This window comes from Ornithodoros turicata, chromosome 3, assembly GCF_037126465.1.
Source record: "Ornithodoros turicata isolate Travis chromosome 3, ASM3712646v1, whole genome shotgun sequence".
NCBI lineage: Eukaryota > Metazoa > Arthropoda > Arachnida > Ixodida > Argasidae > Ornithodoros > Ornithodoros turicata.
Genome location: NC_088203.1, coordinates 68,819,241 through 69,093,744, shown reverse-complemented (window position 1 = coordinate 69,093,744; position 274,504 = coordinate 68,819,241). Strand labels below are relative to the sequence as shown.

At 45.6% G+C, this 274,504-nt stretch overlaps 4 protein-coding genes and 1 long non-coding RNA gene across 10 annotated transcripts; 2 read left to right on the top strand and 3 right to left on the bottom strand.

Annotated features, from left to right (window-relative positions):
* Positions 1-18,935: 18,935 nt before the first annotated feature.
* Positions 18,936-19,628, bottom strand: LOC135389605 (uncharacterized). The gene has a single exon (XM_064619640.1). The coding sequence runs from the start codon at positions 19,626-19,628 to the stop codon at positions 18,936-18,938; it is 693 nt and encodes a 230-aa protein (XP_064475710.1).
* Positions 19,629-25,072: 5,444 nt separating this feature from the next.
* Positions 25,073-30,001, top strand: LOC135387256 (uncharacterized). Its single transcript, XM_064616544.1, has one exon. It carries the CDS (start codon positions 25,492-25,494, stop codon positions 27,883-27,885), a length of 2,394 nt encoding a protein of 797 aa, XP_064472614.1. The 5' UTR covers positions 25,073-25,491; the 3' UTR covers positions 27,886-30,001.
* Positions 30,002-39,776: 9,775 nt separating this feature from the next.
* LOC135389604 (uncharacterized) lies at positions 39,777-42,013 on the bottom strand. The gene is made up of 3 exons (XM_064619639.1): positions 41,953-42,013; positions 40,194-40,529; positions 39,777-40,108 (listed from the first exon to the last, which is right to left on the bottom strand). Exons 1-3 carry the CDS (start codon positions 42,011-42,013, stop codon positions 39,777-39,779), a joined length of 729 nt encoding a protein of 242 aa, XP_064475709.1.
* A 24,166-nt stretch (positions 42,014-66,179) lies between these two features.
* On the top strand, positions 66,180-265,648 carry LOC135387255 (sperm-specific sodium:proton exchanger-like). Of its 4 annotated transcripts, XM_064616540.1 has the most exons (25): positions 66,180-66,333; positions 77,381-77,442; positions 83,867-84,121; positions 105,039-105,185; positions 121,817-121,924; positions 153,247-153,344; positions 155,388-155,551; positions 156,964-157,107; positions 157,932-158,097; positions 159,163-159,244; positions 165,030-165,220; positions 176,684-176,782; positions 177,502-177,596; positions 177,663-177,723; positions 187,495-187,791; positions 192,002-192,205; positions 207,583-207,768; positions 233,844-234,008; positions 235,847-235,972; positions 236,034-236,126; positions 236,273-236,461; positions 252,991-253,128; positions 253,971-254,168; positions 265,255-265,406; positions 265,541-265,648. In XM_064616540.1, exons 2-25 carry the CDS (start codon positions 77,382-77,384, stop codon positions 265,542-265,544), a joined length of 3,423 nt encoding a protein of 1,140 aa, XP_064472610.1. In that variant the 5' UTR covers positions 66,180-66,333; position 77,381; the 3' UTR covers positions 265,545-265,648. The 4 variants fall into 4 exon arrangements, with proteins under 4 accessions (XP_064472610.1, XP_064472612.1, XP_064472611.1 ...); XM_064616542.1 differs by lacking the exon at positions 83,867-84,121; XM_064616541.1 differs by lacking the exon at positions 121,817-121,924.
* LOC135387254 (uncharacterized) lies at positions 106,584-109,486 on the bottom strand. Of its 3 annotated transcripts, none has more exons than XR_010420987.1 (4): positions 109,166-109,486; positions 108,575-108,669; positions 107,629-108,370; positions 106,584-106,795 (listed from the first exon to the last, which is right to left on the bottom strand). It is a non-coding gene; the product is annotated as an uncharacterized LOC135387254 (long non-coding RNA). The 3 variants fall into 3 exon arrangements; XR_010420986.1 differs by lacking the exon at positions 109,166-109,486 and having other exon boundaries at positions 107,629-107,737; positions 108,263-108,370; positions 108,575-108,994; XR_010420985.1 differs by lacking the exon at positions 109,166-109,486 and having other exon boundaries at positions 108,575-108,994.
* Positions 265,649-274,504: the final 8,856 nt, after the last annotated feature.

The following is a 274,504-nucleotide window of genomic DNA, read 5'->3' as shown; positions in this document are numbered from 1 at the left end:
TGACAACGTTCTCGCCCCTGACTTGTTGAAAACGGGAGGAGGAGCCTATTTTGTGCCGTGCATAATGGAACAAAATAGGCTCCTCCTCCCGTTTTCAACAAATCTGGGGCGAGAACGTTGTCATTCGGGGTGATGGTTGGCTAGGAGCGTGCTATGTGGTGAAGTTCATTTCTAAAAGTGTAGTTTATGTTGTCACGAAAGAGGGACCAGTTATCCTCAATGGAGTGAGGCGAGGTGCCATGAAAGGAATTTTCATACAGAGCTTCAAGACCGTCGTTGATGGCTTGGAAGTTAGCGCGAGCGTAGTCGTATATGGTTTTATCGTCGAATTTACGAACATTTGTACGACTTAAAGAGATATCGAAGAAAATGGCCTTGTGGTCACTGAGACCATCAGTGACATGCAAAGAAGTGATGTGCTCAGGATGGTTAAAACAAAGGGTTGACTGCGTGGCATGAGTTATTCGGGTAGGATGTGGAACGACCTGCGATAGATTAAATGTAAGGCATAAATCAGGCACAAACAGTGTCTCTTGTGAACTCCCGGAAAGATCGCAGTCGAGCAAGTCCCAATTTATTGACCGTATATGTATCAGCGTATATTGAAGGTATATATTACTGTATATGTATCAGGAAGGGAGTTGCCTCAGGACAGAAGCCGCCGATATTTCGAACAGAGACTGTTCTTCTTCTAGGCACCGTCCTCATCATTGGCATGGTATTTAAAGGGTTAGGTGTGACGTGTTTAAAGGTTCATGCGAATTGTGGGTCAACAGCCCGGAGGGAAGAAAGGGTCCGTACGGGCTTCTACGGCGGGAGTGAATGGCTGCTTTGTTAGAGTGTGGAGGGGATTATGTGAACGTAGTGATCTAGGCTACAGACCGGTTACAGAAAAATGGAAGGTTCACGAACACGTGGACGAAACGGGACAACAGGCAAGAATTCGCAAGCATAGCGAAAGATAAGGAGGTTAGTGGTTACGTGGGGAAAATTCCAGAACGAGCAAGGGTTTTTTTTTTAAATATATATTTGTAATACAAAGTTGTGGCATGCAATAAAGAGAGCAGAAAGCAGTGGCCATGCAGAACATAACAGATGATAATGGATGTAGAAGGGAAAAGCATATTTTATTTGTGAAGTGTTTCTAGGGTGCCTTGTGATTTGTTGATACCGGACGGGTGAAGAGCGTTGAACTTGTATATGAGATAAGACTCCCTATCACGTCTGTCACGTGTGGATCTAAACCCGGTTTCTAGAATATATAGTTTAATGTTGTCAAAATTGTGACCAGGAACGTTAAAGTGTTCGGCGACTGCTTTGGGTAGCTTGTTGGACGTGTCGGTTCTGTGTCCGGTAAGGCGGTTGTTCATTTGTTGGCCGGTTTCACCAATGTATTGCATAGAGCAGTCGCCGCATTCAATGCAGTATATGACATTGGAGCTTGTGCATGTGAATGCGTGGTTAACGGGGTGGGTGTAATTGCTCGCAGTGCTTTTGATGGAGTTAGCGTGTTGAACGTGCTTGCATGTTTTGCAGCGCGGGAGGTTGCAGGGTCGTGTTCCCGTGTACGGGGTGCTTGTTTTGCTGATTTTGGCATTGACCAAGGAGTCTGCCAGGTTTCTTGCGCGTCGGTATGTCACCTGTTTGGGATTTGTGAATATGTTGCTAAGTCGGTCACTGCTTTGGAGGAGGGGCTCGTGCTTCTTTAAATGGCTTTGATGTTTGGAAGTGCGTTGGAATATCTTGTGATGAAGCTTTTTTGGCACACGTCGGAATTTTTTCGGTTTTCCAGAACCTCGTTTCGATCGAGTGTGAGTGCCTTATGACGGAATTCGGTTAGGAGGGAGTCTGGATAGTCCCTTTGGGTAAGTGTACTGCAGAGTTCGTCAAGCTTCTCAGCGTAATCTGTGTCGTTTGAACAAATTCTGCGTAGTCTTACACTCTGCCCATTAGGAATTCCAACCTTACAGTGACGCGGGTGGTGACTCTTGAAGTGAAGGTATTGTTGTTTGTCAGTTGGCTTTTTGTACAGGGTTGTGATGAGGTTGCCGTTGTCTAGTGATATCGTGGTGTCGAGGAAGTTAATTAAGTGAGTTGACTGTTGTGATGTGAACTTTATGTTGCTATGCGCGGTGTTCAGTAGATCTACGAACTTTTGAAATTCATGTTCCCCGTGTTCCCATATTATCAGTATATCATCGATATATCGAAGGTACACCGTGGGTTTTAATGAGAGGGCGCTGAGAACTTTGTTTTCTAAGAACCCCATGAAGACATTTTCGTATGTGGGTGCAACAGTGCCCATACTTGTACCGTGTACTTGTAGGTAGTATTCGCCATTGAACTCGAAGTAGTTCAGTTTAAGGACCAAGTCCATTAGAGGGAGTATGGTTTCCGTGTCTTTTCTGGTGTTTGTTGTAGAAAGGGTATTGCAGAGGGCTGTGATTCCGTCGTTGTGTGGGATGTTAGTATACAGTGATGTCACATCCAGCGTGGCTAGTATTGTGTCCCTACCAAATGTACGAGTGTTGTTTTATATATCTGATTATTCTGAGGAGGTGGGGTGTGTCTTGTACATGCGATGGCAGTGTTGTCGGAATATGGTTTAAATAGTGGTCCAGGAATTTCGAGAGTCTTTCTGTTGGTGTGTTGTTATTAGATACAATTGGCCTGCCGGGGATGTCAGCCGTATAGAGCTCGTTGGCGTGTACCTTGTGGATTTTGGGCAATAAATAGAAACGACCTGCGCCTGTGTTTGATGGGGTGAGATATCTGAGGCCATCACGTGTGATGAGCTTTCGTTCGTGGAGGTCCTGTATGGTATGGGTTATTAGCGCTGTGTACTCCTTTGTTGGGTCATGGTCCAGTTTGAGGTAGTGTTGCGTATTGTTGAGTTGCCTATGAGCTTCACAGATATATTTATCTGTGGGCCAGATGACGATACTCCCACCCTTATCAGCGGGCTTGATAATGATATCATCTCTGTCAGCTAGCGCTTTGATGATGTCACGCTGTGTTTTAGTGAGGTTGTGACCACGCGAGCTTTGGGAAATACACATTAAACAAGTAAGCAACGACATCCTTCGCGGTATTTCCCAAAGCTCGCACCAGAAAAGACACGGAAACCATACTCCCTCTAATGGACTTGGTCCTTCAAGAGCAGCATTCAGGGACACCCCCTCTGAAACCCGGCTTGACCTGATAGCAGAGGACTACGCCAGGAAGCTAAGTTTACAGGGTGGTGCGTGAGCACGTGAGGAGGAACAGATCTGGGAAGGGAGAGGAGGACATATTTGAGGCGAACAATTCGCTTTTCGCGCCCCGACCTGATAACAACACCGATAACACGCCCGGGAGCATTCGCGTAAGATAAAGAATAAGACGTGATGTATAACTGTGGGAATGAGCATGAGACTTTCCAGATATCGGGAGATTACCGCATGAAATCGGCAGGTTGGCGCCTGTGATAACCTTTTGGACGACAAATTGACTAAATGCGAGTTCTAAGAGTGCAGCAAGCACAGCAGCTCCGCTCCGCAGACGATACACAGACTACGTAATTTTATGATGATACCGTCAGTATCAAATTGGTATCAAGAGTTATTACGAGCTAAAATAGAGGAAACTGACAAATTGGAGCCAGTGAGTGCCACTTCGGCGACGATTTGCCAAAATGTCTGAAGTATATAGATTGGGCTGGTTGGTGTAAATCCACAAGCGACCAAGAACAAACACGAAACAACAACAGAGCGACTTGTGTGTGATCTTGCCTCCTGTTTGTTCTTTGGCCGCTTGAAAACGAATGATTTGACCAAACGCTACTTCGCACGCTCTAGCAAGGGAAACAGGTATGGGCCGCGGACTCGTAGCTATTTAGCATGGATATACAGACTACGTAATTAAGCGATGACATCTTCGATATCACGTTTATATCCAGAGTTATTACTAAATGAAATGGAAGATATGGACAATTTGGCGTCTGACCACTAAATAGAATAAAGCCCCCCCCCCCCCACACACACACATGCACACACCAATAGCGAAGAACTCGGAATGAAACCAGGTTTTCAGGTATTATTTTTACCCTTGCTTGATGTAGTGCTGCTCCTGTCGACGTCAGGAAGTACATTCACATTCGAGCAGTTCTTGTGACTCATGAACCTCAACAAGTAGTTATAGCGATTTGGTCTGAACGTGCATTTTGATAAACTACACTGTAAGTAATATGATAATTGAGAAGTAATAGTGGAAGACAAGTGCATAGAATGACATCATCTTAATTATTACACTAAGTTTATGGGCTTACAGCATAGCAGCAGCCTCTCCGGATATCATGCGCGAAAAGCTATATACGGAGGACAGAGAGGCACAGAGAGAAAAAAAAAAAAAAAATAGATGGAGTAGTTATGTACGAGGGTCATTGTATGAAAATTTTTAATTATTTCTCTCTCCCTGTTTTTTTTCTTTTTCACGTTGAAAATGCAAGCAAAATCAACAATACAGTGTGTAAACCGACAATTTCAGTGATCCTGAACGTTGGGATAATCGTTCGTGAAGAACTATGTACGAAGAACTTGCAACGCCTTTCAAATTTTCAATTTCTCATTTGAAAAAAAAGCTAATTTGTTTCTGTTGGTCTGTCAAGTGAAGTTTTTTATTGACGAATTGTATATGCGAATGCCTAATAACTATACCGCTCAGCTGTTTACGCCAAGGTACTTTGCTATAATTTCGGTCCTTTCCAAGGTCATTACCCGCACCCCGCACAGGGAGGTGTACACTCCCCCTGAATTTTCCCAACCACTCCCCTGTAATTCATGAGATTTCCCGATACAGCTTGGCCACCAATGCATCTACCCATAGATATGTATCCATATAGATATACCAACATATGGTTCGCTCCACTCAAAATCACGCAGACATCTTATCACGCCGGGTACCCCATCTTGGCTTCTATGTGCATTGATGATAGTGCCAGCCGCAACAACAATGACAAAGAAGAAATTGTCGTTCCTCTTCGCTGCTGATACGAGTTGCGCAACGGACTAAAAGCTGATACCTTCCGTTTGAATTCAGCATGAGAGAGCCGCGACGATATGGCAAGGAAAAAACTTGCCAAGCTACGGCGCACAAAAGTTAACTTGCACGACAAATCGCCGGCAGTCCGAACATTTACGCGGCAACAGACACCTACGAGCACTGGTGCTAAAGTCTGAGGAAAAGACATCATAGATGAAAATACATATTCGTTACGAAGCTGTTTGAATTTCACTGTTCATGGTAATCAACCAATTTTTCTCGAAGTGCAGCACGCATAAAGAAGTCAATGAATCGCTTACACGTCGACCTGCAAGAAATGACCCACAATATCCCTCTGAAGCATTGCATCACTTTCCAACTTCTTTGAGAAAAGTAAAAAGTAACCTTTCTGCAACCCCGATGATGGCAGGAGCAACCAAGGAATACACCACAAAGAGTCACTGGTGTATTCTGCATAGCGAAACCATTATCAACGACTTATACTAGGCCCTTGTACTGAGATTTTAACAGTGGCGACCGTAAAATTTGGAAAAGGCGCCGACAGAGTCCTCTAAAACGGGCAAAACACTTTGTAGTCAAAGGCATATTCGAGACGGCTTATGCTATTGCCCTTCCCACTGGGATTGTAACGGAGGCGACCGCAAAATCCGTAAAAGACCGCAGCAGAGCCCTTTAGAACGGGCGATATTTCTTTAATCATGGTTCCAAACAGATACTATCAACGGCTTATGATGCTGTTCTACAGGGATCGCAACAGAAGCGACCACAAAATTCGGAAAAGGCAGCAGCAGAGTCCTCTACAACGTACGAAACCCCTTGTATCATGGTACCAAAGGCATATTCATGACGGCTTATGCTATGCCTGTCTACCGGAATTGCGCAAGACGGGACCGCAAAATTTGGATACGGCGGCAGCAAGGCCTTTTAAAACGGGCGATACTCCCTGTATCACGGAGCGAAAGAAAGAAAGTTATCAGCGGCTTGTGCAATGCTATTCTGCTGGAGTTATGACACAGACGATCGCCAAATTCGGAAAACGTGGCAGAGCACTCTGAAACGAGCAAAACCCCTTGTGTCATGCTGCCAAAGACATATTATCAACAACTTATACTACCGAGATCATAACACAGGCAACCGCAAATATCCGAAAAGGATGCAGCATAGCCCTTCAGAACGGGCGAGACCCCTTGTATCATGCTGCCGATGACATGTCATCAATGGCTTGTGCTATGCCCTTCTACTGGGATTGTAATAGAGACTACCGCAAAATACGGAAAATGCTGATCGAGCCCTTTAAAACATGCGAAGCCCCTTTAATCCTGGTGCCATTGCGTACATGGAGAAGTCGCGTTTGAAGAAACTGCTTCCAAAACGACACTCGCAAAGCAAAAAGCGTCCTAAGCTGATTTTGTAGTATGCATATATGAAAGTAAGATCACGGGGTTTGAACCCCGTACCTTGCTCCCCTGTTGCACCCTGAGAGGTCGCGTTTGACAAAATCGCTTCCAAAACTGCACTCGAAATGGCCAAGTGGCGAATTTCGTCAACTTCCGGGCTTAATATCATTCCATATAAAAATAATATTAAAGATGTCCAAAGCTAATTTTGTAATATGTGTATGTGAAAGTAAGATCACAGGGTTTGAACCCCGTATCTTGTTCTCCTGTTGCACCCTGAGAAGTCGCGTTTGACAAAATCACTACCAAAACGGCACTCGAAATGGCCAAATTGCCAATTTCGTCAACTTTGGGGCTTTATATCATTTGATATAAAAATAATATTAAGGATGTCCTTAGCCAATTTTGTAGTATGTATATGTGAAAGTTAGATCACGGGGTTTGAACCTCGTACCTTGTTCCCCTGTTGCACCCTGAGAGGTCGCGTTTGACAAAATCGCTTCCAAAACTGCACTCCAAATGGCCAAGTGGCGAATTTCGTCAACTTCCGGGCTTAATATCATTCCATATAAAAATAATGTTAAAGATCTCCTAAGCTAATTTTGTAATATGTGTATGTGAAAGTAAGATCACGGGGTTTGAACGCCGTACCTTGTTCCCCTGTTGCACCCTGAGAGGTCGCGTTTGACAAAATCGCTTCCAAAACGGCACTCGAAATGGCCAAATTGCCAATTTCGTAAACTTAGGGGCTTTATATCATTTGATATAAAAATAATATTAAGGATGTCCTAAGCCAATTTTGTAGTATGTACATGTGAAAGTAGGATCACGGGGTTTGAACCCCGTACCTTGTTCCCCTGTTGCACCCTGTGAGGTCGCGTTTGACAAAATCGCTTCCAAAACGGCACTCGAAATGGCCAAATTGCCAATTTCGTTAACTTTGGGGCTTTATATCATTTAATATAAAAATAATATTAAGGATGTCCTAAGCTGATTTTGTAGTATTATATGCGAAAGTAAGATCACGGGGTTTGAACCCCGTACCTTGTTCCCGTGTTGCACCCTGAGAGGTCGCGTTTGACAAAATCGCTTCCAAAACGGCACTCGAAATGGGCAAATTGCCAATTTCGTCAACTTGGGGGCTTTATATCATTTGATATAAAAATAATATTAAGGATGTCCTAAGCTGATTTTGTAGTATGTATATGCGAAAGTAAGATCACGGGGTTTGAACCCCGTATCTTGTTCTCCTGTTGCACCCTGAGAAGTCGCGTTTGACAAAATCACTTCCAAAACGGCACTCGAAATGGCCAAATTGCCAATTTCGTCAACTTTGGGGCTTTATATCATTTGATATAAAAATAATATTAAGGATGTCCTTAGCCAATTTTGTAGTATGTATATGTGAAAGTTAGATCACGGGGTTTGAACCCCGTACCTTGTTCCCATGTTGCACCCTGAGAGGTCGCGTTTGACAAAATCGCTTCCAAAACTGCACTCCAAATGGCCAAGTGGCGAATTTCGTCAACTTCCGGGCTTAATATCATTCCATATAAAAATAATATTAAAGATGTCCTAAGCTAATTTTGTAATATGTGTATGTGAAAGTAAGATCACGGGGTTTGAACCCCGTACCTTGTTCCCCTGTTGCACCCTGAGAGGTCGCGTTTGACAAAATCGCTTCCAAAACGGCACTCGAAATGGCCAAATTGCCAATTTCGTTAACTTTGGGGCTTTATATCATTTGATATAAAAATAATATTAAGGATGTCCTAAGCCAGTTTTGTAGTATGTATATGTGAAAGTAAGATCACGGGGTTTGAACCCCGTACCTTGTTCCCCTGTTGCACCCTGAGAGGTCGCGTTTGACAAAATCGCTTCCAAAACGGCACTCGAAATGGCCAAATTGCCAATTTCGTTAACTTTGGGGCTTTATATCATTTAATATAAAAATAATATTAAGGATGTCCTAAGCTGATTTTGTAGTATTATATGCGAAAGTAAGATCACGGGGTTTGAACCCCGTACCTTGTTCCCGTGTTGCACCCTGAGAGGTCGCGTTTGACAAAATCGCTTCCAAAACGGCACTCGAAATGGGCAAATTGCCAATTTCGTCAACTTGGGGGCTTTATATCATTTGATATAAAAATAATATTAAGGATGTCCTAAGCTGATTTTGTAGTATGTATATGCGAAAGTAAGATCACGGGGTTTGAACCCCGTATCTTGTTCTCCTGTTGCACCCTGAGAAGTCGCGTTTGACAAAATCACTTCCAAAACGGCACTCGAAATGGCCAAATTGCCAATTTCGTCAACTTTGGGGCTTTATATCATTTGATATAAAAATAATATTAAGGATGTCCTTAGCCAATTTTGTAGTATGTATATGTGAAAGTTAGATCACGGGGTTTGAACCCCGTACCTTGTTCCCATGTTGCACCCTGAGAGGTCGCGTTTGACAAAATCGCTTCCAAAACTGCACTCCAAATGGCCAAGTGGCGAATTTCGTCAACTTCCGGGATTAATATCATTCCATATAAAAATAATATTAAAGATGTCCTAAGCTAATTTTGTAATATGTGTATGTGAAAGTAAGATCACGGGGTTTGAACCCCGTACCTTGTTCCCCTGTTGCACCCTGAGAGGTCGCGTTTGACAAAATCGCTTCCAAAACGGCACTCGAAATGGCCAAATTGCCAATTTCGTTAACTTTGGGGCTTTATATCATTTGATATAAAAATAATATTAAGGATGTCCTAAGCCAATTTTGTAGTATGTATATGTGAAAGTAAGATCACGGGGTTTGAACCCCGTACCTTGTTCCCCTGTTGCACCCTGAGAGGTCGCGTTTGACAAAATCGCTTCCAAAACGGCACTCGAAATGGCCAAATTGCCAATTTCGTTAACTTTGGGGCTTTATATCATTTAATATAAAAATAATATTAAGGATGTCCTAAGCTGATTTTGTAGTATGTATATGCGAAAGTAAGATCACGGGGTTTGAACCCCGTACCTTGTTCCCGTGTTGCACCCTGAGAGGTCGCGTTTGACAAAATCGCTTCCAAAACGGCACTCGAAATGGCCAAATTGCCAATTTCGTCAACTGTGGGGCTTTATATCATTTAATATAAAAATAATATTAAGGATGTCCTAAGCCAATTTTGTAGTATGTACATGTGAAAGTAGGATCACGGGGTTTGAACCCCGTACCTTGTTCCCCTGTTGCACCCTGTGAGGTCGCGTTTGACAAAATCGTTTCCAAAACTGCACTCGAAATGGCCAAGTGGCGAATTTCGTCAACTTCCGGGCTTAATATCATTCCATATAAAAATAATATTAAAGATGTCCTAAGCTAATTTTGTAATATGTGTATGTGAAAGTAAGATCACGGGGTTTGAACCCCGTACCTTGTTCCCCTGTTGCACCCTGAGAGGTCGCGTTTGACAAAATCGCTTCCAAAACTGCACTCCAAATGGCCAAGTGGCGAATTTCGTCAACTTCCGGGATTAATATCATTCCATATAAAAATAATATTAAAGATGTCCTAAGCTAATTTTGTAATATGTGTATGTGAAAGTAAGATCACGGGGTTTGAACCCCGTACCTTGTTCCCCTGTTGCACCCTGAGAGGTCGCGTTTGACAAAATCGCTTCCAAAACGGCACTCGAAATGGGCAAATTGCCAATTTCGTCAACTTGGGGGCTTTATATCATTTGATATAAAAATAATATTAAGGATGTCCTAAGCTGATTTTGTAGTATGTACATGCGAAAGTAAGATCACGGGGTTTGAACCCCGTACCTTGTTCCCCTGTTGCACCCTGAGAGGTCGCGTTTGACAAAATCGCTTCCAAAACGGCACTCGAAATGGCCAAATTGCCAATTTCGTCAACTTTGGGGCTTTATATCATTTGATATAAAATTAATATTAAGGATGTCCTAAGCCAATTTTGTAGTATGTATATGTGAAAGTAAGATCACGGGGTTTGAACCCCGTATCTTGTTCTCTTGTTGCACCCTGAAAGGTCACGTTTGACAAAATCACTTCCAAAACGGCACTCGAAATGGACAGTTTTATCAAGTTGTATAGTTTAATATAAAAGCGATATAAAATACAAAACGGTGTCATTTGTATATTACTCACTAAATAAAGTTATCTTTTCTGTCAGCCCCTTCGAGTTCTGGAAAAAATGACCGTTCTCGTTTCGAACTGCTTCAGACCGGCCGTACAGTCTCAGCGCATGCGTATTGCGATAAGACTGGGTCGAGCGCCTAGGACGGGAACCCTGTCTGAGTCGCAACTTTGAAGGCCCTTGGGTGCATCAGGATTAACACTCACACATCGTGCCGTGGTTGGTATGTGGCCTGGAGGACGTACTGAACGAAAATAGGCGATGACATTTCCAGAATTTGACTGCCTTTGTCGAAAAATCGTAGTCTAAACATGAGCGATGTGCAAAAATCGACGGAATCCCCATAGGCGCAATGCATTAAAATTCATTTGGCCAGGGTGCAGTAGGCCTATATTCTGGTGGCGCCTTTCATGTCTCCAGGGGTTCTTTACATGGTGCTCTTCTCTATTAGACGATGACATCTTAACAATTTTATTCGGTTTTGCTGTTAATTGGCATAAACGCTGTCTCCCATTGAATTCACATCCTGTAAGGCCGCTTCCCGCATAGCGGCTGAGTATAGTGACGGAGTGCGCCGGCGGGGGGGTGACCGCGAATTTTGGGATTGAAACTGAACTACTTCGAGTTCAATGGCGAATACTACCTACAAGTACACGGTACAAGTATGGGCACTGTTGCACCCACATACGCAAATATCTTCATGGGGTTCTTAGAAAACAAAGTTCTCAGCGCCCTCTCATTAAAACCCACGGTGTACCTTCGATACATCGATGATATACTGATAATATGGGAACACGGGGAACATGAATTTCAAAAGTTCGTAGATCTACTGAACACCGCGCATAGCAACATAAAGTTCACATCACAACAGTCAACTCACTTAATTAACTTCCTCGACACCACGATATCACTAGACAACGGCAACCTCATCACAACCCTGTACAAAAAGCCAACTGACAAACAACAATACCTTCACTTCAAGAGTCACCACCCGCGTCACTGTAAGGTTGGAATTCCTAATGGGCAGAGTGTAAGACTACGCAGAATTTGTTCAAACGACACAGATTACGCTGAGAAGCTTGACGAACTCTGCAGTACACTTACCCAAAGGGACTATCCAGACTCCCTCCTAACCGAATTCCGTCATAAGGCACTCACACTCGATCGAAACGAGGTTCTGGAAAACCGAAAAAATTCCGACGTGTGCCAAAAAAGCTTCATCACAAGATATTCCAACGCACTTCCAAACATCAAAGCCATTCTAAAGAAGCACGAGCCCCTCCTCCAAAGCAGTGACCGACTTAGCAACATATTCACAAATCCCATACAGGTGACATACCGACGCGCAAGACACCTGGCAGACTCCTTGGTCAATGCCAAAATCAGCAAAACAAGCACCCCGTACACGGGAACACGACCCTGCAACCTCCCGCGCTGCAACACATGCAAGCACGTTCAACACGCTAACTCCATCAAAAGCACTGCGAGCAATTACACCCACCCCGTTAACCACGCATTCACATGCACAAGCTCCAATGTCATATACTGCATTGAATGCGGCGACTGCTCTATGCAATACATTGGTGAAACCGGCCAACAAATGAACAACCGCCTTACCGGACACAGAACCGACACGTCCAACAAGCTCCCCAATGCAGTCGCCGAACACTTTAACGTTCCTGGTCACAATTTTGACAACATTAAACCATATATACTAGAAACCGGGTTTAGATCCACACGTGACAGACGTGATAGGGAGTCTTATCTCATATACAAGTTCAACGCTCTTCACCCGTCCGGTATCAACAAATCACAAGGCACCCTAGAACCACTTCACAAATAAAATATGCTTTTCCCTTCTACATCCATTATCATCTGTTATGTTCTGCATGGCCACTGCTTTCTGCTCTCTTTATTGCATGCCACAACTTTGTATTACAAATATATATTTAAAAAAAAAACCCTTGCTCGTTCTGGAATTTTCCCCACGTAACCACTAACCTCCTTATCTTTCGCTATGCTTGCGAATTCTTGCCTGTTGTCCCGTTTCGTGCACGTGTTCGTGAACCTTCCATTTTTCTGTAACCCGTCTGTAGCCTAGATCACTACGTTCACATAATCCCCTCCACACTCTAACAAAGCAGCCATTCACTCCCGCCGTAGAAGCCCGTACGGACCCTTTCTTCCCTCCGGGCTGTTGACCCACAATTCGCATGAACCTTTAAACACGTCACACCTAACCCTTTAAATACCATGCCAATGATGAGGACGGTGCCCAGAAGAAGAACAGTCTCTGTTCGAAATATCGGCGGCTTCAGTCCTGAGGCAACTCCCTTCCTACATCTCTACCGGTTCGCTGGATTTCTACCCATCTACTGTATATGTATCAGGGTAGATTTCAAGCTTCCTGAGCGCGCACAGACGGTGAGCTCAGTTGTCTCGCGACGTAACAGACGGAGAAAGACACCGGCTGTCACACACACAGCCATCCCGAAAGCTATGCCCATCTTTGTTGATGCACCCACGAATCCACAGGAAGACTGCCGAAGCTCTCCCACTCGTACTAAGTACCTGTAGCTTGAACTACAAACAGTTTGGTGCACACTCCACAAAACGAGAACAGCTGATTTCATGGGCGCGGCCATGCGAGCCGAGAAGGACAGTTCAGCAGAGGAGCAATGGGTGGTTTTCAAGTTGAGAAGTGGCGCTACGCATGCTGGGTCTTCGAACTTCCGGTCCGAAATTGCGCTCAATTGGAGCAAAGCAAAACTTATACCATCTGGCTTAAAAGACAACCAAGATGAGCTTTCCTGGGAATGCCTGCACCTCAAAGAAGTAAGGTACTGTAACAAATACTTCGCACGTACTTTTCTTGCGAGAAAGATAATATTTCGTGACACATCGTGCATGTTTCGGTTTCGTTCGGCGTGCGCTTCAAAATCGCAATCTTTTGCTGCGGGAAATGTTCTGTTACAATGCGGTCAATTTGACGCTTCAAATAACAAAGATAACAGACAGCATTTCAGATATGGCACAACTAAATGTGCAGGCAGTATTTTACGCTGCAACCTTCGGCACTCTGACGATAGTACGCATGTAATCGTTTTCTTTTAGTCTGGGAAGAAGCTGTGGCTTTAGTAATATTCTATTCACATTATGAGTTGATAATCTTACCACAGCCACGCACAATTCAACGTGATAAGTATACAGCACGGCATTTGGTGACAAGTGCCTACACCCCCTAGTTCAATTTTCGTTTACGTTGACAACATTTTTCCAAAGGCGCAGGATCCAAGGGTATGCGATACATTATATGTCCCATTTCCGTAGAATTAGTGCATTTACGCCCGGAACATTAGCTTATTTTTAGGTTGAAAATCGCACTTACTCTATAAGACTCCAGCAGAACTTCGGACCGGAAGCGTAAATCCACGTGACATTGCAACTTCCCTTATGTCATTTTGACAGGAAGTTGCAAACCACCTATTTGGGTAAGTTCGAACGTGCGCCAGTCGTCGGTGCAACAATTTCCAGAGTAAACCGAGCTCGATCAGCTCAGATAACGCTTTCTTCATTCTTTTTCTTTTTAGTATTATTTATTATTACTTTTGATTCATTTCCAATTCTAACTCCAATTCCAGCTCAACCGCTCAGCGCGCTGAGAATAGTGCAACGTATAGAGTCAATAAATCTCTCGCTTCCTCGCTTCGCTAAGGAGAAGAGTACTTGAAGTATATTCGTGTTTTGTGATTCCTTTTTCCCTCTCTACGTTCCAGAAACATACGGTTTCTGAGCCAAGACAATATAGTTGCGAGCGCAGTTGACATACAGAAGTATCTCGTACCGTGAAGACCACCGAAGTGGACCGGACCGGACCGGACCTGACCTGACCTGACCTGACCTGACCTGACCTGACCTGACCTGACCTGACCTGACCTGACCTGACCTCACCTCACCTCACCTCACCTCACCTCACCTCACCTCACCTCACCTCACCTCACCTCACCTCACCTCACCTCACCTCACCTCACCTCACCTCACCTCACCTCACCTCACCTCACCTCACCTCACCTCACCTAACCTAACCTAACCTAACCTAACGGAGAGCACTGCTGGACATGGAGTTAGAGATTGAGAACTACGGCATATACAAAGACGTCCTCGGAGGGAAAATTCAGGGGGGGGGGGGGCAGAGCCAGCACCGTGAAAACTCGAGGAGCGGTGGACTGTTCCCCCTGCCCCCACATTCCGATTTATACCGAAACTAAACAGGAGCAGCTTTCCAAGCTAGGGCTCCGGAACGAACCGACAACAGTAAAAAACAATAAAGAAAAAACGAAAAAACAAGAAAGAAAAGAGAGGAAGGAAGCACAAAAAAGGTATATTCGCTTGAACCGCAACGGGACAAAAAACAGTGCAAACACGTTTTTCTTGTGCCGGCCATCAGCATTTAGCAGCCTTTCTGAACCCTGATGTGGATTACAGGCCCAAATAATGACAAATGAGCAAGCAAGCATCCTCGCTGCTCACTTTTTGGCGTTTTACGTCGTTTGAAGTGCAAATTGTTGCGCCTACCACTAGCGCCACATTCGCGTTCAAATTGCTCCACTGTCCTTGTCGGCTCGCATGGCCGCGCCCATGAAATCGGCAATCAGCTGTCCTCGTTTTCTGGAGTGTACACCAAACTGTTCACAGTTCAAGGTACAGATACTTAATCCGAGTGGGAAAGCCTCGGCGATTTTCCTGTGGATTCGTAGGTGCATCAACGAAAATGGGCATAGTTTTCGGGATGGCTGTGTGTGCGACAGCTAATATCTGTTCGCTGAACTGAACTTCTATTTTTTAAAAACAACTTCAATATATTGCAGTTTTAGTGAGATAGTTTCCTTGGTTTTGTCGCATATTGCGTTCACTTCATCTGCTTTTTCTTTTCGCCAAGTGGTGTAACCCCCGCTTTGACTATTGCGGCCTCCCTAAGGTTTATGTGTCAGTTTTGGAAACACTGATATTGTTACATGTGGCACATTGTAGTGTACTGCAGCCAGCTTCACTGTTTGACTGATAATTTGCACGGTTACCTCTTTAATATTATTTGAATTACTTTCATCTGATACTGTACCATTAAATAGGACAGGAATCAGTTCAGTTCAGTTCAGTTCAAATGTTTTATTTTACAGCTTGTACAGAGGTAATGCCATACAAAATGGGGTAAAGAAATTGAATGCATTATACGGCACGAATTAGAAGGATCAAACGCCATAGGTGTGGAATTGATCCAATATTGTATGCATACAACTCAAGCTGACATACGACAGTGATCGCTAGGAAACACAAAATAAAAAAATAAAAAAATAATTAGTATTACAAACGACTCATACAGGACCAGGACCTTTCAATCAAAGAAGAAAACACCAATATCAACAACATGAAGAGTCAACACCAGATATGTAAAGCACCAACGACAATTACACAGCGCTTTCACCCATGAAATAATCGTGAATTACAAGTATGAATATAAGGTGGAAGCGAGTTCCAAACTTTGGCCGCGAAATACTGGAAAGAAAAGTAGCCATAGTTGGTTCGAATACTAGGCAAAGTCAAGACAAATGATCCCTGATTCCTTAATGGGATTACGCAGGTCTTGGCCTGTAAACTTACAAACGGTACGGAAATTAGACTGTGCCGCAGTTTGAAAACAATTACACACAATCTACGCATAAGCAAAACCTGAACCGACGGTATATTGAAAACATGATATACAAAAGAGACACTTTCTTGAGGCGATAGCGATAACATGGCACGAAGCGCCTTATTCTGGGCTATGCGCACTGGATGTGTCGTGGACCGGTATGTCAATGCATAACATTCAATGCCATAAGATATATAACTTTGAATATGTGACATGTATACTGTTCTGAGAACTGATAAGGGAAAGAGATATCGAAGTTTGACAATAGCATATATACCTGAGTATATTTTTTGACAGATGTGCGAAATATGTTCATGCCATGAGGGATGTTCATCAAACACTAAGCCTAACAGTTTAACTGACGAACGTCTCTCAATGATATGTGCACCTAGAGCCAGAGATATGCCGTGTGATCGAATGTGCACTTGTGGTGGCTTGAATAAGACATAGGATGATTTGGCTGGACTGACTACGAGTTGATTGTAAGTTAACCAGGTGTTTAACCTTAAAAGAACGTTATTAGCTTTTGCATACAAGTCCACAACGTCATGACTCTCAACAAGGATTGATGTGTCATCTGCATATAAGATTGTTTGAGAGTTAAGGTATGAAGCCAAGTCGTTTATGTAAACAAGAAATAAAAACGGTCCCAACATGGATCCTTGTGGAACACCAGTAGAATTGGACCCAAGAAATGAAGACGTTTCCCCGAGTTGTACAAATTGTCTTCGATTCCGGAGATAATTACGTATTAAACTGTGAGCGACGCCACGGACTCCATAGCGTTCCAATTTGATGCACAATAGAGAATGATCTATAGTGTCGAACGCTTTTTTAAGATCCACAAAAACGCCCATGGTTAACAATTTTGATTCTATATTACGTTTAATCAGTTCACTAATGGAGAGGGCAGCCAATTCCGTTGATTTATTTCTACGGAATCCAAACTGAAAGTCTGATAATAAATTGTGTTTCTGAAAAAAGTCCTCAAGTCTAGTAAGCAGTAGACGTTCAAATATTTTAGCAAGTGTGGGCAAGATAGATATTGGCCTGTAATTCTCCGGTTGTACTCTACTACCTTTTTTAAAAATAGGGCAGACCTTGGCAATTTTTAATTCATCAGGAAAACATCCTTCGCTTATCAGCTCATTAAAAATACACGACAAGGGTTCAGATATCAAGCATACTGTGTTCTTGAGAAAGGAAACCGATATCTTATCGTACCCCACAGCTGCGGTTTGTTTCAGTCTCCGAATGACTGATTCTACTTCGCCGGGACAAGAAGGTGAAAAGAAACACGTGTATTCGTTGTGGGATGGCAAAATATTGTCTTGCCTTTCATTATCGCCAGCAACTACCGGTGAAACAACACTTAAGAAATGTTTGTTCAATATATTACATATAGCTTTCTGATTACTAGTTTGGGTTCCGGTGTCATCCATTGGCTTCACCTTCCCTAATGCACTATTGATAAGATTCCACGATTGTCGTGGATTTCCAAACGCGGCAGAAAATTTTTGTTGAAAATAATTTCTCTTTGACACGCGTAGTAATTTCGTCGTCAGATTCCGATATCTTATGTACCGTTCTTTTATTCTCAAATTATCAGGATTATTGCGCACCTTTTGATACATATTAGCGCGATGGTTTATGGATCGCAACAAGGCAGCCGTAACCCATGGCTTACGTCTTATCTGTCTCCGAGATCGCAAAATGGTTCTAGATGATGCGTCAACACATTCGAGGAGCACTTTGTGGAATTTACTAAACTTAGCAGCAGCGGAAATGTCAGTGTTTACAAAGGACCAATCCACTCCACCCAGGAGTGTTCTTGCCACATCAAAGTCGCAGATTTGGGAACGAGTCACTTGTTCTGTGATAACATGAGACGATAACAATCCAACAGCAAAGATGATATCATGATCCGTCATATCGCACGGTACCACCCCAGCTTTGAAAACAGTCGCGTTCAAATTCGATATGACATGATCTATTAAGGTGCCGTCACAGTCAGCCGGAGTACGAGTGGGCTCTCGGATCCACTGATCCATACCATTCGCAAGCAAAGTATGCAAGTACTGACTGGACTGACTATGTTGAAGCATGTTGATGTTAATGTCACCCATTATTATAATGTTGTATTGGGAGAGAAGGAGACCACTAAGAACTTCGTCTGGTTTTACAAGAAAGTCAGTCACGCTACACTGGGGCGACCTATATATGACACCAATTATAACGTCTTTACCCTTAAATGCTAATGAGTCAGGACTAAAAAGGTCAGAAGAGACCTCCACAAAAATAGATTCGCAGAAATCGCACTCGATTATAATGCCTCCTCTCAGCCTGTACGGCAACACCTCATTCACAAGTAGCGCTACTCCACCGTGGCAACCGACTGTGCGACTGGAAAATTCTGTGTTATAACCTTGAAATGAGTAGTATGCTTCATTATCCTTTCTCAACCAAGTTTCAGAAAGCCCAAATACAGTTATGGGATTTTCTGTTGATGTAATTAATGAACATAGTTCATCGTAATGTTTATTTAAACTACGCACATTTAAATGAAACAAAGAAAATGTGTTACACAAATATTTCTCGTCTAGGTCCTGAAGAGGGAAATATGGAGCAGAAATACTGATCGGTCACAAGAACCAAAGGTGCAGTCGCCGTCTCAGCCCTACGACATAAAATTGATATCTTCCTTGGTTTTGATCTGTAGAACTGGAGAGTCATCAGATTTCCTGGCATAAATCTTTCCTTTGTTTGTCCACAGATGCTTCCAGTTTGTTATCTTTTTTCGTGCTACCGCAGCGCCCATCAGTTGTTTATTTGACGGTGACAAATGTTCATTGATAAATATTTTGGCAGCACCGGATAGTCCCAAGGACGCACCAGTTAACTTCTGCTTCCTGCCCTTATGGAGCAATTCGTTCCACTTCGTTCGAGAAATCATGCGAACGATAATATTTTCCTGATCAGATTGCCGTGTTGGAACGCGGTGACAGATGTCAATGTCCGCATTCTCTAACTTCACTCCCGATATCTCAGCTATCTTTTTCACAACATCAGCGGGACCGGGTGCATCCTTCGGTACTCCTTTGATTTCAAGGTTGTTTATTCGCTGGTACTGTTCTAAAGCAGATAGTTCTTGTTGCGTCCTCTGAACACATTTCTTCAGCTCGGCGATTTGAGTTTTTAAATCATTCACCTCACAACGCAAGGCATTAAGTTCCTTAATGTCATTTTTGCATTCATTGAGGGTGTCATGACAATTTTGTATGCTGTCTTTCAAGGACCGGTTGTCGGCCCGCATTTCTCGTTTCAAGTCTTCAATAGCCTTGACAAGCTCCTTAATTTCTTTCGCGGACATTGTACAAGCAGTCAATGTACGAGAGCACAGAACAGGCAACAGTTCAGGCAACGGTTCAGCGGCAGTGCTGATAAACTAAACAAAATTACACAATAGAAAATGACGTTCTCACCTGCAACACGAATAGCGATTAGATCATGCGTACAACAAATGCACTGCCGCTGAAGTAACGACGGGTCGATAACGGCAGCCTGCTTTTAAGAACCAGCGATGAAGTAGAGGGCGGGAGCAGCGAACAGGCAGCACCGGTTTAGATCATGTTGACAGGTGGATTCCAGGTGCCGATGTTGACTGCAACACGAATAGCGATTAGATCATGCGTACAACAAATGCACTGCCGCTGAAGTAAAGACGGGTCGATAACGGCAGCCTGCTTTTAAGAACCAGCGATGAAGTAGAGGGCGGGAGCAGCGAACAGGCAGCACCGGTTTAGATTATGTTGACAGGTGGATTCCAGGTGCCGATGTTGACTGCAACACGAATAGCAATTAGATCATGCGTACAACAAATGCACTGCCGCTGAAGTAAAAAAGATCCATTATGGTTTAGGATTATTTTTCCTTTGCAATGTTCCCACACTGATCTTGGTGACAAGTTGTCTCTCATTAAATTCCTTTTGAGTTGTATTTCACACTGCTTACAGCATAATGTGAGAATGAGAAAATGTATGATTCACATGTTCTCAGCATCCTCTACAGCAACTGCTCTTGGGCCACGGAGTAAGAAGACTAGGAGATGACACTGCCCATAGAAGCAAGCGCCGGCGCGCGACCTGGGGGCCTATTCCGATCTATGTCGGTAGCGGGAATGTGTCGTTCGGGAGCGAGAACACGTGGTATGTGACGCAACGTAACGCTATCGAAGAGAAATTGGTATTCCCTGCGCTCCAAACGCGTCGCGCGTAAGCGACGGTGTCGCTCACGGGAACGACAGCCTCCACCCTGTCGATAATGTGATGATACTGTCGTTAAGCTGAGCGAGAGCTCTCAAGACGGCTGCAAGTCGCGTGGCTAAACACAATCACGGTTGGCGCCGGTGTTTAGATCGGGCGACAACGGGTTTGTATCAGATGAAACGTGTTTATTGAAAACACTTTGCCACAGAGACAATTCTCCACTATCATACATATCAAACAATACACAAAGGTCTGCCTAATCTGCAATCTATCATTCAGTTTGGCACTGATGATGTCCGTCGCATGACGGATGAAACGTCTGAGTAAACCCTGTTATTTTGTTATGTTAAGTCGGAGTTCTCTACTTTTTTGTCTAGTTATGTGGTCTCCCCGCTTTTGGAGTGTTTTTGCATAAAGATGCAGGTTGTGAGAGGCACATAAACACTGCTTACATTGCTAACCTGTCTATCGCAAGACATGTGAAAGGATTGCCAAATTAAAATTCAGTAATACAAAAATGATTCTGAAATACATAATTCCAATGGAAGGGAGAGTAAACATTGGATCCCTGGCCATTCCTGCATACCTGGGAATGACGCGGCGGATGCAGCGGCTTCCCGGGCACATCAGTCCGGTCCAGTTCGTAAGGTATATTTTACTCCCTCTGACACCCGCTTAATGCTGTCTGCTTTGACGCAGAGACCTGTGGCACAGTGATTTTGGAAGGCCGCCACTGACCAACGTAGACCCAGACTTTCCGTTCGTGGTCCCACCCTCGCTTCCTCGGTCCATGGGAGACCCTAATCCACCGGTTTCGTCTGAAGGTCCCATACAGCCGTAGCTTTCTACACATGATCGGGAAAGCAGCCTCCCCAAACTGCTCCATGTGCGGTGTTGTGGAAGATGTAGAGCACATTTTGATGTCCTGCGTACGATACACTGAAGCTCGTCGGCTTCTACAGTCGGAGCTGGCAGCAGTGGACGGCTGTCCGCTCAGCGTTTCAAAAGTATTTCACAGTGTCAGACACCGGGCGTTCTCCGCTATAGTGACATTTTTGCGGGACATTGATGCAGACAACAAGTTTTGAGCCTATGTGTGTTTTGTGGGTTTTGCTGTTTGCGTGTTTGCGCGTTCTGTGACATCTCAGTGTGTGTGTACTTTCTGTCGCAATCACCCCCACCACTAATCATCATCATCAGCATCATCATCGCCATCTTCCTGCTCACCTTCATTGGCATCATCATTCAAGGAGTTTTCCACCAAAGTAACTGCTGCAAGTGATGTGGAGTTGCGGGCCTCACATTAGTGAGGCCAAAATCTCCATTTTATTTTTTTCCTTAAAACCAACCAACCAACCAACCATTGGAATAACAGGTAAAGGTAAAGCACTGAAGTGTTGGCATTCTTCTGATGTGTATGATATACTGCTCTATTTAACCCATGACGTATATGTTGTCAAACATTAACTTCTTGCATTCAACATCAAGATGCTGTACCTATTCCATCTAAGCGACTCGTCTTTAGACGGACACGTGGCGCACCATTTTGGCACAAAGATTTGATATCTCTGCTCGTTGGACATATCAAGCAAATACTGTGCCAAAATTATGTTACCTACATGACATGCTGCATCTGCTGAGATATGTTACGGAAGAAATATTCCTGAAGCGATTAAAGGCAGTGCATGCGAGTACATATGCTTTGCAAAGTTGTTCCAAAGTTCCAAGTAGTTGTTACAAAGTATGTTCCTGTTGAATTGGCAAAGCATTAGTCATCCCATAACAAAGTGATGAAAGAAACTTGTGAGAAATGCGAAGCCGCAAGCACTGTTGCATGGCCATGTTCACAATGGGCAATGACGCTTTTCACTTTGCGTACCGCGGACTGACTATGCTCAATGAGTGGTTTGCAGTGTTTATGATTGATGTAGGCCATGGCAACTATCGATGAACTTTGCAGAGTGTGCAATGATATCTTTTGTGAACAAAACAAACCTCAATATATTCCCATGTAATTTTGATCCTACAATTAATTGAGTTGAGGGTTCAGGTATTTAGGTGTGCACCTCTCTTCTGATATTTAGTGGAAATCACACAGTAGCTACGCATCCTCTAAGCCTCTTTAAAAAATTGTCTTCTTGAAGTGGACACGAAAACTACCTTTCGTAGACAGTATGCTGCTGGCATACAAAAACCTTGTACAAAGTGCCTTACAAACGGTACAAATCACATCATGTTTGAGCTTTTGCGTGGAGGTCCACGCGAAAGCTTCTACAAATTAAACTTAAACAAAAATCTTCAGTGTCGGTTTCTGTATTTTGTTTATGTAAGATGTAGTTATAAGAGTGGGTTAAACCACCTCGCAGAAGTTGCAGATGTTGTTCATCAACTTTATTTTGAGATGGACAGGGAGTTTCATTGCCTGGGGTGATACTCTACCCCATAGCTGCTTGTGGTGTGAGGAAGGAAATAATGTCCCATGGAGTCCAAAATTGCCAAAAGAGCTTTGAGAGCAGGTATTCGTGGGCTCGATTTAGCCATAGGCCAAGCAATTTTACCTGAAAATGGCAGGTTGGAACGCTTGGTAGTGTGGGCAACGACACAGAATATACTCTGGGTCTTCTACAGCACTGCAGTGACAGTATCTGAGAGAGTCAACTTGCCTCAGGTGGTAATGGCACTGAGCTGTAAATGCCCCATTGAGTCACAGTCCATAAGTCACAGTGCACCATCTTGGCGACACACACACACACATACATTGGATGGTGATGGGGTGGGCGATTCACAGCCGCTGAGGCGGTACACTGCCCTATTTCGCGTTGGGGGAGGATGAAGGGATGATGATGGGACTTTCAAAGAGCCGTCGCCAGACCGGTGGAGCACAAGTACTCCGCCAGAAGACGAAGGCCCTGCGTCTGGTGGGCAGCGTTCGACCACGGACCGAGGATCTTCGTTAGGTTGAACGGCCGCTTGTCAATGCGTTGCATAGAGAGTTCCATTAGGGCACGCTCGTGGTGGTATTGCCCGCAAGCCAGGATGACGTGGCTGAGGTCGCCGTGCACTCCACAAGTGGGGCAGAGGGAAGACGAGGTGGAGCCGAGACGGTGTTGAAAGGCAGGTGTAAAGGCAACGCCTCATGCGGTGGAAGAGAGCAGTTAATGGGGGCGGTAGTCGCGGAGGAAGGACGAGAGAAAGCGTGGGGTCTACATCAGAGAGAAGGGAGTGAGCTATGTCGTGTTCCCACTGAGCCTGCATCTTGGAACCGGTGAGAGTCAAGAGGAGGTGTTTTCGGTCGCCCGACGACATCATTGTCGGGGAAAAAGCTGCTTGCTGATGGGCGTTCAATGCGGCTCTGTCTGCTTCTTCGTTGCCGCTGATACCGACATGTCCGGGGATCCACTGCAATATTACAGTGTGCCCTACAATGGTCGCCTTCTTATAAGCTTGTGTGACGGAACGCAAGAGACGTTTACATGATGTTTACGTGATTGCCGTTGTGACAAATGGTCGACACAGCAGTTTTGCGGTACGTTTTATATGTTGCTCATCCTGGACATTTTTCGCTACCCGATTTCCTGTCTAAAACAGCTACGACTGCAACAATGTCACTTCACCCATGAATTCCTTTATGAGTTGCACGCGCGTGTTAGCACACCAAGTCGTTACACGTGTGAAAAATAAATACCCGACGAAATCGGCAGCACAAACATATGCTTTATTAGAGCTTGCAGTGATTATTCTTATTATGGAGCACATCCCGCAACACCATACGGCTCCGTCGTTACTCCATTTTCTCAAATAGCCTCGTCCGCAATGGTAGCCGAACGGCCGAACCGCTGAAGCGTTGTTTTCCTAGTATTCATACGCGTAGTTATTTATGCCTGTAACTTAATTGAATTGAATGAATGAATAATTGAGAGATACATGGCTGAATACGACACAGAATTGCATAAAGACTCGTTATTCTGGAGTATGACCCTCTTAAACACTGATTTTCTCACGTAAGACCATGCTTAACACTGGACTGCATAGACCCATTGTGATTTATTTTGACAGCTTGGATTTCAAAGGATTGGAATTTGAAGGGTGGATTTCTTAGCGTGGATTTCAAAAGTTTTATTATTAAGAGTGGGTAACAGGGTACACCAAAAATGGTTGCTGAGGCGGTCTCCGCTTCGGAGAGTCGGAGTATGTTTTTTGCAGCAGTCAGGTAACCCCGCAGAAGGACCTGAAGACCGAACCAGTAAGCAGGACTCGTCCTTCTCGACAATTCGCCCACACCGTTATTGCTTTGAAACAGGAACAGCGCAGGAACATTTCAAAGTGCCGACGGACGCCGTGGCAACCGTCATTCGCCTTTCTCTTCGCCTGCCCTGCGGTCCTGTTGAAGCGTTGGTATGTACACTGCAATTTTTGTTCTCGTAGTGCCGGAAGTCTGTTGTAGCTAATAGCTCCGGTAATGGATTGACATTTTGGGCTTCTTCGCATACTGTCATGTTGTCAGCTCCGGGAAACAGCAACGACGACGAGGCATTGGCATCGACGGACTGCTCGTGGCGAGGTGACGAGGAAGAGAACTGAGGAACGGACTGGCAGTTCGAGCCTGGACTCGGAACGAGGAGAATAAACCCTGAACACTCTCACGTTGTTGTCTTGTTGTAGGTCCGGGAGAGATTTAACTGGCGCAGTCGACAGGATCCCGACAGGATCCCCGACAGGATCACCCAGCGTCACGCTCCTGGCAGGACAGGTGGGCAGAGTGTTCCGGACATCCTACGTCACTACTCGGACCACTCCGAAGGAGCGGCAGCTTGGCGGGTCGGACTTCTGGCCTACCGAGCTAAGGCAACGGCAACCACCGTGGGCTGCGTGGCATCGGCTGCAGCAGAATTCTTGCAGTGGAGGACAGGTGGCGTGTCCAGGGACGGGTGAGAACCTCAATTGATTTTCTCCCGAAGGACCAGGTCAATGGTGACGACGAGGGGGATGGAAAGGGCAGAACAGGGTAGGGACCTCGCGCCGGATGGGGCACAGCAGACTCCATTGTCTCCTGGACATATGGAAGGGGTGACCGACTCTGAGCAGGACAGCATGCGCGGAGACCCTGTGAGGCAGAGTAGTGGTGAGATGGTGAAGGCGACCGCTGATCTGGGGGCGGATCGAAGGGACTTGGAGGCGCTTAGGTTACAGATTGAGTTGCAAAGGTTAAGGTTGGCGACAGTGCAGACAGAGGTGCAGGCTCGTGGGGAAAGCGCGGCTGGAGGTACGCGAAGGCGCATGGGCGAGTACGCAGCAGAACTACGGGCTACCTTGCCCCCGATGCCCGATCTGGATGCCTTGGTGCCAGCATGGTTTCGGAGTGCTGACGCGTTATGTAATTCCCTGGAAATCCCTGAGTCTGTGCAGGGCGCTGTGATCCTCCCTTTCTTGAATGAGCGGATGCGAGCTTTCGTGGCTTCCCAGACGGCCACAGAAATCCTAACCTATGGGCAGTTGAAGACGTTAATTCTTAAAGAGTTAAGGCTAACGGCGAACACGTACAAGCGGTTATTTAACAGCGCTACGAAGACTACGGACGAGTCTTGGAATCAGTTTGCCACTAGAGTAGAGACGTTGTTGAGGTATTACTTGGACAGTCGAGGCGTTCAGACGCTGGATGACCTCAGGAAACTGATGATATCAGACAGACTGAGGGAGGAAATGTCTGAGGAAATGCAAAGGTTTGTTTTGCAGGGTGAAGTAAATCAGTGGTTACGTCCTAGGGAACTGGTTTCAGCCGCAGAAAATTTCGAGGAGTCGTGGCAGGATGTAGTTGATGCGAGAAGACGCGGTGGGGTCACGCGAGATTATCAGAACGGCCATGTTAGTGGGGACAGGGATACTGCACGACCACGTAGGACAGGGGACAGTGACGATGGGAACCCGAGACGCTGTTTCCATTGCGGGAGGTCCGGCCACATGCGTAGGGCTTGCCCAGAGCTTCAGCGGGGATCGGAGGGGCAACGGTCTGTATCCCGAGCGGATGGTCCACGGAGGTTAGTCGCAAAGGTCGGGTTCCAGGGTACAGACGGAACAGTGCGGGATCGTGCGGACTGGGTGGACATTGCCATAGAAGGTAGAGCGGTCACAGCCAGAGTAGACTCCGGCGCGGATGTAACGGTGGTGCACCCGAGAGATGTACCAGCGAAGTGTTGGGCACAAGCGGGGGGTGTTGTACAGTTAAAGGGTGCTTTCGGAGCTCCGGTTGAGGCAGAACTGCGATATTTGGATATCGCGCTGAAAGGGGAGAATAGGGGAGTGGGAGTTTCTCCTCAGTGTAGGATCTTATGTGCGATTACCAGTGAGTTGTCGGATGACGTCGGTGCCCTGATCACGCCTCAAGATTACGAAGAGCTCACCAGGGCGGTCCGAAGAGCCAAATCTGAAGCGGAAGAGATGTTCACTATAGAACGCCAGGTGGATGCAGGTGCAGGGATGACCACGATGGGTGAGCACGTAGAATTGGAAGACAGCGTAGCGGAGGAGTCAAGGGAAGCCGGCGCAGTTGTAGGAGCAAACAGTGTAGGGGTAGCGGGCGAATGTGCAGAACCCTCAGATTTACAGTTTGCCAGGGAGCAACGGGAAGACACGTCCCTTTCGGACGCGTGGGATCAGGCCCGAAGCAAGACCCATGGCATGCTCATTGGGAATGGAGTGCTCTTTCATATGGAAGATGTCAATGGTAAAAGACAAATGCAACTTGTTCTACCACAGTCTCGGAGGGAGACAGTCTTAGAGTTAGCGCATGACCGGCCGATTGGAGGCCATTTATCAGGAAAGAAAACGCGAGCCCGAATAAGGAGTTCCTTCTATTGGCCAACGCTAGTAGCAGATGCGAACAAATATTGCGCGAGCTGTCATATGTGTCAGACGTTTGCCCACCCCCGCGTATCGGATCGTGTTCCAATCACCCCGCTCACCAGACCGGAACTACCGTTTCAAATCGTGTACATAGACTGCATAGGCCCGCTGGAACCGGCATCCGCGAGAGGTCATCGTTACGCCTTGTGCTTAGTAGACCTCTGCACACGTTGGGCAGAAGTGATTCCTCTTAGAGCATTAACAGCAAAAGCGTACGACCCATGGCGGTACGTCAAAGCAGCTGAAGGGTACGAAGTACTGGACACAGAACGAGCTAGGCTCAAGCTTGAAAATACGGTACGGTGGCGTTGTGACAACTGCAAGATGGAAAATCGAAGGCCGCGGGGTAATGCCAGGATCGTGAGGTGGTTGGACGGAAGCATGTCAGTACATTTGAGTTCCGAGATATTTCATGTCCACAAGCAGTCAGATTTTAGAGAGGGAATAGGTCTGGAAGGATAGAAATACTCCATTACCAGGCTCAGGCAGTTTCAGGTGGGCGCCGATCGAGCGCGAGGCATGCGCAGTCGTGCGGGCACCCGGGCGGCTGGACACTTGGGTATTCGGGGAAAGGACAATGTAGCTGCAGATTTCTTGTCGAGGTCGTGCACTTGATCGGGCCGAAGGTTGGAGAAACGTATGCAGTGGTCGAGGGTTCAATTGTGGGAAATAACGTGTGCTCCCTGCTCGGGACGGTTGCGGGATTTTAGTATAACGTTAATGTCAACTGTGTTTTGCTTTTGCTTCTTGGGGTTTAACTTTATGTACATTATATACTGGTCGTTCGTGGAACGTATCAGTTGAGGTGCTAACCGGTTCAGGGTCAAGTCCGCCGTGTCTCGTGCGCCTCATGTGTATTCGCCAGCCTTCACCAGCACGCATGAAACGTGGACACGGTTTCATACTCGAAAGGAGGGAGGTGTCATGTTGTCAGCTCCGGGAAACAGCAACGACGACGAGGCATTGGCATCGACGGACTGCTCGTGGCGAGGTGACGAGGAAGAGAACTGAGGAACGGACTGGCAGTTCGAGCCTGCACTCTTAAAAATGAACTTCACCGCATAGCACGCTCCTGTCCAACCATTATCTCGAATGATATCGTTATCTGCCCTGATTTGTTGAAAACGGTAGGCGTACGCCTTTTCTGTGACACTTATGCTGTTCATAATTGTCACAGAAAAGGCGTACGCCTCCCGTTTTCGACAAATCAGGGCACATAACGATATCACTCGAGATTATGGTTGGCTAAGAACGTGCTATGCGGTGAAATTCATTTTTAAGAGTGTGGACTCGGAACGAGGAGAATAAACCCTGAACACTCTCACGTTGTTGTCTTGTTGTAGGTCCGGGAGAGATTTAACTCATACATTGCTTAGAATAGGGAAATCGTGTTTCGTACCTGTCACCTCGCAGGCGAAAAGTAGACGCAGTCTCGGGGTTTTTACATTATGCATCATCTTCACCAGCTCGCTTGCTTCCTAGCCATTTTTTCTCTGTCACTGGTGTTCATAATGTCGGTTCATGCAATTGGTATTGTGTTGGGAGACTGGGAGGTACCCGGGTTCGAATCCCGGTGCCGGCTGTGCTGTCTGGCGTTTTTCCTGGGTTTTCCTCAGACGCTTTCAGACATATGTCGGCACAGTTCCCCTAGAAGACGGCCCAGGACGCACATTTCCCCAGGGCGTCAGTCGTGACGTTGCCCACATACGTGAGGCCGACAACGGCAAGCCCTTTCACCATCACCACCACCTGGTATTGTTTTGTGCTCGTGATTTTTGTTATTTTTGTTGTTGTTGTGCGCGGAATATGATAGTCACGTCTTTTATTGTGTGCATCATAATTGTTCATGCCGGTAGGTGTAAGCTACCCGTTCTTGTTCTTTTCGTTTTTTTTTTCGCGGATGACGTACAAATGTAAGCTGCAACATCGATGACTTCACGTACGAGTTACGTTAGGCACCAAAGGAAACATCTTAAAGTCAGCATGTATAAGTTTCCATGTTGTGCGTCTGGATGCAATGCGAGGCGTTTTCTTCACATTCCGTTTTCTCTTCTCAGTGCCTAAGAAATCGTGCTCTTAACGAGCATCATCTGCAGGCTCCAACGATTTCCAGTATGGAGGAGACTGAATCATTCCTTCTTGAAGAACTGCAGGTACCGAGAGAATAACACAGCATATAAGATATAATTTTCACCTGTAGGTAAGCTTTGTGCTGAGATTACGTGAATGAAGCCATGCGTGCTTGCTTGTGGCTACAGATATAGCTACAGAACTAGCATGTAATATATAATTGGGGCCTTGTAAAATTTACATCAACCTGTTCTAATGCAACAACAGGGAAGCCTGTTGCTACAACAGACAATACCGGTTATATCAACAGTCCCTGTAAATTTCGTGAAACGGTCATATGTAAATATTAACAGGACTCCTGGACTATATTTTTTCAGCACTTTCCTGTTAAAACAACAGAGAAATTTTTCTCAGTGTAGTGCGACTCAATGGGATCCCTGTTTTTTGTGTACACTCCTAGATGATCTGGAGCATGAGTTCTGCGTAATCCGTTTTGTGTAAGTTTTGCAATTTCTCCTACCTGCCGTTGTACCTTCAATAAATCCGAGTTGCACTAACTTGTTGTGTTCTTTCAATATATAATTCTGGAGAGATTGTTACATTGAAGCACTTGCATCAAATGTGTGGGATTTAGGGTTCGTACTTCAAGCAGAAGCTATCTAGGAGGGGATATCCAAGCGGACGGCGTTAAGTCTCAAAACTAAAGGTAACCTCGCGCTTGGAAACTCATTTATTCAGGCTCTAACAATTCAATAGTGCGTAGAACCGCATGACAGTGTAAGTCATATATTAGAAATTCATAACGACGCTGCATTTCACAGTACAGTTCGTTAAATATGAAGACAGCGAACTAGTTGCATTTGGGGGCCTTCTTTATCAGTGTTCACTTTTAATTTCGAACCATTGGGTGTATGACACCAGCTCGCTTACTTTGTGGCTACAATGTCGTTCGTTAATGGGAGGTAAGGTTAACGTGCGGATGAGCACGCCGCCGCCGGTGATGATGCCGCCGGCTCCCCGATTCACGCTGCCGTCGACGGCTCAAAATACACCCAATGCCGCCGAAAAAAAAAAAGAAAAAAAAACGGCATCGGCGCACATCTCTAGCCAAACCTCTCAAGACCAAAAGAGGCGAAGGCGTGAAGAAATATATATGAAATTGTACATGAATTGGTCGACACCCAATCTGCTACACGTTGTGCGAATCCTACTGCCATCACCAGGCAGGCGAAACCCAGCCAGGGGAAACCCAGCCAGGGGAAGACACTGCATTCTGCCTCCGAGGAACGACACTCCAAGCAAATATAGGAAATCCAGAGGAGTTATTACATACCAGTCAGATACATAGCCATAAACAGGGCGTTTCAAAAAACGTGTCATTCAGACTTTATAAAAAAACGGGGCGACGAAAAAATACAGGGTAAACGGCACTTCTGTGGCAACTGAATTTGCCATCTTGCAAAAATATTTTCATTTGATTTTAATTAAAATAAATTGAATTTCTTTAATTGAACTCCAAAATTTCCCAAGTCAACCTAACGTTTTTTTTTACAGAATTAGAGAGCCCGTAGCGAACTTAATCAGATCCACCAAGAAATCCGCTCGATATTGCAAATGGAGCTGCCCAAAAAAAGTCCCAAAATTTAGGCTTCAAAGTTTCGGGTATTGAACAGCGCACCAAATCAGACGCAAAAATTCGTGGAGAGGAGGACATGCTCCTGCCCCCATGAAAAATAGAAGGCCGAAAAAAAAAAAAACGGGGCGGGAAAAAAGAGGCGGAATCATTTTTGTTTGTCGCTTATCAACGTATGGTGGAATGTCACCCGCCTTCTTATCGGCGCGTCTTGTGCTGCACGCCGCACTCTTAAAAATGAACTTCACGGCATAGCACGCTCCTAGCCAACCATCATCTCAAATGATATCGTTATCTGCCCTGATTTGTTGAAAACGGGAGCCGTACGCCTTTTTTGTGACACTTATGCTGTTCATAACTGTCACAGAAAAGGCGTACGCCTCCCGTTTCCAGCAAATCAGGGCAGATAACGATATCATTTGAGATGATGGTTGGCTAGGAGCGCGCTATGTGGTGAAGTTCATTTTTAAGAGCCACTTTCCTTTTTTTTTTTTGCTATAGTCGTGACGATGGCCACTTGAGTGCGGCCAACAACGGCAAGCTATTCGACCCCTCCCCCTCATTTTTAAGAGTGCGGCCCTGCGATAAACTGTTCTTGCTCCATGGGAGCAGGAGCATGTCCTGCCCTCCGCGCATCTTTGCGCCTGATTTGGTGCGCTGTTGAATACCCGAAACTCTGAAGCCTCAACTTCGGGACTTTTATTTGGGCAGTTCCATTTGCAATATCGAGCGGATTTCTTGGTGGATCTGACTAAGTTCGCTACAGGCTCTCTAATTCTGTAAAAAAAACGTGAGGTTGACTTGGGAAATTTTGAAGTTCACTTAAAGAAATTCAATTTCTTTTAATTAAAATCAAATGAAATTTTTTTTGCAAGATGGCAAATTCAGTTGCCACACAAGTGCAAGATGACACGTTTTTTGAAACATCCTGTATACAGGGTGTTTCAAAAAACGTGTCATTCGGACTTTATAAAAAAACGGGGCGACGGAAAAATACGGAGTAAACGGCGTTTGTGTGGCAACTGAATTTGCCACCTTGTAAAGTTATTTTCATTTAATTTTAATTAAAAGGAATTGAATTTCTTTAATTGAACTCCAAAATTTCCAGAGTCAACCTACCGTTTTTTTTTACAGAATTAGAGAGCCCGTAGCGAACTTAGTCAGATCCACCAAGAAGTCCGCTCGATATTGCAAATCGAACTGCCCAAAAAAAGTCCCGAAATTGAGGCTTCAGAGTTTCGGGTATTCAACAGCGCACCAAATCAGTCGCAAAGATGCGCGGAGGGCAGGACATGTTCCTGCCCCCATGAAAGTAGGTCGAAAAAAAGAGGGCGGGAAAAAAGAGGCGGAATCATTTTTGTTTCCCGCTTATCAACGTATGGTGGAATGTCACCCGCCTTGTTATCGGCGCGTCTTGTGCTGCACGCCGGTACGACGATAAACTGTTCTAACTTCATGGGGGCAGGAACATGTCCTGCCCTCCGCGCATCTTTGCGACTGATTTGGTGCGCTGTTGAATACCCGAAACTCTGAAGCCTCAACTTCTGGACTTTTTTTGGGCAGTTCCATTTGCAATATCGAGTGGATTTCTTGGTGGATCTGACTAAGTTCGCTACGGGCTCTCTAATTCTGTGAAAAAAACGTTAGGTTGACTTGGGAAATTTTAGAGTTCAATTAAAGAAATTCAATTTATTTTAATCAAACTCAAATTAAAATATTTTTGCAAGGTGGTAAATTCAGTTGCCACACAAATGCCGTTGACACCGTATTTTTCCGTCGCCCCGTTTTTTTATGAAGTCCGAATGACACGTTTTTTGAAACACCCTGTATAACGTTGGCAACATAATACCAATCAGGGTGTCCGGTGAGGAAGTGTCATTAAATTTCTAAAAATGGGCTTAACTTCAGAAAATTATGAAACTACTTGGAACACACACACAGAGAGACTTTTGCCACAGATTCTGGCCGTTTGCATTCGCGTCACACATTAATTAAGCTAATTTTGCTAATTGAACTCGAAAATTAGCCAAGCAGAGGTAACGTTTTTCTTTGTGAATTCGGAAGCCAATGGCCATAGCACACTATTCCAACCGGAATCACAGGTTTTTTCAGAAGATTTGCACAAAAATTTGATAGCCGCAAAACAGTCACTTGGCAAGGCGTGTACCATGAAATTTGTGTTTGCGTAAATGCTGGTTCTGCCGTTATCGAGACGAAGTGGAAACAGCCACACCTGACCGACGTTATCAGTGGCTGGGACTGACGGTATGTACGTTGATAAGGGCGGAAGGCGTGATTATGTTCCTGTTCGCATAGGAGGGAGGGTATTTGGATGGAACCGAAAAGTTCCGCCAACGTAAATATCAGCAAGCGCACCTCGCACGGGGACGGTTTTGCGGCTGTCAAATTTTTGTACAAATCTTCTGAAAAAACCTGTGATTTCGGTTGGAATAGTGTGCTATGGTCATTGGCTTCCAAATTCATCAGGAAAAACATTAACTTTCGTTGGCTAATTTTCGAGTTCAATTAGCAAAATTAGCTTAATTAATGTGTGACGCGAATGCAAACGGCCTGAATCTGTGGCAAAAGTATGTGTGTGTGGATTCCAAGTAGTTTTATAATTTTCTGAAGTTAAACCTATTTTTAGAAATTTAATTATACTTTCTGACCGGACACCCTGACACACTGTCACCGACGACCTTGTTATCGGCCGTACCATTCAAAGACACGGCCCACCCAGGGGCGGACCGCGTTATCAATTGGAGAGAGAGAGAGTGCATTGGCATCAAATGGAAGGCCGGCCGCAGGGGCCGGCCTCCTGTAGCATCTCAAACAGACTCGAACAACATTCTGAACATCAACTCTCGCCCAGCGACTAAGGCTGTTTAGAGATTGCTATACGTGTCCGTTTCGCCATGCAACAGTCCATGACACTGGAAAGCCGCAAGTGGGAGAACAACACGAGGATGTGGACACCTCATAGGTTAACATAGAACTTGCCATTGTCCACTCGGAAGAGAATGTCAGAGGTCATCCAGCGGCAGTGAAACTCGGCTGCTCCAAGCACCGCTCGCTCCCTGCAAAGAACTCTGCGAATACCGGCGTTAACTAGCTGGATCACCTCCTGCACACTGCGGCTCTGCTGTGCGTGCACTCGTCGACAGTGTGAAATCCGTGTTTGGTAATTGATTTCGACTACCACGAGCACAAAATGCCGCCTATCCCGCTGCGAGATAGGGTGGGGGTACAGACCACGAACGGTGCTCCACTCAACATCCGTCACGCTATAAAGGCCTGCTACACGATGCCACAGGGCACCCGGCAACGAACATAAACTAAAAGCATGTTCTGCTGACTCCCTGTACTCGCAAAAGGGACAGCCGGGTGACGTTATACCAAAACGGAAAAAACGCTCACGCAGTGGCAAGACGTCATGCGCTAAGCGCCACTGAAGACTGGCCCGGCGGGCGTCCAGCCAGCCAGGAGTGGTCGTACGCCATGCTATGCGGCGCTGAATACGCGTCGAGTTCGGGAGTGGCCGATCAAGCGCAAGAAGTGCCATATAAAGGCGCCGCAGAGGCCATGATGTTATATCATCATCCGGGAAAGAAGCTCGCAGGCTGCGCATTGCCACAACGTAAGCCTCCAGGTGGGTAGCTACGCACTCTGAACGCCAGCGTGTGTGTGTCAGCTCAGGAAAGAAAAAAACGAATGTCGGGTCCTAACAGAAAAGTTATTAGACCCCGAGCAGGATGCTGCTGCTCTTGGAGACCCTGAAAGGTCGCGCGCAGACCTACACTCTTAGAAATGAACTTCACCGGATAGCACGCTCCTAGCCTACCATCATCTCGAATGATATCGTTATCTGCCCCGATTTGTTGAAAACAGGAGGCGTACGCCTTTTCTGTGACAATTATGAACAGCATAAGTGTCACAGAAAAGGCGTACGCCTTCCGTTTTCGACAAATCAGGGCAGATAACGATATCATTCGAGATGATGGTTGGCTAGGAGCGTGCTATGCGTTGAAGTTCATTTTTAAGAGTGTAAGGCAAGGCACTTCATTTTGAAATCGGGCGAGGCTGATACATACGACCGCGTTATCTTTAGGAAAAATCCTCCCGGAAAGAACACCCGCAAGCGATGCTGCCAAGACGGCCGTTTTGTATTGCCAACTGCGGGATGGGACAAGCGACAGTTTTGTATTGCCAACTGTAGGATGGGACAAGCCTCTCAGCCACATCTTCTGGCCGAGTTATCGTGAGCTAGAATGACTGGTGCGCTTACCGGCCTATCCAATGCATGGGAGCGCTTGGTCCCGACCGTGGCACCCGGCCACGTGCCATTGTTTACATGCACAGTAAATTTATTTACACCCATATGAGTGTAAAATGAGTGTTAGATAACTCACACCCTTATGGGTGTAAATGCTACACCCCAATGATGGGTGTAACAGGGGCGTCACATATTACACCCAAAAGAACGGTGTTTATTGTGCAATATTGACCCCAAAAAAGGCAGGTCCTGAAAAAAGAAACATACTTTTTGTATATAAAAGACTTATATATATATATATATATGCGAAGGAAAAGGTAGAATGGATCCGAGATTACAAACAGAAAATGCAAGGGGGTTTATTAAAGATTAAGGAGGCAAGTCGCCACTGCAACAGCAGCCTGCCTTCGCCATTTGCAAGCCCTGTTGAAAGCTGCTGCTGTCGAAACGTCGACTTCCCCCATCATCTGTAATAAACTTCCCTTGTTTTTTCCTAGCTGTTCGTGATCTCTGGTTCTTTCTACTTTTTCTTTTCGTATATTAAATATTTCACAAACACCCACAATAGTTAGCCCTTTACTTACATACATATATGTATTTTAACTTCGTGGTCACCCGCACCAGTTAAGCTATTTTCAAGTTTAGTTCTGTTGAAGGCAGCGCTGACCGCCGAAACGTCGAATCCTAACTGTAACTACAGTTGTCCTACAGTTGGCAACACGACTGTAAATCTATTTCTAGTAATTCCCACTTAATTTTTTTATGTAATAAAAGTAGCAATTGTTTTATCCTTATACGGCTTCCCAGGTCTCTTCATTACTTGTAGTCTATATCTTTTTCGCGTCCATCTGTACTAAGATATCTACATATATACCGGGTGTCTCAGTTAAATCCCCGGGCTAAATAATTCGAGAACCGGTGCACCAATCGAATAACTTTCTTTTTTACAAGTATCTGTCCAGTACCGCCGACAAGATGCGCACCGCGTGAATGAGCGGGAGGCGCTCATTATTTAAATAAAAATTCAAATGAGTTTGGTGAAAAAAGCTAACTTCTAAAGCAAAGCGCCGTCGGCATTAAAATGAGTACTACCCCTTTTGGGAACTTCAGTGGACACCTTTTAGAGAAAAATCTGCAACCGAAGCGGGTCACTTGTTGCAGTAATAAATTGGTTTCGTTTACATATTTTTGTCGCGGCTGGTCGCGGTGAAGCGCAAAAGGACGCTCTTCCACTCCCTTATCCACCAATGAATTACGTCCTTTTGCGCTTCGCCGCGACCAGCCGCGACAAATATACGTAAACCGAAACCAATTAATTACTGCAACAAATGACCCACTTCGGTGGCAGATTTTTCTCTAAAAGGTGTCCACTGAAGTTCCCAAAAGGGGTAGTACCCATTTTAATGCCGACGGCGCCCTGCTTTAGAAGTTAGCGTTTTTCACGAAACTCATTTGAATTTTTATTTAAATAATGAGCGCCTCTCGCTCATACACGCGGTGCGCATCTTGTAGGCGGTATTGGACAGATACTTGTAAAAAGGAAAGTTATTCGATTGATGCACCGGTTCGCGAATTATTTAGCCCGGGGATTTAACTGAAACACCCGTTATACTACGAACACCAATTAAAAAGAAAACTACACGAACTTTGAACATTGTGCGGCATACACCCCTTTTGCACTGATATGAATATTTCAAAATTTAGCATGGTGTGTAACATAAGTGAGATCGGCGTGTATTGGTACGTTACAGCCCTTTTACACCAACATGGGTGCTTAGTGGAGTGTAGTATAAGTGTAATTCGGGTTTGTCCCCATAGTACACCCTTTTCACACGGGGAAGGGCGTAAAAAAATTTACTGTGTGGATGCGCTGAAGCTCGCTGCGCGCCTTGCGGAAGAATTTTTGTGGGGATCCAAGTGCTCTTCTGTTTCGTATCACATGTCCATTCCGTGAAATGCAGAGGTTCGCACCGCGACGGCCAAGAAACGGAATAGTGCTGATGGTGCGGATGGGTGGCTTATCAGGGCATCAAGAGCTCTTGCTCAGTGCAAGGTCGTTGCTTGCTGCATGAGGTTCTCTCTCTTGCAATTGATAATTTGTTGCTTTATGTCGTGATACAACAATGATCATAAGCGATGCAACAGTGGTCGGTCTGTGCATATCGCCGTATACATGCTCAGCCCTGACGGATCCTTGCGATTCCAGGAATACTTCCAGTAGCATTGGCAATGCGTTCGTCGTTCGCTCGCTGTGCGTGCACAATCTATAAGCAACTTGTACAACTTGTACCCCGCCGAAAAGCTGATAGCCTCCTCATCCGGAGTCCGGAAGTAAAGTACGGGTAGATTTGGTCAGCCGAAGTACAATGGCTATTCCCTGCAATCCAACCTATACTTGTTTCCCCGAATTCGAAATCGACTATCGCATAAGGACCGCGTCCAGGCACAAGTATGCTAGGATTGTGCATCGAAGGTAAGGGAGGGGCCACTACAGGACCTCACAGTATGGCCGAAACAGCACGGTTTCGGTTGGATATTATTGTTTGGACAAATCGTTGGATATTATATTTTCTACTTTTACACAATTTTCAGAAACCGTTTCTCTCAGTGACTCTCAGGTTAGAGCGCAGGTCGGAGTGCGCAGTGCAAAAATTATCGAACCTGCTCAGGGTTTATGATGCGTTTGTGATCTTTCGCGTTTTATTAAGCCGGTAAGTTGCCGGGATAAGTAGGGATGCGCACCAAGTGTGCGGATAAAGAGTTTTCGACGGTTTAATCAAGGGTCAGATAAACCCTCATCGCTTCGGACAATGACCGGCTGACAAACGTATAGGACCGCGCAGTGCTTTACCCACGATTGCCTCATCAAATACGGTTATCATATGTACAGCTTGCGCCAAAAGTCCACGGAACACGCGAGCGGCGTTTTTCTCCGCGCTGCGCCACCCTAGCGGCGGCCGGAAGTTGGCGGGAGCGGACAGGTTCATTCATTTTGAGGGGGCGCAGGGCATAACACAGGCAGCGACCCACCGTGGCATTTGCAGCAATTACCCCACAAGGCCATGCCCGTGGAGCGTTTCACCAGGCCTCCACAGCTCCCCGCATTTGCGGCAGTAGAAAAATAAAATCACGTCACAGTCACGTGGTATTACATCGTCAGGCATCATGACGGATGCCCATTGGCCAAAGGAGGATGCGCGCTCCGGGATTGGTTGATAAAGTTTCGAAATATCTGACAGCTCACTTTTCGCGGGCAGTCTGGGCAGTCGGCCAAGCGGGCAGCTCCAAGTAAGGTCGCTGCGTCTTCGCGGCTCGCCGTTGTCGGTTGACCACAACGACCAAAGAGGAAGTGTATGCGCGGGTTTGTTCGTGAGTTATAGTGACTCTGGCCATGTACTGATCTCCGATAAAGTGTCAACCTACGGACATTCTTGCCGGGTCGGAACTGGAATGCTTGGTGAGCTGACGCCTGAGGAACACTTTCGAGCGCTGTCGCATTTTCAAATACAGTGACTAAGAAGAGAGTGTTCGTAACGACAAAAGTATTTCCCGTGACTGTTTGACCTACGGTGCATCGCCAGAATGAAAAGAAGATGCTCATCTGTGAAACGCACGCACTCGTGGACTTCGCTCGCCCCCAGAAGTAGACCGTGTGTGTGCTTTGCAAGTTCGAACTTGGTTTGGTTGCTGTCTATTCAAGGAACGAAACGTCCTGTACGCACGGTGAATATATGAGTCAAACATTTGAGTTTATACGTTGCATCAATAAATATGTATTTAACCTATCAAAAATGTCTTAGTGATTTTGAAATAACGGGCGCCAGGTATGAAAACCAGTAGAAGTCAATGGCAGCCAGGGCCGGCCGAAAGCCGAGCCAAACGGAGAGGTTGCTGATTGGTTGGCTGCTAGGCATCACGACGCATTTTCATTGGTCGTATGTCCAGTGTTGCCTGAATTATCTCAAACTATGGGCTCTATGGGGAGCTGTGGGCGCCTGTTTCACCAGGCAAATTCCTATCGCAGTTCGCAGCTGGAAGATTACAGGAATGACACAGAGCGACAGCAGTTGGCTTCTGCAGTTTCTTTTCTCTTTTTCGTTCTTGTCTTCCTTTTATTTTGTCTGGGGATGACGGGCGCTGGCAAATAAAAGCGTACGACATTGACGTAGAAATAAGATGGGGAAGAAAGAGCCCAATGGCGCTTTATTAATATTTTGTTTAGTATCGCGTGAAGCCCCCGTTCGCGGAGATCACAGCGGACATGCGGTCTGGCAGCGATTGATAGAGCCGGCCCACGAGGTGTACTACGTCTTCCTTGAGGGACGTCCATTCCATGTTTATCGGCTCCCATAAGGCGTCCTTGGACCATTCGGAATTTCATAATGCCCCATAAATTTTCAGACACGTCAGATCCGGGCTGCACGCGGGCCACTCAAGCTGCATGGTACCAAGATCGTCTAGTCTGCGCTGGACAGTGGACGACATGTGAACCGAGCTTCTGTCTTGCTCCAGAATAAAGCAACCGCCAGGGAAACGACCGTCAAGGACGTATGAGAGCATATGATCTTCAATGACTCTAACGTATGCTGCTCCGTTGAAGCGGCTGTCTAGGCGGACGAGGGGCCCCAAGCCCAGGCGCGAAAGGGCGTCCCACACGCTCACGGAGTGTCGTCCACTGGAGACCACGCTCTTAACGTATTGGGGTATATCTGAAAAGGAAAAAAAAATAATAGGGCCGTCTCGAAGCAGGCGCGGACTCTCAAGGTATTACTTGCAGTTAAGAGGACACCAAACCCACATCCTCTGGGACCACTTTGCACTTGCGTCTGGGACTCGCTGCCTCATCAGTAAACAGCACGTGGCTCTGCGCGGGGTCACACTCCGTGTAGCGTAAGGCAAAGTCCAGTCTTGCCTCTCGGTGTTCCGGCTTCAGCGCGGGCTTCTGAACCGCGACTCCGGAACGGAGATCCCCGAGGCACGCTAATCTTCGTCGGATGGTGTACTCGACGCTTGCAGGCTCAGCTCCTTCTTTAGACCGACAGCCGTCAGAAACGGGTCGACCACATTTGCAGCAATTATTGCCCTGTCCTCGTCCGACCTCGTTGCCTTGTGGGCCTTGTGGGGTAATGGCTGCAAACACGGTTTGTCGCTGCCTGTGTTATGCCCTGCGCCCCCCTCAAAATGAATGAACCTGTCCGCTACCGGCAACTTCCGGCCGCTGCTAGGGTGGCGCGGCGCGGAGAAAAACGCCGCTCGCGTGTTCCGTGGACTTTTGGCGCAAGCTGTACAAGTGGAAATAAGCTCGGCTAAAATGTGCCTGCTGTTCACAGTCACATCAGAACTATTATTGCTCGCTATTTTCAAGAAATGAGGCTCTATGTAAGAACCGAAGGAAGTGTGTTTCGGATGCCCACTGCTTGTTTTAGCCCGTACAGCGTGTCTGTGTACATCTCGCACTGTTTTTAGTGTGCACACCATCAGATCAGGGTAATGAAATTTCTTTATATATAACTAGCTTGTTGAATGCCAGTATTCAATAGCAAGCAATGGAAGACACAAGAAGACGCAAGAATGGACACACAACACTTTTCCTTAAGAACGAATATGTCGAAAATAGCAGCGGCGCCAGGGCCCCTCAGCTTCGACGTTCAAGCGAATGTCCCCAGGGGGCAAATAGGTCGTTTTTTGACGGCAGCGACACCTAGTTCGAAACTAGTCGAGTTTGGTACATGAAATAGTTCGGTGACTTCGCCGCAACAATAATGCATTGAATCGATTGCGCTGCAGTCGCTGCTCGAGAAAAAACACGCAGATCCAAGGAATTTAACACCGTTCGGAACCGGCTTTTCCAGAAACAGGTCCGGGCTTCCGGTCTCCGGCTCGTCTGTGCGGTGCATTTGTGTCTCGTTGGTGGACTTTTTGTGATATTTCGTGCCTTTTGATGTTTGCTGCTTATTGAAATATTTGCGGAGCGTGGCGTGGAAGGCCATGGGCCGTTACCGCGCCGCGAAGTGGTGCAGCAACAGCAACAAGACTCCCGGAATCACTTTTCCACTTCCCAACCCACGATGACGAGAGGTTCGTGTGTTTCTCCCACTGTCAAACGCATTTGTCTGGCGCTGTTTGTGAGGTTTTGAAATTGGCTCTGATATGAATTGAAGATGTTTTCTGGGGAAACGTACGCCAACTTGTCTGAAGCTGGCGAGCACCGCGGCCAAAGGACCGTTGGCTATGCTGCGTACACTTCACCGAAGACCAGTTCACCGGAGCAACAGAAAAGCGCTTACGCGGAAACGCTCGCCCATCTGTGCGAGTGACGGACCATCGGCTCCGTTCTTTGGTAGATGTGCTGGTTCATAAAGGCAGGTACGCTGGTGCCTAAACTCAAATATAGCCAATCGCTGATTTTCGGAACATGTACGTAATGATTTGTATTGCTTTCCGCAGAATTCTTCGATTGGTTACAGGAGCTCCGTCGCGCCAAGCCTTCTCTGGGTCAGTGATTTCTCCCACATAATGAAGTGAAACTATATGGACTTAAACTACAACGTACCATAACCGAAAGCCGAAGACAGCCAGAAGCCCAAACACAGGCTGGATGCCTCCTCGACCATAGCATGACGAAAACATAACAACAGCAACAAACAGAGCTATGAGAGAGAGAAAATGGGGATTCGTACATGTTTCTACAAACCAAATGCCTGACATCTTATATAGGGCTAAAGTTTGGGTCATTTTTGTTCTAGGTTGTCCACTCCCCAGTTATTTATTCATTGTGTGTAGTGAGTACAGTGCTGTAGGTTATGTGACATCACATTTAATATTGCGACCAAATCGTTTCATAGACATATCTAGTGACAAACACGTGACAACCGTGTCTGCCCCATCTACCTCAGGAATTGTTGCCAAACTCTTGCTTCTAGGTAGTATGTTTTGCATCATATTTCATGTTATGTGCTATAGCCCCCTGTTTTACTCATCATTCAGACACTCAATTGGCCATTGTGGGAAACCCACTTTGGATCAAGCCACGAACAGTTTGGTGAGCTTCTGATAAGATACATGTAGTGGGAAAAAAACGTGGAAATGTAGATCTCACTGGTGCGACAAGCTGTTGTTTTTGTTGGTGTGCTTCGATTTACTGTATTTTGCAGTTCTTGAGTACAAGGAGCTGGATGGTACTTTGTGGCAATCAAAAACACATCTAACAAATATGGTTTCCTGGTGATTTGAGGAGACATTAAACTCAGAACAAACATGACACGTGCCTTCCGATTACCTAGCAGTGTATTGTACAACAATCCTATACACCTGAACCGTGCCACTGAACTGCCATCTGCTTCTGTGGCGGCTGTCCAGGGTTGCTTTTTGTTGACCTTTATCCCACATAATTTCTGACATACCGCAATGTGCATATAGCTGTCTTTACGACGCAAATGTTGTGCATGACGTTGCTTACGTGAGTCAGTGCAAGGAGAAGCAATTGTTATGGCTGCCGTTTTAGGTTCCTCGTGTGCCGTGTACTGCATTGAAGTGCATTTTTTCTTGTAGGTGGCGCACAACCTCCGGAGCATCAAAAGGTGCTGCATCATCCTATGTCGTCGGTTGTGAGCACCGAACATGAAGAACAGAGTAGCGACATGCTGAGTGATGTGGATTCAGCCACTAGAGAGTATTTCACCGGTGAACAGACTCATACAGGACAATGCTCACTACTACATAGCTGGCCGTCTTGTTCACTTTTTCCTGAAGGAATCCAAGCACCGGTTCCCGAAGATCACAGCCTTGTTTCGCAGAACCTGTTTCTTGCCTTGTTTGTTGCTGATGATGTACCTAGGAAACTATTTACAGGCCTCACGTTACCTTCAGCAAACTGTCTCAAGTGTGTTTCAAGACTGGAGGTGGTCTTCCTGCAATCTGTGAAGGAAATGCTACACGAAATGGGTGTTCTCAGGCTGCTTCCTGCACGTTTGTGTGATCAGAGCTTCGGCACTCCATTTTGCAGTGACACATGTAAAGATCAGTTTGTGCTGATGTTCTGCCGTCTTCGTTTACTGTGGCATCCACAGCTTCAAAACCGAGAACTTGTAAAGGTGTCCGCTTGCAAGCGAACAGTCGCTCCAAGAAAGACTCAGAAACTTTAGATATACAACATACAGCAGTGCACTCTTAAACCCGTACCTTTTATTGTAACTTTTAGAAACATGTAACTTCTGTATAGACGTAGATTTCGAGATTTCTTATAGGTTACACCACTGTAACGTATATTTAGAGGTTAAAAGCGACCAAAGTCATGTCTTTACAACACGAATAGAAGTTACATCTCGGAAAAAACAAAAACATCTTGTTGTAACTTATAAATGTACCCTCTACTCCGACACTGTAACTTCTAAGCGAAATCTCCAACGATAATCTCTTTGTTAGTTTCTTATCGTTTGTTTTCCTTTTGTTTTTCAGCATAATGCCGCGTTTCAGCCTCCCATTCGAGACGACAGTTGCGAATCTACGCTGTTATTTTTTATCTGTTTCAGCGTCACCTATACGTCAACTACATGTTATCAATGCTGTATGAACACAGATTATAAGTTCGCAGTCTGAAATACAGATAGTATGTTTCTTTTTAAAGGGTGGAAAACAATTGTCAATGCCGCAACCACCAAGATTTCCGATTTCGCTGCGTAGCCGAGCCTGGTCTAGGTCTATCCACACTAAGAGCGGTTTCCTTGAAACGCTTAACGCTCGTCGTCCGTCCGTTAACAAGTGTAATCTGTTTTAATCAGTGGTTTTCCTCGCGTTTATCATAGTATCGTCAGGAACACCGGAAAAGCTAGATGTCGCTAGCAAACAAGTATATTTTCGGTGTTCTGAGGGGAAAGTGTAGTGAGTGCGAAGATTGCAAAGAATATACAACCGAAAACGAACGTCACCACCGCAGCCCTAATTCACACACTTCATACACTGGGTAAGTGTACATTTTGTGCTAGGTACGTGCGTTATTTTGATAGCAAGAGCTCTTAGCGCATGTTTGTTGTGATTATGGCAAGCGTTTTGCGGCCCTGCATATGAACGCCACTTACGCTTGCTGCTTTTCTGCTCTTACTTGGTCGCCAAGTCAATACACCGGCGTGCATTTTGCGAGCTGCGTATATATGCATCGAGATATATAATTCGCAGCTTCCTACTTGTTGTATTCTTACGATATTCTAAGACTCAATCGCGGAGTGAACGCCTTCCCGCATTTATGCTGATTTGTACCTTGTGCTTTGTACGGATTTGAATGGTTCCGTAAATGTTACTCTCATTGCCCAAACTTTTGTTCCCAGGATCCCACATGCAGGTTCACATACCGTCACCAGCGCAATGCAGTACCTCACAAACTCGTCCCAGAGCGCCTCCAACGCTGATAACGCAGTAATGTAGTGTCTCCTGCGTTACTGTACACTCATATTCCTCAAGGTTGTGTGCGTTTTATGTAATACTGTATTGCCATTTGCGCTCGCCTCTGCAACACGAATGTGGAATAAATTTTTTTCTGCTGCAATTCTCCATTTCGTTGGGTGTGTTCAGCTTAGCAAACATAGGTCAGTTGTTTTGACTCGCTAGCTTCCTCGCACTTTTATGCATTGCTTCTCACTTAGAAGATAGTTCTTTTTTCCACATACATGGTAAAGCGACAATGGTTTCTCCTCACATCAGAATCGCACTTGTGCACAATGTGTCACCTCTCGACAGACTTCTGTTTTTGTAATATACATATGTTCAAGATCTCCTTTTCTGCTGGTTCATTTTGGTACCTTGGTGTGTTCTGTAAATGTCTGTCGATATCCCACGCACAGGGTGTTTGTTTTTATTCGCATCACACCAGCGCTCATTTGACAGATGGGTTATGTTAATTTTCGCAAATTAACCCATCCGTAGTTACAAACATTTCCGACATTTCCTGACGCATGTGTTTGTAACTACGGATCGACTAATTAGCAAAAATTCACATACCCCCACCTGCCAAATGAGCGCTACTCTGTTGCGAATAAAAATGAACATCCTGTATAAAAAGCCGCACGTTGGCGTAACCTTTACGGGCAGGTGCTGGATTGAAGGCCGTAACCTCTAATTAGTGGGTTTCCTTGTAACTTTTATAAAAGGGGTCGCTCAGAGGGTACCTGGTAGCTTCTGAAATAGAGGGTAAAATATTGCGATTTTTTACCCTTTACTAAAGGGTACGGAGTTAAGAGTGTGACACCAAATGTGTGCTCCTTGAATACTTGTAGTGCTTCTCTGTTTTCTACCAGAGTCAACATTATGACGTACTGCTGCCATCTTACGATAGGGAGGATGATGACCAAATGTAAGGGAATAATGCAAAGGGCCAATCTTCATACCAGATCCTCAAACTTTGATATGTGACATCATGATACCACAAAATAAATTGGGAAGTGTTACGCATTATTTATAGCGCAACCAGTATTTACACATACGCATTGTTTTTTGCCTATGAATGTGTAAAGTTGTTGCTCGGCGCACTTTATACTATCTATACAATCTACAAATGCATCTCGCACTTCTTACATTTCAGCGCGCAGGGAAGGCAAAATCATGAAACCGCAGCGCGCGCCATGACCGAAAGTGGGAAAGGGGAAGGGAAAGGAGGAAACGGATTGGATTGGATATTGTGTTAGATACTCGACCTTGGGGCGAGCGGTATCTTGCGCTACCTAGCCCGTGATATCGCATGGTTTTAAGCGCCATCTGTTTTAGAGGAGCGGGCGAATCAAAAGGTACATTTTCTTTCCACTTTTACAGTCCTCCTTGCCACGGAGCGCGTTACCGTTACCGCGCGCGTAGTATGGGATGGACTCTCGTAGCCCACAATTCACAACTAGCCTTAAACACGATTTAATTAGCAATTAGAGTTAATTGAGACCCCCCACAGTAATCAGCATCATCCAGTGAGTCATCACACTAATTGGGGAGCGTCTAACTCGTGTTCAGGACAGTTGTGAGTTGTGAGCAACAAGAGTCCATACAAAAGAAAAAAGAATAGATAGAAATAGAGTGGAGAGAAGGAGTTTAGTTGAAGATCAACGACGCCATCTTGAAGAAAGCGGTCCTGAACGGCCGCTGACCATCGCTGGGCGACGGAGCACAGAGGCAGGTTGCAAAGCATCGCAGCTATGACCACCAATTCCGGACATCCTGTGACATCAGCTGTGACGTCATCATGACATGTCTGGGCAGGTTAGAAGAGCTCTAGACATGCGAGGAGAAAAACACCCATAACACAGAGGCTGGGAAAGCAAGAGTAAATATGCACACCATCGATAGCTAACAACAAAAAGAATTAGTTACACAACAAATGAGCCCACCACAACAGCAGTCACGGGGAGCGCAGAACGATGCGACTGCTCCACCTGACAGCCAGGCACAGAATTGAACCGTAATGTTTTTTTCTCCTGTATAAAGTCACGCATCTGTCCCTCTTGCGGTTACTTTCTGAACTAACTTAATCGCAAAATTATTAAGAATCGTTCTAGCACTATTCCCATTCAGATCAAGGGTGCAGCAGCACTAGCGTCATCGTCAAGACAGGAATGTTCAACATGAATCTTTCTCGTCCAAAAAGAAAAAATACAAAGCATGCAGGTCAGGGCATGTCAGAACATTGCTCAATGAGTGCTGTTAAACGAGGAAAAATCGCACGACTGCCGGGCAACAGAGGAAAGCAAACACGGAAAAACATTTGAACAGAGTGAAAAAGACACTCATCGGACACGTACACGGCATCCCCTCATTGTAAATCCCCTCAACACACAATCCACCATTCACCAGTGACGAACAACACATTCATACCCCGTCAGAGGCAAACAGAATCCCACCAAAGCTACGCTTTCCCACTAATGGCCAACACAATTGCTAGGAACAGAATTAATGCTTCCACACCCGCCAGTGTCCAAGAGAGAAGTGAATCCTCACGCCCTCTGCAGGCTTTGATCATTGGTCGTGACGTCATCCTATTGTCTCAGGGCTACGCTGTTTTTTCCACTAATGCTCAACTGGACAAGGTCCACCTGAAACAATAGAATCGCGGTATGACGTCATCACCCAGGCATGAAGTTGTGTGGCTCAAGGACGCGTATGCTCTAGACAGGGGACATGTTATTTATTGAATCACTATCCCACAATTATTTACTTTATTCTACTATAATGATTGCATAGGAAACAGAAAAGGTATTGCAAAAAAAGACCACACATGAGAGGTGATTGTAGGAATTAAGCATTTCATTCCCAAAGTCTTACTAAATGAGACTTAAGAATACAGGAAAAAACAAAATATCCTAACACCATCAATGGCTAAATACAACGAGCTTAGAAGAGATGTCCGTCTCATCCGAGAGCCAGGCAGATAACTGAATAATGACGCATTGTTCCTCCTGAATAAAGCCATGCACCTGTCCCCCTTGCGGTTACTCTCTGAACTAATTGAATCACAAAAATAATAAGAATCGTTCTAGCACTACTCCCATTCAGGGCAGCACTATCGTCAAGACAAGAATGTTTCTTTGCTAAAAGAAAAAAAAACAGAACTACATGTAGAAGGAAAGCATGACTGAACAGGTCTGTGCATGTCAGGACATCACTGTGACACAGGGGAAAATCTCAGGTTTACCAGACAACAAAAGAAAGAAAGCACAGAGAAACACTTGAACAAAGTGGAAAACCAGCATCCAACTATTCTAAGCACACACACTCCTCTTATTCGAGGAACAGTGCTCATCATAAATCCACCCAGGACAATGCACACCATCGTCCAACCTCCCATTTTTCTATTGCTACACTTTTTCCCAGTAACGATCAATGCATTACTACAGACACCTGAAAGACTGCATGACGTCATCACATCCTGTCTGAAGAAGGCAGCGGCAAAGAGAAACACTCCTATTATTTATTGAATCGCAGGATTATTTCTTTTTTCCTACTCTTAATGATATTCATTCTTACATTAAAATTAAAAAAGTATTGCGCTAAGTATGAACGCTAATCTTAGTGATTTTCACTGTAAAGGCTTACCATGGTCATTAGAATTATAACAGCAGTAAACTACCAGTGCTCTTTGAAATAATAATTGTGACCCTGGAACACTCAACATCATCGCCAGGCTCATGTAATACATGGCGCTCAACTTTTTCTACATTCATTGTCTGAGGCTACACCTGCGAGCAAACAGGCGCGAAAGCCTGGGCGCAAAGTTCCATTCGCGCTCGACGGAGGGCTAGACAGAACGCCGTTACGGGAACATGATTGCATTCCTACTATATTAATGATTATTGCTTTGCAGTTTAGAAAGACTATCACAAAAAGTCCATACTACGCTCAACTATAATTTAGGAGTCTTAAAATTCTACTTTCTATGGAAACTATAATTGCGCTATTACTTCCCAGACAGAACGCGCTATTACTTGGGTTACTATCAATCAAGCGCTCCAATTTTTTCTATCTTCCCATTTCAGCTTTGTCATGCAGTGAAGCAGTCTCACATCCAAAATAATTAATTTACACTGAGGGTGGCGTGCTAGGAATTTCTGTCCTGCGTTCAGATACAAGCATTTCTACACAAATACCTATAACTTCAAACAGCTGACTTCCTCAACACACCGTGCTCCTAATGACATCTAACAAACAAAAAACATACAAAACCTTTTCTCAGAAATTCAGCTTTATCATGCGGCTTTCTTCTGCGTAAAATCGGTGAAAAAGGGAAACGGCAACAAAAAATTGTGCGCACTTGTACTTGAATTGCAAGGACTTCAAAAACCGAAGCATACGCTAATAAACTAAGAAAAAGACACCCATTTCTACTATCAGATAATTCTTGCATAATGCTACATACACAGCCGCATTGCCCTTGCATAAAGAAAGCACAGGACAAGGGCACACAAATTTCTTTAAGCGAGCAGGGAAAAGGCTTAAAACGGAGCGCTCAGGAATAATAGCAGAGTCACCACACATCGCTACGAAACTCAACGGCTAACACAAGATAACAACAAGATACTAGCAGCGGGTAAAATTGTAACAAGAAAGACACTGCTAAACAAGCCCCAACATATCATGATGACGTCACAAACCCATCAACACGCCTTGGGCTGACCTTACACACCTGAAGCCTTTTTGAATACATTCTGCTGTCGCTGGAATAAAAGATTTATTGCGAGGGTACTACAATGTCAGCTCTGCTGCTGTTTAAGTGATAAAACAGTGCGCCCGAAGCCCGAGCCGCTCGCGGGCCCGTTCTCGCGGTTTGGACACGCGACGCGCGCGATCCGTTACAGATTCCCCAAGTGAGCACACTGTTTTATCACTTAAACAGCAGCAGAGCTGACATTGTAGTACCCTCGCGATAAATCTTTTATTCCAGCGACAGCAGAATGTATTCAAAAAGGCTTCGGGTGTGTAAGGTCAGCCCAAGGCGCGTTGATGGGAGCGCACTGCTCTATTGAGTACCCAAACTTTTAGCCAGCGATGTTGGAATCATTATTTTATTTCATTTTATTTTGAGTTATTAGCGGCTCACCTATTTAGTGAAGGCCTACGAACACATGTTAAGTGGTTTGGTTTAAAAATGATGAGAGCTACAGTGTGTAGCGAATGATGTTCACATTTACCCATTCCACTCTATAGTATTCTTGCAAAATATAACGGTGCAAGGAAATAAAAGCAAAAACAAGTGAATTCCCTTCTGTACCATAATTGCTGCGCAAAAGCACGGCACCATTTTCTCTTGGGTGTATAGCGAACACGCATTCTTTTCTGTTTTGGTTCCCGACGGTCGACTGACCATATCCTATTACATACGGAACGAAGACCTATTGTTTCGCATTCGTATATGTATATGTCTGTACAACGTTTTGACGATGGTAGGATAATTATTGACCTGAGGAATAATATGGATTTATGTGGTTGTGAATTGACTTTGAGTTTACACTCGATGTGGCTACAAAAAATGTGACAGTGCGCGTGCTCGTTTGTGAAGCTGGGACCCCACTTGACAAGTAAGTTCTTTGTGTGTGCCTTTTTGGGTGGCACGAGCGATAAATTTATGCACTATTGCGTGGAATATGGGGTTAAAAAAAATAAGGGTAATCGCGTTTGCATTGCTATCTGTAGGATAGGCCGAGCGTTTTTAATGGAATTGCCTCGCGAACCTGGTGAAGTCTTTGTTTTGGGCAGGCTATTTTATGAGTGCCCGACGCCGGTCCTGTTGCGGTGCATTTGATATGCTTTCCTGAAGCAGTGTGCTTTGTTCTTATAGTGTGGTTCACGCCTTTAGCTCCAATTATATCAGTAGAAATGAATGGGAGAGTTTGTTTTTGTTTGTTAGTATGTGTCTGTCACGTTCATAGCGCTGTTCACGCTTTGTTTTCTTTGCAAAAATTCAGACTTTATGGTATTAAGCTGTCCGAGAAGAAGTGACTTTCCCTGCTCGCTTAAGATAAATTGTGTGTCATTTTCCTGTGCTTTCTTCACGCAGGGACAATGCAATTGTGTATTTAGCATTATGCAATAATTATCTGATAGCAGAAATGGGTCTCTTTGTCACAGTTTATTAGCGTGTGCCTTGTTATTTTATATTATTTTTGTTGTTGCCTTGTTATTATTTTATTTTTTTCTCTTATAGCTATGCGAGCAAAAGTGCGTGTAATTTTCACTGCACTTTTTCTTATTTTGTCTACTTTTACGTAGAAGAAAGTCTCCTGGTAAAAGCTGAATAGTGTTCCATCAGTGGAAGTGGGGTTGTTTGTTTGATTTTGTTGGGTGCTCGATATGTTGATGAAGTAAGCAGTGCCTAATTTTGCAGTTATGGCTTCTTGAGCAGAAATGATGGTATCTGAGCACGGAGTAGAAATTCCGATATTTCTCTGCTCCCTAAGAAAATTCATACGTCGGTTTCCGAGCAAACCGCGTTTTTTACGCGAAATAGAAAAAATGAAGTTGTGTATGCTCTATGATGTTCTGTTGCAGGCTTAGGCATTTTCCCCGATGAGCAGTATTTTGTATGCGATGTCGCATGTCTAGACTTGTTCAGTAGTGTCTTGCTGCAATTTTTACCCTTCGCTAGTATCTTGTTGTCGTCTTGTGTTAGCCATTGAGCTTCGTAACGATGTGCGGTAACGCTGCGATTATTCCTGAGCGCTCCGTGTTAAGCCTCCCAGTAAACCACCGATGTCCCACGGACGTCCTGAAAAGATCCCGAAGTCCTGATCCGCAAGAAATGTCCGGATGATGTAAATACGACGTCATTCGAAACGTCCTAGCGTTGTCTAACCAGGATGTATTTTAATGATATCACTGGGACTTCGAAATTGCGTCCCTATCGGATGTTGATTTACAAGTAGAATACAAACATATTTTCGATGCTCATTATATTTTTGCATCCTTATGATAACGTTCAACAGCGTGCAGCAAGAAACTGAAACAGTGACACTAATTTTTATCCGTGGTACCGAAGTGGCACATCGGGATGCTGTTTCTTGTAACGAATTCGCCTTTCATCCCCCTTCGCGTGCAGCTTGCGGCTTGTGAGAAATCCTGGCGGTTGTCCAGATATTTGAAAATTCTAGGCAACCGTCGATGCTTCCGACACCTTCAAAATCTTGTAGATCCCGCCTCGATTGTCGGATCGAGACCAAAATTCAGGTCCGAACGGGCCTGGAATAGCTCTGTGATCGCGCAAATCACACAGGAACTGATCTGTAGTGGTTTCGAACTTGTAGGCGGAGACGCGTTAGTAAAATTCGTTTTTCCGAACTTCAAGGCCCTTTTTGGAAAGAAGTTCGCCTCGGACAGGGTTCATACTTGGAGAACCCACTGTTCTCGACGCGGAGCACGTGATAAAATTCACCGCATTTCTCTAAATTTAGCAGTTCTCGAGTAGAGGATTCCGCGTTCACACTCCTCCCAATACATGGGACCAGCGGCTTTTGCCCCCCAAAAAAGCCTTCCCGTTGCTGCCACATGGTCATGTTTGCCTTCGTTATGAAGGTCTCGATGTGCTCTCTCAACAGCCTATGTCCTGCTGACGCGCGACGTTCCGTTCTCGCGATATCGCCTGGCTTAAGAGCATGACAAGCTGTGAGGCTGGCTAGAGCCACCCTGAAACGCTTCCCACTTTTCGGTGTCGTAAGTCGCTTACCCGATGTCCCATTTAGTCGAAATTTTGTGTCCGCGTGCTCTGTTCGCTGCTCTACAACTTTCCGATTGAGACCAACCGTCGATTCCCAGTGGTTAAGACGTCATTCTCGAAATTCCTGACACCGACCCCCGTTCACCGACTTCTGTCCCTGTCTTCAGGTTCGAAGCCCACCGCGGATTCGACTTCCTTTTAATGGGCACACGCACTTGACATGGGCAACGCGTAGAGACTTGCCGCATCTTTCTATCCCTCTCGGTTCTCGAGTTAGAACACCGTGGCAACGGCGGCTCTGTGATACATGGGCCCGGGGCATTTTTTTCGATATCGGGTTCTTGCTGGCGTAGGAAGGTGATTGAAATGTGTTTTTGAAGAGGAAAACGCCCTCTTTCCGAGAGCGTTGGTCCGGTCTTCGTGCGACTTTCCGTTCCCTTGCCATATTCCGAGGAGCGCCTGGGCCATGGCCTGGGCAGGTGGCCTTCCTGCATTTTCTGCGCTGCGGGCGGCGTCCATATTTCGCTTGCAAACTTCGTTGCGTTCGGACGCCTTTTTCTGGCTCCCGTTGTATCGTGTTTCGTCGTTGCTCTGGTGCCCTGGACTGCTGTGAATGTGTTTTTATGCCCTACTAGTAAGCTGTTTGCAGTTATAAGTATTTCTGCAGAAATGCTGGTACCTGAGCGTGGAGGAGAAATTCATATAAAGCACCTCTGCTTGTGCATTCCTGAGCTGCTGTCTGTCTGTGTGTGCGCGCGTGTGTATGCTTTTTTCCTGGTTTGTGATGTCATCATGACATGTTGGGGCTAGTTTAGCAGTGTCTTTCTTGTTAAAATTTTACCCGCCGCTAGTATCTTGTTGTTATCTTGTGTTAGCCGTTGAGTTTCGTAGTGATGTGTGGTGACTCTGCTATTATTCCTGAGCGCTCCGTTTTAAGCCTTTTCCCTGCTCGCTTAAAGGAATTTGTGTGCCCTTGTCCTGTGCTTTCTTTACGCAAGGGCAATGCGGCTGTGTATGTATCATTATGCAAGGATTATCTGATAGCAGAAATGGGTGTCTTTTTCTCAGTTTATTAGTGTATGCTTCGTTTTTTGAAGTCATTGCAATTCAAGCACGAGTGCGCACAATTTTTTGTTGCCGTTTCCCTTTTTCACCGATTTTATGCAGAAGAAAGCCGCATGGTTAAGCTGAATTCGTGAGAAGAGGGCTTGTATGTTTTAATTTGTTAGATGTCATTAGGAGCACGGTGTGTTGAGGAAGTCAGCTGTTTGCAGTTATAGGTATTTGTGCACAAATGCTTGCATCTGAGCGCAGGACAGAAATTCCTAGCACGCCACCCTCACTGTAAATTAATTATCTTGGATGTGAGACTGCTTCACTGCATGACAAAGCTGAAATGGGAAGAGAGAAAAAAATTGGAGCGCTTGATTGATAGTAATCCAACCCAAACGGAACAAAACTTCCTGTGGTGTTCCTGGGGATATCCTTTCCCAGAAATTCGGATCTCCTGGGAGACAGCCATTTTTCCGACAGATATTCCCCACATCTCCAAGTGGCCACGGCTTGGACTTCCCACAAACATCCGTCGTTTGTCTGCACAGGAAGTTACGCGGAGATGCCGCGACGTTGCACGGACTTACTTGCGTACGTGCTCAGGGTCCTGTATTTTCACATTATTATTGATACTGTTTATTGAGCTGCTGCGTCAGTGGACAGATTCCTACTAGACGTTTTCTTCTATCATTTTGTTTCAGCTTCGGCCACTGCATCTTTCTTTCTCTTTCTTTCTTTCTTTGTTTCTTTCTAGTATTTCTGTTACGGACACTGGGCATGAATTTTTAAAAAGCAAAAAAGCTCTTAGAACCATGAACTTAGAAAGGCAGTGGCATACCTTTCCAAAGTGAAAGCAGATACTATATATTGCTTGTCTCGCGAACTTCCACAAATTCGAGAGTTCTGTTTGCCTGCGAGTCAAACTAAAGGGTGAGGTGTTTAATTTCAATGCGATTACGTATACCGATAACACCGGACTCAAGAACTGCTTGGTTTATTAACCCACTATAACAATAACGTCTGTGTTTCTTACTACTTTTGATTTGAGGCATTTAGCTGGTTCAGCGAAAGTCGAACTCACGACGCGACCACCTTGCCATGTTTCTCTCTCTCCTCTGATAATGCTCCCTGCAACATCCCATCAGGGACCCTATTCGGACAATTCTTCAAACGGCCGTTACGGTACATCCTGCAGATGTACAGTTACGGACGTCCATTCATATAGCTCCCAGGGATGTCCATCTGATATCCATTTCATGACATGGACGTTGGGATCTATTTCGAACGTCCACATGAGATAGTGTTCTGTCTGGGAAGTAATAGCGCAATTATAGTTTCCATAGAAAGTAGAATTTTTTGAGGCTCCTAAATTATAGTTGAGCGTAGTTTGGACTTTTTGTGATAGTCTTTCTAAACTGCAAAGCAATAATCATTAATATAGTAGGAATGCAATCATGTTCCCGTAACGGCGTTCTGTCTAGTCCTTCGTCGAGGGCAAATGGAACTTTGCGCCCAGGCTTTCGCGCCTGTTTGCTCGCAGGTGTAGCCTCAGACAATGAATGTAGGAAAGGTTGAGCACCATGTATTACATGAGCCTGCTGATGATGTTGAGTGTTCCAGGGTCACAATTATTATTTCAAAGAGCAATGGTAGTTTACTGCTGTTGTAATTCTAATGACCATGATAAGCCTTTACAGTGAAAATCGCTAAGATCAGCGTTCATGCACGATAATTTTAATGTAAAAATCAATATCATTAAGAGTAGGAAAAAAAGAAATAATCCTGTGATTCAATAAATAATAGGAATGTTTCTCTTTGCCGCTGCTTTCTTCAGACAGGATGTGATGATGTCATGCAGTCTTTCAGGTGTCTGTAGCAATGCATTGATCGTTACTGGGAAAAAGTGTAGCAATAGAAAAATGGGATGTTGGACGATGGTGTGCATTGTCCTGGATGGATTTATAATGAGCATTGTTCTTTGAATAAGAGGAGTGTGTGTGCTTAGAATAGTTCGATGCTGTTTTCCAATTTGTTCAAGTGTTTCTCTGTGCTTGCTTTCTTTTGTTTTCTGATAAACCTATGATTCCTCCCCGTGTGACAGTGATGTACTGACATGCCCAGACCTGTTCAGTCATGCTTTCCTTCTACATGTAGTTCTGTTTTTTTTTCTTTTTGAAAAGAAACATTCTTGTCTTGACGATAGTGCTGCCCTGAATGGGAGCAGTGCTAGAACGATTCTTAATATGTTTGCGATTCAATTAGTTCAGAGAGTGACCGCAAAGGGGACAGGTGCATGGCTTTATTCAGGAGGAACAAAGCGTCATTATTCAGTTATCTACCTGGCTCTCGGATGGGACGGACATCTCTTCTGAGCTTGTTGTATTTAGCCATTGATGGTGTTAGGATATTTTGTTTTTTCCTGTATTCGTAAGTCTCATTTAGTAAGACCTTGGGAATGAAATGCTTAATTCCTACAATCACCTCTCATGTGTGGTGTTTTTCTGCAATACTTTTTCTGTTTCCTATGCAATCATTATAGTAAAATAAAGTAAATAATTGTGGGATAGTGATTCAATAAATAACAGGTCCGTTGTCTAGAGCGTACACGTCCTTGAGCCACACAGCTTCATGCCTGGGTGATGACGTCATACCGCGACTCTGTTGTTTCAGGTGGACCTTTTCCAGTTGAGCATTAGTGGAAAAAAACAGTGTAGCCCTGAGAGAATAGGATGACGTCACGACCAATGAGGGACTTCATATAAATGATCCTATCGTGCCTATAAATGCCTATTTTGACGTTAGCGCCTATTTCGGCGTTTATGCCTAAAACGTCATTTTTCTCTCGTAAAAAGCCTAAATTGACCTTTTGTGTCGTTTCATTTTTCTGTTTTCCCTTTTTTTTTCCAATAAAGGAAGACAGAACGCGCTGATCCGTCTTTGCCTTACATTGCACCATTTTTCCCGTGCCGAAAATAACATATTTACGTATTCATAAGCCTCCCGCACGACACGTGGCAGCAATACATGCACGATAAGCGAGAGAAGAGCCACAGGCCAAAGCGAAACTATAGCGGACGCCGCGCGTGCCATCGACGCCGGTCGTCCTGGCGAGTAGACGCATCCACAAAACGTGAGATCGCGGGCTGCATGGACCGTCGCAAGTGTTACACCATGCCGATAATAAAGGCGTCCAGCCGAAGTCTCGTTAATTCGTGGACTCAGAGCTTTGAGTGCTATACCACTAACGGAGATGTGATGTTCTGTCAGCCGTGTGGTAAACAAGTAAGTACACGGTTTGCTTTGTCCTCGGCGCCCCACGCGGCCTGCTAGGCCCGTTAGTTCCGTTGTGTAGGGCTTACCGCTGCCTAGCGTAATTAGCCCATAATTTCCAGGTCCCATGCGAGAAAAAGTCTCATCTAGAGCAACACGTTGCTACAGCCGCACACAAGTTCAATTGCGCAAAGGACCTCACGTCGACGTCCCGCCAAAGCTTTCTTCAGGACTGCGTCGCGGACGGAAAAAGAAGTGAACTGCACGCTGACTTGTGCACGGCACTTGTAGCGGCAAACATACCCTGGGCGAAGCTCCAGAACCCCGTCTTCAAGAATTTCCTGGAGAAGTACTGTAAGACGAAAATTCAGTGTGAATCTACGCTGCGTAAAAATTACTTGGTCCCGACGTACGAAAGGGTGCTTAACAGCATTCGCTCTGAGGTAGGAGAGTCCTGCATCTGGATTGGAGTGGACGAGACGACGGACGCAAATGGGCGATATATTGCCAACTTGGTGGTCGGAAAATTAGATCCAGATCAACCCAGTCGTCCATTCCTGATAGCCTGCAAGCCACTGGAAAAGACGAACGGCGACACAGTGGCTTACTTTGTCAACGATGCCATGAAAGTGCTGTATCCATCAGGAATTAAGGATGAAAAAGTGTTGCTCCTATACACTGACGCTGCAGCATACATGCATCACGCTGCGACCTTGCTAAAAGTGTTCTACCCCAGGATGATACACGTTACCTGTCTCGCGCACGCTTTGCATCAAGTTGCAGAAGAAATCAGGAACAATTTCGCAGAAGTAAACAAGCTCATCTCATCAGTGAAGAAGGTGTTTCTCAAAGCCCCTTCAAGAGTGAAGGTGTTCAAGGACAGGCTACCTGACGTCCTGCTTCCCCCCGAACCAATTTTGACGCGTTGGGGCATGTGGCTGAAAGCTGTCCAGTACTTCCACGCCAACTTTGAGGGGCTTCAAGCCGTCATTCAGCAGTTCCCGAGGGAAGAAGCTGAGAGCGTGAAGCGTGCTCAAGATATCTTGCAGTTGACAGCGATCCCTGCTGAACTAGCGCACATTTCTGCGAATTACACTTTCATCGCCGACAGCATCATGCGTCTGGAAAAATCCGGCCAAGCTTTGTGCGACGCGGTCTATAGTGTCAGCCCTACAGGAGCGAGTCCACAACGTACCAGGAGGTCCCGTGAAGGACAGGGTTGTGCGAAAGCTTGAGTATGTCCTGCAGAGAAACCCGGGGTTCAAAACGATGGAGTCAGTGGCTGCGGTATTAGCTGGGGCTGGCTCAGCTGTGCCAGAGGATATCCGGCCTTCAGACATTCCCACATTGAAATTCGCACCGCTGACCTCAGTGGATGTGGAGCGCACCTTTTCAGCCTACAAGCTCGTGCTTGGTGACAAGCGCCGGAGCTTTACGCCGGCAAATCTGGAAATGGTGATTGTTTCATATTGCTTCTACAACTACGGCTGATGAGTGCTTGTTTATGCTTTAGCTGTTCCGTGACTTTCCTACTTCAGCTAATCCGCTGCTGTTTTCAAGTTCACTGCAGTTTATTGAGATTCATGTTAAATAAAGTTGAATACAGACGAAAGAGCCCGTAGCGGAAAAGGACCTAACGCTAACGTTCACTCAGCCGTTGCTACCATGGGCGCCGCGAAGGGGGGTGAGGCAAAGGGGGCCGTTACCCTCCTGGCGGCGGAAATTATTTCATTTTGACGACATTTGAGGGCAAAATCGGTGCCTTGCCACACCCTGTACACGGCGCGGATGCGGATTCGCCCCACTCAGAAAAGTCCTGGCAGCGCCCCTGGTTGCTACCATGGGCGAAATGCTCAATTTTATTGAGCCTAAAACTGCGCTTTTAGTGCCTAAATCGGCATGTTTTGTGCCTATTATAGGTGCCTAAAACCAGCTTTTTTAGTGCCCAAACATCCGAGGTCTAGTGATGACTCACTGGATGATGCTGATTACTGTGGGAGGTTCCAATTAAGTTTAATTGCTAACTAAATCGTGTTTATGGCTAGTTGTGAGTTGTGGGCTACGAGAGTCCATCCCATACTACTGCTACCATTGTGCCTATGGGAGCTGTGGAGGCCTGGCGGCGTTCGGCTCGTATCATAATACCTGAAACAGCGAGACGATGTCTTTCTGGAAGAGATAAAGATTAGTGATCCGGAGATTACGGGGGTAACCCTGAAACAAAACAGGACGGTATACACTGTCTGCGTAGCATAAAAGATGATGGCTACTTCCGAGCGATCTGCCTGCCTGACTGGCGGCACACATTGCTCGGGCGGGGTGGGGGAGCATTCTGAACCGACTTCATAGGCAACTGTGCTGACATTTGTCTTACAGTGTATGAGGAAAGCCCAGCCTCAGACAGGACAGCTTTGCCCAGATTTGAACCAGAGTCAGCACGGTATGTCAGCATAAAAGGGCACCTCACATTCTAACACGTAGTGACCCCCAGCACCAGGAGGGTCACTGCAGGTTCAACAGCGCTTGTGGAGTGGCCCGGACTTGACCCCGTTTGGGGCTCCTGGTTCTGCTGAAGCTATATTCCAAAATTCCCTATCTCTCTCTCTCTCTTTTATTCGTCATGACGTACTTTGAAAACTTGGCTGCTCTGTGGTGGCGCCCATGAAAACGAAGTACAGGTCACTGCTCAGCATGAAGCGAACACTAACGGCTGCTCCGTTGAGAGTGCGCCCTCGTTTTGAGAAACGCTCACTTCAGCCTGTAGGAAGAGTCTCTTCTCTTGAAACTGTTTTTGTTTTCCCCTTTGGTACCATGCTTTCTAGTCCAGCTGATTCGTTCTGATTATATATCAACTGTGAAATAAAATTTCAGCATCATTTTTGTGTATTGGTGTTCATATTCTTCAATAGAAAGCTTGTTGCATCGCGAAAAGCCACGAAAGGGGGAGAGCAGTGACATAGTGTATAAACCCTGTTCTGAAATCGTAAGCAAAAACCATTGCTTGTACGACGAAGGTATAAAAGATACAGAGTGCTCCTACTGGATGTGACTTTCTGTCTAACCAGGATGTCACCTTCCACTACCTCTAGTACGATGTTCGCGACAAATACATAGTACACCGCGACTTTTGCTTGTCAAACGACGTGATTACATGGTATGAGGTAAATAAAGAGATGTTCTTCAGCTTGCATAATTTGATGTCAAGAATTGGCTTACGTATCTGATTCATTTCCCAAATACTCTGCATCTATTAGTACATGTCACTGTTTTCGGAAATGGCGTCTAAAACAAAATTTCAGCATGAGTTTGGAAGGATTTGTGTGACTTTCAGAGCGTGTATCACAATGGTCAGTCTGTCGCGCCCAAAACTTTATACATTGTGCAGCAGTGTATCACTGCATTATGCGACAAGTGCAGTTATGTTGGGTTGTATAACAATCGGGTGTAAAAAATCCTGCAGCCAAACTTTTAGCAGCCTTCCACCATGTCCCAAAACGGAAGATAAGCCGAGTGACATTTCCCTGGAACACATTGAGACGCTGCCTTTACCACAACATTCCAAATGCGAACTTGTCCATCCGTCGTAATCATATCTGCGAAGCATGACGTGTCAGCACGCCCACATTTTTTTTATCTCGCTCCATATCTGCCATGGACTGCTTCAATTTTGCCCATCGCGGAAACTCCCTGGCGCTCCCAGGTGCCCTTTGCACATGGGGTCACGTGGCGGTGAGCCACATATCAGCAGACCCGTCGTCGTGACCCGGTTTCAGTCGCCGTTCAGCACATCATTCATTCTAGCTCACCATAACCGAGTCCCATCAAACTGAGTTCCCCAGACGAGTCTTCCCATTGTGAGCGTTGCCGCTCCTTTTAAGCCCGAGAGCAACGCCCCTAGTTGATCCTCCTCACCCCGGAGAGCAACCCCTTTATCGACAATGACAACAACAGCAGCATCGTAGCAGCAGCAGCACGAACACGTTTCTGGCTATCACTCCCACAACGTTGATCGCAGAAAGAAATTATACAACAAACATGTGCAGGCTTGGTGTAGACGTCATGACATACATGTTTATAGCAAGTTTTCTTTTATGAAAGCAAGCTTGGCTGAACGGGTAATTCAGAAAATTAAAGGCCGCCAGTTCCATTATTTCCATAGTGAAGGCAATCACAAATACCTTACCATTCTTCCAAAGATTGTAGAGGATTATAACAACTCTTACCACTCAACTTTTAAAATGGCACCGAATAAATTGAATGAAAGTAGCAAGGTTGAGCACTTCAATAGCCTCAATAGTAAAAAGATGATGATATCACGAGAAAGTTCAAAGTAGGTGATCAAGTTCGGGTTCTCTTGAATTGCCGAATCCTTGGCAAGGGGTACACAAGATACTGGTCTCACGTTATCTACACAATCGCACGGTATAAGAAAACAGATCCTCCAGTCTTTTACATAGCAGGTCCCGATGCTATAAAAGAAGAAGGAACATATTATACAAATGAATGGCAACGTATAATCAGGGGGATGACGACCCATATCCAATTGAAATAATTATATCCAGTAAGAAAATTGATGGAGTCACTCATTATAAAGTGAGGTGTGCTGGTTATGACGATTCATTTAATTCATGAGTTCCAGCGCAAGATGTTGCTAGGCTTTGAGTCTTATACGTACCTCCTATCCAATGATTGTACCGAATTATATCCAACAAATAATCTAGACAAGTTTACAGTTGCTTTGAATGCACCCCTACAACTGAGTGGAAAGTATGAAGTTGAATTACAAGAGCTCTCCATCTATAATCTATTGTATAATATTCCATAGAGTGATGATGGTGTCATGCAAGTTGATTACAAAAGCTTTGCAGGGGTTCGTAAGACTATCGTCGGTAAAAGAACGTTGGAAATGACTCTTTTAGAGCTTTCTGGAGACCTTTCTTTCAGAAACATTTCTTTCACTTACAATGATGGAAGATATGTGTTCTGTTTGCCGCGTTCTATTCGTTCAATTAAATTCTAAGATGAAAACCTGCAAGACGCTATCGGAGCACCCTCCATTGAAGGCACTACTATAGTAGGGTCCAAGGTGCCGCGTCGTGACACATATATTCGAGGGGCATCCGCTTCGCAGGTATGCATACTAGATGAAATCTATATTTTGCACAAAAGGGCTACATTGCATTTGTTTCAGGTTGTTCTGTCAAGACCACATTAAATCAATTTTTTAGAACACACAAAATTGAAGGAAGTGTAACATTCGAACAGCATAGTTGTACATTATCACAGTCATTATACAGTCTCTTGTTATTCGAGAACAACTCAAGAATCTTCTCAAATTAAATAATATTAGAATGTGATACAGCCCATTATCACGTAGATTCATTTGAACGTGCTTATGAGTTGATTATAGGGAAAGAAGAGCTTGTAAAAAAAGAATAACTATCCCACCAGATCACTATGAAACTCCAGAATTACTACTCTATACAATCACCAATCAACTATAGGGCAAAGCTCTACTCGCATATAGCAATGACACGAAGTTCTGCACTATCAACCCTATCAACCCACTTGACGGTGTAACCATTCATCATCTATCAGAATACCTCTCTAATATGTTAGGTTTTGCGCCAGTTACAAGTTTTGCAAACAGTACAATTGGAAACATGCACCTCAGGCTTACACAATTATTCCATCATTTTATAGTTTATTGTTACATGATCGAGTCATCACACTTCGGTGCAAAGTTTCCAAGTTGTGTGTGTTCTAAAGTGCAAAGTTTCCCATATTAAAATTAGTCCCACAGTGTACTCTGCAAAGAAAGACAATATCATTCACTATGCTTTCCAGAACATAGAATATGTTCAATATTTTAAGCCTATTACATAATAAAATAAATTTCATTTCAATTAAGTTGTGTGACGACTCTGGTCGATCTCTCCACTTCAAAGGTCCAAGCAAAGCGTATCTAGCTCTGCACTTTAGACATGTTTTTTAAAGAAATCCCCGAAATCCACTATGGTCATGGACTTGGCAACCTTGCACCATACACAGGACTAATGTTTCAGAGGGGTAGTGGATTCTTTAAATCATTGCGCAAGTTTGCATTACCGCTCCTGCGGCGAACACACTCATACGTTACTAAGACCGCGATGAATGCCACAAAAAAACTCGCACGGAAACTATCAGATGGACAACGTCTGAAAGAAGCTATTAGAACCAGTGCATTTGAGCGTAAGACGCAAGTCTTAAAAGATTGGCGAAGGAAAAGAAGACGAAAAGGCGTCTTTGACAAGAAAATGGGAAATAAGTGACCCGATCGCTAGACGACATGAGTGATGGGTTGCTTTTACATCTGGGTTCATTGTCGTGAGAAAGGGGGAAATAAGTGACCTGGCTCCAGATAATTGGTCTTGCAAGAAAAAAATGTTTTGTTTCTTACCCTACCCCACGATACAGCAACGAAAATGCGTCAAAGACACTTTCCTGCTTAGCAGGCCATGCGACAGGTACGTTTCGCCCCACCCAGTCATCCTTGAATGCTCTATCAAGCCAGGCCATATTGCACCTGTGCCGGGGTGCACAGTCATGCTGAAACCACACGTGTGGAATACGTGTCAATCGTGGATCACATGGAAAGAACTGGTCCATGTAAAATCTCCTTCACATAACGCTGTCCCGTTAGCTCTTGTCAAAAAAAGACTGGACCAATTTCTGTTGTCGAATATCCAACACCAAACACCGACCACTGCAACTAGTGCCTTGATTGCGCCAGCCAGTACGGTTTCGTTGTGCTCCAAAACGGGCGTTATAAAGGTTCACTTGCGCGTTGTGGGCTAAGTCTGCCTCGTCTGTCCAGAGCACGTTCTTGACAAAATCAGGTGGCTCCTCCTTTCGTATAAAAGTCCAATTTTCAAAATCGACGCGCGTCTGATGGCCTCTGGCTTTCAATTTAAGTGAAGTTTTACGCACGCCGTCTTCCACAAGGGACATTAACTGCGGGGTGCCGTGCGGTGAGCTTTCATCGCACATTAAAGAACCCTCAGGTGGGCAAAGGCAGTCCACAGACCGACCGCAGTGACGTCGCTCATGATCTCAGTTGTCTCGCGACCTAAGCCCCATTAATTAAACATTAAAATTAAAATTAAAAATGGAAGGTACTAGAGTTCTTGGGGTAGGTTGAGGCCTACGAGGTGGCTCAGGTACGCAGGAGCTGAGGTGTTAGCGACGTCGTGTAAAGCGGGATAAAGCGTCGGCATCACGATGTGTTCAGACGAGGCTTTGGCGTCTGATACGCAGCACAGGCCGTGGTGGTCTGTGACGGCCTCGAAATGCTTGCCGTAGAAGTATACGGGCCTATTTTCGTTACCGCCCGCACGGCCGCTAAGCACTTTTTTTTTCGGTGAGTTTCGGTGAGTTTCACTATAGTTCTGCTCGACCGCATTTAAACAGCGACTGGCAAATGCAACGGGGTGTTTACTATCATCTGGACGCTGCCTCAATATTGCTTCCTATCCTGTACAACTGGAGTCCGTGTGCTCATGAACTGGTGCATGAGGATCAAAATGGCGTTGCGCAGGGGACGAAGTTATCTCTTACAAAAAGAATTGAATTGAAGAATCTATTGACATCTTTTGGACGTCCCATTTCCCCAATAGACTTCCTTTGGACTATTGATTACATAGCCTGTTTCAAGTCTATAGACATCTTTTGGATGACGGTGTGTCCTTTCTTTGGCCTGTCAATGTGAGATTGGCACTAACAGACAATAGATAACCTCCTATAGAAAGGAAATAGATCGACATCTGTCATTGTCCGTCTATGGCATCTCCTGGAGACTGACAATAGACTGGCCACTGGCCCACATTGACCCTTCTATCATCATCATATGCACCTCATTCGGATTCATGAACTGTGATATGTTGAATCTGAAATTATGTTGAGTTCCCGTTGTGTGAAAGTGTATTGATGTTTTTTAATCGGTGCTGAGAAGCAATACGAGACCATCAGTAGCACACGTCCAGGATCCTCGAGATAATCCTCAGTGCCATTTGCGATAGCTTAACCGGGGTTTTGAGGAGGTTCACCTCTCAGGAGCAAAGGCGAAGAAAACTTCGAACAGCGTCTGCTAACGTCAGTCGCTGAAAATTGGTGCGACTTCAGTTTTCTTAGGATGAGATCAGGTTGAATTGGTTCCGAGCAAACTAGTTGGCTTGGGACGACTAGTTGGCGGCAACCAAAGTTATGGATGAGGGTGAGACTGGTATGGCAGTACAAGACTTGTCGTGGGAGGCTGTTGTGATCTTCCAGGGTTGAGGAAAACACGAGACACCACGGACATGATGGTGCCGAGAACATTGTCGATCATGCGTCCGAATGTTGCCGCCCGTGCGTTTCAGAAGCTACGGCATTACCCTGAATTGATACAGTCCGTCGAAGTCACAAACGCGTTTTTTCAGCATGTTTAGGGTCTACTTCAACTTTCCAGTGTCCAGAACTCGTATTAATGGAAGGAAAGTATTTGGCTCCCTGTAGGTAATCAAGGGCATCATCAATATATACGTGCGATAGAGTAAGCGGCTCTTTTGATTATCTTTTATATTTACCTGGAGGACGGGACAAGTCGCAATGCTTGACCACATCGCGTTGCAGAATTGTTACAGAGTTACTGATCTTATTCAGTGTCTATAAGTCAATACTGCAGAAAGGTCAAGAGTGGTGGTGCTGGTGGTAGTGCTGAAAGAGCTCGCCGTTATGAGCCTCACAGAGGTGGGCAACGTTACGACTAGCGCTCTGGGGGAATGTGCGTCCTGGTAGCGACTTCTAAGGGAACTGTGCCGACATATGTCTGACAGAGTTTGAGGAAAACCATAGAAAAGCACAGACAGCAGCCCACAAGTGCAGCACCAGTGACTGTAGTGAGCCAGAAAGCGTTCATCACAACGTCTCCTCTTTTTTTTTCGTTACAAACAACAAACAAATAAGCAAACAAACAAACAACGTCTTCTTTTTAACGCCTTTGTTTCATTTGTCAACTGGTGAGCGAACGTTTCCTTGTAGAAACGTTGTACCTGAACACCCTTTCCTTCCTGTTTGTCGTAATAGGTAAAGACTGAGGGTTAAAACACGGGCACTGGCGTATATAAGGCCAATTCGTAACTCAGTTGTTAGCAGTTCGCACGGGGTTCTTCGTATTGAAGGGTATTTTGGACCGCTTCATGGTTGCTATGGTTGTATTCCAAGTGTTTCCATTTGTGTTTCGAGAAGAAGAAGTAGAGGAAAAGCCTGCCGACGTGGTTGTTCTAAGTAGCAAACGAAGAAGTGACAGTGGCGTTCTGTGCGGCCCACGCCTATCCGGAGTGCAATTATCCCCGTTCAATGTGTCGCTCGCTTGGTACTTGTTGCACAGACTGAACTTCTATTCCTGCTCGCAGACAGGTACGTTTCCCATTTCTTTCTGGATACTTTTTGTTCGCTCTGGGTAGTTAGCAGCTGGGACGCGGCACCCATGTCACGCTAAATGTCTTATGCACGTTACATTACGACGTGGCAGGACGCCTATCAACCACGCGTCAATATTACGTCTGTATCAATGTTTCACACAATGTACGTACAAATTTATGTTATGTGAAAACAAGTGATTCCCCACTTCCACTATTTGCCTCGCCTGTTTCGGAAGGACCATATGGTACCATATTGGTACCACATTGGTTTCAAATACAGCGTACTCCGCGTTGTGTAACGGGTGTATTCTAACAAATTGTGCTCCTAGAATAGCGCGTATTTGCGTTTACGTAGCCCACAGCTGCCAGCTGATCTGTATCATAGTCACACAGCAGATACCGAGATAGCGTGAGACGCTACGTTTAGACCATTCCTCGGTAGACCCTCTTCATAAACATACAAACGATCATCCTATTACTGGTCAGTTAGCACCATCACGCCGTAGTAGCGGAAGTGAATGTCGCACGGCTTCATTGTATTCGTCTGTTTTGTTTTACATACAGGGTGTCCCAGAAAATGTGTCATTTAATTATTAAAAGAACTACACCACCTAGAATCATGCGGTCAATAGCATTTGTTCTGATTAGGTGTTTGCCACCTCCTAATGTGAATGTCATGTACTCCAAGTTTAATTATGTAAATATTTGCGAACTGAACTCGGAAATTTGCCAAGTAAAGGTCACTTTTTTACCCCACCAATATGAAGAGCGTGCCGAATTCACTCAAATTCATGATAATTCCCAGTGATATTCACGAGCTATCCCATCGGGAAAAATAGCGCGCAATCGCTCTCAGCGCGACGAAAGCAGTTTCCGAAGCCAGCCCCCACAGGGTGATAGTAGAAAAAGTAACAGTTCCTAAAATTCGGAGAGGGAAAGCATTATCCCAGCGAAAGTCAGACGTGATAAGCCGTGCCTGTTTTATCTCTTTCTGCGATGTCGGGGAGGGCTGGGTTTCCAACCTCTTTTCGTCGGACTGACAAAGATTGCGCTAAAAAATTCAACGTGCGCTATTCTATGCGACCTCCGTAGAGCATGATGTTCGGCTATTTTTTCCGATGGGATAGCTCCTGAATATCCCTGTCAATTATCATTAATTTGACTAAATTAGACACGCTCTTCACATTGGTGGGGTAAAAAAGTGACCTTTACTAGGCAAATTTCCGACTTAAGCTCGCAAAAAAATTTCATAATTAAACTTACGTTGCACAACATTCGCATGAGGAGGTGGCAAAAACCCAGTAAGAACAAATGCCATTAACCGCATGACTCTAGGTGGTGTAGTTTTTTTTATTATAATTCAATGGCACGTTTTCTGGGACACCCTGTATACAGGGTGTTTCAAAAAACGTGTCATTCGGACTTTATACAAAAACGGGGCGACGGAAAAATACGGGGTAAACGGCACTTGTTTGACAACTGAATTTGCCATCTTGCAAAGATATTTTCATTTGATTTTAATTAAAATAAATTGAATTTCTTTAATTGAACTCTAAAATTTCCCAAGTCAACCTAACGTTTTTTTTTACAGAATTAGAGAGTCCGTAACGAACTTAGTCAGATCCACCAAGAAATCCGCTCGATATTGCAAATGGAACTGCCAAAAAAAAAGTCCCGAAATTGAGGCTTCAAAGTTTCGGGAATTAAACGGCGCACGAAATCAGACGCAAAGATTCGTGGAGAGGAGGACTTGCTCCTGCCCTCATGAAAGATAGAAGGTCGAAAAAAAAACAGGGCGGGAAAAAAGAGGCGGAATCATTTTTGTTTACCGCTTATCAACGTATGGTGGAATGTCACCCGCCTTGTTATCGGCGCGTCTTGTGCTGCACGCCGGTCCGGCGATAAACTGTTCTAGCTTCATGGGGGCAGGAACATGTCCTGCCCTCCGCGCATCTTTGCGACTGATTTGGTGCGTTGTTGAATAGCCGAAACTCTGAAGCCTCAACTTCGGGACTTTTTTTGGGCAATTCCCTTTGCAATATCGAACGGATTTCTTGGTGGTTCTGACTAAGTTCGCTACGGGCTCTCTAATTCTGTAAAAAAAACGTTAGGTTGACTTGAGAAATTGTGGAGTTCAATTAAAGAAATTCAATTTATTTTAATTAAAATCAAATTAAAATATTTTTGCAAGATGGCAAATTCAGTTGCCACACAAATGCCGTTTACCCCGTATTTTTCCATCGCCCCGTTTTTTAATAAAGTCCGAATGATTTGTCTTTTGAAACACCCTGTATGTACAAAGTGTCTCAGTTAAATCACCGGGTTAAATAATACACTAACGGGTGCACCAATTGAAGAACTTTTTATAGGTATCTATCCGATACCACCTACAAGCTGCGCTTCGTGTGAATGAGTGGGGGCGCTCATTATTTAAATAAAAATTCAAATGAGTCTCCTGTAAAACATAACCTCTAAAGCAGGGCGCCGTCGGCATTAAATTGGGTACTACCCCTTTTGGGACCTTCAGTGGACACCTTTTCGATAAAAGTCTGCCGCCGAAGCGGGTCGTTTGTTGCGGTCATTAATTGGTTTCGGTTTACATATTTTTGTCGCGGCTCGTCGCGGTGAAGCGCAAAAGGACGCTCTTCCACTCCCTTATCCACCAATGAATTACGTGTTCTTGAGCTTACTTCGCAACGGGGAGTGCTGAAGAAAAAGTAACAGCGTCAGACAGGCTTCGCCAGCCCCCCACCCCGCTTATCTGACTGACATGCGCCCGTTCTCTGTTATGGCGGCACGAACGAAACACAGTTTATCACATAGTACCTTGATATCACATGCTTTCCACTAGCACAGCACTGGCCCAAACTTTTTCTTCAGCGCTCCCCGTTGCGAAGTAAGCTCGAGAACACGTAATGCATTGGCGGACAAGGGAGTGGAAGAGCGTCCTTTTGCGCTTCACCGCGACCAGCTGCGACAAAAATATTTTATTTTTTTTATTTATTTATTTATTTCCGTTTCCATCAAGAGATGGCGGTGGTCCCAGACAAAAAGCTGCCATGATGCAGCTTGAAAACGCCTGGGGACCGCGACGTCAATAGCAGTGCTAACACATACCAAACACAGGAAAATAACTGGCATTCACATACGCGACACTTCAGCAACAACCAAATAAGCACATCTGGCATGATTACGTGCATCAATAAATTAATTGGTAAACACTCTTACAAAAAGCACCACAATAGCACAGACAGTAACAGCTTTGCTGTAATTACACACACTCATGTCTCTCCCATCATCAATAACGGTTTGAACTCGCAACAAAAAACACAGCTACTTGATGATCGATCAGAAAAAACGGAAGAACGCAAGAAATGCCCTCGTAATAATCCAAAAGCGAAAAGGAGTAATAAAAAAATTCTAATGTGATTGAAGGATATTTAGGTAGTGTGCACGGAGAGCTTTTTTCGAGAGCTTTTTGTAGTCAGGATGTTCGAACAGGTAACAGTATTTGTTTAATAACGTTGGTAACTGATAGCGTATCATTTGTGTTCCGTATGTCGTTCGGCATCGCGGAGTCAGCCAAACTTCCCTAGCCCGTGTACGAGCAACAGTGTCATTCTTTGTTAAGTGTGACAAAGTGTGCATTTCGTGAATAACGGCACGACCAAATTTTAACATTACTAAGACTCTGTATTCATATAAATATGTGACTGAAATTATGCCCAACTTAAGGAAAATTGGCTTGGTATGTGCAATGAAGTGTTCATTACAAATGGCGCGAGCTGCTCGTTTTTGGATTAATGTCAGTTTATTGAAGTTCGCCTTTGTGGTCGTTCCCCAAATCAAGTGTCCGTAACAAAGGAGAGAAGAGAAGAGCGCGTTATAAAGGCGTAGCTTAACTTGCGTAGGTAGTATTGCCCTGCACTTCCACAAAGTACCAGACACCTGCGACAGTTTACTAGATAATTTATCGACGTGTAAGTCCCAGCTCAAGTCATAGGGAAAAAAGACACCGAGTATCTTGACATTATTCACTAGCTCTATTTCATCACCAGATATAGTCAAAGGAATATTTGTTATGACACGTTTGTTCTTTGGTCTGAACAAAACTCCCTTTGTCTTTGTTGTATTAATCTGTAGGCAGTTATTGCGTGACCACTCATCTAGTGTCTTGAGTGTCATATTTGCAGTGCGGGATATTTCATCTGCATCAATGCCAGAAAAGAAAAGACTGGCGTCATCTGCGTAAATTACAAAATGTGCACGAGGGCAAATGTTTACAATATCATTAATGTAAATATTAAATAACAATGGCCCCAATATACTGCCCTGAGGCACGCCGGAAGTGATCTCAAGAACGGAAGATAAGTGGCCATTAATTTCAACCGACTGTCTTCGGCTGCCAAGATACGACTCTATTAGAGTGAGTGGGATACCACGTACACCATAAGAGTGCAATTTTTTTAACAATACACTGTGATTTAAAGAATCGAAAGCTTTTTTAAAATCTACATATACGCCTAATGTTAACCGCTTATTTTCAAAGTCAGTTAAAATAATTTCTTTTTGCCTTAGTAAGGCGAGCTCTGTGGATCGACCTTTGCGAAAGCCATACTGTGAATCAACTATAACCGAATGTTTTATGAAGAAGGAATCCAACTGAATAAATATCAGCTTTTCCACTAGTTTGGAGAAAACTGGTAAAAGCGATATAGGCCGATAATTTCCTAATAGCTGCCTTTCTCCACCCTTGTGAATGGCTATCACCTTCGCTATTTGCATCCTTTGTGGAAAGACAGCACTCGAGAAGCATTTATTAACGATATCCGCCACCACAGGCGCGACTATATCGCCAACGTATTTAACTGGTCTTATCTGAATGCCAAAAATGTCACAACTCTTACTATTGCGTAATTGAGACAGTGCAGATAAGACATCGGTTGCATTTACTGGGCAGAGAAAAAAAGAATCTTTCACTCGTTCAACTGTCCGTGAGCAGAGAGGCTGTCCCGCCGTTCTACTAGATACAGCGTTCACGAAATAATCATTGAAATGATCTGCTAGGGCTGAACCAGACACATTCTTCCCGTTAATACAAAGGTCTGTTATCTGTGGTGTGTTCTTTTTACGGTGCAGCACCATGTCTATCCTCTTCCACAGGGTATGACTGTTGCTAAGGCAAGAAGTGTCAAACATGTTGCTATAGTAAGTTTGCCTGGCCCGCCGCAGCTCGAGATTTAACATGTTACGGTATCTCTTGAAGTCACGCAGCTTCTCGGGATCACGCGTTTTCAAGAATTTTTTGTACATGCGACCTTTCTTTCGTATCATCTGAAGGTGTGAACTAGTGACCCATGGTTTCCGTATGTGTCTAGATGCTTTGAGCACCTTGTAAACGAAATGCCGCTTATAAATAGAAATAAACGTGTCTAGAAACATATTATATGCAGGATCATCTTCAGCATAAACAAAGTTCCAAATGACTTTAGAAATTTCTTCGCGGAAACTGTTCAGCGCGTGATCACTAACACATTGGTACGTCAATATCTCATTAGTGAAAACAATGGGGTGGTCATTTTCCGCAAGTAGAAATACAGGCAAGTGATCGCTGTAGTCAGCTACTAGAGTATCAGCACGATAAATGGACTGAGGTTCATTCGTAATAAACAAATCTATTAGCGCTATAGAATCAGTGGTAATACGAGTCGGATTCTGAATAACATTTTGAAACCCTAAAGAATTAATCAAATTCTGAAACATTAAACTAACTCCACTACTTTCTAGCAAATTGATATTAAAATCTATATCTAATCTATATCTATATATCTAATCTATATCTAATATGTAAACCGAACCCAATTAGTGCAACAAATGACCCGCTTCGGTGGCAGATTTTTATCGAAAAGGTGTCCACTGAAGGTCCCAAAAGGGGTAGTACCCAGTTTAATGTCGACGGCACCCTGCTTTAGAAGTTGTTTTTCACGAAACTCATTTGAATTTTTATTTAAATAATGAGCGCCTCCAACTCATTCACACGGTGCGCAGCTTGTAGGTGGTATCCGACAAATACTTGTAAAAAAGAAAGTTCTTCGATTGGTGCACCCGTTCGCGAATTATATAGCCCGGGGATTTAACTGAGACACCCTGTATACACTCTTAACTCCGTACCCTTTAGTAAAGGGTAAAAAATCGCAATATTTTACCCTCTATTTCAGAAGCTACCAGGTACCCTCTGAGTGACACCTTTTATAAAAGTTACAAGGAAACCCACTAATTAGAGGTTACGGCCTTCAATCCAGCACCTGCCCGTAAAGGTTACGCCAACGTGCGGCTTTTTATACAGGATGTTCATTTTTATTCGCAACAGAGTAGCGCTCATTTGGCAGGTGGGTTATGTGAATCTTTGCTAATTAGTCGATCCGTAGTTACAAACACATGCGTCAGGAAATGTCGGAAATGTTTGTAACTACGGATGGGTTAATTTGCGAAAATTAACATAACCCACCTGTCAAATGAGCGCTGGTGTGATGCGAATAAAAACAAACACCCTGTGCGTGGGATATGGACAGACATTTACAGAACACACCAAGGTACCAAAATGAACCAGCAGAAAAGGAGATCTTGAACATATGTATATTACAAAAACAGAAGTCTGTCGAGAGGTGACACATTGTGCACAAGTGCGATTCTTTTGTGAGGAGAAACCATGGTCGCTTTACCATGTATGTTGAAAAAACAACTATCTTCTAAGTGAGAAGCAATGCATAAAAGTGCGAGGAAGCTAGCGAGTCAAAACAACTGACCTATGTTTGCTAAGCTGAACACACCCAACGAAATGGAGAACTGCAGCAGAAAAAAATTTATTCCACATTCATGTTGCAGAGGCGAGCGCAAATGGCAATACAGTATTACATAAAACGCACACAACCTTGAGGAATATGAGTGTACAGTAACGCAGGAGACACTACATTACTGCGTTATCAGCGTTGGAGGCGCTCTGGGACGAGTTTGTGAGGTACTGCATTGCGCTGGTGACGGTATGTGAACCTGCATGTGGGATCCTGGGAACAAAAGTTTGGGCAATGAGAGTAACATTTACGGAACCATTCAAATCCGTACAAAGCACAAGGTACAAAGCAGCATAAATGCGGGAAGGCGTTCACTCCGCGATTGAGTCTTAGAATATCGTAAGAATACAACAAGTAGGAAGCTGCGAATTATATATCTCGATGCATATATCCGCAGCTCGCAAAATGCACGCCGGTGTATTGACTTGGCGACCAAGTAAGAGCAGAAAAGTAGCAAGCGTAAGTGGCGTTCATATGCAGGACCGCAAAACGCTTGCCATAATCACAACAAACCTGCGCTAAGAGCTCTTGCTATCAAAATGACGCACGTACCTAGCACAAAATGTACACTTACCCAGTGTATGAAGTGTGTGAATTAGGGCTGCAGTGGTGACGTTCGTTTTCGGTTATATATTCTTTGCAATCTTCGCACTCACTACACTTTCCCCTGAGAACACCGTAAATATACTTGTTTGCTAGCGACATCTAGCTTTTCCATTGTTCCTGACGATACTATGATAAACGCGAGGAAAACCACTGATTAAAACAGATTACACTTGTTAACGGACGGACGACGAGCGTTAAGCGTTTCAAGGAAACCGCTCTCAGTGTGGATAGACCTAGACCAGGCTCGACTACGCAGCGAAATCGAAAATCTTGGTGGTTGCGGCATTGACAATTGTTTTCCACCCTTTAGAAAGGAACATACTATCAGTATTTCAGACTGCGAACTTATAATCTGTGTTCATACAGCATTGATAACACGTAGTTGACGTATAGGTGACGCTGAAACAGATAAAAAATAACAGCGTAGATTCGCAACTGTCGTCTCGAATGGGAGGCTGAAACGCGGCATTTGCTGAAAAACAAAAGGAAAACAAACGATAAGAAACTAACAAAGAGATTATCGTTGGAGATTTCGCTTAGAAGTTACAGTGTCGGAGTAGAGGGTACATTTATAAGTTACAACAAGCTGTTTTTGTTTTTTCCGAGATGTAACTTCTATTCGCATGACCTTGGTCGCTTTAAACCTCTAAATATACGTTACAGTGGTGTAACCTATAAGAAATCTCGAAATCTACGTCTATACAGAAGTTACATGTTACATGTATATATACATGTTTATATACACAATAAAAGGTACGGGTTTAAGAGTGTATAGCTCCGCGAAGCAATGAGGCTATGAGCGGCGTAGGGACATGGATATATGACAGCAGGAAGTAGTGTGTATATTCGTCTATGTGAATGTGCGTATGATTAAAACAAGCTAGAGGGCGAGTATATTTAGAGGGTAGTAGGGAGGGCATGTATATTTAGAGGGCGTTATATTTCCCCATTGTCCTGTGCGGATCATAAACAACTCTTTTGGTTGTTGAAACATGATGCGGCAATGCGACGGAGACACGGATATAGGACACAGACAGACAGCGTTAACTGTGTCCGTGTCTCCATCATGTTTCAATGTACCTCCCAACATGCTTTACACCTTTTCGCACTTTAGTTTGTGATCATACATGATGTCTCAGAAAACATGTCATTGAATTATAATAATGATAATAATAATAAAAACTACACAGCCTAGAATCACGCAATCAACGGCATTTGTTTTTACAAGGTTTTTGCCACCCCCTGATGTGAATGTCGTGTAACGTAAGTTTATGTAAATTTTTGCGAACCGAAGTCGGAAATTTGCCAAGTAAAGGGCACTTTTTTACCCCACCAATGTGAAGAGAGTGTCTAATTTACTCAAATTAGTGATAGTTGACAGGGATATTCAGTAGCTATCCCATCGGAAAAAATAGCCGAACATCATGCTCTACGGAGCTCCCAGAGGATAGCGCGCGACGAATTTCTCAGCGCAATCGTTGTCAGTCCGACGAAAGGAGGTTGGAAACCCAGCCCACACCGGCACCACAGAAAGAGATAACACAGGCATGGCTTATCGCGTCCGGCTTTCGCTGGGATCATTCTTTCCCTCTCCCAATTTGAGGAACTAACTTTTTCTACTATCACTCTGTGGGGTGGGTTTGGAACCTCCTTTCGTCGCACTGACAGCGATTGCGCTCAAAAAGTCGTAGCGCGTTTTGGTCCGGTACTCCGAAAAGCATGACGTTCGGCTATTTTTTCCCATGGGATAGCTCGTGAATATCACTGTCAATTACCATGAATTTGAGTGAATTCGGCACGCTCCTCATATTGGTGGGGTAAAAAAGTGAGCTTTACGTGGCAAATTTCCGAGTTCAGCAAATATTTTTATAATTGAAGTTACGATACCTGACATTCACATGATGAGGTGGCAAAAACCTAGTAAGAACAAATGCCGTTAACCGCATGATTCTTGGTGCATTAGGTTTTTATTATAATACAATGACACGTTTTCTGGGACACCCTGTATGAGTGGAGAGTTTCATCGTCAGGGGCGGCACTCCACCACAATCCTGGTGGTGATATGGCGAAATGGAATAATGAGTCGCCTCACGGCGAGCACCATAATCCTACGTGAGCAGGGTGCGAAGACAGTATTACCAACATGAGATGTGGGTTCGAGTCCTACAGCTGGCTAAGCTTTTCAGTGACTTTCATCTTTCATCGTTAGTATTACCAAGTTCGTGTTCGATGATAGTATAGTGTAAGGATGATGATATACTTGCAAAATTGGAGTCCCACTGGTGCTGCCCTGACACCAACCGCCTTTTATATTCCTTACAAATACAACTGAGCCTTTTGACGCTCAAGTGCTGTGTTTGTCCTCCTCTGTTTCGTTGGCCTCTGCTACCATGTCAGTACGCATACGAGTGGTGTATCAGGTCTACCTTTTGAGGATAGTCGTATGAAGGGATTAAGTGAATTGTATGGCGGGTCTTGCTAGTTCTAGTTCTGCATTCCGTGGATAATACAGACATTTCTTGAACTCTAAAGGCATTTCCAGGAAACAAAAAGAAAAAGAAAGAAATAGAAACTAAGGAAGGTTCAGAAGGTGTTTCACGCCCGAAGGAGAACATGAACTTTTTAAGTAAAGTATACTTTCGCTTTCAAGGAGTAGCTCGCAAAAACAAACTTATTCACAAATCAATAAAAAATTCCGTAGTAGATCTTCTCTTTCACTTCGTCGGAGGGACGGTGGATTGGTCGTGGGGTAACTTCGCCAATAGTCCTGGCGGTTACCGTGGTACAGGGAGCATCCCAATGAAGACTACTGTGGGATGCTCGCATGTTTTTTTTTTTTTGTTTGTGGTGGGTAGTCTTCTTGGACTACCCAAATCCCAGGCCAAGAGGGTTAGCACACCCCTCCCCCTTCTGTGCCACAATCAACTCTCCCCTCCCTCTTTCACCCTCCCCACTCCTCCCTCCCCTGGATGCACGAGCCGCCACTGTTCAGAGTCAGCCTGGCTGACCGCACCTTCCCTCTACATCACCCCACTACCACCACCACCGACAGGGACGGTGGCAAACTTTGCTGGTGAAGCCGATATGTATTACAAGTAAAAGCAACAAGCTGCAGATCGGTACTTCAACATTTTCGTGACTGGTTTAACCCTTCACATCTAAAAGTGTTAGAAGTGTTCATGAAGGTCGAAATTGCGTTATTCGTTGTTCAAGCGGGGTTGGTTGTAATGCGTTACTTCAACAATTATAGAAAAACAATTGAAGTAACAAAATTACGTAATTATTGCTACACCGAAGTAAAGCTGTGTGGAAACCGACAGTTTCTATTAAGTTCTAGTGCAGAGAGATCGTTGACAGCCAGAAGCTCATGAGAAGCAAAGTAATCCAAAATTAGGTTTAGTTCGGCGAAGAATAGGCGAAGTACAGATGTTGGTAGTATTAAATGTTGCTTAGTCAGTTAGTGAATTATTTATTATGCATATACGTATACGTGATTTATGCGTGTGTAGCTTACGTAAGGGTCATTCCGAAAATTGCACGTTTAGACTGCCTTATTCAAAACACGCCTGTATTCAATTCGCACAGAATGGCAGACCTTGGCGGTGAAGCCGGAATCCTTCTGGTGCTCGTCGTCATCATGGTTTCGGGTAAGACGACTCCCCTCACTGCTTGTGCTTCTCTGGGAGATGAACTAAGCTCGGCCATATGCGGTATGCCAGATTGTGGTGGAGTCCTACATGTGTCATGTTGATATTTGATCTAAGTACACGGCTAACATGTCCCGGAGAACGACTATAGGTACCCGTGCATAAAGTGAGGGGCACTTGAAAGGACATCAAGATAGCAAACACCTTTCATGATGGAATTGTTTGCTGGCAAATATTCCCTCGCAAATAGCTAGTGTAATAGAAGCTTTTGCGGCAGCATGCCGAGACCAGTGGCGGAGACACACAGTTCGACGTTCTTGCTTCTATGGCAAGCACCTCCCTGAACACGGCAGACTTCCAGCAGTGGTTCCATCCTAGAACATAAACCGGAGCGCAATGCATCGCAGGCACGCCTCGTTAGCTTGGTAACACTGAGACCAACGTCAGTACCGAGGCTTGAAGAGACCTCGGGTATCCTCAGTAGCCTATATTGGCGTGTCGGATGGACTATATAGTGAAATACAATTCGAAATTTGTTGGGGGCACGTTCGTTACACGTGGTGACGGGAATGTGTTTTTCCAATGAACACCCACGCTTGCAACGAGTCAAAGATATCAACTAAATACCTAATGTCTTTCCCTGCCAAATACTTTTTTACTCAGGTTATCAGGTGTTTTTAACTCAGGTTATCGTCTATAATGTCATTACTTGTTCAGCGGAGCTGTGAAACCGGCATAACTTTTCTCTCACGAAATAAAACACCATTTTTAACACCATATTCCCAATTCAAATAGGTGTAAAAAGGTGTATTAGACGGTAAACACCTGCTTCAACACCCCACTTTACACCCTTAATGATCGACATTGGATAAAACGTGGTGTATGTCGATATTACACCTTTAGTAATGCTCTTCTTGCACCCTTTGCGGAACAGGAAATAGTGTTTTTATTTGAAGAAATAAAAGTGTAAAGTGATTTACTGTGTACAGTGCATCTCATCGACAGAGTGCGGCATCCTATAGACAGGAACAGGTATCCATATTGTGGTACAAAACAAACATTTCCATTGCCTGGGGCTGTGCAATAAAAAACATTACAACGAATATAAAATGAAAAATCACGTGATGGGTAACATGTAGTGGCGGTAGTTGCACTAGCGATTGATAAAGGGGTCCCACGGTTTTCTATTTAGTCGGAATATCCTTAACTTTCCCTATTCCATAAGTATTTCGACGCATGTCCCAAGTATCAGAGGTCCCACGTGTCAGTGTCAGAGGTCTTGTGGTCGTTAAGGTGCCGATAAGGATGCCTCCTATAGTGCTGGCTGTCATGATTGTCTGCAGATTCCCGGTGCTGAAGAGGTATGATGTTCCGACCGACACTGATTTGAAACGGCGATCTGAGGCTGACGCGTAGGCTTTCGGCTGTCATGGAAGAGCTTTCTTAGGAAGCGCCTAGTGGACGTACAATACTTCCAAGAAGGAGCGTAGGGACGTGTAAGGGGTGTATCCTGTTTGAAACTTTTAAAACTATTTCAAAAATAAACGCGTAAGTACCCACTATTAAAAATATATCTCCCAGAATATACGCTTAAAAATCAACGCACAAAAATAATCGCCGAAATATCCCCGCTTAAATAAAAACGCTAAGCAATCCACGGTTAAGAATATATCGTTAAAAATAAATCGTTTCAAAATCCCCCCAAATCCACCCTACAGTTGCCAGAGCCATGTGGTACGGCCCAAATCAAGGTGAACTGCAAGCACAGGACTAACAGGACCAAACTATCCTAAACTATTCCAAACTAACCGAAACCAAACTAACCTAACCTAACACAACCTGATCTAACCCGGCGCAAATTGCGATCAGTCCGCCACCGTGCTAGATGGTGAGGGGATTTTGAAACAGTTTATTTTTAATGGTGGATTATTAAACGGTGATCTCTAAGCGGGGATAGTAAGCGGTTTGTTTTAGGAGATCTATTTTTAACCGTGTATTTTTTAAGCGGATTATTCTTGAATGTTTTATTCTTAAGCGTTTATTCTAAATGGTGGATTTCGGGGACCCCCCCCCCCCCCCCGTGTGGGTGGCAGGCGGCGCGCCAGGCAAGCAGCGTGGTACGTAGCCATAATTAGAGGTTCAGATTCGGCGACTATATCTTCCAGTGATAAGCTCGCGCAACTGCAGCTCAGGACGGGGACGAACTCCATCATGGACAGGCTTCGTCCATGATGAGTTTTCTTCTAAAATTTGGAGTGAAACAGCCAAAGTTTTAGAAAGCTCGAAAGGGTGGTCTCCTGCGAATATATCTTGGAAAATACCTTTAATAATTATTCGTAGCTTTACGTCGTGAGACAGCTATGATGTCGATTATCTTTGACAACAAGGCGGAAATAGTCGAAAAGCAAATGCATAATGATGGAAGTTTCAATTGGATTACGTGTTCATAGTACATAGGTGCATCTACAGGGTGTCCCAGGAAACCTGTCATTGAATTCTAATAATAATAATAATATTAAAAAAAACTACGCCACCTTGAGTCATACGGTCAATGGCATTTGTTCTTACTAGGTTATTGCCACCTCCTGATGTGCACGTCCCAAATAAATGCCCATTTCCCAAGTAAATGCCACTTTTTAACCCCACCAACATGAAGAGGGTGCCGAATTTACTCAAATTCATGATAATCTACAGTGATATTCAGGATCTATTCTATCGGAAGAAAGAGCCAAACATCATGCTTCTCGGAGCACTTGAGTATAACGCTCGACGACATTTTGAGCGCAATCGCTCTCAGTCCGACGAAAGGAGGTTGGAAACCCAGCCCCCAGAGTGATAGTAGAAAATTATCATTTCCTGAAATTGGGAGAGGGAAGGCATGGTCCCAGCCGAAGCCGGACGCGATAAGCCATGTCTGTGGTAATTATTTCTACCATGCCGATGGTGGGCTGGGATTTCTACCTCCTTTCGCCGCACTGACAATGATTGCGCTGAAAAATTCGTCGCGCACTATCCTATGAGAGCTCCGGAGAGCATGATTTTCGGCTATTTTTCCGATACGATACCTCCTCAATATCCGTGTCAATTATCATTAATTTGAGTAAATTGGGCACGCTCTTCACATTGTTGGGATGAAAAAGTGACCTTAACTTGGCAAATTTCCGAGTTAAGCTCGCAAAATGTACATAATTAAACTTACGTTACATGACATGCATATCAGGAGGCGGCGAAAACCTAGTAAGAACAAATGCCGTTGACCGCATGATTCTATGTGGCATAGTTTTTCTATTAAAATTCAAGGACACGTTTTCCGGGACACCCCGTAGAACTATACAATAGACACCTGACCTTCTGACAGGTTGCAATACTGTCATGTTGTAGTCATTAGAAATGTCTATTGTTACTGGGAAGTTTCTCTCCCTCACAGAGCTCCATTTTTGCGTGTATAGAACCTTAAAAAATCCGTACAGCAATTTTGACAACAAAATACACCGTGCAACCAGAAAAAAATATTTTTTTAATATTATAATTTGACAAAGCAAATATACAGGGTGTTCCATTTAAGATTGACCCCACCTTTAAAAAATAATGAATCATCGCAGAAGAATGAAACCAAGTGCATAGTGTTACCAGTGACCTGGAGCATTTAATAGTATTTTTGTCGCGCAATTAACTGATTAATTAATTAATAAACTTTTTAATTAGGCGGATCACACCGGAGATGTCAACTGTGAAGTTGTGGGCGTTGACATGAGAAAGCGAATGCAGTGTGTTGCAACTCTCTAGCTCATACGAGTCTTTTTTTTCCCGGGCCAGCAGAAAGGGCCCGGAGTTCTGAAACTACGACGGAATCAGTTTCCGTCGCGCGAAAAGAGCGCTTGATTGCAACGCTTTCTCACGGCCGCTTGACGAACAAGCAATGATGTCGTCCCAGTCCGCCAATGCTGTTATCTGTCACGGGTGCGGGGTACACCAGCGAGGTCACTGCGGCGCTTTATCTCTTGATTCTTTGTGTTTTAGGCGTGAAGCGACACAAAACACGGGAAGCGGAAGATATCTGCTCACGGCTTACCTTGAACCACGAGCGCGAGATTATTAAATCGATAAGAAAGAAAGAAAAGCTGTGGGCTATGAAATTTATGAAGCCGCTCTTTTACACCATTTCATTTGCACCCACTCTCTGCGTTGTAGCACTTCTTTTGTCTTGTCTTTTGTCTAGCACGTCTTTTGTCTTTTACACCTTTTCATTTGCACCCACTCTCTGCGTTGTAGCACTTCGTTGTGTCTCTTCGTTGGAAAAGACATAACTTGTGCTACAACGCAGAGAGTGGGTGCGAATGAAAAGGTGTAAAAGAGCGGCTTCATAAATTTCATAGCCCACAGCTTTTCTTTCTTTCTTATTGATTTAATAATCTCGCGCTCGTGGTTCAAGGTAAGCCGTGAGCAGATATCTTCCGCTTCCCGTGTTTTGTGTCGCTTCACGACTAAAAAACAAAGAATCAAGAGATAAAGCGCCGCAGTGACCTCGCTGGTGTCCCCGCACTCGTGACAGATAACAGCATTGGCGGGACGGACGACATCAATGCTTGTTCGTCAAGCGGCCGTGAGAAAGCGCTGCAATCAAGCGCTCTTTTCGCGCGACGGAAACTGATTCCGTCGTAGTTTCGGAACTCCGGGCCCTTTCTGCTGGCCCGGAAAAAAAAGACTCGTATGAGCTAGAGAGTTGCAACACACTGCATTCGCTTTCTCATGTCAACGCCCACAGCTTCACAGTTGACATCTCCGGTGTGATCCTCCTAATTAAAAAGTTAGAAAATTAAATTAATTACTTAATCAGTTAATCGCGCGACAAAAAATACTATTAAATGCTCCAGGTCACTGGTAACGCTATGTACTTGGTTTCATTCTTCTGCGATGATTCATTATTTTTTAAAGGTGGGGTCAACCTTAAATGGAACACCCTGTATAAATATCAATAAAAGCCAACATAGGAAGCTGACGAGTGATTGATTGTATACCGTAATTTGTTCTACTAAACGACAGGCGAAATTTTCAGGCAGTTCTTAGAGGGTACGTATATCTATACTGAACCATCGAAATAATGCTTAAGTGTTGATTGTTTGTCCTTGCCATCGTTTTGTAAAACTGTGATACGCGATATTTGTACAAAGAATTTAGTTTTAATATCTCATGCTTATGAAAAAGGAACTCTGCATGATCTGTGTAGGACAGACCAGCAACTATACGCAAGTGTCTTTTTTGAATCATATTAATTTGATTTTAATTCGACGTTGTAGTCGTTCCCTAGATCAGTATGGCGATTAGTCGACTTCATTTCGGTTGCTTTCATATCGGTCCCTGTAAAGGCAGTTATAGAAGTGTAGGTACACGCTTAAGGGGCAACCTCCATGGAGCGAATGTACAGCGAAAAAGCTGCGAACTTCGCTCAGCGTCGGACGCCCTGCGCGAGGCGTCAAAAATGTGAGCGTCCGCCGCCGATCTGCCCATGCCAGATATTTTCGCCCAGCGTCCGCGATTCCGGAAGCGTCAACTGCAGATGAACCAATGAAAGTGCTCTTCCGCTACGAATCTATACGCCAGATCGTCTGCACGTGGTCGTCTGCTCTCGTGAATCGTGAAAATGGGAGGCGTACACCTCTTTGTGGCAATTTGAATTGCCATGAAAATGCTTATACGGCCCTCTCTCTCCTCAAATCAGAACGGGTAACTGTATCAATCTGCATAGTGGTTGGCGCAGAGCGTGTTTGCTGCGAAACCGGATGTCGTTTTGGCAACAAACCGGAAGAGGTGCAGGAAGGCATGTATAGAGCGTGGCATGGCCGAGTACTGGCACTGCCCCTTTTAGCGGTTCGTGTCACTTTTGCGCGCTTGACATTACAAGGAGTCCTCGCGTGCGGGTCACTGTCCCCTCTCGCCGGCCCCTCTCGTCTTTTCACCGGTCATATGAAAAACTTGTTAATACCAAATTCCAAATATTATTGGTAAATACCAAATAGTGAAAACCAAAACACTAGCCATAACCGTCGCCGTTGACTTTCCGCCCTCGATCCTTTGGAACAGTACCAAACCGGTGGACTGCAACAAAAAACCAAGGAAACTATTCATTTATCAGCATTCGATGAAAACGGTGCTGAATGGAGGTACTGTTCTATAGCAGCCGGATCCTTTTCGTTAAGTGCACTAAGTTTGTCGTTGACACAGTGTTTGCTTCATGGTATTTTAATGCCGCTAAGTAGTTGTGCTGCATGCAACATCACATCTGCACCATCGTACGAACTTGAAGGGCGTGACGCGATGTTTCCTCAGCTAACAATACCTGCCATCCCTGCGAAACTAGTGTACAGATTGTGTCCTTCACGTATTGTCTGTGGACAGTCACGGCTTACACATTCCTTCTTTGCAGCCATGCTGCGGATATCGAAAGGCGTGGTGAACGTCCCAGTGCTTGCAGTAATCGCTTCCTGGGGATTTTTCGTTGGTATGGCCGTCAACAAGTATAAAGTGAAGGAAAAATTTTTGGCGATAACAGACTCTCATATCAACGAGATGCTCTTCCTGTACATGCCTGTGCTTACGTTCGCCGTTTCCTTCAACATTCGCTACCACCTCTTCCAGCAGTGCTTCTGGCAGTGCTGCATCCTTGGTGTCGTTGGAGTTGGTGAGGAATACCTTTTACTTCATAGTACTGTCCGTTAAGTGGACGCCACAGACATGAGTGCGTACAATAAACCCCGTTGCCAGGCATGACGTTCCAAAACGTACTAGAATGATGTACAGGGACGAGGACGTCAACTATTATGAGACATACTAGTACAGGGAAATGAAAAAAGAAAAAGCAATGAAACAGCAAATCGAGTGCACTCCCCGTTGGAGACGTATGCGAGGTATTGGGCGTATAAACTTTTAATCAATAACGTTATCAATTAGGTTAATAATAAAATAACATTGTACAATATATCAGAGATCCAAGTCACCAGACCGTAAGAGGACAAAGGTTTATGAACCGAACTGGATAAACTAACGAATACAAAAGAACAGTCCGCACTAGCCCGTGCCCCACTGACTCATGCCACCGCCGCTACCGCTTCGCCTTTTCCCAATATACTCCGGGGTCGGCCTGGTCCAGGACGCAGGGTGTTGAAGATGATGGCCAGTTCTAGAGCTCCAGCTTGTGGAGATGCTGGACAGGACGTCGGATAACCGCTCCGTCCGGTAGCCTGACGCTGCATGCTCGCTCGACAACCGTCCCGACCAGGAAAAAGTGCCACAACCCGTGCAAGTGGCCAGGTGACACTCGAAGCACAGGGCCTAGGAGGTGAAGACAGGAGTACTAAGTCGTTAACAGAAGGTGTATTCGATACCGTACACTGCAGGCGATTAGCCGAGGGAAGCTCAACGATGCACTCCGTTTGCCACCTGCTCCATAGCTCCTGCAAAATGGCTTGCCTTTCAGATAAAGCGTCAAGCATATGCGCTCGAGAGTGGCCGGCCTCGTCCTCTTGCACGGTGCACATTCTCTTGCACACCAGGCAAAACCGTCTGCCACCTTCCGACAAGGAAATGTGCGGGAGTTAGAACTGAAAGGTCGGTCGGATCATCAGACAAATAGGTCAGAGGACGAGAGTTTAGTATGATTGTAGTCTAGCCCGCGTAGGAGAGGCACCATCGTCCAAGTACTTTACGCAGGGACGACTTGGCAGATCGAACGAGCCTTTCCCAAAAGCCTCCCCACCAAGCCGCTCTGTCTGCGATGAATCTCCAAGATATGTGATGGGTGTCACAGTATCGTTGAAGGTCCTCTGAATCAATAACAGATGAAAGTCGTCGAATGTCCTGTGAGGCACGCTTGAAAGTGCGGAAATTGTCCGAGTATATAACCCTTGGAATGGACCGTCGAGCGATAAATCGGGGAAAAAGCCTGGAGGAAGCTTTCAGTAGACATTGAGGTGGCCAGCTCAAGGTGAACTGCTCTGGTTACAGCGCATGTAAAGAGAACAAAGAACATTTGCAAGCGGTGTCGGTTGCGTGATAGTAATACAGTGGTCCTGCAAAGTCAACACACAAGACTTCGAATGGGTTCGAGCGCGTTACACGGTCTAGGAAGGGGCGCAGTCTTCTGGGTGCAGGGCCTAATGCTATACCTTCGGCATGTGACGCAGGAGTAGATGACTCGTTTAACCGCTTGCCGACCTCTAACAACCCAGTTGCGTTCGCGCAACTCAGCTAGTGTATCGCGGACTCCAGCATTAAGTTGTAAAACATGAATGCTAGTGATTAGCAACCACGTAAATCGATGTTAACTGGGTAGAACAGCTGGGTACATGGCTTCACGATGCAATGCGCTGAACTGAAGACGAGTCTGAAGTCGGAGTGGCCGTCCTCTCCGCGCAGCGTTGTTAGGTTCCTTAGCTCTGCGTGCTTCGTGTTAGAGCCAAACGTCTCTTGCTGCACGACTTTAATCCAATACAATTCTGCTTCGAGAAGTTCTTGGGCCGAAAGGTGTTGACGTACTCGAGAAGCTGGTCGTTGAGCATTGTGGTGCAAACCAGATGATCCAGGCGGTAATTGTTAGCACACGGTGAAAGGAGCTGTAGTCTTCCAAGTCTAAGATGGCACGGGGAAGGACGGTCAACGCCGCAGCGGTGGCTGTGTGGAACTGTACCGTATGCGGTTCGGGACATCTAGCTTCTGGGCATTTCTGCGGCTTGGACGGCAAGCATTCTGAGGACCACTGTGCCTCTTCATGCGGAAGCCAGGGAGGTCCTGACCACCAAAGTATGCGGTTCAGCAGATGAGGTGCTGCGAGATCACGCATGAGGAGGTCCGCAGGGTTTTGGTCTCCAGGACAGTGACACCATTGGTCAGGATCCCTGCTCTTATGAATCTCACTGACTCGATTGGCAAACGAAAGGATTCAAGCGACTGGTCTGTGATCTTATCCAACAAACAAAGCACGATCATGGAATCTGGCCAAGCATGACACTTTACATCCTGCAGAGAGAGCGCCGTCTTGACCGAACTGAGGAGCCGTGATGCCACCAGCGCAGCTATTATGTGAAAACCAACACAGGAGTCTGGGGAGTGTGTCTCTCCAACGGAGCTACTCGAGCCTTCGCGATTACGAACTTCACTTGTGGCATGCTCTCTGAGTAAGCACCGTAAGCTTGTAGACTTGCGTCGCAAAAGACGTGGAATGACAGGTGATCGGGATTGATGCACGGGCATGCATACAAGAGTTGAGGTAAGCGAACTTCAGCCATAGCCGGTATGCCATCGCACCAAGCTTGCCACTTAAAGGCGTGCTCTGAGGAGAGCGGCTCGTCCCACCCTAGGCCGCGTAACCATAGTTGTTGGAACAAAATCTTGCCAGATACTACGAAGGGTGATAGCATGCCAAATGGATCGTACAGCCGAGATACAAGCTGGAGGACGCCACGCTTGGTGCTTGCTGGACGCTTGAGGAAGTCCAGGAGTGATGTGGGAGAGCAAGCAATTGTGTCATTATGTCTCCACCAGCTCAGTCCGAGTACACCCTTCGTGGGAAGCGGCGTACTTTCAGGGCTAGCAACGCCGTCCCGAAGGAACCTTTCTCGCATCTCGTGCGCATTAGACGTCCATTTGTGTACTCGCATGCTAGCGGCGTTGAAAATCAGCAGTGTTTCCTGGTAAAGGGAAACCACATCTTCCATGTTGTTGTTCCATGTGGTATGAGGTCATCGACACAGAACTGATCAGGTAGAAGATGCCCCGTTTCAGGATAGTGCGGTATCTGATTGTAAAGATGATGTCGAATTGTAGCCGGCAACAAGAATGGGCTGGATGTGGCACCGAAGGGCACTCGTGTCATGCGCCACATTTGGAGTGGAGGAAGATCGTCCATGCTTGTGGGAAGATACTCATACCAAAAGAAACGAAGGCAATCCCTGTAGAAAGGGTCCGTGAGTATTTGTAAGAATGCTTTCTCAATAGCGGCTGTCAAAGCGATCTTCCACGTGCAGAAAGCAAAAAAAAGTGTCAGGATTGATGGGTTGAGGTTACGACCTGGTTCCAGGAGCCCGTTCAATGACTGTTGGACCAGGCTTCATGGAGGAAATATCAAACACGGTGCGGACTTTCGTCGTTTCTCTTTCCCGGCGTATTGCGGCGCGATGAGGCATATCGTACTGGCCAGTGTTTGCAACTTCGTCGCGAAGCACGGCCTCGGCGTGATCATTCTCCAGATATTGCCTCATGGTCTGGTCATACTCCGCGAGGAGATCAGGGTTCTTGAAAAGACTCCGTGTGAGCCTGTTGAAGCGCTGTCTTGCCAGAGTGCGATTGTCTCCGAGCTGAACGCCGTCAGACCTCCATGGCAGCCGAACAACGTACCTCTGATCCTTCATGTACACCGAACTGCGGAATTGCTCAAGCACTGGGTGACGCTGAACTTCGTCCGACCGTGAGATGGGAGGGTTCGTGACTCCCAGATGCTCGAAGTTCCAGAACCTTTCTAGGTTTGTCGCAAGACTATGGTCATCCTGAGCCGTATATACATGCATAGTCGCAACGTTCGTACAACGTAGATCACGTTGGAAAGACCCGTGCAGCGTCCACCCAAACATCGTTTCCACAGCTGCAAGACTGCCGTGAAGCTTGTTCACTCTTCCGGATACTATCTGTCAGTCCGCTCCGAGGAGGAATGAGATGCCTGGCACGTCGAGTATCTTAGTTGGATCGTCTGTAATGGGCAGCTGATTAACGAGAAGCAGGTAGGCCGAACAGTCGGCGGGCACAGGAAGGGAGCCTGAGCATAGATCGTCAAATTCGAGGGCCTCCACTTCAATTGCATTGGACTTGGACCCGTCTTCGGGGAGCCTGTGCCGTAGTCTTGTGGCCGAAGGCAAACACAGTGAGATTCTCGAAGCCTGCAGAAGCGCATCGAAGCCTCCGAGGAACGTCGCGTCGAATGAACGATCTTTGACTTCCGCCATCCGAGAGGATTCGTACCAACTGCTGCGAAGCTGGGTCACAACCTTGAGCATAAACCCTTGCTGTCTGCAATATCAGGACGGCGCTAGTGCTGATGGCGGAAACGTTTACGGGAAGATCCGGAGTTACGAATGGGGCCAGCAGGGATGCAGCGCTGGAGGCGATATCACATAAGGAGGCTGCAGGTTGGAGTCCTTGTGAGGAAGAGTTTTTGCTAATCAAGACGCTTGTGGTCGCAGGAGTGGCTTCTCTGCAGGAAAGCGTAGTAAGGTGTTTTCCTCCGCAGACTCCACAGATCAGCTTAGACGAATATCTGCACATTTTCGCCATATGGTACCGCCTTCCATAGCGAAAACAACACCCTGCCTTCCTGAGTTTTAAGAATTTTTCCGTCGGTGAGAGCGCTGTGGAGCAGGGGTCCACAGAATGCTGCTTGAAACAACAGAAGATACAGATGGCTTCCCTTGTAACAGTGTTGGCGGTGAGGGTGACCGCAGAAGGCGTGCGCACTGAAGTTTCTTGAGTAGGGAGCAGTGTTGCGGATTTGGCCGCCCAAATCGGATTTAAATGAAATCCGCATTTTTTCTGAAGGTAGTAAATCAAATCCAAATCAAGTCCGGATTTAATTTTGACACGTTAAATCAAATCCTTTTAAATCCGGATTTGTTTTTCTGGACCTATATCAAATCCGCTTTTAAATCCGGATTTATCAAATCTTTTGACAAATCCGGGGGCCAAAATTCGTGCAGTAGCATTACTAGACGTATAACCGTGTCTACAAATTACTAATACTGCATGTATTCACTAAACAACGCTTAAATAACAGCGTGACGTGGCACAAAGAACAATAAATTTTGTCTGATTGACGAGGATATAAAGAGCCAACATATCAATCCTTCTTCCTTGAAGCTGATGAGGAGGCAGCTTCAAACGGACTTGACGGCACCACGCTTTGGTCTTTTGACGCCTTCTCAAATGCCGTATGAAATTGGATGTAACATGTAAACATGCAGCTTCGACGACCCCTTCTTCTGGCAATGCTTACATGTCCCGTGAAAAGTCCTTGCGGAGCTTTCTATGTTTGTGTAATGGATTCTCCAGTTCCATGGCTTCATACTGGCACGCTGCGCAGTCCACTTGAGCACGGAGCTTACGCATAATTCGAACGCACACCCTACTGCAGGACGCTATAGGAGGTGAAATGCTTAGTCACGTACGTCGATGATATGACAAGCGTGGACAGGAGGCGACCTCACTGTGTCACCTGTCACCTCTAGCGTTCGCTCGTGGATGTTGTATTTCATGCGCGACCAGCCGCGTACGATTAGCTGGAAGCTAACACAGGCCGCATTTTGGAGGGCATGAGTACGTCCCCCAGAGCTAGGCAGTCCCGAGCATTGCCCGAGCCCAGAGCTGCGTCGGCCTGCAGTGTGATAGCATTAGACTTCTCCTCACGAAAAAAACTCATCCTCCGTCATTTAATTCCCCGTTGGCTCAGACGGCTCTCCTCGCCGGTGCGTAGCCGACAGCTGGCCACTCCGCCGCGCGGAATTGCGCAATGCCAGTGGAAGAGGGGCGCAAAGGGAAGAACAACGAAAATACATGTAATGAATGAATGATGGGAGTTGAGTTGAAGGTATCCAGAAAGAAAATAGTAAAACTTTATCGAAAATCAGCCGCACTTGCTGTTGCATTGCCTACACGTAATTCGTTAAGAGCCCTAAAATTTTTGTGTTACACCAAAATAGAAAAAATGATACTGATAAAAGTGCGTTGAATCGTCGGTGACTGGCTCGCTCTGGTAGGGGCGGTGCACAACCCCCATCTCCATCATCACGTATCGTGTTAGTGTTGACTCGGGCTTCACGGGGCATAAACAGTTGGTAGGTATGGTACACCTTCCCAAGAGCGGATTTTGGGTCAGGGACCTCCTCGTCATTTAGCACCGGGCGAGCACGCGTGCGTGAAGGAATTCCTATCGCGGGCCTAGGCTCAGCTACGCCCAGACACACACGCCTGCGTCGATCAGTACTCAAAAGACCAAGGGTCGCTGGTTACTATACCCCGGGGGTCACAGTTAAATTGATCGTTAATAAATCGTGGGAAATGTTACGAATTCTGTTACTAAACATGTAGCCTATGGGTCTGTTTTAATGGTGACGTTTCGGTGCTTTGTAAAAATTTTCCTCGCGCAGTACAGACTGTTGTAATCAAGGGAAAAAAAGGGGTATGGGAGGAAGAATGGCACATCTTGCCATGATTGTCCGTGGGAGTAGGGAAGGCTTGCCTTTACGAAATCACGAAATGATAGATTTGATATATTTATTGTTCGCTTTTACTTTGTTTTGACATGAATGCGTGTACCTATATGCGTTCAATATGATTGGGAAGACCAATAATTTCACGACATGATTTGGCAAGCTTGAAACGGCTCGTGCTTGAAGACTCAGCTAGAGGTCCACGGGAAAGGTTCCGTCCAATCGACAGAATAACGCTAACTACGTTCGAAGAACTGCGCATCCGATGTTCCCTCGGTGCGGTGAGGGGAAGTGATTGGAACGAAACGGCTACTCCTGTCGCTCTGGGGAGAGGACGCCGCTAGAGCGTGTGCAGATTTTAGACAAGGTCACATCAATTCGCGTAGAATGCGAAACGGCGCTTTGCTCAATTTCAAATCCATGCATCTTGTGAGGGAGCTTGGCGAAATCCACGCGCAAATCCGCTGCAAAGGGGGCGATTCAATCCAAATCCAAATCATTAGTGGAAAATGCGATTGAATCCAAATCCAAATCATAACTGGAATATGCGATTGAATCCAATTCCAAATCATTAGTGGAAAATGCGATTCAATCCAAATCCAAATCCTGCCCATATTTTTTCGCGCAAATCAAATCGCAAATCAAATCCTCCAGCCCTCCGGTGGATTTAAATCCGGATTTAAATCAAATCCGTGGATTCAAATCCGCAACACTGGTAGGGAGACTGTGACTGCCAGACCCTCCCAGTAAGCGCTCTCTAAACTCAATTTCACTCTGAAGGAAGTTCAGCAGGAGACGAAATTCATCCGTGTCAGACTCCGGCGCTGGAGTTTCTTGCGCTGGGGTCAGTGCCGGCGCTGGCGCTGGAGTGGGGTTGCCTTAGCTATTGTATCGGTAGAACTGTAGCTCGAGGCTGCGAGGAAACTTCCTCAGCAATGCAGTTTTCACTACGACGGAATAAGAACTTTCTGGTACGCCCAAACTCTTTAGATTCCGCATTCGAACCGTCAACGTTTCGTACAACTTTCTTAATTTCCCGACTTCATCAGCGGAACGGATCGTAGGAAGGTCCAACAAGTGATTGAAGACCAATCTTCAACCAATCAGAGACCAATCTTTCTCGATTTCCAAAGTGATTCTGTAATGTCTCCACCGCAGCTGGATAGTTCTGTTGGTGAGGTCCAGACCCTTTATCGCCAGTTCGGCCTTACCCTTCGTTAGGGTGCGAAGATACTGGAATTTCACGACGTTCGACAGCGTTCCACTGTTGTGGATAGCCGCCGAAAACTGATCCCAAAAGTATTGCCAGCATGCTAATTCTCCCGCAAACGGCTCTATGCGAAGCTTGGGGAGACTCACGGGACGAAGAACATTTTTCATTTCTTGGTGGGCTCAGGTAGCGCTGTACAGCGAGGCGGGCCGTGGTGATTATCTCAAGGTAGCGGTCACAGTCCTCTGCTTCAGCATCCATGTCGGCTTCATCGATAATAGCGGTTATCTCCTGGTTCATTGCTTCCGGAACCGAAGCCTTCGTGCTTATAGGACGTCGAGTTTTACTTCTACTTCTTCCCTCGGTGGAGGAGATCGTTGAAGAAGCAGTCGAATATTGTCCGCAAACTTCGTAATCTTGGCCCGTACAGGTGCGCGCTGTCTCCGAAGCCGGTCCATCGTGAAGCTACTTCTCTCAGGTCTGGGGCTAGTTCCCGGGTTTCGGCACCAAAAATTCTCTGTACAATACATCAGAGATCAAAGTCACCAGACCGTAAGAGGACAAAAGTTTATTAACCGAACTGGGTAAACTAACGAATACAAAAGAGCGCGCTAGCCCATGCCCCACTGACTCGTGCCGCCCCCACTATCGCTTCGCCTTTTTCCAACAAACATAATTATATACAATGAAAGTTATATTAAATACTAATGCTAGTTATTAAACACCTTAATTTAGTTAATTTACCGCTACACCAACCCGTAACATCAAAATGTTACATGTACTCAGTGGCGTCGCTATGGTCGGAGGCACCCGGTGCGGCTACACCATCCGTCACCCCCCTTCTCCTCTTCCCATCCCCCGATAACACAGACATCACACAGTCCACGTATATCCGACATCACACGACCGCAAGTGCGTGTGTCGCTTACACTGTTTCATTCAGACTGGAATCTTTCGAGGTGCGTTGCCTGGGGGGAGGAGGAAAGGAGAACGCAGACGTCGCACAGTTTCGACGACCGACGTGCCGCCTGGAACCTTCGAGTTGCTGACTAGCGGGGAAGTTGTGCACCAGGCAAAAATGATGCTACACTGAAGGCGTTCTTGGTTGTGTGCGTAAACGCTTGTTTCTGCGTGCCCGTCTTGTTCGCGTCTCGGTGCCCGATGTCGTTTTCTTCTGACATGGACTTTTGCTACTTGACGCTCTACTCCTTGACACGGACGTGGCGCCTTCCCAGTCTTCACCCTGTTACCTAGTCCTTGCCAGTTCCGATTACCTCGTACTTCCTACACTGCTTTCACTTGAGTGTCCGCCTGAGGGGCCTTCCGCTTGCGGACAGCACCCGCGAGCGCCACTGGTAACTGCCATCCGCGAGCGCCAGTTGTCGGCGGCAACCTGAAGGCTGGAGCGTGAATACTCGTCGTCGGTTCGCTTTCAGCGCTGCGACTGCACCCCTCTCCGCGCTGCACCCGGTGCGGCCCGCATCCCCCGCACCCCCGTAGTGACGCCACTGCATGTACTATCTTTATTTGTTAGCCAAATAAACGATCAGAAAGATTACAGTTGTACGTTAAAAATTGCCACTACGGCGGCGTTCGATATATTATATAGAAGTTCTCTCTGAGTGCTTGCGACAGTTGGTATCATGGAGGTGCGGTCTGTCTTTCGTGGGTGAAATATTTTATAGTCCAGATATACCTTCTTTCCTCATGTATAAGCTTGTTACAGAAGAAGAGAGGAACTTTTTTGTCTCTTATGGGGTCTACGCACTTCCTAGTTCTTCAAATTCAAACAGAGGCAGAGAACTCCGCGAAAGATAAATGAGCAGGCTATCGATTCCCCCCTCAAACACACACACACACACACACACACAAGTTCAAAAAAAGACGCGGAAACAGATTTTAGGGAAGTTACAAACACTAGTTTATTACATAGGGAGACGTTAAAAAGGGCAAGGGGTCGACGTTTCGACAGTGGCACTGTCTTCGTCAGGACAAAAGATGCGTAGCTGGTTACACATTACTTAAATAGGTTTGGTACATGACGTCATAATCAGTACGGGCACGCCACAGGCGTTTCTCAATGAGTCAGATTCGGGAATATTCCAGAAGGTGAAGTCCGGGTGGTGTTGTCCTTCGCCGTAGGTCACTGTCCGCTTTGGGGAAAATTCCGGGCAGGATGAGCGCTGCTTCAAACTTTGCTGAAAAAAAAAAAAGAAGAAAAGAAAAACAGAAAGGAAACGAAAAGGAAGAAAGTGTAGCTCATCTAGGCGGGCAAATTTCCTACCGTTGAAAGTGCTCCCAGATCTTCGTTAATGGTTGACTGGAAGTTGTAAATGAGATAAGATTCGCGTTGTTCCCTGCACCGATCTGAGCTAAAATTTGACTGGAGAATAAAAAGTGACACATTATTTAGTGAATGACCTGGTTGCTTGAAATGGCGAGAGACCGAGAGGTTTGGCTTTTTTGTAACGTCAGATCGGTGGTTGTTGAACCTGATCCGAAATGATGTTATATAGTCTGAACAACGTATTGTGCTTGGCACATGCCGCACTGAATGGCATAAATGACGTTAGATGAATTACAGTCGAAGTCACCATTAATTTTGACGGAGAAATTGGAATTAGTACTTTTAAGTACTTGGGTGATTTGCATTAATTTGCATATTTGACACCTGCGACCATCGCATGGGTGACAGCCGTTCCCTGGATGCGCTGCTTTGCTAACCTTAGAGCTAACTAGATTATCGTGCAGGTTGCGCGCGCGCCTGTAGGTTACCCGCGGTGGCTGAGGAAAAATTTGTCCCATGCGCTCCGATTGGAGAAGGATACTATGGTGACGGATTAGTATATTTTAAACGCTTGGAATATTGCTGCTAAATGTTAAGATGAGGTTTACGGAACCATTATCTAACACGCGTTTGTGGTCTTGGAACAGGGCTTTGCGATCTGCTTTGCGGGCTTTGTTTAGAGCGTCGTCAACTAGGCTAGGTGGAAATTGACGACCGATGAATGTTTCCCTAATTTGAGCTAGATTTCTGTCCAAGTCATCGTCACTGGAACAGAGGAGCCTGTATCGAAGTGCTTGGCTGTAAAGGATGGCAAGTTTAGTATGACGCGGGTGACAACTGTTAAATGCTAGATACTGTTGAGAGTCCGTAGGTTTACGCAATAGGTTTGTGGACAAGACCCCGTTGGTTAACTTTACTTGGACATCGAGAAAGTTAACAAGGGGAATAAGAATGCGTGAACTTGATGGCCGGATGTGCTTTGTTAAAGTCGCTGATAAATGTGATTAGGTCATCTTCTGAGAGTGGCCACACCATGAAGATGTCGTCGAGGAACCGCTTGTAAAGCATGGGCTTCTTTAGGCGCTTAGACAGAAATTCCTCCTCTAGAGCTCCCATAAAAATATTTGCATAGTTAGGTGCCATTTTTGTACCCATAGCCGTGGCATGAATTTGCAAGTAGTGCTTACCGTCAAATTCGAAGTTGTTATTTTTCAGAATATGATTGAGGAATGTGCATAGGACACAAGGATCGTATGCGGTATCAGAATATTTTGAAAATGCCCTTTCAGCTGCAGAAATGCCATCTTCGTGGGGGATGTTAGTATATAGCGAGGAAACGTCTAGCGTGACTAGCAAACTGGAAGAAGGAGGCTGACATTCACTTAAAACTTGAAGAAAGGGATTGGTGTCCTTAATGTAGGATGGTAGTTTAGGAGGTATATCTTTAAGAAGGTGGTCAACAAAGCTTGAAATGTTCTCGGTAGCTGTACCGTTGCATGAAACTATTGGGCGCCCTGGATTTCCAGGAATTTTAGGGAGCATATAGAACCTGCCCGCTGCTGGGTCTTTGGGGAGTAGATAATCGTATAGGGTGGAATCTACCTTTTTACTTGCTTTTAGATGTTTTAGACTGAGGATAATATGAGCCGTAATTTCCTCTGTAGGGTCAGCCTCGAGGAGTTTGTAGAATGATGCGCACGATAATTGCCGGACGCCTTCGTTAATGTAATTTTCTTTGTCCATTACTACTATTTCACTACCTTTATCAGCTTTTTTAATTACTATGTCACTGCGGTCCCGAAGGTCAGAAAGGCTGCGCTGCTCAGCCGGCGTTAGATTTGGCTTCGATTTGCTGTTGCATGATTTATTGTAAGCGTTAATGATATCTTTTTGAACTGCACGGATGTACATCTCCAGAGCCTTTTCACGGTTAGCCTCTGGCGTAAAGTTGGATAGCGGTTTAAATGGGTTGGAATCTGACTTAGGTTTGTCATGAAAGTATTCATGAATGAATACTTGCAGTTCAAAAAGATATCATTAACGCTTACAATAAATCTTGCAACAGCAAATCGAAGCCAAATCTAACGCCGGCTGAGCAGCGCAGCCTTTCTGACCTTCGGGACTTTGGCCGTTTGATAATCCTTTTACCTCACCCTCTCTCTCTCTCTATATATATATATATAGAGAGAGAGAGAGAGGAAAAAAGCCATTAAAAAATAAGAAAAATGACGCTAGATGTGTTTGTAATTCAAACTTACAGATTCAGATGGCTTCTATGGCTGCACGTAGAAAAACAGATACTCATGGAACGATGCGACAGCACCAGAGGGCACGTGTTTCGCCGTGTTTGCGGCTCGTCGGCCCTGGGTAGCTGCGCATCGTTCGGAATTGGCAAACCAGGGGTCGCTCAGCGAGCGATATACACCTTGGTGGGTGACTGAGCACTCCTCAATGCCACAGTGCAAGCCAGTGTATTATAATGAAGAAAAAAAAGTCATTAAAGAAACAAGTAAAAGAAGCTAGACGCGTTCGAAATTCAAAATTACATATCAAGATGGCTTCTATGACTGCACGGAGAGAAACAGATACTCATGGAACGATGTGACAGCACGAGAGGACACATGTTGCGCCGTGTTTGCGGCTCGTCAGCTCTGGGTAGCTGCGCATCGTTCGGAATTGGCAAACCAGGGGTCGCTCAGCGAGCGATATACACCTGGGAGGGTGACAGAGCACTCCTCAATGCCACAGTGCAAGCCAGTTAATTATAATGAGGGGGGAAAAAGCCATTAAAGAAACAAGTAAAAGACGCTAGACGCGTTCGAAATTCAAAATTACATATCAAGATGGCTTCTATGACTGCACGGAGAGAAACAGGTACTCATGGAACGATGTGACAGCACGAGAGGACACGTGTTGCGCCGTGTTTGCGGCTCGTCAGCTCTGGGTAGCTGCGCATCGGTCGGAATTGGCAAACCAGGGGTCACTCAGCGAGCGATATACACCTGGGAGGGTGACTGAGCACTCCTCAATGCCACAGTGCAAGCCAGTGAATTATAAAGAGAGGAAAAAAGCCATAAAAAATAAGAAAAATGACGCTAGATGTGTTTGTAATTCAAACTTACAGATTAAGATGGCTTTAATGGCTGCACGTAGAAAAACAGATACTCATGGAACGATGCGACAGCACCAGAGGACACGTGATTCGCCGTGTTTGCGGCTCGTCGGCCCTGGGTAGCTGCGCATCGTTCGGGATTGGCAAACCAGGGGTCACTCAGCGAGCGATATACACCTGGGAGGGTGACTGAGCACTCCTCAATGCCACAGTGCAAGCCAGTGAATTATAATGAGGGGGAAAAGCCATTAAAGAAACAAGTAAAAGACGCTAGACGCGTTCGAAATTCAAAATTACATATCAAGATGGCTTCTATGACTGCACGGAGAGAAACAGATACTCATGGAACGATGTGACAGCACCAGAGGACACGTATTTCGCCGTGTTTGCGGCTCGTCGGCCCTGGGTAGCTGCGCATCGTTCGGAATTGGCAAACCAGGGGTCGCTCAGCGAGCGATATACCCCTGGGAGGGTGACAGAGCACTCCTCAATGCCACAGTGCAAGCCAGTTAATTATAATGAGGGGGAAAAAGCCATTAAAGAAACAAGTAAAAGACGCTAGACGCGTTCGAAATTCAAAATTACATATCAAGATGGCTTCTATGACTGCACGGAGAGAAACAGATACTCATGGAACGATGTGACAGCACCAGAGGACACGTGTTTCGCCGTGTTTGCGGCTCGTCGGCCCTGGGTAGCTGCGCATCGTTCGGAATTGGCAAACCAGGGGTCGCTCAGCGAGCGATATACACCTGGGAGGGTGACAGAGCACTCCTCAATGCCACAGTGCAAGCCAGTTAATTATAATGAGGGGGAAAAAGCCATTAAAGAAACAAGTAAAAGACGCTAGACGCGTTCGAAATTCAAAATTACATATCAAGATGGCTTCTATGACTGCACGGAGAGAAACAGATACTCATGGAACGATGTGACAGCACGAGAGGACACGTGTTGCGCCGTGTTTGCGGCTCGTCAGCTCTGGGTAGCTGCGCATCGTTCGGAATTGGCAAACCAGGGGTCACTCAGCGAGCGATATACACCTGGGAGGATGACTGAGCACTCCTCAATGCCACAGTGCAAGCCAGTTAATTATAATGAGGGGGGGGAAAGCCATTAAAGAAACAAGTAAAAGACGCTAGACGCGTTCGAAATTCAAAATTACATATCAAGATGGCTTCTATGACTGCACGGAGAGAAACAGATACTCATGGAACGATGTGACAGCACCAGAGGACACGTATTTCGCCGTGTATGCGGCTCGTCGGCCCTGGGTAGCTGCGCATCGTTCGGAATTGGCAAACCAGGGGTCGCTCAGCGAGTGATATACACCTGGGAGGGTGACAGAGCACTCCTCAATGCCACAGTGCAAGCCAGTTAATTATAATGAGGGGGAAAAAGCCATTAAAGAAACAAGTAAAAGACGCTAGACGCGTTCGAAATTCAAAATTACATATCAAGATGGCTTCTATGACTGCACGGAGAGAAACAGATACTCATGGAACGATGTGACAGCACGAGAGGACACGTGTTGCGCCGTGTTTGCGGCTCGTCAGCTCTGGGTAGCTGCGCATCGTTCGGAATTGGCAAACCAGGGGTCACTCAGCGAGCGATATACACCTGGGAGGGTGACTGAGCACTCCTCAATGCCACAGTGCAAGCCAGTTAATTATAATGAGGGGGGAAAATCCATTAAAGAAACAAGTAAAAGACGCTAGACGCGTTCGAAATTCAAAATTACATATCAAGATGGCTTCTATGACTGCACGGAGAGAAACAGATACTCATGGAACGATGTGACAGCACGAGAGGACACGTGTTGCGCTGTGTTTGTGGCTCGTCAGCTCTGGGTAGCTGCGCATCGTTCGGAATTGGCAAACCAGGGGTCGCTCAGCGAGCGATATACACCTGGGAGGGTGACAGAGCACTCCTCAATGCCACAGTGCAAGTCAGTGTATTAATAATTTGAGGGAAAAGCCATTAAAGAAGCAAATGAATGACACTAGACGTGTTTGAAATTCAAAATTACAGATTAAAATGGCTTCTATGGCTGCACGCAGAGAAACAGATACTCATGGAACGATGTGACAGCACGAGAGGACACGTGTTTTGCCGTGTTTGCGGCTCGTCAGCTCTGGTTAGCTGCGCATCGTTCGGAATTGTCAAACCAGGGGTCGTTCAGCGAGCGATATACACCTGGGAGGGTGACAGAGCACTCCTCAATGCCACAGTGCAAGCCAGTGCATTATAATAAGGGGAAAAAAGCCATTAAAGAAACAAGTGAATGACACTAGACGTGTTTGAAATTCAAAATTACAGATTAAGATGGCTTCTATGGCTACAAGCAGAGAAACGTATACTCATGGAACGATGCGACAGCACCAGAGGACACGTGTTTCGCCGTGTTTGCGGCTCGTCAGCTCTGAGTAGCTGCGCATCGTTCGGAATTGGCAAACCAGGGGTCGCTCAGCGAGCGATATACACCTTGGTGGGTGACTGAGCACTCCTCAATGCCACAGTGCAAGCCAGTATATTATAATGAAGAAAAAAAAGTGATTAAAGAAACAAGCAAAAGACGCTAGACGCGTTCGAAATTCAAAATTACATATCAAGATGGCTTCTATGACTGCACGGAGAGAAACAGATACTCATGGAACGATGTGACAGCACGAGAGGACACGTGTTGCGCCGTGTTTGCGGCTCGTCAGCTCTGGGTAGCTGCGCAATCGGCAAACCAGGGGGCGCTGTCGGTTCTGTCGTTCCGTAGTTGAGATAGCATGCTGTCAAGGCTAAACCACATGGAGTGATTTTTTAGAGCGATCGTCGCGCACGGCGACGTCGCAACAGGCGCGACAAGATGGCTTGTCGCGTCCCGAACCACAAGGCGCGACAACAACGCGATGTCGCGCACACATTACCCAGACGCGCGAGCCGTATGCCTGCTCACACGACGTTGATAAACGTGTACAAAACAACTAAATATGATATGTTGACTCATATATCCCTTATTACAAAAGCAAGCCTTGTGCCGACAGGAAGTGGAGGTGTATTCAATACTGACAGAAGAAAAAAACGGCATGTCTGTAGGCGTCTGGGCATCATGAATGGGCATCAGTGAGTGGGCCGTAATGGGCCGTAATCATGAATGGGCCGTAATGGGCATCATGACTGCGCACCCCACTTCGGTTTCTTCTTCGTTTGGCGCGTTCTGTGTATTCTGTCGTAGCCTTCGTCGCCGCTTTGTTTTTAGAATCGTTTTCTTTTTTTATTTTAGGCCGACATTGATTTACACAACGCCATGATTGCACAGATTGACCTTTTTGCCAACTCCACCTTTTCGAAAGAAGCACGTTCGTGACGCCACTGACGGTATGTCCTGATTGGTTCCCTGTGCTCTGCATTCCGTATCGCGCCGAGCGACCGCGACACAAATCTGACAGAGACGGTCGCTCGGGACGTCGCACAGAGTGCGGCATGGCTGGCCCGTCGCGCGACGCGAAAATCGCGCTAGTTGTCGCTCCATGTGGTTTAGCCTTTATGGATGATGACGAATGCGCCGCGAGCGCTGAGAACTAGTCGGTACACTCTTAACAATTAGGGGGGGGGGAGTGTCGAGGTAGCTTGCCGTTTTTGGCCGCACTGAAGTGGGCATCGTCACGACCACACCACACCACACCATCACCACCACCACACCACAATTATCCACACCACATAGCACGCTCCTAGCCAACCATCATCCCGAATGGCAACGTCCTTTCCCTTGATTTGAAAATGGGAGGAAAAGTGGGAGGCGTACGCCTTTTTTTTTTTACCAATTATGCCGAACATAAGGGCAAAAGGCCTTGCCCTCCGTTTTCAACAAATTGAGCGAGAACGTTGTCATTCGGGATGATGGTTGGCTAAGAGCGTGCGATGTGGTGTAGCTAATTTTTAAGAGTGAACCCCACTAGTTAACAGCGCTCGAGGTGCGTTCCTGATTATGCATGATAAGAGCACGCTATCTCACCTACGGAACGACAGAACCGCCAGCGTTGTTTACCAGTCGCTTTGAGAACGAATACCAAAGCGTCTCTTTCGGCTGTTCCTTACCTTCCGTCACCCCCGTGTGTCAACCAGGCGGATGAACACAAAATTGACGGCCGGATAGCTGATCAAAAGAGCGCCTTGGTGCCCTGCTCCGCGCAAGAAATATGTAAACCTAAATCAATTATTTACTCGGAAAAATCACCAAGTGTCGATGTGTTTTTTTTTTCTTGGAACATTTTTCGCTGAAGGTCCCGGTGCGTAAAACAGCTTCCGTAAGCGTGCGAAGTAAAAGGTAAAGGTTAAGATTTTTATCTAATTAGTGAGGGTATGTAGATGAGCCGCTCACTACTCAGTTCAGGGCCGATGTCCCAAGGATCTTTACCAAAAAGAAATTTCTTCGATAGCGCCACCTGGCGAATTATTCAGCCGGATGATTTTCGTGAAACACCACGTATATATGTGTTTGTAAGTCAAACGTCGCCATGCCAGTACTGGACAGCCGTTTCGGCCTTATTTGGCGATCGTCAGCAGTACGCAGGCAGGCAACGTTTGAACGGATGGCGTCAGAAGGTCACGTAGTACGTGATTCCTCCCGTCAAGGTGAGCTAACTCACCACTGAAAGCCCAGAGCAAAGTCAGACAAGTGAATAAGGGAAAAAATAGCCATAGCTCTTTGGCTGCACGCATAGCTATTTTAGCGCATAGCTATGGCTATTTTTTTCCCTAATATACTTCACTGGCTTTGCACTGGGCTTTCAGTGGTGAGTTAGCTCATCCTGACGGGAGGAATCACGTGTTACATGACCTCTGACGCCATACGCTCAAGCGTTGCCTGCCTGCGTACTGCTGATGAGGCCCAAGAAGGTCGAAACAGCTGTCCAGTACTGGCGTGGCGACGTTTGAGCACTTACAAACATATGCTATGCGTGCAGCCAAATAGCTATGGCTATTTTGTTTCAGAATCAGAAGACGACAGAAGAAGAAGAATTAGAAGACGACAAAGCGCTTACAGGAATACACAAAGTGGAGTTTATTAACACTTAGGGACAGGGGTCGACGTTTCGGCAGTCGGCGCTGCCTTCGACGAGACTGAGGTTTGGTAAAAGGACAGGCTTTATATGTGGGAGAGGGTAATGTACAAGGGAAAGAGAGCAGCGCATGCGGTTTTGTCATGACTAACATAGGTTGATGACTAAGTGAAAGGGGAATGACCGGGACTGTGCAGCAGGAACTTGAGGGAATACCTGTGAGCCTGAAAAGAGACAAAAGAGCGCGTGTACTGTGGGAGGATTATGAATGCAAGTTACCAATAGTGGAAGGGATTCCTGGGTCTTCGTTTATCTGACACTGGAATTTATGAATGAGATAAGATTTGCTCTGTTCCCTCACCCGCTGAGAAGGAAAGCCTGACGTAGGATGAAAATAGATGTATTGGTGATGGAGTGTCCTAGTTTACTGAAATGACGTGACACTGGCAGATTGGTTTTTTTCGCGACGTCAGATTTGTGGTTATTGAACCACGTTCTAAATGACGTAGCTGTCTGCAAAAATTTGGAACCCGAGAAAGGGACAGAGGAGGGACGACACGACATGTTCTCGTTCTCCCTCCTCTGTCCCTTTCTCGGGTTCCAAATTTTTTCACCATGTACCAGCTGGCCTGCACCCTTGCCCTTTTGCCATGACGTAGCTGTCTGTTCAGAAGATAGACCACATTGGAAGAATTAGTTAAAATCGCCATTAATTTTGACCCGATAATTAGAATTGGTACTTTCTGCAGATTTAGCGTCTTGCATTGAATAGAGAGTTTTAGTACATCGGACGCTATCGCCTTTGCGTACGTACGAGATTGCGTTGATGGTTCTGCGCAGGCCCACAGCTTCGTGCAGTGCGCAGAACCACCAACGCTATCTGTTACTAATCTCTCTGATGTACTAAAACTCTCTATTTACAAATTTGGCATCTACGAGGGGTGTTCAAGTCAAACCGGGACCGAGTGTACAAATCGCTCGCGCTACTACTTTTTCGTCATTTTCACACGCGACAGGCCTCCGCGTTCACCACGTGGTGGTCCAAAGTTTCTGCAAAACAGAAGACACGTGCTGGACAAGATGGCCGACAACGAGGTGAGCGCGCACATCGAACAGCGAATTGTCATGAAGTTTCTCGTGAATGAAGGCGTAAATTCATGTGAAATTCACAGCATACTTCAGGCTCGGTATGGCCACGATAGACTTGTTCTAGTCGTTGGAGATGACTGTCTAGTTCGGCATCGTCAGAGCACATTCTGCGGTAGCGCAATGCCTGACTATAAGGTATGGCTAACTTAGTATGTCGTGGATGGCAACTGCCGAACGATCAGTACTGCTCAGAATCTGTAGGCTTCCGGTATAAGTTGGTTGAGATACCGCCGTTTTGGAATTTGACTTCCACATCCAAGAAGGTAACAGTGGAGGCGGAGTCCTGGGAAGTAAATTGAATGTTAGGGTGAATTTGGTTGAACCGGTTGATGAACGTGAGAAGGTCGCTTTCAGAATGAGGCCATATTATAAAAATATCATTTAAAAATCACTTGTACACAAGTGGTTTCAATGTTTCCTCCAGGGATGCCATGAAGATATTTGCATAGTTGAGGGCCATTTTCGTACCCATAGCTGTCCCGTTAACTTGCAGATAACCCTTGTTATCAAATTCAAGAGGTATGTATATATATATATATATATATATATATATATATATATATATATATATATATATATATAAATCTTGTCTTATCGCCCGTGTCGATGAAACTCTCCGTTCATTTTCTCAAAATAAAGTTGCTGTTTCTAATCTTGTCTCTCGTGGGTGCTACTGATCCTATAGGAGCAGATCGTTTCCTCCCCCGAGTGGATGGACATTCTTGGCATAGGGCGAATTTCTATAGTATTTCAGAACTTCGGATGATAACTCAAGGATATGTGAAGTTTCTAACAGCGTACAAACACACACACAGACAGACAAATGCTCTAGGTGTGCGTTTTGATATAGCCCGCACCCATTAGGTGTAACTCAGTAATCACATGCTTTGGGGAAAATATGAAAGTTCAGGATTGTCATTGGTTCACAGCCTGACTGTTTTGAAACCTGTTCTAGAATATTCACCGCCCCATTTTGTCGGGAAGTTAACCCAGTATCGAAACCACGGGCTCATTATTAAGCGGGAAATAAATCATTATTGGCATCTGCGAATTACACCTGGTCATAGGTACCGAGACCGATGAGTTTCATCGCTCCATACATGACATGTGACCCTCGAACATTGAAAGGGAGTTGTCCTACTGGCTGATAAATGCCATATGGGTATCGCCCCCCCCCCCCCCAAAATAAAATAAAATAAAAGGCATACCCGTTCCAGGATTTAAAAAAATTACTTGGCTTGAGCAATAGCTGCCACATCCGGTTCTGCACCTTCCCATTAGCCCGAGAGGATGAGCTCCAAAAGTTGATTAATAAACTTTTCTATAATTATTCATCTGGAAATTGGTTCATAAACCACGTATTTTTTGCCATTTTAATGCGTGAAGGGAATGAGCTCCAGCGATTCAATGGGTTTCGGCTATGACGGAAAATCTGCAGGCCTTTCTAGATGGCCCTTTAACTTTAGAGAAGCAATAACTGACCACATGGATGATGCGTGGATGTTTGAGAGATTAAAGGACGACATTTATTTTATTTCAGTTGTGAGCTGCTCTCTCTTCGTGCTGTATATGCACTTCATGGGGATCGGCTCGGACCATATATCAATGAAGACCCGCGTGCTCGTCAGCCTCCTGATCTGTTGTCCAGAGCCATTGTTCCTCAAAGACATGTCTTTCTCCAGCTCAGGTACGCATTTCTTTCAGCACTTCTTGCTCGTGCAGTTATATTGAGAATGAGCCAGGTATCTCTGAGGCTTGCTCATGCACAAGTGAAATATGTTAAGGAACCTACCCCAACACCGAATATCCACTGGATGTACGAATAATAGGGAGATTTACTAAGTCGTTTGTGCCCTATTCTAGCGAGCGGTTCTGCCGATTCGAAACGTGAATGAGAAGCGAGCTATAGAGACTTCTAGCAAATCTGACGAATCGTTCATCTCCAAATGTATTCCAGGTGGATTGAAGTAACTTGATCATGAGGGATCATTCGCATGTTTTCTTGTACAATATGACATAACACAGTGTACATCAGACTTTTTTCCCTTTGCGGAAGGCTGTACTTGAGGCGAACTATACGTCGGTTACCGTGTTGTCAAGAAGACGCCGGCACAGTTAGGAGACCCGATCTCATGTTGATGAATCAGGATGATGTAGGAGGCAGTTTTTCTTTGAAAAGGGTTAATCTCCCGTTTGCGGACCTCTCTCGACAGTTAACCAAACAGGGAACGACACAGGGATGAAGTGATGACACTCTCTCGTCTCGCCATGCGAAGGGCGCGTCCAGATAGTGTTCGTCTTCTGAGACCCCTAATCTGATCGCCATCTCTCGGCGCGCAGTAGGACTGACAGGGCAGCCAAAGGTGACCTTCGCCTCACCCGGCGTTGCAAGCGAGGGTCTTCGGCTCTTGGCTAGAGGTGTGCGCCGATGCTGTTTTTGTCGGCGGCGGCGCTGGTATCGGCGGCGGCGTGATCACTACTCCCGTGCTTTTCGAAAATTGCATTTTCTGCGAAACACCCGAAATATCGGTGGGTCTCATAATGGTGTCTGTTTCAGTTTCTTTTCTCTGTAGTGCTTAGAAAGGACGTGTTAGTATCACACCTACAGAAAGAAAAATCCGAGAGCGAGAATGCACGAACAACAAGACATCTTCCCAGGGAGCACATGGTGGGCTAGTAAACGTCTAAATGACGTCTAAAAAAAGAGATAAGGAATGTCTATAGAATGTCTAGGCAATTAGACCAAATGTCTAGTATCCCTCCACTAGACGTCAAATAACACGTCTAACGTTACGCCACCTAGCCATCTAGCCCTAGACATCCGATGTCTATGTACCTAGCCGTGATTTAGACACTCTTTTGACCTGGATGTCTGGAACAGGGTCAGACACTTAACCATGTATTAGACATGAAGTCTACAGCTAGACCAATTTTATCCCTCCATTCAGGCGACAGGTCTAGGGTTATACATTTCCTGTACCTTACTTTAGCCACCTTTAGACCTACTTTAGACCATGACTAGTCCTGCTACCGTCCTGGCATGCATTCATGCAGAAATATGATATAATTGATAGCAACACGGATCTCAGCATAAACATTTATTCGCAGTAAACCACACACGAAGTCTACGGTACAAAACTCTTGTCTAAAACTGGATTGACTTCGCCGCCAAGCAGGCGTCTTGTGTTTTGACTGAGGAGTGTTGAACTGGCAGCAGGGTGTTGATGGCCACCTCATTCCTTTCTTCCAACGAGTGATTGTTGGTGCTGCAGCACTGCCTCCAATGACTCACTGTGGCTAGAAAATAGAACAAAACATGTCAGAAAGCATTATGTAGCCTGCTAGTTCTAACTAGTTTGTTTAGTGGCTATGCACACTCTTTCACGGGATGCTTGTCTGGCCACATAAGAGCAAAAGCTGTATCAACACTGATCTGAGAGACACAAAGAAAAGAAGCTGCACGTACAAAAATCACAGAACTGTTACAGCTACACAACACAAATTGCGGCAACAGCTGAAAATCTGTTTGCGCGTCACTACCTGATGTGGACGCTAGAGCCCTGCACCATCCGCGGATGGAAGCGGATATCCGTAAGATACTTGCGGATTCGGATGAGAATTTATCACTTTCTCCGGTGTGCGGATCGGATGGCTCGAGGTCGGATGCAGATATATGTAATTTTTCTACTAGCAATTTATTTGTATTGCGCACTGACAGCGAGCGCATGTCCGGGTTCACCTTTGACCATGCACGGCCAAGACGGGAGAGAAGGCATTTTGGCGTCCACACGAGCACCGGTGAGGAAGCGTTCCAGAAGTCTCTCCATATCGCGTTTGTTGAAAGGTTTACCTTTGCTTGTCGCCATGAGTCCTTCCATGAGAGCATGGAAGCATCCGAAATTATACCAACATTCTTCCGGCTGTGTTTACGCGTCCTTCGAAACTTGCGGATCTAAAAGGTTGTGTATGCAACGGTGCGGATCGGATAACGTGTACGCGGATGCTAAAAATCTTGTCTGCACAGGGCTCTAGCGGACGCTGCCAGGATCTCCGGGAAATGAAGATGTAACAGCTTTCGCTGTGAAAGTACATCAATGTGACAGGCGTTTTCTCGTGACACATGATCTTACCTGGTCGAGCAGGCAACTGCTAAGCACTCCATGATTGGCGCAGCACTTCCATCACTCCATTACGCTAAAACAACATCTGCGCTGCTCTCATAACTTTGGTGCAAAACTTCTGTACAGGATAAAAATAAACACTGTGTATATTATAAAAGACAATACAAAGCAAGAGCTGTATCACCACGTCAAATATTATAAGTACGTACAAGTAGTATACAAGTTTATTCACATGACGTCATCCGCAGGAGACCGCCACTGTCGCTAGCAGGCAGATTTGCTGCCATCGGCCCTATTGTAGATTTCAGTCAAGCTGTTACCCATATTATACTCACCGTATATCTGGTGTTTAAAACTTGTTGCTCTGTGATTTGTAGAATGTCTGAGCAATTTCCATATTTTTGGTGTTAATAGTCACCTAAAAAGCATAATGCAGCAAACAAATGCAAGGACTAAACATTGCGGGACCTATAGTATGGCGCTGAGGTGACTTCAGTGAATAAACCTTTTAGGAACTCAAATCTTGCACTACTACCAGATAGCTGTTTGGGTGAAGTAAGACGGAATGACATAGTCACGCTGTTCTCCATACAATACCAAGGATGTCTCAAAACGACCAAGCACAAAAATACTAGTTTTGTACCGTTTGACGAATATTTTGTCTGCTGCCCACACAGGTTGTGCGGTTCCTTAGCAAGCTTCTGGCAGTCGTTTCTTCTACATCGCACTTCCCTGCTGACTTTCACAGCATCTGAAAAAAAGTTCGATTTCGTTAGCCACAAGACAACCATGTAAATGGAAAGCAGTTAGAGTCTTCCACCAACTATATTTGCAATACTTTGTTGACAAAAAATTTAAAGAGGCACCCTCCAGAGTAAGATTAGGCGGCACATTGAACACCAGGAACATTGGAGGACAACACAGTCACACGTCAGAGACAACTGCTTTCCCTCACCTCACAGGGAACTGTTAAGCTTATGTGCAAACAGCTGTTTCGTAGGGTAGGTTACCACTATTTTCATATCCACCGATGCAAGATAGTCCAAGCACCTATAAAAAGAAAAACCCAGTTGCTATGAAACCATGATATGCAAACAAAAGTACTTGCGCAAAATTTTCAGTGTGTAGTTTCACTACCAGCGAAAAATGCAACAACCGAAGTCGGGCTGACATGACAATGAACTAACCAGCATTTATGTTCCGGCATGTCCGCCCTGCAAACCGTAACTGTTGACTTTCGTTTACTCAAGACTTCAACAGTCATCGAAAACTCGTTAATCTCGATGGTTAATTAGTGATACCGTATTTGTTTTAGCACAAAGACGAACCAAGGCACTTAATGAAACGTTGTACTGCCGAACATACAACGTTAATCACTACTTCGAATGCAAGTGCAGTCAGGTCAACCCACACTTCCAATATGCTTCAATCGGTGATACGAAGCCGAAATAAAGGAAACGATATTCCAATATTATGCCACGCATCTCTACTACATGCGATTTGGTGCACAGAAACAGGCACATACTTTAATGAAGAGTGAACTCACCCCTTAAACTTGACAGCCAGAGAACAAAGAAACGTTGTCCACCACAGTACTCTGGGAGCTCTGCTGTGCTCAACAGCTTTTTTCACTGGACAGCACGGCGTACGTTCTCGCTATGCTTAAAAATTGCAAGACAAAACGCGCGGGAGATTAGAACTTCGAAAGATTTTCGTATAACAACCAGTGGAATGCAGCCGCGAAGACCCCAACTGCTACCCGTTGCGCGTCCGGAAAGTTTGAAGTTTCAACCGTTGAAACTGAACTGGTTCGAACTGGTTGGATGGATGGATGATGGATGGTGATTGGGTAGACGGGCAGGCGTCATTGCCATTGCTTGAGCTCGTGCTTATTGAGTACTTATTTTTTGTAATATCTTTAATTTCCGTGGCCGTTCATTATAATTGGGTGGTGGAGGTTAAATGTTAAATAACACATATGCCAATCCAGCGGAAGTTACACCAACATCATCATCATTATGCCATCGCCATCGTTGTTGCAGCGACAAGTGTCGTATTTTGTGATGTATGTGTTGCAAATCGCTGTTTTTTTTTTGCAAACATTTTATCAGTGCCTTTGCTACTGAGCTACAGGTGTGCCTAATATGTAGCGCATTGCCTGTTCAGTGGTTTCAAAGAGATACCATGGGCAGTTTCAAGATTTTTTGAAGGGTTCTGAAATCCCTGAGTCACGTCAGATTCCATTTTACTGCTGCAACTGTGTAGCTTGTGGGAAAATGTTATGTGCAGTAAACAAACATCTGCTATCTGCTGCCCACAGTACGTGCAAAGTGCTTCTGTGTTTGTGGAGCTATGGTTTATAGTGCTGCGCTGCACGATTCGTCGGCGTCGTCGACTTTTTTATTGACGTTTCAGTGATTCAATAATTTAGTTGCTGATTTCTTTAAGTTGGTGTAGCAGTTGGTGCTAAGGTGTTGGTGCAGGGGAGTTACTTCGTACAAAATTTACATTTACCAGCAACGGTAACGCCATCAGGAACGCTAGTTCAAAAAACATTGCCCCGAACAAATGCGGGCTTCCGTTAAGAAAAAAAGATATATATTCAGTAAAATAAAATATTACTTCACAGCACTTAGATTCTGGTAATGTCTTCTAGTTGTGGATGCTGTCAGTGTATATGCATGTCAGTGAGCCAAAAACACTCGGATCATCATATGTATGGACATTATTTAAATTATCTACATACCTCAGTCAGACTGCCTTCATTTGACTGATCTTTTGTTACAATATATGGGCATACAACTCACATAACATGAAAGACTACATACTATCCATTTGGTCATAATATAATTGGACAAAGTTAATGTGGTCCATTCCTTGCATAGTTTCTGAAGGTTGTTGCAGAGTCCAGTTTTATTACCTCAGTATAATCATTTGCAAACAGATTGTACTTGCTGCTCCACACACGTGTGATGGAAAGTAAGAGAATAAGGAATTTCCTTCATGTATGAGGATCATCCAACAAAAGTTCCTCTGACACCACAACATTGAAAAAATTTATGTACAGATTAGAGCTCAACGTTACTCCCTAACACAGTCACCTTATTTAGCTGAACATTTTTGATACTGTGATACCAAGTATTCAATACGTTGTCTGTGCCATGCTATGCCCTGTTTACAAAGTGAGGCATTCACTTTGCATTTCACCTGATCAATTTGTGTTTCATGATCACTTGCGAATTGGTGACTGCTGAGGGGTGCTTTGAGAGGAAGATGGAACAGCAGATTGGGCAAATTTTCATTGAAGTAGGAATCATCACCTTGAGCACGAGGAGAACGAAGTATACAGGAAGCTCACGAAAAGGAAACTCACGTTTGTGTGTCTCCTGTGTACTTCATTCTCCTCATGCTCAAGGTGATGCTTCCTATTTCAACGTTGTACCAGCTCGCTTGTGTACTTTTTCTCTCTTTGGCAAATTTCCAGATGAATTTCTGGAACAAATCCCGAGTCTTTCAAGACGAGTGCAGACAGCGTTGACGTGGTTCTACTACACCCTTCCAAGTCCTGTGCGTTTTTGTTTCATTGTAGTTTGACGCTTTCCCAGGATCTCGCAGTACATCTGCATTTACTGTCATTGTGCATGTGAGAAAATCTACAAGTTGCACACAATGATAGTCCTAAAACATTGTCGGCATAGCCTTTCCAGACAAAAACGCGAGTTTGACCTCCTTCAGAATGCTTTCACCGGGCACCCACCACGACTTCCTATGGTATTTTGTCTCAGCACTTGCATAATGCATCCAGGTTTCATTAATAAAAATTGTTCCAAGAAATTCATCTTGACCGTCTTGATACCATTGAAGGAACATGCAAGCTGCATTCATTCGTTGCTCTTTACAAACGTTACCGAGCAAATGTGGCCCCCATCTCGCATAACTTTCGTTGACCCTGCTGAAGGAAATTTGTTCTCATTAGTATCAGAGTGCAGTACCAGTGACCCGCCAGTCTCCGTTAACAATTCTCGGAATTTCAGAAAAGAAACGTCGTTTCGTGGTGTTATAGCTGATCTCCCACTGTACTGTTCATTGTGCAGATTTTCACGACCCTGTATAGAGGACACACCATTTCAATGCCTGTAAAGTGTTTTGTATAAACAGGTGTTAACTGTCAGTGGATATTCTCTAAAGTACTCTTTCACTCTTTTATTCTTTAACGAAAAATAGGATAACTCTTCCGTACTAGGATAGTCAGACGTACTCGGAAATATTACATCCATGCTTGAATGCCTGACACATTAGGTGAACGGCACTCCATTAACCAACATCTGCAGTGCCGGGATGTCACACCCAACTACTACACCATTCAGTTTGTCCTAGTGGTGTTTCCTTTGAATAACAAATATCGGGAAACTTATTTTTGGATGGCCCTCCTAATTCCAGTTCTCTTTCTGCATTTGACTACATTTTTTAGATTTCTTGTGACGACTCTTGTGGACAAATACCAGCATGGAAGACTTAATAACAATTGGGGTTTACATTGCGAGACAACTGAGATCATGAGCGACGCCACAGCAGTCGGTCTGTGGATTGCCCACCTGAGTGTCCTTAAATGTGCAATGAAAGCTCACCACACAACACACCGTATTTAATGTCCCTTGTGGAAGATGGCATGTCTAAGCAACATGTATCCTGGCACTAAGTTGCTGCTGTTTTTGGCCGGGTTCGAACCAGCGATCTCGGGATCAGAAGGCGAACAGACTCACTCACCAGGGCCGGTTCACGGACAACTTGAACACCACAATTATGTTAACTCTGCCATCAAGTAATTCAGTTTCCTGCATATGTTTTGTAACAATTGAACTTCAGTTTTGTAAGCCTGAAAGCTAAGCTTAGAACCACCTCTTATAATATAGTGACTGTATTTGATGTGTGAATGTGTTCACACCTCTTAAAAAGCTAATAAAACAAAAATCTTGATGATTTCTAATATGTGGTACATACAAGGCCAGCTACAAGACGTCTACAATTAGACGTCAATTACTAAATGTCTACAAGATGTCTAGTAAATCACTAATTTTAGACGTCTAAATAGTGGTAAGACTTTTAGACGTCTAGTCAACGTCTAGTTCGGGCACTATCCCTAAAGTCTAGGGCTAGAACAGGTCTGGACGTCTAGTTGACTACCATGTGTTCCCTGGGTTGTTTGTACGCGTCGTTGACGTGCGTTCTCACAATGGGAGGTACGCAACTTCAACGTGAATACCGTCGACACTGAACCTCACGTTTGAAAAACTTTTGCGTCTGCTATCCAAATTACGGCTTTGCTATGCAAGCATGACAGTTGGCTGCAGCTAATTTCACAACAAGGGGATGTCTTAGTAATCATGTCAAAAATAGAGGGAACGCTGGGAAAAATATGCAAGAAAATATTCATCTGTAGAGAACTTTCGCCATAGAGTTCGTTTTATTCATTTTAACCAATCTCTTCAATCGCGTCAACTGAACTGAGTGAGTGTAACTGAGAGTGAACTGTAAAGTGAGTGTAACGTTTTTCTCATAGACAGAAAGCGCATCTAACATTTATCTCATTCTACTGGAAGATACATCACCTGATACAATGATAATCGCTGAACAAAATCGCCGGGGAGAGAGAGGGAGACTCGCAGATTCTGTAAAGATAGACAGAGTACCATTGTAGTTATCATTGTATTACCAACTTCAATACCATTGTAGTAGGGAATGTACTTCGTAATGAAATGGGGTAAATCTGACATGAAATGTTTCCCCTTTCTGGCAAACAACCTTACGTCACCGCTCTCATCAAGCTCTCTACGAATAAATGTCGTTGATCGCATAGCGAAAATAAAACGAAAAGGACGTGCTCGTTGTAACATACTGGCTGTATTGAAACATACCTGCTAATCACAGAAACGTTTTCCGTAGCGTACTTTCATTTCTTTTCACACAGTTGCTGAAACACCCTGCATGCAGTACACTCCCCGTATGAATTTCAGATGTAAACTGACTGCTCACGCGTTCACGTAGAAACAACCAAAACCATAGCGTTTTCTAAAAAAGTGGTAGAAATAAACGGTGTAATGCTCTAGCTTATAATGGATTGATTCGAAGAGGTTTTAGAACAGTTTCACATAACGCAAAATGACATCTTGACGCGTGACATTACACATTGATTCAAACACACAATATCCCAAAGCAAGGAACAGCCGTCTATTTGCCATACACCCCCAATGAAACCAGAATACTCCTGAGGCAATAAGTTCATGTGTGTTCTCGAGTAATTGTCATTTTATCCGTACTAAAACGTACAATTTTGTGACAGAAGAACTGTAGTGAACAAAAATTACTGTCTTAACCGTGAGTGGATGTATCTGTTACCTTTGTTCGTGGTTCACGACACCTTTTCATCGTGAGTACTGGCCGCAGAAACACAAATGAATCTCGTAGCAAGCAGGGACAACGACATGTACCACCAACACTAGCCCTACACTCTTAAAAATGAACTTCACCGTACGCCTTTTCTGTGACACTTATGCTGTTCATAATTGTCACAGAAAAGGCGTACGCCTCCCGTTTCCAACAAATCAGGGCAGACAACGATATCATTCGAGATGATGGTTGGCTAGGAGCGTGCAATGCGGTGAAGTTCATTTTTAAGAGTGTAGCCAGTGGCGTAGCCAGACTTCCAAGGCAGGGGGGGGGGGGGGGGGGCTCGATACGAAAACTCTACCCCCCCCCCCCCCCGCTGATCCTGTGTCGACAACACACACATACTTGTGCACACTGCAAACTGAGGATTAAAAAAGGGAACGAAAATAGTTGATTTAGACGTTCACAATACGATTACATGTATAGGCTGTCATGACCACTGAGGTGGTGTCACGAGATTGGAAGTATTTTGAAAAGCTTGTAGCGGGCCGTGGACAACGACGAAGATGGCCACGCGCCTGGGGCACCTGCCTCAGTTCCATCGGCGTGGCCATGGAGATAGGCCACCGTCATCGCCTCTCCGTGGCATACCATCATCGCCGGTCGGGGCTCATGTAGAGGAAGACCATCGTCCTCTACAAGCTCATACTTTGAAAACCATTCAAGAGTGCTTCTTAGATAGACGCCATGAACTGCAAGAACTTTCGCGATCGTCACACTGGTCCCCCCCCCCCTCATATATTATGCTCTCAGATTTGCACGATTTGTGTGGGTCGGTCCGTGGCAGGTAGGGGGGGCTGGAGCCCCCCCTAGCCCCGCCGTGGCTACGCCACTGGCCCTAGCCCTACCAAGATTCCTCGTGGGACTGAACTCGAAGAAAGTTTCAGAAAGTAACGTCAACACCATTCTCTGAAACAATCAGGCAGACACATCGCACTCCACACGGCTACGAAACCTGCGAAAAACTCAGATCTTTTCCCCTCCACCTCTGGCACGCGTCGGTAGACTCACCCTCGCTAGAGACTCGCGCGCTTTTGCATCGATGGTTATCCGCAGGTTGTTTCTTTGTTTGATCTCGTTACGTACATATCACTTTCTTTGGAACAGAGAACCACAGAACAAGCATCGGAATAAAAGATGATTTTCGCGTTGCGATTGTGCCTAGAGTGCTACCAAAACAGTGGGCTTTGTGTACATAGGCCTCTTCAATCAATATTGCGTCTGAACAGTTTTTCTTTTTAAGACAAACGTTGCTTTAGTTCTCTCACAATACAAATATCTGGGCATCATGCGGAACACGAGTAGAAGTCGATGGCACCCAGCCCGGTCACGCTTAAAGGCGAGACAAGCAGGAAGGTCCCTGATTGGACAGCTGGGATGCATAACGTTGCAGTTTTATTCGTCCTGTCTATTTTGTTTGCGTTGTGCCCAATGCTGTGGGAACAGTCTCAAACTATGTGTTCTATGGGGAGCTGTTACTGCCGAGCCGCCCTGCATTTTTTGCCCTGCCATGAATTGTGAGTTGTGAAGTGAATTGTGAAGGACTGTATCAAATTATTGGGTCTGGAAAGATGAGCACTGGGCACAAAGGGTTCTAATAATAGGTTCTCTACGGTATCTTCATGTGGATCAACGTAACTTTGATTGCTCATTTAGCTATCGCTCAATCTTTGGTGACGGTGACGAAAACGAAAAACTAAGGTAAGGTAAGAAGGGAGTTGCCTCAGGACAGAAGCCGCCGATATTTCGAACAGAGACTGTTCTTCTTCTGGGCCCAGAAGAAGAACAGTCTCTGTTCGAAATATCGGCGGCTTCTGTCCTGAGGCAACTCCCTTCCTACATTCTACCGGTTCGCTGGATTTCTACCCATCTAAGGTAAGGTAAGGTTTTCATACGACTTGGCCAAATTGCCGAACATTTTGTCTGAATAACACCTTCACCCTGACACCGAACGCAAGCCTTGAATTTCCGAACTGTACGGGTGAAATCCGGACAGGTGGCAACCCTAAATTGATACAAAATATGAATATCTAAGCCCATTCATACCTATCCGAGCCTGTCTTTTTTTCACCCACAGATGTCTACAAGGTACATTCCCGTAATAAATATCTGCTAATAGACACATCTATCTCTCTTCCAAGACAGGTTCCTCAGCCACGAACAACAATGTCTATTTTATGCAATTATTATGCCTGTGATGGAAAGTAGATCCCTCTAGTTAAACAACTGGCAGAACGGACCTGAATGGAGTGCATTCACAAAAAAAAAAAAAAAAACATTTTCAGACAGCAGAATCTTTCGCATTTTTAATGACTGGCACACTGGATCTTACCTGGATCTTTGAACCTGGTACACTTGACAAACACTTGGCATGCAACTTGGCAATACCCGGGTTAAGCCACCATCACCATATGAGTGAAATAAGTACTAGAATTAACAACTATTTTTCTTTTACGGGACACATAATCACCTGCGTACGACGATTCCTCATGTTGTTGTTTGTATTTATTTATTTATTTATTTTAATGGTTCACCGTTACCCGAGAATCCTGGCGGAACTGGTGTCGGATAGTAAACTTGTTCATGCATCAATTGGATATTGACACAACCCGACCTGTGGGGCAGACTTTTGTTTTATTATTGAACTGTTTTCTTTCTTTCTTTTTTTACGTATCACCAGGTAGCCTGTTGTAACTTTTCCACACTTATTGTCATAGGAAGCAGCAGCATTTCTTCGGTGGAGATATTTTCCTGTCCAAGGCACCTGAGTGGAGAACCTAACTGCCCGATTCTCACCCGCGTTCTTGTTTTTTTACAGGGAGTTTGTCAAAACCACTGGAGCATGGGGCAGAAAGAAGGGATATGCTATACCATGAGGGGTATTTTCAGCGCGAACAGTACCATTTTGGAGGGTAAATGAATGGGCACAGCGAAACTGTCTGCTCCTGACAGACATATGGCACTTCTGGTGTCATTTTGATAAACAACATCACTTTTGAGTGACTTGAGATTCACGGAGTGCTCATTTAGACATTAAAGATTACGGATCTGGAAGGGTTACGTCTCGCAGCAAAATCATCCAGTTCAATCAAAATATATTATTATTCGAAAACGCCGTCTTTGTGTTCGTAACACCAAAGAAAATTGCCTTATTTGTCAAGTTGCCTTATTTAATAAATATAATTTGTCAAAGGTAAATACCTTATTTATTTCTAAAACATTCCAGAACACGTTTTCCAGCCAACGATAGAGTATGGGCAGGAGGTGACACACAAACACACATTTTACCACCCCAGATTTTCCTCGGTGTTTGTGAAGGCACGTGGTCGCTGATCTTCCATTTTTGAGCGTCATGTCTGTGGCCGAAGCTACAGTTTGCTACAAACAACGAACGATCGGGAAAATGCAGGAAAAAATGCGAACGCAAAAATTAAAATTTCGCAACCCGACAGCGGCGCGCCGATCGACTGAATCGGCGGCGGCGGCACCGATTGAAACGACCCGGCGGCGGCGTGGCGCTCACCTCTACTCTTGGCCTCGGCAGCTATGTTGGACACCGTCAGATGGAGATCAGGCGAAGGGCGTTGAAAACGAACATTATCTGGACGCTCCGCTGGCCTTGGTGTGAACACCTCTCTTCGCTTATAAAAGAACGTTTCCAATTTCTATAGGAATTTTATAGGAAAATCTAGACAGGGCAGGTACAAAACCTGCCTACACAGCCCTTTATCTAATCTTAATTCATTTCCAATGAATATTTGGTGACAGGTTTTTATAGAAACTGTATAGAGGAAGTCGTATACAATATGGATAGAATCTCCTTTCATTTTCGATACAGCGAACAGCTTTGATAACTCGTTCGCTGCGCATGGTTTTCGCCTGGCAGATGCAGTAGCTCGATAATCTTATTATGTACTTCAAAAATCAGGAATATTCCATTTATTCCACCGAGACATCCGAGAGATGCTTTGTCACTCCAAACCGGGGGAAAAAAGAGGGAGAGAGAAAAAGTTAATAGCATAAACACAGACGCACAGGGGTGGCATTCAATGTATTGCTCCGTAGACGAAAGCGTGCCGGGCGAACGCAATGCATCCTGGACATGTCCTGGTCGTACGTCACAGCAAACGTCAAGACACACGTGACCTTAAAGATGGCGGCGCCCGCGATCGGCGGCTAAACCGTTTGTAAACAATGCGGTTGTTGTTTCTGCGCGGCGTTTTGGATGTCTTTCGATCACTGCAATTATTTTCATCCGATAATCTTGCAGTAAAACGCGCAGTTTTGCACATAAGGCCTCGCAGTGTTGACGACTTCCAAAGATGTGACGACGACCGCGCGTTAAGACTCACTGAGCCGATGCGATGTACTTAAACTAAGGAGAAATGGGCTACTATGTTGCGGAAGAAGTACCACATAGTTTACGCTGGCAAAATACGTCCATCTCTTGGCGTTATGACGGCGGAAATATGTCGGTAAGCGGCAAAACGACATGTAAACAAAGTCACATGACCTCAAAATGACGTTTTCTATGACGTGCGACCAGGACAAGATGGCAGTTTTGCCGAAAGCACCCGCTTGAGGGTAGTTACAACAATGGCGGGTTTGTGTCACCCCTGTGCACAGACGGAAGGGAAACACTTGCATACGCACAAACCTGTGTATTGTCATCACTTGTGACGTGTTTGCAGAGAAACAGATACTGGTACAGCATCAACGAAACGGTTTGGCCCCATGTGGAGCCGTCTTTGCATGAGTTGCAACCTCACGGGTGAGGAGAGCACGCATATTGTTATTTCGGTGGCGAATAACAGCCATTAAAAATATTTCCTCCAACAGGTTAATATATTACCGCATTAAAGACTGTGTTTATTATTTATATTACTGGAGAACTAAACCAGCACAATCTCCAAACCAAATTAATGTGGTGCAGCACGTTGCGCATGCATGGATCTCCGTATTATACGATTAGCTGTCGCGATCAGTGCCTTACACTTTGTTTAAATGGGGTATAGACACTTGAAATAGGTACAAAAATGGTACTTCAGCCCTGGTACAATTTTTCTACATGTACCTGGTATACATTTTCCTCTGACAGTGTAGAAGCAGCATTGTGTCAAGTGCACGTGGCATTAATAATGGCTAGAGGCTGGGTAGGTTCTGTATCTAAAAGATCAAACGAAAATGTATATACAGTTTCTTTAGGAACTCTATCTATTGCTCCGTATATATTTTCTTTTGAAAATAGTCACCAAATATTGATTAAAAATGAATTGGGAACATACGAGGATGGTTCCATAAGAGTCCGGCCCGAGGTAGAAAATGCGCGCGAATTTGAAAATGCGATTAAGGACGCGTGGCACCATCTGTTGGAGAGCCGGAGCACCACCGTCAACCCTCTCGATGCTTTTGTCGGTTGGAGAGCGGCGTTTCAAACAGCCAGGGTGCACTTTTCAGTTAAAATGGAAAAATCGAGTACCGCGCTCTGATAAAATTCTTGACAATAGAGGGACTTTCGCCTAAGGAAATTAAAGCGCGACTGGACAACGTGTACAGGGCAGCCTCTCCGTCGTACACAACTGTAAAAGACTGGGATAAGCAGTTTCGACTGGGGCGAGAGTCCATTGAAGATGAACCACGCGATGGTCGTCCAGTGGAAGTATTGACACAAGAAAATTTGTCTCTTGTCGAGGAGGAAGTGCTGAGCGACAGGCGTCTGAAGGTGAAGGAAATCTCAGAAAGTCTGTGGCTTTCCAAAACAACCGTTTTTCGCATCATCGGCGAGGGCCTTCACATGAAGGAGGTCAGTGCAAGATGGGTGCCACGACTTCTCTCGTCAGTTCAAAAGCAACAGCGCGTCGTCTGTGCCAAAGAGTTTTTGGAGCTCTGTCAAGAGAACGAAGAAGAAATATTGAAGTCAATTGTCACAGGGGATGAGACCATGGTGCTCTACTATAATCCCCTTTTGAAAAAGGAGTCGATGGAATGGCGCAAACCAGGAGAAGCACCCCCAAGAAAAGCCAAGTTCAGACAATCCACAAAGAAGATCATGGCAACAATATTTTGGGATTGTCACGGGATTTTGGGATTGCCACAAAGAGAGAAAGACCACAGTGAATGCGACTTATTATGCATCACTCCTGCACCGACTACGAGACGCCATCAAGGAAAAGAGGCGCGGCGGGTTGAGTCGAGATGTACGGTTGCTCCAGGACAATACCCCTGTCCACACGGCTTCTGTTGCCAAGGCTGCGCTGAAGGAGTGCGGCTTCGAAGAAATCCACCACCCACCCTACAGTCCAGATTTGGCACCGAGTGACTACTTCCTGTTCTGAAACTTGAAGAGGGATCTCAGAGGATAGAGATTTCAAAACAATAGTGAGGTGCAAGAGGCAGTTTTCCAGCATTTTGCCGACAAAACTGCCGATTATTTTTTCAAACGTATAAGAATGCTGGTTGAAAGGTGTCAAAAGTGCATTGAAGTTAAGGGTGACTATGTCGAAAAGTCACTTGTCACTTGTTTTGTCTCTATGACTATTAAAAGTTGGTCGGGCCGGAAACTTATGGAACCACCCTCGTATAAAGGCTGTATAGAATTCCTATACCATTCCAATCTGCCCTGTCTAGATTTTTGAACACAATTTGTATGATATATTAAAAGAATTTTATAGGGGCAACATTAAAGAGTAAACAGTAAATGTTCGCGTGGCCTGAAGTCATAAGTCACAATATAATATTGCTATTAGCATGTATATCCATGTTCACATATGCACGCATCATATGTGAAATGTACAGCGAAAAGCAAGTACTACATGTCCGTAAATAGGAACTTCCGTGCCTAGTATAAGCTCTATACAGACTGTGTAGAAAGTATATACATTCTAGCTTCTGACTCTTGCATCGAAACTCTGTATACAGTATACCAGTTAAAAACCCGATACAGCTTCTATCTATTTCCTATGCAGAAGATCGACACTAGATACGATAAGTAGATTATCTATAGATCCTCTATAGAAACTAAAAAATCATTTTCATAACGGATGCGCATTGAGGCTGTTCATGTTAAGGATCCCTATGACCATAACCGTTCTTCCTGGTCCGCTGACCATATTTTCGGAAATCTCCAAGTAGTAGGTAATCTCTAATCTCCGGTAATCTCCCTCTCTAATCTCTCTTTTTGGGTTCCTCTCAAGCCGCACTTTCTTCTGATTGGCGTTTCCGTCGATTCCGATCATAATTTAGTTTCATATATGCCGACATTCTGGCAAAATTTTGACATTTCAAGTTTTCAAACTGATGAAATTTTGGTTATTGTTGTTGCAGCCTGTATCGCTTAAGAGACAGGTAGAACATCTCCTGCGCTTTCTAACGACACCTCGGACGGCATCCTAGCTTAACGCGTTCGCGAGATAGACTGCCGGCAAGGTACGCGTACCGCTATATTTCCGTCTCTCTCGCACTCGCCCGTCACGCGTAGAGATTGCGTCAGCCACCGCAATGACCTTTTTAGCTAGAATGTTACACGTGTAAGCCACCTGGATTCAGCCGGTTGGTTGCTATCGATTAATTACTCAGTTATCGTGTCATAAAATTTGTCATAATTTCGTAGGATCGTAAATTTTCACCTGACTACTAAACGGATCATAGGCATTTTCACGTCAAAAAGAAAAGAAAAGGCTGTTAAAAGTTGCTGCAAAAGCGCAGACTGAGCTATCATGTGTTTTCTATATGAATACGTGAATTTTTGCAGCCAAGTCTCACATCATGGAGACCCTCGTACTTGGAGAGTCTATTATCGGTATCTCTCTCTTGTGGTTCGTCCACCACCTGTACACCGGCGACGAATTCAGCCTTACTGGTGAGAACGCTTTCCTAATATTCCCATATTACGCATTCACTGATTCATGATTCATGCATTCATTGAAACAGATGCACTGGAGCATCACGCGGAAATGCAACCGTCAGGGAAATTCGATCAGAAATTACTAGTGTCCAAGAGGTTTCATACGGGATTTAGGGGAGGATTTCTGCGCCATTGTTCGGCTCGCGAAATCTCCTGATCATGGTGGATTAGTATTCGAAAAGAGAAACCACAGGCTTACATGTGCAAAAAATAGATCCATACTCTAGGAAAAGTAATAAAAATATCCCTAGCTGGATACGTTTGTCAACGTGTTAGATTTCAGCGCTCAAGCAGTCTCTTCCTTTTCCTAAACCCTATCTGGTCTAGGAAAAGAATTAAAGGAGGTAAGAACTCTATCTGCACTATGAACTATCTGCACTGAACTATCTGCACGTATTTAGTTACGGGTGCAATAGGTGTAATATTGCTCTTCTACGCTTCGTAATTCTATTAACAATTTATTGTTCAATACACCTCCTTCATAACGTGTGCAGCGTTAATACAAAAACGCACCTGTATCAACACAAGATACCTGTATCCATTGTTACGTCATCTGAAGAATTGTAGCGCCCAAACAGGAGCCAACTCAGAGGTACACATAATATTCTGCTTTACACTCTTAAAAATGAACTTCACCACGTTGCACTCTCCTAGCCAACCATCATCCCGAATGACACCTCCTCGTCCCTGACTTGTTGAAAACGGGAGGCGGAGGCTAATTTGTAGCCATAATGCAGTACATAATGCCTCCACATAATAGGCCCCGCCTCCCGTTATCAACAAATCAGTAGCGAGAACATTGTCATTGGGGATGATGGTTGGCTAGCAGCGTCCTATATGTAGTGAAGATACGGACCTATCAGATTCATCTATATACAAACTGTGTTACAGCCAGGAAGTTAAAATCGCGGTTTGGAGCCAACTCAGTTTGCGGGTTAGCTTGGTAGAGTTCATAGCCCCTTTAACTGCTGAAAATTAACGTGCACAAAATGCGTATTTTCGTAGCGTCAATCTTAAATTCAACATAAAAGCAACTTCTGTATGTTCGTGGAACTGAAGCTTCCCAAATTCTGTCGTCGCTTACCATGAGAATAAAATAAAAGCGCTCTATACACACAAAAAGAAAGAATGAATGAAAGGAAGAATGCGATTTGCAGCAGACGAAGGGCGGCGTCCGCCGAAACGTTTTAACAGAGCGTGTTTGTACGCTTGTTTTCGTCACGCTTGACCATCACGCAAGAACATCGATAATATCTTAGAATAAAAAGCATAAACATAATCTGAGCACCGGATAGGATTTGATCCTATAGGCTCTTAAAAATGAACTTCACCACATAGCACGTACTAGCCAGCCATCATCCCAAGCGACATCGTTCGCTCCCCTGATTTGTTGAAAACGGGAGGTGTACGCCTTTTTATGACACTTATGCAGAAATGTTAATTGTCACAAAAAGGTGTACGCCCCGCTCTTTCCACAAATCAAGAGTGATAGAGGTATCAGCCTTCAACGTGCTATGTGGTGAAGCTTTGTTTTAAGGGTGTACGCCCTTCAGTATCAGTTCAGATGCTTGCCACTCCGCCACTGCCGCAACGGTACTGAGACAACAAATGCTAAAGCACGATGCATCAACCTTAGCCTCTATGTACTACATGGCTGCTCAATGAGGCAAAATCGATCGTTCACGCTGCCGTATGGGAGCGCCAGTTTCCTACACTCTCTTAGAAATGAACTTCCCCACATAGCACGCTCCTAGCCAACCATCACCCCGTATGACAACGTTCTTGCCCCTGATTTGTTGAAAACGGCAGGAGGAGCCTATTTTGTACCATTATGCATGGCACAAAATAGGCTCCTCTTCCCGTTTTCAACAAATCTAGGGCGAGAACGTTGTCATACGGGGTGATGGTTGGCTAGGAGCGTGCTATGTGGGGAAGTTCATTCTTAAGAGTGTAGAGTCGGAAACGCAGACGGACAACAGAGCAGTGACAACATTTGCCCACCCCGTAAGCGTACGCTGCCGTATGCACGGTGCATACGGTGCTCTACCGCTCCTAGCGGAGATAAGCGTCCTGGGCGGGTGCACGTAGAGTCACTAAATAAGCTTCGCTTCAAAGTATCGACACTGAGTTCCAAGAGCAAGCATGCGCCATCTTCTTTCTGTACGCGTGATGATGTGACTGCGACGTGCGTGCGTGATGGCGACTGGTCTTCGATACACGCGCAAGACGATACCGCGCTTCATTGTTTTTCAAAGTATAAACCCATGACACCCCCCGTTTTGTCCGCAAACAAACCACACGAGCTTCGCAAAGCTAAACATAAACACAAAGTCCAATCAGTCTAGATAGAGCCCCCCCCCCCCCCCCCCCCCCCGAGGATGTTTCTTAACCCTTCTACTTCTGCGAGGCGGTGCCTGAGCCGGTTCTCTGGAGATTGGCCCAAGCGCTCAGGCCCGCGGAGGGTGGTTCGTAGTCGCAAGTGCTCACGTGTTCTGGTGTATAGTCCCTCAGGAGTAGACACCACGTAGGGTCCACACTCTTAGAAAAAAGGGTGTAGCAGTTACACCTTTTAGAAAGTAATACTTGTCGCATATGCTGTGCCTCAAAGGTTGCGAAGTTGTACCTGCTACGTACGAATAATAGGGTTACCGCTTCTGATTCGGCATTGTCGATCGTGACTGGTGGCCAGAGGTGGGGAGTAATGCATTACAGAGTAATGCATTACCGGTAATGCATTACTTTTGAGTAATGAGTAATGGTAATGAATTACGTTTTGCCAGCAAGTAATGAGTAATGGTAATGCATTTCATTTCGACTGAGTAATGCAGGGTGGCATTACTCATTACTTTTGTCGAATGTTCATTGCGCCACGTGAAGATTGGGAACATCGAGGTTTTCTTCAATCCGCCTTTAACAATGAGCACAGGGCAACAAGGAAAGAGAAAGGCGCAGCCTGGGGAATTCTGCAAGAGTTCAACAGTCGGCGGTGTGTGCCACAAGTGTCTACATGATGATATCACCGATTTTCTCTTGTGCGCATTTGGAGTAAAGGAAAATCAATGAAATAGAAACACAGCCTCTATGAGGGTAATACGTAACAATTGCTTTAGGGATTCACTGTTTTGGTATGGTACCCTGTTAGCTTCTCTTGTGCTGTCGGAGGTAGTTTTTCTGCCAGGACAAAACTGTAGGCTGGGCTTCATCCGCCGGCTCCATAATGCTAGAAAAGGCATCATCTGCAATAAATCTTATCTATAGCTTTTGCCTATCAGACTCGCTTCTGCGGGGATTTAGTGGCACCGATTTGGGGATACTCGGGTGGCTATTGCCTATAGCAAAAAAAGCAAGGAAAAAACTTCTGCATAGCACATTTGAGGCTTATGCCCTAAAACGTAAATGTAATGCCAGAGTAATGCCATTACTTCGTTAAAGTAATGGCATTACTAATGCATTACTAATATCCAAAGAGTAATGAGTAATGTAATGCATTAGTTTGTTATACAGGTAATGAGTAATGGTAATGCATGACAAAATAAAAGCAATTTCCCCACCTCTGCTGGTGGCCCTGTGAACTTCCCTAGTCCTCCTTCGAACACCGGGTTGCGTAACCAAACCTGGTCTTTATCAAGCATGGCATGAACTCCTTGAACCTCAATTCCCAAGTCTCTGAACCAGGAGCGCCCGAGTAAACACGGGCCGTCGCCAGGTGCAGGAGCAGGCTTATCTGCAGCTGCCAGTAGATGAAGAGTCATCGTCGCTTCTGACGTTGAATACGCCACTGGGTCTTTTCAAAGTAAAACGCTTGCCATTTGGAGTGTCCGCTGCTCCGGGGATATTTCAAGGCTTCATTGAGACGGTACTACATGGTGTTCCTGGCGTTGCAGCTTTTCTTGATGACATCATCATTACCGGGAAGATGGTTCAGGAGCATGACCAGAGAGTCCAGCTAGTGCTAGAACGACTGCAACGTGCAGGACTTCGGCTAAACGGCAAGAAATGCAAGTTTTCAATATCCTCGCTGAGCTTCTTGGGGTTCAACATCAGCGCCGAGGGTATTCGCCCATGTGCTGAGAAAGTGAAAGCGGTCCACGATGCCAGGGAGCCGAAGGACAAGAAAGAGCTCCAGGCTTTCCTGGGACTTGTTAACTTTTACGACCGTTTTATCCGGAACAAGGCTACTTTACTAGAACCTTTACATCGCCTTCTGGACAAGGATTCAAAGTGGGGCTGGACAAGGGAACACAGACAAGCTTTTGGAAACTTAAAAAGGGGGTTAAGCTCTGAAATGTTACTCTGCCACTACGAGCTGGAGAAGGAGTTAGTTCTGGTGTGCGACGCATCTCCATATGGGATAGGTGCGGTGGTTGCCCACGTTGATGACAACGGGTGCGAGACGCCCATTGCCTTCGCTTCCAGGACATTACACCAAAGTGAGCGCAACTACGCGCAGATCGACAGGGAGGCTTTGGCTATCATATTTGGAGTGACCAAGTTTAGGCAATACCTCTACGGACGCAAATTTGTGATATACACAGATCACAAGCCGTTGCTGGTCTCCTGCACCCACATCGGCAAATGCAACAAGCAATTTCGCCAAGGATGCTTCGTTGGACGCTGACGCTCGGAGCGTACAGTTACGAACTCCATTACCGGAAGGGAGAAGACATGGGCAACGCCGATGCCCTCAGCCGATTGCCACTAGAGGTGGAGCCCGGAGCCACAGCTGAACCCAACCCTCCGGAGGTTTTCCTTATTGAAGAAGTGCCACAAGCAGCGATACATGCCAGAAACGTTGCTGCTGCAACAGACAGAGATCAGGTGTTGCTTCGGGTTCAACAGTGGACTAGAGACGGTTGCCCGAAGACATCACCTGAATCGAGAGATCTCAAGCCTTACTGGACACGCCGTTTCGAGATATCTATTCAGGATGGTTGCCTGCTTTGGGGAACCAGAGTTATTGTCCCTCAAGCACTACGGCAGGGGATCCTCACCGCACTGCATTCAGGCCACGCAGGGATCGTACGCACGAAAGCAATGGCCAGAAGCTTTGTATGGTGGCCGGGGATCGATGCTGACATTGAGAGCATGATCGGTCGGTGCACCCCGTGCCAATTAACGCGAAATATGCCACCGAGGGACACTTCACACCCGTGGCTGCCGCCGCAGAAGCCTTTGTCAAGGCTGCATCTGGATTATGCAGGGCCTATTCAAGGGCGCCCGTTCTTGGTGATCGTCGATACTTTATCGGGATGGCCGGAGGTGATTCCTGTGTCGTCGATGTCGGCGGCCGAACTGATCCGTCATCTTCGCCGTGTGTTTGCGACGCACGGAAACCCCGATGTCGTGGTTACCGACAATGGCACGTCTTTCACTTCATCCGAGACGGCCGACTTCCTAAGAAGGAACTCGATCAGACACGTGTTCTCTCCGCCATACCATCCGCAGTCGAATGGCGTCGCAGAACGTATGGTGCAGAACGTAAAAAACAAGCTTAGCCAACTACGACGCGACGATCCGGACTGTCGTCTATCACGTCTGTTGTTCGCATTACGTACAACACCATGCGCGGACAGCACAAGATCTCCGGCGCAACTGCTCATGAACAGTAGCATGAGGACCTTGCTAAGCGATGTCCGGCCAAGACGGCAGTTGACGGAGGAAGCTGACCAGTCACTAGAGCGAAGATTCAAAGCTGGTGACAAGGTGTTCGTACGTAGCTACAGGAGTAACCACAAATGGCTACCTGCCACGGTGGTTGGCGTCGAGGGCAACTGCACTTTCAAGTTACAACGCGAGGGCGGCGAACTGCAAAGAGCGCATGCAAACCAGATGCGCAGATGGCAGGCAAGTTGCAATAGCCACGACGACGCCAGCAGTGAATGGCGGTTATTTCCAACCCCAACTCCTATACGCCGAGCACAGACAATACAGCATCGCCGGAGACAACAGGAAACACATTAGTAGATCCTGGTGCGTCGGGCCTGCGACGCTCTGAGCGAGCTGGAAAGAGGCCGGACTTCTACGGTGTGGTGGTCTCGAAATAGGTGGGGAGGACTGTTGTGTATGTTCAAAGATACCGCGCTTGACTGTACAATGCGAGCTCAGCAGCGCGAGCTCTCGTTCTTGTGTGCTGGTTCTGGAACTGATCGGACGCGTGTTCTGCTTGGGAATAAAGTAGTGTTGGTTGCAACTCTGACTTGACTCAAGGCCATTACAGGGGCGTACGCCTTTTTGTAGCAATTTGGATATATGATAATTGATTTTACCAGCCTTTTACACCCTTTATTAGACGCTATGTTGACTTAGGTGGCAACTATACAAGTTACCACCTTTTCACACCCTTTTTTCTTTGAGTGTAGGACGCGGGGCACGTTCCACAAATATGGCTGGAATGCATGGCCTCCTGTTGGTGTTGTAGACTGTCATGCTGGACCCTTCGTCAGCATCGGGAAGCTGCTGAGTTCCTCGGTCGTAGAACCTTTTCTGCTTATGCTGCGTATTTATTGCAGCCGTTGTGTCACGACTGTCGGTGAAATAACTGCAGGAGTGTAGTCTTTCGTGGTGCACGGTAGTAATGTTCTCGTCTGGCGGCTCATCAATCTTGGGACTGATGATCCTAGCTATGGGTACACAGTAAATCATTTTACATCTTTATTCGCTCAAAACAGGTGTATTCTTATAAAAGCACCCCTTTATATCCCGCAAACTGCAGCAAATGGTGTAAGAAGAGCATTACTAAAGGTGCAATATCGACATACACCACATTGTATCCCATGTCGATGTAAAATGAGGAGTTGAAAGAGGTGTCTTGGTCCGATAGACCTTTTTACGCCTCATTTGAACTGGAAATGTTGTGTTGAAAATGGTGTTTTAATTCGCGAAAGAAAACACTACCACTCACTCACTCCACTCACTCACTCAGCAATTACACTACCACTCAGCAATTATTCATATTATAAACGATAACTTAAACACAGTATTTGACTGGAAACGATGTCGGGAATTTAGATGATATCTTTGACTCGTTGCAGGCATATGTGTAAATTGCAAAGACGAATTCATGTCACCATTACAGACGTGTTTCGCGCTCTACTACACTTAACGAACATGCCCCAACAAACTGTATTTCAGTATATGATCTATACTGTACGCCAATAAAGGCTGTTGATGACAATACACGAGGGTGCCCGGGCGCATTGCTGGCATCGCCTGGAGATCGCGGCATCGGAACGGCGCTCATTGCACGGGCACGGCGGACGGCGTTACGATGCTGCGAGCTGCGATCCGAAACTTCAGCACCTGATCAACCTTGCCAATCAGTGCACAGGTACTCACTGTTCATAGTTGCACTGTATTATACATGATACACGGGCAGGCAACACAGTGCATGAATTACCACATCTCTGTTTTGTGTGGTGCTTGCCACAACAGTGAAAATGCGAGCCTGCAGCTGCTGCAGAAGCTAGTACTATACGCGATAAATTAGGGGGTATTCTCTACAAAACACCCTTTTCCCAAATGGTGTTTTCAATGGATTACGCCCCTAATAAAAGTGTTTTTAAAGCACCTATTGTATAGGAGTGCTTCCTCTAAAATATCCTTTATTAAAGGGTGTGTTGAAATACACCAGCCACTGTGGTGTGAAAAAAGGAGTCAGTTATAGGACAAGCAATTTACTCTGAAAATGTGTAAAACGATTTACTGTGTAGTAATGTCATTACTGTAATAAGTTACTTTTCCTGGTAATTTGTAATGTAAAAAGTGTATTACATTACAAATTTGGGCAGTAACCCTATTGAGAAATACTTCAGAAAATCTTACAAAAGAAACCTCTCAGACTGCTGAAGGAATTTCTATGAGGTTATGAGACTAAATCTTACAAAATTTCTCTCAGAGTTTCTTACAGGGATCCTGTAGGATTCCAGAGAGGATTTCTTACAGGCAGTAGCAATGCAGCTTTCTTACACGGCTTCTTACAGGGTGGCCTGTGAGGCGTTCTCACAGGATTTCTTAATGGCCCCGAGACCCGCAAGAAAGCCTGAGAAAGTGTAATAGGCCATCCTGCAAGAAACATCCTTTGAAAGCTGCACTGCCACGTATGATAATTGAAGGATCCCATACTTACTAGCTGAGAAGTATTGAGAGTAAGTCGCATGTCGTCACTGTAAGGAATGTTGCAGAACATTTATGGCCCTGCCAATAAGTTCAGAAAGGCATGACCCAACGCATTGTACACGTACTTGAAATGTCCAATGCGACGACCAAGAACTTTCTTCATGTGATTATGACAAGTTTATGTTTCGCACATTGGGAACGCGTAGGCTTTCTTGCGTAAAAGCATCATCCAGTTTTCTCGAGACGAGAATGGGTTACGACCACGAACTCGGATCCAATGCGTTATGTTGAATTCCAATGGCAAGTGGCAGACTCTGCAATGGAGCGGCTTGATCTGGCCTAGAGCAAGTCATCCGAATATGCGACTGGAACACTTTCGCCCAACTTGGAGTTTAGCCCTGGCCAATCCCCCCTGGTGGATGACGGTCTCTGCAGAGACGGAGGAAGAAGAAGGTACTCATGTTCCATTATAACGCCATGTTTTGCAACATCAAGGTCCTTCTAATCTCCGAACGCTGCCATTGTAATGTCTGACTTATCGCTCCGTTCATGAAACAAAATCTCCAACGTACAACGCGAAAGACTATTCACGGCGAAGACGCGTTGCGAAGCGGCCATGTTGGCGAAGCAGAGACAGGAAATAGGAAGCACAAGCGACAAGTGACACGTCACATAGAGTTCCGGTTGAATCTGCCTTCTGAATCTGAACTGAATCTGCGGTTGAAAACTTCCTCCGGAGGCGCTCCGAATCTGCCATTGGAATTCAACATTAATTCCCGCTGGCTGCCGCTTCTTCCGAGTTTAACCTAGAAGAAACAGCATTTTAAAAAGCACGGTTAAACATGTGTGTGCGTGAGAGATAGGCATAGAAATATGTAACATACCCTTTGCCCAAAGCACAGTTGCTATAACCATCTCACTGCATTATACCTTCCGAACCACAGAATACGTGCGAACAGGGGTAAAGACGTATAAAGAATGAGAATGCATAGTACGGACGATTATATACCACACACACACGTGCTATATACCTCAAAAGCGACGAAAATCCTGAATTCCAGGCGATATTTGCTTGAGATGCGTAGCTGCGTCCATGCGCTTCATCGTTTCAAAGCAGACTAACTAACTTGCTGGCAGTTGGAATAAACGCTGTTTCTGAATCACGCTGTTTTCTCATAGAAATCACAAGACCAGACCCTGAATTATCCCACAGGATATTTTCACATTGGTGTGCCTGTGAGGATATGTATACGAATCTGCATCCTTTGTAGGAAATTCTGAGAGACGAAGACGCTTGTGTAAGAAATTCTGAAGGAATGCTATGTTTCTATGGGATTTTCTGAAGTATTTTTCAATAGGGAAGTTTAATGACATTACTCTCTTTTAAACAAAGAATCGAGTGTGTGTTCTGTGTTTGCACTTGGCAGAGAGTTGGAGACCGGTGAGTTAAAAGAATTCCAACGCCCACTATGAACGGTGACGCACTCAATCGGCACGGGGAACGTCAGTTCTCTTCGGCGAGCCAGTTGCCTTAGTTAGGGCGCCCACAAACAAACGTTTTTCAGGTCAACGGTTTGTAGCCTTGGAGAATCATTGTTTGCGGGCTCGATCCTAACAGACAATCTTCCTGTTCTCGTGATACTTTGTGTCACCTTCGTCTCTACATTGTGGAACGATACGTCATACGTGGCACACTAGCCTGACATGTAGAAGAGACAAATAGAAGAGTACAAGTTAACGGTTCTTACATCGTCAGCCTACATTTCCCCGAACTTCGGTGAAGGCAAGTTGCGTCAACTTGCTCAAGTTGCGTCAAGTTTTTGTCCCTTGTGCCTTCCACAAAACCCGGGAACATGTATGCCAATAATGCAAAGTAATAACATCGTAATGTCAATACTTTTTCGTAGTAATTGTAAATTAATTTCATTACATTTCAGTTGCAGTAATGAGTTATGTAATTTAATTAAACCCTAACGGGAGTAATGAGTAATGTAATTTAATTACATTTTATAAGTAATTTACCCGGGTATGAATTCCTAGCACGACATCCTGCACTGTGTTACGCCATTCTAAAAGTGCGTAGCGCTGGTAGTGTAGCGCTTCTGGATAGGAGCTTCTTAGCTTCTTGTACGGCGCGTTCAGCCATACCGTTGCCCTTCGGATGGTATGGGCTGGATGTGACGTGCTTGATCTGGAGGTCTTGCTGGAAAACCTTGTTGAGGAGGTGGTGTTCTCCTACACGAGTTCTCCTGACCGGCGGTGATGGAATGCCTCAACGGGCAGATGTGCTTGGCTTCACGGTAGGATGGTGCCGGTAAAACTGGCTGCCAGGCGCAGTAGCGCGCGGCAGTACAGGCGCGTCGTCGTCGTCCACGGGCCGCCGCATAACTCCAACCCCCCTCCCCCTCAGACGTGGAGCGGTGCATGTGCTTGAAGTCCTCGTCGATATCATGAAGACGAGAAGGAGGACGACTCGTGGATGATTGACGACTGGACACACAGCTTGTGATTGTGGCAGTTGATGCAGCAGCAGCGGGTTGGCGGGAACAAGAGCGCTGCGATCCAGGCGGGTTCCAGATATGAGGTGTGAGTGCTGAGTGGTTGCTAATTGCATTCAATGGCTGCTGATTCCGTTGAGTTGCGTTGAGTGATTGTTGCTGTGCATTTGTGGTTGCTGAGTGTTGCTGAGTGAGTGCGTTGAGCTGCGTTGAGTGATTGTTGCTGAGTGGGCGACAGTACCGCGGGCCGGTAGGGCAGGCCGGTAGGGCCTCACAGGGAGGACAGGCCTAGAATATAATAAATAATATTTCTTTCGGTCCAGTTTTAAGTTGACGTCCCTGCACCTCTGGAGCAGACATGTCAAATTGTTATCGTGGTCTTACTTGTTGGTGCCCCTGGGGCCCGATGCTGAACTGATCGTTATCGTTATATTTAAAGTTGGCGCACTCCAAATGCCGCTGTGGTAGGCGCGCGGAAGAGCTCGTGGCGAATCACGGGCGGAAGCGATGCATTTAAAGCTCGTTATGGGATAACGACAAGTTGAACATCGTGCCGCAGACCAATATATCACTCATGACCACTTGGACACGAGGAAGTCCTTCCAGGACTTGGTGCATAACCCTCTGAAAAACCTCTGGTGCGCTGCATATTCCGATGGGGGTTCTTTTGATCGGTAGCGCCCGAAAGTGGTGCTCATGGTGCATAACTTTGAGCTCTCTTCGTGAAGAGGAATTTGTGAAAAGCCTGAAGGAGCGCCTATTGCAAAAATAAAAAATAAAATACTTTGCTCCAGCAAGCCTTGATGCGATGTCTTCGACAGTCTTCATGTGGTACTGTTCCCTCTAGAGCGCTCTGTGCAAATCCACTGGATCCATGCAGATCCTAACCTTATCTCGTTTTGATACGTCTTCAAACGCTTGAACAAGCCCAACCTTTCACAAATGCCTCCACTAAGGGTAGTCGGGACATGTCTTCTACTACATACACCTCTGAAACATTCGTGCTTGAGGCGGATACGTCCAAAAGCACTTTCCCTACTGCCTACTTCATGTTGCCAAAGAAGGTTTTCTGGACTGCCCTGGATTCCATGACGCGTTTCGCTGTGATTACGGAGTAGTTTGCCGCCGTGTCCATTCTGCAACGCACCTCGTCTTGTTCAGTGTTCACGGCTACGGATTGTCCGCTTCTACGCTGTCTGGAGACAGGTGACACAGGAGATAGTCATCTTCGGTTGCGCCATCTGACTCTTGCACCTTAATTTCAAGGACCTTCCTTTGGTGTTTTGTCTTGTGTTTTGACAGTTTATGCTGCTTCTGAAGTGAAGCCTGCGAAGTGGTTCGGCAGACCGCATTTGGTTCATCGCTTTCCCAAAGTAGGACATTTCGCGGCTCGGTGCTTCAAGTATGCGCAGCTGCGACAGCGTCCGTAATACGTTTACTGCAGCAGAAGGGTCCGAGGCTTTGTCTTTACGGATTTCCATGAACTATTCATGGGATTTCTCTTTGGACATTGGTCAAATACCTTAGTAAAGGTACACTCTTAAAAATGAACTTCACCGCATAGCACGCTCCTAGCCAACCATAATCTCGAATGATATCGTTATCTGCCCTGATTTGTTGAAAACGGGAGGCGTACGCCTTTTTGTGACACTTATGCTGTTCATAATTGTCACAAAAAAGGCGTACGCCTCCTACGCGTGCTATGAGGTGAAGTTCATTTTTAAGAGTGTGTGGCTGCGTGTACCCTACACTCTTAGAAATGAGCTTCACCACATTGCACGCTCCTAGCCAACCACCATCCCGGATCGCGATGTTCTCGCCCCTGATTTGTTGAAAACGGGAGTCGGAGCCTATTCTGTGCCGTGAATAATGAGCACAAAATAGGCTCCGCCTCCCATTTTCAACAAATCTAGGGCGAGAACGTTATCATTCGGGATGATGGTTGGCTAAAAGCGTGCTATGTGGTGAAGTTCATTTTTAAGAGTGCACTTGCTTGCTCTGTGCGGTGCGTTGCTACAGCGAAGAGTTCGAACTCTCCATTCCACTTTTTCCATGCCTGCCAAACATCACCAGTTATGTCCATTTGCTTCGGTGGTGGTAGCAAGCTCATCATCATCGGATCAAAATTGGCGACGGGTCTGGTAGACGTCGGTGTCTGGTCAGCGGTCGTTACCGGGGCGTTGTCCATCTCACTGCTGGCATCATGTACGCGTGACTTCGATGACTTCGACCAGCGTGCGTGATGGCCCAGAAAGTAGAATAAATTTTATTGTGTTCGATAGACCATAGGGCGCTTCATTGTCTTTCAAAGTATAAACCCATGACAGCTTCCGCGTCACGTAGCCACACGCAGGCGCACTTTAGAGTACGATGGCATCTATCGTGTGCGGGGGAAATGTTCCTTTCTCTTGCATTCAGCTTATCGAAGTTGACGGCCTTAAGCTCACCTTGACATGCTCGGGACGCTCTGGTGGACAGTACTTGGATTATCGCACAACAAACGTACACGCTTCTCCATTCCACAGCGAGCATTATGTTAGCCGTGTTTGATACCCAACTGGGGATGGTACCGGTGCGGTGCGGAAACAAGGTGGTGCTCCTGCTCCCCTTGGACCTCACTGTCGATACTCCGACTCTAGCAGGCCTCCGTCATCGTACAATTTGGCAATGGTTATCGAAAGACGTCGCGCCAGTGAACGTGGGCACGTTTTTTCTTTTTTTAAAGTGTCATGTCACGTATCGGACTGTCAGACGCCACCGGCTATAATCTACACTGTGTGTGTAGGAGGATGGCGTCATGGCCGATGTTGCGGATATCGCATCGAGATAACTATCATCACTTAGCAAGCTAGCGCCACCATTGTGGACGACCGGCACCTATGCCTGTGTGTTTCTAGATAATCGGGCACGCATGTAGTATACAGGGTATTTCACGAAAATCCCCCGGCTGAATAATTCGTGAACAGGTGGCGCCATCGAAGAAATTTCTTTTTGGTAGAGATCCTTGGGACATCGGCCATCGCTCCCATTTTTGCAACTTATAGTAAAGGCAACAAACGGGTTGACCGAATTCCAGTTGAAGTGCAAACTTCTCGAGCACATAATCACAATTTCCCGTCGTGAATGTTGTTGACAAGGGTTCGCAGTTGTTTCCATCGTACAATAGCTCTGTGTAAGGGGGCCATGAACTGTGTTCTGTGCGGCTCATTTGCATACGCTCACTAATTAAGTAAACATGTTAACTTTTACTTCGCACGCTTACGGAACCTCTGTTTTACGCATCGGTTCCTTCAGCGAAAAATATTCCAAGAAAAAAACGCATCGACAGTTAGTGATTTTTCCGAGTAATTAATTGGTTTCGGTTTACATATTTCTTGCGCGGAGCAGTGCACTAATGCGCTCTTTGGATTAGCTATCCGTCCGTCAATTTCGTTTTCATCCGCCTGGTTGACACACGGGGGTGACCGAAGATAAGGAAGAGACGCAAGAGATGGTTTGGTATTCGTTCTCAAAGCGACTGGTAAACAGCGCTGGCGGTTCTGTCGTTCCGTAGGTGAGATAGCGTGCTCTTATCATGCATAATCAGGAATGCACCTCGAGCGCTGTTAACTAGGGTTCACTCTTAAAAATTAGCTACACCACATCGCACGCTCCTAGCCAACCATCATTCCGAATGAGGACGTTCTCGCTCAATTTGTTGAAAACGGGAGGCAAGGCCTTTTGCCCTTATGTTCGGCATAATTGGTACAAAAAAAAAAAAGCGTAGGCCTCCCATTTTCCTCAAGTCAAGGGAGAGAACGTTGTCATTCGGGATGATGGTGGGCTAGGAGCGTGCTATGTGGTGTAGCTAATTTTGCCGGCCAACAACGGCATGCTACTTCGACCCCTCCCCCCCTCATTTTTAAGAGTGGGATCTAGTGTGTAGGCCACATATACTTCTATATGTGGTTTCGGTTTCTATATTTCGGTTTCGGTTGCTGGTGCCTGCTACGCAGCAGGCCCATTGTGGTGTCGTGGGGAATGAGCAGGCCGACAGCGCCGCAGAAGCAGCACTCTCGTATCGGAAACGGTCCAGTATTTTTCTGCTGAGAGGAGACCGCCGTTCCATTCTGCGTCGCCTCGTGACACCCCTGACCGCCAATGGACAACCGACATTCTCCCCCCATCTGTGTTGAGCACAGTTGATCCAACGCTCGCTTTCCGCATGCCACGAAACACCTCTCGTCAAGATGCTGCATTAATCCACCGAATGCGCCTCGATGTGGCCTTTACAGCTCAGTGGCGTTACCGCTTGAGACAAGTTGACTCGCTGCACTCGCCAGGAATGATGGCTGGCGTAGACAGTGAGCGACCATTCCTGCGTGTTTTGCTGCGTACGTACGGTGCTTTTCGATGCTTGTACATTTAAGCGCAGCTTCAAGCGTCACAGTTTTCTTTTTTCTCCGGGGGCAGACACAGTAGCCCTCTGGGACGTCAATAACACTCAAAGAAAAAGACTACTTGGATATGTCAAGGTGAGACTGCGCATAATTGCATGCTGACTGCACGCACAAGGAGGCTTGCACGTCGTACTCACTGATGCGTCTGCAGAGCCGCCTTCTTCCCAAATCAAAAAGATAATTGATCAGTATTAAATTCTAGATAAGCCTATAGTGTTTCACGATATAAGACAATAACGGATAGTTTGGTTTGAGTGGAATCCACTTTCTTTGGGACAGCAGCCTCCCTCGCGTTTCTCGCAATGCAACGTTGACTAGCCATTGAAAGCGGCTACTTAGTTCTCCCCATAAGATAATGCGGGAGTACCTACGAGTGAAATAACACGCCGCAGGATTTACTGTGCCGGATTTCACATTTCGCACAGCTCAGGTTTCGGAGTTTGCATAATCAAAAAAGCGGGGGCAAACGAGAGAACGCGGCGAAATAATCATGCAGGAAATGTTTATTGAATAAACAGGTGACAGATATCCACACAATCCACCGTACAATCAACCCCGTCCATGCCATACCGATGTCGGCTTCCGTGCTTTCAAGCTTGAGGGACAGAGTCCGACACCCTGGTTTTTCTCTGCTTCGACTTAAATGTCCCTAAATGTGGCTCAAAAGGTCGCTAACTCTCGCCAAATTTGGGGAAAATCTCACTGGAAGTCGCCAAGTTTAAAGTAGGCGCGTAATTATACCAAAAATTTCTGTCATTGACAGCTTTAACGAATTATCTATCTTTCCAATGGTCCGATTGCCATCTTTGGGGCAAGGGGAGCCTTTCTTGCTGCATACAGTGCTTTACAGCATGGTGCTACCGGAACCAGTTGAACAGTTTTGCGTTATGATACGATTACTAGAGAGTTTTAGCAAACCGTTACGCAGCGAACGGAAGGAACGCTATTCTCCACGTAAGCAAGAGCGCGTGCGCCGGAACGAAAACGCGGCTTCACCGTGTTACGTTGGAAAAATGGGCCCATCTTTTTGCGTTCGGTCCTCTACGTTGTTTTCGTCGCACAAAGCAAGATGGCTGCCTGCAACACCTCGCCGACTGTGTTCCAAGTGAAGACTGCGCTTCAGTACGAGGGACTACACCTTCTTGTTAAGAGAAGACGGATACTTTATACCATTCGAAATCACGAACTTCTGGTCTGTGGATGCTGCCAACCAAATCCAAGTGAGCAGTAGCATCCACCATCACGAGGGGTGATAGCGATGAACTGACCGTCAGGGATGGTTTCTTGTCTTTCCGTTTATTGGTGGAACAACAAAAAACGCATAGAAAGAAGAAGAAGAAAAAAAAACAGCACGAAAACGTAGTGATATTAGGTAGTTCGTTCAGAAGAGATGGCTTTGGAACGGTAGTTCATCTGACCGCCGTTGGATAGCAACAGCAGTTCTCGCCGTACCGTTCGTAGCGTTGCCTGACGATCTGCTAAAGCTCTTTTGCTGTCCTTTTGACGGTAGCGAACTACTTACTCTGCGTTAACGTGCGCACGTTACGGAATGGTCTACTAAAACTCTCTATTGGCGCGCACCACGAAATTCGAAATCTCGTGCTCGAACTGCACTGTACTTTGCATTGAGTTTCGAACCTCGTAGTAAGACGAGTAACGTGAATATATGCAGACTTGTGCCCGTTACCCCAAAAAGAATTTATTAGTGCATTAATATGAGAAGGCTCATGTCAAAGGAAAAATGGCGCTGTCGATCTGCGGATAGACGTGCAGACGCTAGCGCCCGCCGAGCGGAGGAGGAGGGTAGCAGCGGACAACAGGACTGGCGGTGTGCCAGACGTGCGGGCACGTCTGAGCGTGCGGGCAGGGGTGCGAAGCTGGAATAGGAACCTATTGTAGCGGAAAACTCGCGTGACCTTCGGAGCTGAACCAATGACTGAGAACTAGCCACCCTATTTTTATTTTTTAATTTTGTCACCAATGACGTAGAATGACGTGCCGCGCGTTTCTCTCACTACTGCCTGCTTCTTCCTGCCTGCTCTGCTCCCCAGCTTCTTTTCTTGTTTGTTTCTCCATTTCGCTGTTTTTTGGTTCGCGTTTGTCGGAATGCAGTGGGATTTACGGATAAACGACAGAGCCTTGGCTGTTTTTGTCACATTAAGTATTTTATTGTGCCGTGTACGTTTATGCAAGTAAAACGTACACAGCATGTCTGCAGTAACGGAAACAACATGACATTGATATTGCTCCGAAATTTGCTTTTGCCTGACGATGTCGGACTGCCTCGGGCAATGACTGCTACGGGGGACTTGGGGCTCCGTGGCTGCAAGATGAAAATTAGTATCAGATATCTATGCATTTGAAAGTTGCGATGTAGACAGAAAGAATAAAGGTGCTACTGAATGCGAAAAATAAGAGCGATTATGGCAGTGTTATGAGAAGCTCGCAGCTATGAAGTGTGATGAGCGACCTACGTACAGAAATATTTTATTGCGCTACTTCACAATGACATATTCAGGCCAGACAAACTTGGCTATGGAGCTACGTACAGAACAGCGACTAGGTCAACGTCGGATGAAACTTGTTGAGTGAAATCACCGATAATCATAGACTTACATAATGTCATGCCTCAAGACACTACGATGTGAGCGTATTTAATGATAACATGAAAATGATATTGTTTCACGAAATGAAATATAATCTACCATCGTAACTGCAAAGCAAAGGTCGGTCACAGCGTATTCCGGCGCGGATTTACAGTGACTCTTGAGCTACTTATCCACAAATGCGGTGTTGTAAGGCAACAAGCAATAACAAATGACTTACCTGTTGGCAGTCGTTGACCGGGTATCGGAAGAACGAGGCGTTCTGATTCTTGAATCGTTTCTACACCAAGAAGCAGAACAGAATGTTGCGCAGGCATTTTCCCGGGCAGCTGTGACTGTTCCAGGACACTGACAGCCAGCGTTTTTAAACAGGAAAAATCGGAACTCATAGAACAACCCAACCGCTATACACAGCATGGCCCATCCAGGATCGACGCCGGTTCATGCCGGCATAGCCGCCGCGTTGTCGCCTGTTTGAGCGCTCGCGAACAAATTTGAAAACGGCCAATTATCGCTCAGAAAACGAATTCATCCTCATGAGAACCAAATAAGCACTAGCCACCGGATGTCGCCGTGACGTCACATTTATGACGTTTTCTGACGTCCGATGACGTGAAACGCATGTAGCGGCTCATTTTATCCCGCAAAGGAACTCGCGAGATTCCAGCCTTTGGTAGGGGTGTGTGGGAGGGGGGAAGTTTGAAGTATACAATGCAGTGTGGACCAAGTACGAGTGCCGAGCCAAGACTAGTTGCAGAAAACCCGGAAAATTGAGAACGTGCAAGAAACCGGACTTATTACTTTTTTTTCTCAGAAATACTGAAAAAATACCGCAAATTGCGCAGGACATGCAGGGTTGCTCACGGTTGAATGTTAACATGTAGTACGTGCACTAGGCACATGGATTAAACGTGTTTATTTATACATCCGTAGTATACAATACAGAGCTAGGTGCTACATCACGCCGACTCGTCGCTTTCAGAGGACGAATCATTCGCACGTCTCGAATACTCGTGTTCCCGTTTTTTTTTTTTTTTGCAAAGTTTTGCAAAGTTGCAAAGTTTTGCAAAGTTTGCAAAGTTGCACTGAAGCATGAACGAACGCGAACTTTTCGATGGTTTTGTTTGTCATGCGGTTCCTCAGTTACGTTCGTATGATGGTGAAGATGGTGGGAATTGGAGGATTCGCGATGCGATGCTTGCGAGCGACTGCGAGGCGCAAAGTATCCCACCAAGTTGATGGAGGAATGTGCTCCGCAGTTCCACACACAGATGATCTGCTCCAGACTCCGCTGGATGTGCGATATTCTTCAACGTTTTAAAGAACCTTTCCTGTTTGAAGGCCGTAGCGCTGAGCTTCTGCCGTGATCCAATCAAGTGCGTCAAGCACCACAGAGTCATCAAGATGTTTCGCTTTGTGACGGGGATCGAGAAGCTTTGCAGCTGCGTGAATAGGTCGGACGCAAAAGAGCCGACGGTTGGTGATTGCGTCTCTAACTTTCTCTTCATCGCTTTCTGTCAGCTTTAAAGGAGGTAAGAACTCCTATCTGCAGGTATTTAGTTACGGGTGTAATATTGTTATTCTACGCTTCCGTAGTTATGTTTATAATTTATTCTTCAGTACTTCTCCTTCATAAAATGTGCAGCGTTATTACGAAAACATACTTTTTTTTCGGATACGGGCGAGTAGACGTACCGTCATCCAGATACCTCAATCCATTGTTACGTCATCTAAGAATTGTAGCACCCAATGAGACGCCAACGCGGAGGCACACATAACGTTCTGCTCTACATAGCACGGTGCTAACCAACCATCTTCTCGAATGACAACGTTCTCGTCCAACGGGAGGCGGAGCCCATTTTGTAGCCGTACATAATGGCTACATAATAGGCTCCGCCTCTCGTTATCAACAAATCATGGGCGAGAACGTTGTCATTCAGGAAGATGGTTGGCTAGGAGTGCGCTATATGTTGTGAAGATATGGACCTGTCTGATTAGTCTATACAAAACGTGTCACAGTCAACAAATTAAAATTGCCGTTTGGAGCCTACACAGTCGGCGGGCTAGCTTAGGAGAGTTCATAGCTCCTTCAGTGCTGAAAGTTGGGCCGCACTTTCCCTTGAATGTCCCAAAGTGCTTCCGGAACATCGGCGAGCACTGCTGTATTGGCTTTAGCTAGAGTCACTGATTAGCTTCAGAATACTGCAACTGATGTTCAACTGCAAGTTCTACGCTACCATGTGGAGACACCATATTGACACCGTTAGGTTCGTCTGCTATTAATGATGAATCCCTTCTGTAGACGTTCGTTCTTTCTTCTTTATTCGACCACGCTTTTGTGTCTTCCTTGACGACAATGGATCAAGGCCCTCAAAAAAAACAAAAAAAAAAACGAAGTGCTGTTACGGTCAACGCGCTGCAGTTCGTGATGTAAATAAGTTTGCTGCAGCATGCGGTTGTTTTACCTGGGCGAAAATAAACTGCACTCTTAAACATTATCTTCACCGCACAGCACGCTCCTATTGCCAACCATCATCCCGAATGACATCGGTCTCACCTCTGATTTGTTGAAAACGGGAGCCGTACGCATTTTTCGTACCGCTTATGCAGCAGATAATTGGTACAAAAAAGGCGTATGCCTCCTGTTTTCAACAAATCAGGGGCGATAAATGATATCACTATAGGGATGATAGTTGGCTAGGAGCGTGCTATGCAGTGACGTTCATTTTAAAGAGTGTGCGGTTCCACTGGCGTGTCAACAAAATGCCGCCGAGTGGCAGATTTTGTCCCCTGAGGGAAACGGATTGCAATACTCTGAGCGAAGCTATTGAGTGATCCTACACTCTTAAAAATGAACTTCGCCGCATAGCACCCTCCTAGCCAACCATCAACGTCAATGATATCGTTACCTGTTTGGTTTGTGTTACCTGTTTGATCTGAATACAGGCGCTCGATCAAGGAAGTGAAACGTAAGTTCTTTACCATCGACCTCCCGTCTCTCTTGACGAATAAAGCAAAACAATTTTGGAAAATTTTATCTCCGCCAAAATCAGTCAATCATCAATGAAACTGACACGGACGGCGATACTACCGCCGACAACGACTGCGCCAACGCTTTCGCTTCCTTTTCATCCGTTTTCAACACCGATAACAGGTACACCCAAACTCAGTAATCGCTTCCTCACCTATGGTCCCCATTCATTTCAGCACTCATGGCATTTGTAAAATCATTGAGTCACTTAAGCTGTCGTCAAGTTGTGGTCCGGACTCTATTAACCCGAAGGTTCTATACAACACGAGATCTATATATTTCCAGCAAGATTCTATGTTGCATATTTACACTCCAAGCTTCTGCTTTACCGCAGGACTGGAAGATGGCGAAGATTGTCCCTATTCACAAATCAGGCAGCTGCCACATCGTTAATAACGACCGCCCCATTTCACTCACTTCTATAGTCTGTAAAATTCTCGAACACATAATCTTCTCCAACGTAGTTAAGTACCTTGAAGAAAAATCCTTCTTCTATTCCCTGCAGCACGGGTATCGAAAGCACTTTTCGTATGAAACTCAAGTAGCCAGTTTTGTTCACATCTTTCTCCACGCGGAGAATAATCATCAGACTGACGCCGCTTTCTTAGACTTTCGCAAGGCCTTCGATATGGTGGCGCACTCTAAGCTTCTATACAAACTCTCTCTGCTTAACCTCGACCCGTATGTCGTTCGTTGGATAGCTCAATTTCTGACTAATCGTACGTTATTTGTTACTTGCAACAACCAGCTATCCCCAAATGTACCTGTGCTTTCTGGTGTCCCTCAAGGTTCAGTCCTCGGCCCTCTCCTTTTTCTTTTCTATATAAATGACCTTCCTTCAGGATATCTTCCACGATTCGTCTCTTTGCTGACGACTGTGTAGTGTACAGGCAAATCCTCTCTCCTTCTGACCAACTGACCTTACAAAGCGACCTTTCACTAATCCGGCGTTGGTGCAATGAGTGGCAAATGCCTCCGCATTTTGTCATTTTCTCGAAGACGGGTCTCCTGTCGTCCTCCCTTTCCCTACACTCTAAGTGATATCACATTAACCCGAGCAGATTCTTACAAATATCTTGAAATCCACCTTTCCTCCAACCTAACTTGGAACGAGCACATCAACCTTCGCTCTCTAGGCTTTGTTAGACGCACCCTCAGGTTGGCGCCCTCCATCTTGAGCTCCTAACCTTCACGGTTCTTGTACACTGTGTTCTTCAGCTTGCTTCAAGCTGGAATATGCATCACCTATTTGGGACACTCCCCAAAAGTATCTCTGCGACGCCACAGAAGCCATCCAGAATCGGGCTGCCCGTTTAATTTCCAACGACTGTGATGTTCCACACACATGTACATATTAATTAAAAATTATGATCGTCGTCCGCTGCCAGCTTACGGCTTATGTGTATGCTCTGGCTTACTTGTGGGGCACGGATCCGGTATTGTTTCGCCCCACGAGGAGGATCAACGACGGTCGACGAGCAAGGTTGTCTGTCTTCAGGAATGAATGGAGACCCGGAGCCGCGACCTTCGGGCTTACAACAAACGTGCGCTAGCCAGAGCCTCTGGCGCCAGACAGTAATACAAGATTTAAACGACAGTCGCCCAGCTGGCGTCGCGACGGATCGCTCGACGAGGACACGAAGCACCGTGGACCATAAACCTCTACCTGAGAAAAGTCATCGTGACGTTGGTAGACACACCGAAACCAAAACAGATCGGAAGGGGAGAGCTGGGTTTCACGAATGGCCAATTGTTCGCTGCCTCCTATTGAAATAAAAGTAGGACCGAAGGTCGCGTCCTTTTCAGAGACCAACGGAATCCCCTCAAGATCGTGGCTTTAGTTCAACTCTACCAAACTCGTGGCGCGGTCGAACATTATGACGTCATTTGTTTACAAACAGGTAGAGGTCTATTAGGAAAAAAGGGAAGAACCCGTTGAACCAAGGTCGACCGCTGTTGCAGAGCCTACAAAAAGGTCCGGGGCCGACAGCGAGGGGAGAGAAAGGAAGCGGCGGCAGAGTCAGCGTGACAGTCTCACGACGTGGTGGAGGAAGAGGCCTTGGTTTGTTCGGCTCGCATCGGAAGAAGCTGTCCACGAGGATCCGCAACCTAGACTTGCGACGTGCAGTCCCTTCGACCCGGACACCAGCCTTCCCCCCCTTCTACTTCCGAAGACGCTCGCGGCGACAGCAACGAGGCATCAAAGAGAACCAACTTCAGCATCTTCGGCTTCTGTCCTGAGGCACCTCCCTTCCTACATCTCTACCGGTTCGCTGGATTTCTACCCATCTACCAACTTCAGCATCAGCTTCCCAAGTACCCGAGGACCACGGAACAATCACCGGAACAAAGTTCTGCTGGTGAGTCCAGAGCGCACTCTGAGTCAGGGTTGGTTAGGGCGATTAGCATTGTAAATAAACAGTTCAAGTTTACGAACTGCGTTGTCACTTACTCTCGGTCTCACTCAAGGGCAGACCCACTAAATCTTCTAACTTTTGAAAACGGCCCAATCCACTCGGGATTGGCGACCTTCACACGACTACTAATTCAATACCTCTGTAAACGCATTAAAATCAAATCTTAATCTCGACTCACTGGAACATCGTCGCCGTCTTGCCAACTTCGCCGTCTTCCATAGGTTCTTTTTCATCTTGCCACCACATCAATCGCCCATCACCCGCTCGAGTGCCATTTTTCCTCGCATCGACCACACTAATAAGGTCATACGCTTGCATTGTAATATCAATGTATTATCCAGATCATTATTTTGTTCAACTGCCACCGAAGGGAACAACCTCCCATCATCTCTCGCAACTATTATCCACCGTACAGTATTTTGTAACACCCTCTCCCGTTCATTCCACCCACAAGACCACCACGCTAGTATGTCAGTTGCTATGAAATTTTTCTCCTCCCCCTTATCATATTTGTTAATTATCTGTACTTATGTGAACGAACTGTTTCATGCTTTAATACTTGTTTTCATATAAGTTTGTACTGTCGTCGTTTCTTTATTTTCCCGTTTACTTACTGCTAAATGTGTTCTTCTTTTTTGCTTGCTTGTTTGTTTCTATCAAGTTACGCTCCAGTTCCCACCCCCCATGTAATGTCCTCCGGATCCTTGGGGTTCTCGAAATAAATAAGTAAATAAATATGAATGTTATACTAGTGCGCGCAAGTAGCCTCTGATGTCTGATGAGGCAAGTAGCCAGGGTCTCGTCATAATACAGTGAGGAATGCTGCGACACACTTGATTGAAAGCATTGCTGCGAGTTTCCCGACTGATTGTGCGCTGAACTGAACTTGCATTTTTGTAAAACAACTTCAATATAATGCAGTCGTAGCGAGATAGTTTCCTTGGTTTTGTGGCGTATTGCGCTCACTTCATCTGCTTTCTCTTGGGCCCCGTTTGAGATATCGCGGCCTCAATGGGAGTCCTGACACATGGTTTGGGAAACACTGAGACATATTGTATATTGTTACATGTGACATATTGTAGTGTACTGAAGCCAGCTTCACTGTTGTATTGTTTCTTCGCATGGTTACTTCTTCAACGTTACTTGAATGAGGAATGCGGAGAATGAGGAAATGTATGCCTTGCATGTTCTGGATGTTCTCTAATTGAACCTCTGTATCCAATAAGGGGATAAGTTGATTTATCCCCTTTTTACTATTTTTGGTGCAATGACATCTACATACCAGTATGCACCTGCCAATGAAAATTTAGGACCTTATTGTGATTTGTTGGCCCGCTACAGCATGGTGAGAAACGCGAAATGCATGTGTGGCAACGGGACGGACAATCAGATCAGGCCCCTTTTCTCGGTTTGGGATTTTGGACTAATCCCCTTATTGCATACAGAGGTTCAGTTGCTGACCCCTGCTGTTGGGCTAAAATCCAGCAACTACACGAAAAGATTAACAAATGCACAACAGGAGACAGAAACACGGACAGAATGATATGATTGAGATTATGATATGCTGTCAGTTTTTTTCTGTGTCTCTGGTTCTACATCTTATGAACATGTGCCACATTGCCAGCACCCTTTCTCTCTAGCTACGAAGAGAGCCTCTCAGTAATAAAAATGCAGGTTGTCAAATGCACGTAAACAGTGCTTACATTTTTTGGGGTCTTCGCTCATCTAATGTTTATGGCAGAAAATGCTCCTCTAGTTCACATGGCATACTGAATATGAGTGTGCTCAACAGCCACAAACTACATTGTAAATTAGCACTGCAGTATGTTACCCATGAAATTACCCTTCATAAGTGCATCATGCAAGCTCATTGATTCTGATGCTAATTGCTCATTAAATAACATGGGGTGGGGTGAAAGACACTGGAATCGCATGTTGCGTCACTAGCAGTGCCGTACTCACTCAGCAGTGCCATCACAAGCAGTGATTTTTCACTGAATCCTGCAACTCAATGATGTAATTGACATCTTGATTGCAGAAAAAGTAAGCACATGTTTGTTATTACTTGGTATACAGTTGAAACTTGTTAATGTGATGACGGTCATTCTCGTGGATTTTGGCAATAAAACCATTTTAGGATAAAAAAACACCTATCAAGGTGTAAGCTATGAAAAGTAGTAAATTGAGTGAGGCATTTTAATTGTCGTGTAACTGTCAATCTGGGCTATTCCAGCCAAAACTAGCCAGAGATGTAGCTTGACTGACTTAAATATCACTGAAAAAAAATTGTGTGCATTTTTTAGACGATGCATATATCGAATGTAAATCATCATTTTGTTTTCTTGAACAATGGGGGCGCATTAAACTGTGCCGAAATATGAAGTTGTCCCTTACGAGCTTCCTTCTGACATCTACATATACATCATTTGTGCGCTTTCCTTGCCTGGTGTTAGAGGAGAAGCACGGGTCTGCCATCCCAAAGGGCATGTAGAACGAGTATAAATCTGGTGACGTAGGGAGAACTCAAGAAAGAGCATATTTTGGCTAAAGTTTACGATAAATTTCCGGCAAATTAGCATTCTTGAAGGGGCTCCAGATTATTTATGCTTATGTAAATTGTGTATGTAATTATGTATGCTTATGTAACTGATTTCTTGTGATTAGCTTCACATAAAAATATGAAGGTGATCTATATTCATTGTTTAACCAAGTGTTTGAGAATATCAAGCAAAAATTTTTTTTTCAGATAGTATATTCACATATAGGTCTTCTAAAAGAAATCTTCCCTTATTTGTATAACCAGTCCTCTCCTGTATCATATTGAAAATCTACAGGTTTATTTTTCTTTAAAAAAAACAAAAAATTGTCACCATAATGTGCTGCAGCTTGTTCGTCAGTTGAGGCCATCTAGGAAGCAAAAAAAGCCTTTGTGGCTGTCTCCTGCGAAAATCGACACTCTGCTTTTCCATTTTGAGAACATACAGGTGTATTTGTTCTTACGCAAGAAAAATGTTTCGTCAGCTCATTCATATCCCATCTGTATGACGCTATAGCACACTTTGAACAAATTTTGCATTCAACTGTTCTGCCCAGTTCTACAGATTAGTTGCAGTAGCTGCTTCATAACAGCTTTGTCAACATTTATGATTGTTTTCACATACCTGAAGTCATCTGGAAAGTGAACAAATCTCATCATTTCAAGGGCATACCCTCCCCTATAGCATGTTCAGAATCTGCTGGCATCTGTAGATCTTATAGCGTCAGCTGACCATATTGGCACAGATCATGTCAGAATGCGACTTGACAGCTTTTGGAAACAATTTATTATGATCTCATGTGCCCTTCAACCACAACAGAAAAAAAGCCCACAGTCTTTCTTTCAGTGGAAATAGGTGTTTTTGCTGCATTAACAGAAGGTGGCCCAAAGTAATAGTACCTCCTTGTGGCCTGGGTGGAGCATGCCTCACTGTGCTTTATGTGTATTATGTTATTTCTTCTCCAACCGCATCTCTTTGGCAGTAAGCCACAACGTATGCAGTCTTCAAGCTTTCTTTCACCCGGAAGAACAACTTACAGCTCTGCAGGCATCAGAATATCTGCACGTATAGGGGGCTGCACTCTAGTGTCAACGTTTTAAATGGTACTGCGAACGCAGTCATATATAGTACCCTTTATTACGGCACAAAGCAATTATGTCAAAGTCATGCTTGCCAAAGCCAAAGAGGAAAAGTGATGCTTATGGAGGGTTTTATTATGCCCTGCTGCTCAGCGTATGGGGGGGGGGGGGAGGGCTTCTGTTATTAGCTAGAACAAACCAATGAAAAAAATCTGACGAAAGAAATATGCCACCTTCAGTTGCCATCGGCCAAGCAAACTAAGTCAATAATGGTTGTTGTTATTCGCTCTGCTATGTGATTGTGTACATGTTAATTCACCTGTTTGGTACTGTGGTACCAGCTAGCTTCCTTGTAGTGTAACATGACCGCATGGAGGACAAAGAGGAGGACTTAGCTAGTCTGGCGTATAGGAGCTCTCACACCGGCATAGCTGGTCAAAAAGAAAATGTGGGCCACACCATGTGGTGTCCATGGACTGATTTTTTTTGTTCTTAGAGAAATCATATATTTGCAGTTATAAGAGATGACAACATGTTCTACATCCGAAGTGGATGTACTAATTAGGTCTCGTTTAATTATTGGAAATAGAAGTTCGGTGCAAATGCAACGTCGGTTTCCCTATGTGCCCCTATAGTTTTCAAAAGCACGCTCGTGACCATTTAGTGTGAGGACATGGCCCCGAAATAATGGTTGTGTGAGAGTAAGTCTCAGAGCGTTCTTTCTGCCTTTTCACTTGAACGTGAGGAAGAAACAACGCTGCAGAACTGCAAGCACCACATTTAAAGTAATGTCGTGCAGTATGCAAGTTTTACAGCGATTTCATATTTCAGCACAATATTTATAAGCTGTAAAAATAGGTGCAATGGTACCATACAATGAAGTAGCTAGTACCGTAAATTTTATACCTCTTCTTTGCGTCGGTGCTTGGCATAAAGAGTGACCTGCTAATAAACGTACTTGGGGATTTCTGAATGTAAAGATGTAAATGTAAAGGAGAGAAAGGAAGGCAAACAAATACAACAGAGGGTGCCATTCATTTCTCACACTTCTGATTTCAGTTACTTCTTGCGCTTGGTTTTCTTCAGTTCCGACATCTGATAACCAGAATTTGCACTGTATATCCACGCGAATAAAAAAGATGCAAAAATTTCGTTGAGAAAATTTCATGGTTTTTAAGACCTTGAAAATGGCATTCTTCGGTTCCAGGGTATTCAAAGACCAGTGAAAACAAAGTGCTTGAAGTATTATGTCTAGATACACATCTTGCAGCTTTTGCATGGCAAATCGTTGTCTAGGTAGGTGCGCGAATCAATGTGGATGTTCCTGAAATTAGAATCTTATTTCGTTACGCTCTGAGATTACCGTATGCTGGTTACAAAAAATTAGGGCACCTCCGCTGATTCAAGTTATTCATCCGTTTTTTCTTGCAAACAAACAAACAATTTCTTCACATTCATATGCAGCTTATTTGCAGAAATGCATTTCGAGAGTCTGTCCAGTACCTGTTCCCTGCATTTATCAGAACGTAGGCTCACAAGGAAAACCACAGGCAGGTTCCGATTTCACGATTCTACGGTTCTGAGGCTGGAACACACACAAACACATACAGACGGACAAACACAACACATCAACACAGTATCGGAATCAGGCTTTTTCGTCGATCGTCACTTTTCGACTCTACGATTTCACAACCAAGGCAGCACTGCAGGAGAATGGCGATGTTCGCGACAATGTTCATAATATAGCAGGTGTCCACCATAGCTGGAACCAACACCGGGAACTCATTTGGTGACGCGACACGAATTCAGAGTTCGACACACTCAAATTTGACAGGCGAGCAGCACAACAAAGCACTAACTGCAGTGTCAACAGAATCCTGATAGCCTGCGGAGAATACGGTAAACGATTCGTCATGACTCGGTACTCTCGTTCCCAGCCCACCGCAAAAAGCCTCACCCTGCGGGGAACTATTTTGAGACGCTGGAGCCAAAAGCCTTCGCTGCTGTGAGGCTGTCGTGCCTGTCGACCAATCAGAGACGATTTATTTTGAAAGTTTGAATCTGAAGAGCTTGTATCGCAAAAGTTGATTTTTACGGCTTTATCTTTACACCGTGGATTTTTTCGTGATTTATTTCGAGAAGTTTATTTTGCGAAGTGTAAACCAGAGTGATCCCATTTTCAACACTAGCCATGAGCATCGTTGTGTGCGTAAAAGAGAGAGAGATGGTGAACCATCACCGAGGCAAAGGAGATAATAGAGCAGGTGAAAATTAAGGTAAACAATATGAAATTGAAGTAGTTGGAGGTAATAAAGAGGTAAGAGTAACTAAAAGTAATTAGATGTCATTAGAACAAGAAAGCTGAGTTTGAACGTAACGAAGGTAAGATGAATGTAATTAAGAGAAAGATTAAATGAAATTACACGTTTGAGCGAGTTTCTTCAGTTCTTCAACATATTCCAAACGGTTGGAAATGGAAGCGTTCTGCAATGACCATGCGTGTTGGGAGCTGAAGTGTCTACCGGCTCCGCATACTGCTTATCCGGTGCAACAAGATTCTTGAGTAGGTCGTATGTCTTCCCTCCAGTGAAGAGAAGCGCAGCAACGTGCTTCTGTCCATTTACGTCGTTTACCAGAAAGAACTGTTTGAGACCCCCGGGATATAGGAAAGTTAGCCACTTGACTCGTGGAACACTTCCATTTGTCCCATACCTGCATGGTGATGGCGCTTAAAATCTGCTTCGGTTGTTGAAGCCATGATGGTGAAGACGTCGAGGAATCCTAGTGCAGTAAGATTCTTGCTGAGGTCCACCGTTGCCAACGTGGTCTTTTATTCGTGAGAAGGAGCAAACAGAATGACCACAAGCATGTGATGTCCCAGCGCATGATGATCAATGCGCGCACCATACAATGCTACAAAATGCAAGCTATTGGACTGTTTCACGACGTTTGGGGGAGCTCCGAATCATATTTTGCAGCGCCATTTGTGGTCGTGGAGGTTTTCTCGTACATAAGCATGTATCGCCTACACTGTGGCTCTAAAGATTCGTGGCGCAAGGATTTCCACAAAAGAGATGATGTTTACGGTACGGCGGTAAGGCGGGGTACACGCTAGAGACGACCTTCTAGTAAAGGTGCTCTGCGCTAGAGGATGGCGCCGGACGAGACCTTGGTGCAACAGGCCCATACGTGTGATACTATACCCGTTCTTTTTTGTTTGTGTCGCTCTCTTGTCTAATTAGCAGCCCCACTCCACCTCATGCGGAGGTCCCAGCACTCTCTGGGCAAAATTGCTGCCCACGACATTGCTGTTGGACATCAATGACCTTGACGAAACGCTCTAGTTATAGCCTGTGCTCATTACACCGTATTGAATCATGTTGGAAACGCATCATGAAAGACGACACAGGAGACAACACGACTGGCCAACCACGTTCACTGCCAGTTGACAGTTTGCTGTCGTGCTGTGTCCCGTATCGTTTTTCATGCTGGGTTCACGACATGGTGTTTGTTTGCTCTGCTGATTTCATGAATACCGATGGCCAAAATATACGGATATGGCTGCACAGCTGAAAAGGCGGTTGGTACACTCACCGCATTTGCACTCTTAGAAATGAACTTCACCGCATAGCACGCTCCTGGCCAACCATCATCTCGAATGATATCTTCCCTGATTTGTTCAAATCGGGAGGTTTACGCTTTTTGTGACACTTATGCTGTTCATAATCGTCACAAAAAAGACGTACGCCTCCCGTTTTCAATTATTATAATTCGAGATAATGGTTGGCTAGGAGCGTGCTATGCGGTGAAGTTCATTTCTAAGAGTGCAAATGTGCCTATAATAATCTGCACGAACGTGTGTTGTCGACATCATTTACTGTTGCGCAAGAGAGAACATATTTAAGTACAGAGTTCTATGTTGTCTTTAGAGTTTATGTAGTACTTTTTAGCTAGTGCCAAGGAACCGCCTTCTTTCTTCGCGTGGCATGGATCAGTGGACGAAATGGGACTCCGTGCAGTTCGGGACGATGAACACACCAAAGGATGGGTAGATAATCCACTACAAAGCATTAGGTGAAATAGTAACAGGCGATATGGGAAGACACGATGTTAACTTTATCTCCTTCTGTAGTCCGTATCCACTGTGGCTCGGCTAGTGTTGTGTAACGGTCGGCAGGCTGTAACTGCAATACTTTCACTTAGCGTGCTGGGCGTATTTGGAGTAATTTTGCACTAGGTGTACTACGCCATCCTTCTCTCACCCAGCCTCTCTTGTACCCGCTTTTATCTACTCCGTTATACATCACGAGTCACATGATTGGCCCTGCCAGAGAGTAGTTGATGTCACGCCTTCCTTTTGCGACACGCCCTGTCTAAGATTGAATGATTTTTGAAAAGTGTGCGGAATAGGTGCCTCCTGCGCGCGTCGTCCTTTTGCAGGAGCTCTTTGTGTTTGTCGCAAAAAACGCTATGCCGCAGTGGAAACAGAACAATTAGGGTGCCACCTGAGTTCTTCTATAAGGCGGCATGCTGACTAGCATGATTTTCCCCACAGGATTTTCTCTCTCCATCCTCACAACGACCTTTGTGGGTCCATGCTTCGGAAAAGTGGTTGGCCACATCATGTCCTACATGCTGATCTCGTTCTCCCAGGTACGCAATTACTCTCACTACATAATCTATTTTGAACATTCTTATCAATATGGATCAACTTTATTGCTGCTGTTCGCCGTATAGAGTTAAACAGGGAAGCCGACTCAAGGTTCAGTACAATGCTTGCTCGACAACTCATCTCGTGTGCCAATTCAAACTGTACCTGCCAAATTCCTTCATTGGCGTTAAAGGGACTATGAAATTTCCCGAACCCCCATACTTTTTTTCGATGGAAACTGTTCTTCCCGCAGAGAAACTAATATGCCACAAATTTTTCCGGACGAAATCGCTCCACTTTGCGAGGAGCGCGCACTGGAAATGTCTCTTCCGCGTTCCTCCTCTCCCGCGCATATTTCCTTGTCGACGGTGTAACTGTACGGACCGCACTTCGGTTCCCCGTTACGTCACCGGTGTTGCACAATGGCAAGTAATGCCGCGAGCTCGCGCTGTGGCTGCCGCCACTGCCGAAATCTGCCGATCGCGCGAAAGCTGCTGTCATGGAGATTTCCACTCCCGATGAACGCATACGCGGGATCCTACGGCGCATGCTCCTGGCGGGATTCCTCGGCTCGGCAACACTGAAAGATGAACGGCAACACGTCACGATGACGTGTTGCTGAGCCGGCCGCGGTCGCGTCAAGTTGCCCGTTGTGTCTCCGCTCGACAGCTCGCCACGGCGCGGCGCCAGCTGTCCTCCCTTCGCCGCTCCGCTTAAATTCGCTCCCGAGAAATCCGCTCGCGCGACGACAGTAAAATTTCGGTTCTAGACTCAGAAAAATGTCTTCTTTCGAACGAAACGAAGAAAAAAATCGTTTCATAGTCCCTTTAACATGTCCAGGAAATTAGAAAACTTTCAATCCCGTTCATCGCATACAAATGTCAAGCACAGGGCGGCTAAACATGCGACCTCACCACCCCAGGTTGCTGCCAGTAATGCAAAATGTTCGCGTCGCTACATCTCGTACAAATCTCGTAGACGTTGACGTCTAGTCGTCTAGTTGTTGGTGCGAATATGTCGTTTGCCATCGCTGTTTCTCCGAATTTCAGATATCATTCGGCTCTAAAAAAATATACGTTGGATTCCCGGAAAATAAATCAAGAAAAACTGCCTCGGGATATGTGAAAACAAAAATCTCGAAACCCAATGTATAAGGCACAATAGTACGTCTATAAAACACGCTAATGACTGACGTTCGCAATAATTTTGCTTTTGTTTTGTGATGAATCCCAGGGACCTGAGGATCTAGCCTCTCATTGGAACTGATGCACACTTGGCAACTGTGAACATCACGCATCATGCACTTGCTGTACTGCGTATTATAGAAGATTAATTACGTTATCCTCTGTTCGAAAAATTATCGGCTTCAGGCTTTTGCTTCCACATGCAAAGGACATAACGGTGAAACCCCACTTAAAGGTGTGTGTGTGCGTACAACAATGGGTTCACAAATACAATTATAAATGAAAGGTGAAATTCGAAATAATATCCACATAATGCCGTTGTGCTGATACTCACTGATACTACATTCTAAAACGTAAGAACCTACCGTAATTCAGAATGGTATTGCCCTCTTTCCTGGTATGTTACAATGTATGTAAATAGGAAACAGAAGGGTATACCTTTCTGAATGATTGCCCCTAACCCTGTATGAAGTTCTGTTTTTACAATGTACGTCTGGAATTTTGAGGACGCTACAATGCAACATGCAACACGTAGACATGAAGCCACCCATCATCTATAAAAATCGATCAAAGATAGTGCCCGTGACACTTCGTGGGCCAACAAATTTTCATCAACTGTATATAGCAAATTGCACACCCTAACCTGTAAACGGCTACCTGTACACCGGTTATCGAAAAATGGAGTCCGTTACTTGAACACACAACAAACCACGACCTCAGCCTTCCATCCCGCTACAGAACCATCGGCGTGTGTTTACATTTATCCAGGTCACTCGAATGGACTAGTTAACGAGGACAACCCTAATTTCTAGCTTAAAGGTGTTGATCAGCCTGAATTCATTATACTTATTACACGTACAGGACTTGTCCATAACGTACCTCATCTCCATCTGCGCTGTGTACCTGACCTACTTGGCTGCTGAAATGTTTCTCTATGGATCTGGTGTTACCTCCATTGTATCCCTGGGTGTCACAGCAGGCGCTCACTCGGCTTCCACCATCTTGGATCCAATTATTTTGAGAAAGTGAGTTCAGTCATATCTCGATATATGATGCAACGCGTACCATTCGATAGATAATAGCGTGCCAGATGGACACACTGCATTCCGGATTGGTCGTAGTCACGCAATATTCTGAACACTAACAACCATAAAAAGGAGGTTACCATGGTCAAAGGCAAAGCTAAACTATAGGCGCTTTCTGTTTTTCCATGACGTTTTGTAACATGATTCTCAGCGAACTGATAAAGGCATCGGTCCTAAGACTCACTCTTGCGATGCCATGATGAGTAGTTTACACCAACAAAATTACAACACACGCTCACCTAACAGAGTTTTGTTAGCCAGGAACTGCCGGCCAGCGCCACAACGCAACATTTACTACGTTTACCCACACGAAGAGGGTGATTTTTGCCACAAGTGGCCGTTTGATTGTGGTTAGAAAAATGCAAGATTTAGGGTACACCTGTATTTAAATCAACTGTAGTGCTCCCCCCTCTTTGTATGTGCTTTACACGTGCATAAGTTTATCATGCATTTATCATTCGGCTTAAACAATATTGCGTCATAAGAGGCACCACATTTGACAGCAGTCATGTGTTCACATTTACATTCAGGATCCATATTCGCCAAAACAATTTGAGGACTATTCGATGGGCTTTCCTCACAGCGAAGTCCCTGCGGTACCCCCATGGCCGAAGCCAGTAGGAGAATGCATAATTATGCGTTTGTCAGACTGAGCGGTGTTTGTTTGCTAGTCACGTTTCGAATGCTTGAATATATTCGCTATACACATTCAGACGATGACACGAATTTGAATTTAACGAACGGCACACTGGATGTCGCCTTATGATGTAACAGACTGCAAGCTGCTTCGCAAAGGTTTCGTGTTTCGAGACACAAAAATGCAGCGAACTTTAGCTCAATGATTGTCCTCCGACGACAGAGATCATAAGGAAAGACTCTGGGAGAAACGCTGAGAGAGAGAGAAATGGGTAAAAGCCAACGGTGCGATGCACTTCCCCACCGCCCAACTCTGGGAACCGCCATGATAAATAGACCACGTCTCTCCAACGCGTGTGTCCCACTCACTCCGCCTCTGAGTCCTGCTATCCAATTTAATCCAGTCGTGTTTCCTGTGGGTTCCGTGCGTGAAGAGCTTTCGTTTTGTCCGCTATCATCAGGTGTGCTTGGGTTGCTTCCTATTCCGTAGAAAGGGTTATTGTACCGCGTAAACCTTCTACTGCGACAACGGCGGAGGGTGATTGTAGTAGACACAGATCGTAATACGGGTCAGTTGCTGAGATGTCACAGATGAGATGTTGCAGATGCTTGATTATCGCTATTCTTGTTTCTAGGTAACATTTTGTTTGTTTTGCGTTAGACAAGGCAGGGGCACAAGGCTGGTATTAACCTTGTGGTAAACTATTTTCTCGCAGGTTTTGGGCTCTGTTCCGCTACACCCTCAATGTGGTCATTGTGTTTTTAGCTTCATTCAAGGTGGGCCGCGATTCTAAGGATTTCATTGACCTGGACGACCTTAACACCATCGTTCACAGCTACCTCGCAAAGATTATCGTCAGGTACGCTCACAAATTTCCAGCGTAGAAATCCGCGAAACACACACAAAGAAAGAAACATGACACACACTCACCCTCTGCACGTTCTCTTATGCTGCCACAAGTGATCACAACGGCAATGAGGTGACATTTAACATGGCTCGAAGGTCTCTCTCATCTCTCAAAATATTTCCACACTGCGGTGTATTATAGCTGCGCAATCGAATTTACAAAAATAGTCGGACAAAGCAGCCGCGAACGGCCGACACGATCCTCGCGTGAGGAAGAGAAAGCCCTCGAACCTTTGTTTCCCTCGTTTTGTCTCCTCAGCTCACGCGCCGCTTATACAAGTTGGAGCTGTGGCGCTGTACGTCACGGATGACGTGCAGCGGGATCACGTTACGTCAGACGTTCTCTCGGTCTGCGATGCGCTCTTTTCAGGAGGAAATGATTTTTGAAAGGTATGCGGAACAGAGGCGCCGGGCTCACTCAGTAGGTCACCTGCTCTCATCGTTGTTTCACAGTCACTTATTTTATCCGTTGCAGAACATTCCGGAGCGAAAAACGAAAAAAAAAAAAAAAGTGGGGGTCACCTCAGTGCTCTTTTAAGGAAATTAGTATTCGAGGCTAATCGAACAAACAGCGAAATAACACTTGAACATCACAGCCAGTGCATGTGAACTAAATGCCCGTGACTGTAGTTAAACACTCGGGTTACGATATTCGTGTAGGCGTGCTTCCATGGCGTTTAGACTGAATAAAACTGTCGATTTCCGCGCACATTTTCTACTGGATTCTCCACATTTCCTCTGCAAGAAATGCCATTCACTCTCTTGGCCACTCTGTAGGGGTTTAATGATCCTCATCTTGTACCCTCTCATCTGCGCCACCGGCTACGACCTTACCTGGAAGCAGTGCATGATCGCCTTCTGGGTAAACTTCAAAGGAGCCGTCATGCTAGGGATCTCCCTTTCTAAATGGGTCACCAACATTGATGTAAACTTCGCGCTAAAGGTAGGAAAAGACGCACAAATTGAGCGCATGATTCTTCTTTCACAATATCTTACTGCCTCGTTAAGCACGACAGTTTCAAATCGATGACATATCCAATCAATCGAAATCGCTGGGCGAGAAACTTGAATATAAGTAGGCGAACGACACATGTCGAAAACAAGAAAGGTGCGCCATGATTGCCATAAATGTGGACGAAGGAAATGTGCACGGCTATTGCTTCCCCTGTAAGTGTAAACGAGATGTATCGCAGGAATGGCTGAATATCACCAGACCGGACTCCGGTAGTATGCATTCTCAGGTACCCGCATTCTCAGGTGGCGCAGAGGGTGCTAATGTAAAGTTCAGTTTTTACAGTGTGGGACAGCGAGAGCCAAATCGCTTTTTACCACCAGGGTCGCCTAGGAAGCTTGCTAATGTTCTGTAAAAACTTTCGCTGCACATTTATACCTGAAGTCCATTAATGCTGATTAAGAACCCCAGTTTGGGTTTCATACCAGATTAATATGTAACTGCGCCCTGTCGCCAGGTGTCCGAGTGTCACTGTCCAACCCTTATAGCTCTGCGTATGTCAGCAATGACGTTATTACTTGTGTGCGGCAAAACTTGGACAGACATGCTCATCACGCCAAGAAAATGTTTATGGGGGAGAGGGTATGGTGCTTACCTGAAACTCACTTAAGAACTGGGTTAATGTGTTCATTATTAGCCTATTGTCTACCGTCAGTTGATTTAAGGATCAATTGAATGCTGGAAAGCGCACTATTCTTCTTCGTTATTTTATTTCCCGCTATTGCATTACTTCATAATGCGACGCTGCTTAAATTCCTTAGTAGTATCGGTGGCGTCATTGCCTGAAGCTGCACGCTGCTTTGTAAATACTCCTACCGAAAGGAGCGTCCGAGTTGGAAGTAACTTGATTCGACTGCTTATGATTCGTCCGAGTAAAAGTAATAGATTCTGAGGGAAACTCTCCATACCGAATAAAAAAAAAAAAACACCAACGCGCTTCATGTAACGCGCTGTGTGGTTCCCAGTCCTAGCTCATCCAGCGTGACTTGAATACAGGAGGAAGCCATACGCCTCGGGGTGCTGTTCCTTGTTCAAGCCATAAACACAACGACATTGCCCAAACTCATGTGGAGCCTCGGTAAGTGCATGAGCTACAGAAAATGAGAGCACTGTAAAGTCTCCAAAATAGAAATTCGTTTTTCATTTAAATTACCTCGCCTGCACACATACAGGGTGTTTGCTGCAACTTGTCCCTGAATTATATATACAAAATGTAGACGTTGTACAAGGATGCCGCTTGCCGCATTGGTCATTGTGACACTTTTGCCACCAAGAGAGACCGAGAATTTTTCTACTGAAATAAATCGGTTTTAAAAAGTGATCTCGCTAATTTGCCAGATCAACCCCACGTTTTTCCAACGGAAGCGGTTGCTCGATTTACCCACGGACGTCAATGAAGGCATCCAGACCCACAGCGGGAACACAAGAAAAAAATGCAAAAACCGCCCTTTTGGGGGCTCGCAAGTTGCCGGGCGTGCGTTTTCAGCGCCATGCGGGCCGTCGTTGCTGCACCCGCTTGACACTGTAGGACAATTGCAAGGCTGCACAAGGCTGTCGGCTGCAAAAACCGGGTAGTTTTTACAGATCAGTATTGGAGCTGTTACTCAAGTACGCAACACACACTAAAAAGAGACAAGCCATATGAAATATGGAACGACAGAAGAGTCAGGTGAAAATGAAGGCGTGACCTTGTCATAGGCCGCAGATTTTGTGCGGCGAAGCAATGTCAAGGGGATGGAACAACGACGGCCCGCAAGGCGCTGAAATACGCGCACCCGGCAATTTGTCAGTTTGTCGGTCTTTGCCTTTTTATTTTTTCTAGTGCCCCCGCTGTGGTGGTGGATGCTTTCAGTGATGTTTCTTCTATGGTGGTTAAGTTAGAAGTTACCAAGAAAAGGAACTTAGTTACAGTAACGTATGGTGGCTAGATGAATATTGTCTGGTGTGAGGGGCGCCGAAGCCGAGGCGGCCCGTTCGCGGAAGACGCCGTCAGGTGGCGCGCCAACACGGATGTATGCGAAGATTCTCCGATTCTCCCGAACGCTCCCGAAGCGCGTCTGCTGAACGGGCCGTTTTCGCCCGTGTGGCCGAGAAGTTTTGCGGAGGAATGGAACGGTAAGGGGTAAATATCAATGGAAAACAAAACAGTAATGGTCATAGCTTAAAACACATTGAAGATCGCTTATTCAAGCATGCAAAGGAACAGGTACTCAGCTTTGTAGGTCCTATGCGTAGCTTGGACGTGACAAAGCTGATGGCAACCATCCTTTTCAACTTTAGTATCTCCTTTTATCGGGTATTTTCTTTATTCATTCTTACTTTTGTCACATGTCACAGCAACAAGGCCGGTTAATCTTTCTTTTTGTTCCTCGATGCATAAAGTTTTCTATCAGTCAATGAAGACACGATCATCTCCACATTTCAACCTGGCAACGCCAAAACAATATTCATTATACACAGCAATAGCAACAACCTGTTTCGTCCCCTCATCATATATATGTACATACATATGCACACAATGAAAACAAAGAACATATGTACACGGGTCTGAATGCTCACATAAGTGTATTCACTGGAGACGCGCCTCCTTTGAAGGTTTCTGCTTTTTGCTCAGCTCTGCGCAGGAACGGTTAATGCCCTTACGGGGAAGTGCATTCTCATCACAGCATAGAATTTTACATTGTTCATAATGAGATATTCACTATAGGTTTGACAGCCAACATTCTCAAGGCTTCGCCTAGCCAGTAATGCGAAAAGTACCTCAAAATTATACTTCAAGTAAAGTACCAAGTACCTGGCGTCATTAGTAATTGAAGTACAGTACAAGTACCCAATTCCAAATGTAGGTCAAGTAAAGTACAAAATACTAGGCAAAGTACTTCAAGTATTCTTCAAGTACATTGAAATTTGTATCACATTGCATTTCACTGTTTAGTATATGTGTCTTGTTTGTTTGGCAAAACTGTAGCGAGCATTTTGGACAAATGCTCTAAAGCCATAAGGTCATTGATTAAGTGCTAACCCGTGTGAATATGAACTTAATCAGATGACATAATTTGCAGCTACATGTAAAGAGGTAATGGGTCATCTGTGCTGTGATTGTGCCTAGTGTGGTGTTCCGGTACTAATCCTGTGCTATAACAGGCTAGAAAATTTCAAGGGGGAAAAAAGTACAGGCCAACGGAGATATATATTTCTGGGCATTCCATGCTGCTTTTTGAAATACAACATGTTTAAAAAAGAACATGAAGTAAAAAAGGATGAAGCACAATGCAAGCCATCATTTTTATACAACTGTGATGTGCAGCAATGTAATCCATGTGACCAATTAAAACAAAACGTAAAATGTCAAAAATGAAAGCATGTGTGTCTTTCGGGAACCGGTCCACTCGTCACAGGATAATTGGTCACACTGGCCCTCTGGTACGAGGTCCTTTTGTCACCGGAACACTTGTCAAGGGGGGCGGTTCGTCACCGGAACACTGGTTGAAAGGTTTACCCCGTTCCAAAGGGAATGCGTTTCACCGTGTTTTACCAAAGGGATTAGCCCAGTGCCCGACCCGCACTTCCGCGAACCCGGATCCAGAAGACCGCTGACTGTACAAATTTCACGTCTTTGCTGAGGGCACGGAGAGCATGGAAGTGACGAAAAATTAGCGTGGGGCTCCGTTGCTGGGGCGCGGACAAAAGTTGGGAGACTGACCAAGGTTAGGTCAGGAGAGCCTTCTACTTATTTCACACGTTGGGGAGTGGGTCAGTTCATTTAGAATATGCACTCGTCGAGACTGACGAAGGTTAGGTCAGGAGAGCCTTTTACGTATTTCACACGTTGGGGAGTACGGTGCGGTGAGCAGGTGGCAGGTACACTGTGACGATTATTCCGGCGTGACGGCAGTTCCTCGTACGAGATGCCCTGTGACGAGTTGGCCTCCTTGACGAGTTCACCTATGACCAGTTGGCCTGTGACGACCGGGCTTGTGACGAGTTCTCCTAAACCCGTTTCTTTCAGAGTGTTCATTCCGAGTGTTCACCATGTAATGCGATCACACATTGTGATATAAAATGATTATTAATTGCCAATGAAGGAAACAATATAAAAAAAGCATAGGATCCTGCATTGGAAGAACTGAAACGACAATTGACCAAGTCATTGTGCTACCGGTTGCAGTGTCATAATGTGTTGATGTCTGTGCATTCCATTTGTTTTACATAGTCATAGAAGTGTTGATACTTTTTCAACGTTCCAAGCCTCTCAACAATAAATTTGCTTCAACGAATATGCTCTTTAAGAGCACAAAAATCCTTTTTGGTAAAATGTCAGACTGGGACTCTTAGTACTGCATCCCACTAAATGCATAGATGGGAATTTGATTAGCATTTTTGATACTCTTTTGTGACTTTTTGTCTGGAGCCCAAGTCTGTGTACTTTAAGTACGGTACAATGTACACGGTTTAAAATGTACTTAAAGTAAAGATCAAGTACACAGAAATGTACACAGTACTACTTGAGTACTTGGTATACATCACGTACTACCCATCACTGCCCTATCACATGCTATGACTTCTAGTAGGCTGTCTGCACGCTCTTTGTGACATGAGAACAACATTGTGAAGGTATCTTCAAGTTTGGAGACAAGCTTGAAGAGTGTTTCTCAACAGTAGCGTAGGCCCCCCTGTTGAATTCGTTCATGTACGACGACAGATAGTCTGCGCTCTGTTTGTTTTTGCACGCTGCTTTTTCTTCACAGGGGCGTCAGACTTCTGCTAAAGGTTCACCACTCCACAGAAACAGTGCACAGCCGACGCCAAAGTAAAATAAAGCACTTCAAAGACGCGAGAGCGTCGCTATCACACCCTCTGATATGTCACGGACGAAAGAACTCCACCCGGGGACTAGCCAGAGCGCCCAGAAACTAGCATACATCCGTGGAGCAGCGCGCCTGGTGGCCGTCTTCCGCAAGAGTCCCGCTCCGTCGGGTAGGAGGCTGTGGGCGCTCCTCACACTAGACAATATTCATCTAGCCACCACACATGCGCTTCCCATTTCCGTTGGGAAAATGTGGGGTTGACTTCCCAAATTGTAGAAATCAATTTTTAAAATTCAATTGATTGCAGTTGAAAATTCATAAAATCGGTCTTTCCTGGTGGCAAACGTGCCACAGAAAGGTGCCAGACCAATGCAGCAAGCGGCATCCTTGTACAACGTCTACATTTTGAAATATAATTCAGGGACGCGTTACAGCACACACCCTGTATATCTATTTAGTCAGATTATTATGAGTACATGTGGGTGCAAACCATGACGACCTGTGAGGGAAGAGCGCACAATTTTCACAGGTGACCATACAGCCCCAAGGACGGTGGTAGTGGCCCCCTTACCCCCTCTCCCCCATGGGAACGGCCATGACAGGGAGTAGACAACTGGCATCTCCAGTCATCCCTTCGCATTGACTGGTGCAATTGCAACTGGCAGAAGCTCCGGGAACGTGTACGAATACTTTGTACTCTGAAAACGCCGCCTACCGCGCTAAGTCAATCAAAGTCAATCTAAGTCGCTAATGATATCTTTGCTGATTCACGAACGACGTACTCACACTTCCCTCCGCAAATCGAAACGGTGGCGTACTATATGCTGTGGTATGCTTGGAGCTTGTTAGGCAACGAAGCTCTACTGCTCTAGTTTACCTCCTTGGTCGCCGATTGTCGTCGCTCGTTCGACCGCGTAACACAGCTTTGTGTGCACGGAAGTGAGAGGAGCGGTAGCAGCGTTCATAGTTGTCAATCGCGTGTGTCTTGTCGTGAGCTATGGGACATTTTCTTTTCTCATTAAACATATACCTCCCCCCAACCCCGTATGGGATGTCGCAAAGGAAAGCGGAAAGGAAAGGATTCCCCATGCCATACCGAAACACATGGGGTTCCACACTTTTTCGGTATACTCTGCAAATTCTGTTTCCGTCTGCGGCATTCCTTGAAAAAGAGCACCACGAGGGTGTACAAGGAGAAGCCACCCGCTCACAAAAGCAGGAATGCAAAAACAAATTGCTGCATACGAATGGAGTCGTTGCAAATCCTATGGCAGCTAGCTGGCTCGCTACTCGGTGGTTACACACACTTCCTCGCATCGCGCTGCAGATAAAAAGGTGGAGCTCTGCAACGTTGTTATAGAACTTGGAAGAACGTGTTTTGTACCCTTAGATTAACATTTGATGTTTCCCAGGGCCACGAATTATATGTTGATGTACTTTTTTTTTCTCCTTGTTCCTTGGGCAACTTCTCCTGGCTCATCTCAGGACGCGTAGTGGGATTAGACGAGGTGACATGAATAAAATTTCGTAGAGGTAAATCCCTAAGCTGGATAGAGAAGTATCGAGAAACTGGCATTAAGATGACATTGAGTTGGTGCACGAATTACAAAACACTACTGGGCATAAATTTGTTTATTTTAACGTGAACGAAGCCCGGGAGCGGTATCTGGCACAACTGATTATTGGTGGATACGTACACTCTAAAAACAGAATTTCACCACATAGCACGCTGTGCGCCAACCATTGCCACGACTACTATGGTTATCGCTTCTGATTCGAAGAGAGAGGTCCGCCTTTTTGTGGCAATTTGGATATATGAAAATTGCCACAAGAAGGCGTACGCCGCCCTCTCTCTTCGAATCAGAAGCGATAACCCTATCATTCTTGGCAATGGTTGGAGCACAGCGTGCTATGCGGTGAAGTTTGTTTTTAGAGTGTGAGGACAGGCAATAACTGTCTGGATGGTAAACCCAGGGATGAGCTCTTTCGTAAAAATCTGTCGAGTGTACTATCTGGCGTGTTTCTATCAGCACGCATATGAATGGTATCTTACAGATCTAGTCCAGATGTCAGAAGCAGATTCTGCAAACATGAGAATGGTGGTGACGACTCTTCAGAACAAGGCTTTCGCTTCAACCAACATACAGCGAAGAGAGAAAAAGTTTAGCGGCGCCGATTGGAAGTGGATTCAAACGCACACTCAAATCGGAAACCCATATGCCGATGTCGCGCTCAGCACTACTAAGGTGAGACACTTCGCTGCATATAAAGCTACAAAGTAAGACTACGAATCACAAAGTGCGTGGTGGAGATGTACGGAATGGAACTTGCCAATCCTCATGAACCTACAATTGATACCCGAAAATACGAAACCACGGGTATGATGGTTTCCTCAGGAGGCATCGCACATGGGGTTATAGTTCCTGGTTCGAAGAGAGAGGGAGGCGTACACCTTTTTTGCGCACACTATAGCATATCCAAATTGACACAAAGGCGTGCGTCCTCGTCTCTCTTCGAATCAGAAGCGATAACCCTATCATTCGTGGCGATAGTTGGCGCAGAGCGTGCTATGCGGTGAAGTTCAGTTTTTAGGGTGTATTTCACGCAGCGTGTAATTGTCGCAGATACGTTGCACACTCTAAAAACAGAACCTGACCACATAGGACGCTCTGAGCCAATCATCATCCCGAATGCCATAATTCTCCTCCCTGATTGGTTAAAATCGGCGGTTATAAATGGTTCAAATCGACTTTTGTGGAACACTTACGCAGTTCAGAAAAAGGCGTACGCCCCGCGCTTTTCACAAATCGGGAGTGATAAAGGTGTCTCTGTGCCCTCACCGTGCTATGTGGAGAAGTTCTGTTTTTAGAATGTAGCCAACAAAGCAAGAACGACAGATTTATGTGTTTTTTTGTGTATGTCCACAGTTGTCTCGGACGTAAAGCGAGGAATTGTCGCTTTCCTGCCAGCCACGGCATTGCCTCGGCGACACTGGTATCTCCCATTTACGCAAAGCCACAGACTACGCAACAATATGATTCGCTCTGCGTATACGGGCTCTGCGTGTTGCGGGCGCTGCTTTCTCGCTTGAATAAGGACTCTTGAACTTCGCACATAGCACGCTCCTAGCCATCCATCATCCCGAGCGACATCGTTCTTTCCTCTGATTTGTTAAAAATGAGAGGGGGGGGGGCGTCATTTTTGTGGCACTATGCAGTTGATAATTGACGCAAAAATGGCGTACGCCCCCTGTTTAATCAAATCGAGGGAGAGAACGTTGCCATTCGGGATGATGGCTGGCTAGGAGAGTGCTATGCAATGAAGGTTTAGAGCGCAGGAGAAAGGGGGTATCGATGTCTTCCGACGGGAGGCGTACGCCTTTTTTGTGACAATTATGAACGGCATTAAGTGTCACGAGAAAGGCGTACGCCTCCAGTTTTCAGCAAATTAGGTCAGATAACGATATCATCCGAAATGATGGTGATGGCTAGGAGCGTGCTATGCGGTGAAGTTCATTCTTAACAGTGTAGACATCGATACGCCAATTCTCCTGCACTCTAAAAACAGAGCTTAAAGGGAAGAACTCGTACCCCCTGCCCCTCTCATAAAGTGTACCATTCGATTGCCCTTTGTTCAAAATGGAATACCGCGAATTTACCCGACAAAACACGTCACGGTTATTAAATAACCGAATTAAATTGATAAAGATTGCAGAGCATGCCGCGATCTGTGTTGGCAACAATAAGAACGGCCACGTCGCCCTGCGGGAAAGTTCGTGAAAGGATACAGAAATCGTCTGCTTTTGCGCGCACTAGTGCACCGGCGTAAGCAGACGACTTTCAGAAGTTACTGGGGACCGCGGCAACTTTCGTAAATTTTCTTTCAGTTCTCAGGCGAAAAACGCACATTCTAAGAACTGGCAAACATGGCGGTTTAGAACAACTATGTTAATCCTTAGAGACGCTAGAAGTCGCAGGGCAACCCCACCCACAATCACAAACCTGAAGTCGCCGGCCATCGGCGTGCGTGGTCGCATTACAGCTCCGACCAAAATTATATTACGCGCGCTTCCATTACACTCCCCGTTGCACACTGATCATGTTTTGAAGTGTCGCTGACGACGTATATGGAGCAGGAGTGCGTGTTTATTTAAATACCGCATTAAATACTCGCGGTAAGAAAACACGTGACTTAGCTTCCACGTATCCGATTATGCGCCACATTATCGGCGACCCCACAGTCAATGCTCGGACTACATTCTCCGCTTGCCGAGATATATGCTTGAGTGTCCCCATTTCGAGAGCAAAGGGGATGACTCAACCCAAGGTGCTTCTGCAAGTTACAATTACCGTGACAACGACGACGTACCCGCAGGCCGACGTCATGCGTGACGTATGCATGAGAGAAGCGCAGGTTTCGTCGTGTGCTATTACGGCACATTTCGACAAATTCCTCGAAAACGACTTGGTTATTCCGAATGAAACTTTGACGGTTATATGTGTACAGTACTCGTGAAGGTAGTTTTGGCTAAGTTTCGGAATCGCAGCAGCTGTACGAGGCCGTCCCTTTAACTCTTAACTCTGCAGCCTGGAGTAACGACAGTCTTCTTCTTATGTGTTAAGAGTTGTTAGCCATAACCTAAGGCTTGCTACTCTCTATGGCTTGCTTACAACAGACCAAACGTATTATCGTTGAAGGCGACATGCGAATACCAAAACTGGCAGGTATCGTTCCCGGTGGCTGTAATCGCTCCCTACCGATACTTGTCTGCCGACACTGTTGATGGTGCTCGACAGCAGCTCAGAATAGGGCCCCAGGCTGGGAATCAGACGACAATCCTGGGTGACGTCACGGTGTCCTCCACCGGGCGAACCGCCGTAGTATGGAGCTGTTGTCATAATTTAGGAATGCGAATGAATGTGAATGTTGTATTCGGTATCGAGGGGGTGGCTCGTGTTCGGTATGATGCTCACCTAATTTTTCCCGAATCCTTGCGATGCCTCCCTTTAAGCCTATCTTGCTGGCCCTGCGCGTGTGGAAAAACGATTGTTGGAAGATACCAAATGTTTGGTGAACTACACCGCTTCATCAGCGTGGACGCTACTTGCAAGTGTTCATCCATTTCTCCCTAAACAGGGTACCCGGCCAGTAAGCTACTAGTATTCGCCACGTATTTCGTGATCAAAGCAGGTTTACGATACATATAAAACGGAAGCGTTGAACCTGTTCACGAACCGGTTCGATTTTTTTTATTCATTAGTTGCGCAGCGAACCAACTGCGACGATGAGCGGCGTACAGGTGGAGAGAGGACAGCAGGAAGGAGTGGGGGACAGGGGGTTAGTATGCGTCCTGGGCCGACTTCAGGGGGAAGTGCGCCAACAATAGCCTGAAAAGACTTCGGAAAACCCAGGGAAAACCCCAGGCAGCACAGCCGGTGACAGGATTCGAACCCGTGAGTCAATCTCGGCCTGTAAGAATGAGCCAAATTCCAGGTTCGTTAGAGAACGTTTAATGACTGGGTAGCTTCTTCGAGCATCGTCCGCCGAATGCCTCCCGAATGTCCAGTGCCCGCGCTTCACAGCTCGGCACGTGCAGCCAATGTCCAAGCATCTACGTCGTCATCGACGCTGATCGTCTTCAGTGTAACACCGTGTCACCTCCCAGTCTCCGCGTAGAAAGCGATCATCCTAACCATTATCCCACGGGGAGCTGGTGGGTCGATTTTTGATCAATATATTCTTGATACAAGCGTTACAAAGTACCAAGCGAGTAACATGTATAAAAAGCTTGGGTTGAACCCATCAAATGAGCTATTGCGACAAAGATGTCAACACGAAAACATAACCCGCAGAAACCTTTCAGAAACGCTCAGCAAAACAACACATTTAAACAGTGCCCTTGACAAAGCAGGTCCATATACTAAGTAGGTGTAGAATGCTGTTAATACAGCATGCAGTTTATAAAAGCATCTCGATGCGATCCATTAAACAGTTTGACAGATACTCATTATGTTTAAAATAAATCTCATTACAGTCAATCCCCCGTTTGATGAAACCTCGATTTACGAATTCCCTCGGTTTATGAACCCACAAGGAACCAAACGTTTTCCATGTATTTTCTTCTGGTTTCGATATCCGAACTGTGAACGGATTTTCAGGGAACGAAACGCAAAAACACATGTGCTCTATTGACTTCGATTTATGGAGCTGTCCAAAGGTTGAGGGAATTACTGGGATCGCGTCAATACAGATGAACAAAGAATGAAGATCACATGTTTCTTGAGTGGAAACATTCCCGGGTGAACTGTGTAGGCCGAACGGTCGCGGTTTCAATCAGCCGGTGACAAACCGGATATATGCCGTTGCAAAAAGTCACACCCCTCGGCTAGCGTGAAATGCCGTTCTCGATTGGATTCATTGTGACCATGGAAATAAACGTTATCCAGTGCATTTCCTGTCGTGTTTCAGCCCATTTCGCTTACGCGGACCTTGCCCCTCGATTTATGAATCCCTCCATTATGAACGGTTTTAGAGAAACGAAAGGTGCTCATAAATCGAGAATTGACCGTATTTACAATTAAATGAACGACATGCTGGATATTCATGATATAAGCGTTACAAAGAGCTTTACACATTACATGCTACGAATCGAGGAATTAGTGTTGTCTCGTCCTCTCCCAAGAACGAGTTACGCAAAACAAACACGGGCACATTAGAGTGTACCGTACGAAAAATCCGGAATCAAATTGGAATCTGGTCTTGATCGCGGATGTCTGATCCGGTTTGGTTCCTAAATTGGGCAGGATCACTGATCAGCATATGATAAAATTTTGATAAAGCTTTATTCAAAATGTTATCAAATCCGGGTCAAAATTGTATCGCCTCCTGACTAACCTTTGATCAAAACTTGATTCAGATCACTGATCAGAAACTGATCGGCTCCCAATAAAATTTTGGCATAGGTTCATTCAAAATTTGATCACATCTGGATTAGAGATGTATAACCCGGATCAAACTTGTATTGTTCCCTGAATAGCTTTTGATCAAAACGTGGACCTATTTCTGATCATTCCGTGAACAGATCCGTGCCGATATCGGACAATAAGCTGACTCAGTCCGTTTAAACCCCAGGGTCACAGCCGTATGCCCAACATGCCGTTTCAAAAGAAAGAACAAATGTGTGAGTATATGATGTGCATTTATTCAAAATCAGCAGTAAATTAACTTACATTTGTCGGAAACAGCTTCATTCATCATTCTCTCGAAGCTCACGGAGCCGCGTGCCCCGTCGGCTTCACAAGCTGTGGCAGTCCTTGCCACACGTACGCCAGAAATCTCGCAATATGGCACTAATAAGCCTGACCCAGTGATGAGCTCAGTGCACATGAAAATGCCCGAATCTGACACGATGAATTGAAAATCCGGTTACAAATAACATGTACTCACCTCTTCCTCGGTGCCGGCGTACTTCGTCGGCGAGTTGTCGTCTGTCAGCATAGGTGGGGAAGTTACTTTTACTTTGTAGTGCACTACCGTTACTCACTACTTTTTCAAAAAGTAACGTGTTACGTTATTCGTTACTGTTGCGGTAGTAGGTAACGCGTTACTAACGCCGTTACTTCTGATAAGTAATGCCGTTACTTTTGCATTACTTCACCAGTTGTCCATATAATATGTACAATTTTTGGTTGAGTCACATAACTGCATTCCTCAAATCAATACAAGCAATGTTGGGCACAAACAAGGGTCACGCATGAACACAACTTACATGTACGATTTATTGCAACGCAGAAGTAGTTGATGTTCAAATTTTTCATCTGTGAGCTTCGCCCGTTGGGCTGAGAGGACGCCCAATGACCAGTGAGTGCTCCTTGTCAAGGTTGATAGAGACGGCGACCTTTTATCTCACACAGTGCATATCCAAACAGCCAATCCCTTGGTACTTTGTTACTTGTTCAGAGGGTAGGGGCTATTTTTGTGCCGCTTTTGCCCCATTCGTCCGAAAAATACCAGAGGGAGTGAAAAACAGAGGTGGTAAACAAAGGTGACATCTCAACCAGGGTAGGTCAACAACCCTTCTTTTGCGTTCTTCCTGGGTTCCGACGTGACCTTCTTGTCATTGTTGAAGGTGAATAGAAAAAAAAAAATCGTGATTTTTTCCAGATTCTGCAGGCACGGTCCTCGCTCAAGCTTTCAAGTTTAGACGATGAAGCAATGTTCCCGAACACGCAGTAACGCATAACGCCGTTACGCGTTAGTTATTAAAAATGTAATGACGTTACGTTACTCATTACTTTTCTCCCAAATGTAATGCGTTACCATATTTCACTACTCGAATGTAACGCGTTACCGGTAACGCACTACTTTGTAACGCGTTACTCCCCACCTATGTCTGTCAGTCGACATGGTGGACCCACCCGAGCAGGGGCGGATCTAGGATTTTTCCGAGGGGGGCGTCCGCTATGGACAAGTGCCAGGTGCATGCTGGCACTGGTCCATTGAACCCTATGTTCAAGTCTCGAACTGAGGGGGGGGGGGGGGGGGGGTCAGGACATCCGGACCCAACCCTTAAATCCGCCCCTGCACCCGAGGATGATGCGTGTCAGACTGCCATTGCGGATGAGGTGGCCGCCATATTCTGAAGGTCTGCATTCAACCAGCGATTCAACCCAGGCAAATTTTTGTAGCTTCCGCACCAGTCTCCCGGCGTTGCTCAGCAGACGATCTACTTCTGTGAACAGAAGAAACAGATAGAAATAAATAAAATAAGAGCACTTGTTGAGGGCAGAAAGGAAAAATCGCGGCGCATACTCACCTCTATATTTTTCAACTTCAACAACCTTTTCCTAAATATGCTGACTTGCTCACGGAGTCCCGTAAGTTGGTCGATCAACTGAATTTCTCCCAGCATCTGACGGGCCTGGTGGGGTTACGTAGCTCGTCTTATCGCACCTTGGCTGTTAGAAAAAAAAAAAACGGAAAAAAAGAAAGAAAGATGAACTTCCAGGATAATTTTCGCTTAAGTTCCGGGTAGTATGTGTCTGCGAGTACAGCAATTTCCTCAGCAAAGTACAGTGAGCTAAACAGCTAACGCAACACAATATACCAAAGCTAATAAAAACAACAAACCTGTGACGCTTGACCAGGAGGAATGCAAATGCCATGTTGAATCGCGCCAAAGCTTGACGTCCTCTTCACGTGGAGCCGGCGGCAGAATGGAAAATCCCTGCCGGGGTGAAACCAAAGTTTTCCAGGTCACCGCGGAGGATAGAGGATAGAGAATTTGCTGGCCAAAGTCGCCCTTCTGTCCGTCATTGTTCACGTTCTGCCAGTGTTTCTTTTTGGAAAAGCTGTTCTTTTTGAGTAAATGGTTTCAAATGCGATTTCATATGACTTAGGATTGTTGATGTCCGATGCGACATAACGGTGTGACACGCTGTTTTATTATTATTATTATTGCTAACCCGAGGAATGTAGGAATGTTTCCGAAGTCGTATCGTCACGGAGGCATTTACCTATATCACACGCGAATGCGGCGGAAGCACCGAAAATACTCAAACGTAGCAGTGCGTGAATATTAATTGATTAACAAGTATGTATGAATTAACGAAATATTCCTGTGGCAGGCTACCACACGCGCTGCCGGAAACACAAACAGGTATAGTGCAGAAACAGTACGGCGTACAAATCCTAAAATGCGTACTGAAATATATGCAGCTTCGAGAAAAGTGAGAGCGAGCACAACATAAAGGTTCTGCCTCTAATTTCGTGCCTCTGATTTTTGACAAATCGGGCACAAGGCATGGTGTTCGCACCGTGCAGTTGAAAAAAAAAAAAAAACCTTCAAAGCAAAGTCCTTCTGGGGTGCACTGTTTTCGTTTACTCAAATCTGGTTTACAAAACTTAATTCAAAACAGGGAGCACATACAATGGGTTCCACGAGAGGATTCCATTAAATTCCCAAAAATAGTTTTTACTTAAGAAAATTATGCAGCTACTTGGAATGCACTCATACAAACTTATGCCATTGATTGGGGCCGTTTGCATTCGTGTCATACATTAATTAGGCTAATTTTGTTAATTGAAGTCGTAAACTAGCTCAGGAAAGGAAGCATTTTTCTGCATTAATCTGGAAGCGTGTGGCGCCCCCGACAGATGACGACAATGCTGGCCGGCTACTCTCGCGCATCAGTCTTGGCACGAGAATTAAATCATTCTTCGACCAACCTTCTACCCCGCTGGTTGTCTCTGTTCTTCCGGCCTGGAGACCCACAAACTGGTGACCCGAACTACGAACACCTCAGTTCGGTGAGCAATTCGGCCCTTCACCATCCCAAATTTGTGACACCATCGAGCAGCACTGGTTGTCTCTTTTCTTCCGGCCTGGAGACCCACAAGCGTATCGTACTAGCACACAAATGCACTCAGAATGGCGGGGTCTTTCACAAGGTTTCTACAGAAATTTGACAGCCGCAAATTCGTCATTGGATGAAGCGCGATCGCTGGTATTTACGTTTGCCGAACTGTTGGCTCCGTTCAAATACCCTTCCTCCTCTGCGAAAACAAAAGAAACCACGCCACAATCGCACGTATACCCTTGTCGAAGTGTCTGTCCTCAGCCACCACCACCAGCCACTGACAATGACGGCGACAAGACCATCGATCGGAATAAAACGTGTCGCTCTTTCCACTTTGTCCCGATAAAGGGGGAGCCGAGAGTTCGGCAACCGCAAATTTCACCGACCATATACTTCGCAAGTCAAATTTCTGTACAAATCTTGTGAAAAACCCATTGAGTTTGACTGCAATAGTGTGCTATATGGCGACAGGCTTCCAAATCCATGCAGAAAAATGCTACCTTTCCTTGACTAATTCGCGTGTTCAATTAACAAAGTTAGCTTAGTTAATGCATGACACGAATTCAAACCTCATTCTGAGGCAAAGGTCTGTACGAATATATTTCAAGTAGTATTTTTATTTTTATGATGATATTATGAACGGTTAAATACAGTTAATTCCCGGTGTTTTGTAACAACCACAGAAACCAATAGTTTCGGGCTATGAATTTCGAGTTCACGCAAGCATTATAGACCCAACATTAGAAAAGTTTCGGTCTCTCTGTACAGAACTCCTTTAATGAGTACCACCCGATTTAAACAGAAAAAAAAAGAAAAAAAGAAAAGTGCCCAAATCCAACCCGGGTCCGGTAGACCTGGTATTAACCCGACCCACATCGACCAATGCCAGATTCGCGTTTGGTCCACGAACTGAACCTGACTAGCTTGTACTGGCCTGATCAAAACCTGGGTGTGCCGGAATCCGGGACATTCCGGCTCCCTTCAGGCAGGATAAAGGCAGATCCAGCCCGGAACCAACTGGACGAGACCTGAACGACCCCGGATTCCTCTTGATCCGGCCTGATTAAAACCAGATCCAGGCTGATCAAGTTTGATCCGGAATTTTCGTACGGGATACGTATTTCATATTTTGGGGCGAAAACATGGAACGACCCTCCTCTCTCGGTGCGATCTATTAAACAGTTTCAGAGATACTGATTAGTTTAAAATACATCTCATTATTTATAAATAAAGGAACGACATGCTAGATATTCTTAATATAACCGTTACAAAGGTATACAGCCTACATGCTACGAAGGCAGGAATTAGTGTTCTCTTCCTCTCCCAAGAACAAGATATTCATTAGAGTGTATTTCATATTTTGGGGCGAAAACATGGAACACCCGCCTCTCGGTGCGATCTAGTTTCAGAGATACGGATTAGTTATCGGATCAGTATACGGATCTCATTATTTATAAATAAAGGAACGACATGCTAGATATTCTTTATATAAGTGTTACTTATTGATATACGGACTACAGGCTACGAAGGCACGAATTAGTGTTGTCTCTTCCTCCCCTAACAACGCGCTATTCATTAGAGTGTATTTCATATTTTGGGGCGAAAACACGGAGTGACCTGCCTGTCTCGCTGCGATCCATGAAACAGTTTCACAGATACAAGCGGAAACTTCACACTTTTTTATGCACGCACTATCGCCTGAGCACTAATTTTAATGAGCATACACTGTCTTTTCTACTTTCACTGTCTGTCGATAAGTTGTCGACATGTAATGTTCGCGTATATGGCACTTAAGAAAACATAAAAGCACTCTGGGCGGGGGGGGGGGGGTTGTCTTTCAGTACATAAAATACATTTCACTTCGTCGGCACCCAATTACTGTTGTGTCGCTTGATTTATACGTTTATCGTTTTTCTCGTTCCTGTATCATTTGCATGTTATATACTGTTGAGCGCGCACATCAAATACTTTGACCAGAAGGTACTGCGCATACTGTTTCCTCATACTTATAAATATGAACGGAAAATCTCATCCCGAACTCGCTGAACTTGCGACGCGGTGCCTAATCATTGTGTCAAGACGTCTCTCCCCCGTCTGGGGTGCTTGATGAGCAAGGCGTGCGCAGGCGATCTTTACCTTTCCACAACGTATTGTCAAAGTGATGGCTTGTTAGCCAGCACATCATAATGTTCCGTTGGCTAGATCGAAGAAAGATGTGGGGGAAAAAGGGCAAAGCGGAATGAGAAAACCCTTACGTAGTCGCACCTTTTCCATTCGGGGATCGTTCCAGCCCGAAATGGTGCAAAACGTTGTATCAGGCTGGTGGGACAGCGGGACCACGACCGCAAAAGCGGGACTGTCCCGCCTAAATCGGGACGACTGGTCACCCTTACAGGCCTCATTGTAAACTGCTTATTTTGGGTGTGTCAATAAAGTGTCTCTCTCTGCAAGCCATTACAGCAGCTTAAAATTATCCCCGTATTTTCATAAGTTTAACGATTGTTATCGCAGGGGACCGCTAATTTCTTAACTGGAGACCAAACTTTCGGATGGTAGCCCTTCTGAACAGGTCTCGAGATTGCTCTACAAACAGTAATCAACCTTGGGGATTATAGATGGGGAAAATGGCGGCTTCTCAGTCGCCGAGGAATCGCTTGCACCTTCAGCAAGACCTCGTAAACGAGAGTTATTGTGTTGACAATGAAAGGGTGCATCCACTGCAGAGTTCGAGGTAACTCGTTACTGTAACTACGTACCTTTTCTTGGTAACTTTTAACTTAACTCGGTACTTTTGCCTCGTTTCTTTTTCAGGAAACTTTGCCAAAGCAACTTAAGCAAAGTTCCAAGTTACTTTTAATTCGCTTTTCACTCACGTCCACTTATTTCATTGCTTTCTCTCCGGTTCTTTCATGGGATTTTATGCCATAAAACGTGATATTCAATCAATGACACTATTCTATTCACCAAGTAAGAACCGCCGCCATTGAAATGAAGCTGAACCATTGTGCGCCCACGGGGACAAAGCGTTCGAATTGTTGGACGTAAACGAAAACGAGCTAAGCGTGTTGCACTCGTTCGCAGGCAACTCAAAGTCGAACTCAACTGCTCACGCGCCCAGCAGCTGTGTGGTGCTATTTTGCGTACGAAGTAACTCGTTCCTTTTTTTAAGTAACACTCTAACTGCGAATCATTTCTGCAGTACATTTCAGTCTGAAGAACTTTGTTATTAACTTAGTTACATTTGTAACACGGAAACTCAACTCGTAACGACTTGTAAATTCTCGATCTATGATGCACTGTACCTGTATTGCGTTTGTTGGTCATGTGTGTTTCCTTTCTTCATTTATTTAGACAAGATTCCCACGACTGGCCTTGATACGTAGGAGGAGCGATGCCTTGATTACAGAAGCAAAACGAAACGCAAACAGAAATATACTTCGCCTGCAGAAGGTCAGTTCAGTTTTGAAGCAAGTAACTGGGAGCTATTATTATTAAAACGCATATTTCACGAGTACATATTCATCATATTAACATACTTACTGTTACATTTTGAATCGACGGATCATTCAGGTACATGAGATGTACTACTGCATGCACTCCTGTAAGGTGGATGTGGAATGGGGCATGTAGTCTCTGCCTACGAGAATGAGGCTATCAGAGCTAGCATGTCTCATTGATATTCTCATTGGACCGTGGAGATGATGAGGGAAGCGTACATATCTTGTTCAAGAAACTGCAGTAGTGCATAGAATACAATGAGACTGAAACCAAGTTTGAGTAGAGTCCAAAACTTTTTGTTCATTCTATGACTGCAGTGTGCTTTTACTGTGAACAATACTGATGCGCTTTCCTGTGGAGCAGTTTCCAGCTTCAAGCGCATCCCTCCGCATCAAAAGCACTACACTTCAACACAATGAACATACTCGTATTGATGTTAGCAGCTTGACGTACTGAGGCTTGTGCAGGTGACGCTCGGAGCGCCATTACACACGTGCAAGCAAGCGCACACACAGACACAGACACAAACACTAACAAACCTACAGGCAGACATAGACAAACCAATTGAGTTGGACAGGAGTATTTCCAATGCTTGAGTCACTATTCCCACAAGCCCACTTTCTGTGTAAGCGTGGTGCTGTTGCACAAACTGCGTGAATCTATCTGTTCAGGTGTGCTACAATAAGCAGTATGAGGACGGCATGGTGCAGAAAACGTCAAAGACCACTATCTTGGCAGTCATGCAATATCCACTTGAGAAAGAAACGTAAGCAAAATAATTGAGTGCCTATTGTACAGCTTGTCCAAGGAAATTCCATATTCCCGATTGCAGGTATCTGACAGTAAACATGATGACACCCTATATCACGGTTCCTTCCTGGATATATTCTTTGGTGAGAATTTACATTAATTACCTTCATAATGCTAAGCATCGTCACACGAAACTGGAACCCCTATCCGCCCCAGTTGTACGCGAGCAGGTAGATTTCTCGCCCCTGAATTTCGTGGCATGTGCCCGCTATGGGTTCGCAAGTTGACAGGTAGGTGTCGAGCCATTTAATCTTATATTGGAGTGCTGAAGATGAGATGTTGAAATGAGTGGGTAGAGTGACTGAACTGAAAATGCTGCCAAGTGTGAAGGACAGTTGAAACCGCTGCCGGAAGTCTGCGAAAAAGAAAACGCCATGAAAATCAATGAAATAAAATAAATCGCGATATGTGCAACGACTACGTCACACGTTGGTTCCAACAGTGACTGTAGTTTTCTGTCTGTGTGTCTGTCTGTCAGTCTGTCTGTCTGTCAGTGTGTAGTTTACTGTAGTAGTGACTGTAGTTTGAAGGAACTGTAGCTACAGAATAAATCTACCGAATTTTTGTTATCACAGTCTTGTTTCGCGATGGGACGCCGAAGTATCGTAAATTTCTGTGTTGACAAGTACACACTAAGCTATTTTACACCCTTTGGAGTGAAAGGTGGGTCTACAATAACTCACACCCCTATGAGTGTAAAAGATTCTAGGTGTAATGGAATACACCTTCTCAGGGTGTATTCACAACACCTTCAAACTTTTACATTTAAAAGGGTGTGAGTTATGGTACACCCGCATTACCTCTGAAAGGGTGTAACAATATACTTAGCAGGTGTGCGGCGTGTTGATCTACCCTGGTAATTGGACGATACCCTACCTGATTCAAATTTTTGTGATAATCAGCAACTTTAAGCAATCGCGTAACGTGTGCAGCTTTGCTTCCATAGTGAGTCTATCATGCATATCAGCCAAAGTAAATGCATAACATGAACATTTAGTGCATTGTGTTCTCCCAATATAGCAATTCCGAACTGGTGCCATATTTGACCAATATACGGTCTGATATATGGATAAAGATGTACGCACTTAAATTTGCAGACGTGTGCAAATTCGATAGCCCTGCTTGCATTCCAGTCAGAACGAAGGGTAAGGTGTCTAAGTTTAATTTGATTATATACACAAAAAACAATGAAGTGAGGAATTGCTTCGTGTATCAACTCACCGTCAAGATAACGTTTGTGCTCCTTACTAGTTTTGGTATGGCATTGGTATGGTTGGCATTCGTATTCCACGACAATGTGAAACATTTTACAATAAGGCAAAACACTCTGTAACCATTATACCCTTATTGCACCCTTAGTAGACCCTTAACACACCAATGTAGGTGTGAACCCAATTCAAGCCCATCTATGAAAGGACCAGCCTCGAAAGTGTGTACAATGAGTGTGACGTATGGATGTATGACGTCATGGTGTGCCCCCCACGCGTCTGGCAACGCTACTCTTCGAATTCCGATATTCTGTCTACTGAGTCCTTACCAAAGTTGCAGACAGTTATCCAACGTGCAGCAGAGAGAGGGTAGCGAGAGCCAACGCCACCTAGATGCAGAAAGCCTGGTTACTTGTCGACGTGACGTAAGAACTAAGAGTCAGCCAATAGGTCACCGGTGATCTCGTGCGAAAATGACGTCAGTGTCCTCGCTTCCGTGTCGAGCACCTCACAGGTTCCGATAGGCAAGGTGCTTTGTGATCGCTGCGTGTTTAAAATTTCCCAGTTTCGCTTCTGAAGCAGTATGGGTGGCTGTTGCGCTGTTGTGAAGGGCTGACTGTTCCCTTCAGGACCACAATGCCAGGTATTGGCACAGCGACGGTAATGCTGCGTACCTCTCCTACATATGAATGTATGCGAGAATATGAAACCCGCAACATCATACATGAATTTTTGACAGGTGAAAATCGCTGCTTACACACGTAACGCTTGCTTGAAGTTTGTTTGTTACAGCTGTTATACTCAGTGTTACATTACGTGCGTGCTTACCGTCGGTAAATTAGTTCATGTACACACACAGAAAAGCACAGACTGACAGTTGGGCTTTACTGCTTTGCAAAGATGTTTCTGGAGCCAGGCAAATCTACCTCCAGCTCCCATAGCGTGCGTCGTCTGCTATCGTAGACAAAGAAGTCGATCCTTTTCCCATGATTCTTATAAACAAAATAAAGAAGCCGACACTGAAGATTTTTGTTTAATCTTCAGTGTCGGCTTCTGTATTTTGTTTATGTGATCTACAGGACTTGACGCCCCTCTTCGTATACGCTTCCATGATTCTTAAAAAGTACCGGTCACCTACTAGAATCGTGTTTTCAACAACCGTAGCCAACCATCAACGTGCCTTCAGCGGGCGTACCCGTGAAGACGAGCCACCGTGAGCTTCATGGGCAGCAGCTGTCATCTGCGAGTAGTAAACATCCCCGTACTAAATAGGAAAACAAAATAAAATGCAACATGGCCCAATATTGTTCTCAAGACTGATTTTCTGGAAAGCGCATTGTACTTTTAGTGTACAGATTCAAATTTGCCAAGTTAGCTGCAATCATTTGCGAGTTTCGCGGGACGGCGAATCGCGGTAGCAACGAATTCTGACTTTTTATGTCCGCGTAGTGAAGGAGGGAGAGGACGCAATAAGCAGGCGTTCAGTATCTAGGTAGCGTTTCAAGAGCTAACGGTAACGTCAACTGCCCTTGGGGAATCCGAAACTATGAAGCTTTGGGGGTTCTTTCGAAATGTCGTGGAAGCGCGTTTTGTCCATTGGCGGCATGTTTTGTGTACTGAGTCATTGAGCTAGATTAATTAATGATACGAACTAAAATAAATGTCACTTTTAGGTCATAGTTGGCCGCCGGCCGGTGTCAGCAAACGGTCATAGCAGACGATCGTCAACTTCATTGAGAGACTATGTATGTGGAGTTTCATCGCAAGGGGGCGATACTCTACCCCATTGCTGGTGGTGATGCGAGGAATGAAATCATAACACATAAAGCACCTCCTTGTTCTATTTATCACCAGAATTTATTGTTTCCCAATACTTTTCACAATATGAGGTTTTTACATTGCGTAGACCATCGACGTGGGTTTCATTCGGGGCATCTAATGTTCCCGAATCTCTTGACTTTGTCAATTGTGGTAGCACCTCCGCAGAAAGAAACAAGCTTCAACGCTATTCAACAGTCGAGTTTGATGACATCGTTTGGCACAAAACGCTGTGTTTCGAAAACACCGAAAGGAGCTTCACTGTACTTAACAACTGAGGAACCACTCTCACTCGAATCCCGTAGGATTGCGTAGCATGCATCCTTTTCTTCCACAACCTAAACAGGGAACCAGGACTGAGGTGTATAGATGAGTGCACTGGAAATCAGAAATTGAGTAGACTTGCGGGCGGTTTCAAATGTTCTAGGAGCTTTTTGTATGTTTGTTTCTTTTGTCTTGCCAGTTTTTGTTACTTCGCAGCTTATGTGGGCATCGGCGGTTCCAGACTCGGTAACGAACCCTGTATTCACACGAGCGCCTTGTCTGACTGCGCAGCGACTGAAGGAGGAGAAGGAAGTACCAGCATAATCACGCAATCATCCAACCATTCGGTCGCGGGCGGGGCTTATCGTACAGCAGAATCTATGAAGCGCGCAAGTTTTTATTTTATTTTTGGCGAGATATGAAAGAGCCTTGTGTAACATCACTGCGCTCGGCAGCTCCGTCCGTCAGAAAGAACCACACGGATAGTTTGTTCGCGAGGCACAGAATCTGACGACTGACGCGCAGAGCCTTCCGGGAGGACGAAACGAAAAAGAAAAAAAACCACTCTCTGTTGCCAACGTGACAAGCTCTACACACCTGGCTAGCTAGCTAGCACAGACAGCTAATACACCTGGTAGAGCAACACCTGATTTTGTGGAAACTTGCCCATGATGAGAAATGTAGCAAGGAAACATGCCATGTGGGAAAAGATCGCTTTTGAAATGGAAGAGAGACGCCCGGATGTCGAAGCAACGGTAGCCATGTACACCAAAGCACTTTTTGGGTTCCCATATTCACGGCGCAGTCGTTGTATCGGTTGAGAACGTGTTAATTATTAACAACGAGTTGGCTGCATGCTCGCGTTCCAAACCAGAAGGTATCGGCCCAGTTTCGTTTAAAAACGAGAAAATGTGTGAACAGTATGTCGCACGCAAGGTAACCAAAGGGGCTCAAAATTTAATCCACGAGCCGGTCACTGCGGGGGTCGCGCATATTAATAGTTGTCTGGTATCATAAATTAACCATGTAATGCTATAATATTTTAGGGCTCTCATTACACAAGCTTACAGGTAGCACCCTGCGGTCACCATCACGCCATGCGGTGCGTTTGCGGTAGGCCACTGTGTGCATACATTGTGTTCTGACAAGCATCAACGAGGACGAACAGTTGTAATAAAGGGAGCCAGTTTTCTTCGGTTTCACTAACAACAACTTTATTTTGAAATGGAGAGCGGTAGTTTCACTATTTTGACGTGTTTCCCATCCATCGCTGCAACACAGTTTGGGAACTGCCACAGCGCTTCAAAGTAACGTGTTATATCCCTGGATAAAGCTAGTACTAAAAATGCAACATATTGACGTACTTACGTTATAGCTTCTCACTTTGCAATGGCATTATTTCGTAATTATTCACTGAGGGAGCTTCTTATACGACGCGATATGCAAAAAGTGCGAATTCGTAAATTTCGTGTTTTTCCATAACTTTATATGTATGGATGGGACGGTAACGTACCCCCCCCCCCCCCTAACACACACACACCAAAAAATAAAAAAGATCAGGAAAGATCGTAAGAGTTGTTTGAGTGGTAGAGGATTATTTCCAATAGAGGTTCTTTTCCCGTTCTAATTGCACTACCAACGGTGCCGGTTCATGGTGGTGAACTCTACCTCACTATGCCACCGGTATATGCGATGAACGTTTTATTGCAATGAGTAGTGTATGAAGGCAGTAGACACAAAAACACGGCCTGTCCAACGCCTAAAGCAATGGGGCCAATGAAACGCAGGAATTGGAAGCAATCAGAGGAGGGAATCGGACTTCAACCATCCGATTTCTGCACTCTAAATATCGAACTTCACGGCATAGCACGCTATGCGCCAACCATGGCCACGAGCTATAGGGTCGTCGCTTCTGATTCGAAGAGAGAGGAGAGCGAACGTTTTTTTTTTTTTTTTTTTTTTGTCAGTTATCATTTACCCGAATTGACACAAAGGGGGGGGGGGGTTGTAATGGCAGGATCGGCTCGCCGTTGTTTTCCACACAGAAGTGGCCGTCGTCACGACTATAGGAAAAAAAAAGAAGCAAGACAGATGGAGGATAGAGGATGAAGGGTGGGGTTAGCGAAGTAAGAATCCATCGCCATGCATCGCTGCTTCTCTAAATACAGGTATCGAATAACAACGGCGGCGACTCGGCCGACGCCCGAGAGAGAGAACCACGGGACACGAACGAAAGCGGACGCGTGGCCGCACAAAGCGTTTAGTTTTACCCTATATCCTACGAAACCTGTAACCTACGAAATAAAGTTCAGTTATCCCATTACGAATTCACTGTGACTACGGTGCTGACAACTGACAGTGGAGATGCGTAGACGGTGCATGAGTTCGTCGGGGGCAGCAAAGTGTTAGATGGGTCGTTGAGCAAGACCTGCCTTCTGCAGAAAGAAGAAAAGGTTTCTTGCTTTAGCAGAACGTCCTGCAGAAGAACTACCACACACACACACCATTGATACAAAAAAGGTGTACGCTCCACTCTGTCCTCCAATCAGAAGTGAGCCCTATCATTCGCGGCAGTCGTTTGCGCAGAGCGTGTTATGCGGTGACGCTGCTTTACTGTGTTCGAAAGGTGCGACCTTTACACCACAGCCGTCTCTGAGGGCGACCCGCATACGACGTTTTCTCGACGCAAGAACGCCGGACGGTCGGCATTTTTACGTTCAGCTCCACGAACAATAGCCGTCTAGCGGGGACGCCGACATCTGAGGTGAACAGATCAGAGCGGCAATCGCAGGAAGCGACGTGTCTGTCTTGACCAATCGCATGCCTGGCCGGAAACGACCGTCTGCACAGCCGCTCAGCTGTGTGGGCATAGACGGTGTGGTCGCGAAGTACGCGCAAGTGGAAGACAGAATGAAGTGGACCTGGCAAAACTGGCTGCAAATGAAAATAATTGGGGACACGGGAGCGACAAAATGCATACCATCCCACTTGCTAGCCATTGTTCGATTATCGTTTCTCTCTGGCCTAGATATCGGTGCACCCAGTAGAGTATTCTGGACGGTCTTCTTCAATCCTCCTACGGCAACAGCTCTCGCTTTTAGAGAAGCAGCAGTTTTCTCTTTTATAACAGCAGCAGCAATTTTCGCTGTTGGTCCATACTGGGAGACGCGGGAGAACAGCGAATGGAAGCGGAAGTACAAGCAAGAGATTTCCAAGTTGATGGTCGGCGCGCCTTGTTTATTGCCTTTGGTTACCAGATATTGTATTTATAAAAAGTTATACTGCACGTTTATCAAGTGATATCTGTCGCGTACGTTATGCCAGCCTATAATAGCGAGAAATGCCGCCAGGGGCCTCGAGTACAAACTTTGCGCCGGCTCCTAGGCTGCGCCGAGAAAACGTCGTTTGTGGGTGGATCCGACGTTTCTCCATCGGGAGTGACGTCACGACCTCAAAGCTCGGCGTATCTGCGTCGAGAAAACGTCGTATGCGGTTCCCGCTTTATATCACACTGAACATCGTTGACTGCTGCAGAGTGACGGTAGAAAACGAAGACACACAGCTTTCATAGCACTCTCTCCTACGCTCTTTCCCGCTGAGTCTTATTTACGAACGCTTTATGCATTTAGAGGCATGTTTAAGCACACATAATTCGAACGAACCTGTTGCAGATGGGTTATGGAAAGACGATAACTGGCTACTATACTGTCACGCATATTTGTCTCTATACTCTCCTTATGCGCTTTGTTATGCGGAGCAGAATGTATTCAAAAGTGGCCACATCTATTCTCAAAACCTTCCGATAGACACATGGGTTTTCGTGTCGTAGCTCCGGTAGGAGGCTATTTTGCAGACCGTGTTCTGTCCTCAACACCCATTCTTTCGTCCATACCTTCCTTACTTATTTTCATGGCAACATTCACTATCGTCAATGAGAACAGTAAGAGCCACCATTTTTCGCCTTCTTTCGTTCATTGAGTACCAAGCGCCGTGCACATAAAATTAATGCTGCAACCTTCAACCGCAGCGTGAACGTTATCCCCGGCCGCTAAGCTGACAGCACATTGGAACACTATCTGTGTAGGCATCCCAGGAGGGCGTAGCCTCAGCGCCCTTATCATTTACCCTCTCGCTCCTTCAGTCGCTGCGCCGTCAGAAAACGATTGTATCTCATTACGGCCGAAGTCTCATTACGGCCAATGTCTCAATACGGTCGAAAGTCTCAATACGGCCGAAGGCAGTCTCATTACGGCCGAAGATATCTCATAACGGCCAAATGTGAAAATGTGTATTGTAACCTGCATTGATATGCAATGTCGCAGCCAGGTATGGATATATATTCAGCAGGGTATAAGCCATGCACTGTGCCCTTAGGGCCCTTATCATATTTATATACTCATATTGGGAGACAAACGGTATGTTATCATACCACAGCACAATGCAAAGGGTGTTGGAAAAAATTGTGGGGGGAGGTCATCATTATAGTTACGTCATTACAGCTTAACATATCATTACAGACGACCCCCTCTATGGGGTGCACAGGCAAAAAAGTTAGGGGGGTCTGGATAAAGCACTGACGAGGGAGACTCCTCCACCCCATGTCAAGCCTCATAAAACATCTCCTGAAATATTTTCCTGGCTATGCAGCTGCATCATTATGACGTAATTGTCATTGTTGTCCATAATTCTTGAATATGTTTTGGATATATGGAAAAAAGTCTGCTTGACAGCATATGTCTTATGGTCATCATCAAACAAGAGCATGTCATTTTGTTCAGTGCCTTATGTACTTTTTTTTTTAATTTCAGGTGGGCGTAAATTGTAGAAGGACTAGTGGGGGAGAAGATCATGGTCATAGGTCATGTGGCTCCTGGAGCTCCCAGTGGGCTCCCTTGTGGAGTACTTTTCAGAACACACACACACACAGTTTGCTCACAGAACCAACGAGTAGGATGTTGCTTGAATACTGAGAGAAAATGGCGTAAGACATACAAATATCGTGTGACACATATGACAATAAAAACATTTTTCAAGAGGGATGCATGAAACACTGTCGCAATATTGTGTGCATGAACCATTGTGTGTGACACAAGCCTTGGGGGCACACCGCCTTGGACACATTTTGGGAAGCATAAAACACAGTATATACAGAGCTAATATGGTGGATGCTTCTTTTTGGCCGTTATGAGACATCTTCGGCCGTAATGAGACTACCTTCGGCCGTATTGAGACTTTGGCCGTAACGAGACACTTGGGGATTAAAGGATTTTCGACCGTAATGAGACTTTCGGCCGTAATGAGGCTTCGGCCGTAATGAGATGTTACCTCAGAAAAAACGCTCGTGTGAATGCACGGGAACGGGCTCGGTCATTCAGCGTCAGACACGGGTCGGGCTTGGCCCAACTCGGCCGGTGTCAGTCCATAGTATTGGGTTCCTACGACGAAAAACTCAGAAATTACGGTTTAATACACCCCAGGCATGCATCGATGTTAACACTGTCTTTACAGAAAGGAAAGAAAAAAAAAAGTCCCTGCTTTTAACGTACATTTTGTAACATGAAAAATGGTTAGGAGCAACTAATATTTATTCGAACAAGAACTTTCGTGCAAGAGACATCCACCTGTGCCCCCGTTTTTTCACCACCAAATCTTTTGAACCCCAATTCCCCGAATGTCTCATTTACGCGTACACCTTCTCTTTCCTGATTCTTATGTGACGGTTGCTCACGTGATGCATTGTATTACTGTCTGGTTGTTTTGTGTTTACTTAGTTCTGGAAACCTGTTTTATTGTATCTGTTCACTTGGTATATATACTCGTGTCGCACTTAGTTGTGTAACCTGAAGAAGTGCAGTCTCTTGCATGAAAGTTCTTGTTCAAATAAATATTAGTTGCTCCTAACCGTTTTTCATGTTACGTGTGTGATTCCCTCTTCGCGGGCTCCTTGACAGTGTTTAATTTTTTCCCCCTTTTTCGACGTATACATTTTGTAACCTAAATATGATGAGTCGTGACGTCGCTGTCAAGGATTCAGCACCATACAAACATTGCTGCCGTGATTATTCCTCTGGGAGGCTAAGTTCGTTCAGTGTAGTCAGAACTTGATGCGTCGAGAAAAACAATCAGAACGCGTATATTGTACTGTAGGGAGCTCCATGCGCAACGCTGTCCAATAGGCGCAACGCTGTCCAATAGGCGCGTTCTGATTCTTTTTCTCGACGCATCAAGTTATCTCTACACTGAACGAACAACGATGAAGGATGACGAAACACTTTCTCGCGTGATGAGTCTTCTCACGTTCACATCATTCTTCATTCCATGTTTGCAGCCTTAGTCCTCCTGGCCGGGCTGTCTTTGCACTGTGTGCGACATTTGAGCGCACGTTTTCCGTCTGCTTTCACGCCTCGTGAGCAAGCAGAGGAACGTCAGTCGCTTCCTGAAAGCCATTACGAAGCAATACCTTGGAGGCCATGTTCAACCTGCCATCATATAACTATTTGTTCGTCTGCTCTCATAATTCATGTACTCTTTGAAGACTTTGACTATAAACGTTCTCTATCACAGAAAGACCTCCTACAACGCTACGCCGGCATGGAAGCAATTGAGAGGCGGAGCACGCGCCGGATCTCTACGAGACTTAATCTGGAAGACACGTCGTACATGGATATTGATATGGTCACCGCATCCCTGGCTCAGGGATGGTATCAGGTCCTCATGGGATTCGTGGCCATTGGTTTCACAATTCTCCTCGCGGGTCTCTTCATCTACTACCAGTACCGACCGAGCGACATGCTTCTTTCTATAGTGACCACAGTGCAGGGAATCTACGTCGTCTGCTATGCCCTTGAGATATTTCTCATTGTAAGTGGCGTCTGTAGCATACGGACATCTGACTCTCGCGTGCCATTCTTGTCAATTTTAATCCGAATGGCACGTTACTTTCCCCATTTGAAATTCCCAGATATTGGAATGTGTGTTCCAGCATGTCGGTAAGGTCACGGCATACTTGGAGAAAGCATAGTAGCAGACGTGCCCCCCCCCCCCCTTTGCGCAGGACTGCACGACTACGAATTCGGAATGAACGACAGGCACGTTGCCTGCACGCCGATGAAACCATGTTGTCCGAGTGAATTCTCAACTAGTGCTGGGCGCCTATTGCTTGTGAACGAGTTCTCTTATTACCCTTCTTCAAAAATGTACCGACAGCAAGTACGACAAAGTTCGTCAGTGCTGCCGACGAACCGTGGTGATCAACATTGCAAGCAACTCACTTCCTCATGAATTATTGCCCGTGTAGTGCGGGGAGGGTTACTGGAGTACATGCACCAATCCCACGCGGTTCCCAACATTCGCGGTGGAGGACATCGTAAATCCGGTGGAAAACGCAGGCAGTACAAACAATTCGTGGTGTTTGGCACAGAATGTCCGTTTGAATATTAATTCGAATCTGGTGTTCGTGCACGCGCAAATCAAGCCAATGGACAGCGCCGAAGTGCAAAGAGTTTCCTGTGAGCTCGCAATAAGGGATATGATTGGCGAGCAAGATGATCACCATTGCATAAGGGAGACGTCAGTTGAGAGTCGTTATGACCCTTAAATTCACACTAAAGTTAGCTTCCACGCTAATGGACAGACTTAGAGCCTGTTCTCACATACAGCGCTCTGCTTCATAGCGCTATAAAAGAGCGCTTAAAACGCAGCGCTATTTTGTACCTTCGCGTTCACTTGCACAGTGCAGCGTACAGCGCTCCGCGTGACTCCCATTCGCGTTACGCTACATCTCGTGGCAACGTGATGCACTGGGATTCCCACGCCGCCACCACGGTACAAGAGAACCGGGAAGAAAACAATCCCTAGCTTCCTCAACGTCATAGCACACGGAGTCTCTTGATTGCCCAAAAGGGAGCAGCAGGAGCTCAACATTGGCAAGCGCTGTAGCTTCTTAGCAACCGCTTCTTTAACCGCTTCTTAGCAGTGCGTGGAGAAAAAAAAAGAAAAAAAAAACACCGCTGTTTTCCAGTGCTACAGAGCAAAGCGCTTGTCTGTGGGTACCAGCCCGTAGCACTAAGCGACACATGTCAAATCCGTAGTGGGGAATGTACTGGGAGCTATATGAAAGAAAGCGTTTTGGGCATCATAATCGTAAACCCCACGATCTACTGAAACTCACTAACGTGCTCATTGACTGACTTATGATAACGCTTACGAATGCGTACACTTCTTCTAAAGACCGAGTGCTGACGTATTCTTGGTACACAGATTACAAGCTCATAAGGTAGATACACGTGAGGATGTGACAGCGCCACGTCGTGTTAGTAGCATTCACAGGATTATGGCTACCGCTTCCAGCATAATATTTGGCGTCACCACCACGCGAATCTAAAACGATAGATTATTTATACCTCAGTCAACCATTAAAGGGATGGTCACATCCGATTTCGAAACTCTACTGTCATTTTGTTCCTCCTGGACCACTGATCTCTGTATCGAAAATCCCACGCGAGATAGTGACCTAGTTCGACGGTTATTCGACGGCATAGAACAGACGCCAGAGTATACTGGAATTCCCTCTCTGAAAAAAACGAGACAAATATCACTTCCTAAGAACCAGTGAGGGCGTGACCTTTATAGCTCGTTGTCGGTCGTATGGTTCCGCATATGGTATTTAGAAGCAACAAAGCCTCTAGTCACATGACCGGCATATCATGCTTGTCTACTGCTTTGCAGTACCTTTAACATAGGGTAAAGTGGGGCTACTTGAACACGGGCGCAATTTGAGGACAGTTTGGGTTTTTCGCGTGGCATTTTCTTAGCAATATCTTTTCTCGTCTGTGACACCAGGGTGAGCAGAGTCGTTGTCTGGGCTTTGAAGTAACGTTTTGACGTTTTGCACGTGACTTTTTAGAAAGACGTAAGACGCTGTTATGCAGATGTGATCGAGGTAAGAGGGGACTTTTTTTGTCCCATCTTTAACTTTCGCGAGCACTGACTTCCAATTTGCTCATTTCTGCTCCTCTGCTAATAAAATGTGACCTCACCGTTATGATGTTGTGTCATTGCCCTGTGTTTCCATGTGCACTACTCGTCGCTGACCGTTTCGGCTGGCCCAAACAAAAGACAAAATTTAAACCCGGCATTAACTTTTTGATGTCCTCGACTTACCCATAGGGTGGGGTAAGTTGATGAAAATATGTAGCCTGCCATTTTTGGCTCGTACGAAATAAATATGTGGTTTAGCACCACAGTAATCTGGATCATTTCTCAAAGGTTTGGGGATTCAGTTAACGAATTATGGTAAAAAGTCGATTATTCTGACTGCTATTAACAAAGTAGTCCAACTGTCTTCAAAATAGACCACCTTAGCCTATATCATGAAAGTCAGTGAGCAAGTGTTGTGTGGGATCGATTGCTTTGATTGTTGGCAGAACTGTAATCACGAACGCGGATAGCGTCATCAGGCAACAAAAGCTCTGTCTATGAAGTTCACTTATAATCGCATGTCAATTTGTATTAAAATATTTTGTGTGATGACGGCAAGAATCGTAAGAAACTGAACACGAGCGCGAACGACTAGACACGGACAGAGGTAGACAACACTGCACAGTATGTTGCGCCAACAAGCCCAATCGTCCCCCTTATTTTAAGAATGTCCCTGTTGGCGTTCTTCAGTGCCGTTTTGGGCAGACATGTACAAAATACTGCCCAAAAGTATTTAAAATAAAATACTAAAGACTCCGCGTAAAACTCAAGAGTACAAAATACTCAAAACTAAAAGTAATTAGAGTAGAGTATTAAATATTCTAACAAGTATATAAGATACTCTTTAAAGTACTTTAGTATTAGCAGTGAGTAAAACGCGTATTCTGAACGTGGCCGTTCAAACGAAGCTTCATTCATACTTAAGCGTACCCTTTGTTGGAGATATTTTAGGCTTAACGAAGAGACGTCCGTTCCCCATGAAATCAACTTGTTTATTACCCAAATTCTCTTGGCTCGCGTGAGCCTCGCAAGAAATCTAGCTAAATTATTCCGTGCCCTTTCTTCACTTCTTTGCGCTTTCCCCTTTTATTTACAAGGTCAAGTAATGTTTGGTGAACTTCGGTGAACTCAAGTAAACTTTGGTTATATGTTTTGACCCAAAACTTCGTACCCCCCTGTATGTCAGTTCTAGGCTTTCTTCTTAACTTCTGGCGCGTGTTTATGGCTTTGGTGACAAAGGAAATAAATGCCATGATTCTCTTGTTCCTAATCCCATGGGGATTCACCAGACAATATGAATGCGAACCGTTTTATCCAAGCAAGGCCAAACGTGACAAGCCTACGGTACAGGAGGATAAATGACAGATGTGTAAATAAAAAAAAAAAAAAAGTTCCAGTGAGCTGAAAAGCTGGACACTGCGGGGAGGTGTGCTGGATACGGCTTCATGAGGAAGGAAAGTATTTTATGCACTGAGTAGCAAATATTGAAACTGTATTTCAAATACTCTAAAAATCCCTGTTCCAAAAGGTATTGAGTAGTGTACCAAAATACCGGAAAAAGTATTACGTAGTATTGGATGCGGTATATTTGGCTGTTGGACAGCGTACTGTAACAGTATTGTAATGTTGCATTTTGGGTACGTGCTCTGGATACATGTACAAGTGTGGTTTTGAAGAGTCCGCACTGCCTCTACGGTCCAGCTGACCAAGCGTAACGTAAACTTTGCGCAGTGCAGTTGGTACAGGCTCTGCATCACATGTACACTCTTAAAAATGAACTTCACCACATAGCACGCCCCTAGCCAACCATCATCCCGAATGACAACGTTCTCGCCCTATAGATTTGCTGAAAACGGGAGGCGGAGCCTATTTTGTGCCATTATGCACGACACAGAGTAGACTCCGCCTGCCGTTTTAAACAAATCTAGGGCGACAACGTTGTCATTCGGGATGATGGTTGCCTAGGAGCGTGCTATGTGGTGAAGTTCATTTTTAAGAGTGTAGTCCTAACTCTAATGGGCGCATTTAGAGGTCGATAAACCATGCACCGAATCCCTCTTGATTTGTTGCTCCTTGTCCACACGGCTCGTAGGTGTACAGTGTGGGCATGTTTCACTCTCGCCACGACGTATGGCGACAGTTGGACTTCATCATCTTCGCTCTAGTAGTGGCCGAGTTTGTGCTCACCAGCTTCGTTACGGTTGCCTCGGACATGAACAAGAACGCCGGGTTTCTCATGATGAGCTTCATACTTTTGGTTACTTGCCGTACCATCAAGACCTTACAGAAGAGAGTGGTATGATTTTCTTCCTATACTTTGACGGATGGTATAACGCTGCCATTGCGCTCAAATTGACACATGTTTGTGGCTTATTCTTTCTATCCCTGATGACGATCTTCACGTTCCCTTCTGAGGTAACTATCAGAATGAGGACTCTCCACTGTCTGACGATTTCTGAGTCGAAGCGTTCGTCGTTTCATCCTGTTGCGTAGTAAAAACATACATCGCGTAATCTACGCGCGTCACGGTGCTCGTGAGGCTGCGAGACGATCTCGCGTTGCTATTCCCGTCGCTGTAAACTTCGTTTACCCTGTATAGGAAACAAGTCAAATCCACGAACATTCAGTGTTTCTAAAGGCCAACCCGCATGGTGCGTTTTTCTTGCGTAAAATATGAGTTTTCGCGCCCAGCGCGAAATTTCGTACGTCGCAGCTGCTCGTAGCGCGTGTTTCACTGCATCAATGCAGGTTCACGCAGCAGTCAGTTCACGGGCGTCCATAGCAACCAGTCACGGCACAGCAAGTCACTTCTGGTTCCGGCCCAACATCCTACTCCCTTTTCAGCAGTGGCCGTTCTTACGAGAAAGCTGCAGAAGGACATCTCCAAGTACGACTTTCGCTCGTGAGGGTCCATCTTACCTAATGCAAATCAGTTACCAAAGGAACGCACACAAAAACAATAATTACAGGGCGGAGCAAGAAGGAGAGAATGCTGCCAACACTAAAGCACATATACGCCAAACCCGCTGTGCACGCAGCAGCGGGATTTGCGCCGCATGCCGTTTGATAGACGAATTTTTTGACGGTGCGTAGCCATGCAGAGTTTTACGCAGCGCGATATTCACAGAAACACGCGCCATGCAGGCCGGCCTTAGAGGAGTACAGAGGGTGATAAAAAAAATGAAAGTGTGTGTTTCATTTTACCGAACAGCGCGAAAGGTTTTGATGTGTGCAATTTGTTTCCCAGACAACAACTCACATAAACATGGCTCCGCGCGTTCACCCTATCTCACCTCTCCGGGTATAAAGAGGAGAAGTATGATGCCACGTCACCAATGACGTTACAGGGGCAACTTGTTCCGGTTCGCTGGTCAGTGGGGGTCAGCGCCCTGTCCCTTTGCCGCCGTAAACCAGTTTTGCCAGTTCCCACGGAGAAGGAGCGGCCGAATCAGGACAGAACCAAGAGCGATGCTTTTTCAAACCCCGAACAGCCGAGTAACATACGACAACTGAGTAGCAGACCATTTCTCTGGACGAAACAGCGAGCGTCGCCCCTGTCGCGTCAGCGCGAGGTCACAAGCAGATCACGGGCTGGTGCCGCTCTCCACCGCCGCTGCGCACGGTCACTTTTTGCGGCGTACTTTAAATTAAATTTCTGCAATAATTGACTAGGGGGCGAATTAATCCTTATGGAGCATCTTACTGGCCTCCTTAGCAGTTTTATACAAAAGAAAACAGGGTGTAAAAAAGGACCTCTGCGGTACTTTAAGAGACACTTTTCGTGCGCAAAATCCTTTCAACACTAGTAAGACATGCATGCAAACTAGTCGAAAGGACGACGACTCGGTAAAATCATTCTACGAGAGAGATCCTACATTTGAGAGCCTTGTCGCAAACAAGGTCGTAATGGCAAGCTCTTGTAAGCCTACAGAATTGCAGAAAGTAGGAAAAGTCCCCTTCCTCTAGATATAAGATTGTTAGGGATCATCGCTGGAAAACTTGTGGGCTGTACAGCACGCCTAACACGTCCGTGGCACACGACGAGAACAACACACGTGTGCCGTGTGTTCTCCTCGTCCTGTGCTTTACCTCATACTCGAGGTAATGGTAACATAATGTGACCATATTCCACTGACCTCAAGGCCCTCTTGAAGGGGGGGGGGGGGCTGTCAATACATTTCACTTCGTCAATTCCCAGTGCTGTGATGGTTCCCTGCATTTTAATTGGTACACACTAGGAAAAAAAAGTAGATTTTTCTACCCATCTTGGTAGGGCCGTATTGCAACCACATTTCTACTGAAACCAATTTTACCTTTTGGGTTAAACTGCAGAGTAGAAACAAACTACAGAGTAGAAGCTGTCGTTCTACCAGCTTGGGTAGGACATTCTACCTTTTTTTTCTTAGAGCAGACGTGAGAAAGAGGAGCAAGGGAAAGGGACGCCGCCGGTTATACCCGCTGAGGAGAAGGCGCGCGTGGATTGGCCCGAAATGGTAGAAGTACTGTCGTTCTACCAGATTGGGTAGGATCTTTTTTCCTTAGAGTGCACTATCTTTTTTTGGTGTACCTATTGCTTGTGTAGTAACTTTTGAAGTGCGTCTAGCTGAAGACTGATGTAATAGGTGTGTGCGAGTCTCGGGCACGAGCCTATATTCTTGAGCCATATTGTATTGTCTTTTGTACTTCGTTTGCGGCGTGCAGGTTAACCGTCATTACAGTTTGTTTTTTGTACTGCCGAGCGCGCAACACTTCGACCAGAATGTATTTCGTACTGGGTGCTTCATCTCAATTCAGGCAAGCCCCTCCGTCGAGGTCCTTCCATTTTGTTACATATTTTTCGTGTGAAAGCCATATCTTTGTGATGAACATTGGGACAAATTTTGGACTTCAAATCAAAGCGGACGCCGGGAAAAAAAATTGAAGCGCGCACCACAGCGATGATGCCGATGTTTGAGACAACCCTATACGCCCTACGTTCAAGTGACGGGGACGACATTTTTTCTACTCGTTCTCTACATACCGGACTGTAAGAACAAATCGCAAAAACGCCGTAAAGCGCGTTTTTGCGTGAATTTTATGGCCTTCCTGTCGGAGAAGTGGGCATTACATCGAAGTGATTTTTACACTGAAAGATATCCCATCAAGTGCTCTCTCTAAGGGTATGCTGTTAAAGATTGTGAATGATAAAGCTAAGGCGGTATGAGGGAGCAAACCGGGATCACCCTCCAAAAATACGCAGACTTCACGGATCGATTTCTCGAAAACCCCACGCTTTATTTTCTCAAAAAAAAAAATCATTCATTCATCATTTTATTGCCTTTCAAGCGGTATGAATTTTGTAGGGACTAAAAACATTTGACAACCATAGCGGAGAGAAAAGGCGACACATGGTACGCAGTGACATCTCACAGGCGTACGGCTGGATTAATACACCACAGGAATGCACTAACGTCTGTATATCCACTTTACCATTTATTTCCTGCGTTCCCACATGCAAGCGAATAATTCCAAACTGTTTCTTGTACTGTCGGGCGTATCCCCATTTCCGCAGTCACGAAATACCATGGTAAGAGGACACAGGTTGACAGACAAATGTTTAGCTGTTTTACTCTCTGTTCCGCGTACAAAATGTATTTCACATGACAGGTAAAAGGTGGCACTAGACATCACGAGGCTCGTGCGTTTATGATTTCACGAGGCACAAGATCACAAAATTGAAGTAGATGAACTGCATGTATCACGAACCAGCGGGTCTGGACTACGGAATGTTCGGATCCTGAAACCAGGCCCAATTACTCAGGCGGATACATGTCGACGACCCTTCTTGCTAGCATAGATGGGTAGGAATCCATCGAACCGGTAGAGATGTAGGAAGGGAGTTGCCTCAGGACAGAAGCCGCTGATATTTCGAACAGACTATTCTTCTTCTGGGCACCGTCCTCATCATTGGCATGGTATTTAAAGGTTCATGCGAATTGTGGGTCAACAGCCCGGAGGGAAGAAAGGGTCCGTACGGGCTTCTATGGCCGGAGTAAATAAGTAAGAAAGAAAGTAAGTAAGGCCGGGGTTACAGAAAGATGGGAGGTTCACGAACACGTGGACGAAACGGGACAACAGGCAAGAATTGGCAGGCATAGCGAAAGATAAGAAGGTTAGTGGTTACGTCGGGAAAATTCCAGAACGAGCAAAGGTTTTTCTTCTTTTTTAAAAATTTATTTAATACTTGTAAAACAAAGTTGTGGCATGCAATAAAGAAAGCAGTGGCCATGCAGAACATAACAGATGATAATGGAGATAGAAGGGAAAAGCATATTTTATTTGTGAAGTGCCTCTAGGGTGCCTTGTGATTTGTTGATACCGGACGGGTGAAGAGCGTTGAACTTGTATATGAGATAAGACTCCCTATCACGTCTGTCACGTGTGGATATAAACCCGGTTTCTAGAATATATAGTTTAATGTTGTCAAAATTGTGACCAGGAACGTTAAAGTGTTTGGCAACTGCTTTGGGGAGTTTGTTGGACGTGTCGGTTCTGTGTCCGGTAAGGCGGTTGTTCATTTGTTGGCCGGTTTCACCAATGTATTGCATAGAGCAGTCGCCGCATTCAATGCAGTACATTGGAGCTTGTGCATGTGAATGCGTGGTTAACGGGGTGGGTGTAATTGCTCGCAGTGCTTTTGATGGAGTTAGCGTGTTGAACGTGCTTGCATGTTTTGCAGCGCGGGAGGTTGCAGGGTCGTGTTCCCGTGTACGGGGTGCTTGTTTTGCTGATTTTGGCATTGACCAAGGAGTCTGCTAGGTTTTTTGCGCGTCGGTATGTCAACTGTATTGGATGGGTGAATATATTGCTAAGTCGGTCACTGCTTTGGAGGAGGGGCTCTTGCTTCTGTAGAATGGCTTTGATGTTTGGAAGTGCGTTGGAATATCTTGTGATGAAGCTTATTTGGCACACGTCGGGATTTTTTCGGTTTTCCAGAACCTCGTTTCGATCGAGTGTGAGTGCCTTGCAACGGAATTCGGTTAGGAGGGTGTCTGGATAGTCCCTTTGGGCAAGTGTATTGCAGAGTTCGTCAAGCTTCTCAGCGTAATCTGTGTCGTTTGAACAAATTCTGCGCAGTTTTACATTCTGCCCATTAGGAATTCCAACCTTACAGTGACGCGGGTGGTGACTCTTGGAGTGAAGGTATTGTTGTTTGTCAGTTGGCTTTTTGTACAGGGTTGTGGTGAGCTTGCCGTTGTCTAGTGATATTGTGGTGTCGAGGAAGTTAATTAAGTGAGTTGACTGTTGTGATGTGAACTTTATGTTGCTATGCGCGGTGTTCAGTAGATCTAAGAACTTTTGAAATTCATGTTCCCCGTGCTCCCATATTATCAGTATATCATCGATCATCAGTATATCATCGGAGAAAACGCTGACGCAAACACCGTAATAGATATATCACGCTCACTAACCAGCGACGAACTAAAAGTCCTCGCTAGGGGGTTAACATTCTGCCCTACACCCAATTCTCTTAACGAATACGAAATCCACAAAGACATATCAGACTACCGCGCGACGGCTACACCTTAGAGAATTCTTTTCTGATACCAACACAAGAAAACAAAAACGACCTCCGACTACCATCAACCTGGACACCAAATCACGGCCGAGAACCCGGATTAGACCTGTACATTAAACAAGTAAGCAACGACATCCTTCGCGGTATTTCCCAAAGCTCGCGTGGTCACAACCTCACTAAAACACAGCGTGGCACCATCAAAGCGCTAGCTGACAAAGATGATATCATTATGAAACCCGCAGATAAGGATGGGAGTATCGTCATCTGGCCCACAGATAAATATATTTCTGAAGCTCGTAGGCAACTCAACAATACGCAACACTACCTCAAACTGGACCATGATCCAACAAAGGAGTACACGGCGCTAATAACCCATACCATACAGAACGTGATGACCTCAGATATCTCACCCCATCAAACACAGGCGCAGGTCGTTTCTATTTACTGCCCAAAATCCACAAGGTACACGACAACGAGCTGTATACGGCTGACATCCCCGGCAGGCCAATTGTATCTTATAACAACACACCAACAGAAAGACTCTCGAAATTCCTGGACCACTATTTAAACCATATTCCGACAACACTGCCATCGCATGTACAAGACACACCCCACCTCCTCAGAATAATCAGATATAAACAACACTCGCACATTTGGTAGGGACACAATGCTAGCCACGCTGGATGTGACATCACTGTATACTAACATCCCACACAACGACGGAATCACAGCCCTCTGCAATACCCTTTCTACACAAACACCAGAAGACACGGAAACCATACTCGCTCTAATGGACTTGGTCCTTAAACTGAACTACTTCGAGTTCAATGGCGAATACTACCTACAAGTACACGGTACAAGTATGGGCACACCTGTTGCACCCACATACGCAAATATCTTCATGGGGTTCTTAGAAAAAAAAGTTATCAGCGCCCTCTCATTAAAACCCACTGTGTACCTTGGATACATCGATGATATACTGATAATATGGAAACACGGGGAACATGAATTTCAAAAGTTCGTAGATCTACTGAACACCGCGCATAGCAACATAAAGTTCACATCACAACAGTTAACTCACTTAATTAACTTCCTCGACACCACAATATCACTAGACAACGGCAACCTCACCACAACCCAACTGACAAACAACAATACCTTCACTTCAAGAGTCACCAGCCGCGTCACTGTAAGGTTGGAATTCCTAATGGGCAGAGTGTAAGACTACGCAGAGTTTGTTCAAACGACACAGATTACGCTGGGAAGCTTGACGAACTCTGCAGTACACTTGCCCAAAGGGACTATCCAGACTCCCTCCTAACCGAATTCCGTCGCAAGGCACTCACACTCGATGCAAACGAGGTTCTGGAAAACCGAAAAAATCCTGACGCGTGCCAAATAAGCTTCATCGCAAGATATTCCAACGCACTTCCAAACATGAAAGCCATTCTACAGAAGCAAGAGCCACTCCTCCAAAGCAGTGACCGACTTAGCAATATATTCACCCATCCAATACAGGTGACATACCGACGCACAAAAAACCTAGCAGACTCCTTAGTCAATGCCAAAATCAGCAAAACGAGCACCCCGTACACGGGAACACGACCCTGCAACCTCCCGCGCTGCCAAACATGCAAGCACGTTCAACACGCTAACTCCATCAAAAGCACTGCGAGCAATTACACCCACCCCGATAACCACGCGTTCACATGCACAAGCTCCAATGTCATATACTGCATTGAATGCGGCGACTGCTCTATGCAATGCATGGGTCAAACCCGGCCAACAAATGAACAACCGCCTTACCGGACACAGAACCGACACGTCCAACAAACACCCCAAAGCAGTCGCCGAACAGTTTAACGTTCCTGGTCACAATTTTGACAACATTTAGCTATATATTCTAGAAACCGGGTTTAGATCCACACGAGACAGACGTGATAGGGAGTCTTATCTCATATACAAGTTCAACGCTCTTCACCCGTCCGGTATCAACAAATCACAAGGCACCCTAGAAACACTTCACAAATAAAATATGCTTTTCCCTTCTATCTCCATTATCATCTGTTATGTTCTGCGTGGCCACTGCTTTCTTTATTGCGTGCCACAACTTTGTATTACAAATATATATAAAAAAAAAAACTTTGCTCGTTCTGGAATTTTCCCCACGTAACCACTGACCTCCTTATCTTTCGCTATGCTTGCCAATTCTTGCCTGTTGTCCCGTTTCGTCCACGTGTTCGTGAACCTCGCCATTTTTCTGTAACCGGTCTGGAACGTTCACATAATCCCCTCCACACTGTAACAAAGCGGCCATTCACTGCGGCCGTAGAAGCCCGTACGACACCTTTCTTCCCTCCGTGCTGTTGACCCACAATTCCCATGAACCTTTAAAGGTACTATAAAGACAAGCGTTTGCCGGGAGGAATGCACCTCCACCCGATTGGACATTGTGTATGACGTCATGCTCAAACCTCATTGGAGAAAATCGCCGGCAACGTCGTCTGCTGCATGGTCCGCTAGCTGTTTAGCTCCGTGTCCCGCTTGTTTGTGTAATTGGTGTGTGAACCACGTTGTTTCAGGATTGTGTCGAAGTTTTCCAGTGTAGGAGCGGGGAGAAGGGTGCTCAAGTCGCAAAAGTCATGCAGGATTGGGAATCACTGCTTCGCTTCGATGTGTGTAACACGAGAGGAAGGAACCGCTGGTGCACGAGTGAAGGTGCGGCAACAGCACACAAGACATAGTGTTGACCCACACTGTTTTCAGCTGTCACCCAACGAAAAGCAAGGACTGAAGGTATGGTGTGCTGCAGTGACAGAGTGTATGTCATATTATAAACCAACACGTACATTGGGTCTGACTCTGACCATTCAGCCGTGCCACGCTGTCCATCAACAACTAACTCCTGCGAATAACGATAATTTATTGTGAGACGATGGAGAATAACGTGTGTTTATCGTGTACCCTTCTTGAGTGCACACTGTTTGGTCGCATGTGTATATACACATGTGATGTAAACTTCATATCAAAGAAATAGTAAGGTGTGGGAGGCTGAAGAATACTTATATCATAGTTTGATTTTTGATATCATATCATATCATTTTTGATTGCAAGCAACCTGCTGGACAAAGGCCAATGTTACCTGGACAAAATTACCAAAGATGCCCAAACCTGCGAGTAGCGTCCCATTTCACCCCGAATTGTGGGTTCAAAGATAGTACCCAATCCTTGCCCCCCAAATGCAGGAAATTTTTAAATTTCCTGAGCAAAGATTTAACACCAAATATTTCCAAGGCACGCAAAAAGGGTACCGCAATAAACACACGTCATTGTCCATCGTCTCAGAATAAATTATCGTTATTCGCACGAATTAATTGTTGATGGGCGGGGTGGCATCGGGTATAACCTCAATGGTCAGACCATTTTATAATATGAAAAACAGTCTGTCACTGCAGTACACCATACCTGCAATCCTTGCACTTTCATTGGATGACAGCTGAAAACAGTGCGGGTCAACACTGTCTTGTGTGGTGTTCCTGACCTTCACTCGTGTACCAGCGCTTCCTTCCTCTCGTGTTAACCCATCGAAGCGAAGCAGTAAATCCCTATCCTGCATGACTTTTGCGACTCGAGCATCCTTTTCCCCATTCCTACACTCGAAAAATTTGACGCAATCCTGAAACCACGTGTTTCACACACCAATCACACAAACAAGCGGGAGAGCTGCAAACCATGCAGCAGACGACGCTGCCGGCGATTTTCTCCGATGAGGTTTGAGCATGACGTCATACTCAATGTCCAATCGGGTGGAGGTGCATTACTCCTGGCAAACGCTTGTCTATAAAGCACTCGAGGTTGAACCTATGCAATCAGCATGACGTGAGAGTGACAGACTCAAAGGTTCAGCAGAACAAGTAATATGCGCAGGAGTTTACTCCAAGTATTTTTAATTGGTGAACAAAAACGAATTCAAGAATGTCGGGGCGACGCCTAGTGGGAAGAAGTCCTCAATTTGTTAAGCAACCCTGTAAACAAGGAGACCGATAAACAGATGGCTTTCCTGTTTGGGCTTGCAAATACTACCTCTTGAGAAAATGTAACTTGTGCGAAAGAAAATAAACACAAGCCGAATCTTGCACTCAGTAGCTAAACGTCTATACCTGGGCCTTGTTTCAGCATCGTGGCGCTGCTATCGTACGCCGCTTTGTTCGGCCCATAGTCGTGCGCACGACACATTTTCGCCGCCGTACTTGGCGGAGCTTCCAGTGTTGCCAGTAGATTTAAATTTCCATTTTTTCGGGAGCTATAACGTCTATGTCAGAAAATTTTGCGGCATTTTACTCCTGAGGACGTACACAATTCAGGGCACACAAAACATGAGGTTGCACCTCGACTGCTTTATAGTACCTTTAAACACGTCACGCCTAACCCTTTAAATACCATGCCAATGATGAAGACGGTGCCGAGAAGAACAGTCTCTGTTCGAAATATCGGCGGCTTCTGTCCTGAGGCAACTCCCCTCCTTCTTCCTAGCAGGAAGTCTTCATTGTCGGACCCTCTGTTCCATTTCTTATACCACACGTGGGAGGAACGAATGCCTGCGACGGGTCGGACCGTCCCCTACTCCTCCTTTCTTGCTTCTCGTAATGCCGTTATGTCGCTCGGCGGAATTTCCAGCAGGTGCTTTGAGTGATTTCTCTCTTTGACAACATGGACGGAAATCAGCAGGTGTTCGAATAGCTGCCGCAACTGTACACCGCAGGTTGTGTAACCTTGCCATATGTTTCAGGGAACAGCCGACACCATCGCAAGCATTTTTGCCGTGACCACTAGCACAATACAACCATCTCACTACCAACCTGTTCTTCGTCATCTCGTACAGCTGTTACCTATTCTTGAAGTGCGCAGCTGCACCGCCTGAGATGTAGATTAGATGCATGAACACGGGTAGGATTTCTTCCAGGGACTCAACTATCTTGTCCAGGGCTAAAAGTGCGTGCGCCGTGTCGTGGGACATGTCGTCGCTCGCCGTTGCGAAGCTCGTTGTCAACACAGGTGTTGTTGCCGCGCAAGTGAATAAAGACTTTGATCTGTTTTCCACTACCGTCCCTGGACCTCGCGTGATAGATTCACTGACCAGTTTTCGGCAAAATTAAAGTGCAATACGACATGACGTCGTTCGACAAGATGTTTTTCGTTCCAGACGGCGTTCCTCTGGACGTTGCGTATGTGTTCGTGATTGATGTAAACAGCGGTGCACTTCTTGACTTCCGTAAGAAATCGTTGTGCTTTTAGCGTCTTCGTGATGAGGTCTCCATTTTCCCAGACGGCTAGATTAACGTCGTCGTCCCGCTGTATCTTCCATTTCTGCGGGGAAATCTTTTTGGCCCCTGCGCAAAGTGTGCAGTCTTGCGAAAAGCAGGCATCTTGTGGCTCATCACACATAGACATCGTTTTTAGGTCCCCTCCCTTCAGCTGCGCGCATGAAGCACTGTTGATACCTACGATGGCCAAGTCGAACTTCGCACAGTACGAGTACACACACTGATGTTGACGTGGGACTGTCTGCACTAGAGCACTGCACGGGCCTAATTTTCAGGCCCGTGCCCGGCCCAGGCCCGGCTGCTACGGCACGCACCCGGCCCGGGCCACCCGTCTTCTGTAGATTTCCAGCCCGGGCTCGGCCCAGGCCCGACTCCGCCGGCCCGGGCCCAGCCCGTACCCGACTGTTTCCATTCTCAGGCCCGGTCCCAGTCCGCCTCTGCTCTGTGCTCTCGAGGCCCCGAGGCGTATTTCGATTTACTAAAGAGCACAGCGTAGCGAGAAAAAGGACGCAGCTAATTGGTAGAGAGTGAGGAGGTACACTCGAACGGAGCGGCTGTGTTTCTCTGCCTGCAAGCCGCTCGTGAAGCGAAGGTGAAGCGAAGGACGCTCCTTCTGTTGCCCAAATCGCCCAACTCCTTTCGTCTTGTCGGCAAACGTCTCAGCGCGCCCGCCACACCAATCGTCCCCATATGTGTGTGAGTGCACGTGTGAAATCCAGACCCATTACACGAAATAAGCATGTAGAGGAGGTGGTGTTCCCCTACACAGAGTCCTGACCGGCGATGATGGAATGTCCCATCGGGCAGATGTGCGTGGCCTCACGCTAGGACGGTGCCGGTAGAACTGGCTGCCAGGCGCAGTAGCGCGCGGCAGCAGGGGCGCGTCATCGTCGTCTTCCACGGGCCGCCATAAGCATGACCCCACATAAAAAAGTGATAGGTCTCAGATGAGAATGCCATGATATCCCATACCCAATGGAAAAAATGACATGAAAATTCAGCTGTCCAATCTCGTGTAATAGGTTCGCGTACATGCCCGACCATGGCCGGCGTTGTCAAGCCCGTAGCCGACCCGGGCACGATGGGTGAAGCCCTAGCCCGGCCCAAGCCCGCATAAAAAACGCAAAGCCCGGCCCAGCCCGGCTCGCGGGCCGTGCCGGGCCGGGCTCGGGCTTTCGGGTAAGCCGGGGCCCGTGCAGTGCTCTAGTCTGCACCCACTCTGGCCGGAGTGTATAAAACTTCGTCATTCCCATCTTGATACACGGATGAGCGCTTTTAAACAGGTTAAAGGTTTCACGTATGGTGCGTGTCATAAACCTTTTCGTCACATCAACTCTCTCGCCGTCTTCCAGTACGTGGATAACATCCTTTTTGTTAGGGCTTTGGACAGTACAGTCCATCTCGTCTTGGAGATGGTATTTCAGCGCAGTAACTACGTCAGCTTCGCTAACAGGGTATCCCGCGTACTTCTCAGGCATTGCCCACACACGGTGCTTCGCCCTTAGAGCTCTTGATTTCTCTATGACGTATTTTGTGGCTTCTGGGATTAGTCTCAGCGGGTCTTTCTTTGTCATGCTTTCGTCAAGAAGTGTTAGGAGTAGACACCGCTGTTGATGCGAGGTGCACTTGTGGTACGTGCTCCTGATATTTTGTGCGTAGGTAGAGCAGCTCCAACAACTTGCATCGGACGTCGCAGGCTCATCCACATTAAATGCCTCACTGATTTTGCGGCTTATTGTCTTGCTTAATGCGTCGCCAACTTCTTTCTTTTTACACGAAACGTACGACGCTACTCGTTCTCGTTTTACTGCCGTTGGCTTCCGCAGTGGAGTGACATCAATATTCACAGTGGAAATACTCTCGTTAATTTCAGCAACAATTTCTGCGCTCTGAACGTACACTGCGTCTGGTGGAGATGTAGGAGGAGACCACTGAGAAAGTTCACCTATATCTGAACGGAAATCCCTTGCGCAGTTCTTGCACAACTGGTCTTCTTCATTGACTGCACCACTGCCATCCGAGCCGAGGGCTTGCTTCAGTGCATTGATGTCGAGGCATGAAACAGATACGAAGCCGCACTGCTTATTGTAGATCCTCCTACGATGTCGTCGTGTGTAATCCGCACAGTAGACACGTTCCGTACTGTGGACGAGTCGAGATATGGTACCATATCGAACAGGGACACGGATTGGTTTGGAGCCTTCACTTTGGACACAACCAAGAACACAAATTATTTTCAGCTGGGCCCGCTCCCCTGGTGATTAGTAGCCACAAGGTAAGCTGGCAAGGTCATATTCGTTAGCACGTCTACGAAGCACACAGGAAAGGAAGTGTTTGGTTGTAAAGTACAGCAATCCGGCGACAGACCAATTGAAAGCGACTTCCCAAGACGTGGCTTTGGAAGCCGGACGTGTGTTCCTCAAAGATGCGTTGATGCGTGATAGGTGGATGAATGCAAAGCGAAGCGAAATTCAAGGAAAGCCGGAAGGCTGGCAGCATCATCTTGGCCTTTTAGCGTGAGATCTCATTTAGTTAAAAAATATAAACACGCCTACACGGTGACGGTGCAAGAAACTGCTAAGGATTATTCTCCTGCATGTGGGAACGCAGGAAATAAACGGTAACGTGGATATACACACGTTAGCGCACGCCTGTGGTGTATTAATCCAGCCGTACGCCTGTGAGATGTCACTGCGTACCATGTGTCGCCTTTTCGCTCCGCTATGGTTGTCAAATGTTTTTAGTCCCTACAAAATTTATACCGCTTGAAAGGCAATAGAATGATGCATGAATGATTATTTTTTTTTCGAGAAAATAAAGCGTTGGGTTTTCGAGAAATCAATCCGTGAAGTCGGCGTATTTTTCGAGGATGATCCCGGTTTTTCTCCCTCATGCTGCCTTAGCTTTATCATTCACAATCTTTAACAGCACACCGTTAGAAAGAGCACCTAATGAGCTATCTTTCAGTGTAAAAATTACTTCGGTCTAATGCCCACTTCTTCGACAGGAAGACCATAAAATTCACGCAAAAACGCGATTTACGGCGTTTTTGCGATTTATTCTTAAGCCAACGGGCGGCAGTAGGTATCGGGCTATGCCACAGAGTTAAAGTCCGGTATGTAGAGAACGAGTAGGAAAAATGTCGTTCCCGTCACTTGAACGTAAGGCGTATAGGGTTGTCTCAAACTTCGGCCCGAGTACTCGCTGATGAGGCACCGTCGTGCGCGCTTCAATTTTTTTTTTCGGCATCCGCTCTGATTTGAAGTCCGAAATTTGTACCAATGCTCATCACAAAGATGTGGCTTTCACACAAAAAATATCTAACAAAATCGAAGGACCTCGACGGACGGACTTGCACGAATTGAGATACCCACAAAGTATCATAGGGATGACTTATTAGAGGACTCATCACAATATTCCATTCGCTAGATTCTAGAAACATCTGATCCGGAAGAGGGCAACGTGGGAGTAGAAATCCTTGGTTTTCCACATTGTTTTTCGATTCGGGGATCGTTCCAGCCAAAAGTGGGACAAAACTGGCTGTCTGGGGGGCTGGTGGGACCGCGGGACCACTACCGCAAAAGCGGGATTGTCCTGCCTAAATGGTGCCGTCTGGTCACAATATGTTAACATCAAGTCAACACCAGCTAGCTTGCCTACTCCTGTGATGTTCTCCGACAGGCTTGTCAGCTCTATTAGTCGCCTCAGGGGAGCTCGCATGTAGGACGCAGAGAAACAACGAATGTTCCTAATGGTCTTCCCGTGCACATCGACTTGATTCCCCAACATCATTCCCACCTCGGATTATTACAATCACAAGTGTTACGCAATACGTTGTCGACTTCCGTTCTTCTATACCTTGTAAACAGCCTAACAATGTGATACAATGGCCGAATGGAGACAGCGTCGTCGTTATACTTGGCAGGCAACTACCGATGCGAAGACATAATTGACGAAATATGAGCACGCTCACGCTGTGAAGTGTCGATGACGAAAGCTGTGTACAATAAGTTGCAGGTAGCGTGGAGTTCACCAATAATCCTTGTCATGTGACTGAGCAAATTCATTGGAGACACTTACATCGACTGTGCCTGTGGGGTAAAATTCTTGTCAGTCACAGAATGTCAATCCTATAGACCACTTTGCTGTTTGGAAACAAAAGGATTCATCTGCCCATGCGCGGGGTTGGTGTGGGTGGAACACAAGGAACGCAGCGTGCGAATACTTTCCGTAAGTGCGACATTGGCAGTGTTGCACTATAACCCGCTTTCCGCTGCGCATTGACAACTGGACAGCCTAATATTTTCGCCGGGCCAGTTCACTGCTGATACTGTGCAACATACAACTCATTGAAAGAATAGATATTACCTCACCCTAGGCGAGCTGTTTGATCGGGGCGTTTCTGAAAACAGCGCTAATTTGCTACCGTACACCAATTCATGTTAGCATCGTTTATTTGTACACAGGTATCGTGGGGGAATCAGGGAATCTCTCCTTTTAACTGCACCGATCAAACGATTTCTTTGTTCTGCTTTTCGCGGAAAGAAAAGTGATTTCGCCAGCCTTTTTCCATCAGTTTGTGTACCCGAAGGATACACGGCTTTATGGCATGCCCACTTTGCATGAAAACAGCGATCATTCCAATTGAAAACTGCAGCTGTTTTGCCCCGCACCCAATATTACGCAACTGAAACACGGACGCTTGATTCTGAATGTGGCCGGTTTCTTTTTAACTGACTTTCATGCAGAGCTAGGCGTTGCCTGTGCTCACATGTGCCTTGGTCGTCCCAGGTGATGTACGTGTGGCTGTGGGACATGATGGATGGTCTTCTCAACCGGAGGTTATTTTTCGCCTACGATATCAGCTGGGCCTACATCACGGCAGAAGACGAAGCGATGGCTAGGGTCAACCGCTATGTTCACTCCGTAGTGGTTGCCAAGCAGGTCAGAGACTTGTGCAGGAAGAACAAACTGGAGGTAAACAATGGTGACGTCATGGGATGTGCGTTACGTAAAATTGAATGATGTATGTATATGTAACGATGTATACTTTATTTCGTTTTGATCGAATACGTAGTCTGTTAAAATATGAACATGCGCAGGCAGTTCTTTCTTCTTTCATGCGCAGGCAGTTACAAAGCTGCTTGCAAAATACCCGTTTCTCCTAGATTCGGGTATTATTCGAAATATTCGGCTACGTGGCCGTATTTCGCGAACTCATTCTGTGTGTTAACGATCGAGTCGTCGCGCAACTCCTATTAAATTATATACGCAACAAATTTGATCAATATAATTCTTTACACATAGCATGACGTTTGAATGGAACCAATATATCTGCACTTCGTAAGAAATATCCTCGACAGCACATGTGGCAAACTACAAGAAATATTCACTTCCCCAATGGCCTACCAAATCCTCCGAAGGAAATTTTGTTGATTACTGTGGGACTCAACCGGACCAGCCTTTACAAAAAAGTGTTTGTTTATCAGCATAGTGTTCTAATTCACCAAGAGACACTTCTTTACACGCTGCTAAGACACAAGATCTGCATGCTTGGCCGAACCAATAGCCTGGGAAGCGGTAAACTGCATAGCGGCCGCCACCATCATATTTTGGAGGTTATTGTCAGTTATTACTGAACACATAGGTTAGTCTAACTGTATTTGTGCCGAAATGCTGCACGTGCCGCAAGGTAAGACCGCAGCTCCTTTTGACCACTTGTCTTGACCACTTGGTGTTCGAAATTACTGTGACGTGATTGTCATGTTAAAGAACACGAGGTCACTTGGGGATCTGGAAGCTCATATGACAGACCTTCAAACACAACACATGGAATACGTTATCGCCCATTTCTTCTATTCCGGCTTCGTTCTGCCGTTCAGGCGAAAACAGGTTAAGAAAATAAAGGAAATGTAGATGTTTCTTTTATGATATTCAAAACTGTGTGCGTCAAATATGTATTTTGGGACTACGTTTTTTTTTTGCAACTTTTGGCAGTTTTTGAGCGTGTGCAATAAAGCACCTGATTGAGCGTGCAGCTCGAGCAGGAAATTCCATAGCCATCACAAGATTGGGGTCGGACGTGCATTCTTTGACTGCCGTTAGCAATCTGTTTGTCTGCGACGTGGTAGACTTCCACTGATCCCCTGCAACAGTGTCTTCAGACCAAAATACACACGATTGCACTCTTAGAAAAAAAAAAGGTTAATGGACCGTTAAAGTGGTATCAACATGGCCAAAAACTGCACCCATCTTGTAACGCAGTCTATGAAAAGAGTTTCCATAAACTATTTCTGCCCAAGCTTTTTTCACTGCGACGCAGTTTCATTTACAAAACCGCTGCCGCGGCGAGAGGTTCGAGCCAACACCCCCTAGCTAGAGAAGGCATCTTCATAGCTCTGTGATGTCACCACATCTCGTCCGACGGGAATAGAACATCGCGTCTGCTTGTTGTAGTAGTGTTAGGCAGAGATGCTATTTCGAAGACTAATTAACCGAAGCGAACCAGCGTGTACTTCCGAGGAATCGGATTTTACTATAGTATTTGTGCTCATAGCATACGAAATAATTGCGTATACGGTGGCAAGGCCAGCTTACATCTTCTTTTGCTACGAGTGTACGAAAGCACAAACGAAGGTAAGTTGTATAGCTTCGACTTCAAACACATTCACTTGTGTGTATGAGTGAGCAAAAATGTAAGAGTGAAAGGAGGATGAGAGAGAGTGTGGCTGGTTTGTCAGTTCAGATGACGCACCCTTGGAAGTCGCTGGGGAGGTGTGTTAGCTTAGCTCAATTGGTAGAGCCCTGGACCGGTAATCCACAAGATGTGGGTTCGAGTCCTACAGCTGGCTAACCTTTTCAGTGACTTTCATCTTTCACCGTTAATTTCTTATGCAATTTGAGGCTTTGTATGTATTTGTCCTTTCTATGTTGTTCCAGCCTCTGAGCATCAGTTCACTAATGCCCTATCATGTTCGCCGTTGCACGTTGGTTCGTCCGTAATCCCAATGTGCTCTAGTTCCCGGAATTTCCTTAGAGCATCTGCCTCTGGTTCGGATGTCCCGTCATTCCTTAAGACGCAAATCTCAGTGGTCGTAGAAGGTTCTGCATAACCACTTATGTTCTGAGAAGGTCCCTGAAATGCCCATCCGAACGCAGTGCGGATGGCTACCAGCTTCTCGTCGGTCGGGTGCCTCTTTACTTCTCCCGTCAGGAGCTTCCACATTTCGTCGCTACCTATGAGCAACCCCATGCTGACCACACAGTGCACGTTCGGGAACACAACGTCGTCCGTAATGAAATGTCCTTGTCGACGTAGTGAATTCATGAAATCTTCATTAGCGGGGATCTCGGCCAAACTCTGACAGATAAACGGAATTGTGGTATGGCACGTATCACATAGTCCACCGGACGATATTGACTTCGGAGGCGAAGCTCAACCACTTTTCCAAAGTGCACCTTTTTAGTTTGAGCCTCGCTAGCGAAAGTGTTCAGCGATAGTTTGCTTTCTCCTACAACCCTCAGTTTCAGCTTCCGAGCGACGTCGCCTCGAATTAAGGTACGTTGACTGCGTCCATCGATGCCATCACGTTAACCATCGAAGTTGTTTCTGCTTCTTTCTTCATTGCAGTACCCCTTGAAGGGTCGCACTTGACAGAGGCGTGCCTGTTTCCGCAATGGCTACAGATAAACTTTGTGCGACAGTCTTTGGTGCAATGACCTCTCTTCGTGCATCGGAAGCACCGCATGTCTTTCGACAACCTCTTAAGTTTCTCGTCCATGGGGAGCATTATTGGGCAGACTAGAGTGTTGTGGCGAGTTGAAGAGCAGAACAAGCACACTGGGCTTCTTTCTACGGACGCTTGCACGACAGCCCCCCGTAGGAATAATCTTTCTCCTCAACCCTTTCTGGTGATCTGGTGATCCCATAGCGAGAAAATGATATTCGACCACCATCTGCACAGGAATCGACGAGAGCAGAATGTCCACCATCATGAACGCGTAGCAACGTGAGCCCATTCACGTTAGCTTAGACGTGATCCGATAACAAACGGATTTCTGAGACGCCCTTGGTAAAGACGAATGATGGTAAAGCTCGCAGCTTCGACATGTACCCTCGCTCAATCAGACAGGTGTCTCCAAATCGCGTCGTCATAACAAGACTTGGTGGCTTGGAGTCCACGCGTCGCTGCAGCTGCTCGCCCTTTCAGCGTCGTGTTTAAATACTGAAACTTTTCTGTCTTGTCGACCACTGTCATGCAATGCCGTTCTGAATTGCTCCTAAAAAGGGTAACCGTTCCGTCAACTGTCTACCAAAGGTATTCAGTAGTAGCTTGGGAAGCTTGACACCTGCCTGCACTTGTTGAATAATCTGTGACCTTGCAGAAGACTGTGTTTCCGGTGGAACTAAAGCAGTGTGACTCTCCGAAAGTTGGAGGTCGCTCAACCGTGTCTGCAGTTCGCCGTTTGCATTGCATGCCAATTCTTCGTAGTGGAAGACCGCTTCATACTCCACTGGCCGGTCCTGGTTCTTCCTTCAGAAGTGGCTCGATTTCTTCATTTGTCGTCTTTAAGTCATTATTGCTTGCTTCCAGTCGAGCGAGAATTCCACTCAAAGCGCCCTTGCTTACATTTATGTCCTGCAGAAGCTGCTTGACCTCCTGTACCAGGCGGGTTATCTGTAGAGTCGGGAATCCCGAGGCCTCTTCACGATCCGAGATTTCGGGGTTTAAAAATTCTAATCCCGGGATCCTGGGACGGGTCCAGAATTTTCAGCAATGGGTTTCATAGTCATATTTCCAGGGGTCATTACACGTGGCAGACACTGTCTAAAGCTGCAAAACAGGAAGCTGTTGCTTTGGTTTTCAATGTTTTTTTAAGGTTCATCAACTTTCTCGCGCAAGCAAAGCGACCTTAAAGTCTCAGTCGTGAGCCCTAGCTCTGTCGCCATCACCACTGCCTCGTTGCTAAAAAAACGCTCTCAGGAAACACAGAACGTCAACGGAACTGTCAAGGCGTGATCGAACTTTCGTGCAAAGGTTTCCTGCCGAGCTGAAAATTATATCCGATTCCACGCTGGTCGGAACAGTTGATCGGAGGCAGAAAGTTGCTTCTTCAAGAAGGGGTTCTCTTCCTCCACCCTGCCGAATGCGTTCACACGACGCTGATACCATCATTATTGCGTTGTCCAACCTTTTCTTGAGGTTATTAGAATCAGACACTGGTGCAGTTGCTTCCTGGATATCGTCTGCCTCTCGCTCGACAGGTGATGCAGAGAATCTTGATGTAGATTCTTCCTGGTATTCATTAAGCTGTTGCGATAAACATGCGGAGAGCGTCGTAGGTGACGGTCTTGAAAGACTTATCCAGAAGGTGTTCCACGTGATAGTCGTAAGACGGATCCTGCAATATTCTCAGAACCGAAGATGCCATCGTTCGTCGTCGAGATAAGCGCGTCCTTCAGTAGCCGCGCAAATGCATCCTCCTGATCATTTAGCGATTCGAACACAAATTTAATTGTGGCGTCTGCTCCCAAAAGGTTGGCATCGCGACGCGCCTCGACAGTCAGGTGGACGGGTTTCGAGCACACGACTACGTTGGTTATGGACGCGATATCTGAGTTTGAAAGTTCACTTCTGGACCCTATGTCAACGAGTGCTTTCCTGATGCTGCCCCGTACTTTCAGGAAGCGCTCAAGCATCGCAAAAAGGGAGTTCCACCTCGTATTAGAGTCCAAAACTAATCCCTGTTCTTTCACACGATCTTGAGTAATGTGAGCTCGTAAGATGTAGTTGCTTTTCTGCAATCTCTTGAAACGCATGAACGCAGGATGCAACCACATTAGAGATTGGGTGACTGCGGCTGGACCTTTACTACGTCATTCATTATGCTCATCCGCTCGTCCTCTGGGTCAGGTTCCGACTCCGAACCGCTACTTTTCTCCTCTCCTTCGTCCCCCGCGTGAAACATGTTCGCTGGCAGAGCGTACAAGGTGTCTGTGATTGCTAGATGGAGTCCATAGTTGATGTTGCAATGGCTCCAAAATTTTTCCAACCTTAACCATTACGGACGCTCCATCCGTGGTAGCGCCAACAACATCTGTGCCAAGTGTGACGCCGAAATCCAGCTGCCTGTTACGAATGGCGTCCACGCATTGTTCTGCAGACATTGCGTACCTGATGTCGATGGAACGCTTCCCTTTGTGGCGTCTGCGTTCGCGGACCTCACTCGTAGGTTTATATGATGCAGCAAATGCGTATGGAGGCCTTTCATCGAGGCACCAAGAGTCTATCCCATCTCTTACATTTCGCCGATCCTCCACCTGCTGCACGTAAGTAGTAGTACCACACACTGCTACTATCATTACATTTTGATTCAACTTCGAAGTACAGAACGGCGGACATTTTCACGCTTCGACCAGTTACTGGCGATGTAAGCACAACACGCGGACGCTCGGCTTGAGTCGGCGAGACAGTCTGACGCCTGTACAGCTGCTTGCACCAGCTCAAGAAAGAGAGAACCGTGCGCTGGCCGGTCCCTCGCCTCGAAGGCAACGACTGTAAGCTCTTGCTTTGCGCTGGCAGCTTTTTGAGGGCTGAAGCTTGAAAGAGTGAATCAACCGGAACCATCGTTTTCATCAAACTACCTCCTGCGGCTCCTGCACAGCGCCTGCAAGTTGAAGCCATAGGGGCTGCTTTTGATATCCCGAAATCCTGGAATTTTCGGTCAGAAAATCCCGGGACTTCGGGATCGAGAAATCGTCCAGGATCCTAGGACATCGGGATCCCGGGTTCCCAACTCTCAATCCCGAGCCATTTTTGCAGTCCCGGGATTTCGGAATTTTCACGGGATTTCGGAATTTTCTGAATCATATTTCGAGCCACTGCAGTACAGACGGCTACGAAATTGAGCAACTCGGTGTACTTTGTAATAGTGTTTTGGTAAAATGCGTTGACCGCCCCCGACCCGCTGCCAGCTGCGCCGTCAACAATGACGGCAGCATCGGACCCGCTTCCCGCACGACACCGAAAACCTAGACCCACCAACCGCAACAACGTGCAGGTGCCCAACCCGCGGGTGCCATACAGGACTCTATACTCCAAGTGACTCTATACTCTATAGTCCAATTGCCTCAAGTCACTATATCGGCGTTTTGTTCGCAGTTTGCCAATTCTACCTTTTAGTAGTATAGTTTAATACGGCATAATAACGGTGCCTGTATAAGAACCATACGCCATAAGAACCATACTGCATAACGACATCCTTTTTCTAATCCAAGATGGCCGATTCTAAGCCAACACAATCCACTTGTAATCCATCACAATCCAATCCGAAGCCATCTGATTGGCCGCCATTAGCCCCGCCCACTTCACGTTGATTGGTCCGCGCGAAGCCCCACTGATATTTGATTAGCTGACCGTAGCTCCACTCCTTTATGCTAATTAGTTGGCTTGGCTCCGCCCAGTTCACGCTGAATGGCCCGTGCTAAGCCTTGACTGATCATTGATTGGTTGACTGTAGCTCCGCCCCTTTATGCTAATTACTCGGCTCTGCACACTTCACGCTGATTGGTGCATGCGTATCACTGAGCACAGCTCCGCCCCTTTATGCTAATTAACCGGCTCCGCTGATTGGTCCATTCCAAGCCTACTGATCACTCTCCACATTTTGCAAACTTTCTAAGCCCTCTGATTGGCCGTCTCCAATTTAAGCCTACCGATTGGCCCATTCTAAGTCCACTGACTAAGTGGGCCATCACCCCTCACCCCTGCCATCACCCCCCCCCCCCCCGCTGAACATAGCCTTCATTAGCGCCCGCCAGATGGCAGCGGCCCCGCTGCGGCTTTATCTCAGATGTTCTTACCCATCTCTTCATGCCGATTGGCCAGCGCTAAGCCCACCATAATGGCTAGCGGGTCCTGATTGGCCTACTGAACACAGCCTTCACCCGCGTCAGCCAGACGGTGCGCGGATCGCTCGGCGGTGGCTTCAGATGGTCCTAACTCAATTGGGTATCTCTATCTCAGATAGCTCTACGAGAACAAACAGACAGGGAAAAAATACCTTTCAACGTTTATTGAGTACATGTTTGAGGAAAAGCATGGCGGTCTTGCAGAGGTTGATTCCTTTGATGCTGGGCATGGTTCCGCGGAAGTGACGGATCATGTAGACGTCTCCGGGACAGCGGCTAAGAAAAATTTCATCCTCCGTGAGTTGGCACTTCCACGTGCACTGGATATCTTCGTAGCTGTCGCTCACGTCCAGCGAGTGAAGGCACGTACGCAGCGATCCAGTAGCTTTCCTGTCCAGGTTAATGCCGGACCACATAGGTACCACGTGCCACTCCCTGATGGCTAAGATGTCGCCGGGCATTCGTGCGCCTACGTGTGCTTATCCTTCTCCAGCTTGATGCTCGCCGTGCAGTTGCCGGCGTCCAGCGCCAGCGCGCATGAAAGCGAAAAGAGCAAAAGCAGCGAAAAGAGAACGAGATGGTGTACATGCACTGTTTCTTTCCCACTATTGACACCTGTTCGTGCGATACGCTAGCGTGCTTGAATAGGGTATCGCGGTACGTATGATGGAGGAGGTGTTTGCGTACAATGTTCCCCTTTACCTCTTGCAATTTGTTTCCCCCCGGCTAATTTGATGGAATACATTTTGGCTTTCAAGCATATTACTTCCTCGATGGGTATGCTACCCGTTTCACTTTTGAACGCGCTAAGCCAACCGCGGTTCCTCTCGCTGTACAGCGGATGATCACGATCGAAGGAAGACAAGTCTAAATGGTCGTCGGCGATCGCACGTAACTGATCTTCGTAGTCCTTGCAGAATAGGCCGAGGCAACGCGTCTGGCAACATTGTCCTCGATGTAGGGACGCAGGAATGCTGCCTGACGAAATTTTAGAATTCGGTGAATTTTCGTCACCCGCATGCCGAATCTACAATAGAGCACGAGCAGCGCGTAATGAACGACCTCCTCGACCTTGTCCTTGCACGTGAGCAGCAGCTTTTTGCTGTTCGCCGGCTGATATAACTCTTCGAGGAGCCCCCGCTGAAATGGTGAGAGCCATTCCTTCGGGACGACCGCCTTCTCAGGAGCCAGGGGGAAGTACCGCGTCAGCGCGTGGATAGATTTTGGATACTCCAAGTCGCACACGTACACGTATCCCACGTCCGAATCCGTGGGGTGACGCACAAAATCGACGGAGCTAAAATCCTCGACCCATTCGAAATCGCCGACGGGGAGGTGCTTTATCATACTGAATCCGTAAAGATTGTTGCAATCTATGTACGATATGGTACACCTCCTCGTTATCAGAATCGTAGCCACTGCACAGCGGGTTGTTCGCCCGTAAATGATGCCTGCTCGCCTGACAGAGTCCGCCTCTAACGCCCGATTCGATGGTCCGGCACATGTCCTCGTCAATGATCAGCTCCAATTTTGCCCGCGGGTAATTTAGAGCGCATTGCCACGAATAGGATGCCAGAAAAACGCAATGAAGGAATTCCAATCCGCGCGCGTCGTAGCACAGGTGCAGGAAGTGCTGCATTACGTCAGCATGTAACAGGGCATCCGTTTTCAGGTACAATGCATTACAATCCCTCAGATTCGAGCATCCAAATCGTTCAAATACGTGCAGCGCGTACTGATAGTCTTCGTCGCTTATATCCTCCCCCGTCAGATTCGAAAGGCGGATTTTGCTGGCAGAGCCAATTCGTCGTATACTGCGAACGAGCTAACGTGGCTGTACGGGAATACACCTTTACGAAGCAAAATTTCGTAGTCGTCTCCAAATACCTGCTTCAGGCATTGGAACCCCCCCATAGATTTGACCCAAGGCCCCCCATGGATTTGACGGTTTCCACAAGCTCTCCCAGCGACGAATTTAGGTACTGCATGGTATCTCTGAATAGGAAGGTGCCAATTTCGAACGATCGGATTTTTCCATGGAACTGGCCACGATGAAGGGAGCTCGCTTCCACCTGAGAAGGTGAAATTCTTGCAGCAGCCCGGCCAAATCGTAGGCCAGATTGTGCACCATGATGGGCAGTTTTTCCCGCGTCGTGCTCGCCAAGTTACAGTGGTTGCACAGCGTCGCGATGTAATTTGTCTCGCCGGCAGTATAACGCTTGGAATGGTCGTGGTGCCGGACACGGGGTAGATCTTGCGCGAACACCCGCCCGCAGTAAGCGCAGTGGGTGGCAGCTCTGTGCCGCGCTCGTTGCTCATAATTCAGCACCATTTCCGCGGGGCAGGCGTTCAGGGCGATCATCTCGTCCCGTATTTCCATCAAAGCTCTGACGCACTGCCTCGCGGATTCTTCACCGTGGTGCGTCCTGATGCGCATCACCTTGCGTGAAGTGAATCGTGAGTGCGCACGAGCACAGCGCAGAAGCTAGAGGTGACGTGACGCTGCATGCCAACACGACTGGGCACGAGTACGCTCTCCGTGTCCAACGCGACGACGTAGTTATACTCCTGCCTGTACTGTATTTTAGTAAATTCTCGTAAAGTTTTTGCCCGGTTCGCAAAATTCCAATATAGTTTCGTTTACGTCCGCGCACAGGCGATGATGTTTCGCCATGCTCTCTTCCTTCAGGAAAGAGCGCGTGCAACGCTCGCATACGAAACGCCTGTTGTCTCTCATCAGTAACCACTCGAGAGACTTGATTCCGAAAAAAATGTTCATCTATAGCCAATAAGTGAATTTTCTTTTCATACTCGAGTTTTGGAGGTCGCGACACGTGCACTCCCTGATCGACGTACTCGTATACGTACACGGCTATCTTGTTTTTGTCTTCAAATTCATCCAGATCAGAGTAGGAAACGGGGAAGCGACTAGGCCACCAGTGCTCCGCGGCATAGTTTTCACATTTTTTCCACGAATTCCTTTCCTGCGGGTGCAGCAGAGCGAGCGTATTGTATTTAAAACACTCACCCTCCTTACGTGCCGGTAAATTAATACTCGTCAGCACGTTCCTGCGTTTAGCCAAATGATCGGGAAGTGCCCCTTTGCATCCGAATTTTTTAGTTTTCACCGCGGAAATACATATTTGAACGTTTTGGACGTCGGTGGACACGAACCCACTCCCTTCCCGCTGATAATTTTCGACACGCCCTGTGGACTCCTGAATCACGTCCATTAGGGTATTCGCGACGGCTCCGTCGCTGTGGACTTCGCGAGCAAACGCCATAAACTGGGCTATGTGCGCGGTTATCTACCCACGAGTCTTCTTTAACATTAAAACATCCGAACAAATACAAAACCTAAAGGGTATTCTTTGCGCTCTCAATATAGCGAGCATATCGTGAAAGTGACTCCTTAAATATTGTCGCAAATCCTCTACTCCGTGATCGTGAACAGATGCCAATAGCATGAATCTTTTGGCGATGCCTCTAAATGCGGTGTCAGTCTGGAAGAAGGGCAGGAAGGATGTATTCACGTCGGGGGGCGATCGCGTCACGTGAGCAGACAGTGTAGGAGGTGCGCCGTCCCGAGAATCGTCATCCGATTCATCCTCGATATCATGAGGATCAAAAAAGCAGAAGACACACCGAGGCACTGAAAATAAATGTGTCCGTAAGAAACGTGCAAGAAGTAAAGGGAATAACTTACTTGTGAAGCGAGTGAAAACAGACTGTTCCCCCCTGAGGCGATCGCGCGGCTTATAAACCAGCATCCACGCTACATGCGCCTACACGTCGGGGCTCGCTTCTTTCCACACAGTCATAAATCATGTCACCTCGAGGATGAGGCCACGTTGGGGCCATCTGTTTAATATCAGAACGCGCGCATCTGCAATGAGAACTCTATGGTGAGCTTTGTTTTACCACCGTCGAAGAAAATGTTGTGTCAAGGTAATGTAAATAGGCCTTCTCCGAGAAATTGGGTCACCTTGAGGATGAGTCGGCTGCATGTTCCAACACGTTGGGGCCACCTGTTTTATAGCAAAATGCGCTTCATGGTCAAAATGAGTTTATACTATAGAACGGTGAGCTTTGTTTTATCACAGTCGAAAAAATATTGCGTATCTTTCAAGGTAATGTAAATAGGTCTCCTCCGAGAAATTGGGTCACCTTGAGACAAGCCCCAACAAGACGGTGCCGTCTGTTTTATACCAAAAACGCACTTCCACCCATTGTGGCGGACCCTAGCGGGAAAAAAATTTGCATCAAGGTGATGTAAATAGGCCTTCTCCGAGAAACTGGGTCACCTCGTAAATCATGTTTTCCGAGGCCGCGCGTATTAAAACCAAAAGTAAGCAGTGATCACACCATGCTATGCGAAGAAAAAAAATATCCCTATGAGCCCACCTCACCACCTGCTCATTGCCGAAACAAGCACCAAGAACAAAGGGTTCGCTTATGCAGTTTCCAAGAAGTTCCAAATGTCCTTCGCGCGCGCGCGCGCATCATATATCACATGCTGTTCCCGCGTGATTGTGTAAACAGAATCCCACCCTTGCGCTCCTCCAGGGGTGCTTTATATAAAAGTTGCGATATATACAACTCATTTGAGGTCTGTGAAGCTACTTCCGTCGGTCGACTCCCGGTGAAGCGCACAACGAGAAAGGTATGTTTCACTATTGTCTTCAAGATGAGGAAAGTTAGGTAATAATTGTCCTAATTTTCAGTTCATTTGGCGTGCGTAGAAACTTGCACTGAGAGATATGTCATCTATTTTCGAGAAGCTGGATAAACTAAAGAAACCCGGTGATGGGGACATTCAGAAAATGAGCATTGTTCCGAACAACGAAAAGCTCGACGTGCTGGACTTACGCAAAGTTGATACTATGTACGGGGAGTCCGTGTACATGGAACTCCGACAACGATAAACTCGTAAAGGTGTACCTACCCAGTCGTTTTAAGCGACTCAGATGATTTGCAAGAAATGCGAGAATTACCAGATCTGAAACTAGAGAAGGAGAGATACAGGGATGGTAAGAGTCTCATCGCCCGACATTATATTTACTCACGCGAAGTGACCGCAAGACCAGCGAAAGTCCGCGTTCCATATGTAATTAGCAGTAAAATAAAAATACACGTATTTCTGATTTTAAGAGAAAAAAATGTTGCATTGTTGTGATGGATTAGGAATATAGGCTTATATGATGGGAAGCTCTATTGATAGAATGATATGATAGGGAGCTATGGCGCGTATTCATTGACTAAGCAAGTATAGTTTGTGGGGAGCTATAGAGAATAAAGGACACCACACTTTTTTAAGCGACAAACAACTTTTCTAGCAGCTTTATTGATTTTAGGTCATTAGCGGCGAGATTATCGGAAAACAGGGATAGAATGCTCTTCAGTGGTTTCCCTTTCGCCAACAATGTCGCCACGATACAACAGTACACACCACACATTGGAGAATACAGGCTTTGAATACAGACATCATTATATTCGTCGACGGTGAGGCGTTTCAACTCGGGTTCGATGGGTGGCAATCCGAAGGAATCAGATGAGGTCATCCTTCATTTTCGCGTACAGAATCCAGTGCTCCCCAGCTTGCTGTCGCCGATCGATGTTCACCATGATTATACCCGGTCTATCCAGCGCGGGCAGACGGTCGTCTCGAGCGTATACACCACGGAAGAGCGCCGAAGTGTAATCGTTGTACTTCAGGAGTCTCTCGATACCTTGCTCGAACATCGCTAATCCAGTGTGACGTTCCTGTTCTTATCGATGGACATAATTCGCACACTCCCGGACAGTATCAATACGGTCATGGGTTCGACCAAGGCACGTCGGAACTTGAGTTGCAGACGAACGTTTCCACGCCTGATCGGTGACAGGTGGACGGAGGATTGATTGGTATCCAGGTCGTAGTACAGTAGGAACTTGCTTCCAACATAGTGGTCGTATTCGTAGGAGACGTGCTTCTCACACAGCTGCTCCAAGAGGTTGAAGTAGCTTCGGTCGGTGGTTCAGGTTATTGTTGAAGTCGAACGTGTCTGTTTGCTTCGTCCCCTTCAGGGTGAGCGTCGCCGACTCAATGTCTCAGTTCACAAATCGGTTCGGGTCCCGATTGAATGCCCCCTGGTAGGCTAGGGTGGGCACGAATGCGACCACCACCTTAGACCGGTATCTTCTCTGGAAATAAATCTTCCAGGCACGCATCCAGGTTGCCAACTAATAGCGAACGAGTACGCGATTCACTTCTGGCCAGTGTGTACAGGGCCTTGCGCTGCTGCAATTCTGTTTCGGGCCCGAGGAATAGGCTGGGAGACACGGTGATTTTCTTTATGTACAAGGTGGCACTCATGATTTCCACTTTATGTGTGTGCTGCTCCTGATTGCTCTTCATAATGCGGAATTCGTCGGAGCCTTGATAAAAAAGAAGCCTAATTTCCACTCCCGATATGAGTAGCTTAGGCTGCAGGAAAATGTCCGAGTTGATCTTGGAAACCAAGTCGATGGTCTTGCCGCCACGTGTGAGGTTGTATCGTTCGGTCGGTCCACGAGCGCGAATGTTGGTTTGCGATTGACGCACTTCTTGCGTGTACAGACCCGCTTTATGCACAGTATTTTGCTTCATGGTGCTGGCGTGAAGCAAAATATCCAGGTAGCTTCTATAGCTATACAAATCATTATTCGTAATCATGGTCTGATTAAAAGAAGACGGCTACGTTCTTGAAAAGCGAGCTGGCGAACGCGTTGACAGGGTAGACCTCGTCGTAGGTCGTCCGATCGCCAGCGTGTTTCCGGTAGCGAACCATCACGTACGATGCGGACTTTCGTCACTATGTACGCGGAGTTCAAATCGAGATAGTGATGCCCCAAATTTGAAAGCTGGAACTCTATGACGGGGGATATGTCAGCGACCGGGTAGAATACCTCATATTCCCCCTTCAGTATATGCCACTGCGTTCCGGATACGGAAAATAACTGTGTTTCCGACTTATCCAACATAGGAGTGTCGGGATGTACGACGTGTCCATCTCGCAACTAAATTGTGGCCGCGCAACCGGCGTGATTTATGCTGTCGAAGACGTCCGGTTTTCTCCTCTTTCTTCGCCCGCCGGCCCCTCCGAGGTCTCGGAGAATTTCGTGGCCCGTATCTTTCGCCGATCTTTTAAGCGCACTTCGGAAAGAGTCTCCCTCTGACAGATTTTTGGCCAGGCGCTTAGCGGCCGCAACAGCCGTCTTTTTTAAGTAGGGCGATACGCGTTTAAAGAGTGGAATAGCAAAACGCCCGAGCTGATAAAAGAAATTGCCTCCCCTCTGGTACAGGTGCAACCTGTATACCGTCGGAACGCCAAATCCGTAGATTGGTATCGCTTTAGTGCGCATGCTTAAAGTGCAGCGTCAGCGTCGATCTACCACGATTTTGTAGCGGTAGCTTGCGACCCGTGTCGTCGCGTATAGAGACTGTGATTGAGGAAATTTCGCGCTGCACTAACTTAAAGTACTGAACGGGAAGAAAGCTGAAACTGAGTTGTTCTTTCGTTCTATCGTGTACAAATGGAATTAATTTCAGTATCGGATGCCGCCCGTTTCCCACTATGGAGGGCATGACGAGATCCGTGTATATCATAATACAGTTAATGGGAAGATCTATGGTCACTTCGTCGACGCCCGTATCGTTTTCGGTAAATATGGTTTTTGCGCCGAAACCCAGTAGGTTCGCAAAGTAATCGGATAATGTAAGCGACACGTTTTCCCGCAAGCTCAACGAACACTTCCTCGCCCATTCATCGTACGTGAGGGAAGCCTCCGGCTGCAGACGCTCATGGATGGCGCTCACGAGAGCTTCGGGTGTTTCGTAGTAATTTGGTGGAAGTGAAATGCGCCGATTTTCTGTCTCTCGAGTGTTTATGTGGATGCGGTACGTCTTCACTATGGGGTTACACGTTTTGCGCTTTCGGGATCCTTCAACGTGGACGTGCTTCACCTGAATGAGGCCCAAGTTGAGTTGAAATTCTCTGGGAGAGAGAGCGAGTAAGTGTTGTCTTTGTATTCCACCCTTGATTCTGTATCGTTCGTCGCTCTGAAGAATTCGTTGAACGTGTCGGTAATTAGCGATCGGGGTTCTAAAATTAGATCGTTATTGATCACCATCACCCGGCGAACTCGCATCATAACGGCTCTTTCCTCCGCCAGCGGTAACACGTTTGTGACAGCGCATACTCTACTGCCCTCCGGGTGATCTCCATTGATGTCGACGATTCCAAAGGCGAGATGCGGCGGTCTGTCGATTAATTTCACCGAGCGCACGCGCGACGGTAGTAAGCCCACTCTATCCCATATTCGGGGAATATTTTATTCAATAGCATATCCGTGTCTTCGAACGTGAACTGTTTTGTTTGCCACTTCTCCGTTCATAGCGTTATCAGGTTATCCGGCGCTTGGTTCACGTTCAGGAAGCTGTTGGGAATGGAAAATCCCTCTAGACCGATGACGTACGAATCATCCAGGTGTAGCGGCTTATCTAACGGATCGTGAAGTCATTCAGCGTGTTGGACGGGTGCAGGTCCATGCTGGCGTTCGAGAGCAGATACACGTAAAATTCATTTTCTGACATCGCTGGCGGGCACCCAAGAATCGTGATCTTTGGCGTATCCGAACCAACGAACCAAGTAGTGCAATACCCCGTTAATTTTCTTCTTTCTAATTACTGCGGATATGAGTCGCTTATCGTACGAGGAAAGATGGTGGACGGGCTGCAGCTCCTGCTCGTAGAATGATCCCAGTATTTCTTTTCCCGTCGAATCTTTCAGGTACACTACGGGTGGATCGGTCTTTCTCGTTGGCGACACCTCGAACACTTCGGCCGTCCACCTTTGATCGTAGCCTTTGGCGAACACGCCGCGATCTAACGCGAGCCTCACGTGGTCCCCTGCTTTATACTTGCTCTCGCGCGGGGTCGTCTTACGATTCAATCTGCTGAACAGAGCTACTTCATTTCCGGCGTTCACGTTTTTCGGCTTTTCGCCCGTGACGGAGTGTACCGAGTCGTTATAGTCGGCCACTATCTTCGGCAGCGCGTTGATATAATTAAACTTCCCCGTACTAGTGAAATACCAAGCTATTCTTTCTCTAATTGTTCTCTGCACGCGTTCACAGGAGGCCGCTTTCATTTCGCTTTGCGTGCTATAGTGATTTAGTAGCGACTGAAAATACTGACGAACGGGGGAACCCCAAAATTCGCTCCCGCGATCCGTGAGCAGATTCTTCGGAATTCCATGACGGAAAACTCGTTGGAAAGCTTTCTTTACGTCTTGCGGGCGCTTTGTGCGAATGGAGACCATGTACAGGTACCTCGATAGCGTACCTATGACCGTTAAGATGTACCTGAAGCCCTTGTTAAATTTCTGATATTTACGCATATGCAGAAGGTCTGCCTGATACAAATCCCGCACGTTAGTTGATGATGGAGCGCCGCTTAAATTTTTTCTTCACTGGCTTGTGAAGGGTGTAAGCATCTTCTTTTTTCAGATTCTGCGCGCGTGAGCTTCGTGAGTACCGATCCACTCCACCTAACCCTTTCTCCTTGATCTTTCTATAGGGCCCCATATTTGCTCCAGCGAGCAATTCGGTGTATTTTCAGAGCGCTTATATTTTTCGATACTTGTTTTGTACCAGCTGGGTTTCTTTATGAGCGCGCTACGACGTGCTAAGTAGCTCAGGAGAGCCACAATGTTTGAGCGATTGATTCGCTTCCCTCTATATACTAGCACATTATCCACGTGCCAGGTGAAAACTTTCTTCAATTCTTTTAGCACGCATTTCGCGCGTGCTTTATCAACGCCGGAGGGTAGAAGATTAAAATTGAATTGATTGGGTTCCGGTTCGGGCTCCGAATGGACAGGTTCCAGAGGAGGAGGAGGATGGTAGTGAGCGCGCTTCAGCAAGTAATAGAGGCCCAAGCAGCAAAATGTACTGAAAGTCGGGTAGATGGAAGGCCTTGAACAGACTTGTGAAACTAAGGAACATCGATAAGACACATACCGTCCACCCCTATTGCACTCGACTTTCAGTATATTGTGCTGCTTGGGAGTTTCCAGTATTTTGCCCACTTTTACATCGTCCGAATCGTTAGATTTCCGAACTTCACCTATTTCTATTCTATGAGCCATGACCAATGGCTTTAGATATCGCTCGCCCGGCGACTGCCGCCACGAGACTTGATAGCCCTGAGAGGAGCAGTGGAAGTATGGGAATGAGACCACCTCGTTGTTGCCTAATATATTTCTGCCTGGGGCACTTAAGCGAGGAAGCGGAGGATTTTTTTGTGTTTCTTCAGGTTTTTATGAAGTTCAGTTGAAAGTGGGATATTTCCGCATAGAATGTTCAGACAGATTTCCGAAAGGATTCGAATGTCGTCGCAGCTGAGCTCTTTAAGTAACTCTGCGCGGTGCGTCGGTTTGCTGGCGGCCAATACTTTGAGGAGCGTGAGATGTCTTCTAAGATCGGCCGTCATTTCGCGGGCGTAAACTGGAACTGCCGGTCGTGCTGTAAAATACCCGTTCACAGGCTACGAGAGGGAGGTGTTTGCGAGTGAAGATCCACAACTAAATAACCGTGCGCCTTCTCCGTCGCCTGGTTATATGCGTCGAGAAAATAGGAGGACCCCTGTTTCCCGAATACTTGATGTCCGAAGGTTTCGATCTGTTGTACGGACCGAGCGTTCCGGAACAATATGATATAACTGGCGTTCAGCGATATCGTTCGAAAAGCGGCGTCGTGAGAGAACAAGGCTTGTGTGATCAGGATCATGGACGCATTCTTATGGTGGCTACTGCGTACATACAACGACTCTACCTCCGATAGAACCACCTTTTCCGTAATTTGATTGTCAATAACTATGAGAGTGGGATACCGCTCATCCCAATCTGCGGGTATCCTGTCCATAAACTTCACACCGTCGAAATCCTTTTCCCAGCCGGCTGCATACTTTCGTACGTAGAGTATCTTCTGCGGTGGAATGCTAAATAACTCGGGGTGTGTCATTATATTCTCCGTGAGCACCGTCTTCCCACACATGGACGCGCCGGAGATGAGAATTCGAGCAGGGTGCTGGAACTGCATGCGCATCGTGGAATAACTTGAGCAGACTGTGTAGCGAGGTGTGATGCATCTTTATTTTCATCCATAGCTCCTAGCGCGATTGATGATCGTCTCCAGGACTCTTATTTCTTCCTGACATAGTTCCTGAAGCTTGCGTAGTGATGGCTCCCTGTAAGCCGACAGGTACTCGTCCAAGATTTCGCGTATGATCTCCCGCAACTTGTTTGTGGTGATACGGGAGCGCAATATGTGGCAGCACATCTCAACGGTTCTCTCGCTCGTGTGACGCTTCGAAACGGAACCGCGCAGAGTTGATGCACCTGAGTCGCGCCATCTGGTGGCACGAGGTAAGTTTGTTTGTTCTCGTAGAGCTATCTGAGATAGAGATACCCAATTGGGTTAGGACCATCTGAAGCCACCGCCGAGCGATCCGCGTACCATCTGGCTGGCGCCAGTGAAGGCTATGTTCAGTAGGCCAATCAGGACCCGCTAGCCATTATGGTGGGCTTAGCGCTGGCCAATCGGCATGAAGAGATGGGTAAGTTTGAACATCTGAGATAAAGCCGCAGCGGGGCCGCTGCCATCTGGCGGGCGCTAATGAAGGCTATGTTCAGCGGGCTTAGTCAGTGGGCTTAGAACGGGCCAATCAGAGGGCTTAGAAAGTTTGCAAAATGTGGAGAGTGATCAGTAGTTTTGGAATGGACCAATCAGCTGAGCCGGTTAATTAGCATAAAGGGGGCGGAGCTGTCCTCAGCGATGCGCATGCACCAATCAGCGTGAAGTGGGCAGAGCCGAGTAATTAGCATAAAGGGGCGGAGCTACAGTCAACCAATCAATGATCAGTCAAGGCTTAGCACGGGCCATTCAGCGTGAACTGGGCGGAGCCAAGCCAACTAATTAGCGTAAAGGAGCGGTGCTACGATCAGCTAATCAAAGATCAGTGGGGCTTGGCACGGACCAATCAACGTGAAGTGGGCGGGGCTAATGGCAGCTGATCAGATGGCTTTGGATTAGCTTGTGATGGATTACAAGTGGATTGTGTTGGCTTAGAATTGGATTAGAATCGGCCATCTTGGATTAGAAAAAGGATGTTATACAGTACGGTTCTTATGCCATATGGTTCTTATACAGGCACCGTTATTATGCCGTATTAAACTATACTACTCCTTTTCCTGAAAGAAAACATTCTAAAATTCGCAGTGAAAGCACATTGATAAAATAGTGATGGCGAAATGGTTACATCTTATTCTTATTTTTTTTTTGTGCTATGCTAATGTCACCCTTTTTTATTCATCTGCATTTCACTGTTGTACGTGTAAAGAAAGCGAAATAAAAAAGGAACGGAAAGAAATGAAACACTAAACGGTTTACAACACCGTCGCTGCGTGCTATCACATTGTACAAAAATTAACACACGACCTGAGAAAGCACGGAGCGTCGAGGGTGGTGTCCTCCACCTCGGAGCGAACTTGTGCAAATACTGGCTGCCGAACTGAAGGTCCGTTCAGCTTCTGCGCTAGAAGAAACGACGGCGAGCAAATATCTGTACGCACGTGTAGGCAGCGGTCCTCTGCCACCTCCAGTCATAAAAAGTGCAATTTCCTTACGAAGGAGTGAGTCAATGCCTGATGGCCTACAGGTGTTGATTTTCCTGTCGTTATTGCTTCCATGAAATCCGGGGATTTTCCGGAAGAAATCCCGGGACTTCGGGACGTTAAAAATTTATCGGGATCCCGGGATTCGGGATATCCTAATTGACAACCCTAGTCGTGCATTCTATTAGGAATGCTTTACCATCAGATGTCAACAGGGGCCCTGTAAACTCTAGACTTGTACAAATTTACATATATTCATGCCATCAGATTTTCGTTGCTTGCTTGCTGCAAGTTTTTCTCGTTGCTTTTGCCTACTGAGGAATTTGCGATACACCCTGTTCTTCCGTCATATCAAGTCAGTGTTGCAGATTTGGCTGCTCAAATCGGATTTAAATCAAATTCGCATTTTTTCTGAAGGTAGCAAATCAAATCCAAATCAAGTGCGGATTTAATTTTGACACGTTAAATCAAATCCTTTTAAATCCGGATTTGTTTTTCCGAACTTAAAACAAATCCGCTTTTAAATCCGGATTTATCGAATCTTTTGACAAATCCAGGAGCCAAAATTCGTGCAGTAGCATTACTAGACCTATAACCGTGTCTATCCAAATTACTAATACTGCAGTATTCACTAAACCACGATTAAATAACAGCGTGACGTGGCACAAAGAGCAATAAATTTCGTCTGATTGACGAGGATATAAAGGACCAACCTATCAATCCGCTGGCCGAAATTTTATTCATATTTTAGGACATAAATTTTTTAGTTTAGAAACGCATTTTCGGTTACGCATGCTCGGCGTGTACCGGACTATCAGTTACCACGTATCAGCCTGTGTCAGGGGCGGATCCAGACGCTCGGTTTGAGGGGGGGGGGGGCGGTTTCTTTGTCGGAGCGCGTAGTGGGGGAGGGAGGAGAGGGAAATTCAATGTATAAAGTGACGTTTTGGGGGGCGATTGGGGGGAGCAATTTGGCGAGCTGCTTCTACTTACAGCCGTCTGCTCGCTATACCACAGGAGCTGTACAAATATCTACACCATTCGATAGAGAAGAGTTAGCGGTTCTAATGAATCTGCCTTCAAGGGAATGCGTGTATGCTCATGAACAATAAAAGTTCGAAATCATACATATTTTGCCGGAAGTGCTGTGTTCGGGAATTTTTTCGTAGCTCAACTTTAAAGTACGAGTCACGAGACTTTTTCCGCGTGCTGTCTTAAACCCATAGTTTTTATCAGCCAAATTTGAAGGATGTGGTAAAACAAGAAGCGCGTTGCTATGAGGTCAAAGTTGGGAAAAAATTCGAACCAACATTCGCCGCCGCAACCTTCCGCCTCTCCATATCGGAAATGGTTCATCGGATGAAGCTCGAAACTGTTGTATTTGTCATCAATCGAGATGCTAACATATATTTTTTTCATGGAAATTAAAACTTGTCAATTTCCCAACCTTGTCGATTTAAATGGGAACTACCCAAGAGTGGACAGAAGGCGACCTCACTGTGTCACCTCTAGCGTTCGCACGCCCCGTGCGGGCAACGGACATGCCGAGCGTGCTCCCTCTTAATGGTTGAAGACGCGCAGCCATTTCGGCTCGTTGGGATCGTTGAATGTGGATGTTGTATTTCACGCGCGACCAGCCGCCGCACGATTAGCTGGAAGCTAACACCGGCCGCGTTTTGGAGGGCATGAGTACTTCCCCCAGAGCTAGGCAGTCCCGAGCATTGCCCGAGCCCAGAGCCGCGTCGGCCTGCAGTGTGATGGCATTAGATTCCTCCTCACGAAAAAAGCTCGTCCTCCGTCATTTAATTCCCCGTTGGCTCAGACGGCTCTCCTCGCCGGCGCGTAGCCGACAGCTGGCCACTCCGCCGCGCGGAATTCCGCAATGCGAGTAAAAGAGGGGCGCAAAGGGAAGCCCAACGACAATACGTGTAATGAATGAATGAGTTGAGTTGAAGGCATCCAGAAAGAAAATAGTAAAACTTTATCGATAATCAGCCGCACTTTCTGTTGCATTGCCAACACGTAATTCGCTAAGTGCCCTTAAATATTTGTGTTACACCAAAATAGAAAAAGTTATACTGATAAAAGTGTATTGAATCGTAGATGACTCTGGGAGGGGCGGTGCACAACCCCTATCTTCATCATCACGTATCGTGTTGGTGTTGACTCGGGCTTCACGGGGCATGAACAGTGTGGAGTTGGTAGGTACGGTACACCTTCCCAAAAGCGGATTTTGAATCGGGAACATCCTCGTCATTTAGCACCCGGCGAACACGACTGCGTGAAGGAATTCCTATCGCGGGACTAGGCTCAGCTACGCCCAAAAACACACGCCTACGTCGAGTTCTACCATCAGTACTGAAAAGACCACAGGTCGTTGGTTACTAGACCCTGGGGGTCACAATTAAATGGATCGTTAATAAATCGTGGGACATGTTACGAATACTTATACTAAACATGTAGCCCATGGGTCTATTTTAATGCTGCCGTTTCGGTGCTTTGTAAAAATTTTCCTCGCGCAGTACAGACTGTTGTAATCAAGGAAAATTGCAGAGTATGCGAGGAAGAGTGGCACATCTTGCCATGATTGTCCGTGGGAGTAGGAAAGGCTTGCCTTCCTGAAATCACGAAATGATAGGATGTGATATATTTACTGTTCGTTTCTACTTTGTTTTGACGTGAATGCGTGTACCTATATGCGTTCAGTATGATGGCGAAGACCAAGAATTTCGCGACATGATTTGGCAAGCTTGAAAGGGGTCGTGCTTGAAGACTCAGCTAGAGGTCCATGGGAAAGGTGCCGTCCAATCGATAAAATAACGTTAAGTTGCGTTCAAAGAACTGCACGTGGTGTTCCCTCGGTGCGGTGAGGGGAAGTGATTGGAACAAAACGGCTACTCCTGTCGCTCTGGAGAGAGGACGGTGGTAGTGCGTGTGCAGATTTCAGACAAGGTCACATCAATTCGCTTAGAATGCGAAAGGGCGCTTCGCTCAATTTCAAATCCATGCATCTTCTGAGGGAGCTTGGCGAAATCCACGCGCAAATCCGCTGAAAAAGAGGCCATTCAATCGAAATCCAAATCATTCGTGGAAAATGCGATTGAATCCAAATCCAAATCGTACCTGGAATATACGATTGAATCCAAATCTCAATCATTAGTGGAAAATGCGATTCAATCCAAATCCAAATCCTGCCCATATTTTTTGCGCAAATCAACTCGCAAATCAAATCCGCCAGCCCTCCGATGGATTTAAATCCGGATCTAAGTCAAATTCGTGGATTCAAATCCGCAACACTGATCAAGATAAGCAGCTCTTGAATCATCAAAGGCTTCTATATCTTTTTATTGAGTTAACCGTTTATCACGAAATGACTCTTGATAGAAGTTAAAAAAAACTAAAGAAACTGTTGATATGCTACATTGACATCAGCCTGTAATATTTGTTGATGCGAACCACCTAGCAATTACTAACATGGAGAAAAAATGTCAAGACAAGCACACATGGATGGCCCGATGATCAAACACATGTACTGATTACTGACTTGTTTCACAAAATCTGTACCAGGCATTCCAACAACTACATGTAGACGAGGAAGGCAGGTAGAGTGCAGGCAGCGACCATAATAGGATATGTGCAGTGTTTGGTGGGGTAGGTCACACTGACCAAAAGAACCGATGAACACCTACAGGTCTGGCGAAGCAACAGTGATAACGACATTAGAAGACCTCTGTAGAAATTAGAACAAGGATCCAGGTTCTCTAATGGAGAAAGTAATCTCATGCAAACGAGCAACCAAAGTGCCAGCGCAACGCCTATAGGTAAAAAATAGTGGGACCCCGAGATAGCCAAGGCCGTCCAAGAGAGGAAAGACGCTTGTGCTAAATATCGGAAAGCAAACTCGTCAGGTACACCAGGGCCTACCGTGAAGCAACTCTGGGAAGGTTACCCGGGGAAAATAGGACAGCAGCCACATTGATACAGCAAAAAATTAAAAGAAGTTGATGCTGAGTTCATAAGGGAGATAGAGAAGAACGGGAAAAGTGGCCCACAAAAATTCTGGCAATACATCAAACAGGTAACCAAGAGATCTAGCCGGAAAGTAGTTTTAAAGAACGAAGAGACAGGAGAGGTACTTGAAGATACATCGACCTACATCACACAGTGGCTGCAGTGCCAATTTGGCTCAAGTGAAGGAGGTAGCCAAACAGTAGCAAAAACTGAAGAAATAACAATGCTGGAGCTAGAATCTGCCATAAATCTGTGTGTAAACCTGCATGCTAGCGCTGGTCTTGACAATATCCCAGCTAGTGTAGTGAGATCCATGGGGCCAAAAATGAAACAGGGTACTAAAATGGTTGAACAGGATAATGGAGAGGAAACAAATCCCCGAAAGCTAGTCCAAGACCAAGATCAGCTTGATCTACAAGGGCAAAGGACCCAAAGATAACCTTGACAACTACAGATCAGTCTCCGTGACATCGATCTTTGTACAGAGTATTTGCCCATGTGATACGAGCAAGACTGCTTCATTGGATGGAAGAGTAAAATGTCCTCAGTGAGATGCTGAACGGTTTCAGGAGTGGAAGACAAGATCTTCGTCCTGACCCAGATAATAGAAATAGAAAGAAAAAAAACAGGCTGCATTCTTAGATATCAGAAAGGCCTATGATTCGGTGGACCACTCCAGGCTTTGGCAAACTCTGAGGAACAAAAATGTAGATCCAGGTTCATGCGCCGTACTAGCCGTAACCTATGCTAAAACAGATCTTGGTGAACTGGGAGGCCCGACTCACAAGCGCAGTCTCACTCATCAAAGGGGTCGAGCAAGGCTACCCTATCTCACCCCTCCTGTTTAATCTATACATCTCCAGGCCGTTTAGTCTCAGGTTACAAGGCGTATTTAACCTCTAAATAGAGGTATGGGGCATGTAACATCTACAATATTGTGAAATCTACGTCTATATAGAGGTTACACGCCGCTAAAAGGTACCGAGTTAAGAGTGTGGCTCCACCGGCACGCTCTGTTTTTACCGGTTATATCAGCAAGCAGTCTCATAAACATGGGACTATGTCCCATATCGGAGTCATATATCGGAGGAGGAGGCGGCAAGCCGACATCAGAAAACTGCAAACGTGCCTTTCGTGCCTAATAAACATATCCCCTCCCCCCTTTTTCTAAAATTTCGTCGCGTATGTTCCTGTCATTGAACTGAACCTACTATATTACGCGGCGTAGGAATTTTTTGGGCCGAACACGAGGTACTAGATAGCATGCACCAATCGCGTTTGGAGGTATATTCATTTCAAGGTTTCCCCCGATATTTCCTAGTTGTCATAAATTTTCCCTTTGCTGAAAACATTCCATTACATTTTCTCAACAGTACCTTTTCAAGCTCTTTCATCGTACCCCGTCTGCACTGTCGAGCAAGCGTTTCGTTTTCTGTTCTCATTTTGTCATAGTCAAACTGCAGTGACTGAAGCACATCGTTCATTGTTGTTATTTTGCCGTTCACGTTACTGATTTCAGACTTGTGCTGTCGTATGTCTGACCAAATCCCTCTCTCAAGAGTCTCTGGACTATTTCATTTCCTTTTTAATTCCTCTTTTAAAACAGCTGCGGCAACAGCCAGGTTTAGACCACAACATTTAGCAGGAAAACTACACGGTACTATACTGCAGGAAGAGCAGGAGTTCGGAAGTACCTGCAAAAGTAGTAGTGCGACTGTTGAATAGCACATGCTGCTGCCACAAGCTAAGTGTATTCCTTCCAGGATCGCAGGCGGCTTTTGTAGTGTTGCGACGTAGTCCAGAGGAGGTAGCCAATCACATGTGCCTTGGCATCACCTCTCCTCAATTAAGATGATGAGCTGGTATCGTGCCCGATGTGAAGGATGATAGCAGGAGCGATATGCGGCCACCTAGATTACTGCAGAAAGAGAGAGATTATACGACTGTTCAATAGCACATGCTGCCGCCGCAAGCTAATTAAGTGTCAATGACGATTCAGTATGGTCAGTGGGGATTCGCACATATTGACTCATTTTTCAAACACGATAACTTTGAAATTAGCATGTCAGCTGCCCACATAGCTGACCACCATTCCATATGCTATAACTTGTGCTTACGGGGTTTGGAGAGTCCTTGTGAAGTCTTAGGCCTAGCCGAGAACACGCATCACTCTCGTGATTCGGATCACGTAGTAGAGCAGTGTAATAATAAGAATAATAATTGTGGTTTTACGTCGCGAGACAACTGTAATCGTGAGCGACGCCACCGTGGTCGATCTGCAGGTTAACTTTATCCACCTGGGGTTTCATGAACGTACGCTAACATCTCAACACACGGCATACCGTACTTAACGCCTCCCGCGGAAGACGGCTCGCAGTGTAATAGTATTCATGACGTACCACTCCTTTGATAAATATGCATAACTGTGTGTGCAGGCGCTCAAGAATGTGATTGACATTCAACAAAAATACCCAAACATCGAGGTTGCCACGAAGACTCGCCAGGCGGCACGGCGAGTTCTTAACAAAGCTCTGGAAGGACTTCGGCAACTTCACGAGGGAGGACTTCTTGAAGATAGGCAATACGCTATGCTATTCGAGGTGAGAACCATTTTGCGAGCAGGAGCTGGACATACGAGCACATCACAGCGGTTTCACGCTATGACTAAAAGAATCTGTGAAGCGCTTGGTGTAACAACATGCTTGCCAGATTACCGAACCAAACCGGTGCAAAAACAAACAAACAAACTCTCTAGAGCACTTCTAGAGGAGCAGCGGCAAATGCGGGCAGCCATGTGATGCCGCTTGTAGTCAAGGGTATCATGGTCTGGAGAGAGCGCACGTGGCGGTACTTCAGTTGCAAAGTGTAAGCTGTGAGTGGCGACGAAAAGATTACTCCTGTCGCAGCCTGTTTCGCGTCTCGTGACACGCTGTCGTTCATTCTTCCGCACCGAGCGGGACGAGAAATCTAGTCTATTCACCTGTGGCTGGATAATGAAAGGGCGAGGGACTACATACCCGTCATTGAGTAATCTCTACAGCATGGCTTTACCGGTAAAGCCTCCGACTGATTGTCCCAACAACAAACCTCTGTCGTTCTACTTCGAATCCAACGGTATTTCCCAAACAACAGAGAAACGGGCCTCCCCAGTCAATGGGATGAACTGACTTACGAAATCATATGAGCTCATCATATGAACTCATCCTAAGAACCGAGCTGAAGCGGAAAATTCGAATTCTAGTTCTCACTCAGCCCCTAAATCAACAGGACCGCTTGTTCCATACAAATTCGAGAAGCATGACCTCTTGAGCTGAGCTCCGATGAGCTGAGATGATCGTGTGACTGGATTATTCGATATTCGGCGGGAAGGAATAGTGAAGCATGGGGAAAGAATGCAACTCTGAATCTCTTGCAGGAAGCTTGTCGCCAGCCAGTACCTCCAAGCTCAGTAGCAAGTTTAGTAGTGCAAGGCAATGATCCGTTGAACTCAGTGGGTAGCACACAGTAGAGCAGCCCACAGATACCCCTTAGCTCCAAGTAGATCAAGCTTCCAGACGAAAATCGCAATATTGAAGCAGTTACAAGGCCACCGACTTGCCAAGCTGACACCAACAGGATCCAAACGTTGACGTGGCTGACCCTTCATGCTGTCAACCGCGCCAGTATAAGGGAGAAGGTCAGGATGCGTTATTCCACCAAGTGTTTAATAGATTTCGAAAGGCAACAACAGTAACGCCTGCGAGACCCACGCTTTGGTGTAGTATGCCAACAACACTCAAAAGGCTGCCTATTCTTGTTGGAGGCGTTGCATGGCGTTGCTGGCGAAATCATGAGAAGACATTATGGCATACTGGTTTGGTCTTTTTACAACCTGGTAGCCACTTATTGATGACCGCTTAAGCTGCTAATTGTGCCACTCGACCACGGGGAAAAGCGATCAGTACGTCAACAGTAAGCAAACGGAAATGTTTGAGGTCGGGAATCGTGGGTATCTTAAATAACACACTGTTATTGCAGAAAAAAGTTCGAAAAATTCTAACAGGAAAATTATTAAATGCACGTATGCGCTATATGCATTAAATTATGTCTTAATTGTGTATCACCCCAAGGTCACGATCAACGTGATATAATATATTTGGGCTATAAGCAGTGTAAGTACTCAAGCCATACCGTATAGATTTACACGTGCACATGCTCTTGATCACTTCATCTTACACGAAGATGCTAAACAGTGTCTGCTGGAGACATCAGGCAATGAAGGTTCTGTATTATCATTCGTCTCGCATCACACACTGTATGGGAAGTATGCGTACAGGTGTTTCAGGCTACATGACAGGACACCTGCAACGGGAGGTATTTGGTAACGCGATTTTATTTGTTCTGTTTCTGTTCGGCGACGATTGTCGGCTCAATTCCTCTTTCTCTTCTTCCTCTGTAGGACATGACGTGGACAATCCACAAGGTGGACGTAATGCCTTCCGATATAGCAGTGGGTAACACATTGCTGTGTATTCTTCTCAGTATTCCCTGGTTGCCTAATGATGTCGCCCCACAGGTTCTGCAGGTAAGTTTACGGTTTAATGGCGGTTCTTGAGAATTCACTTTGGATGGCTTAATTTCGTCAGACCTTCTACCAGACACAAAAGAGGGGCCACATCGTCGTCTTTTCCGGACATGACCACGAACACATTTCTATCATCTGCTCTGGAATAGTGAAGGTATCTTACGCATGGAGTTAGTATATTCATCCGAAGTGAGAGTACAAGCACCTTGCACCTCACTCGTAATAATAGTTTACAGATATTCATGGTGGTCAAATATAGTCTAAACACGTGCACGATGACAAGTGTGTGCTTGCGCATAGGTGTTCGCAAGAGAGACGGCGATGGGGTGCAACGTGGATGGTTTGCTTGAGAACTCGGACTCAAACCTGTACTACTTTACGGAGGGCACTTTCAAGGACTACCTTGTCGCCCCAGAAGCTCTGGGCATCCTTGGCTTCCTCACGCACGCCCCGTCAGTCTGCCAAGCAGTATGTGAAACAGATGTACAGGTGATTGAACTGTGTCTCTCAATAAGTAGTACACAAATATTGTATTTCTGATTTTGCTCTCTTGGTAACGTATAACTATGGTATAACTCGCATGATACGTAGAGTTATTACCGTTGTATATTAAAATGCTCCAGACCATATGTGTCAGGTCAACACAATGCCGCTTGGTCGTGTTACATTGTTCGTCGTGTTATTCAGCTCGTCCAAGCACAGTGCGCTGACGTCAGGGAAGCTACTCAAAATCATAAGCAAGATCTTCCAAAGAAAGGCTACCAGTCGCACACCCACAGAAAACAAAAACAATGCTCGATAGACTTAGACGCCCGGCCCTGATGGCATTCCTGGGACGCGTTACCGAACAGTGCCCGAGCTTGCGAACTCGCGTTGCCTCCGCCTTGCGCGTCGTCGTCACCATAGCGACAGGGCGTTCACGTGGCGCTCACGTGGTACTCTTCGCGGGTGGCCGAAAAAACCCCGTTTTTCGAGCACGGCGCAGCTACTGCGCGTGGCAGAGGGTACGAGTAAAATCTTGCAGCCAATCTACAGAGGGTAGTCGCCCGCGCAGAGAAGGAAGAACAACGCAAAGCTCCTCGACGTTCACGTTGCAAATGGCGGACCCGGTGGACTTGTATCTGCTTTTCCTCGAAAAAGGTGTTGCTGAGGAAGAGCCGGTGCGCAACTTCCGCAGTCATCGAGACGCTTTCGAAGCGTTATCTGAAGACTAATTCATCGGTACCTTCTGCTTGTCGAAGGAAGCTGCCAGGGAGGTGTGCGAAGCTGTTAGGCCGGACTTGCAGCGCAGTAAGTACAGGATCACAATGTGGTTCATTCTTTGCGCACGTCACAGCTCCCCATTTTTAAAATACACATTTCAGCACGAGAATCCCGTCGGACAACTCTCAGCGGAGAGTCCTCACAGCCCTTCGTTTCTACGCTACTGGAGCTTTCCTTGCAAACATTGGAAATGAAAAAAAAAAAAAACGATCGCCTGCAGCAAGCATGCAGTGTCACAGGCTGTCCATAAAGTTAGTGAAGCCATCTTGAAGTACCTTGCGCCCAAGTACCTGCGGTTTCCCACAACGCCTGAGGCAAAGCTAGAAGTGAAACGTGGCTTTTATGAGCTGGCAGGCTTCCCAGGCTCTGTCGGTATGTGACCACCCTTGATATGTACGCATGAAAAGGCTAATGCACAGAGCGAATCCTGTGTTATCTTACGTGTTTCCAATACACTGATTTTCGGTGCTGAGGCGTTTCGAGCGACACAAGGGTCTATGTCAGTCACCATGTGCACTGTGACTTATAATGTAGTACAGTATACATGCTGTACTGATAAGTTAGGAGTGATCACACGTGGTTCGAGTTGATTGTCAGTTGAAATGTGCTGCCTGCGACATATCCCCAAAAGTGTGTTCATGATTCCAAGGGCTATCGACGGTACGCAGGTAGCAATTTTGCAGCCAAGCATTTTCGACCCGAGATTTGTGAGATCACTCTTTTGAAGGAAGGAGGACTCTATATAAAAAGGATGGAATGTGAAGTGTTCTCCGTTTGGGTGTGCTGTTTCATAATTACTTCAAAATCGTGTTGTTCTAAGATTACTGTACATGCCTTACAGCAGACACAGGAAGTCAATCTTCCATGGCTCCGGTTTCCACAGATGGCTCCAGTCCTCTGGGAAATCCTGAGGAGGAGTCCCATCCAACGAGGGCCATTACCCTCTGGTCGAGTCCAGACAGGTGGGCAGCGATGCTTACAGTAGTGGCGCCCTGACTGGTCACCACGTACCCACTGCCTCCACCCGTGGGCTGCATTTTCCGCGTCATCTCCCGTGCACGGCTGCGCACGCGGTACCTCCAGTCTTCCCAGAGCTGCTGCCACCCCTTAGCGTCTTTATTAAATGCCCCAACAGCATTAAGGGTGGCAGCAATCCGGTCCCATTTGGCACGTCGATCAGCTGCTGTCTCACCCGGGAGGAAGGTCCGGTTATTGCAGAGTTCCGGAGCTTCCTCCAGTAGCGACAACAGCAGCATCCGTTGAGCCTCGGTTGCCATGGCTGTAAAGGGAGGAAAACATTTACATTGACCACATTGACGCATTGACGCATGCCAAACTTGCAACTGTACAATACGCTTTCAACATGTGGATGGAGCTAGTGGGTCATGTACAGCTCTTGGTGCAGTTGAAATTGCATGTATTCATGCACTAGCTTTAGTTATTTTTAGGTGAGACTGAATACGTAGTTGTACAATTCCAGCATGAACAGCATTTACACCAAGGATGGTGCAAGCCTTTTGCCTTTTTCTTTTTTTGTTTCAGATGTTACTTCATATAGATGTCTACTTACTTTGTCAATTGCACTAGAGAGGAGGGATCGCTATTGTCGCTACATCTCCCTATTTTTCACCATACGGCTGTTTTTTGTTTTCTTTATTCAAAATAATCATGGTAAGTTGCTAACTATACCCCTACAGTAGCGCGCCACGACAGACTGTGAAATGTTGCTTAAATTTTACGCCGGCGCTAAATGAAGGCACATCAAAATGAAATGATAACTTAACGACCCACATCATGTATGGTGCGTACTGAGAGTGATAAAACTGCGTCGCCACACACGTAAAAATGTGGTCGGCGCCTGCTGCAAGCGTCTTGTACAGTGTGATGTAACTCGCATCAGTGGAAGAAGTTCAATACGAAACGCTCGTCATGACAACAAAGTGCACCATGCGAACTCTCGAAGCAATACGGGAATGTAGCTACACGATTTCATTTCGTTGATTTACATATTCATGGCTTATACTAAGTCTTGTTGGGATAGAAACTTGCAAAAGGCAGTGTACGACTGTGCGATAGCACACGCAATTAATTCTGAGAATACTTTTATACTTACCGGTAAATATTTGCGTTGTTCACTTTCGCGAGATGAATTTGGCGGTTTTCTTAGCGGACGACGAGGAAGTGTTCCCCCATTGGTCAAGTTGAAGAGTAAGACAAACCACTCAAATGGCTGTTTCGAGGCGTACTCACGATTCATTTATTCATGTAAACAAAAGTATACATTGCACTTCAAGTTTATTTCAACCTGTTGTTATTTTATTGCTGTTACGAGACGCACGTCTTGTCGAGAGTTTCTTCGCTCCCCCACGGCTCGCGATGCGATGGCGCAACGGTAGTGTTACTGATCGTGCGACTGCCACCTGCGCAGTCCCGACGACGGGCGGAGCGTCGCGAGCTCGCAAGCTCGCGCAGTGTTCGGTAACGCGACCCTGCTGTCTTTCCATAGCGAGCTGTGATATTTTCTTACCCGGACATTCCCAAGTCATTGGAAGCCTTAATTGGATGCCCACAAGTCGTCTAGCTTTCAGCTTGTAAATAGTTAGAGACCTGTCAGCATATTGTGTGCATTTTCCAAGGTACCCATACATACGCATTTGTTGTAATTGTAAAACGTCAAATTGCAGAGAACAAGCATGGCTTCATGACAAGCAGATCGACCGTCACGAATCTGGTGTCATTCATGTCACTTGTTGCGCTTGTCGTTCACTCTCGTGGTCAGGTCGGTCGATGTAATTTATTTTGATGTGTCGAAGGCGTTTGATATGATAAACCATGACCTGCTTATAAACAAATTCCGATCATATAGTGTTTGTGACTCTCTTGTGTGCTTTTTTGATTCCTACTTACGGCAGCGTTCCCGTTATGTTTGTGTTTCCAATGTGTGATCGGACATTTATGTACCTACGTCAGGTGCAGCACAACGTTTTAATCTTGGACCGTTACTCTTTAACGGTTTGGTAAACGATCTTTCAGAATCTGTTCAGCATTCCACAATTTTGCGGTACGTTGGTAACTGTAAGATCATGAAGATTGTCTCATCGCCTTCCGATTATCTAAAACCTCTGTCTGTCTAAAAAAAAGTCTGTCGTATTATGTCCTGGTCCTCTGATAACTTTCTCAAGATTAATAGTTCCAAAACTAAAGTTATTTCATTCACACCAAAAACTAACATCGCTCTCTTTCAATATCAGTATAACAATGTTGTAATCTGTCGTGTCGGCACCGTTAGGGACCTTAGTGTTATTCCTGCCTCCAAGCTTCTGTTCCACGAACATGTCGCCGTAACTCGTTGCGCCGCTCTTGGGTATATCCTGGGTATACTGACCTATAAATGAAACTAACAGGCAAAAAATGGAAGAAGTCTAGCACTCGCAAATGAATAAGATAAGTATTTAAAGATATTGAAATATTTATTTTTCTGAAAAACAAGCTTTCGGACGGAGTCCGTCCTTCATCAGGTGCGATACATTGAATTGATATTTATACAAAAGAAGAATTTATACGAAAATACAAAAGAAGGCGATGCACAGTAGGAGTGTTACCGGAGACAAAAGCCATTGAGAGAGGTTTTTGCCTCCGGTAGCACTCTTACTGTACATCGCCTTTTGTATTTTCTTTTTCGCGGACTCAGTCCTCCTCACCAGCTTCTTTGTCCCTTTTCTCTGATGTACATTAGAATAAATATCTCTAAGAAGTATTCAATGTATCACACCTGATGAAGGACGGACTCCGTACGAAAGCTTGTTTTTCAGTAAAATAAATGTTTAAATCTCGTTAAATACTTATCTGACCTATAAATGCAAAGTGTTCACTGCTCCCACTGTCTTTATTAAACTTTAGAAAGCATATATTCTGCGAAAGCTTGAGTATGCCTGAGTTGTGTGGAATGCATGTGATACTGATCTGAGGAGTGCTGAGGCTGTACAAAAGAAAGCCCTTCATATTGTTCATTATTTTTTCCTACGAAAACTACGAAATCGTATGATTATGACAGTCTATTGAAACATTTACACCTACACACGCTGTCTTCACGACGCAGTTGCAGGCGCCATGTTCCGTCACACTGTGTCCATTCATTGGTGGATTCTTCATTTTTGTTAAGTCGTTTAAATTTTTGTCCTACACATGCCGCACTTCGGAAACCCCCATCATTTTGTGTTGAAAAAATTTGCCCATCTGATCCTACTACTCGCTGTCAACTGTTAAAGTCACTTCCTTCGTTTTGTATCCCTTTCTCCGCGTCCAGTGTGTCCTTCAAGCGTGAGGTTACTTCTCTCTTGGTATAATTCTCAGTTCTATATAATTATATGCTGGGAATGATACTCATTATGACCATGTATCGGTATATAGCGTTGTTTCATATCGTACACCTGATTTGTTTTTGATTCATGTTCAATGCATGTAGTGTGTGATATGTTTGTGTGTTTGTTTATGGTGTGATTTGTAATATGTTGTGATGTGCGCCAACAATAAGGCCCTTATGGCTGTTCTTGGGCACAAATATCATTATTTTTGTTATTATCTCCATAGACCAGTTTGTAACTATGAAAGTTTGACTGAATGGTCAGAAAGTGTCAGCAGACTGAAAATATCGAACACATCCCAAGATACTGTTGCCCATAATGTGAGGTGCGCATGAGATAAGTAGTCAATCCGGGACTTTTCATTTATCGCAAAAGTAAAATTAACTTACAGGTGAGAAATTATTTTTATTTTTCAACGTAATCTCCAACTGCACTAATGCACTTGTCCCAGCGTTTCACGTGGGCTTGGATGCCAGCACCGTGGCCATGACTTTACCCGCAGACGGGGTGCTTTGGAACTTCTTGGGAGCTGGCGAGTCCGGATGCTTCCACTGTTTTGATGCGCGTTTAGACTCAGGAGTGAAATGGTGCACCCACGTTTCATCGCACGTGATGATCCGATCAAGGATCGGCTGTCCTTCAGTGTCGAAACGGTACCTTAGCTCTTGGGAGATTTCCAGTCTTCTCTGCCGGTCAGACACGGAGAGCTGCCTCGGGACCCAACGGGCACTAACTTTCCGAAACTGGAGGTGTTCTTGAATGATAGTGTTCAACGTTCCCACAGAAACGTCCGTCTTTCAAGCCACTTCGAGACATGTTATCCGCCGGTCCTTGAGGATCAGGCACTCCACAAGTTGGATGTTCTCAGGAACTCTGACACTGGGCTCTGAGCCGCCCCGGCCGGGATCGTCCTGCACTGATGTACGGCCGTCTTGGAATCATTTGCACCACTCAAACGCTTTGCTGCGGCTAAGTATATCGTGGCCATACAGGGCCTGAAGTCTTCCGTGAATTTCAGATGACTTTACGCCTTCATTCATGAGAAACTTCATGACAATTCGCTGTTCGACGTGTGCGCTGACCTCGTTGTCGGCCATCTTGCTAGCACGTGTCTTCTGTTTTGCACAAACTCTGGACCACCACGTGGTGAACGCGGAGGCCTCTCGCGTGTGAAAATGGCGAAAAAGAAGTTGCGAGACCCATTTGTACCCTCAGGAGACAGGAAGTCCCGTTTCGACTTGAACACCCCTCGTACAATGTCCAATTCAGTAATGGCGTTACGCATTTTTTGTCATTAGCGTACCCGACTTGGCAGCATTAGGAATATGCAGTGAGGTGGCTAATTAACGGATATATTCCTTAAGTTTTTAATTATGTGCTTTCAGGGAACTGTGATGAAAGCCTAGTAAGAGTACAGTTACGAAATATTTCTTTTTGAATCCCTTTTTTCTTTGAGTGATCGAATTTCAAAGATTGCATTCGAGCGTAAAGCTCAGTACTCCGTCAGCAACAACATTGGGTTGGTTCGTGTCGGCTACGACTAGTCTCGGCTATCTCATCCGCGTCCCGCTGTGTGAAGCCGTAATGGCCGAAATGTTGTTTTGAGGTCCACGTCGTATGATATCGATTTTTCCAAACTTGAATACCCTCGAGCTTGCGATAGTCCAGCATCACGCCCGCAAAACTTACGGGGGCACGTCGGAGACGCAGCATGACACGATATCACCCGCAGAATCGTCGACGCAGGATGAATTACCGTCATCGCCGTCACCTGGCCGCCGTGGAAAGCAGTCTTCATGTGTAATGAAAATGTTGAGAACCTCACACCGGAAATATGGCATTGCTCTTTCGGTGCAGGTGTCCTTGCGGCAAATGCGTGCCAGTGCTGACGGCAGAAGTATGCCTTTGTTTCCGCGAAATGAGGCGTTACTGAAACGGCGCCCCAGCGGTTGCATTTCAAGAAATCTCTACTTTGAAATACTGTGGCTGAAGACTGAGCTGCTCCAGGTATCCTACTGCTAGGTGAGAGAAAGCGACGGCTACGCTCTTATCAGGAACGGCGAAGTGAACAAGTGAGTTCATTCATGTGTGCCTTCGGCTTGATATCAGTAAAGTTACATATCATAACTGCACGCTGTCCATGGTACATGCAGGAAGCTTCAGTACGTTGCCCACAAACAGTTTACCAGTTGGCTCTGAGGACCATTAGGAAAGCACTGCAGAAAAGTCCACAAAGCATGTGCTGTACATGCCATAAGGGAAAACTTTCCTCCTGAAGCATACAGAGTTTTTTGCATTTTTTAACATGTCATTCAGTAGCTGCTGTCTGACCAGGGGCGCGTTGTTGGCGTCCTCGGGTGAGCGCTGCTCGTCACCGTTGCAAGAACAACGGAGCGTCCACGTGGCCGTCGTTGTTACGAGCAAGCTAAAACGGCGTTGCTGGCCACTTTCACACCGTCGCTGCGCTCCTCGGTTACCGTCATCGGGGTGAAAGTGACAGACGACGGAAATCATAGCGTCATTCGTCGCCGGTAAGAGTCGCGAGAACTCAAACATGGCGGAGCTCTATGCATATTTCGCGGATGTGGGCATCGGTGAAGATGATGTGGTTCGCGTATTTCGTCCACATACTTTCCTCTCCGGGCTCTGTTCCCTCGTGTACGGCCATGCCCCCCACCTCCAGCGCTTAAGATGTTCGTTCGGCTGGCCCGAGCATTCCTGCAGACGCGGTACCTCCAGTTTTTCCATAAAACTTGCCACTCGGCGGCTGTCTTACTCTCAACTATGCCACCTAGGGAGTTTAGGCAGGAAGCTATGTCCTCCCATTTCTTCCTCCTGTCTTTGGTTTCCCGCCGGCATGAATTGACGCTTGTTGCAGAGCTCCGGGTGCTGTTCCATGAAACTTACCAAGCGCCAATAAAAAATTCTTCTTTTGAACTCTCTTGGTTGTTGGAGATGCAGGTGCTGACAAGCGCCTAGTCGCAGCAGAGCGGCAGATCTAGCAGACGATAGTTGAGGATCTCGGATTGGCTAAATTATATTTGAGGTAATTGTAGATCCACCTTCATGTCAGTGCATAAACGACAACTTCATTCGATAAAATGAAGAATCACATTCGATGAAAGTACCGACATTTCTGTTATTGGAAAGATTTTTCTTTTTTTGAAGCTGCAAAGAGTCATCTGGTACGAGTACGGCACAGCAGCGTCGCAGAAATGGAAAAAGAAGAGGACGCAAATGACGGTTCGTTAGAATCACGTTGGTCGCCAGTACATCTATTTATATTTTAAATAGTATTTTAATTATAACGTATTTAAATGCTGCCCATCCCTGGTCTTATACTGTCCCATAGTTGTAGAAAGAGTAGTGATACTCATACAAAATCTAGGGAGGGTGTGGTCATCCCGCTAGCGGCGCGGTGACGGTGACGAACTGCGACACAAAGCGACGCGGTGACTGTATGGCCAACAACGCGCCCCACGGGTATGTTTATTCGCTTTCACTGAGATGAAGCTCTCGCTTTTCTTTCAGGTGTCTGTAGGCAGCATTGAATGCATGCCCATCTTGACAGAGGTACACTTGATGGTTTGGTCGTGAACACTGCTTGATGACAACAGTATCCCTTTCATGCCCAATCGAGGTCTGCCATATACCCTTCTGGAGTAACGAGACAACCACTACACAGTAAAATACATTCTACAGACATCAACGCTTGTAATGTTGCTTTATTGATCACTGTGTTTATGAATGAGCATACAAGTGATAGCAGTAAACAAATGAACAAGGAAGGAGAACATTCCCATACTATGTCCATATCAATTTGCGAGTGCTACACCCCGCACCAACCAGGGGTCGGATTCACAAACGGGATCGTAAGTTACGCTAAGATGCGCTAAGACGTCGTAGCCTGCGACGCGCGTACGACGGCGTCGTAAGCGCGATTCACAAAGCTATCGTAGTGGAGAGGGTACTCCCTTTGATGAGGAAGAGGAAGTTTCACGCTTCCTGTCACGTGCACCTCCGAGAGAAACAGCCAAAGGGTGCGAAACTATGTTTTCGCTATGGTAACGATGACGAAAATTTGTAATCTCACCAATAAGTGTCGTCCCGTTAGAAGAAGACGAAGTTGTTCGTCCCCAAATGTTTTGTTACTGCACGTGCTCTCGGTCTTTCGGTAGCCAAAATGGATGCCATGCAATCACAGGCGAAACGCGTTCGATGACACAGCAATATATTCCCAGTATGTTTTCTCGGGGAGGGGGTGGGTGAGGGTGTTTGGTAAGCGGTGTATGGCACCCAGTTTTGCAGCTTTTATGGCTTCTTTTGTCTTTCTTGCAGACAATTTGGAGGGGTGTTGGGGGTGTCTTAGCGGGGTGTAGGGGATGCTTGAAAAATCCCTGCGACCCGATTTTACGGAGCACAAAGTTGAAGCATTTGTTGAAGGTTACCAAGCAAAAAAAAGTGACTCAATGTCACTTCGGGGATGGTCTCGAATGTTCTGTGGCAAAGTACAATGCGTGGGCCCGTATTACGGAGTCTTTGTTTGCCGTCTCCGCATCCACCGCTGCCAAATAACGGCGCCATCTTTCTTCGTAAGACTGCTCGGGAGTTCTCGCAGGATTCCGCCGTAAGCTGCGAAGATTTTGCGACGCGCGCCCTTCGTGAATCTACACTTCGTCGTAACTTTCCCGTACGACGGAAATACGACAGATTCCGTCGCACGAGCTCTTTGTGAATCCGACCCCAGTAACGCAATGTATGCATGCTTTTTTTTTTCTTCAGTTCAGTGCACAGGTGTTTGCCACAAACACGTTCCAGTCCATAAGCTCTAAGAGAACATAGGCTATCACCTTGCCTATCAAACATCTCGAGTTCATGACTTCATCAGTATAAGAAGGCCTCAGGTGGGGACATGCCAATGTCTTCAACAGAGGCTTCTCTTCAGAGGCATCCCTATCATTGACAAAAAGTTTAGACCTGTTCTGTGCACATCCACATTTGTTACGCTTTCTCACTTTCTCATTAGAAATTCCTCATGTTTTCACTCATACCAGTCCAACTGCAGTCATTGGTGCGAGCTCAGGGCTTTTGCAGACCGCTACTATATTTCACTGTAGCTCACATCTTTGCAAGTTGTCGGTGTTTCACTCAGGAGATGATCTACAGCCAAGAAAAGACAATATGGTCACGATTAAGTGTCTTCCTTATGCTCTTTATATCGAAATGCTCTATATATCGGTTGCTGTCAAGCTGCCTCTGCAGCTTTTTTGCTGTACCTCCCTTTTCCTTTGGAAATAAATACGAAAAAAAAAAAAAAATATGGTCCCTCATGGCTGTCATGGATGTTGAAAGCGTGCCTGGTCAAGCCTAGACACATTACCTCGAAGTTTTTATACACTGTTTCCTGAATGACAGCTCATTTGTATACGTAAGCTGATACTTCTCCACATGCTAAGCAGAAGCTCTCTATTTGCCTCAGAATTGGAACTACACCTGTAAAGGTGTTTACAAGTATGCTGCATCCACGGGTTTAGCTCAGCACATGCACTCAGCGGGTTTAGCTCAGCACTTTCTTCTAAACTACTAAGAATCACTAAAAACTCGTCGTCAAGGATACTTCAGATAATGTTTCAACAATCACTGGACAATGGAGAATTGCCTTCAGACTGGAAGCATGCTATTGTTACTCCTATTCCGAAAACTGAGAAACCTACTGACATCTCTCAATATAGGCCCATTTCGTTAACGTGTATCTGTTGCAAAGTTATGAAGCATATTATATGCTCACATGTCAGAAAGTCCTTAGACATAAATGAAATTCTGTTTAGAAATCAACACGGGTTTAGAAAATATCGTTCATGTGAATCACAGTTGTTCGAGTTCGTCACTGATGTCTTTGAATGTATGAATAACGGGAAACAAGTTGATGCAGTTTTTATCGATTTTAAAAAAGCTTTCGACAGAGTCCCGCATAAACGACTTCTAAGTAAGATGAGACATCAGGGCATCGACAAAAATATCAGAGTGGTTTTCATGTTTTCTAACTGATAGAACACAATGTCTTAAATGGAATGGCACACTATCCCCCGTCTCGAAGGTTTTGTCAGGTGTCCCACAGGGATCTGTCGTGGGCCCTCTTTTGTTTCTCATTTATGTCAATGACATTCATTTAAACATTCATAGTACTGTGCGGCTTTATGCTGACGATATGGTATTGTATCGGCAAATCACTTGTTTAGACGATTCTGTTATGGAGATAAATGGAGATGGAGAATGGAGATAAATGGAGACAAATGGAGATAAATGTATCTAAAACTAAATGTATGAGTCTTACAAGGTCGAAAAAAAATCATAAGTGATTGTACCGTTGAGGGTATACAGTTAGATCGGGTTACTGTGTATAAATACTTAGGTGTGCACATATGTAATGATCTTTCTTGGAAATATCATATTGAACAGACTTGTTGTGCCGCCTTGAGGACCCTTGGCTTTTTGCGTTCCACACTATATCTTGCATCTTCCGAAGTCAAATTTTTGGCATATACCTCATTTGTACGATCAAGAGTATGCCTCGTTGATTTGGAGCCCATGGCAAAATTATCGCGTTCAAAAGTTGGAATCTGTGCAATCGAAGGCAGTCCGCTTTATATTTAATAAATACGATCGCGAATCCAGTATAACAGAGTTTAAACGACAAAAAGAAATTCCCTTGCTAGCAAATAGGAGAAAGATTCACCGTCTACAAATAATTTACAATCTTTACGTTAGAAATTCTGATTATCTTTCTGCGGCACCGCCCTATTCTGAACGTACACGCCATCCCCATACATTGTTTGTTCCCCTATCACGGACGGAGTATCATAAAAACTCGCCCCTGTTGTCAGGTGTGCGGGATTGGAACATGCTTCCGTCAGACGTTTTCCAAGGCGGCGGACAAACACGATTCGTTAACATGTGCGAGGAGCTGTATCTCTTTTAATGTATTTACGCATATGCGTACAAATAAGTATCTTGTGTTATTTCTCGAAATAGGTTATAAGTATGAAAGAATGTGTTTTTTGTTCTCTTATTACCTTGTTACTGTGTTATTGTGTAATTGCCCTCTTTTGGTGTAACCCTCCCCCCTTATTTAATGCCCTACGGCCCTTAAGGTAATAAAACGAAACTAAACGAAACATGCAAAGGAACTTGACCGCAACTTCAAGCTTTTTCTTAACCCTCTGTTACAAGATCCTCTTGTGGGCTACATGGCCACTAAGCATCCCCAAGAATGGCAATTGCGTATCGCAGTTGTTTACAATAAGTTACCACAAGCTTTTTCTTTTTACCTTTTACTACATGTACCTTTTACATCATTGTTGCAGATAGAATTATTGTAACAGAAATTTCAGCTTCTGTGCCTTGTTTTGTATTATTTTCTCGTGCCCTCAATACTTTCTAACAAGAATTTGAATTTCTTCCTCACCACCTTCTTTGTTCCCTTTCTCTAATGTACATCAGTATAAATATCTGTGCCATGTATGTGTGTGTCCCTGTACCATGCCTAATGAAGGACAGACTCTATTCGAAAGCTTGCGTTTAGTAAAATTATTTGAATGTTTCAGTCTCTTGTGGCCGCGAGTTCTGATAATCCTACATGTGTCGCGAGAAGGGAGTCTGCAACCTTTCTCGTAGGTGTTGTAGGCTACATCCGTTGAGGTGACTTACTCAGCTCAAGTAACCAGAGAACCTGGTCAACTGCAAATACTACGAGGTGTCATTTGAATCTGTGCAAACATAAGATACTATGAATTCACACCTTGGCTGCACTGGCCCCATTGAAGAGGATTGTGCCAGAGAGCAAGATGTTCTTGCTTCTCTTGTCACTTCTTCTTCACTCAAGCCATCTTGTTCACTTCTGGCTGACGTCTGAAAGATAGCTTGTGCTCACTTGGGCTCTCAGCTTTTGTGGTGAGAAGCGTGATGCGAACATCTGTGCTCACTTTGTGAGATGCACCGGAAGTCCTGCATTTCTCAAATAGTTCTAATAGTTGAGTTCTGAATTTGATGCACATCTGATGTACTACTACTGGTCTGGTGAAGCAGAGGGCACAACACTGCAACGTAGAAGAGCTTTTAATATTTGCAAACTTGCATCAGCAGGCTATGTAACATTCAAAACTGTTGTCTTCATATTCCCAGAATGACTCAAGAGCTGGTTCCACCACTGGTGCGGATATTGTCATGTCATATGCACCTGCAAGGAATGCAGAAGTTAAAATGTTAAACAAATCAAGAGCTTGACCCACCTGTGACCATGAGGGTGTATGGACAATAGGTGTTGAACTCATCACTAGATAAAGGTTGAGAGGTGTTGACGGTGAATGATGCGTTTGCACGCTTTTACTTCCGAGTTTCACTTTCTTGTCAGTCACGATGGAAGCCTGTGTCGCTAATATAAATAAAGAATACGGTCAGTATGTACAGCGCAAGATTTCTTTCACACTGATATTCTCCTGCGAGAGCTCAGGGCTCCCCAGGGGAAGGGGGGTATTCGGTTTGGTACATTACGCAGCGTAGGCATCACAAAAATCCATCTGAATTTGAAGTGAACCATATATATGTATTATTCCTGTGTATCGGTAAATACATACCTCCTGTGCACTGGTGTTCGCATTGTCAGACGTCACGAGGAGAAACACTGGTGTCGGGACTGCGGTCCGTTTGAGACGTTTTCGACCGTCCGCTGCTACCATTTCGTACTACTACTCAGAGAAATTAATTGAACAAATACGGCGTGGCTCACGAAAGTCTTGACCAAGCGCTTGCAACAACTTTCGTTTCCGCGCATCTTCCGTTGGAATCTTGTGATACACAACGTCCCTTGTCGAAAGAGCACACTTGGTGTATCCCCGAACATTACAGTAGATACCTGGCATCGCTGTCAGGTGAAGTTCTGTTCAATTTCGGCAGGAAATGAACTTATCTGCATACACAAACCTCGCCAGACCGCAATACACGGTGTGCGATATGGTTGGGAGGGCGCTGACAGTATTTTGGGATACTCTTTCTTCGATATTATGAAGAATTGTCCCAGTAATTCTTGCGATTCTAAAAGTAGCTCATAAGTTCATCGTGTATTACTTAGGTATCACGTGACGGGACTACTCCCATCATGACTTTTTTAGCTGTTGCGGGGCGCAACCCTAGCGTCCGATTTAATTTTTCTACGTGAGAGAACTGATGTCCTGAGGCTGGAACAACGTAGAAGGGACGAATACATACAAACCCTCAATTTGCCTAAGAAATTAACGATGAAAGATGAAAGTCACGTTACGTCAAGTTACTCTACTGTGTCGTCCGTGGCATCACACCTACCTCACGTCCAGTGAAAAATGCGAGCACATCTGGTTGCTCCACAATCCATATTCAGCGATTGGAACACTGTTATGAACGCAAACGCCCAGAACGACTTCAAATGGGAGCAATTAGTTGTAATGTGAAGATAGAAGTCGGAGGTCTGTTTGGAAAATTCGATTTTGCTGCACGCGGGACACTGTGCTACCGCTTGATTGCGCTTCGCGTATAGGGCAAAAAAAAAAAAAAAAAAAATTAAGCCTACCGATCAAGTCCCAATTTTGATTTTTCTTCTGTAAGTAGTAAGGGTCTATCCACGACATAGCAAATTTTCGAGGCAAGTTCTTGGTGGGGTTCTACCGCCTCCTCTCCTCCACGGCGGTTGCTTGTTGCTTGTGTTGTCAGTTCGACGATGGATGAGTTCGGAACCACTTTGCCATGGTAGATCACTCTTCCAATGTCGTCGTATGCCAAGACAGTTGTTATCAACCGGAGCATCGCGAGTGCTATTTTATGATGCCTCGCAGGGAGGTGAAGACGTATATTCCTATCCCGGGAAGTATCCTCCTTGTTCCTCTCCGCTCGGATTCTTCAGTAATGGCGCCCATGTTATCTGTCGAGCACACTTTGCAGCACGCGTGATTGGAGGCGGCACTAGCCGAGGTGTGACAGCTTCGCTAGCCGATACTGCTGCACGACTGACTGATGATTCTCCTGCTACGTATTTTTGTCGACTGGGATGCACAAGGATAGCTGGCAGGTTTAACTTTACGGTTTAAGAATACGCCTCGTGCACAGAATAATGTTTAGACGTAGCGCTTTGCGCGGCCACGTAGCGGTGGGAAAACGAACTTTTTAGGCGAGTCGTTCGATATCGCAACCAGTCAAAAGTGCATCTGGCAGGCATCATGAAAATCGAAAATGTGTGAATCCGTTGTGGAACTTTGCTGATTTCAATCTTGAAACTCCGAACGACTACTTTCGATCTTCAGCGGTCAATGAGGCATAGCAGGAAGAGGCACATGTGCAGAAGCAGGCATGTCGGCGTTACTAAAATTATATTAGATTTTCTTCGTGCGCAGTGGATCAGTATCTACGGAAAGCGGCGCGAAACGTTCGTCTACTGGCGCCATCTATTGAAAACAGCGCTAAACGCGCGCCTGGCATCAGACTGCTGCGGATGTGACGTCGCAGTGCCGCAGGTGTGGCAGTGATGTCGCGTGACGAACTTGCGGGCCTGAGTGTGACGTCAGAGATGTACTCCTTGGGTGCCTTTCCTTATTCAACCAGAGTAGCCAGGATTTGGGTAACGACGTCAGAGCCTTTATCATCACGTGACTCCAGAGTAGCCACCTTTGACCGTAATTTTCGAACGGCTAGAGTTACTCTGCGCTGAAAATGGCGGACTGGCCTGACGGGCGAGACGATGTGGAAGTGGTGGCATACTGCCTGTTTAACAACTTACCGCACGTGCGTGCACTCTAGCAGATTTTGAAAATGTTCGACAGTTTTTAACCAGTCCTACACTTCGAAATTGAACACCACCGAAATTGTCAACAGGACGGTCGGTAGCAGTGTGTGACGTCAGAACGACGGCTACCCTTCTTCAGAGCAGAGTAGAGAAGAGTTGCTACTCCTGGCTACTCTGGCTAATTTTCGCCGCAGAGTTATAACGTCATTTCCGCTAATCTGGCTACTCTGGCTATTTTTCGCCGTCTGAGAGTAACTCGGAGTTGCCAGAGTTGAATAAGAAAACGCACCCCTAGTGTTATCGTGACGTCCGAGATGCTCCCAGATAGTGGGGGCTGTTCATCTCACGCAATGTCTGCTACATTCATGAGGCTGCACACACAAGTGAGGTGAGGCCAACGACAACAAGCTGGTCTACCGCCACCATTCCATCTGACCTACATAAATCAGCTTTAAACTATTATTGAAAAATATGAGGAAACTAAGACATTGGGATTTCATCCAGGAACTGAACTGTACGAAAGGAATGCGTTTTTAATTTAAATGTAGTCTACGCAATTCATGTACAAGATTTTTTTTGTGCAGTTCTGTACAGTTCCAATGGAGGTGATAGAGAGAATTGTCGAGCATCACCCTGAGCCGCCGACGGTTATCTACAGAATGTGGTTCTCAGTCGCAGTACGAGTAGGCATGGCAGTGCTTCTTAATCAGAAGCGATACCAGGTAAGAAGCTGCTAATAGGTTACCACAGTACCACAACAGCCAGTCTGCACATGACACTAGCTTAGCCATAGGAGTCTCCTGAGCAGCAGTGGAAGCCTACTGTACCACCAATTAGGCTGTGCTACCGGTGGAATAGAAAGCGAATACCACGTATTTGGCTTACGCGTAACGTTCCATGAATTCTAATCACCATGTGCTTACGAGATGCGAAATGTCGAGAGCCTTCAATACGACGAAACGAAAATGGCGAGTGATTCAAATTTTGCAGTCTTGTTGGAACACCCTTTGGAATGTTCCAGTTCGTAGCCTTGTTATCTAGGATTGATTCTTCCTGCGGTAGAATATTATGATCTCGACATAGTTTACATGGGCTGCAGAATTTGCTTTCGGAAGCAAGCAGAATAATCATGTGCAAACTAGACTTAGGAACTGGCCGGACTAATAATAAGCGTAGTGGAACGGGCTAAATGGTACATATCTATGAAGAAACAATATCAGCTCGGAAAACGAACAATATCATCGTATTTGCTGTGTCCCGTTGTTCGTCTTTCCAGCTATACTATTATTTTCTTGTTGCCTCCGGCAGCTCATTTAGCACCGGTCTCGATGGATCCTTGCAACGTACCCGATGCTCATCCTAAGGTTGTGGGTTCGAACTCCGTCGATGACGCCACAATTTCGGTGGCATCGTAAAAGTTGCTGAAACATGTGCTCCCCAAAGAGGGACGTTAAACATTGCGTTCTACCTTCTCAGATTTTAGTTCAGGTTAGAGAGTTTTTCCTTAGTTCCTTGTCAACACTGCGCAGACTAATTCCCCCTGTGAAAATGGTAAACATTGCAGGACTGGACGAACGACAAATTGAAACGGTTTTTGGAAGGTGGCATCATGCCCAACTTGTACTACGCCGCGGAATTTGGTCTGGACGAAGCTGTCCAGGATGTCATCCTCATCCAGGGATGTGTAACAACGACGGACGGCTTGCAATGCTACATCGGACCATCATACATACCAGACGACGTCCGGGAGATGAAGCTGCCGGTAGGGCATCATAACATCATAGGGGAGCCCACTTTTTCGCGATGAACCGTTCATCATACACAGCGCGTTTAGCCGGTCCTCAGTCATTGTGGAACGAAGCCAGGTTCTTACCGTCCGCACACTCCGAAAAAAAAAGGAGTAACGGGGGAGCAACTCCTCACTTTTACTCCCCCTTCCCTATAAGTTACTCCATTTAATTTCTGTTACTCCCCACATTTGAAATTTACTCCGTCGCCCAGAATTCTTACTCCCTCCTCTTACTCCATTTTGCTGTGTTACTCTCCACACTTCGAACTTACTCCTTTGCCTAGAATTCTTACTCCCCCTATAAGTTGGCTACTCCATTTTGTTCCTGTTACCCTCCCCACTTGAAAGTCACTCCCATGCACTATATTCCCACTCCCCTGTACTCCGACTCTAAACTGATTACTCCGTCCAGACAATGCTTGACAATGCCTGTGGTTGCGGAGACACTTTGCTTCAAGTTTTCCATGGGCTCCGCAACGATTTTTTTCAGGGGCAGCAAGCCCTGTCTGGGGTGAGAGTGGGGCCAGTGCAATGAGGGAAATAGCAGAAACCAGTCTGCAAACATTGCCGAAACGTAAGCCAGAGGCTGGACGGGTATTTGTTCTTCATCCTGAAGTTTGTCATCTTGCAATGGTGAATAATATTTGCTATGGAGATTACGTGAGATAACCTGCTGGGCAAAACGTGTAGTTGGCACCCTGTCGGCTGGTGTCGAAAGGAAACAGTCCCTGTAGGCAGCAAATTCCATTACGAGCACTTATTAGTCCTTTGGCATGATATCAGTTTAATTTCTAAACGAACACAGATGTAATGCCCCCTTGCTTTCCTCCTGACGCCCTCCCAACCCCCCTCAGAGGTCGATTGCTGGGAAAACTACTACGGCGCGCGTAGTTCACAGCGTTGCAAGCTCTATGCCCGCCGAGTTGTGCTTTTGCTCTTGCACGGCTCCGAAGGTCCTGTGAGACCACATGAAAACTATGCTTTGCGACTTTGGGGCTTCTGCACTCAGAGTTGCGGGTGGTTTGGGAATACGGCCCATAGAGGTGCTATGTGCGATCATTTTTTCGGTCCTCGTGAACGGTCTTTCGTAAGCGTCGCTTAATACTTTAAAGGTTCCTCAACCACTCAACCATGACTCCCAAACGCTGGTGAACGTTGATGAGTTCATGCTACATCACTGATATCAAAATGATATAAAAAATACCTCAAGTATGTATATGTAAAATGATCACAGGGTTTCAGCCCCGTACCACTTTCCCTTGTTGCACTCGAAGAGGTTGCGTTTGACAATATCGTTTCCGAAACCGCACTTGTCAGGGCATATACAGCCTAACCATGCTGCTTAGCCATGAAACCGTAGAGGCGCAGCTTATTTCATTGCACTGTGGTTAAAGGCCACAGGCAGTTCGTGTAGCTTTTCGCAGTCAATTGCTACTAAAAGTGTTCGTCGCGGAGAGAAGCTCTCTTCCGCAACTTTGAATATGCTACTGAATATACTAAAACAATATCTGAAGCAGTGCAGTAACCTGTATGAGTAACACACACACGATCTGTACTGTCACTGGGCGCATTAGGCCAGGACATTGTTATTCTTCGTCACCCTCAATCTCCTTTGATGGGGAAATCAAATCGTGCTTTTTTGTGACAGCTCTACACGAACCGTTTCCTTTCGTACGCTTTGAGATGTACTGCATGGGACACATTTCATTACCCAGTAGTTTGACAGCTCGCGTTGGTTTCATCATCCACCAATACTATGCTCTACCAAAACTCTGTTCGAAACAGGCAATAATATGTCTCATGATGACTTTTTATTTGGGATACGCACCTTTGCCTCAGCTGCAAATGCAAGACCGCCCATCACAGTACACATCGATACTAACTCACTTAATTGATATGCCGCATAATTTTTTATGTGTAAAAAGCCGTGCGGCAGTCTAAGGTTTCTATTTGTGTGCTTCACCAGTCGTGCAAATGATGTTCGCACATTACCGTTTCTGCTTATGTCGGTCATATACATGTTGAAGGAAACACGATTTGTCTTTGAGAGTGCATTTGTTGCAACTGCCGGGACCGACAGCACGTGCTATAAGACAGCTATGAGCACGCGCACGCTTCGCTTCGCTTTTATTTATTTTGTATTTTCAGTAGATTCCATATATTTTTCTCATGCGCTGCACTCCGGAGCGCACTCAGATGCTGTTCACATCACTGATCTCTATGTATAAAGGCTGGATCGCGCATGGGAGAGGGGCTTGTGGGGGAGAGGCGTGCATTAGGGCCGCCATGTTGGGAGGCCCTAAAACGCAGTGTGCGCCCATAGAAAACAATGGGAGGCAACGGAGATTGTGAGTATTTATTGCGCTGCAGGCGTTGATCGTTGTTTGTCATCACACAATTTTGTAAGGTGCCAGTATACTGATGTATCCTAACAGTGTTTCACAGGTGTCCTGTCGTTCGATTCTTAATTACGTTATGTTTTGCATTCCGAAACTAGACCGTCACGGCAGTGCAGCGCTGGCGATTGTACTACAGTACGTTTCCCAGCCAATATTTCAACAAGAAACGATGTGAGGTTAACAACAACCATGTATGTAATATCCCGTGCTGCGTTCTGGGCAAAAATTGTTCCATAAAGAACGGTCCGGGATGATATATACTCGCATGGCAGAAAGAGATCGTACTGTAGAATCACAGCCGTTGTCTTAGTCGTGTATGGGTTTAGTATGATTTATATCAAGCATCGCTGCAGAAACAGTCTTTTAGTAAACGACAGCGGTGCTTTGCCTCGCAAATATGGACACACCGAAGCAGCCCTAAATACTTCACGCAATTAGATCACGCTCGTTAGGACAGTTAATCAGGTAGTGACGTAAGCTTAATCAATTAAGTTACTTAGAAAGTGGTAACACCTCCTTGAGACACAGGACTTATCTCTTTTTGAAGTACAGCCCTTCTATGTTTGTTTGCTTCTTCCTTTATTTGTTCCGATTATTTGCAGGCGCGGTTGTGCCAAACTGAATGTCCTTCTCCAGCACTCACATGCTTTTGTTGAATACAACTGCAGCGTGAGAAAAGCTGCTTGGGCACGGGGTCCTGCTATCCAGCGCTGACTTTGTCATGCTTGTTATGTGGAGCATGTTCCAAACAATGCAGCTCCACGTATGGTCTTCAAATTGCAACAGGACTATTTGGAGGTTGAAACAGTTGTGATTTTGTCGTTTTGGCCCTCGTGTACCCAGTCTGTGAAACGCAAACAAAAAAGTCTAACACGATATGCTTTTGTAATGAAGATCACTGATGATGAGTAAAGAGAATATACGAGTTCAAGTTTATTCAATATTTTATATCATTCGTTATATTATTCAACATTTTATGTCAAGTTTATACAACATCAAGTTTATTCAAGTTCAAGATTTATTTCTTGCACTTATGCGTTCCAGGATACAATGAACGTGCAGGGAGGTCGCAAAAGGCTACATTTATTGTTTTGTGACCTTGCTACAATGGCAATATATATTTTAGGAATGACAATGGTCAGGTACGCTCTCTAAATTTGTAGCACTCAATTTTAGGTTGGAATGAGCAATGAATAGCAACTTCCCCACTGATATTTTCTCATATATGCTAAATTTTAAATTTAATGTGATCGAATATGTGATAATATAATAATAATATATAAGAATATAATATGTGATAAATGAATGTGATCAACAGTAGATGTAAACAACATGAGTAGCCAGAGCAGTGCATTCTCAATAAATAATTGTCTTCGTATAGCGTATATGTGCATGTCTATTAACTGAAACAATTATCACAGTTCCCTGACAAGTTTTAATTTCTGAGAGTGTACTGTAGAAGCTGCTTAGATCTACAACAGTTCATACAAGGTATTACATACTGTGAATGCCTTTAAAAATCCCATGTGACATATATCCCTTTACTTTCTGGAGATGCTGTGGTAGTCAAAGTTTGCAGGCATTACGCAGGTTCTGCACCCATTTCTTGAGTATGTCAAGGCAGCTCTGAAGTAACCTGCATTGATGATGATTATTCCAATTTTCATGGTGCATCGACAACAAAGGAAATAATACATCAGAACATTGGTTTGGGTGCAACCAGTTAAAAATGGATATGTTGTTTAATAAATGCATTGGACAAATGTTAAAACATCAGTTTAAAACATGGTTTACAATCCCTGTATCTTCTAATAATTAAAAAGATTAAAAACTATTCTAAAAAGAATTATAATCTCTAATTATTATATTGCTGGGTGAAGGAGCCTAAAGTGTAAGGTGTGTTTCTGATGTGAACATGTAAGAAAATATGCAAAACTGAGAGAGGCTAACCACAGTGCGTGCACTGAGGTTGTTCCTTCCTGTAAAGTAGAAACCAGTGGATGAGGAACGTGATACTTACCTGTACACCCAGCCGTATCACACTGCACAGATTATTCACTGGGCAGCCCTCATGACGAAACCTGTATTGAGAGACCACTTTTGCCTTAAAACTGCTACAAATAGCACGACACGCTACAAATTATTACTATCGTAACAAGCTGACGATACAGCTCAGACACAAAGGCGTTATTCAAGTCGCGCCACATCACCGTTACGTAGGATTCTTTGTCACAAATCAAACCAAGGCACAAAACAATACCAATACATGAAAAAATGTGACAATCGTCGTCTCATTATGACGTAATACCGAACTTGTGCCCGAAGGTAATTCAAAGAAATGAATGTGGCACTTGCTTCCGCAGAGAACACCGTGTACCATGCTAGCAATGCATGCAAAAAAGCGCTCGAGTGTTCGCACATATATTGATGACAACACTACCTGTGTAGTGTAACATGTTCTTTCAAGCATATTATGCACTCAAACTGTATTTGCCGCCGGGTAAAATGCAAGTGTGCTCGATTGAACGTCGGAAGAGCGATCAAGCAACCTGCATCCAGTGCTCGTTTTGGGCAAAAAAACACTTCATAATGGTCAAATAAATGTACAGAATGGACGCCTATTTATTCCTTGATGGAGAGTGACTCACCTGTATAAGTTTAGGCCCTGTAACCTTGCCAGTACGGTTGGTACGACCGTAATTGCAAGAAGTTGCCATGATCGCTGCGGCGGCTGTTGTGGGCACCGTAAGATGGCGGCCGGTTTCTTCACGCTCGCGCTCCCTATCCGCGATCCAGCCTTTTACAATCGAGATCAGTGGTTCACATACCCTATCACGTGGGGGAGAGGGCGCCGGAAACGACAGCGCAAGCAGCCCGTGGCAGCCACCTGTCGGCAGGCCCGTCGTCCCGACACGACTTCATCCTTCGCTCAGCACACCATTCATTCTAGCTCGCCATACTTTGGGATTGTCCACAGGAGGGAAAACCACTTGCAAGTGGTTCCACTTCTGTAGCCCACATATAGTCAGCCATAGGCGTGTGCTTAACAGCAGACTAGTTTTATTTTTGATTTTTACACTTGCACCTGGTTTTGAAGGAATGTAAAGCAGCATTGAAATACAAAGACAGGAATAGATACTAAATGAGTTGCGACAATTCATCTCAAGCTGTCACGGATAAATGTAAAATACAGTTGTTTGCACCGATGTGGTCCAGTTTTAAAGCAAAGGGGGTAATACGCACACAGAACACATGGCATCCAAAATATAGAAGTTCGAGAAGTTTCGACACTCTCCGCTACAACCTTATTTAAACTGCGGTAGCCAACGACCAGTGCTACCATGGTACAGTTTGGGACAACAGTTTACGGACCACTGCACCGCGTATTTCTTCATCGGATCAACCCCGTGCTAGATATCCGGAAGAGGTTGGATAAGAAACGGGTGACCCCCTACTCTATACACCTCTCACTATCTGTGTCTGCTCCTGTTTGCTGCTAGGGTGGCGTCCCAATGGCCAAATGTGATACTCGGGTGTTCCGTAAACTTTTGTCCCAAGCCGTACGGGAAGATGTACCTTGTTCGCTATTCGGACGGGTCCCGGTCGCAAGTGAGTCACGGTAAGCGTTTCCGTCAGTGAGGAAGCGTGAGAGAGGTCACATGCTCACAGTCTACCAATGGCAGTGACCGGAGCTCTTATGTCAGAGCCCGACGGGTACAGTACTCAAGGGCAGGGTGTCGAACCGAAACGTTTTTCGTTCCGGTTTTCGTTCCGGTTACATCAAACGATCCGGTACCGGTTCTGCTCCGGAGCAAAAAAAAATAACGGTTCATACCGGTTTTTAACCGGTTCCGCTTCTGCTGGGAATATTCATCCCCACAAAAAAAAATCAATGTTACAAAATGTAAACCCGTTTATTCCGCATACACCGTATCAATAGACAGCTGTGAAATTGGTAGCTCCTGGTTCCTGTAGGTTACTGTCTGTTCAAATGGGCTTTCTCGTTTATTGAAGCGCATGCTACAAACGGACTTGTTTGTCGTGATGTCATACGTACAGTACTTTCTTGCTGGGTTGCAGCGATTGCGTCCCATCCGAATGTCTGTTGCTACTGTCTAGCCAGCAAGCACCACCGCACGAGTACGACGCAAATCGAGGAACACCTTCATTCACAAACGCGCTCGACGGCTCAGTTTTATTTTCTTCGTGTCCCTTCCACAAAAGAGTTGCCACTTTGCACGGGCTTGCCCTCGCGTATACGTAAATGTATTCAACTTAGCTGCTCTCAAACAAGGGACCCGTTGCGCGACATTAGCGATAAAGAAGCCGTTGTGCAGCCCCCTTGGGTCGCTGTTTAGTTGAGGAGAGTTTGAGGGGATCAAATTAAAACGAACACTACGGCACATTGCTAGAGAGTCACATGTACCTCAAAGTCTGTGTGCGTGCGCGAACTATAAACCATTACAAAGGGAGCCTAAGGGTCATACTATACCGACATACATTGCACCGTAACCGTAACCCTCGTATAGTATCCATTGCATGGCTTCAGAGCACACGACATCTGTTTCATTCGCCTACCCGTAGTCCAAACCGGCGAAGTTTTTTCTTGAACCGAAAACCGTTAAATATATTTTTCGGTTTCCCTCCTGAGCAAAAAAAACGTATACGGTTTCGATTCCGTTCGGGTTCGCACCAAAATAGCGTTTTTTTTTTTCGGTTTTCGGTTCCGGTTTTTGGTTCGCTCCGACACCCTGCTCAAGGGCTTAGTCTCACCAAGAATGAGACATAGAAAAACAATTTTCCCTCAGCACTCTAGTGCACAATACAGTTTGTGCATGAAGCCACGAACCACGTCCATCAAAACGCCACAACCCTATAACGTGACATGTCACCACAATCTTTCAAGCAAACTTAACATATGAAATTATTCGTGAAACGCTTCTAATAGAGTACATCATGGCAACCTATAAAAGTGTCAGTTACTCGGTGCACATGCATATTTGTTGCATAGACATACACAACGTCACTTCTATTGTAGTCAAGTTCAAAACTTCAAGTGAAAAGTAAAAAACATTCACCTGCGCTGTGAGTTGGGCACTGCATGCCAACACAGGGTACGCTTTTATTCGTTGCCACCAGCGGATACGCTTATGACTCAGCTTGCCCAATGAAACAAGAATGTTCCTTGTAAAACTTGAAATGTCACAAAGTTTAACGAACTTTGTACACCCAATAATGAAGCTTTCACATCTGGTTACCTGCTCTTGAGACGTCTTCCTTCCGGCAATTATTTTCTTGTTGAGGCCAGCCCACAGTACCTTAGGCTTTTCAGTGGAGGAAAAAGGACAGTAAGATAAAATTATTTCGGAGCTGTGAGTGTTCCCTAACTTCGCGTTTATGCAAAAGGCATTCATCTTACCCCCACTTAAAAATCAAAAACTGACATTACACTCATTGATTGATGTGCAATCCAAGATGTGGATAATAGATACATCATCAGGGGCATTTCATTTTAGTATATTAGGAATGAGAGACAACACGCACGGTGGAGGACTAAGAGTTTAATCAGTAAAAGTGAATATAAAATATTACACTCCTATGTTTTCCAAGGTTTCACTTTAAAGGTTTCAGGTTTCCTCATGTCAGACCCCAAGTGGACACGTCTAACCCACTCTAACTGGCAAAGGGCTCCCATTTTGGTGCAGTATGACTTCCAAGTGGTTTCCAGTTTAACCAACAACGGTTCTGACTAAACCCAGTTGGACGACTATGTGGATACACTTGGACCAAGAAATGGTTCTCTTTCAAACCACTTTGGTTTCAAAACGGTTCCTTTTTGACCCACTTTGCAGACTAAGTGGTTCCACTATGCTACTTGAGACTCGCTTTGTTTTTCCACCTGGGTCGCGTTCTAAAGTTCAAACCATTACTAGAAGAAAGAAATCATTAGCATTTTCGGTAGCTCGGAGGACATTGAGGGTAATGAGATAAGCCAATTGCGCTATTCCGTTGAAGCGACAGACAAGCTTGGACTTGACAGCTTCGTATCGTTGTCGTAGCGGGATTCCGTTCTATGCCTGAACGAAATAACCGACCCTATCGATTCGAAAAGCTGCGAACTACAAGAAAAATCGTTCATCCCCAAATGTATTCCAGATGGATTTGCGCAGAAATGAATCGTGAACTGGTCACATGTTTTCTTGTAGTAAATATGACATATCGCAGTGTACGTACATATTTTCTTTTTTGCGGAAGGCTGTATAGTTGAGACGAACTACGTCGGACACCGTGTTGTCGACGTGCCGTCAAGCACGGGCCGGCACAGTTGGAGGACTGGATCTCACGTTGAATGTAGGGGGTAGTTTCGGTTTGAAAATGGTTAAGCACCCCTCATTCAGGTGCTAGCACACTATCGCTTCTCGCGTCCTGGAAAAAGATTAAAAGGAAACAGAACATGCAACCCAAGATAAGGCCAGTTCCGATAGAGTCACCCGATACATTTGTTTTTGTTTTGTTTCCGCGAGTTAAAGCTCATTTTCGACGCATGAGGCGGCACTGTACTCCTTTCCCCTCTCACGTTGGGGATGAAGGAAATACGCGTCTGCAAAGATGCGCAATGAACAAAAAGAAAAAAAAATGCAAAAAGAAAAAAAAAGAAAAAAACGGCTACTATATCAGGTGACCGAAAGGAACATATGTTCTCATTGGGACAACTTTTCTAGCTTTTATAATTTACAAGTTAATTAATGAAAGTTAATTAAGACATTGTCTTTGGATTTTGCTAATGCCCTCCTAGGGAGTGCCCTTCAGCATATGCTATATTGCAATTGATTTCATCTTGGAAAAAGTGTTATATATATTTTTAAAAAAATCTGTATACACTTAGCTGGGCACCCTGTACATCATCGGTAACAGTAAAGATCTGGCAGTCCCACTGCAACTCCGCTACCGTGGAGGTGAGAAACCAAGGAGATGCCCTAAGCGCTTTTCCCAATGCAAGTGGGCGTGCTGTGACCCGCGCATGGCATTGTGGTTAGTTGCACACACAGGTGACCCATAAACGTCACGGCGACACGTCATGAAACATGGCGTCCTCCATGCCGTGGCGTATCGTACCTGAATACAGAGATGAGCAGCGGTCGAATAGCTTGCTTCCGCTTTCATAGCCTCTTTGCAGTTAAAAGTTATCATACACGTTGAAACACAAAATAGACAATCTCAGTGTGGAAGCAATGGATCACTAAATTGCTAGAAGACTGCGTACATCATCGTCACATTGCCTGGCTTCTCTTCTGTTGCTGAACTTTTGCTGTGATTTATCACGCGGCAAATGTTGAAACACCCCATAACCTTCGAAGTGAGGTTAACTCCGCGCAGACTGCCATAACACCGAAACATTGGGGATCACGTGAAAGGGCAACTAGATGGGCGCGGCATTGCCAGGAGCGACCACTAGAGGAGTCCCACGGCTCTCCGTGTTTATAGTCCTCTCCTTAGTTTCTTACCTCCATGTCCGCTACTGATAACAGCCTCCATCTTGCTCCGCGATGTCAATCGGTCGTGCCCGCCGAATACAACGAAACGGCTCAGCAGGACTGGGTCGTTCGTACGAAAGCGCACTCCCCAGGACTCACTTATCAATTCGTTTAATTCAAGCGAAAACGACTCGCTAAAACTCCCAATTATTACTATATGGATATATGGGTTCTCGGCTTAAAACTGGCCTTTATGAACATGTGCGCACATTGGGCGCGTGAAGTTGAGTTAAAGGAGCCATGACTCTATCCCTTAAACGGCCAAGCGCACTTCCGGTGGCCCTGACTACATCTCAGAAACACAGTGGAGTGAAAAGGATCGGGGCACAAGTGTAGTGACGTAGTTGCGCAGCTCACAGACTTGTCCAACGTGTTTTGGCCGCTTTTGCGGTTGTTATTGCGTTTTGGGGCCAAACCAAGCACTCGGAAGCGGAAATAAGTGTGAACAGGTTGGCACGCAGGCGATGATTTGGCGCGTTGAGTAGAGGCTCCTTGTGGTGGCTTGTGTGTTGGAGTGCAAGAGTCGAGACGTCAACCGGCTATCACTCTAAACGCTCTGCCTCTTAGAAATCCCCTTTTAAGAGGCATCGTCTCAAAAAAATGTACCTTTCATTTTATGTGGCATAGGAAATAAGGTGCAGCCGTTATAAATTACAGCCCGTATAAGGTCCGCTTGTATCAGGTACTCAAATAAGGTATACAGCGTATATTTCCAACGTTCCACAGCTGATTCGCGACGCTGACACAAAATTAGAAAACGATAGGGAATAAGCGGAAAAAATATTTTATAAATACACATGATCTGAATGTTCTCAAAACGTTGTATTTATCTTTCAATCAAACCAAAATCATGTCAGAAGCAAAAATAATCTTGTCTTTGAGTCAGATGCACAACAACGGCTGGTACGTTGTTATACGGCACACCAACACTGTATCTGATAAATTTCCTTGTGCCTTCTATATCTATACGTTTGTAAAAAATGTACGTTTTATGTTCACTAGTGTAGCTGATATTTATCGGGTACAACTTGATATATGGAACGTTATAAGGTACAGGGAGAGTGTAGTCTGACGTGTGTTCCGCTTGCAATTTTCACAAGGTTCTAAATATTAACGCATTTGCAGGGTTCCCCAAGCACGAGACCCCGTCCCATAATGATAATAACGACATTGGTGCGGTACCATCTTCCCATCGAACTTGACTGGTACCACCAACCTTTGCGTCCCTTCGACTACGTGCCCAGACCACGCACGGACAACGAATTATATGCTCACTGGTAAGACTAATTCAGATCAATAGGCAGGAAATCTAGTTTTCGAACATGCATCCACTTCGCATAAAAGCACAATGTCAGTTTTCACACGCAGTCACAAACCGTGGAAAGTGCACTATTCCGTTTATATATTCCAGGTGACTACAACCTCAAGCCACAGACAAGCCAGAGAGACAAGCCTATAACACATTTCGACGATACGTTCGCCAATCTGTTTTCTGCAAATAAATGTTTCAGGAACCTCATTTTCACTTGAACAATCTTGACTGAAATTCAGAACATCTGGTCCCTTCGGTCAAATATTGAAAAAACAAAAAAACAAAATGCAACCAAAGATAAAGGCAGTTCGGATAGCGTCACCCGATACTTTGTTTTGTTTCCGTAAGTTGGAGCTCATCTTCGACGTATGAGGTGGCACTGTGCTCCGTCACCCTTTCACATTGGGGGTGAAGGAAAGACGCGTCTAATAAGCTGCGCAATGAACGAAATAAAGAAAAAAATTTTCACGATTTTTTTTTTTTTTTTTTGCGTGCGATCTATCGAACGGATTTTTGTTCTGAAAACTGTCACGGTGTCAGGTGACTGAAGGGACCTGATGTTCTCATTGGGACGACCTTGTATCTTTTCTAATAAAAAAGTTAACGATTTTTAGGTAATTAGTCATTCGACAGTTGAGAAACAGATGATCAAGAACGTCCGCCGGCCCTCAGATGATAGAAGTGAAAACAGATGGCTATTCGATAAATATGTATAGAAAAAAAGACACCCTGTATACAGTGTTTTTTTTCTTAATTTCTATAAAAAAAACTAGCAGAGTCAAATAGATACCGTTTTAACAGGTGGGTCATACGGCCAGTCAAACATCCTGTAGGACAGCGTACGCAACTACTGCTAAACTAATTAGCTAAAATTCATAAAGCAAATCATTAATTACATGTTTCATGGGAAATGCGAGGCAACAGAACTCAGTTCTTATTAAACGCCCTGTGAATCGAACGTACTTTGAGATATAAATTATCAAATTTCGCTATGCTACTCAGCCGAAGCGAGCACTGATTTGAACGAAATCACCAGACTGGCTAGGCGATAATGTCAGACCATGTCTCGGATGCCATGCCAGCTCGGATTGAGCATGAACCCGGTAGAGATTTCATTTGACGATACAGTGGTCGACGTACAACGACATAATGAAATTATACTACTACCTAATTTGGAATGGACCACAGAGTGACTTCACCCTCATCTTGCGAAGTTTACGATATCATCAAATCAGAACAAGATGTGGGCAACTACCCAGTCAGCCATACACAACCTCAGGATGTCCCATGGAGTAACGACCTCGGAAACTTCCCACGGATGGAAATTGTACTATAGTTTGTTCAATGTTACCGCCCGAACCGGTCCACAGGACAGGTCGACGAACAGAGGACACATTTTGGATAATTTTAGGCATGTAGGGGGCTGTTCTGTGGTTGGAAGAACTGATGGTCTGAGGCTGGAACAACATAGAAGGGACAAATACGTACAAAGCCTCAATTTGCCTAAGAAATTAACGATGAAGGATGAAAGTCACTGAAAAGGTTAGCTATCTGTAGGACTCATCTTCTGGATTGCCGGTCCAGGGCTCTACGAATTCAGCTAAGCTAACACTCCTTCTCAGCGACTTCCAGGGAGCGTCATCTGAAGGGACAAACCAGTCACTCTCTCTCACTCATCCCCCTTTCACTCTTACATTTTTTCTCACTCACACACATATTCATACGACGGGATCGACGCAGGCGGCAACTGATGAACATGGAAGAACTGATGTTCTGAGGCTGGAACAACATAGAAGGGACAGATACATACAAAGCCTCAATTTGCCTAAGAAATTAACGATGAAAGATGAAAGATCAAAGTTTCTGCCTCGCGTTCATGTGAAAAGGCAAAAAGAACTCCCGAAGACTTGCCATCACATAGCCATTATTTCAGGGTCATGTCCTCGCACTAAATGATCTCGACCGTGCTTCTGAAAACTGCAGCGCCATGCATCAGCGGCACACAGGGAAACCGATGTTGCATTTGCACTGAGCTTCTATCTCCATAATTAAACGAAACCTAATTAATACATAGTCTTGGGATGTAGAACATATTGTCATTCCTTATAACTGCGAAAAAATATTTCCTCCAAAAATAAAAAAAATCAGTTCATTGACACGCTCTATGCACTTGCACCTATTATAAACTAATCAGTGGTGGTTGAAAATATACTGCTCATTGTTTTTATGTGAATTTTGTCCCACACTTTTTTGTACAAATGTTTCATGTTTCGGCACAGTTTAATGCGCCCCAATGTTCAAGAAAACGAAATGACGAGAAAAAAGTTTACATTCTATATACACATCCTAAAAAAATTCACATATAATTTCAAGCTACACCTCTTTCTCATTTTGTCTGGACAGCAATGGACAGCAAATAGGACAGCAATGGCCCAGATTGAGAGACAAGCAAATGTATGTCAACTTTGAAAAGATGAACGAAATAATTACTTTAAAATACCTTACTATGAGTATTCTGTGACCAGCTTCCTTAATTTACGACTTTTCATAGCTTACATCTGTGACAGGTATTCTTTATTATCCTAAAATGGTTTTATTGCCAAAATGCCCGGGAATGACCGTCGTCACATTAACAAGTTTCCAATGTATACCAAGTAATAACAAACATGTGCTTACTCTTTCTACAACCGTGATGGTGAACTACGTTGTTGAATTGCTTCAGTGAACTGCTAGTGACGTAATATGTGATGATAGTGTCTTTCATCCCACCCCATGTTATTGCATGAGCAGTTAGCATCAGAATAAATGAGTTTGCATCGATGCACTTATGAAGGTCAATTTCATGTATGCCTCCCTTCCCCTGGGAGGATACCATGAGTCCCTGCTTCGAGTCAGATCCTAGGGTGAAGACCACAAGGTAAGTTATTTTACCAGCGTCTAGGGGCAGTCCACACTCAGCCACCATCCCGAAGTTGTCTCTCAGTAAAACAGCTGTAAATAGTTACCTAAATAAGCATTTTAAGCTTCCATCACCAACCAAACTGTACCAAGTAAAGTGACCTCCACACCAACATTACATATTTTCTCAGAAAAGGAGTGGGAAGTAGGTATAAGCACATGCCGAGTTTGTATTGTTGGTTTTACATACAAGCTTTTGCATACAAGCCTGTGTTTAATATGTTTGTGAGGAATTGCGATATTTTCAAAGCACAGCTGGTAACTTTTGTTTACAACATCCACCGTTTTTTGACAGAAGTATCAATATTGACTACATACGAGGGGCGTTCAAGTCAAAAGGGGACTTTTCAATTTTTAACAAAAGTAAAATGAACTTACAGGCGAGAAATTAGTTTTATTTTTCAACGTAATCTCCAGCTGCACTAATGCACTTGTCCCAGCGTTTCACGAGGGCTTGGATGCCAGCAGCGTAGAAATCCTTACCGACGCGTAGCAGCCATGATCGGACCGCATTCTTGACCTCGTCGTCGCAGCTGAAGTGGTGGCCCCCAAGGAACGCCTTCAGTGGCCCGAAGAAATGGAAACCGCTGGGGGCGAGGTCTGGACTGTAAGGGGGATGTGGCAGCAACTCCCAGCCAAGTTCCGGTAAGGTGCGTGTCGTGAGATGCGCGGTATGTGGGCGTGCATTTTCCTCTAGGAGGAGGACTCGTTTGGTAATGGGGCCCGGCTTTCCGAAACTGGAGGTGTTCATGAATGACAGTGTTCAACGTTCTCACAGAAAGGTCCGTCTTTCGAGCCAGTTTGAGACATGTTATCCGTCGGTCCTTGAGGATCATGCGCTTCACAAGTTGGATGTTCTCAGGAACTCTGACACTGGGCTCTGAGCCGCCCCGGCCGGGATCGTCCTGCACTGATGTACGGCCGTCTCGGAACCGTTTGCACCACTCAAACACTTTGCTGCGGTTAAGTGCATCGTGGCCATACTGAGCCTGAAGTCATCTGTTAATTTCAGATGACTTTACGCTTTCATTCACGAGAAACTTCATGACAATTCGCTGTTCGATGTGCGCGCTCACCTCGTTGTCGGCCATCTTGTCAAGCACGTGTCTTCTGTTTTGCGCAAACTTTGGACCACTACGTGGTGAACGGGGAGGCCTGTCGCGTGTGAAAATGATGAAAAAGAAGTAGCGGGAGCCATTTGTACACTCAGAAGACAAGGTCCCGGTTTGACTTGAACGCCCCTCGTATTAGTTTTTTATTCTATTTGTATTCTATTTATGTGCGTTTGACAACCTGCATTTTTCTTTCTGAGATGCTCTGTTTGTGGCAAGAGGGCAAGGGTGCTGATAATGTGGCTGATGTTCATGAAATGTCGAACCAGAGACACAGAAAAAAAAATTGACAGCATATCACGATCTCAATCATGTCGTTGTGTCCGTGTTTCTGTGTCTCCTGTTCTACATTTGTTAATCATTTTTTGTAGTTGTTGGAGTTTAGCCCAACAGCAGGTGACAGCAATTAGAGGACGTTGAGAACATGCAAACTATACATTTCGTCATTCTCACATTATGCTGCAAGTGGCGGGGAATACAACCCAAAAGGAATATAATGAGAGAGAACCCGTCACCAAGATTAGTGTGGGAGCATCGTAAAGGAAAAATAATTCAAAGCCATAATGGTACTACGACTACTGGTATAATGGTACAACTATTTAATGGTGCGGTATCAGATAAAAGTTACTCAAGTAGCATTGAGGGAGTGGCCGTAGAAAGAAACAATCCAACAGTGAGGCTGGGTGCAGTACACTACAATATGTCGCATGTAACAATATTTAGTATACCTCAGTGTTACCCAAACCGTGGGTCAGGGCCCCCAGAGGCCGCGATAGCCGAAGCGGGGGTTACACCACTTGGGGAAAAGAGAAAGCAGATGAAGTGGACGCAAGCACCTCGAACAATGTGCGACAAAACCAAAGAGCCGATCTCCCTACAACTGCAACATATTAAAGTTGTTTTACAAAAATGCAAGTTCAGTTCAGCACACAATGGAAACCGGGCTAACGTGCAGCAATGCTTTCAATCAAGTCTGTCGCATTATTCGCTGTATATTCATGTGTTGTGGCAACCACAACGCAGTGGTTCCACTGACAGGCGGAAGATGGCATCGCTGTTATCACGACGTACTGATAAGACGGGGGGAACCCTCGTGCGTTGGGGGATTTAAGCTCTTGTTGAGAGCAGGGAAGGACCTTTTGTCTTCCGGGTATTGCCGCTGTGAAGAAGACCGCAGGTGTACATATTTCAGCAGATGAATAAACCTGGTATGTTAGTTTGAATTTCTGTGTGTGCGGCTTGTTCCTTCGCGTGCGGAACGGACGTTGTGGGAACGAAGGTTTCCACAAGCTTTGATGGATATGAGGAAATCAATTTGATTTCTGCAAAATCGCATGAGCTGTTTTTCGACGGCGTCCAAGTACATATTCATGTGTTTGAAAAGAAGGTGTCAAACATATCTGAATCGCACTTTTGCATGACGGCAGGGTCACACTGGTTATACACCCATAATTTTAAACGTGTTCTGACGGCATATAAACAGTGTGACCACAGTTGTTGAGACATATATGTTTGGGGGATATTTGTCAGTCATATTTGTCAAACATGTCCGAGGGAATATTCGTGTTTGACGTTTTATGTTTAACCAGTGTGATCGCAGCCTTATGGTTTTACCCAGTGTACCTCGAAATATAGTGATCGAGATCTCCGTTGCAAAATAAACTACTGTAAACAATTGTCATCTGACTATAAAATGGCACTGTCGCGCGCGGGAGTCTGCCAACAGCAGACTTAGACTAACCTGGACATCAAAATGCAAACACCGAAGTTGGACTAACCTAACAATTAACTGACCAACGTGCTGCATGCCCAAGTGTCGCGGACAAAGCCTGCATTACACCCATTGACGCAATGCATAAGAAACACATAATTTCATGTTCGCGGAAAACGTCGACACTTTTCACTGGTTCCACACTGGATCCTGTGAGATCTATGTACAAGAAGTTATGCCGAAAAAGAATTATCCGTATATCTATAAAGGCATTTGTTCCCCCGGCATTTGAAATCTTACACATTGTACTCAATGGGACAGGAGGAGAATTCGCGCACCTTCGTGATTTCACAGTCTTATACATAAAAAGCTATCCGCTTTAGGGGATTTTCCACTGCAGTATCACAATTAGGTGGGCCATGTTTGCAACCTAAAGTGAATGTCTTGATTATGTAGCGAGCCAGTTTTGTTACCGAGGGCACGAAAGTGCGACTAAAATGGGAGACATCACACTTAAAGAGGGCTTAGCCTAACGTCACTTCCGCATGTAGGAAAGTCGACTGTACATTCTCCTCTGGTAACCAGCACTGCAAGACGGGATTGATAAAAACATCTACAAAATAAAGGTGTGCTTTCGCCGCCAAAGAGACTGAAGAAAATAACTGGTGACTTGTGCTTTAAAAACAAAGGACAACGCTGCAGATACTGCGTTCCCCTGAGGTTCGCGTTTTCGGAAATCGAAAGCTCTCTTCTTCTTAGTATCAATTTTTTGGCATTGTAATTATGGCGGTAAAAAGATGTACAAAAACTCTTATGGCTGTAGCGTACCGTTATTGCCATGTAACCCGTCCGCCGAGGATTCCCTTTTACTCTTTACTTTATCTGTTACCGTCATGTTTTTTGCATGTATATAATGTATGCTTATTGTTATGTTTCACACTTTTTCTTCATTTTTCCTCGCAGCACCACGGGAAGCTTGGTTGCCACCAGTATGAAATTTGATGGGTACCTTAATGGCTGTGAGATCGTATATTTTGTCTAAAGACGTTACATACCTCTATTTAGGAGAAGCGAGAGGAGAAGGAAATTTTTCTTTATCTTTTCTCATGCGTACACTCGTCTCGGCGACAGCATGCTTAAATTGTGCATGGACCAGCGGTATGGCCGAGTGGGCTAAGGCGTCCGCTCGTTGCTGGTAGCCAAGGTCGTGCTGAAAACTGGGAGGTGGTGGGTTCGAATCCTCCCGCCGGCTGTGCTGTCTCAGGTTTTCCCTGGGTTTTCCGAAGACTTTCCGGACGAATGTCGGCACATTTCCTCCTGATGTCGGCCCAGGGTGCATACTAACCCCCCTGTCCCCACGCTCCTTCCTGCTGTCCTTTCTCCATCTGTCCATGTCTGTACGCCGCTCATATAGCCACAGTTGCTTCGCGGCGCTAACACGCAATCGAAAAAAACCGTGCATGGTCGTGCCCTTGCGCCTGCGCTGTCCGGCAGCGTCATTCACGAACAAAATGTAAATGTCATCTAAGTATGACTTATGCCTCTATGTTCAACTGTTCGCATCAAATACAACTGGGACCTGGCGCATATAACAGTGTTTTGTCAATGTTTTCTTGACTTAAGCCGATCATGGCGACGTACCTGTGCACAAACTTAACAATACATTTTTGCGCTTTTTGGGCCTTCCTTTTAGCAAATGCTCGCAGATATGCATCGTTCTGTGTAACTGTCTGGTTATTTTAGCGGTATGTTATGCGCGTGAAATAGTGCACCCTGGGCGATTTTTGCAAACACACGAGTTGACGTTGTACTTCGCCTTCGACATAGTACTGTCAACCCCTAAGATAACGTTACCCCATTATTCCCATCACCAGTGCGGTATCCGATCATCCTTTTCTTTTTTCAGTGTACACCAGCGGTGCCGAACTCCTTGAGGTGAAGTAATTGTGTGCTTCCAGTGACTTGTACGCTTGCACAATATCAGCAGTGAACTGGCTCGGCGAAAATATTAGATAAACTACACTGCGATTGTGATTGCGTTTTGTGACTGGGCTGTCCAATTGTCGATGCGTAGTGCAAAGAGATCGTCATATTGTATACCGTTCATAAATAACTTGGCCTTGTAGCGATACTTGTCTGATTCCTTCATAGCTTTAAATTATTCGGGTATTGTGGAAGGAGACAGTCGAGAGCGGTGTAGCAGTGCAACGCAGCCAATGTAGCTCTTGCGGAAAGCATTCGCACGGCTGCATTCAGTGTGTTTTGCCCACACCCAATGAGCGCATGCGCAGATGGCGCCTCTTGTTTGTAAACAGTAAAGTGGTAATTTTGAACGAACGAACAGATCACTTCTTTCCGTGTGCGCTTGTACTGCTGTCGGGCGGTATTTCGAGTCGCGTTTTTTTGAAACCGGGGAAAGCAAAAAGAACTGAGGGGAAGTACATAATCACGGATAAGAGAATCGAAAAACCCCTTACTCCTCTACAACTCCGCCATTGACAGTTTTGCAATAGTCCCTGCAGTTAAAAGGATCGCCAATTAATTTCAGTTAACGAATTAGTTAATAAACGAGGAAACAATTATAGTCCGAGTATCCGTGGACCCCTACTAACATTGCGCACTAAGTCTCTTTCAAGTGCAATGCACCATTCTTATACAAAAAAAGTTTGACTCATTTCCAATGAAACGCCCTGCATCATTTGTTCTGGGGACAACATTGAGCTAAACCCGGGCCCAAACCATGAAGTGACCCGAGCTGACGCTTTGTGTCTATCATGTATGAAAAGCTGCACAGGTGCGTCTTATATCAGTTGCCAAGATTGTAAAAACCATTATCATATGGGAAAGTGCTCAGGAATTTCTGAAGCAAGTGCAGCAAAAAAATCTTTTGATAAGGAGGTCTGGCACTGTCCTACTTGCGTTACAGCTAAACTTAGATCAAAACAAACTGCACAAAAGGACCAAAATGACCAGCTGTCTGCCATTCAAGGCCAACTGTCGCAGCTGACCACGCAACTTGTATGCCTCCCGGGAATTAAGGAAACCATTGATAGGCTACTCCCCATTGTTGAAACTGCTCAAGCAATTGAGGCATCCATGAATATGCTTTCTTCAAAGTACGATGACTTGTTGGAACGCGTAGCGAACCAAGATGCTGATATCAGGGAACTAAAAACACGTGTCTCCAAGATTGAAGGAAGCTCATCCGCGACAGAAGAAATACAGCGTAAACTAAACAAATTACAACAATATGGACGTCTAAGCAACCTTGAAATACATTGC

Bases quoted from the DNA above. Each gene is read 5' to 3' on its own strand.
- LOC135387255 (XM_064616540.1), top strand. From the start codon at position 77,382: ATGGCAGACCTTGGCGGTGAAGCCGGAATCCTTCTGGTGCTCGTCGTC. The intron at 153,345-155,387 runs GTACGCAATTAC...TTACACGTACAG, and splicing joins TGCTGATCTCGTTCTCCCAG to GACTTGTCCATAACGTACCT. The intron at 235,973-236,033 runs GTAAGTTTACGG...TAATTTCGTCAG, and splicing joins TCGCCCCACAGGTTCTGCAG to ACCTTCTACCAGACACAAAA.
- LOC135389605 (XM_064619640.1), bottom strand. From the start codon at position 19,628: ATGTCCGCGAAAGAAATTAAGGAGCTTGTCAAGGCTATTGAAGACTTG.
- LOC135387256 (XM_064616544.1), top strand. From the start codon at position 25,492: ATGGTGACGACGAGGGGGATGGAAAGGGCAGAACAGGGTAGGGACCTC.
- LOC135389604 (XM_064619639.1), bottom strand. From the start codon at position 42,013: ATGGTCGAGGAGGCATCCAGCCTGTGTTTGGGCTTCTGGCTGTCTTCG. The intron at 40,530-41,952 runs GTACGTTGTAGT...CCGTGTTTGCAG, and splicing joins GTCTTCGGCTTTCGGTTATG to CCATTACCCCACAAGGCCCA. The intron at 40,109-40,193 runs GTTTGGTGTCCT...TTTCCTTTTCAG, and splicing joins AGTGGTCCCAGAGGATGTGG to ATATACCCCAATACGTTAAG.